This window comes from Trichosurus vulpecula, chromosome 2 (genome assembly GCF_011100635.1).
Source record: "Trichosurus vulpecula isolate mTriVul1 chromosome 2, mTriVul1.pri, whole genome shotgun sequence".
Taxonomy (NCBI): domain Eukaryota; kingdom Metazoa; phylum Chordata; class Mammalia; order Diprotodontia; family Phalangeridae; genus Trichosurus; species Trichosurus vulpecula.
Genome location: NC_050574.1, coordinates 95,345,752 through 95,634,109, shown reverse-complemented (window position 1 = coordinate 95,634,109; position 288,358 = coordinate 95,345,752). Strand labels below are relative to the sequence as shown.

The window sequence follows — 288,358 nt, the reverse complement described above, 5'->3', positions numbered from 1 at the left end:
AAAAGATAAAATATGTAATTTTGATTCCATAAAACTGACATCTTCTGCACAAAATTAATTCCCCTAGTATAAATGAGGGAGGCAGTCAAATTGGAAAAATTTTGTTTCTAATTTCTTTGTGACAGGTTTCTTTGATATCCTTTGATATGAACAAACAGTTCTCAAAAGAAGAATTATAAACTGTTAATAAGTACATGAAAGAACACTCCAAATCTCTAATAACAAAAGAAATGCAATAGAAAAAAATCCATCAATCAACACTTGAAAGAAATCCTATGAGGAAAACTCAAAGGAATATTATAGTCAAATTTTGACACCCCCCAGCTCAAGGATAAAATGTTAAGAGCAACAAGAAAAAAACAATTTAAATATGACAGTGCCACAATTAGAATTATACAAGACCTAGCAGGTCTCACAACACTATATATTGAAGAGTAAAAGAATTGGCTGAAAATATCATACCCAGCAAAGTTAAGCATAATCATGAACGGAAAAAAAAATGGCCATTTGATCAATGGTCAGACTTTCAGGACTTTGTTAAAAAAACAAACTGAACTTAACAGAAGATTTGACATACAAAAGCCAAGAGAAACATAAGGTACATAACAAAGGCTGATTACAAGGGATTCAATAAGGACAGACCGTTTATCTTTCATATATGTAAAATGTAAAACATATGTCTAAGACTGTCATTGGTAATTGGGTAGTTCATAAGAAAGACTGAAGTAGACCTGAGTATGATATGACTTTAAAAAGTAAAATCATTTAGGAACAGCTAAAAAGTAATTATTTTATACAAATGAGGTGTAAGAGGAAGAATTGACACAGAGAAATTAGATGCGGGAGGAGGGCTGGTACTTCTAGTAACCTACTTTCATTGGGAATGGGTTTTAGAGGCAACAAAGTATATATAACCAGAAGAGTATAAGTCTTTTAAATTCAGAAAAAATAAAACAGCAGGAGAAAGGGAGGGGGGAGAGGATAAGAGAGGGATCTCCAGAGGGGAGAGGGAGGAAATAGGTTGAAGGGGGATATAGAAGGGTGTTTAGATCAATGGGAATGGGAGGATAAGTGAGGGATCTCTAGATGGGATGGTGAGGGAATAGGTCATAGGGGGTTATAGAAGTTTAGATTTATGGGAATGGAAGGATAGGGGAGGGATCCTTGGAGTGGGCATAGGCTAAGTAATAGGAGGGCAAGGTAAAGTGGAAGTAGAGGAGTCAGGAGGGATAGGAAATTGAAAAAAAGAAGAAAAAAAAGTAATGCAAATCAAAATAACCCTGAGGTTTCACCTCATACCCTGCATATTAGCAAAAATGGCAAAAGATGGAAATAGTCAATATTGGATGAGTTGCAGGAAGAAAGGCACACTAGCGCATTGTGTAACAGTAAATCAGTACCACCATTTCGGAAGGCATTTTAGAATTAATTATCCAAATAAAATATCTAAATTGCCTATACACTTTGACTCAGAAATTCCATTACTACCTTATAACCCAAGGCCATTGATAAGAAATCTCCAAGTATACCAATCTTTATAGCAGTACTTTTTGTGATAGCAAAGAATTGGAAACAAGTAGATGACCAAAGACTGAAATTGTGGTACATGAATGAGATAGATTATTACTCTCCTCTAAGAAATCGGAAATATGAATACAGAAAAGCATGGAAATATCTACATGAACTGATGCAGAGTAAATTAAGCAAAGCCAAGAAAACAGTATACATAATAATAACTATGACAATGGAAACATAAAGAACAATCAGTCATACAAAACAAAATTTCGAGTGAATGTTGCAAAAGCATAAAGTAAAACCATGACTTAAAAGAAGGTATGAAAAGACATTCCCATCACACCCCTTTGCAAAGGTGGGAAGTCCACAAGTGTTGTATGTTGGAAATACTTTCAGTCTTTTTTGATGTATTGATCAATTATATTAATTTTTTCCTCTTTTCTTTTGAAAAAAAATTCTCTTTGATATATGGGATGGCTTTCTGGGAGGCAAAGTGGAAGAGACACAAGGGGAAACTATGGTAACAGAAACTAATAATTAAAACTTTTTTTAAGAATTCAATTACAAGGATTGGTGGGACTAGATAAATAGGGTGTGTGGTTTGGGTAAATGTGGTTGTGCTTTTAATGTATAATATTTCAATTTCTCTCAGTACTATGAATTACCAATTGGTAGTACTTGTGCTTAGTTAAATATTGGAAGGATAAAAAAAATTTTAATTTATAAATGTTTTTGATAAAGACTATAAGTGGTAAAAGAAAAAGTAATTTCAAAATCTCATGACCATTCTGTTACAAATATTTATTATCTATTAAAATTCACTAAGGTAAACAATTTTTGTGATTCAAATAATGAGACTAATTTTCCTACTTATGAAACTGATACCTTTGAAATAGTTCCATAAATTGGTTTACTCAAAAATATAAGATTATTTTTTTTTTGAGGGGGGAAGGCAGGGCAATTGGGGTTAGGTACCTTGCCCAAAGTCACACAGCTAGTGTGTCAAGTGTCTGAGGCCAGATTTGAACTCAGGTCCTCCTGACTCCAGGGCCGGTGCTCTACTCACTGTGCCACCTAGCTGCCCCTAAGATTATTCTTATACAAAAGATTATTAATCTGGCAAATGAAGTTAGTAAAATATGACTGATAAAACTTGGACAAACAAGACTGATGTGATATAAATGAAGTAATAAGTATTTTAAAGACTATTAATACCTTATTAATTAAGTTCAAGTATTCAGAAAATATTTTGTTAACTTTATCAGTGAATAATCTTTGTTCATCTTCTTCTGCAATGGTGGTCCAGAAAGACTCAACTGGTTTTTCTTTTGGCAATTCCATCTTAGGTGGAGCAGATAGACCAGATGTAGGTGGTCTTTTGCTTACTCTTCTTTTGTCATTTTGCCACTCAATCAGACGAGCTCTACAATTAGAGGAAATATATTAGGATCATAGATACAGAAGAGACCCTACAAATCATCTACTTTAACCCACTTATGTTTAAAGATGAGGAAACTGAAGTCCAGAGAGGTAAAATAATTTACCCAAGGTTTTACAAATTTTAAGCATCACAGTCAGGATCAAACCTAGGTCCTCTGACCATAAAGGTTGTAATTTCTACTGCACCATGCTTAATGTTGCTATTCTAAGATTCAGCAGGACCTTGTCAAATAAAAGCAAAGATGGTAAAGTAGAAAGGATACAGTTCTCTAGGGAAGTATTTGACTTGCACGTAGCCAGGTTTTGAGATTTAGGTATTGTTAATCTCAGGGGTCCCCAAAGAGCCAAGTTTCAATTCAGATTATTAAAAAAAAAGCATAAGTATAAAAATATCTAAATATTCGCTTTGCTTTAGATTTTGGGGGCCATCTTTCTAAAATAGTTACAATACAGAGTTTATTTATTTACAATCGATGGAACAGAATATGCATGCGTACTAGACTGTACTGTATTACAAAGCAATTTGCAAACTATTATGAAGACAACAATCTGGTAAACTTTTTCAGTGATTAATTTCTACCTTCTGTCTTCTGTTGTTTCTTTGGTTAGTGCAGTTCTTCCCGTACTGATAGGTGCTTTTGTTAAAGTGTATCTTCTCTTATCAACAGTTTTGGAATCCTCTCTGAATTTGCTACTGAAAGTTGAAGCAGGTTTGGATTCAGAACCATGAATGGTTGCAGCTACAGATGTCCTACATTTTAATGGTGCTTCATTTTCTTTTTTACCAGAAATCAGGTTTGTCTTGACATTTGGTAGACCTGGATTTGAGAGAGGTAATCTCTTTTTATGAGGCTCTCTTCGGATAGTAATGTTGACAGAGGTTCTAACAGTGGCTTCTTTCTCCTTGTTCTGGATAGTAGCAACCTGGTTTTTTCTGGAAGATTGAAAGGCTGTTTTGTTCTGGGAAGAAGCAATACCATCAGCTTTAGTGGAAACGGTAAGAGATGTTGTTCTACCACCTTTCACAGCTACACTGATGCCACTTACAGACTGAGGCCTTATTTTAGGAACGATAGTTGAAGTTGTCTTACTTGTCATAGAACTTTCATCTGTAACCACTGATGGCTTTCGAAATGAGTTAACTTTAGACTGGACAACTCTACCACGATAAGAGCCAAGGATTGGTTTCTTTGGCAAGGTAGCATCTTGCTTCAACTTCTCTGCAATTAGTTGTTTCTCCTTACTATTTCTTTTAAGGCGAAAGGTTTGACTAAGTGACACACTGTGAATTTTAGGGTCATCTTCATTTGGTAACATTTGTATAGTTTGATCACAGTTCTCAGGAACTACAGCAACATCTATGGCTGAATTTGTCGAAACAATGGTAGATTTTAAAGGAGTGCCATTTCTTTCTGTTGTCGGGATGTTTTTTCTCCATATAGGCCGATGAGCATTTTCTTTATCCTCCTGAAATAGTTAATTAGATGAGTTGGTAATTTAAGATTAATTTCTATTAGACAGAAAATGTTAATAAGAGAAAAAGTAAAAATAACAAGTACAGGACTAAAGTATAAAACTTAAAAATGAAGGACTTAATTATTAGACTTACCATTTTGGTGCTGTTAAGCTTCGGAGCTTTTGGCACCTTCTGGATTGGGTCTCCAGATACTTTTCTATTACAGCTAGTATTGCTTTAAAAAAAGAAAAATGACAGAGGAAAAAATTAAAATATTTGAACTGTTTAAGTACACATGTTCCCTACTCCCCCAATATATACTTTAGAAGCTCTCATTTATAAAAAAGTCCACGGACTAATTATAAATCATTTCCATTTATTCATTTAAGTTTACTTCTTCAAAAACTTCTAACAGATAACACTTTGAGGTACGTAATAACTGATACTAACAAAACAGCTTTTCTTTAATTAAAAAAAAAGGCAAACTCATACTGAATTTCATTCAAGAAATCCAAGCTACACATACACAGTTATATTAAAATATACTAAGATATGAATTTTAGTTTTGGCGTGTTTTGCCATGACACCTTCATTTTAGATAAACATCTTTAAAATAATTTTTTTCAATTAATAAAAATTAATTTTTTCCTTCTATCCTTTGCCCCCATAATTAAAAAAAAGAAAGAAAACCCTTGTAACAATTATGCAAAGTCAAGTAAAACAAATTCCTGTATTAGTCATATCCAAAACTACATGGCACATTTTGCATCCTGAATCCATCCATCACTTATCTGTCACAAGGTAGACAGCATGTTTCAAGATAAGTCTTCTAAAATCATAGATGAACACTGAATTGATCAGAATTCTTACATCTTTCAAAGTAGGTTGTTTTTACAATGTTGTTATCATATAAATTTTTCTCTTGGTTCTGCTCACTTTACTCTGTGTCAGTTCATATATGTCTTCCCAGATTCCTGACACCATCCCTTTCCTATGACATAATAATATTCCATTGCATTCTCATGCCATCATTTGTTCGACCATTCCCCAAATTATGGGTACTCGGTTTATTGCTTATTAGCTAGCCTAATTAATAGATTAATTACCCAGAAATTCAGTCTCTCAGGGTTTTTCACTTGTCACAATAATAGAACATTTATATAGTTCTTTAAAAGTTTACAAAGGGATTTCTTCAAGACAATTTTATGAAGTAGACAGCACAAATATTATTCTCAATTTACAAATGAGGCTTAGAGAGGTTAACTGAATTGCCTGATCATAATGCTACCAACTGTTAAAGCCTAAAGCTTAGAAGTATCAAAGTTCAGAAAGAATGTCACATCTTCTGGTTTTAAGATCAATACTCTCAGGCTCAAAAGTCCCTGAAGAGTTATAATTTTTAAGATAAGATTACTTATTCTGCTTGACTAAGGAGGAAAGAAGAAGAACCAATGGATGTAAGTTACAGAGAAAGATTTCAGCACTATATATGGAAGATTTTTCCAACAATCCAAGATATCTGTAATCAGAATAGGCTATCTTGTCAGGTACTATGTCCTCTATCACTATAGAAGCTCAAATTATTTGTTCAGGTATGTCATAAAGAGGGATGCATACTTGAAGTAGAGGTTGAAATAAAATGAAAATCTATTTTTAAATACAGAATTCACTCATGTAGGATTTGGAAAATCAATCTATAAATATTACAAAAGGGAAATCAATAAAGGCATCTTGTAGGCATGTACATCTGCGTGGAACCTTGAAAGAAACTAGGATTTCCAACATGTGGAAATGAAAGGAATAGCTTTTCAGGCATGTGGGACATCCTATATGAAGGGTTGGTGGTAAGCAGGAGAAAAGTGACACAAGTAGGCAGGCTAATATGGCAGTAACTAGAATGTGGGAGAGAGGCTTAATTAGAAATAAATATGAAAAGATAAGTTGGAGCCAAACTGCAAAAGTCTTTGGATGCCAAACAGAGAAGTTTATATTTTATCCCAGAGTAAAACAGAGAGCCACTGAAGCTTCCTGAACAGCATGCATGCAAGTTGTTTTGCAGAGAAAACTTTGTCTTAGTGTTATGTTATAAAACTAAAATAAGCTTTAATTTACCTGGTCATCTGCTTTTCCTGTACTTTTAAGACAGAAAAGGCTTTCCTTCTTGCAAGATATTCCTCAAGTTTTTGTCTTCTTTGTTCTAATTGACAAATGGAAAAGATAAACAAATCAACTGCATTTAAATTTCAACAAATAGACCAACAAATTAAGGCACTGTCAACTAACAAGTACTGCAAAGAAATATTTGTCCAAAGGAAAGATATGTGCGTTCTGCTTTATCTAACAAAATCATAGAATCATATATTTAGGGCTGGAAGTCAGTGGTTCTTAGCTAGGTATTGTCATGAACTGTGTGGAACTTAAGACTTCACATCAAATGGGCATGGATAATTCTCCAAAGTGTCTTTTTAGGATACTGATATGCTCCAAAACAAAGAATATTCTGCGCCTATGATCAAAAAAGAACCATTGTCCAACCCCCTCATTTTATAGATACAGAAACTAAGGCACAGAGAGAGGTTAAGAGGCAAAGAGATTTGCCCAGAGTCAATCAACTAGCAAGTGTCTGAAACAAGATTTGAACCCTGATCTTCCTGACTCCAAGTCAGGTGCCCTATCTTCTGGGCAATCCTGCCCCTCACATGCCATCCATGTGGCAGCTCTGGGGTTGGAACATCCATTGAGCGCTCCTTTCCACAGCACCATCCTGGTTCCCCAGTTAATAACCTAAGGGCACAAGGAGCTGAGATCGAACAGAATACAATTACCCTCAAAACAGGGAGAAATAATAGTTAGCACTTATATAATATAAACATAATAATAATAATTGCCAGCACTTACATAATATAAATGTAATATAAATAAACAGCTGGCATAATTCATATTTACAGGATTAAGAATAATCTGTATTTGATATAAATATAATATGTATATGATATAAATATAATAGCTAGTATTTGTATAATGTAAATATAATTCACACACAAGATTATAGCTAATATTTCTATATAGAGGAGCTGGCATTTGTATAACGTAAACACAATTCGGATTTACCGTGATATAAATATAATAACTAACATTTATAGAATGTAAATATAATGATTAGCATTTACATGATATAAATGAAGGAATAGCTAGCATTTATATGATAGTAATATAGTAGCCGGCGTTTATATAACGTAAATAGAATGATTAGCATTTACATGATATAAATATAAGAATAGCTAGCATTTATATAACCATAACAATAGTAATAAAAATAGAGTTTAAATAACAATTTTAAGGTTTGCCAAATGCTGTTTTCAAGTTAGACTGCCTGAGAGATTTGGACGCACGGTCTGGAGAGCAGGAACCCCCCCCAACCCACCCCACTTTGAAATCTACCTGGACCTGAGATTGACAGCCCAGCAGGGACGAGGCAGATGTCACGCTGGCTACCGGGATCTGAAGGGTAGCTGCATTAATGAGGTTGGCAGCCCGGGGGAGGGGGCGCTCCCTAGGGAGCCGTGGCTGCCCCACCCCCATCCACTCTTCCCCACCCCCGCCCCTCAGTCTCCCGGTTCAATCGGCCTAACGCCCACAAACAACCCTCAACAGGCAGGTGCGTCTGCCCCAGACTGACCCCCCGGACTCCCCAGGACGATCCAGCCGGTCAAAGAGCATATATTAAGCGCCCACTGCGTCCTACCAGGCACTGGTGCTAATCGCTGGAGACGCAAAGAAAAGCAAAGGATAGTCCACGGCCCCAAGGAGCTCACCCTCTAAATACTCAGGTGAAAACCTGAGAGCCGGAAGTGAGGAGGGGGAAAGCACGCCCTCCCCCACCTCCGCACGCCCTCCCCCACCTCCGCACGCCCTCCCCCCACCTCCGCACGCCCTCCCCCCACCTCCGCACGCCCTCCCCCCACCTCCGCACGCCCTCCGCCCACCCGAGGCCAAGGCTTCCGCCGGAGCTCGCAGGCCGGGAACCCAGCCTCCCGCACCCGCCACCCGCCTCCCCTCGCGGTCCGCACACCTTTGAACTGAGGCTGGGACCTCTGACTGGTGGGCAGCTGCAGGGTGGTAGCGCTCATGATGCCTCGTGGGGGGAGGGGGCGCCGCGGGCCGCGTCCCCCTCAGTAGCTCAGCCACCGCCTCCTCAGCTCCCTCTGACTAGCCGGGGTGAGGCGGCGGGCAGTCGTGTTCGAACCGCGCGCCTCGCATTCTGGTTCGCTCGCTCGCTCCCATGCTCTCCGCCTATTGGCTCAGGGCTTGAATTGAATGGACCAATGGGCTGAGAGGGGAGTTGCGGTTGCTAGGTCGCGACCGGGGATTTACCCTGGCTTTGGGGCGGGTCTTACGGACTTTCAAACCAAAGTCAACCCCGGTGAGTCTTCTCTCCTTCTGCTAGTCCCATAATCGGGTGGGAATTTGGGGGTGGAGCCAGTACTGATAGAGGAAGAAATGTCTGGTCGTGATAACTTTCTGGTAGCTAGTACTTTCGAGTAAATTTTATGGGTCAGTATGCTTTAGGTATATGGATTTGTTATTTTCTTTGTTTTGGCTCTCCCTGGTGAACACGATAAAAACATAATAATCTGCATCTACGTGATATAAACTATACCATGTTTATATGGCATATAACAAATTTGTTTATATTTGTATCATCGAAGGAATTTGATAGACTCTCTTTTCCAATTCTTGCATACAGTTTATGTAATATTGGAATTAATTGTTCTTTGAATGTTTTTTAGAATTTGGTTTGTAAATCCCTCAGGTCCCCCCATACCTGGATACCTCCTCAACTCCATCCACTGACTTCCCTGGATTCCTTCAAGGCCCAACTAAAATTCCATCTTTTACTAGAAGCCTTTCCCCAACCCTCTTAATTATTAACCCTGTTAATTATTTCCTATTTGTCCTGTATGGAGTTTGCTTGGTATGTATTCTCTCCCCTCATTAGATTGTAAGCTCCTTGAGGGCAGCAACTGTCTTTTACCCCTTTTGGTATCCCCAGCTCTTAGCACAGTGCTTGGCACATTGTAAACACGTAAATGTCGATTGTTTTTTTTTTTCCTTCGAGAGTTCATTTATAGCTCGTTCAACTTTTTACCCCCTTGAGATCAGTTTATTGAAATTCTTCTCTTCCTCTTCTGTTAAGTTGCACATTTTATATTTTTTGTAGATATTCATCCATTTCATTTAGTTGTTGGTTTTATTACTATATAGTTGGGCAAAACTGTCTATTAATTGGGAGAGGTCCTGCTTCCCTTGCCCTGTAACAGTTGTTTGGAGAACTCCATTCTTGATGGATGAAGAGGGTCCAGAAGATATCACAGATGTAGAAGGGCCACCAGAGGTCATCTCTATGGAGAACTCCTTTCTTGATAGATGAAGAGGGTTCAGAATAGGATCACAGATGTAGAAGGGACACCAGAAGCCATCTATTCCAACCCTCTCATTTTCAGGATGACGCACTTGATCTGACTCCAAACCTTGTACTTTTACCATGACCATGCTGCCTCTAAGGAAGACATGCTTCCCACTATAAAATCCACAGGAATAACAGGAATGAGGCACAAGTGAGGAACTTCTCTGATGGGGATGAAAAATATATAAAATTTGGGGCAGTGGATAGTGCACTGGCCCTAGAGTCAGGAGGACCTGAGTTCAAATCCAGCCTCAGACATTTACTAGCTGTGTGACCTTGGGCAAGTCACTTAACCCAAATGCCTCAAAAAGAAAGATATGTAAAATTTGAGTCTATCACAAATATCCTATGTGGGAAAGGCCATTTTGTCTCTAGCTAACAAAGCTCTGACTCAGGCTTCATCTAGTGCTGTTTCAACAATCTGGCTAGCAACTGCTGTGGGGGTGAAAAACCAACAACAAACAGCTCCCAAAATGCTGCATGCCCAGGTTCTTTTGATCTGCTTTATTAAGGAAAGCAACGTTAAGGGGTTAACAATCTTACTTTAATGCATCATACAAATATCATTCACTTAGTTCAGGGGAAAAATCCAGCACCCTGAACTTCAGAGCAAATACAAACAAATTACAAACATCAACAGACAGACTTTGTCTGATTCAAATCTCAATGCATAGTTACCAGAGTTTAATAAAGTCTGCACATCCGGGTTTACAAGCTGGAGGGCTCTTAACTACAGCTGCCAGAGTCTCCACATCAGCGCACAGCCAAGAGTGAGAGCCCTAAGCAAATAGCTCTGTCTTCCCTTTTTATGCACTCTTTAGCCATCATCAGATGTCATCTGAGTGACTAGAATTTAAGCTCTCACCATTGGCCCTGGTCTTAGCACCTCCCTTCATCGGCCCCACCTGGAACCCCACCTTAGTTACCAATTCACACCCACATAGGCTTAGCACCTAACAGATAGGGGGTTTGGGCCTGGGGCTTAGCACCTAGTAAGATTCAATCAAAGACACTGAATTAATCAAAGGAAACAAAGGCCAAACTCTTCAAGGGCACTTGGTTGAATAAGTGCTAAGAGCCCATCTTGATCCCCAATACAAGTGCCTTTATTAGATGTAACCAGGGCTGATGTCCTTGTTAAAGTGCTAGACTGGGTCCCTGTCATCTGAATTTGCAGGATGATTTGCTATGTCAAAATTTCTATGGTCAAGTCTTTGTTTTTCAGCTCTTAAATACCCAAATAGATTTGTGGATTTCATGGATTTGGATGTTCCCTCCAGCCATTCAGTTTGGAATCCATTCATTTGAAAGGCCTGTCCATTCTGGATTTCTTATCCATGTCCTCTAAATTACTGTTCAGTTCAGCTCACTTTATTACCTCTCTCTCAACTTCTACCTAAGGTCACACCACTCTCCTCACCTTCAGGAATCAACATAAATTCCCAAACCATAATCACACAAAATTCCAGAACAAAATCTGGGCTGCCAAGCTTGTTGTTAATAATTTTCTCTTTTACCTTTTTAAGTTCAGAGCACATTTCATCGGCTAATTGATTACTGCTTTACTGTAAAGAGGTAGAGCTGGACTCTTCAATACCTCCACTGTAGATGTGATGCCGCTCTTCCCCCCCCCCCACTTCTGTTTATTCTCTGTAGGCCTGTAACTGACACTATCCAAACAGCTTTTTCCCTACCAAAACTCTTCCCCACTACCTTCTCCCCATTTTTTCCTTCAGGACCAGAAAGAACATTATCTTAGTGGTAAGGACATTTGTATCTTATCTCTCTTACATCTTAGCACAGTGCTGTGCACAGAATAGGTATTTCATAAATGTTGATTGGCTGATTGTAGACTAGGAACTCAGATCTTTCCAGGAGGGAGCACAGGCCTGTTTTTCAGGCTGAGGGTATGACATGGGCAAGGTAGCAAAATATCCGCAAGACAGCAACCCTCCCACAAATCAGAGGAAAGAACACTGAACCTGGAGTGTTTAACATGGAGTTAATGCAAAAATCAAAGACACCCCAGATAGAGCTCTGAAATACCACAAAAAACCTTAAGCTTGAGACATTATCCCTCACGCTCTGGGAGTACAGCCCAATCCTAACAAACAGTTAACAGCCAATAAGTAGGCTGTTAAAAAAAATAATGAGCGAACAATGAGGAAGAACCTGACCATAGATTTGTTATTGTTGCATATTGTGTTTGTCCTTCATTCTCGAAGAGGACCATCAGGCAGGTGATGACATGACTTGCAATTGACTTCGATGTGAGGGAGAGCTGTGCAAAGTCACCAGCCTCACTTTCTCCTTCAGAGCCATCTGGGTCCAGTGGCCAGATATTCATAAGGACGACTGATAGAAAAGAGCAGGGTTCAAACTCAGAAGAAGACAATGAAGTCAAAACAGCTACTTTTAAAGCTTCAAAGAAAAATGTAAAAAAAAGAATTCTAGGAAAAACTTTTAAGAAGACTTTTAAGAAAACTTTAAGAACACTTGAAAAAGCAAATAAGAGAGGTAGAGGAAAAAACTGGGGAAGGAAATAAGAGTAATGCAAGAAAATTATGAACAATTAAAACAGGGATACAAAAACTTACTAAAGAAAATAACTGCTTAAAAATTAGAATTAAGCAAGGGGAAGCTAATAACTTTATAACACATCAAGAAATAATAAAACAAAATCAAAAGAATGAAAAAATAGAGAACATGAAATATCTCATTGGAAAAACAACTGACCTGAAAACAGATCAAAGAGAGATAATAGAAGAATTGTTGGACTACCTGAAAGTCATGATCAAAAAAAAAGTCTGGGCATTAAAATTCAAGAAATTATTAAGGAAAATTGTTCTAGAATTGTTTTAGAACTAGAGAGTAAAGTAGAACTTGAAAAAAAATCCACTGATCATTGCCTGAAAGAAATCCCAAAATGAAAACTCACAGGAACATTAGACCCAAGTTTCAAACCTCCCAGGTCAAGAAGAAAATATCACAAGCAACAAGAGAGAACAGTTTGGAGCTATAGTCAGGACAACATGAGATTTAGCAGCTTCTGTGTTAAAAAAAAATCCAAGGGCATGGAATATGATATTCCAAAGAGCAAAGGAGCTGAGTTTACAACAAAGCTGAGTATGATCCTGCAAGGAAAAAAAAAAAGGAAATTGAATGAACTAAATAACTTTCAGATATTCTTGAGGAAAATATCAGAACTGAACAGAAAATTTTACTTTTAAATACAAGAATCAAGAGAAACAAGAAGATAAGCATGATAGGCTAATCATAAGGGATTTAATAATACTGAATAATACTGAAGTAATGTTGATACTAAATATATATGCACCAAATATTATAGCATCCAAATTTGTAAAGGAAAAGCTATGTGAGTTACAGGAGGAACTAGATAGCAAAATTATAATCATGGGGGACTTTAACCATTCCATCTCAGAACTAGATAAATCCAAGCCAAAAAAAAAAAAAGAAAATAAGAAAGAAGGCAAGGAGATGAATAAAATCTTAGATAAGCTAGACATGATAGATATCTGGAGAGAACTGAATGGTAACAGAAAGGAACATACATTTTTCTCAGTAGTATAGGGAACCTTTACAAAAATTGACCATATATTAAGGCATAAAAACCTTACAGTCAAATGCAGGAAAGCAGAAATATTAAACACGTTCCTTTTCAGATCATAATGTAATAAAAATTACACTTAGTAAAGGACCTTGGAAACACAGATTAAAAATTAATTGGAAACCAAATAATCTAGTCTTAAAGAATGAGTGGGTTAAAGAAGAAATCATAGAAACATTAAATAGCTTTATTAAAGAGAACAATAATAATGAGACAACATATTAAGACTTATGTGAGGCAGCAAAAGCAGTAATCACAGGAAATTTTATATCTCTCAATGCTTACATCGGTAAAATAGAGAAAAAGTAGATCAACGAGTTAGGTATACAATTAAAATAGAAAAAGAACAAATTAAAAATCTCCAATTAAACACCAAATTGGGAATCCTGAAGATTAAAGGTGAGATTAATAAAACTGAATATAAGAAAACCATTGAACTAATAAATAAAACTAGGAGCTGGTTTTTATGAAAAAACAAAGCAATAAAACAGATAAAACTGGTTAATATGATTTTTAAAAAGAGAGAAGAAAAATCACTAGTATAAAAATGATAAGAGAAGACTATTAATAAAGATAAAATTAAAAGCAATTATTAGGAGTTATTTTACCCAATTATATGTAAATAAATTGGACAATCTAAGTGAAATGGAAGAATACTTACAAAAATGTAAACTACCCTGTTTAACAGAAGGGGAAATTGAATATCAAAAAAATATATTTTAGAAAAAGAGATTGAACAGGCCATAAATGAGCTTCCTAAGAAAAAAAGCATTAGAATCCAATAGATTTAAAAGTGAATTCTATGAAACATTTTGAAGTCAACTAATTCCAATATCAAATAAATTATTTGGATTAATAGGCAAAAAAGAAATCCTACCAGACACCTTTTGTGAAACAAATATGGTGCTTATACCTGAACCAGGAAGAGCAAAAACAGAGAAAGAAAATGATATATTTCTCTAATGCATATGGATGCAAAAAATCCTAAATAAAATACTAGCTAGATTACAACAATATATCACAATGATTATACATTGTGACCAAGTGGGATGCAAGGCTGGTTCAATATAAGGAAAACTTAACATAATTGATTATATAAGAACAAAATCAACAAAAATCATATGATTATATCAATATATTGAGAAAAAGCTTTTGACAAAATACTAATTCCTATTAAAAACACTTGAAAGCATAGGTATAAATAGCTTTTCCTTAAAATGATAAGAAGCATCTACCTAAAACCTTCAGCAAAGATTATTTGTAATGGGAATAAGCTAGAAGCCTTCCCTGTAAGATCAAGAGTAAAGCAAGGAAGCCCATTATCACCACTATTATCTGATATTGTACTAAAAATGCTAGCAAATAGAAATAAGGGAAGAAAAAAATTGAAGGAAGAAAAACGTGGAAATAAATTATCTCATTTTACAGAAGATATGATGTATACATGGAAAATCTAGATTCAAATAAAAAATTAGTTGAAGTAATATTTTTAGCAAAGTAGCAAGATATAAAACCTACATAAATTGTCAGCATTTCTCCATACTACCAACAAACCTCTGCAAGAAGAAATAATAAGAGATATTTCATTTGGTTGTCCTTTCTGCTCAAAGAAAACCAAAGTGGCATCACTATGTTGGAGTCAAGATACAGTGTGTCTGACTGTGGCTGATCCTACCAGTACAAGCTCAGAAGGCTCTACCACAAGTTGGGCACAAATTGTGGATATGAATATTTGGAGTGAAGATGTTTCTAAATTTGCACATCTCATGTTTCTTTCAAGCTACTGCAATTCAGCTTTGCCCATAGAGCACATATCTAGCTTTTCTAAAATTATATTCAACCCCTTAACTTCTTTCCCATTTATTTTATGGTTAGATTTATCTAGTTCTGTGAGGAGAAAGTTTAGTTACCCCACTAGTATAGTTTTATTATTTCCTTCTGTAACTCACTTACTACCTCTTTAAGAATTTGGATGTTACACCACTTGGCACACATATGTTCAGTATTACTATTACTTCATTGTTTATGGTACCTCTTAGCAAAATGTAGTTTCCTTCCTTATCTATTTTAATTGGATCTGTTTTTGCTTTTGCTTTGTCTGAGATCAGGATTGCTACTCCTTTTTTTTTTTTTATGTCAGCTGAAGCATAATAGGTTCTATTCCAGCCCCTTAACTTTGCTGTGCACGCATGTGCGTATGTTTGTGTGTGTGTCTTCTTTAAGTGTGTTTCTTGTAAACAACATAATATATGATTGTGGTTTTTAATCTCCTTTGCTATTCACTTTAATTTTATGGGTGAGTTTACCCTATTCACATTTATGATTACTGTATATTTCCCTCTATCCTATTTTTTCCTCCTGTTTATCCTTTCCTGTCTCCTTTTTTGCTTTCAGTACTCATCAGTGTTTTGCTTCTGACCACTGCCTCCCCCAATCTGCCCTCCCTTCGGAGGCAGTGGTCAGAAGCAAAACACTGATGAGTAGAGAAAGCGTGAAAGGAGACAGAAAAGGATAAACAGGAGTGCGTATGGTATTCCCTCTTTGAGCCAATTCTGATGAGAGTAAGGTTCAAGCAGTGCCCACTGCCCTGCCTCTTATTTTTCCCTCCATTGTAATAGGTCTTTTGCCCCTCTTCATGCAAGATACTTTACCCCTTTCTACCTCTCCTCTTTCTTTCTACTCCCAGTGTAATCTTTTTTCTCACCCCCTAATTTTTTTTTTGGATATCATCCCCACACCTTATACCCCACACCTCCTGTCTATGTATACTGCTCCTAACTGCATTAATAGTGATAACAGTTCTTAAGAATCACAAGTATCATCTTCACATGTAGGGATTCAGAAAGATTAACCTAATTGATTCCTTTGTATTTTCACTTTCCTTTTTACTTTTTTATACTTCTCTTGTCTTGTATTTGAAAATCAGATTTTCTATTTAGCTCTGGTCTTTTCATTGGGACAGCTTGAAAGCCCTCTATTTCATTGAATGACCATTTTTTTTCACCTGAAGGATTTTGATCAGTTTTCTCAGTAAGTGATTCTTAGTTGTTGTGTGGGGTGGTGAGACCACCCCAGTACCACAGTAATTCACAGAGGCTTCTCAGGTAGGGACAGAAAAGGAATTAATTTTATTTTACAAATCTCGAGAGACTTGGGCATCACCTCCACTAGGACGGACTAGTGGAAAGAGGAGAATTATGAAAGGCAAGGGACCAATTTATATCCTAACGAAAAAAGATTCCTGCCCACCACTATCCCTCCTCTCCATTGGCTGGGGGGAGGGCTTACAATCTAGGTGCTAAAAGCCAGACAAAGAACCAGGAAATCAAGCACAGCCAATCTAAGGTAAAGAGGAGGGATGAGGGAGGGGAGGGGGAGTCTTCCTGGATGTGGTAACAACTCTGTGCTAGCATGGAAAGATAGAGAGGTACTTATTGCCCCAGGCCCCGAATTCCTGAGAGGTAATCACATTCCTACAAGGTTAAGTCCCAAGGTCTCTTCCATCCTCTCACTACCCCTACTTATTCCAGAAATAATTCTTATATTTTCTCTCTCTGTGAAGTCTTCACAAGAATTATCTCCCACTCAGTCCTCCCTCTTATTTCATACTATTTGAAGACTTCACACACCACCGTTGATATAAATTATCCACCAGCTTATCTTTTTCATTTATCACACTTTCATACCACATTCTTTTCTCCATCATGCTTGCAATCCCATTACCCTTCTCGGACTGGTTCCCTTCCTCCCCTTTTAATAAATATGGGAAGGATTGATCTATGCATTGACAAAAGGGGGCAGTCCCCTTTGTAAATACAGATACAGAGACCCAAAGGAAAAACAACAATACAATTGTTAATGAGGTGCTCTGGTCCTTGGAATCTGTTCCAGCCATCTTCAGCATCTTCTTCTTGTCTCCTTGTAGGAGCCAGCTTTCTGTCCATCCTCCTACAAAAGTCACCTTAGCACAATTTTAAACTACCATTTCTAATCCTTATACTCTAGTCATTTTACATTTTCAAAATTGGAACTTTGACCAATTGTCCTGCTTAAGAAATTCACATCAGAGCCCAGTTTCTTATACTTTACATTAACCCATTATTAATTTCCTCACCAGGAGGATGAGATTTCACTAAGGAATTGACAACAGGCTCCAGTACATACATAAATACATTAAATAGCAAATATTTAACACAGTACATGTAACATCTTAAACTTTTAGTCATGCCATGTTTCTTTGATGGCATTTACAAAATAAACCACGAGCCATTCTTTTTTTAACATTATTAATTTTAACAAAACTTTAGACAAGCTTGATATTAACCAAATAAAATAATATTCTTACAAGCCCTTGCCATAATTGTCTCCATACCATTACGAAGAATGTGAAAGACCCTAACTTATACAAGACTCCATACATGGCCCTTATAAACTACCCTAACTTATACAAGAACACTAGTTCCAGTTCTATGGTAACCCAAGATGTTCCATAATCAATTATTTTAATAGATTTCTTACTGTATTTATAAAACCTGATTATAGAAAATTGCCACTAAGAGATTAGGGACTTAGAGTAAGGGAACCATATTTTCCCTAGCTTCCTGTCAACTCCAGGCAGAGGTTATGTCATGTTACAAGCTGCATTGAGCCAGGCCCAAAGTCTGCCAGGTTTCAGTTAAGGAAGTCAAGAGAGTCTCACTTCAGCACATGCTGAACAGTTGCCCTCTTAACTTTACCATGAAATCACACCTGCTCTTCACAGGGCCACTGGCATCTTGGGTCATCCTTCCTGGATATTACACTGTAACCAGAATGGCCTTTGTTTTCTTTGAATGACTCAGCTTACCTCACTGAGCCTCGCTAGACGCTGTGGCTTGCTCTTCTGGGGCAGGAAGCCCAGGGACCATGCCAGGAATCAGAGAACTTCCTGTGTGATGAGTCATGGGGCTGGCTGAGGGGAGGTGTTAACTCCAGAGCCATGCCCTATTGGGTGTTAACCTGGTCTATGCTAGGGGGAGGGGCCAGCTCAAGAACCAATCAGCTCTGGTCATTCTGGTGGCGCTTGATAATGTCAAAAACTCTATAAGAGGGGAGAGGACAGCTTGAAGAGCTCTCTTTCCTTTTCCAGTTGGTGTGGGAGCAGCGGGGAGCGTGACTCTGGGCCAGCCCTTGCTCTCGGGCCGAGCCCAGATGTTGGTAACTATGAATTGTATTGGGTCTGTCTGTTGATATTTGTAATTTGTTTGTATTTTGGTTTTGAGGTTCAGGGTGCTGGTTTGTTTTCCCCCGAACTAAATGAATGTTTTGAACCTCAGGGTGCTGGCTTTTCCCCCTGAAGTACGTGAATGAATCTGTATTTGGTATGTCTCTTGATGCTTGTCTCTTTGCTCCCCTGAACTAATTGAATGCTAACTGAATGCTGGCGTTTTACCCTGAACTAAATGAATGTTGTCTGTATGCTAACTGAATGCTGGATTAAAGTAAGCTGGTCAACCCCTTCACCGTGCTTTCCTTGTTTAAGCAGATAAAAAGAACCTGTGCTTTCCCGGCGTCCCGGCAGCCTCCTGGGTGCCGGCAGTCCCCTGGGTGCTGGCTGTGGCGGGGGGGGGGGGATCTTACGCCCCCACAGAAGCTGCTAGCTGGGTTGTTAATACATACACCTGGAGTTACACTCAGAAAAACAGCCAGTTAACAGTCCCATTAAGTTTTGAATAGCAAGTTCCAGTAATCAGTTTAGGATATGACTATAATCTCACATTGCTTAAGGAACATCCTTAAAGCTAGCTCTAAATACCTTGCATGCATTTCCTCCCTTATTCATGAAATCTTCCCATTAAGATCATAAGTTATTGCTCCAACACATTTGCATCAGTTTCTCCTCTATTTTTCTACTCTTCTCTCATTATGCCTGATCTGAGAGAATTGAAATATGATAGGTTCAAACATTAACTTTATCTTTTAGAATGGGTGAAAGAAGGGGGAGGAACCACAACCCCCAGGAAGAGGTAGGGGGACATACCAGGCAGGAGTGGATGTCTTGCGTACAAGAGGCTGCCTGTCCTTCAAGTGCTCAAAAGATAAATTCCATGCAGAGTTTCCAGGGAATAGGGGGAAAGCTATGGAATTTGAGCTACTCACTACCTCTGGCCCAAGTATTAGGAAAATTTGCCTAGCCATTTTAATTTGGCCCCCTGCTTTCTCCAAGCCTCATACTGGCAATTAACAAAATGCCTAAGGATTTTGAGGGGGGGCGGTGGTAAGGTCACTTCTCTTCCAAGTAAAAAACCTTTGGACTCTTAAAAAATTCCTCTAAAGTATTTTCTGCCCCAGATAATTTGAGAAAGGATTTTTCTCAATTGCTAAAGAGTCTTAAGAATTATACAATTCAATCCCTGATTGACCCACCCACAGTCTTCCAATGTGGAGGATGGGGGAGGCGGTGGCCAAGAGCACATGGCACTGAGGGCCATGTGGACTCATCCGTGTTCTACCCCCACCCAAGTCCCTATCTCTCACTTCTGTCTCTTTTTTTCCCAATTTTGACCCAAACTACCTCAAAACATTTCAAATAAAATGAAAAGAAAGTATTATACTTACCAAACTTCTCTTTTCCCAGCTGCTTTTACTTTGAAACAATTTAATCACATTCTAAACAGACCACTGAACATCTTAAAATGATCGTCCAATTTCAGCCCCCTCCTCCTCTGGGCTGGCGAGGCTTTGGCTCTGATACCTTGTCAGTTCTAAAAGCTGGGGGCTTTTCACAATCCCACTTCTAGTCTAGTATTGCAACTTGGCCAGGGTAGGAACAAAAAAGATCTTAACATAAATCATAAAACATAAAACATTTTCTTAAACACGCAGACAAGACATACAAGACATTAAGCAAGATAACTGCACATGAACAATTCAGAATTCAAATTCAGTCATAACTTCTAAGAGCTCTCTTCCTTTATGTTTTCTTGTCCTCCCTCAACCCCGCAAACTCAACAGAGCCAGTCCTCACAAGGACTCCCTGTTTCTTGTTCGGGATTTCTTGAGAGCTTGCTCTAGGGTGTAGAGCAGAATTTCCCTTATCTAAAAGACTGGGATGGAGGCTGGTCAGCCTGTCTTCCTCCCCGAAGATCAAGGTCTGGCCTAACTGTGCCAGTCTCTTGGTCCAGAAATTGGGGTGCCGAGGCTTAGAATCTGAGAAGTCTTATTCAAGAGCCCCCCACTAGGGTCCCCCAAAACCCAAGCCTCCTGGTTTCCCCAATATCTAGCCAGACTCAACCAACCCCACTGTGAGAGAGAATTTTTACCATCCAAGCTCCCAAATCCCTTTTTCCTGGGTCAACCCACCAGTGCTTTTCTTGAAAGCACTAGGAGAAATCCATTCTCCCCACCTAGGTCGAAGGGTCTGGAGGGCCAGATTAGATTTACCCCAGATAATGGGATGGTTTGAAGTTAAGTTTTGTTTTTTAGATTATTTTTCCCCAGGAATCATGAAAGAGAACAGGTTCCAGCAAAAGCAAGATATCTACAGTTTCCCCTTGGATAGAATTTTGATAGCATGGGATTAGGTGATGTTCCCTATAGTTAAAGGAATGAATAAATAGCAAGCAATTCAATCATGTACGAATCTATCAGGGACTCTATTGAAGAAATTAAGGCTAGCCATTGAAAAATCTTCTGATCAGATGAATTATTGGTTTTGTTGGGTAGCTCAAAGTGATGGTTTCTGTCTGCCTCCCTCCCCAAAAGGTTACTTCTTTATACCTTCTCCTTCCTACTCCTCTTCAACCCCTTCCATCCAGTACCGGTTTCTCCGCAACTATTCCTTCTCTCCCTCATGCTGCTTGTCATGCCAAAATCTGGCTGCTACAAAGTTTGTGTCATTATTGTGGATCAGTTGACTCCCTGGGCAGAAGCTTTCCCTACAAAAGCTATTGCTAGTTTTGTAGCTAAAATAAGGCTAGAAGAAATTGTCCCCCGGTTTGGCTCTCCAAGTCATGTTGATTCAGACAGGGGACCTCATTTCATAGACATGATCATCTCCCAAATTTATTCCTGTCTAGGGGTAACTCCTAAATTTCATATCCCTTGTCAGTCCCAGAGTTCTGGTCAAGTTTAATGTATAAATAAAGAACTTAAGACTATGATTTGCAAGCTGTGTTCAGAAATACATCTTAAATGGCCTGACATTCATCCCCTTGCCTTGTTCCACCTCAGGGGCAGACCCAGAGGAGAATTACATGTTTTTCCTTTTGAAACGCTTTTTCATCATCCTCCATAAGCAAAACCTTTTGCCTCATCATTATTAGGAGGAGATACTTCAGTTGCCTCTGACATACAGGAATTACAGAACGGACTGAGTTGACATAGGAGCAGAGTACACATTGGCCCTTGGGACTTTTCACTGCATGATTCCATCCTGGAGATAAAGTCTGCATTCAAAATCTCCAGTGAACCAGCAGAACTCAGCCTGCCTGGGAAGGCCTGTTCTAAAGTGTTGCTGCAATCAAGATTGGAGCAAAGGACTCTTAGACACACTGTTCTCAATGTAAAGCCTGCTCCTTCTTTAGGTTCATAATGCATTTTGTGATTTACTTTATTTTAATTTTGTCACCTGTTGTTTTTACTTCTCCTGATAATTTTTCCCAGTCTTTTAACTTTTCCAAAGAGAGTAGAGAAGCAATGAACACCCATCTTTCTGGAAAGTCTGTATATCCGGTAAAATGGAAGCTTTTTATTTTACCACTTGCTTTATGCTTCGTATTACTAATCCTTTTAATTGTGACAAGAAATATTGCTATTCCTTGTTATATTGTTTTGATCTTTATATTTTTTTCCTGTTGCTGTTTCCTTTCCAGTCAACTCCTTTCAGGAGGATTTGAAAATGGAGAGCCCAAGAAGTGATCTGCCTACTTCTTGGGAGTTTTTGGCATTTAGAGCAGATTGGGTTCTTTTTACAGTACACCACTATACCAATTAATTTATGTCTGAGTATTATCGTTATCCCATTGTGTAAATCCAGGTTTTCTTGTTGTTTAGTTTTACTACCATTATCTGTTGTGTTCTCCTCCCCATCTGCTCCTTCCAGGAAGGCTGGAAAAGACTCAATGCTATTACTAAATTACACAATGAAGCAGGGTGAACTATATCACCTGAAAGTTGTTGGGCCTCATGGGTATTAGGTATGCTGTCATATACACCAAGGAGGGCCTAACTCATGGATCCTCACTTTGCCACAATCAAGATGTAGTTAATGCCCCACCATTGATTGGATGTTTTTCAGTTGTGGCTTTAACGCAGTGTAATTTGTACGCCCCTAATAGGAAGATGCTAAACTGCACCAACTCCAGATCCATGACCTTCACCCCTCCAGGAAGTGATTACATTTCATTTAAGATCAGCCTCTGGTGGGGGGCTGGAGGTGGGGGAGAGAAAAGGGGGAGGTATGGCAGTATGCTAAGACTCTGTTACTGTTAATATGCCTCTACCACTTTTTCCTTTATGTATTACCTGAGACTGTGGTCCCCATAATACCCTTGACTTTGGCAAAATCAATTGTAACCATAGCATTACCTTCCCTGATATAAATAGGAGAGTTCTTTTTTTTTTTTCATTTGTGCCAGAGCTTGTCTTTACAACAATGAAGACTGGAAACCCAAGCATGTTTCACCAAATCTCACCAGACAAGGTTTAGGTTGAATTAGGTCTAACAACATTTTTTGGTGGACAAAGGTTAGCTCCCACCAATCTTATGGGAGGTTTAGCATCCCCAGGTCAATTTTCCATCCATGGAAATAAGGCTTATGCCCCTTGGAACTTGTGGGATCACCTTAGCCCCAGCAGTCTCAGTCTTTAACATGGGAAGAAGTGCTATTAGAAATCTGGGTGCATGGTGGCATGGCTGTGAAAAAAGAGAAATGTTAGTGAGCAACCCTGTGAAAGAAAATGGGCCAAGGAGGAAGATCCTCTGGTCGCTATTCCCATCCATTGGAGTGGCACTATTAGAGCAGGCTACTCAAAACCTATCAGTTTAAACTGAGCAACTTGTCTAACCACTAGTGACCCCATTTCCTCCCTTCAAATTGAGGTTGATTCCTCAGCAGTTAGCCTTCCAAAATCACATAGTCCTTGACTTTATCACATCATCACAAGGAGGGTCCTGTGCTATGATCAATCAATCAATCTTGTTCCAATATTAATCTGTCAGGGGCCATTGTAAACCAACTTTCACGAAATTCAATGGGTTATAGCAGAAACACAACTTCCTGACCCAAAAGACCCTTGGTGGAATCCTTCCTCTTGGTTTACTTGGTTACAAGATAATGAGTTATTTGATACCATAGGCAAATGCGCTCTTTGTTTAAGATTGATTTTTATTTTTGCCCTATGCACCAATTGTTGCCCTAAGCTGTGTGAGAGAGTGGCATCTAGTGGTCTTTTCCTGTTACACAATTCTGATTCTGAGGATATGCTAAAACCTTGATTTGGTTTGGCTTACAGATAAGTGATTAATGAGGGAGTGGGCTGGCCCCTACCCCTTAGTCAGAACAGGAGAATTGATGAGATAAAATGAAGACATGTTACAAACTGGAGTTGGTTTGGTGTGGGAATCAAAAGAATCCATCAGGTTCTATCTTATGAACGCTGACTCCCTCTTGCTCTGCCAAATGTATTCTCTTCTGTCTTGTTTTTCTGTTACTCATCCATCTATGGTAGGGTAGATTATATAAGTCATCTATTGTTTCATACATTTAGGTGGATGCAGCCAATCCACATCTTCTCATTTTATAAAGAGAAGATCCTGAAACCTACCGGTTCCCTACTCTTCCCCCTCCCAACTTGGAAAGCCTCTTAACTTTCCTCCCATTAGAAATTATATGAACTAATTTTAAGTCCTGGTTAATTGTTTTTATAATTAATTGGTCTTATTTTTTTTTAATGTATAAAAATTTGCCTCACTCTGTATTCAGAGTCTTTGGACTGACTGGGGAATCCACTGACCCCTTCATTCTGACTGTCCAGCCAATAAATTTCTTCTGCTTGGATTGTTTCCTCAGTTATTATTAATCACCTGCCACACTTCAAAGTTTTGTTTACAAGCTCCAGAGTTAAAAATTAGCTTCTCTGTAAGTGAAATTAACAAAGTTTTGCAACCATAAGCCATTACTGACACCCGTCCAGTATCGGCAATAGGCTCATGGTCGCTTGTTAGAAATACAACCTATGGAACATAGTATCTGAACCTCAGATTTCCTTATCTGAAAAAATAACTGTACCTTGTAGCATCTATTCATGAGATTGTGAGGCTCCAGCGAGATTGTGTGCATGAGTTTGGCAAACCGGAAATGTCCATTATTAGAAACCTAGGAAGACTTGTACGAACTGATGCGGAGGGAAGTGAGCAGAACCAGAACAATCTTTACAATAAGAACGTAGAAAGACGGACAACTTTGAAAGGCTTAAGAACTGCTCAACCTCAATGACTACCCATGATACCGGAGAACTAATGATGAGGCAGGTAACCAACCACCTGACATCGAGGTGATGGACTAGGGGTAGAGATTGAGCCATTTTTTGGATGTGTCCAATACCAGAATTTGTTTTGCTTGAATACCTATATTGCGTACAAGGGCTTTCTTTGGGGGGGGGGGGACGACGACTGGATTTTTGTTATTTGGGGAAAAAAATTTTTTTTAGGTTTTTTTTTTTTTTTAGTTTTGGGGGCAGGGCAATTGGGGTCAAGTGACTTGCCCAAGGTCACACAGCTAGTACATGTGTCAAGTGTCTGGGGTCGAATTTGAACTCACGTCCTCCTGACTCAATGGCCAGTGCTCTACTCACTGTGCCACCAAAGTTTTAAAAATCTTAAAATATCAGTTTGCATGATTATTCCCCCTCCCCATCCCTCCACCCGCTTAAGCCTACTATGTGGAAGGGGGAATCTGCCTCTTGGCCGGGCAGAGTCAAGCACTTGCCGAGAAGCGGGTCTAGAAGGATTCCCTAGCTTCCCCCCCTCCCCCTCCCCCTCCCCCTCCCCCTTCCCCCGCCCCTTCTCAGCTCAAGCGCAGCCGGCCCCGCCCCCGCGCCGCGGCTCCCGGGGAGCAGCCGGGCCGCCAGGGGGCGCCACGCCCTCGCAGTGCGAGAGGCGCCCGGGCAGGCGGCTCCGCGGCCCGGGAGAGAGAGAAAGGGCAAAGGCTGGGCCGGGCCCGGAACTGCGGAGGCGGCGGCGGGTCATGGACCGGTTCGTGTGGACGAATGGCCTCCTGGAGATCAACGAGACGCTGGTGATCCAGCAGCGCGGGGTCCGCATCTACGACGGCGAGGAGAAGGTGCGCGGTGGGCGGGCGGCGGGGCTGCGCTCGGCCGCGGGAGGCCCGGCCCGGGAGCAGGCGGGAGCCGGCTGGGGCTCTGCCCGCGGCTCGTCCCGGGGGCTGCGCTGGGGGGATCGCCTAGCCGCCTCGGAGGGGGTGGTCCTCGAGAAGCCCAGGCCCCCTGGAGCGCAGGAGCGAGCGGGGAGGCACCGCCCCGAGCCGAGGTCTCGGGGTATTCTGAGACCGGCGCCCCCGCATCCCCGGCGCCCCAGCCTGGTTCCGTTCTCTCCGAGTCCCGGCTGTGGCCCTTCCGGCTCCAAACCCGAGCTCCCCTGACCCTCCCCCTGCATGTCGGGGGCAGGCATCTCCCTTCTTTCGCCTCTCTCTCCTCCCCCTTCCTTTCCTCCTGCACTCCTTCCGCTTCTTCCTTCCCTTCCTCCCTCCCCTCCTTCCTTCTCCCTTTCCCTTTTTTCTTCCTTTCCCTCCTTCTTTTCCTTGTCTTCCTCCTTCCTTTCCTCTCCCTTCTCTTCTTTTCCTCTCTTCCCTTCTTTTTTCCTTCCTCCTTTCCTCCTACCCATTCTTCCTTTCCTCCCGCCTTAAATCCCTTTCTCCCTCCTTTCCTCTCTCCCTCTTTCCTTTCCTCCATTCTCCTGTTCCGCCCCCTCTTTTCTTCACCCTTTCTTTCCTTCCTCCTCTCCTCCACTTTCTCCTTCTTTTCCTCCCTCCTCCCTTTTTTCTTTCCCTTCCTTCCTTCCTCCTTTCATTTCTACCTTTTCTCCACCGTATCTCCTCTCCAGCCCTTTCGCTACTGGAGCAGGAACATGTAGGTGAGGCTAGAGTGCCAAAGATGTGGTCAGTCATTTCCTTAAGGTTCGTACATTTGAGTCTCTGACTGCTGGTCCTTCCTGTTGCCTCTGGTTAATTAAACGTGTGTTAACACACCATAATATTTGTGGTGCTTGTGCTCATCAGCCAAAGCAAATTTCATTATCCCTCCCCTTCCTCCTTTTTCTGGAAGAAGTCAGGTCGTTCAGACTTTTAAGTGCCTACTATGCCCATGATACAGCGATTAAAAAAAGAGTTCCTCTTTTCAAGGAATTCACAGGAAGGAGGAGGAGAGAGAAGAAATGCAGCATGTACAAAAATATTATAGAAGGTAGAATGTTATGTGATTCTCTCAAGGAGGGTGAGATCAAATAGTTACTGTAAGGGAAATGGCTTAATGGGCTCTGTCAGCTCCTTGAATGCTTAGCAATATTCATTGGCCCCTGCACACCACTACATTTATAATACCCCCCAAGGACCAGATTCTGTACTAAAGCAGATGATTTTTAACTGTAGTGTTGTTTTCAGCCTCCACTGATGATTGGTGCTTCTCCTTTACCTTGACAAAATAATATTAATGGACTGGTGCTGCCATCCTTTTTAAAATGTTAGTAGTAATGGTGACAGTAGTATTTCATATACAGTAATTACATAGTAAGCCTGTCCCTCATCCCTTTCTTGTTCTTATGAATGAGCAAGTTCTTATGAAAGGAGTGACCTGACCCAGTGATTATTTAAAGTTGAAATTTATGATGTACTCAGTGAATTGTAACTTATATATCTTGTCCCTTAGACTACTTTTTTTTAGATTTAATTTAATTTTTAATAGTATTTTTTCCAATTACACGTAAAAACAAATTTTAACATTCATTTAAAAATTTTGTGTCTGAATTTTTTCCCTCCTTCCCTCATGTCTCACTTCTTTAAGACAGTAAGCAATTTGATATAGGGTTATATAGATGGAATCATGTAAAGTGTTTCTGTATTAGTCATGTAAAGAAGAAACATCAAAAGAAAAAAAAACATGAAAAAAAGAGCAAAAATAGTCCGCTTTGATCTGCATCTAGACTCCATAATTCTTTCTCTGGATGTGGATAGCACTTTCCATCAAAAGTCTTTTGGGATTGTCTTGGATCATTATTTTGCTAAGAATGGCTAAGTTGTTAAGTTAATCATTGTACCATGTTGCTATTACTGTGTACCATATTCTTCTGGTTCTGCTCATTTCTATTTGCATCAGTTCATGGAATCTTTCCAGGTTTTTCTGAAATCTGCTTGCTTGTCATTGCTTATAGCGCAATAGTATTCCAGTACATTCATATACCACATTGTTCAGCCATTCCCCAATTGATGGGCATCCTTTCAATTTCCAATTCTTTGCCACCACAAAAATAACTGCTGTAAATATTTTTGTACAAGTAGGTTCTTTCCCCTCTTTTTTGACCTCTTTGGGATACAGACCTACTAGTGGTGTTACTGGATCAAAGTATCACAGTTTGATTGCCCTTTGGGCGTAGTGCCAAATTGCTCTCGAGAATGGCTGGATCAGTTCACAGCTCCAACAACAGTGCATTAGTGCTGGGACTGTACTTTTTAAAGCAGAAAAAGAAAATGATTATTTGAGAAATTACTATTAACAGATCATAAAATATCTACCAAGCTCAATGAAAGAGTTCATTTATGGATAGGCTTTAAGATGTATGCATCTTTTTCCTTTGAGTCTTCGTCTACCTTACTTTTTAATCCAGTGACACTGGCCTGCTGGCTGAGCCACATACAACACTCCAGCTCTATTCTAGCTGGAACGCTCTCCTGCCTTACCTCTACCTACTGCCTTTCCTGGCTTCCTTTAGGTCTTAACTGAATTGTATCTTCTACAGGAAGCCTTTCAGAATGCCTCTTAATTCCAGTGCCTCACTTCTGTTAATCATTTCCTATTTATTCTCTATCTAAGTTGTCTTTACATATTTGTTTACTTGTTATCTCTCCCATTAGATTATGAGCTCCTTGAGGGCAGGTACTGTCTTTTGCCTCTTTCTGTATCCCCAGTGCTGAGCATAGAGGTGGGGAGCCGTATGTCGCCTCAAGGCCGAAGGTTCCCTACCCCTGGACTAGCGTGTGGAAGGAGCTTATTAAATGTTTATTGACTGGCTGAAATAAGCAGTATATTATCCCTAATTTACAGATAAGGAAATTGAGGCTGAGAAAGATTAAGTGGCTCATCTGCAGTCACATAGCTGGTCAATATTGGAGCCGAAATTTAAACCAGGGTTTCTCAGTGAAATCTAATGCTATTTCCACCACAGCAGCACATTTTTTGTAAGGGAAGGGAAAGAGACAAGCATTGATTATGTGCATACTATGTGTAAGATGCCTTTTGAATATTATCTCATTTGATTCTCCCAACAACCCTGTGAAGTGCTGTTATTATTCCCACTTTACAGTTGAGGAAACTGAGGCAAACAGAGGTTAAGTGACTTGCTGAGGTTCACACAGCTATTAAGTGTCTGAGGCTAGATTTGAACCCGGGTCTTCCTAACTCCAGGCCCAGTGCTCTCTCTACTGCAACACTTCATGTTCAGTAGAAAATGACTTTTTAAATAGTTTTGCTACTCTTTGTAGTTTACATTTTTCTCATGGCATCATGGCCTTATGTAAGAAAGCTAAGAATAAATGAGTTCAAATCCTCATCACTATGTTTCAGGCAAGTCTCCAGCTGTGAAATATAGACAAGTTACTCTCTTCATTGGTGGAAGGAGTTTCATTTAAGTGAAATCCTTAACATAAATTTTAACATATTTCCATGGCATAAAAAAATCTGAGCATGAATTGTAGCCAAACAGAACCTTAGTTAGTTGTAGATCCTCAAATTATTTTAAAATAAAGCCGAGTAAAACGTTTGCACGTTAAGATAAAGTACTCTGGAGAAACTAGGATTCAAACTTCCTGGGGGAAAACAATCTAAAATACAGGAAAAATCGGAAATCAGAGAGGGAAGGCCCTGTCATTAAGAGGAGTTGGAAACAGCTTCCTGTTGGGAAGGCAGTAGGTGGAGATGAGGCATGGGGGATGCCAGAGAATGCCTAGAGCACAGAGGTGGAGTGTCTTGTTTATGAATCAGCCAGGAGGCAATGGATAAACAACTGTTGGCAGTGTCTAGTCAGCTGGAAAAAAATTTGTTTCCATCATTTTCATTTGTCACAGCCGTTCTGCCCTCAGGGAGTTCTCCTTTTATTGATGATCTCCAAACGGCCTTCTCTCAGTCCTCATCTGGTCACCTTCTCCTTCATCCTCTCAGCTGGCTAGATTTTCATGACACTGCTCTCTCCTGCCTGGTTCTCTGCTTACCTCTTTGGCCACTCAGCTGGTTCTTCATTCGTGTGACACCCGGTAATTGTGGGTGTCCCTTGGGGCTCTGTCCTGGGCCCTCACTTCCCTCCCTATTATTTCACTTTTAGATCCCATCGGATCCCATGGGTCAGTCGTCATCTCTGTCGTCCGAGTCTCTGTCTAGGCCTAGTCTCTGTTGAATTTTAGTCCGGCATCACCGTCTGCTTTCGCACGTCACAAAGTGATGCCTCATGGACATCTCAGAATCAACATGCCCCAAACCCCACCCCCCAACCCTCCCTTCTTCCAAACTTCCCTGTCACTTTTGGGGACGCTGGCATCCTTCCAGTCCTGCAACTTCAGGATCGTTCTTGACTCCTTGCTCTTCCTCACTCCAATATTCAATCCATTGCCAAGTTTTGTCATTCCTTTCTCCGTAACATCTCACGTTGATGTCCCCTTCACTTCACTTACGCAGCCACCACGTTATTAAAAGCCCTTATCACCTCTCTCCTGAGCTACTGAAGTCGCCTACTTGTTCCCCCTGCCTCAAGTCTCTTCCTATTCCAGTCCATCCTCTGTGTAGCCGCCAAAGTGATTTTCCTAAATTGGACATAGGCCCGTGTTACTCTCCTACTCAGTAAACTCCAGTGACTTCCTATTACCTCCCATGTCAATTATAAAGTCCTCTACTTGGCATATAAAGGTCTTCATAACATAGGCCTTTCCTGCCTTTCTAGTCTTAGATTTTATTCCTATCCATTCCCTCTACAGTCCAGCTATCCTGGCCTACTTGCTGTTTCTCTTGCGAGACACTCTGCTGTCTCATCTGTGCCTTCTCACTGGCTGTCACCCACACCTAACATGCTTTCCTTCTGGTCCTCTCCTTCATAGCTTCTCTGGCTTCTTTGGAGACTGAGCTCAAATCCTTCCTTCTGCAGGAGGCCTTTGCTGGTTCTGCCCTCTGTTAGGCCACCTACTCTTTAGACATCTGGCCTATACAAGCTGCCTCCCCCTTTAGAACGTGAACTCCTTGAGGGCAGGGGCTGTTTTTTCATTTGATTCTATCCTCATGGCTTAGTGCAGTGCCATGTTTAATAAATGGTTGTTTACTGATTGACTTCCCAGGAAATATCAGTGGTGCACAGTGGCAGTACCAGGTCTCTCTTCACCTCAAACACTCACAATTGGGATATTTCTATTGGGATGTTGTCTCCTTAAACTCAGCTTATTCGCTTCTTTCTTTACTTTGTCTCTTGGTGACCTCGTCAGCTTCCATGGCTCCAAGGTGACTCCCAATTATCCAGCTCACACATTACCTTTCTTCTGAACACCAGGCCTGTATTACCGGCGAATATGTGTTAGCATCATTCCTCTGGAATTGACAGTATCTACCATCTGGCACCTCAAATCGAGTGTGTCTAAAATGAAACTCACTTCACCCCAACTCCTCCTAGCTTCCATATTTCTTTTGATTGCTGCACCGTCCTTTCAGTCCTCAGGTTCAAAGCCGAGGAGTCTCACACGGTCTTATTTCTCCCTAAGCCCCACATCTAATCCTTTGCCAAGATGAGTACTACCTCCGCAACGTTTCACTTACAGGGCTGAATCCTCTTTGCCGAACTATTGCAGGAGCCTCCCAATTGTTCTTGTCTCCAGTCTCTTACTTCTCAAAGCCATCCTTCACACAGCTTAAGCTTTGCAAAGGACTTTACCTATTAATTCATTTGATCAAATGCCAAATTAGTATTCTTACTACACATAAGTGACCACATAAAAAAATCCTTAATGGCTCTCTATCACCTCTGTGAGAGAAAATAAAATCTTTAGTCTGGCTTTTAAAGCCTTCCACCTACCTTTCCAGCCTTGCATATCATATTGTATCCCCTGGACCTCCCCAGACTCACTCACTCACACTCTCTCTTTCTCCCCCTCTCTTCCCCCTTTTCACTCCCCCCCCCAGTCAAACTAGGCTGCTGCCTGTTTCTTCTACCCAACCTTCCATCTTCTTAATTGGTTCCTTTGCACAAGGACCTCACTTCATCCCCCTCATGTTTGACATATACACCTCATAGATCTACCTCATATATCTGCCTCATAGACCTTTTAGCTTTGTTCCAAGCATCGTTCAGTTGCCACCTATCTAAGATCTCTCTTGATAACCCCTCTCCCCCCTTTGTTACTAATTCTCTTTCCCTCTTAAAATTATTTAGTATTTATTTATGTGTACATGTCAATCTACACACATTTGTTAAGTACCTGCAACAAGTCCTGGGCTATTATATCTTGACACTGTAGAAGGTAAACTTTTTGAGGTCAGCAGCTGTTTCCTTTTTGTCTCTATCTCCAGTTCATAGTCCCATGTGTGGTATGTAGTAGGTGCTTAATAAATGTGCATGGAATTGAATTATTAACTTTTTTCCAAAGCCTGCTCCTTCTCACTTCACCATTTCCCTCAGTGGCACCATTAGGTACCTAGCTTTCCATGTTTCAGTCCTTTCTCTTTGACTCTTCCTTCAGACTCACTTTTTACCACTTTAAAAGTTTGGTCAGCTTTGCCTCTGTGACATTTCTCGCATCTCTCCCCTCCTGTACTCCTACAGTCACCACCTCAGTTCATACTCTTGTTATCACAACTCTGCACTATTACTGGACTACTACTGTTGTGATGCCTTTGCAATACTTCTTCTAGACTTTGTTCTCTCATTTCCAGTCCTTCACAATGCCGCCAAACTCATCTCCCTTATACATGGATCCAGTTAGGTCGTTGCTCTCTTCAAACATCTGCTATAGTTTCTTCTTGCCTACTGAATAATGTTGATAGTTATTTAACTGGCACTCAAGAGCATCCACAGACTGGCCCCATCCTCTTTATCTCATTCTTCTCTCCTCCATGTACTCTATGATCCAGCCAAGCTAGACTGCTCCATGTCCTCCATAACTAGTATTTCCCTGCCTCCTATGCTCCATCTATTTGTTTTAATTCCCTTCCCTCATTTATCTTACATGCTTTTCAACATGTAACAGCACGTGAATCAATAGCATATAAGCATGTTATTTGAATTATTTTTTAAGTTTTTATTTCACTTTTTAAAAGTTTTTTTTTTGACACCACAATCACTTCCTAATAAAGGATTCCCCAGTAAGTATCTTCCTTTGCTTAAAGAAAAAAAAATTTAAGCAAAATTGTCTGATATAGGAACAGTGACCACAGGAGAATATGTCTGTCTGTCTGTCTGAACATTTTTGTCTTTTTTCTAAATGGTTCACAGTGTTTCCTATGCAGTTTGTGATAAACTATTTCTAAAGTATTTACAGTACAGTGATAAAGCATAATATTAACTTTAATAGAGAAATGAATCACCATAGACAAAAGTCTATCTATGATGGACACCTATGGTAAATTTTGGGGAGAACCCGGATAAATGCCGTGGTTGCACAGAATGGAAAGGCATAGAAAGAGAGAACTCCTGAATTGATTAGATGACAGATCCATTTGAGTATTTGAGTGTATTATTGGGTAATTAGGTAAAAGAGAATTTTGACAGTTCTCAGTACCATCAATGAATATCATATGATGCTTCTTTCTAGATAAAATTTGATGCTGGAGTCCTTCTCCTTAGTACACACCGCCTCATCTGGAGAGATCAGAAAAATCATGTAAGTTTACATATTTGCATTTGTTTTTATGTGACTTACCTACCTGAAACCTTTTTTGCCCCAGTGGAAGGGGCAAGGAACCTGTGGCCCTGAGGCCACATGTGGCCTTCTAGGTCCTTAAGTGCAGTCCTTTGCCACATGTGGCCTTGAGGCCACAGGTTCCCCACCCCCAAAAGTATATAAAGATATATTAATATTTATTTGTCTTTAGTTGGGATCACATCTCATATGACATTCCTGACGGAATTGGATCAGAGAGAGGCTGATACAGAATTTTGTTGTCTGCTCGTACTTGCTTTCATTCACTTCCAGAAGAGTCTGAATTAGTTGGATGTTTTGTAGAAACTAGGAAGAATCATGGAAGCTCTCCAGTTCTCCACACTGGTCATAACCCTCTATTGGAGCGGCATTGCCTCTTGATACATGGGGCACAGCATTACCATAATTGTGAGAGGAAAATGGTTTTCTCCCTAGAAGTAAGGGCACAAAACAAGAATGCCAGCTCTTCTCATCCCCATAGGTAATGAGAGTGAGGTGGATAAAAGCGGGCCTTTCTTGTAATAACCTCGAGAGACTAAAGATTGCATTCCTTCCCCCTACTGTAGGGGACCTGTTGGTCTTGAGATCAGAATATCCCTTGTGTTTGAGATGTAGTTCTGGGCTTGGTTCAGAGGAGGTGCTGAATCAATGCCTGTTGATTGATTGATTGATTAGCGCTAGCTGGATGACAGAGACAAACCGCTTACCTTCTCTGGCCCTCTGTTTATTCATTTGTAAAATGGGAGTAGTAGGATGATTGTAAGGAAAGTGCTTTGGAATCCTTGAAGTACTGTGTAGATCCGAGTTAACTGAGCAAGATAAGAAGTTTTCCCATTTTTAAAGACTTTTGCACAGGGTGGTTCTGAGTTTTATGTAATGCCTTAATCTGAGGAGCTCCAAACACTTCGTGGACATTAGGCACAGTCCTAGTGAGATAAGCTATTTCTTGGGAGTATTCCCAAGATGGGACCTTTTAAAGCCATCTGCTACTATATAATGCTCTGGAATAGAAGCAAGTGACCAAGCACAATTTACAGTTATGGACTTTAAAAATTCTTAAATTTTTCAAACTGTCTTTGTATTCTTTTGGCAGAGGTTGGTTTACCAATATCAACTAACCTCAAAGTATTCTATGAAGAACTTTAAGCCAGGCCACTTGAAGGTCTTTTAAAAAAATCCATTATGGTTACCCTGAAGAAGGTGGAGTGTGAACAAGTGGGACAAGTTAAAAGAGGCAGGTTTTGGTTCTCTGAGAAGAAAAAAATTCTTAATGATTAGAGTTGTTCTAAAGGTTATAAGCCTGCCTTAGAAAGTAGGGAATTCTCTATTAGTCATTCAGTCAGCAGATTTTATTGTATTCCAGGCAATGATTATACTAGGCACTGGGGAGACAAATCCAAAGAACGAAACCTAGTCACAAGAAACTTGCAGTCTACCGGGCAGACAACAGTGCCATAAATAAGTATAAAAATAAACAGAGAGAAGTACAAAGTAGTCAGTCCAAAGTAGTTTGAGAGGGAGGGTACTAGTAGTTGGGATGATCAGAAAAGGCTTCTTGTAGAACACAGTGTTTGAGCTGCCCCGTGAAGGAAAAGCAGGATTCTGTGAGGCTGTGGTGAGGAGGGAGCACCTTCCAGGCACAGGGAATGACCAGTGAAGACCAGAGAAGGGGGATGGAGTGTCCTGTATGAGGGACAGGGACAGAAAGAAGGGTCACTTGGTCTGAATTGCAGAATTTAAGGGAGGCTAGAAAGGTAGAAGCCAAGTTATGTAGGGCTTTCAGAACTCAACAGAGGAGTTTCTGTTTTTTTCTAGAGGCAGTAGGAAGCCAGTGGAGCAGAAGGAGCAGAGGGGTCACGTGGTCACATCTTTGTCAGCAGTGTGTAGGTAGGATAGACTAGAGGGAAGAGGGACTTGAGGCAGGGAGGCTAGTTAGGACTAGCTGTTGCCGTCATCTCAGTGAAAGGGGATGAGGGCCTGAGCTAATGTGGCTATGCGGGTTAGATGTGAGAAACGTTGCGAAGGTAGATTTGGCAGGATTTGGCAATTGATAGATAAGTGAGGTAGAGGAGAATGAAGAGTTGAGGTTAATGCCCTAGATATAAATCTGGGATACCGGAAGGATGATGGTACCTCAGACGGACTTGGAGGAGAGACAGTTTAGGAGGAAATATTAAGAGTTTAATTTTGGATTTGTTGAATGTAAAATACCTTTGGTGCATGAGTCTGAAATGCCTAGTAGGCAGTTAAAGGTGTGGGCCTGAAGCTAGGAAGAGACCAGGACTAGATAAATAGATCTGGGATCATCTGCATAGAGAGGATAGTTAAATCTGTGGGATCCAGTGAGGTTACTAAGGAAAAAGATAAGAAGGCTTAGGAAAGAACCTTGGGAAACCCCCACAGTTAGGGGATATAATGAGCTAGCAAAGGAGACTGAGAAAGATTGGCCACATAGTTAGGAGGAGAACCAGGAAACAACCACAAAAACCTAGAAAGGAGAGAGTATTTAGAATGAGAGGGTGGCAGCAGTGTCAAATGCAGCAGACAGGTGAAGAAGGAGTAGGACTGAGGAAAAACCCCATCAATTTGGTAGCTAAGAGAGCATTGGCAATTTCAGAGAGCGAGGATGAGGCCAGAGGTCAACTGCAAAAGCTTGAGGAGCGAGAAAGTGCAGGCAGAGAATGCAGACATATTTTTCATGGAGTTTGGCTAAGGAAGAGAGGAGATACAGTGGTAGGATGGTAGGGGGTAGTGAAAGATTTTTAAGGATGGAGAAGGCTTGAGCATATTTGGAGGCAGTATGGAAGAGCTAGCTGATAGGGAAAGTTTGGAGATTGAAGAACGGGGATGGTTAAAGATGTAGTCTGTTGGAAAAGATGGAGAGGATCAGATGAAGTAAGCACATAGAGGATTTGGCGTTGGCAAAGAGAAGGGTCATCACTTGGTCAAAAATTGGGGAGTGAGAGATGACATTAAGGGGTTTTGAGATAAATAGAAAAATGAACTTACCTTGGATGGTCTCTATTTTCACAGTCTTCAGGGGGACTTTAGGAATAGCTTCTCTGGTTAAGGAGATAATAAATCTGTTAGGAAAAAATAAAAGGATTATCTTGCTGCACTGAGACCCCTTTAATTATGGGTTCTTCAAGCAGAGGTTAGATGATGACTCTTTGAGGATGTTCTCAGGTGTAGATTAGATGACCTTTGCAGTTCCTTACAACTCTAAGATTTCCTGATGTTTTTTGCATTCCCTAAGTCATTTGATTCTTCTTATTCAAAGGTGCATTATTCAGATTGTGGATTACTCATTCTCTCTTGTTTTCTTCTGTTGTCTGTATTTTCTCACTTGGGGGGAAGGCAAAAGAGAAGAGGTTAAATTGTTAAATTTACTTTGGTAATTTAAAAATTTTACTTATTTTTATTGCTACTCAAGGCATGGTAGGAGTTGGTGGGTTTTTTTTTGTTTTTTTTTTTTTAGTATCTCAGGGATATTTAATGACCAGAGAGGCTTTCTGTCCATTGGGTTTCTCATCCTTGCCCCTTTACTGGTCTACCTTCTATTCTGGCTTTGCATGTCCTTGATAATTCAAAACCTACTCATGCCCACCATGGGTCTTTGACTCTTTGGTTTGGTATTCAAGTTTACAGCCAGGTAGCATCAAAGCATTCTTATTGAAAAGATGGACTTAAGCAGTAGTGAGGAGTTTGCTGGTTAAGAACTCAAAAATGTTTAGCATGGTCGTTAGCATTAACAATCAAGAACTGGTTTTATTCATCTTCAATTTCTCCTTGTTCCGAACTTCTTTAACTTTTGTTGACTTCCCCTCTACCTTGCTGGTTAATCCTTGTTTTGTTACCTAGTTGCTTTATGGTCCTTCTTGGATTAGTGGAACTAATCTAGAACCCACATCCCTTCACTCCATCTTTACTATCCTCAGATTTTCTTGGTTCTTTTCTATTGTCTTTATGTTCTATATCTATACCATTTTTTCTCTGTTGAGGACTTAAGTTTTTGTGAGTCATTTTTTGTATAAATCAGATAAAATTGTTCTTGAGTCTGAAGGAACTAGCCCAAGGAACTGCTTTGGTAATTTCCCCTGCCATCCCCTAAAGGAACGTGGCAGGTTTCTGCTTTGTCTGGGTTGGTCTCTCCCTCCCCCCACGGAGTCCTTTTCAGAATAGAATGGCACATGCTGCCTAGAATACAGTGGCCCAAAGTAGCCGCTGTATAAATGCTTATTGGACACTGAGTACTGAATGCTATAAAGCAAAGCACCCAGATAAATCTCACACTCTTTTATTTTGTATTGATTATACTATAGGAATGTTGCATTGCTATTCCTCTTTCCCAAATTGTATTCATTGAAGAGCAAGCAGCTGGTATTGGAAAAAGGTAAGATTTTATATGATCCTATTTGTTGAATATGTTTTTATTAAGTTTCTCTCCTTGATAGTTGATTTCATGTTATGGCATCATGAATTGCAGCTAGTTGACCCAGTGGCTAGACTACTAGACTTGGAACAGGAAGACTGGAGTACAAATCCAGCTTCATATGCCTCTATCTGCCTCAGTTTCCTCATCTGTAAAATGTAGATTATAATAGCAATACATGTAAAGTGCTTTGCTGACCTTAAAGCACTATATAAATGCTAGTCATTATCATTATTATTATTTTTTATTATCATAGCATTTTAGTTCTACATAAATTAGCTACCTGACATTGGTCAGGGGGTCCTGAATATGCTATCTTTCTATGCCTGCCTTCTTGACATGAAATAATGTCTCAAAATACCTTAAGTTTATATATAAGCTGTAAAAGTACATAAGGAAAAATGATATACCTAAATGTCTTCTCCTTGGAGCTGATTATAATTATTACTTCCCATTTTTTGTTCCTTAGGCTACTATAAGGGAAGGGAAGGGAAGGGAGGGAAAGGGAAGGGAAGAGAAATAATTGGTTCAAATAACTTCAAATGACCAAATATACCCAATATCAGTAGGTTTAGATTCTGTTTTTTGCAAGTATGAGCTTGAGGGACATCCTGACTTCCCAGTTCTTTAGTCTGCTCATTTCCCATGACCTATTTAATCTCCATTCCACCTCAGCTAAATAAAGAGCTGGTCATACCCTTGATCCTGCCATCACCCACAAGTATTCATTACACTTACATGTTCATGAACTTTGAAATTTCTTTATCGGATCATAATCTTTTATCATTCTATCTTTCTGTCTGCTTTACAACCCTTAACTCTGTCCTTTGTCGTCATTGTGACCTCTGTTCCCTTCATTCCTATTTACATCCTGCTGAATGAAGTTGGAGAAAATCATGCAGCTGTGCTGACTGGATCCACTACCGATTTATGTTATATATTCTGGGCCCTCACTGCAGAAAGCATCCTTTTATATCTCCCTAATGGAATAACTATCTCCTTCACCACAGTGGCTTTTCCAGACCTGTTCATCCCTCCTTAAACCTCCTGTAGCTTCCCCTCCTCCTCCCCTCTCAGCTGAAGATGGCCTCACACTTCCTGAAGAAATTGCTTTGAATGCTCTTTCTTCTCCTTTGCTCCTCCTCTCAGATGTCTTCCCCACTCTCTTGCTCTTCTCCAATTTCTCACTTGAAAAGATGCCAAGGCAAACCCTTTTTTGTGCGCCAGTGTAGCATCCCATCCTTTCTTCTTCAGCACATTATTATGTCCACCCTCCCTTTCATCTTCAGTCTCTATCTACTGGTTACCTATGTACTGCCTACACACATGCCCGTATCTCCCCTGTCATTAAAAACTCACTCACTATAGTCATCCCCACTAGCCATCATCCTGTGTCTTTCTTCCCTTCCATGCTTAAATTCCTTATGAAAGCCATGTCAGCCCTTTCACTTCCTGTCTGTATTCTGGCTTCTGACCTCAGCACTCATTTGAAACTTCTCCCCATATACCTATGATCTCTTCATTGCCACATCTAAAATGGCCTTTTTGCAGTCTTTTTCCTCCTGGACCTGTGCAGCATTTGACACCCTCTTCTCCTCTCTACGTTCTCAGAACACTGCTTTCCCTTGGTTCTCCTGCTGCCTGTCTGAGTGCTCTTCAGTGTCATTGTATCTTTATCCAGGTTTACCCCCTTGACCACTAACTGTGGGGATCTCCCAGGCTCTGTCCTGGGTCCTTTTCTCTTCTCCTTCCCTTCTGTTTCACCTGATGGTCTCATCATCTTCTGTGGATTCAGTTATCTCTTTGCAGATGATTATCAGATCTACTTACCTAACCCCAACTCTCCTGACCTCTAATCTTAATCACCAACTGCCTATTAGACACCTTGAACTGCATATCCCATAGACATTTCAAATGCAGCATGTCCACAACAGAACTTGTTATCTTTTCCCCCAAATCCTCTCCACTTCTGAATTTCCCTATTACTCTCTAGTACACTATCAGACTCCCACTTATCCAGTTTCACAGCCTTAGTGTCATCTTTGACCCCTCACTTACCCCTCCCCCCATATCTAGCCTGGGCCAAGGCATGTCTCTACCATCACATCATCTTTTGTCTTAGTCTCCCTCTCTCTCCTCTCACAGCCTCCCCCTGTGTGCGGACCCTCACATATCACACCTAGACTGTTGCCAAAGCTTCCTTGTTCATCTCCCTGCCCTTGCTGTCTCCTTACTCTAAATCACCATCCACTCAGTTGCCTAAGTGATCTTTCTAAAACCAGATCTGACCTTTTAACCCTCTTCCCAAGCCTGACTCACAGAGCTTAAGTGGTTCCCTACTACCTCCAGGATCCATTATGAAATCTTCTGTTTGGCATTTAAAGCCCTTCGTAACCTGCCCCTAGATCTCTGAGATTCAGAGCATTAGATAATAAGGGCTCTCACTGGTGTCTTAGAACAGAATATTTGGGACCTCAGAGCCCCTGGGCCCTGGGATTTCTTGGTTTGAGTCCTGCAGCACTGCTTTGTTCACTGTCTGTTACATTGCACTCCCTGTGTGTCCATGGTCTCTTCTCAGGGCTTTCTCAAAGGAATCACGTACTCTTGTTGCCTCTGAACATGGAGCCATGCAGGCTCAGGCTAGATATGTCTCTGTCCATCTTTGGTCATGCTGGGAGACTTCTCTGTCCTGACATTGGCTTTGTTCACAGCCCTCTTTCCTATTACCTTTCTGTGTGGTTCTGAGGTAGAAGAAATCACCTACTGTAGTTTAGTTTCTCTATGGATTTCTCGATCACTGTTCTGTCTGGTGTGACAGTAGGAGTAGGTATACCCCTATAGGGTAGGATAGTCCCCTCCTGTGTCGGCATCCATCTTGTCTAGAAGCCTTGTGTCAATCTATTAGAAGGATTATGTTGTAGAATAGTTATATACATTGCACCTTCAGCTTTTTTATTATTCCTGCTTGTCACGTCTCTCCTCATTTAATGAAATGATAAAAAAGGGTATGTTGTATCCTGATGTCAAATTGCTTGCCTTCTTAATGAGGAGGAGAAAGGAGACAGGGAGAGAATTTGGGACTCAAAATTTTAAAAATTTGAAAAAGAATGTTAAAATTGTTTTTGCATGTAAATTGGGAAAAATATTAAATTAATAAAAAAATAATGAGGATATATGTTGCATGTGAAGAGCCCTTGAAGTTAAAGAATTATCTTTCTGCCATGTTGCAGAGAAATCCAAACCTTGTAACATACGCATCCTCTTTGCTGTCAGATTATTGTCTGGTTTTCAGATATTTCCAATGAAGGGCAAAACAATCAGTCATTCCCCTATGTTCACTGTAGAACTGTTCTCTTTAGGCCAGCTCTTATGGTTCTTTTCAGGTATACCATTCACGTTGTCTAGTTTTCTCTCCCCTGCTCCTCCTCGTGGCCTTTGGCACGTCCCACAGCTACAGCAAGAGAGAGTTTGCGCAGTCGCTTTTTACAGACTGCCAATGCTTTGGTCCAGTCAGAGCCAATCTAGCTCTGATTCCTATGCCTGTGGCTTTGGTGCCTTCCTAGACGAATGGTTTCAGACTGTGATTACAATTATTCTTGCCCAGTTTTTTCTTTCTGGTTTTCCTCCCAGAACTCAGCAGGTAGCTATTATTTAAGAATCATTACAAGTCTGGTCCAAACTAATAATCATAACATTAACACATGGGGCTTTGCAGCCCGCTTTGCATGTGTTACCTCATTTTATCATCATGATAACTATGTGAGTGGTTGGTACAGGTTGTATATTTCCATCTTATAGATGAGAAAATCAAGGATTGTAGAGATTAAATAAATTGCCCACAATCATATAGAGTGCCAGAATATTTTGCATAGTCTTCATTGACACTCAGTATGATGTTTACTCAGTAAATTCAGTTGTCTGGTGTTATTCAGACTTTATGGGTAATTGTATAGACAGAATCTGATCCAAGTATCGTAGCCAATAGAGAAGCAGTTGCACAATTGGGCCACTTTTAGTCAGCTACTCTTTTAAGAAAGGATTATAATTCAGTACATCAAAAGATCTCTGATTTTTTCATTAGATATTCCTTCCACCAATGGAGGTCACAGCTCCTCCGTGCCTTAGGTAACAAATTCGTGGATTGCCCTGGCTCAAAAAATTCTTCACCCTTTTGGTGATATGATTCTCAGTGCTTTATTAGATTGGGAGCTAGCATAAATAAAGTCTTTTTAAAGGCTTACACTTGACATTTTCCCAGCTTGCCCATAGGAAGGACCTGTTGGAGCTTGTTCTATCTTGGCCTAATCTTTGAGGAGCCAAGGTTCCCTCCCTGTCTCAGTGGAGCATTAGAATAGGACTTTATTGAAGGATAAAGGAATTATGAGGACTGTAAACTAGATGCGTGGATCACTTTCCTGGTCATTATGAGCCATTTTTTGGTGGCCTGTTTTAATAACCAAGAACAATAATGTTTCCAGAGTTGTTTTTGTTATAAGGTATCTTTCTACATCATGTTGTTGATGGAGTAGGGTTTTCCCATAAGTGACAGTGTGAAATATTGGTTTTGGATGTATTTTAATAAAATGTCAGCTGTCTGGTTTTATACAGATAAGTTAATGTCCTATTAATGAAACCAGTGTGTTTCCATTTAGCTAAGGTAGTGTGCTTTGGCAGAAGTTAAAGGTAATTTTGTAACCTCTAGGGATGATTTTACAAATGGAAAGCCCTGAATAAGCACCACCTAAAGTATAGTTACCTCACTTTGACTTTATTTTCTAAAAAATGTCATATTTAATCTATAAATTGTAGCCAGTTCCTTGGAATCTTTTGATTTTTATGCTATAAATTTTAGTTTGAATGACATTTGTATCTGCTCATTAACACTAAACTTATAGATGAAGACACCTTTTCTCCTGGGGTTTTCTTGTATTGAACTTTTGTAAGAGGTTATCTGAAATGCATTCAGTGTTAGTCAAAAGAGAATTGGAGGTGTTATTAAAAGCAATGGCGTATTTAATGGGTGTTCTTTCTTTAGTGCCAAAATAGTGATTCATCTTCACCCAGCTTCTTCCAACAAAGAGCCTGGCCCTTTCCAAAGCAGCAAGAGCTCCTACATCAAACTTTCTTTCAAAGAACATGGCCAGATTGAGGTAAGTTCATGTGGATGTCAGTTTGATTAGAAGTACGCATGTCGTTGTCTTTGATATAAGTGTCTGTTACGTATTAGAATTTAATATTGTACAATGTGCCATTCCCCCTTCATGATTGTTTTAAAGACTTTTTATATTGTTTTTTACGTTATTAACAAGAATTATACATTTCAATATATTGTAATGTGCAAAGAACTGATTGTGACAAAGACCAGATAATAATAGCCAATGCTTATATGTCATTTTAAGGTTTAGAACAGCGTTTCTTGAGTATTTTTTGCTTGTGGCACAACATTATTCTTTTCTGTGCAGAATTGCAGCACCAACATGAGTCTCTCTTGACTTCAGTCCTCTCTCCATTCATCTATCAAAGTGGTACTCCTAAAGCAAGGGTCAGGAAGAGTCAGACACAACTGAAAAATGACTGAACAGCATACACGTTCTCCCCCTGCTCCAAAAAACATAGTCTTTGATTCAGTAATGTTGGTCTCCTTGCTCTTTCTTGAATAAGACACTCCTATGTCCTGATTCAAGACATTTTTACTGGCTCTCCCCCATTCCGGGAACCCTCTTCTCATCTCTGCCTCCTGGCTTCCCTGGATTCCTTCAAGTCCTAGCTAAAATCCTGCCTTCTACAGGAAGCCTCTCCTGCTCCTTCTTAATGAAGGTGCCTTCCCTCAGTTAATCCCGATTTATTATATGTGTAGTTCGTTAGTAGTTCTTTGCATGTTGTTTTCCCCCATTAGATTGTGTGCACCTTGAGAACAGGAAATGTCTTTTGCCTTTCTTTGTGTCTCTGCTGCTCAGCACAGTTTCTAGCACCTAGTAGGTACTTAATAAATGCTTATTGATAGCTCACTCTAAGGGAATTGAGAGACTTGGGCATGTGACTGCAAGTGTCAGTTCTCTACAATGTGTGGCTCACCCAGCATACCCAGCGTAGCAGCTATACATGGTAGAGACGAGTTTGAACCTCACTTTTTCCTCCTGCCAATTCCAGCCTCCTTGGTCTGTTACACTCTAGCTGAGCGCAGGATAAATTACAGGCCAGAACTAGATATAAGTGCATGTCCTTTTTTGCCACCACATATCTGACAGAATAGATTTAATCAGGTTAAGGCTATGGTGAAAGTGGGGGGCATGAAGCAGTGATGGTCAAAAAGGGTAGCTGGAGGTTGGTAATTTCTTTCAGTTGTGCCTTTGGTTTACTGTTAAAGAGTGTTAAAAGTTGTCATTGGCACAAGAAGTAGTTGAGTTGAAGAGGCATCAGGGAAGGACAGAGAGTGGAAAACCTTTATAATGCCTTGGTGAAAGGAGATAAAGGAGATAAGACGCACACAATCATGTGTGTGTGGCTAGATAGGTCCACATACATATACACACATGTTGTCTACATGCACGCTTGCCTAGAGCTCATTGGCAGACTGGTGAGAGCACAGTTCACAGCTTCTGGAGAAGCAATTATCCTTCAAGGACTTTACCAAAACACACTTCTGCAAAGGCTTTCTTGATTAACCCCCACCAGACATCCTGATTTCTTGACTTTTTGTGCCCTTGGTATTTAGTAAAACGTGATGTATAATTGTTGGTATATTGCTTTAGGAGCATCAGCAGGTCATTTTACATTTGTTTTATTTCTCTGGCTTTCTTTTTCATGCCCTTTTTTTTGTTATCTCTTTAGAGCACCCAGTGCATAGTAGATACTAAGTAAATATTGAGTGACTAAAGTCATTAGTGTAGCTAAAAGTCACCATCTCCTTTTTGCAAAAATAGGAATCTTTGGTTCCTGATTCCTGCCCTCATATTTTAACTAGATGCATTATTTTTAATTCCTTTTATGAAAAATGGCTATACATTATTTCTGACATTACATTCACTTTAATACAAACTACACAATAGGCAAATGAAATGTTGTTTGTAAGCTATCTCTGTAATTTAGGACATTTTTGTTGAGAGTGGGTTACCTAGTATAAGCACCTAGTTCCTCTTTCAGCTGGTGCCCTCAGAAAAGAATTGTTTATGGAGAGCACCATGCAGAGTGACTGAAGTGATGTCTAGCTGTTGTAACAGAGTGAAGAGATTTTAAGTAATGACATAGAAAGGTTCTACAGATTGACGATCTCAGCTTTACTTATTTACACAGTTTTATAGGCGTTTATCAGAAGAAATGACTCACAGAAGATGGGAGAATATGCCAGTGTCCCAACTCATGCAAAGGAGGAGTGGACAAGAGGTATTTTTTTAAACTCTAATTTCATACTTTTCTATATAATCACAGAAGGAATAATACATATTATAAACAGAACTTTCAGGAGCAAAGACATTTTGATTACCAGTTAACTCTGACATAGCATAATTTCTTTTCTTCCAAATGATTCATGATAAAATATATTGCCTAATGGAAATAGACAACTTTATTTTATTTTAAAAAATAGATTTGTATTGATGCCTATGAAGAGATTACTTCAGAAAGAATCCTATATTGAAGGGAACTTGACAAGTTCCAAATTGATCACTGTGATTACATAGATATGTTGATACTTGAAAACTGCTTCTGTAATTACCACAATGGCAAAAGACAACTGACAATTTGAGGCCTAGTGGAGACTTCATTAAAAACTTGTATATACTATACTGTCAGTTCAGATAATGATGATAGTAATTACTGACATTTATATGGTGTTTTGGCTTTAGTGTTTGCAAAGCACTTTACATCTGTTACCTCTTTTGATCCTGATAACAGTCTTGTGAGGTACATATTGCAGGTATTTTTTGGATGGGAAAACTGACTCAGAAAGATTAGGTGACTTGTTCATGGTACCACAGTTAGTCAGTTTTGGAGGTGGATTTTGAAATCTTCCTGACTTTCACCCTAGCATTCTTCTGATACCACACTCAACAAAGAGTTACAAGTAACAGAAACATGGGGGGAAAGTTGGAAGTTTTGGTGATGTACCTAAAAATATAGCGGTAAATATATGCTTTTGTTTATATTTTTTTTTCTCTAAGGATTTAGAGTGTACTGTTATTCAGCCATCTGATAAGGGGATGTTTTGAAAGGAAGTTGGATGAAAGAGTGCACTCTGTTGACAGCCTCATTCATGGTTTTACTTTGGTTCTTTGTAGACCCTTTTCCTCTACTGGAAACATAGCGTGGTGGGTGAAAGAGGTCTGAAATTTCCTTCCTGAATCCTATGTGTTTTTGTTTTTCAGCCAGAAAGAATAAGGGCCGTAGGAATTGTAGGAATTGAAAGGAAGCTGGAAGAAAAGAGAAAAGAAACTGACAAAAACATTTCTGAGGTAATTATTGCTCTGCTTCCAGGTCACTTTTTCCTTTGAGCCTATATGCATTCACTGTTGTTTTTAGATACAACTGTATTTCATTTTATCCTATCAACTGCCATGTGTGTAGGTGCATAAAGTCACTTCTGCTTTTAATACATCTTCTTAGGTAGGTGTGATTTAATCCCACACTTTTTTCAAAAAGAAGTGAAGGGAAGACAGATCTACTCCTTCTGAAAGTTTAGCTTAACTGGTTAGAGCTGTGCTTTTGAGTAGAAGTTTCCAAGCATTAATTCTTCTTTCAGGTTAGTTGACCTAGCTTAGAGGAAAAATTCTAGTACTAGGCCTGGCAGCACATTTCACAAGTTTGGGTTGTTGGTAATGGGGGACCAAACAAGATGTCTGAATAGAGGGTCATCATACAGAAGAAACTATAGAAACAAAAATTTAAATAGAATCTTATCTAATAAAACTAAACATGCATTAAGTTATATGCTTAGTTGATATAGCTAAGATTATTTGTAGTTTTCCATGCTTAATATAGATAAATAATCTTTGATTCCAATGTGATACATTTAAAAGAAGTTTCTAATAATTTCTGAACAAATTAATTCCATTTTCAGCTGGTACTTCTGAAAGTCACCAAAAGTACACATCATTAAAATGTCAAAGTCTAAAATAATGAAACAATTTACAAAAAATTGTTTAGCATATGCCCATAATTCTAAAGTTAGATGGTAGTTACTGGTTATTTAACATAGGGAAAAATCTCAATGTTCAATTTGTGGTTAAGTCTAAGGAAATAGGTTAATGCTTTTTGTACTTCATTTTGTACCTACTCTGCCTTGTAAATCTCAAACTTTTACAAATCAGAGATTCCATTGTGACTGACTTCCTGGGACAAACCAAATTATCTTCTTTTTTGGTAACTTTAGTTGTGTTGAATTTTAGGAATAAGTGAACCATTTGCTCAGATTTGGAAATCTAATATTTTTTGTTATACTGAGATTTGATCTGTGTACTTCATTATGCTAGGTTTACTTTTGTGTCTTAATATTATCTCATAGTTTTCAAATAAATACCAAAATAGAAAAGGTATTATAATGAGGATTTTATTGGCATCTGGGCTTACAGGGTAGTAATCAGTCTGATACTATCATCCTCAAACAAATTTTATACCTTTGACTCTTGAGGCTTACCATTAATCATTACCTTTGTGCACCACATAGTGGTTTTTCCACAACACATCTACTCCTCCTTCTATGTGATTATTTCCCTAATGTTCCATAAATCCTCTATAGGGAATCTACCAAAACTCCTAGAATTCTTCTTATCCTCTTGTTGTCTTGGGGTACTTATATACTGCTGGGCTCACCTCTTCATTATTTTTTATTTCAGAATATGGCATGCCCACCTCAGTTATTAATATGCTCCATAACAATAGTAGTCGTAACAGCATTTTTATAGTGCTTTAAGGTTTGCAAAGCACTTTACATATGTTAATTTAATTTGATCACTACATTACTCTCATGGGGTAGCTGCTGTGATTTTCTACAATTTACATTTCACATGAGTAGACGGAGACAGTGCAATTAAATGCATTTTCCTAGAGACACATAGCTAATGAATGTCTGAGGCTAGATTTGGACTTAGGTCTCCGTGACTCGAAGTCCAGGGCTCTAGCCACTGTGCTGCCTAGCTCCATAGTTTTTTATATCACACATGAATGAAAGTGACAATGCATCCTATGTCTTACTTCCTTTTAAAGGAATCTTCTGGCTTAAAAATTGCAGTGCAGCAAGTCACTTAACCCCAATTGCCCTGCCTTCCCCCTCCAAAAAAATAAGCAAACAACAACAAAAAAAATTTCAGTCCAGTTGTACTTGATTTCTGTACTTGGCCTCTCTATGACCTCTTTGAAATTTTTCTTGGTGCTGTTGAAGGAAATTTCTAATAGTGAATAAAGGGTGGAAGATAGTGATTTTATTTTATTCATTCTGATTCCACTCATTAACTTTTTGTGTCTTAGATTGGGAAGTCAGTTTATTACAACATGTATTCATTGAGCAAGTCCTATGTTATGGAACTTGGCAGGGGAGGTGAAGGTCAATAAAACACAATTCCTGCCCTAGTAGGGAGATTTAGACATATATACAAATAAATATTATGCAAAGCAGAGGGTAAAAGTGAACTAGAAGTGCAAGGTACCATGAGATAGGAAGAAGGAATTTTAATTCAGGGAAGACCAAGGAAGGCTAACTGACGCTTGAATTGGGCCTTGAAAATGGGTAGGACTATAACTGGCAGAGATATGGGAGAAGGCATTCCAGGCATAGAGAAACTCTGTAGCTCTGATACAGAGATATTCAGATCTGGAAGTTGAAAGAAAGATTCTTTTTCATTAGCATATTCTTTATGTTGGCATCAATAGGGCCCTTGGCAGGCAAGTCATTTTCAAACAGATTTTCTTCAAGCCCACTAAGAGCAGCTAGATTTTATAATCAGATCATTGCTTGTAGCAACAGATTCACTAAGAAGTCCTTGTAAAATTCCCTATTTCCAAGGTTCTTTATAGTCTCTCTCATTAAAGATCTTTTTGAATAGATGAAGTATGAAGTTCCTGCTCTGTGCCAGACCTGTACTAGATGTTGGGGGTACAAGTACAATAAATGAGATACTCTGTTTGCAGAGAATTCTACTCATGAAGACCTTGGCTCCCCAGAAATGCTTACACATATGCTATCACTATATTAATCCATCTAGGACAGTGTCTTCTGAAAAAGAAAGTGTCCTGGGGAACATGATTCCTTGTCAGCATCCAGGTTTTAGAGATTGTATTGTAGCCCAATTTTGAAAGTAAAGCTAGAAAAGGCTTTATTTGAATGACTTAGTATCTTGGATCATTTTTATCTTCTGTTGGTGGTGGAATCTTTTGGATTCAATCATAAACTTAATAATTATGGTAATAATACTTTATTTGTATAAAATCTAGTTTTATGTATTTAATGTATAAAATACAGTTTATAGAGTGCTTTCAGGTGCGTGTTCCCTTTCGCTCCTCACAATAACCCTAGAATGAGGGTGGGGTAGGTATTGTGATTCTTCTATTTATAGTTGGAGAAATTGAGGATTTCTTCAGCTGAGGACATCAGGGATATAAAAGGATAAGTGACCTGGCCAGAGTCACATAGCTAATGTGATAAATCTGAGACTAGGCCTCAGAAAGACAAAACAAAAAATAAATTAAAATCAGGTTATAATGGAGAGTTAGCATGATTAAGTTGGTAAATTGCTTTGACTTGAATGTGGGGCAGAGTTCTCTCACTCATTTTAAAGGATAGTTGACTTTAAATATTAAAGAAATGAAGGCAGCAGAAACCAAGAAGCTTTCATTTATATTTTCATAATTTAATTAAATAAAATACAGTGACTTCAAATCTATTTTTAGTTCATAATGGCTAAGAGAAAGAACTAGATGCTGTGTCAGAACCTCAGGTCCAGTTCCAACTCTGCCACTTGCTGGCTCTGTGACCTCAGACAGGCCATTTCGTCTTTGGGGGCCTTATTTTCCTCAGCTCTGAAATGGGGGGATTGAACTATATTACCTCTAAGGGACCTTCCAACTCTGAATATTTATAATTTAGAAGTGATTTACATTTATATGTATGCCTTCCATGTGGATTTACTGCTATTTAGATGTCATAGATGGTATTTTTCCAAGTGAAGATATAACATATTAATAAAGTAATTTGATACATAAATATGTTACCTTGTTCATTTTCTCTTTCTTTGTTGCTGAGAAAAGAACGCTGTTAGTACTTTGCATTTCCAAAGTTTTTTTGTGTGAAATCTATTTGTGTGTGTGTGTGTTGGATGTTCAAAGAAAAGGCATGGCTTTTCGTTTGCCCCAGCTTTCGGTGTTAGAAATGACTTAATTTCAGAGCTGGTGCCCAGAGTTTCCCACAAAAGGTTTCCTGCATCTGCTGTTTGTTGCTGATAAGAATCCAGCATTTTAGCCTTTGTTTATCTGAGGAAATTCCTGTTAGGTGTGTGCATATTCCCCTTTGTTTCCAGAACTGCCCTTGGTGGTCAGAAGAATTTTATAGAACACACTATTCATTTAGCAAAATCCTTTTGTAGGTGGACAATATTCTGCATATACAGAAATGGCCATAAGCTTATTGCAATTTAATTTTTTTAAAATATACTCAGAACAGTTTTTTAAAAGACATGGTTAGTTAAGTGAGAAATAACATGTATGTGGGCTACACACAAATTCATTGAAAGATATCAGAAGGATTATCTGCTTTAGATCCAAATTGGATTAGATGACTCCAAAAGTTTCTTCTGATTTTTAAAAACTGGAATTCAGTGAAACTTATGTGCTCTTTTATACTTAGTGTATATTTTCAGTATTTTTTGATGCTTTGGTGAATCTGTGATCTCATTGTTCTGGAGACTTCCTCCATTAGCGCAAACTGCAACCCACCCATTCCTTCTCAATCTGGGTGACTCTTGTCCACATCTTCCCATAAAGTCTTCATGGGGGAATCCACCCAAAATGCTGGTCTTCCTCTGAATCACCTGACATTTCATGGCTTTTAAAGCCCTTCAAAATCTGGCCTCTTCCTCCCTTTCCAGGCTTCTTATACCCCACTCCCCTCTATGTACTCTGTGATCCCCTGACACTGGCCTCCTGGCTGAGCCTCACACATGATGCTCCCATCTTCCAACTCTGTGCCTTTTCACTGGACATTCCCCCAGGCCTCTCCACTCCCTCATTTCACTGGCTTACTTCAGGTCTTGGTTAAAGTTCTGCTTTCAACTAGAAGCTTTTCCCGCTCCCCTTTAATGCTATTATCTTCCTTCTGAGATCCCCTCCGGCTTATATGTTGTTCATATCTGTGTTATCTGTGTATATCTTATTTGTACATAGTTGTTTGCATGTTACTTCTCCCATTAATGACTGTGAGCCGCCAAGAACAGGGACTATTTTTTGCCTTTCTTTGTATTGCCAGCACTCCTGCTATAGGGCCTGGCACTTCGTAGTGCTAGTTGGTTGTTCATAAATGCTTGTGTGCTTGACTTTTCCTGACCAGAGATGTGGGTTGTCCACTTACCCTTTGTTCTTGCATATGAGCAGTCCAGCTCCTTTCTTTTCATACGTCTCTCTGGTAATATCCTTTAAGCTGTTTGTCCTTGGTTGTAGGTTGTAGCCTAGTCACACCTGCCATATGCCTCTTCATTTCCCTTTGTTTGGGTGACCCGCAGCTTTAGTATTTTGGAGACTATGGAACGAATGTAATGGGATACTAGTGTTCTGTAAGAAATGAGGAGCAGGTGGATTTCAGAAAAACCTGGAAAGAGTTAAATGAACTGTTGCTGAGGGCAGTGAGCAGAACCAGAAGAACATTGTACACAGCAGCAGCAGCAACATTGTGCGATGATTAACTGTGATGGACTTAGCTCTTCTCAGCAATACAGTGATCCAAGACAATTCCAAAAGGCTGGAGATGGAAAATGCTGTCCACATCCAGAGAAAGAGCTATGGAGTCTTCAATGCAGATCGAAGCAGACTATTTGTTTTTTGTTTTTTCTTTGTCATTTTTCCCTTTTGTTCTGATTCTTCTTTCACAACATGACTCAACTGGAAATATGTTTAACATGATTGTGCATGTATAACTTGTATCAGACTGCTTGCCATCTTGGGGAGGAGGGGGAGGGAGGGGAAAAATTTGGAACTCGAAATTCACAGAAGTGAATATTGAAAACTATTTTTTCCATGGAATTGGGAAAAAATACTATTATGGGAGAAAAAAAGCTCCCTCCCCCCCCCCAAAATAAAAATAAAAGTTATTTGGAGGGGTTTGGGGAAGAACTCAGGCGAGTCCCCGCCTTTACTCCGCCATCTTGGCTCCACCTTCACTTGCTTTCTTTAATCAACAAAAATGTCATCTTTAAACAGAGGCATCTAAAAGACCTTACAATCTTTTAATTTGAACTTTGCTCTGAAGGTTCTCCATAGCAATGGCAAACACTTTACCATATAGAAATCTCCCTCTTTTATGCCTCAGTTGCTATTAATAATTATAGGATCACTGAATAAAGAATTGTCTTCACAGAAATATGATTTTGAAAATTGAATGGGACGTACCCTGTTGGTAGAGAGCCTTTAAGAAAGATAGTGTTTTGGTCAACAAAATAAAATGCTTTTTTTTAGAGCCGACGGAGTGAATATGGGCACGTCTAGTATTGTCTACACCTTTTAGTCAGTGGTGTGTTTGCTCTAAAAGTGCAGTCGTGAAAGCCTCCTTGTTTCCTTCCACCTTCATCAGTGAGGCCTTTAATGCAAGTATGGATTATCTTCATTTTATAGGAGAAGAGGTGTGGTGCTTGGTGCTCAGCGATAGTTTCTTAATTGCCCTATTTTCAGTATCAGTAAGATGTATGATTTTTCCAAATGTTTTGGTACTCTTTCTTCCTTCAGATATCCTGAGAATCAGTCCTTCTTTGGCCTCCAGATCTGTCACCTCTAGTGAGGTAGTATGAGACGGTAGAAAGAGTGCTGGCTCTGGAGTCAGAGAACCTGGGTTCAGATACCACTTTTTACTGCTGTGAACTTGGCCAGGTCGCTTAATCTCCTTAGACATCGGTTTCCTCCTCTCTGAAAGGGCCTTAGAGGTCCTTTTTAGCCCTAGGCTCACAATCCTTTCATAACAACATTACAGATTTACTTGTATAGACTCAGTCTGATCCAGGCTCTCATGCCATCTTTGTTTTCTTTCGTGCCCTTCCTCCTCCTTCGTGCAGCACATCAGGGACTGTGATTTTAGAGTCCAGTTGTGGTGCCTTTACCATCATTGGTTGAGGAAAAGGTTTGTTAAGAAAATCCTTGGAAATTGTTTCAACTTCTTGACTGTTATTTTCCTTCTAAGGTCATCCTTAAATACTCTCAAGATCTGGCTTATTTGGTTCTCTTTTCAAAATTTCTGTAGACTTGGTTTTTCTCTCTAATGTGTTTTGCTGTTTTTATGAGGTAGCGCTCCTCATAATCTTCCGTCATCTTCCTCTATCAGATTCCACAGATGAGTTTATTTTCTAAATTGGTATTGCCCTTGGCTGCCTTATTTCTTTACTTGGCAAGAAGATCAAGTATTTGCTACCGGAGGAGTTTTCAAGGCTTTTTTTAGTCTCCTCCGTATGGTGATTGATTTATATGGGTTAAACTTCCTTAGGAATGGTCATATCTATGAAATATCTGCTTTCTATCTATTTTTTTTTTGGCTTCAAGAACCTGTTTAAATAGGTTAGGTTGGAGTTGCCCCAATTGTGTGTTATATCTTTTAGTTTTTTTCTAATTTAGCATTGATACTAATTTTTGCTGTAACATGTCCATGGGCTGAGTGTATAGTCAGCTGACTCAAATGATTACCACCTCAATGACTAGTCATTTCCTGTTAGAATTATTTTTTGAAATATTGTTTGGTGTTTACCATGCCCAGCACCTTCCAAATTTCTTAAAGTATCTAGGTGGTATAGTGGATAAAATGCTGGGCCCGGAATCACAGAGATCTAAATTCAAATCCAGCCTCAGATACTTATTAGCTGTGTGAACCCCAGGCAAATCACTTAACCTGTGTTTGCCTCAGTTTCCTCAACTGTAAAATAGGGATAATAATGTCCCTACTTCCCAGAGTTGTTGTGAAGATTGAATGAGATAATATTTGTAAAGCACTTAGCGCAGAACCTGGCACATAGTTGGCATTTAATATATGTCTGTTCCCTTCTTTCCTCTTTCCTTAAAGCATTCATGATTTGTTGGCACATGAGGCTTGAGAATGTCTACTAGTCTTTGTTTCTTACTTCTGAACCATGTTTTCAATGTATTTTTTGCTGCCCTATATGCTTACTTTGAGTTAAAATCACCAAGTGTGAAAATGTATGTTGATTTATTTTAGAGGGTCTTATCCAATTCTTTTTAGAATGTTTCTCTTCATCCCCTGCAAAAGATACTAGCACATAAGCTGCAGTTGTCTTCCTGGTGATCTTTTTGCAAAGGTTTATCACACCCACTGCATTCAGAGATAATTGTCTCATGAAATTTTGTTTCTTTTTGCCATTGGATGCACAATGAAACCAGCCACCATATTTTCATCTCTGATGAGAACCTGCAAAATATCATCCTGTTTAGCTGCACTTTCCTTTTGTCTTCTGGTTTTAATTAAGAATCTCAAGATTGAGGTGATTCATTTTCTTTAATAGTAAGTATATCTACTCCTTGGTCATTGGACAAAGGTTTTACATTTAGAATGCTAACAACCAAGTCAGTGTTTGTAGTCTAAAAACTAGTTCTTCGTACTGCTGCCTACTTTTTCTATTACTCTTCCATTATCACTACAGAAGGAATTGAAGGACATTTTTAATTTTTCTTCATTTTATGGGTTCCCATGGCCAAAGAATTCATCACCAAGTAGTCATCCAGATGATGAACCTCCCTGTACCTTGGGAGAGTGATATATCTTATTTCTGGGATCTTAATCAAAACCTTCCCAGTGTGGGAGAACCTGCTGAAGATTACATTTTGCTGGCATTGCTGTTGTGTTTGTCCTTCATTCTCGAGGAGGACTATAACATCAGAGAAATGATGACATGACTTGCGATTGACTTTGATTTGAGTGAGGGAGGGCTGTGCAAGGTCATAACCAGCCTCACTTTCTCCTCCAGAGCCATCTGGGTCCAGTGGCCTGATATTCACTAGGATGACTGGAGATGGCCCAGGATACATTGGGAGACCCTGGCCCTTTTAGGCTAAGGTCTTTTCAGGTTCTCACTTTGAATGAGGTAAAGCGCATTCAGTGACCAGGCCTCTTTAAGAAGTTAATCAAGGGATGGCCCCTTTAATCAAAACCTTAAAAAAAAAAATTCAAACTGGGAGGGGAAGACCCTCAGGGTTCCTGCCCAGTGTTTCTGGCATAGTCATTGAGCAAACGATGGACAACAACAACCCTATTCTTTCCACAGTGAAACATGATGACTTTTGGAGGAAAATTTCAGTAAATTAAGATAATTTATGTTCAGCATTTAAATTAAGTAATGAGATATATGCGTCTTGATGGGCATTGTTGGAGGGAATACCCATATTGATGAGATCACAGGTCCGTTGAATTATGCTAAGATGTCATATTGAAGGTTAACTTAGTCGTTGAATCGTTGAAACCGGTTTTAGCCGTAGATCTAGTAATATGGTTTTGTCACACTGTGTGTGTGTGTGTGTGTGTGTGTGTGTACGTGCGTGCCCGTGTGCACATCCACATTTGTGTTTTTGAATCTGACCATATGCATCATACCCAACACTACAGATATGCAGCCAGGTCCTGATTAATGAAACAAACAGTGAATTACATGAAATAGTCACATTATTCAACATTCTACTGCATATTTCCATTGGACTGGAACCAATTGTCATATTTTACATAATTGTAATTTCCACTAGTGTAGATTTGAATACATGTAACCACTTCACCAGGATTCATTATTTGTACTAGGACCAAGCTATAAAAATCTCATAGACAAAAGCCACTATTTAAAGCATGTAAATACAATATCACATCTTCTATTAAAGTCAGAAGTGCACCCCACTGAATATTTCTGCATCTGTACTAGCCATTTTTGGCCAGCAAAGCAACCCACTAAAAGTATCTTTGGTTCTTAAATTCTTAGCGAGGGAAATCAAATGACAGCATTTTATTACTGACTTCATGGAAAGGAAATTATGGTCTCTGAAAGCAACCTAACTATTTTTGATATGCCATTTTATTTTTTAAACCAATAAAAATTTGTTGTTCTCTTGTTTCAGTTGTGTCTGACTCTTTGTGACCCCATTAGGAGTTTTCTTGGCAAAGATACTGGAGTGGTTTGCCATTTCCTTCTCCAGCTCATTTTACAGATGAGGAAACTGAGGCAAGCAAAGTTAAATAACTTGCCCAGAATCACACAGCTAGGAAGTGACTGAGATGAGTCTTCCTGTTTTCAGGGTCAACATTCTTTTTGTTTTTTGAAGAAATTTTCAAAAATTGTTCATTTTAATTGAAGTTAGCATATTTGTATTCATCAATAGTGATTTTCCAGATTTCTCAAATTAATAGGAAGTTTCATGTATTTCTTAGTTAGAGGGACCTTCTTTCTATCTTCAACTTATATCATAACGCAGCTATCAAAGGAACGTTACATTCATTGTTTTAAAACATTTGAATCCATTTAGATCGATTCCATTAAAATTTCATTGTTTCTCATTTCAGGCTTTTGAAGACCTCAGCAAGCTCATGGTCAAGGTATATTAATTTGCATTTGTTATATTCACAACAATTGTATTGTTTTTAAGCACATTTTGTAAATAGAAAATATGGGTACTTTTTTTCTGACAGGCAAAGGAAATGGTCGAATTATCCAAATCTATAGCTAATAAAATTAAGGATAAACAAGGTGACATCACAGAAGATGAAGTAAGTAATAGCTCTGCATTTTTTCTTAGGACTAAAAGCCAAATATACAGACATATGTAGTAGGTACACACATACATATATATGTACAAACATATGTAAATATGTATATAAATAAACAGTATAAATGTTTAGATGGTCAACCTTTTAAAATTGAGTTTTTGTTTTGGGAGCATGAAATTGAATGAACTACTTCAAAAGTACGAGATGTTTGTCTTAAAGTCATTGTATTAGCTAGAACGGGTATTAGGTTAAATTTTTTTAAAAGTTTTTTCTTGAAATATAAATATTAGGGTGCTAGGAATATTATAAAAAGAGAGTAAAAGGTGATAGTTTGCTACAAACTTTTTGAAAGTCAATTTTTAGGCACAAAATTGTTTGAAATTGGAGTTTTTGAGGGTATTTATTGTAATTCTAACCTTGTGGTTGGTATTAAATGTAGTTGTTACCTTTATGTTCTTAATTGTCAGCCTGGTGAAGTGAGGAAAGAGTAAAGTGACAAGATAAAGGAAAGGGAGGCTATATTATTAAATTTGTCCAGAATATTGCTAGAAATCCTTTCCCTATTACAGATCATGAGAGCTTTTAAGTATAATGTAGGAATTTTCAGAGGGAAGATTTAGACTCTTCATTCAATTTAAAGAAAAATTTCATAACAATTAGAGCTAGCCCAGAATGATGGACAGCTAGGTGGCACAGTGGGTAGGGTGCTGGGCCTATAGTCTTCATCTTCCTGAGTTCCAATCTGGCCTCAGACACTTCCTAGCTATGTGACCCTGGGCAAGTCACTTAACCCTGTTTGCCTCAGTTTCTTCATCCGTAAATTGAGTTGGAGAAGCAAATGGCAAACCACTCTAGTATCTTTGCCAAGACAACTTCAGATGGGGGAATGAAGAATCAGGTGTGACTGAAAAACCAAAAGAGTGATAGACTGCCTTGAGAAGTGACTGAGTTTCCCTTATTGAAGTTCTTCAAGTGGAGGCTAGATGGCCTTTCGTTGAGAATGTTATAAAGAGGATTTCTTATCATGTACTAAAAAGACGAGATGACCTTCATAATCCAAGATTCTATAAATTGGAGGGGGCGAGTGAGGAAAGAGTTAATAATAAAGTATTTTTTTAGACATTTAATTGATGGCCAGGAGAAATAAAGGTCTGAAACTTTAAAAGAAAAACAAATCTAACTGCCATGTCATTGATGTGGTTTTTTCCTCTTTCCCATGTAGACTATCAGGTTTAAATCCTACCTGCTGAGCATGGGTATAGCTAATCCAGTTACCAGAGAAACACATGGCTCAGGCACTCACTACCACATGCAGCTGGCAAAACAACTAGCTGGAATACTTCAGGTTCCTTTAGAGGTAAATGCAAAATAAAAAACCCTTATTTTTGGTAGTGTTTAATTCCTTTAATATCAAGTCATTAGGAACCTTGATGGGAGTAACCCTTCTCATAGCTAATATTCCATTATTTTGTTTCTTTCTGAAATAAGTGTGAATTGGTTTGAATGGAACTGCTAGTAGTTTTCTGCTTTTTCATATTTAATTTCTACTACAGCTATACTTTATAGATTGTTATTAGATATATGACTTAGTCAAAAAGTATAGTGGTAGATCTTATTAGAGGTTCTTTTGTTTCCTATCGCTGACTCCATTAGTAGGCAATTTAATAGTTGTAGAGATTCTACCTTGACAAACAGGGGTAATTTACATTTTTTTCCCCATACATTCTCCAAAAGGGTTTTGTGTCTCACCTGATGCTGAAGAAGAAGAGTTTTAGGAAAGATGTTTTTCAAATACTTGAAGGCCTGCCATGTGGAAAGAAAGATTAGGTTTATTTTGTGTAATTCAAGGGGGTAGAACTAGCAACAGAGGGTGGAAGATGCAAAGAACAAGATTTCACTTACTTAGGAGCACTTATGTCTTAACTTAAAAGCAAAGGACTGCCCGGCAAAGGGTGGAAAAAATCTGGATGGCCACTTGTCGGGGCTGTTGTAAAATACATTCATGTTTCACATAGGGCTACTCCTCTTGGATGACTTCTGATGTCCCTTCGACCTTATGATTGTAGAACTTTATAAGTCCTTCTTGACCAGTTAGTAAATACTAAACAGTAACTGGAATATCATCTTTGAACTGGAAAAAAAAATTTTGAAATCTAAATACGGAATTTGTCTCAGTAGTTTCTTATGCATTTTTTAATACTGTTATACAAATTTCAGGAAGCTTTGCCGCCAGCCATATTTTGTACTAAATTAACTTATTTCATATTTAAACAGGAACGAGGGGGGATAATGTCACTCACAGAGGTGTACTGTCTAGTGAACCGAGCTCGAGGAATGGAAGTAAGGAATCAGTTCTGACATTCTGCTTCTAAATCTGGATGATATTGCTGTAATCCAGGGAAAATCCTATTGTAATGAGTACTGTTCAAGGATAGATTCTGTTTATAAAAAAGGTATTTTCTTAATTTGAGGAATTGCCTATAGGAGCAATATTTTGTTAACTTAGTCATATCAAATTCTGTGCGTTGGATAATGCTGTGTAGAAAGTGCCTTGTCTGGTCCCTTTCTATACCAAAGACCTTGAGTTATGCTAATAGTAGGTAGTAACGAAAAGAAAAGAACTTCTTTTGTCCTGTCGTAAAGTAGCAATTACACTTCAAGGCTCCCCATTCTTTTTGACTTCCCATATTTCATCTATTACTTCAACCCAAAAAGGTCTAATCAAAACTTATTTTCTGTCTTTCATTATTTCCATTTCATCCTTTTCCATATCAAAAAATTCAACCACCTAAACAAAGGCACCACGTACTAAGAACACAAAAGGATCTCGGTTGAGGGAAGGGTTAAATGGTATAAATATGATTGGATATCCTGGAGAGATCTCGAGTCCAAGACATGTAAAAAACTAAGCTCATTCTGTTTTCCCCTAAACCCTTCCCTCTTCCAAACTTCTCTATTTCTCTTGAGGTACATCCACCCTGCTAGTCTCCCAGGTTTAGAACCTTGGCATTAGCCTCAGCTCCTCAGTCTCCCTCACCCTAGTATTCGTTCAGTTACCAAATCTTGCCACTCCTGTCTCTCACATCTCACCCCTTCTTTCTCTGCTCACTGAGCTCCCACCTTAGTTTAGGCTCTTAACCCCTTCTGGTAGCAGCCACCTAAGCGGCTTCCTTGTCTCAAGCCTCTCATCACTTCAGTCCACCCTCCACGCTGCTGCTCAGGTGGTCTTCCTTGAGCACAAATCTGACCATCTGATGCCCCTGCTCATTCAACTCCAGAGCTTCCTCCTGCCTCAAGGATAAAATAAACTCCTCTGTTTGGCCTTCACACCCCAGCCCCCCTCCCCCCAATCTTTGCAGCCTCACTGGACAGTACTGCCTTCCCAAGCTCTAGTGACGGCAGACTGCTCTTCTAGCTGTCCTTCACTACACCTCTCATCTCTGCCCCTTTGTACTGGCCCTGCCGTGTGCCTGAAATACTCCTCTTTATCTGGGCCCTCTCTTCCCAAAAGATGCAGCGCAAGTACTGTTTTCTACATAAAGCCTGTCCTTACCTCATTAACTGCTAGTGTTTTTCCCTCTATCTTACATTTAACTACTTTATATTTATTTGTATTTATTCACCTTATATTTAAACTGCACATATCTGTATATGCACTTGTCTCGTCCCTTAGAACACGTGCTTCTTGTGGCGAGGGACAGTTTTATTCTTGGTACTTGTGTCCCCATTACCTAGTCAGTGCCTGGCATATAGTAGGCATTTAATACATATTTCTTGTTATTATGATGCCTCCACCTTTCTCCTCCTGGTTCAGAGTACTTCTGGTGAACATCAACTTTATTTCTTCTCCACTTCTTGCAGTCTAGGAATGTGATTTCTCTCTACTTTTTTTCATGTCAGATGAAAGGGTTGGACTTAGATGATCTTTAGTGTTTTTTCCAGCTCTGAATCTTGTCATCTAGCATTGTAACCTTTTAATAGAATTCCATTAAAAATAAAACAATTTGGCTATCTTAAAGCATTTGCTACAAAAGGATTTTGCTTATATAAACTTAATGTGTTGGGTTTTATTATTTTATTTTAAGCTTTTTTTTTAAAGTTTAAGCTAACTATTGTTGGGCACCTTATAAATATCTTCACTTTTTTTTTAATCCCATGTCATTTAACATACAATAAGAAAGTTGAAGTTCCAATTTCACACACTTTCCTTTAATCAGTCAGTAAGCATTTATTAATTCCTGCTATGTGTTAGGCACTGTTCTAGGCACAGAGGAAACAAGTACAACAAATAATCTCTATGGAATAAATACAAAGAAAATAAACTTAAAGTAATTAAGTACAAAGTATTCTGTAAGGGAGAGTGCTACAAGCCTAGGGGATGGTAAAAGGCATCCTGTAGAAGGTGGCACTTGGGCTGTGTTTTAAAGGAATTACTTCCTGGAATGTGACACAGAGGAAACTTCGGGGAGGCACACCCAAGAGCACATCTCAGCCCCCGCCCTCCATTGCCAGAGAGAATGGGGTGGGCTTAGTTTGCTGGATCCACATCCTTACTTCATGACTGGCATAGGACCACTGGGTCTATGGAAGAGGGAAGCTGGTGGTGAATATTGAGGCATCCCTTCCCAAGGAGAGTCCATGAATTTCCTTTCAGGCTCATATCACCTAAAATCTTTGATAAATGTGCCTTTGTTTGTGGTCTCTGTCTTTGTTTAAATAACATCATATCTGTTCATTTATAATGTCAACAAGATCTTTTTTTTTTTTTTAACTAGCTGCTTTCACCAGAAGACTTAGTGAATGCTTGTAAGATGTTGGAAGCCCTGAAATTACCTCTCAGGTAAGGGAGTTTCTTAAGATGTGTACTTAATTTGAACAGTAATTCCTTGCAGACTGAATTATAGTGGTGCTTGCCAAGCCCATGATCTTTATAGTGGTACACAGCAAAGCCCCTGTGCTGAAGACATTTAGAGAATGCATTCTGACTGAATCTCAGTGTCAGCAGCACCTCTGGTAGCCTGTCTAACCTTCAAGTGCTATTCCTGAATTTCCAGATTCTTCTTGATATATGGGAGTCTTTGGTTATCCTTTTTACAGTTGGTTTTTAAAGGTCATGATCTTCAGACCAAAAAAAAAAATTAAAAGCCTATTACTGACCTTTTGCAGGAACTTGGATAAATTGACTAATCCTTTGGTTTCTCTTTTCAGACAGTGAGCATTTATTAAGCGCTTATTTTGTGCCAGCTCTGGGCATTCAAAGAAAGGGAAGAAAAACATGATCCCTGCCCTCAGAGGAAAGGGACTAGAGGTGGGATCAGGTGATAGGGTTTAACCAGGAAAGACCTCTCTAAGAAGGGGGGATTTGAGCTGAATATTGAAGGCAGCTAGGGAAGTGAGAAGGCAGAGATGAGAAAGGAGGACATTTGGCCAATGAAACTGGCCTGGACATGATGCTGAGTGTCATGTGTGAGAAACAGCAAAAAGGCCAGTGTTCCTGAATCATAGAATATGTGGAGAGAAGTAAAATGTAGGAAGACTAGAAAGGTAGGAAGGGACCAGGCTGCAAAGAGCTTTTAAATAAGGAACACCTGGAACACCTGAGTGATGTGGTCAGGCCTGCTCTTTAGAAAGATCAGTTTGGTAGCTGAGTGGAGGGTGGACTGGAGTGGGGAGAGACTTGATCTTCAGTTGCTTTAACTTCACCAGCTTTAACAACTGGATAGGGTCCAGTCTAGAGAACCAAATGCTTCCCTTGAATAAATAAATATAATTTTTTTCCTTCTACTCCCTCAGCCTCCATTAAGACCATATGTGATAATCATGGCAGGAATACAAGAATCTCTCATTTTCTTGGTATATTCCTCCCACTAAATTTGAAAGCTCTTGATGCCTTAGTTAGGGTCTCCGTAAATTGCTGTGGAGGTTCATTACTTGGTGATTGACTCTGTGATGAATGTCTCTTAGTAAAGTTGATCCTTAGACAGCATATATAGGGTACAATTTGTTGCAAGGCTCATAGTTGAAGCTTTTCTTGCTTTCGTAGGTAAACTCTAGCAGAGCTTTTGGTCCCCTGGCACAGCCTTTAGTAATTTCAGGTCACCTCCACATTAGACATGATAGTAATAGATTTTAGTGGCGGATGGCAGGAATAGACACATAGTTAAAAATGTAATCAGTGCTATCACATGTCTCATCATTGTCCCTGCTCCCATCTTTATTAGAACTATAGGTAGGGTAGGAGAACGGGCTCTTAGGCAATGAGGTAAGACATGAGGGCAGAATGGTGTGCTCCTCTCACATGGCAGTGTCCAGGGTTGATCTGTATAATTTTCAAGTAAGAAAGTCAGGCTTCAGATATCCCTTTTCTTCCACTGACAATATATTAAGAGAAGTCATGAAGTAATCTCTACTTGACTGTTTGATCAAATCTTTGCTCACACTTCCTTGGGGTGTTATGTTCTGCATGCCATTTCTGCTGTGATATCACTCCTCTTCATGGTTGCAAAAGTCCCCACAACTTTTCATCTGCTGAAGAGTCCAAATGATTTATTCTCTTATTCTCATCTTTCATTTTCAGGCTCCGGATTTTTGATAGCGGTGTCATGGTCATTGAGCTTCAGTCCCACAATGAGGAGGAAATGCTTGCTTCAGCTTTAGAGACAGTATGTGACCTGGATGTCCTTTAACAGTCTGCAAAGATGATTTAAGCATATTAGGTGTAAAGCTTGAAGAACAGGATTTCTGTTTGAAGTTTGCCATTTTAAAAAGTTGTTTTCAGATATACAGGTTCTAATGTTTTAAATTCTTCTTAAGGAGTAAGGCAGCTTGGCATGGTAGATAGCACCACTTGTCATGAAGTCCTGTAGGCCTGTGTTTTAATCTCACCTCTGACTCTTAGAGCTGGGCAACCCTGGGCAAATCACTGACCTTTGTACTGCCAGGAGCTCTATACAGACTTCCTGTCCCTCAGGCCTCAAATTCTGTGCCTCCTCATCTCTGCTCCACCCAAGTACCACTTGCTTCTTGAAGCCTTTCCTAATTCCCACAGTTGGTGCCCCCACCCCACCTCCAGAAATCACTGTGTATATTTGTGTGTCTATCCTGTGTTTTTACTTCCCCATTAACATGTTGTATGCCTCTTGGGAGGTCAGAGACTATCTCACATTGGTATTTGACTCCCCAATGTCTGGACTGTCATAGGCATTTAATAAATGCTTTCTGAGAAATGGGTTTATTACTAAGTCATTCCCAGTCTGGGAGTTTCCCACAGATCCTTTGTGTCTTGGCATACTAAAGAGTCAGTGTGGACCAAACCCATAACTAAGTGCTTCTCTGGTATGTCAATTTACTGATCCCTTTTTACTCAGAAATAAGTGAAAAAATAAACTAATGTTACACAATATTTTGTTTGAGGCTTAGCTTTGGCTGTTTTGTTCTTGTTTTTTAATTAAAGCATTACTAATTGAGCTCTGTCAGTACATCACTACTGACTGTCAGGCTACTGTGTCAAAAGATTTGCCAGGGTGCCTGCTGTATGCATAGCACTCCATATGCCTGGATCAGAGTGATTTAGCTCATTTAAGAGGCTTGAAATTTTATTGCCTTCATTGGACTCACAAAATCTCACTAACTCCGGTGACCTTGAGCGAGTCACTGACTCCTCTTTGCTCTAGTAGCCTCATCGTGAGAAGGGAAAGTCGCACTAGACGATCCACCAAGGCCCCTTTCTGCTCTCTGATCTCTGGATTTCATGTGTTTCCATAATACATGTTTTTAACTTGTTGACTCATGAAGTTCTTACCCTCTTCCTTTTCAGAATGTTTAGCTGTGTGCCTTTTATGCTACCACACGTAGTATGGTATATTACACGTAGTGTGTATATTACAGAGCTGTTATAATTTGGACTGTTAGGTTTTAAAATCTTTTCTTTTGAGTCCTCATCTTAGTAATAGTTTCCATAATGTAAAATGTTTCCATAATGCTTTGCTCATAACCCTGTGAGGTAGGCAGAATCAAGCACTGGTAAAGAAAATTTACTAATACTGTGGATATTTGTAACACGTTCGAGAACTTATCGTATGTTTTAAAATGTCTTACTTGAACAGATTCGTAGGACTAAGTATTGTGCTTTGCTAATCAAATTCTTAACACATTTTATTTTGATGTTCTTTGTTAACAGGTATCAGAAAAGGGATCTCTCACATCTGAAGAATTTGCCAAACTTGTAGGAATGTCTGTTCTTTTGGCCAAAGAAAGGTAAATTAGGTTGGGGTGGTGGTGCCCATTTTTATTACTACTCATCATTGTGTTTTCTTGATTGCCAAATGTTTTAACAATCTGGCTAGCAGCTTCTGTGGGGGCGTAAGATCCCCCCACAGTCAGCACCCAGGAGGCTGCTGGCACGCCGGGAAAGCACAGGTTCTTTTTATCTGCTTAAACAAGGAAAGCACGGTGAAGGGGTTGACCAGCTTACTTTAATTCAGCATTCAGTTAGCATACAGACAACATTCATTTAGTTCAGGGGAAAAAGCCAGCACCCTGAGGTTCAGAACATTCATTTAGTTCGGGGGAAATGAACCAGCACCCCAAACTTCAAAACAAAATACAAAAAAATTACAAATATCAACAGACAGACCCAATACAATTCATAGTTACCAACATCTGGGCTCTGCCCGACAGCAAGGGCTGGCCCAGAGTCACGCTTGCCACTGTTCCCGTGCCAACCGGAAAAGGAAAGAGGAATCTTCAAGCCGTCTTCTCCCCTCTTGTAGAGTTTTTGACATCATCAAGCGCCGCCTGAATGACCAGGGCCGATTGGTTCTTGAGTTGGCCCCTCCCCCTAGCGTAGACTAGGTTAACACCCAACAGGGCATAGCTCTGGAGTTAATACCTCCCCTCAGCGAGCCCCTGCCTCATCACACAGGAAGTTCTCTGCTTCCTGGCATGGTCTCTGGGCTTCCTGTCCCGGAAGAGGAGCAGCAGACCCAGCAAGGCCCAATGAGGTAAACTGAGCCACCCAAAGAAAACAAAGGCCATTCTGGCCACACTCCACCCCTTGTGCTCTAGGATACAGCAAATCTGATGGCTTTTTCTTAATCCCCATCCATCTTGGCCTTTCTACAGCATTTGACACTGCTGACCACCCTCTTCTCTTGGACATTCAGGCCTTCTTTTCTTTCTCTCTACCCTCTCACTTGGTGACCTCATTAACTCCCATGGATTTAATTATGGAAGCTTTGTGGATGACTCCCAGATACATATATCCAGCTCTAGTCTCTCTCCTGAACTCTGGTTCCTACATTGCTGACTATTGGACATTTTGAAGTGGATGTACCATAAACATCTCAGACTCAGACTATCCAAAATGTAACTCATTTCTTTTCCCAAACCCATCCCTCTTCCAATCTTACCTATTACTCCCAAGGGCAGGGGGATTTTCCTAGTTACCTAGGCTCATAATTTTAGTGTTTCCTCAACTAATTCTCACAGCTATCCATTCAATTTCCAGATCTTGCCATCTCTACTTCCCTAGCATTTCTTTCATCTGTCCCCTTCTCACCACCTACATAGCCACCTCCCCTTATCACCTCTCAGTAGTTTCCTAATTGATCTCCCTACTTTGATTCTCTCTCTCACTGCTCTCATCCACCCACTACACAGCTGCCAAAGAGATTTTTTTAAAGGGCAGTTAGAACTGTGTCACTATCCTTTTCAATAACCTCCAGTAGTTCCCTATTACACCATGTTTAGTCGTTTAGTTGTGTCCATCTCTTCATGACCCTACGGACTGTAGCATGACAGTGCAGCGTTCTGGCAAAGGTACTGGAGTTCCTTCTCCAGTGGATTAAGGCAAACAAAGATTAAGGGACCTACCAAAGGTCAAACAGCTAGTAAGTGTTTGGGGTCAGATGTGAACTCTGGTCTTGCTAACTCCAGGCTCAGTGCTCTATCCACTGAGCCACCCAGCTGCCCTTAAAACCTCACTCCAGCCTATTTTTTCAGTCTTCTTATCTGTCATTCTCCTTTGCATATTCTATTAATCATCCAAAACTGGTCTTTTTACTATTCCTCCTAGAAGATACTCTATTTCCATCTCTGCTCTTGAGCTGACTCTCCTCACTACTAGGATTGTGTCTCTTCTTCCCCTTTGCCTTTTAGACTCCCTTCTTTCCTTCAAGTTGCAGCCTGAGTGCCACCTGTTATGTGGTGCCTTTCCTTGATGTCCCCAGATGTTTGTAGCCTCCTGTTCCCTTGTATCTCTCTCATGTATCCCTGTAGATATAGACCGCTCCACCATATGGAATTTAAGCTCCTTGAGGGATGGGACATTTTCCTTTTCTTGTTCATGTCTGTAGTGCGTAGCGTGGTATGCATTTAATAAATCCTTTTGGCTTGATTGAAAGTGTAAATGATTTCATTTTCTTTTCATCTTTGTCTTTAGGTTGCTTCTTGCTGAAAAGATGGGCCATCTTTGCAGAGATGATTCAGTGGAAGGCTTGAGATTTTATCCAAATTTGTTCATGACCCAGAGTTAAATATTTTGTAATTGTAATATCCTTTACCCATATCCTTTCATCATGCAATGACTGAATGACAGACAACTACGAAATAAACCTGTATTCAATTAGGGATTTTGGTAGAACACTGCAATACACGACAGCTTTTCTAATGATTTTCCCTAAATAGTATGTTCTAGGAATGCTTACTTAGGATTAATATGGAAAGGTACTAAAGAAAAAAATCAAAGCTGTCATGGAAATTAAATCATGTTATGTTTATGTTGACCCTTCCTAGGTCAGTGTGAAATAAGAGTTTCTAACTGAATCCTTCAGTTCATCTGCTTTGAAAGAAGGGAGTTTAGTTTCATGAGAATAAACCTGGGCTAACCCAGGTAATAGATATGTCGATAATATGACTGAAATGGATTGAATCACAGTAGGATTCATGTTCATGTCAAATGTTTACCCTTTGGGGATATCTGAAATATGCCATGTCTGCAATGATAGAACTATGACACCATTGGAACGTAAAGTGATACTGGATCATGCTGTGTTAGGCACCTCCTCTGAGGGCATTTCAGAAGCAGTCGTAGGCTGTGTCTCCTCCAGAGGCCAGACCAAGTATCCTCTTTAGTATTTTATTTGGCTTACTTATGTAGAGACTTGATACAGTAATTTCTTTTTTTTTACTAAGTGGTGAATTTATGACTGGCATTTAAAGAATGCACCTATGTCATTTTGCTTTTAAAATGAATTGGATTTTGAAATTGAACTAAGAAGCTGTTTAGACATGTTTGGAGGGATGATTCCAAATTTGGGAATTAGCCGCCCTGGGGATTTTTTAAGTCTGCTGTAGAAAATCTGGAACCAGCTATCAGGAACCTGGAAACTTGATTATCGTTTTTCTTTGAAGTGGAAAAAGAGGAAAGTTAGAACACACACACACACACACACACACACACACACACACACACACACCTCCATTCTTTCCTCCTTTTTAAAGGATTTCAACAATGAACAATTTTGGTGCACTACTAGCAAGTCATTGTACCATATTCCAGCAATATTTTTTTACTTTTGTTTGCCCAGATTTACTTAACAACATGCAAAAAAGCCTGCTTCTTGGCATTACTGCTCTGTTCAGAAAAATATTAATGAGAGAAATAAAAATAGATTATCTTAAGACCAAAAAAATGCTGCCACTAATGAAAATAGACTCCAGTTTTACAGTTGTACAGTGTATCGTATAATGGCATAATTTAAAATTCAGGGCATATGCCTATGGTCAGGATAGGGCCCCGCCTCCCTGCAATGGTTAGCCAAGAAGATACAGAGTAGGAGGGTCTTCATGACGTGTACACCATTTTACAGGATGATCAGTGCCCATACTCCAAGAAACAACCTTAGTGACTGTATTAGCCAACCTAAGAGGAATCCCCAGGTTTATACTTGAGTCTCTCTAAGGAACTTCTGAGATGCATGGGGTCCATCTGTGTATCACTGCTAGTAGCCATTCCAGGACCCTTTTTGAAGATCTCAATGAATTTCCAACCTCACCCTCAGACAATACCTCCTGCTAGGCCAGCTAGCTGCTCTCTTTATGTAGCCATCAGTTCCTGGGTATCATCAGCTTTAGCTACTTTATGTGGGTAGAGTACCAGCAGAAGGGCTGCCTCTAGAGAACCTTGTTGTAGGTACTGTTCTGCTGTGACCCACTTTGTTCTGCTAACAGTTCACTTAGGAGTGAACTCCCTGTTCTGCCTCCATCATTCAAACCCTTAAGTTTGTTCCTAGGCATCTCTGTAGTTTTTGAATCTCCAAAGATGCAAAGGATGCTTTTGTACATGGCACTCACAGAAAGTCTCACTTGTCAAAGTTCTTTTTTTAATCACAAATGTGTCAATCCTGTTCTCTCTTACTGTTGAATAGTAAGCTGTTGCACAGGTTGTAGCTGTATTAGGTAGTGGAGTGGTTCAGGCTTTTAAGGGTTTAGATCAGTCACAACAAATTACTGCGATTCAGCTATTATGTTTACCTTCATGTGACAGCAGCAAAACATGAATGGGGTACCCGTAACTAACTACAAAGTGAAGGAAACTGGAAAAAAGAGGGGAAATCACAAATGGACACTATTCTGGAGGCATTATCATCTTTTAAAATTCAATGTTTAGATACTTTAGGAATTTTGTTTTGCATTATTTTTAAATGGACATATTTCTGCTATTTCTTGTCCTTATTTTTTATGACTTTGGACTGTCTTATGGGGGCATCCATTCGGGTCTTGCTCTTAGTAGGCTTATGTTAAAATAAGAACTATTGGCCTCTGACTCCCACCCAAAATACTGTCTCGGTGCTTTTCATAATTGATATATTTATTATTTAGTGCTTTCATGACTTACCTCTTAGGAGCATTAAGACACAGACCTGTATCCTTAGCTTTATTATGATGGCACTTCTTGAGCCACTTATTGTCAAGACAAAACTTTATACTATGTGTATGTAAAGATCTTTTCAGGGTTAAATTAAAGGATTGATATATAATATATATTAATAAATCATCACAATAAAAAGATTTTTCCTAACTTGGTGTTCTCTTCTCCTTTTTTTAAAAGTATGAAAAAAGACAGTAATCTAAAATGGTCACCATTTTCCTTCTAGACAATCAGATGTTTAGTACAAATGTGAAGGACACTATCAAATCCCTTATTTTAATCATTTTTAAACGAGAACTGTTCTTATAATGAACTGTTAAATTAAAAAAGCAACTTGCTATGACTGTGTGAATGACTGAGTATATATTAAAGTGATCCTGATCCAGCCCATACCCTTCCACCAATCTTTCCAGGACATTTACTTGCTTAAGACCATAAATGTTTCACATTCAAATCCAGACTCTTCATTCAAGGCCTTTCTGTAATTTGGCCCCGTCCAGTCTTCTCTCTCCCCATTCCTTGGCTCCTCTGCTCCCATCTCCCCACAGTGGGACATTCCATACTCATTGATAACCCATTGCCTTTGCTTGTCAGTGTCTGGGATAAAGGCATAGAAGCCATAACTGGACAAAAGGATCCAGAAAAATCTTAGACTAAAGGATTGAATTGAATCCTATAAAATGAAATGTAGTATAAAGTCTTAAGGTATTAAATCACCCTCACATATACAGGGTGGGAGGGGTGAGGAAGAGTGAGACAGCAGTGTCTGAAAAATATCTGGCTGTTCCAGTGGTAACGGGTTAGACGTGATGAGGAACAGCCTTTACAAAAAGTATGTAAGTAGGAGATGGAATGTGTTTTAATGAATTTGTACCAAGGAATAGCAAATAGGCCAGTTTGGCTAGAAATATGAGGGGGAATATAAAGTCTGGAAAAGGGGAATCAAGTTTGTTAGGGACTTCAAAAATCCAACAGGAGGGGGCAGCTAGGTGGTGCAGTGAGTAGAGCACCAGCCCTGGAGTCAGGAGGACCTGACTTCAAACACTTGACACACTTACTAGCAGTGTGATCTTGGGCAAGTCACTTAACCACAATTGCTTTGCCTTCTCCCAAAAATTTAAAAAAAAAATCCAACCAGAGTTTGCATTTGATCTTGGAAGCAAAAGGTTTTTTGAGTGGGAGGGAAGAATGGTCAGGTGTGCTTTAACATCAACGTAGAAGTTGTGTAGAAGTAGGGATTAAGAGTTAATCAGTTAAGAGCCCATTGCAATAATTCAGACAAAATATTATACGGGACCAAACAAGGGCAGCAGCCCATGTAAATGAAGAGAAAGGAGTAGATATGAATGAATCGAAAAGATTTGGCAACTCATTGAATATGGAGAGAGGGGTGAGGGAGAAAAGAGATGATGATATTAAGCTGAACCTGGGTAACAAGAAGGAGGGTGTGCCCTCAACAGAAATAGGGAAATTAGGAAAGGAGATAGAGAAAAGGGGAAGGGATAAAGGCTTCCATTTTGTACATGTTGAGTTTGGAGATGTCCAAGTGAAGATGTCTAGCAATCAAGGCAGTCGAGAGAAATGGAGAGGGGCTAGGTGTTTGAATTTAGGAGTCATCTGTAGAGAGATGAACCCATGAGGTTCACAAAAGATCAGGGGGAGAAAGAGAGGAAGAGTATAGGCCTCAGGACAGTTCTTCGGAGTGAAGGAGTGGAGCATGGATACTGATTGTACAAAACTTTGCTAAATATGTCGTTGCTCTAGGAATAGAATTTAAATACCCCGACAGCCCAATGGTGACAAGACCCTAATGCTACTCTCCTTTACTTCAGATCTTTAATAAATTTTAGTAATGTTAATTATCCTTTTAAAAGGTTACTTAACCAAAGTACAGTTTGCACAATGGCAGTCCAATTCAGAAAGAATTTTCCTTGACCTATAAAACGACATATAGTATGAATTTGGTTATCTGTACCTAATTCTTTCTCCAAAAAGGTGGTTTCTTACATGTTTTAATATTCCAGAGGATAGACTAAGCTAAAAATGTTATCATACATGGAAAACGATTACAAAATTGAAAACCGGGATTAACCAAATAAAATCGGTCCTTTCCAGGAGTTAAAAGTGAGCGGTGATGTCATTTTTTGAAGTTCAAAAAATTTCATTAGCTATTAGCTAAATTATTTTAAAAGATAAGCGTTTCTAAACTCTCTTGACTTTCTAAATAAGATGATGTAAATGGTTGTAAAAGCCTTTAAAAGTCCGTTGAAAAATTCAAGAAACAGACGCTAGTAGATTTTAACTTCAATTAAAAGTGTGGTACTTTATATAAAAACAAAATAAATTGCAAGCGATGTTTGTAACACTAAAGCTTTAATCGAATTCAATTCAATATAGTATTTATTGCATTTATTAAGCACCTGTTAGAGCAAGTTACTGCTAGAATTATGGTGATACAAAGACAAAACCAAAACTGTCCTGACCCACAAGCAAATACGTGTGTGCATAGACTTTTATAAGAGAACTTTCTCTTCTGCTGCGCACTTTTAACCAAATAGCTTTAAGATGTTGCTTTAGGTGCATGCAGATTTTAAGCTTTTTTTTTTCTATCCCATGCATTTTGCCCTTGAGGCATTTTTGAGCTTTTAAAAAGGACAGAGAAGTCGAAATGATTGATGTTTTTCTAGCTCTCAAACCATATCCGCGAATCCTCCTTTCGATTTAGGGCCACTTCCCTGGTTTTCCTAGTGGGAAATCCCATTTCTTCTGGTTCATCAGGAAACCCCTAGAAATACAGGATGTCAGAGTTGCCGGGGTCGGACCAGACCAGTGCTCAGAAATTGACATTTAGGCTGGATGGCATTTGCCTCTCAACAAGAGAAGCGAGCGTTCCACACTCCCGTTAGATTTACTTTCCCTTCTTAGAAAGCAAGAAAAAGAAAGTTGGGTAATAGAATTTCCAAAGCTCTTGGTAGAGCACTGTTGATAAACTCCTAGGCATGGATGGAGTGGGGACAGTCTAAGTAAGCCCTCTGGCTCCGACTCCGGGGATGCCCTTGACTGAAGAAGGGCTAAAGCGCTGACTTTGGGCTTCTGGTGGCTGCTCAGTTCATCTGGGAGGTGGGGAGACTGGAGGCAGAATTCTCTACGGTCCCGCATATTTCCTGTCCAGTTTCCTGCAGGGCAAGGGGTGGGAGGAGGAAAGGATGCGATGCACAGCAGTGAAAAAGAACCAGACACACACACACACACACACACACCAAGGAGGGGTGGGAGGAGGAAAGGATGCGATGCACAGCAGTGAAAAAGAAACACACACACACACACACACACACACACACACCACACACACACACACACACACACCCACACACACACACACACCAAGGGGTGGGAGGAGGAAAGGATGCGATGCACAGCAGTGAAAAAGAAACACACACACACACACACACACACACACACACACACACACACACACCAAACTTCCCTATGTTGTTGCGCGTCCGCCCTCTCCTTCTTTCCCTCCCTCTCTCCCACCCACGGCAGCTGCCGAGGGCAGTCCGCGGGCGGGGCGTGCCGGCCGGGCCGGGCCAGGGCTGAGCAGGGCAGGGCGTTCCTCGCCCTCCTCTTTCCTGTTTGCTGGCTGCCCAGTTAGCTGGAGTCCGGGAGGTGCGGAGGGAGTAGGGACTGACTCTCAGATGCTCCCGGGGCAGCGGCAGGGCCAAGACGTCCCTCCAGGCGGAGCAAGCGGGGTGGCCTTTGCGTCTCTGCTCTTAGGTCGCCCTGCCTAACAAGATCGAGCGCTTTAGCCCAGGAAAAGAGCCCAGACATCTCAGCAGAGTACTGAAAGGTTGCAGTTTGTGGAGGTAAGAGTCCTGGCTGCCTGCCTGCCTTTTCCTATGAAGTAATGCAGTTTGTTCTCTGCCTCCTGGCACTTGGGGAGTTGTGCGCTTTCGCACTGGGATGCGTGGTGCCCACCTGGTTACGCGCGGATTTACTGGGACTTCCTCCCTTGCTGCGTTCAGAAACTTTAGCTGAATCACAGCAGCCTTCTCCGCCAAAAGAGGATTTCCACATCAAAAACTTCAAATGAGGCTTTTTTCTTGATGATTTTTTTTTTTTCTTTCCTTTCCCTGCCGCCCCGTTCCCATTCCCTTTACCCTCCCATTTGCCTATTCCTGGAAGAGAACACATCACACACACACACAAAGAGTTCATAAGATTTTACCCCCATTACACACACACACACACACACACACACACACACACAGAGTACATAAGATTTTACCTCCACATTTGCTTTGCCATGTGCCACTGGCAGTAAAGCTTGGCTGAAATCAGAAATACCCGAACTCTATGCAGTCATTCCATTTTTGCAGCAGGGTTTTAAAATTGTGTCTTGTAGGGGCAAAGTAGGATAGTAGACTCGATGACTTCCATTCAGGTTCTGTTCTGACACATACTAGACTTTTGATCACTAGCAATGATCACTTAAATGTAATTCCCATCCCCTTCACACCCAACCCATCCCTAAAATCACAAGTTACTAGGAGGTGCTGATCTGCAAGGGTAGAGGGAGCATCAGCCAACCCAGGGACTGCCCAAATAGATGGAATCATAGAGCTCTGCAGTACTGAAATCTAAGTAACTAGCAGCAAGTTTCTCATGAAAAAGTAAACATCTTTGGGACATCAAGCATTGATTGGCTACATAAGAACTTCAGCCTATTTTATTAAGCACCTACTAGGTAGAAAGTAGATGAAAATGATTTTAAGAGGACCTTGTGATAGTATGTAGACATTTTGGAAGACACATAGCAAAGGATCACTGCTAAAATATGGATTTGTGGTGTGTACCTTTAGAATGAGGGGGCTGGATGGCTTGCTAGATGGAGCACTGGGCCTAGAGTCAGGAAGACCTGTGTTCAAATCCAGCCTCAGACACTGGCTATGTGACCCTGGGCAGGTCATTTAACTTGTTTGCTTTAATCTACTGGAAAAGATAATGGCAAACCTCTCCAGTATCTTTGCCATGAAAACCCCATGGGTAGTATTGTCATGCTATGGTTCACGGAGTCACAAAGAGTTGGACATGACTGAATAACAATAACCTTTAGAACATGCATGGGGTAAAGGTGTACTGGCCTTGTGTAGCTTTGTGACACAGAACAGGTATATGAACCAGGAATACCCATAAAAGAAGGGTGGCACATGGAAAGCAAACCAAATTTGAACATACATAGCATGAAATAAGACCTCTGTTAAGTAAGACTCTTGTGAATTAGAAATTGTCTCCAATTCCATCAATTTAAGTGTTTCTTTTCTGAAGGGGCAAAAATCACTTTTTCCTCTGTTGTAGATGTCATTAAAAAGTCCATATAGCTTATATCCTTATTATGGAAATTACTCAAAGATGTTTCCTTTTCCCCCATTAGGAGAGCAGTCAGTCTGTGGGATCCCAAGCTATTACTTTTGGTTCAAGCAGATATTGTTTTTGCTGGGATTTTTTTTTTGGCTTGATATTTTGGCCAGTGAGAGTATTTACAAACAGCTCCTTTCCCCATTCCCAACATATACATTTGGAATTACTTTTTCAGTAAATGTGAGCATATATTTATATACATAGTATACATATCAACATTCTTTTTTCCTTAAACATCATTTAAAGCTAAACATTCATAAGTGACATAGTGGTGGGTATGTACAGTAAGTTAGAAGAAATGCAGTAAGAACCAGCTAAAAAGGAAATGAATGAGAAATAGCAGTCAGCAAAGTTCTTTCTTACCCTTAAAAGTTTTTTCTTTTTCTGGGTGTCCTGTTACTTTTTGGTTGGTGGTCTAGTTAGCAGAATTTTCACATTTACTTCTAGAAGTCTAAGCATATTCCTTCTCTTTTGTATATATCTCAGAGGAGTCTGCCTGGAACCCCTCCAGGTTGTGCCACATGATAGGCATAGACTACAAACCTCAGAAAGACTTTCATCATATGGAAAGATGAGCAGGTTGGTCCTCATTGCTGTCATCACAATCACCAGTATTCAGAGAGTTCTTTTTAAATGTCCCTGACTATGAAACAGGCAGTTGTGGCTAAGCTGCAGAACCTTTTGGAACTGGATGATCTTTCCCAATTCACATCGTTGAATATCAGATACACAGTATCTTAATTCATAGACCTTTATACTGGCACATGACCATAATGATGCTTTCTGTGAAGGTTTCACCTGCATCCTTTGGCCACATTGTCCCATCCATGCTTCAGATGTGAAGGTGAGCAATTCTGTAGAGGATTACATCATTCTGGCTAGGAAAGCTTTTATTTTGCTCTAATTGCCATCCAAATTTCTGCTACTTTGAGTGCTGAAAAATATCTGGTTTTTTCTTTTAACCCAATATTATTGAATGAGAAGGATAAATTCTGATGTCAATATTTCTTTTTTTCTTAAATACTGAGTAATCCATTCCTGAAAGAAACTGGATTTATTTTTATTTCCGTGATTGAAGTGTTTCTTGGCTATAGGAGCATAATACACACCTATGAAAGCTGATAGCATTTTACATATGTGTGTATATATATATATATACATATATATTATATATAGAGAGAGTCATATTGTGTTTATCCTTCGTTTTTGCAGAGGTCCATGACATCAGAGAAATGATAACATGACTTGCAGTTGACTTTGATTTGAGTGAGGGAGGACTGTGCAAGGTCACCAGCCTCACTTTCTCCTCCAGAAGATATTCATCAGGATGACTGGAGATGGCCCAGGATGCAATGGGAGATCCTGGCCCTTAAGCTAAGGTCTTTTCAGGTTCTTACTTTCACTTAGAGTGAGGTAAAGCCCCTTCAGTGAACAGGCCTCTTAAAGAGGTCAGTCAAGGGATGGCCCCTTTAATTTAAAAGAAAAGAATTCAAACTGGGAGAGGAAGACCCTCAGGGTTGCTGGTCAAAAGAGAAAGTTGCCATTGACATTCTCTCTGAGCCAGGAAGGTCCAAAAAATAGCCATTAAATGGTGCTTGGGCAGGGACTTATTGTGGTCCAATCTATGAGCTCCAGAGAGGATGCTTTAAAACCAACCTATAAATTGTTTTTTACACATACATACATACATACATACATATATACACACACACATACATATGCACTCATATATATGTGTATGTATTATATACATATATAATTATGTGTGTTATATGTGCTTATATGTATATGTACATATGTGTGTATATGTATGTATGTTAAGCCAAAAGACAGATCTTTTTTTCAAAAGAGATGGGCCCATAAACACCTTAGATCTTGTACTGTAGTCAAATAGTCTGGCCTGACTCAAGAGAAAGAGAACCTCTCATTCAAATCAGTCTGAGCCACAGGTAGACCATACTTTCCCTACTCTCCCAGGTAGTCAGCTAAATAAATAAATAAGTGAATGAATGAATGAATGGATGAATGAATGAATGAATGAATAAATAAAAAAATATATAAATAAATGGACGAAAATGGCGCCTGAATCATCCTTCTGCTGATATGCTTCAGCAAGAGCAAGTTTTGGAACACTGACAAAAGAAAAATCAGTAAAAAGTATTTCATTTTCAGAATACAAGATAACTTCAATTCATCTCTTCCCTCTTTAGATTACATTGCCTTAAAGTCTGGTTGTTTGGAACTACAAAAATGTCGCTCATTCCTGCGCCAAACTCATATTGCTAGTCTGCTATGTGTGAAGCACCAAGATCAACACTGAGTATGAGAAAAAGACAAAAGAGATATAAATGCTCCTCTAAAGAAATGAATGACCTAGCTTAGTAATCATTTGTAAAACTGTCACTCTATCCAAAAAGTCAGCAGCTGCGATTCAGTTTTTTTTTTAGCATGGGTGGTGTAATGGATAGATTACTAGACTTGGAGTGAGAGAGACTCGAGTTTGAATCCTGCCTCAGACACCTAACTAGCTGTGTGAGTCTGGGAAAGCCCCTTGCCCTCAGACTCAGTTTTCTCTTCTGTAAAATGGGATTAATAATACCAACTACCTCATGGGGCTATTGTGAAGATTACTATACGTAAAGTGCTTTGCAAACTTTTGAGTGCTTTTTAAATGCTGGCTATTATTTTTTTTTAATTAGCAAAACTATGCAGCAGAACAGATGCAATACTGATTCAGCCCCCATGGGCCGATGTATGAGGCCAGGAAAGTAAGACTAGCATTTTTATTTTTTACAACCCATTAAGAAATAGAATTGGTTTTCCTTCCTGAGCTCCCTAGCATTTGATACCATCAGCCACTCTCTTCTGAATACTCTTTCCTCATGCATTTTTATGCTCTCTCTTAGATCACTCGTCCGAGTAGTCTTTCCTCCCAACCATGAATGGTCCCATAAGGTCTGTCCTAGAGTCTCATCTTTTCTCTCTTGGTCTCTTCCTCTCTCTTGGTCAAATCATCAGCTGCCATGGGTTCAGTTGTCATCTTTGTACAACACACACACACACACATGTCCATACATACATGTATGGATATGTATAGGTGTATATACATATATGTGTGTGTGTATATATATACATATATATATATATATATATATATATATATATATATATATATATATATATATCTGTGTCTATCTATCTTTCTATGTATCCAGCTCTAATCTTTTTCCTGAGCTCCAGCTTCGCATCACCAATTACCTGTCATTTAAACATCTCCAGATAGATGTCCCATAGGTATCTCAAATTCACACCCACCTCCAAAACAGAACTCATCTCCCCTTCAAATCACCTCATGTCCAAGTTTCTCTGTTTCATTTGAATGTACGACCATCTGTCTAGTCACGTAGATTCACAACAATAGAGGCATCCTTGATTCTTTTCTCCTGCACCCATATGTCTATATATTGATCCTTTACCAAGTCTTACTGATTCTTCATTCACAACGTCTCTGACATCCATCCCCTTCTCTCCACTCTCATGGGGACTACAAGAATTCAGGTCTTCATCGCTTCTTTCTTGGACCATTGCAACAACCTCCTCCCTAGCTTTTTTTAAGGTGTCCCTTGTAGACCATCTCTTACATGAAACTTTTCCTAGCCCTTTGGTTGATAGTTCTCTCTGCTCTCTTCTCAAATGACCATGTATTTCGTTATCTGTTTACATGTAGTATTCTTCTGGCAGAATGTAAACTCCTCGAGGGAAGGGACTAAGAGACCTTTTTGTTTTGTCTTTGTACAGTGCTGCATGCATAGTAGATACTTAATATAATGCTTGTTGGGTTGAATTGGAACTTCAGCAAAAATCTAGCCATTTGAGCAATGTGAGACAGTGGGGCAGTGGATAGAGCATCAGGTCTGGGGTCAGGAAGATCTGAGTTCAAATCTGGCCTCAGACACTTACTAGCTCTGTGAACTTGGGCAAGCCACTTAACCCCTATTTGCCTCAGTTCCTAATCTGTAAAATGGGAACACACTGGAGAAGGAAATGCCAAACTATTCCAATGTCTTTGTTCTGAATGACTGAACAAGAGATAGGCAAACAAGATAGTCAAACCTCATAATAATAATTAGCTAGCACTCATATAGAACTTTAAGGTTTGGAAAGGGCTTTATAAATCTTAAATAATTTTATCCTCACAGGGTGATTTAAGGGAGGGAGGTGTTGTTATTATCCCCATTTTACAAATAAGGAAACTGAGGCAGACAGCCAGTAAGTGACTTGCCCAGGGTCACAAAGCTAATGAGTGTCTGAGGCCAGACTTAGGTCTTCCTTACTCCAGGTTCAATGCTCTAACCACTATACCACTTACCTGCTTATTACTGACTATATTGTTATGATTGGCTATTTATATTGATCAAATTTGCCAGCTAATTGTCAAACTTGTTTCTCTACTCTGTGCTATAAGAATATAACCTCTATATTTTAGAAATAAGGGTGTTCAGGAGTACTAGCATCTCTTGTGTGAGGCTGCCGAACACTTTCCAGGGCTGCTTATCCGCCCTTGGTATCCACTTGATTGACCCAACTCTCACCTGTGGCTCCAAGAAGCTGGAGCTTGCAGCCACGTCCCAGTAAACCATCTCAGCAGATGAGCTAAACCAGGCTGAGGACAACTGACAAGCCTCCGATCTGGTGGTGAGTTAGGGGGATGTCCACCCCGCGCGTGTGAAGACTTCCCTCAGCAGAATGGGCAGCCAAGAACACTTTATTCCAACAGCCATAACGGTGGCTGAAGTAGGTGCTGTGGAGTGCTTAGAGTTTGGTCAAGCATCAAAGACGCCAAAGTCATCCACTGCATCCCAGGCCATTACCAATCCTCTTGACTTTTGTCCTACCACTTAACTTCTATGACTCAGGGAGACAGAACGAGGCCGATGACATTAGAATAGAATAGAGGCGACTCTGCCTCGCTTAAATCCGATTCAAACACAAGTCAAGACATCATCTATGATGTCATCCGTCTTTTTTGAAAATGAAGGACAACAACAATTTTAGAAATATCTTCTTGGTTTTTCTGTCTTGAGTTGTGGGTTAGTTGTTTCAGTTGTGTCCGACTCTTCATGACCGCATTTGGGGTTTTCTTGGCAAAGATACTAAAGTGGTTTGCCATTTCCTTCATCAGCTCATTTTACAGATAAAGAAACTGAGACACACAGGATAAAGTGATTTGCCCGGGGTCACACAGCTAGTAAGTGTCTAAGGCAGACCTGCACAACTTGGCAGTAGGTCAGCGCCAAAATTAAAATAGGCTAAGCTTCTTCAGACAACAGATATGTTTTTAGTGGCTCACTTTCCAAGTAAAGGTATAATTAATGGTTAAACTTTTTTGCAAATAAAACATATTTTTAAAAAGGGAAATTTCAATTAATGCCAATTAATTACAATTATTACTTAATATTTTTATTTATCATGAAATCTCTCCATAATTCATGGTTAAATTTTTTTTTGCAAATAAAACATATTTTTGAAAAGGGAAATTTCAATAAATACCAATTAATTACACTTATTACTTAAGATTTTTATTATCATGAAATCTCTCCTCTCAGACTAGAAACAGACTGATGATGGTTGGTTGTCATGGGTCATGTGACAAACAGGAGAAAGTGTGAGGTGGCAACCCACCTGCCAAGGTACATGATGGGCACAGTAGTGACTTGTGGAAAGTGGGTTAAGCAGGGCATCCTCTACATTTTTTTGTGGGCTGCCCAAAATCCTTTGGTGGGTCACAAGTGGCCCACAGGCTGTATGTTGTGCAGGCCTGGTCTAAGGGCATATTTGAACTCAGGAAGATGAGTCTTCCTGACTCTAGACCCTGCTCTGTTCTTAATTAGGTGACTTATTTATAACGGGATAATGGGAAGGAAATGGAGTCACATTTATTTGAGAGAAAATGAATGTCCTTCCTCTTCTTAGGGACTTTGATTTTACGAACTGTACTGACCAAGGCTGTCCTTTTCTGAAGTTGTCATTGCAGGTGTTCTTGAGAAAAGTACATGTGACTTGGGTGTGAGAAAGGACATGAGGAGTCCAAGGACTTGGGGTGCTGCTGATCAGAATGAAACAAATGTTGAAAGACTTTTCAAATCTACTATTAGTGGTGCTCTGTGACTATGGTGAGTACAATATGCACAAGTGTTACCATACGTAACTAAAAAGCTAAAAAAAAAAAAAGGAATTTAAATGTGAAGTTTACAAGCTTCACGACTTTGATTGATGATCCCTTTTGAAGCATAAGAAATCATGTCATTTAGTAGAAAACTTGCTCACAACTTGGGAAGTAACAACCCAAAACCCTCCCAGTCTTTGCATTGAGTTACTATGATCTTTTGGTGATTTCAAAATGCCATGTAGATGTCTAAGTAATTGAAAGGAGAAGAGGACTTTATTTCAAAATTGGTAAAGAAATCGAGCTACCTACAGGGGAAGATTGTAAATCACCCTGAATGTTGATGACAGAGTAAACATGGCTTGTTAGGACCTCTGTTATAAGCTCCATCTACTCCTATCTCACCCTTTCTAGCCTTTTGTAGCCATAAGTCAAATGGAGGATTTCCCTCCATTGTTGCTTTGCCTAAAAAAAAGAGAACAATGCAACTTCATCCTGCCATCGTTTTCAATTAAATGGTGATCAGGAGTCTGTTTAGAGCATTGTGTAGTGATGTTTCACATAACCTGATGAGAGGGAGAAAGGCTGACCCACTTAAGGAAGACCCCCTGTGTACATCAAGAGGATGTCACAGATTTTAGGTGTTCAAAATTGGTTGTTGCATGGCTCGATTTTGGAGTGGTGGTGTTTTTTCCCCACATTTGAGGGTTGCAGTTAAGAATAGGTCACTCCCTTTGGGAGTACAGAAAAGTGTGAAACAGGGGTAGTGGTTGCTAAAGGCTAAAGACTAGGGAGACAGCTGACACCAAAATCAGAAAGCACGGTGATAAAAAATATTGCAGTAGAAACTCAGAGATAGAAGCTGATTTCTTTCTTCTTCCACGGCTGCTTTGTCGCTGTTTGTTGTTCAGACGTTTTTCAGTCATGTGTGACTCTTCATGACCCCATTCGGGATTTTCTTGGTCAAGATACTGGAGTGGTTTGCCGTTTCCTTCTCCAGCACATTTTACAGATGAGGAAACTGGGGCAAATAGGATTGAGTGACTTGCCCAGGGTCACCCGGCTAGTATCTGAGGCCAGATTTGAACTCAGGAAGATGAGTCTTCTTGACTCCAGGGCTGGTACTCTATACAATGCATCACCTACTACCTTGCAGCTTTACTTTTAAAACAATAGCACTTAGCACAGTGCTCGGCACATGGTAGGTATTTAACAAATGCCAGTTGACCAACTCACTGATATAGTGTGCTTGCTTGACTCATCACCTTACTATTTCTTCATCATTGATCTTGTAGGGACAATTTCACAGGACCATTGGGAGAAAAATTAACCAAAAACCCTCCCTTAAAACACTTTTCAAATAGGAAAAAAAATATACATAGTAAATGAGAAAAGGAAAATAAACTGAAGGTATAAAATCACATTGTTTTCCTGTTTCTTCTTAATGGTTCAAATAATATGAAAAATCAATTCATACTTATGCATGGGCCTTTTAGAACAGAATGAATATTCTTCAGAGACTGTAGAGCTCTCATTTCTAGAATGAGCTCTCATCCCAGCAGGGTTACAGCGAATTGTTACAAAGCCAGATTTTGTCTCCTGTGATATGTGTCTGGATACATTTCAAAAGAGAAACAAGGATACTTGTGTGCTGTGGCAGTGGGTTTTCTTTTCTACTCTTCATTTGAATCATTTCAAGTTGAGTTAGATTTTTTTTTAAAAAGATATAACGGATCCTTGAGAGGCCGTGTATCTGTTCCGTCTAGAATAAAGCCATTTGCTGTAAAGTCACCAACATCTCCAGAAAGAAGATTAGTTAACTTACAACATCACAGTATCCATTCATTCCTTACTGGATTTTGTAAACGTCCCTTTTATTAGCCTGGCAGAACAAAGCGCCAACATTATATATACCCATCCAAAATTCAGCACCACATCCAGCTAGCCTGACACTGGTTTCTTTGCTGGCCAGAATTCCCAGCATGGCAGAAGACTTTGGACTATCTATTCAGGGAACTCTGAATTTCAAATCAATTTTAGGTTAGTGGTGCCACACAGTTGGTTCTTTATTACAGTGTAGAAAGGGAATCCAACTGAGTCATAGGAGACCTGAGCTATGTCACTGCACCTGAGTTCTTTCATCTGTAAAATAATTAAATAATCTTTATGGTCCTTTCAAACCTCAAAAGTCTATGGTTTTATTACTTAAACAAATATCCTTCCTATACAGAAATCATGGTTGCTTAAGAAATCCCAAGCCCAAGTAATCAGTTAGGTGGCACAGTGTACAGAGTGCCAGGCCTGGAGTCAGGAAGACTCATCTTCCTGAGTTCAAATCCAGCCTCAGATACTAACTTAGCTGTGTGAACCTGGGCAAGTTACTTAACCCTGTTTGCCTCAGTTCCTCATCTATAAAATGAGCTGGAGAAGGAAATGGCAACCCATTCCAGTATCTTTGCCAAGAAAACTCCAAATAGGGTCATGAAGAGTCCGACACAACTGAAACAAGTGAACAACAGCAAATATGGTTGGTGCTAGAAATAAGATTTCCCTTTTTTCCCCTCTAAAATTTTAAATTATTTCCTCTGCTTCATATATGTATATATACCTACATGTGTACCTGTATTTGTATGTATATACATATATATTTGTACATATACATGAAGGGAGATTACTTTATTGCATGCTATAACCTCAATGTATTTTGCAATAGTTAAATCCCTTTAAGATTGTGAATGGAATAGAAGCACAGAAAGGTTAAATCATAAAATCTCAGAGTCAGAAGGGACCTCTGAGGTCATCTAGCCCAACCTGTACCTGGATAAGAATCTGTGGACCTCCAGTGATGTGTAACTCACTCCTGTTAAGGCAGCTCATTTCATCTTTGGACAGCTTTAAATCAGTTAGCCAGCATCCAGCCTTTGATCCAATTACACAATGTTTAAGCTTTCAGTGCTGGGATCTGCACCGAATATCTTATGCTTAGGCTGGTGCATTTACTCTCTGCTTAGTCTGTATTGCCAATTATTTGTAGAGCAGAATTGATTGGGGGTCTCTGGGTATCACCAACATCAAACAACAGAGCTGTCAAAAATTATTGGGAGCATTTTCCTCTCATTTATCTTTCCCACTCATGTACTGGTAGATGTAAATATTCATCTGGATTATTAAACACTTTCTCTGTCATTTCCTTTTAGTTCTTGGTGAAGCTGAGTACCTCCTCTTGGGGCAGCCAGGTCACATAGCTTTAAGCAACAACACAGTGTCTGTAGATTTCCAGTATTTTGATGGAAATAATGCTACAATGAGGAATGTGTCTGTCCTGTTGTTGGATGCCAGCAAAAATCAGACCATCACCACCAAATACCTCCTGACCAACCAGTCCCAAGGCACATTGGAGTTTGAATGTTTCTATTTCAGGGAGGCTGGTGACTACTGGTTCATATTGAGTCCGGCAAAAATGGACAATAATACGAGAGGTCCCTGGCAGGAGAAGCATGCCTTTCTGAAGGTGGAGTGGCCTGTGTTCCACATTGATTTCAATCAGACAGAAGGTATCTTACGGGTGGGACTTTTTACAAATCAGCCACTGTGCTCTTTCACTACAGACAGACCGGACTTTTTGGTGGATGTCACCTTCACTAACAACATCTTTGAGATGAAAGAAAGTGGGGATCAACCACTGGAAGTAAAGATCAGCAAAAGAGTTAGCCTTGCTCCGGTTCAGTGGATAGAGTTTGACTGTGCTCCCATTGGTTCACAAGCCTACGCCACCGTGTTATTGAAACTGCATGATACGGAGTCAATCATTACCTCAACAGGACCCATTGACCTGGTCCACAGATTTGGCTACAAGCTGGTGATGTTGCCAGAACTAACGTGTGAGTCCTTGGTAGACGTGGTGATAGTGCCCCCTCCATGTACTTTTGCCCAAGGAATGGTTGCTGTATACAAGGACACCCCCAGGGATTCTGGGGACAGGCCTGGTTGGTTGGCCGAAAACATTGTGCCCCTAGGGGCCAGCAAAACAGCATTTAACTGTACTTTGTTTGCCATGGGGAAAAACAAATACTGCTTTGAGTTCAGCTTTTCAAGCAAACGCCGTTTTTCCTCGAGGGAGGAATGCATGGTGATTCAGAGAAATATAGGTTGGTATTGCAATCTCTTTTATTTCTCATAATGTCCTAAACTGGCCCTTCCCAATTACTGGCTTTATTGCTTAGCATTTAGAAGACTCCTTAATTTTCCAGACGTGGCAGATCCATCTCTTCATTTATTACTTCCAGGAACCCAATTTGCAGTATTGTTGCCCTTATTTTGGGAGATAGGGTGACGAGTAAATGGTCAAGATTGGCTGCCACCAGTGGACTCCAATAAAGTGACTATGGAAAGTCTGAGGCAGAGCTGGGATTGAAACTCGGAGCTGAATCTCAGTTCTTGGCATGTCTTACTGAGCTTCACTGATCTGTTTTCTCTTATCTGAATAGGCCATACCTAATTCCCATCGTAATTTAGAGAAATACAGTTACTTTAATTGGGTGTTTTCATCTTATAGGTCAATATTTCAATGTATCAAAGATTTTCTCAAATCAGCTTGCTCCTTCCCAGGTCATAGTCCTTCTGTGCCTTAGAAAAGGATCTTCATTAGTTGCTGCAAATGAAAATTCTTTATCTGGCGGTCAATCTTTTTGGTGATGGATGCACTTCCCTGAACTTAACTAAGATCGTCATTAGATGACAGGCATGTATTACATCACAAGGTCCATACTTGAATGAAAGAGGACCTTCCAGTTGGCGTAGATCTTTACCTGGAAGGGAGCTCAAAGGATGTCTAGTTCAACCCCTTTGTTTTACAGATAAGAAAAAAATGAGGAATAGAGAAGTTAAGATTATTTGTCCAGGGTCACGTAGGAAGAAAGTATCAGATGGGAGATTTGAACCCAGATCCTCTGACTCCTAAGTCAGGCTCCTTCCACTACCTTGGGCTTCCATGGGCTTCAAAAACCTATAATTAGTTATTACAAGGGAAGGTTCATATGCATTTGGAAGTGGAGAAAAGAGGTTAGTTGGGAAGTAACTGTGGTATAAAAAACAAAAAGCATAAATAAAAAATTTAAAAATCAACAAAAACCAAGTCACCTTCACATCATAATGAGATATCAGAGTAGGATTTTAGTGGAGGTAGCTGGATCTTAGAAGCGATATTTTTTTAAAAATGAATACAGGTGCTCTATTATTTATACAGTGTTTTGTCTGAAATTCAGTTATCTTCATCAGAGCATACAATCATACTACTTAAATAAAACTGAGCATAATTACATAATTAGGAGTGATAAAAGGAGCTAAAGACCGTGTGGATTTTACACTCTTTTGTGCACCATAAATCGCCCACCTCCGCAAATAAATATTGACTTAGAATCCACGTGGTTGAGACATGATTCTTCATTCCCAGTAGCTCTAGGAACATGGTACCTACGCAGGTTTTTTACAGTAATTTTTAGGCTTCCCTCTTCTAAGTCAAAAGTTCAAGTGTGGCTGAATTGAGTTCTTTTTTTGCCCTTTTCTTTCTTATTTATTTTTAAAATATAAGCTAATGCTCTCGGCAGCCAGTCAAGATGGCACCCCTATTTAACTCTCCCCAAATACCATGCTCCTCTGTAGCAGTAGATGTACTTGTGCTCCATAAACCACTAGCTTGGCAGTGACTCCGATTCTTAGATTCTTTTGGAAATGGAATGATTGTGTTGTGTCTATGCCTCCTTTTCTGGTACATTTTAGGTGCTCCAGAATGTAAGCTCCTTCGGGGCATAACAGAGTTTCTCACTCAGATCACACAAAGTGGATGTATAGGAATAAACACAACCATTTTCATTCCTGCCTCCCCACCAACTTTGCTTTTTTTTTTTTTTTAGCAAAAGATCCGGTTCTGGCCATTCTGTCTTCTGTCATCACATACGCTCTTCCATTACTAGTATTCCTGCAAAGCTTCCCCGTGTTAACCAAAACCAGTATCACAAGTCTATGAGACATGTGTTGCAACTGTATTTATTACAAAAGAAAGGCACATGCATGTGGGAACTCCTTAACACCCAGCACAGTAGACGAAGGAGAGGGCTCTTCATCCCTAGCTTCATATTGTACTTTATAATAATCAGTCCCATTTCCCATGTCCATCGGAATTTCTTATAAGCGTATATTGTTTAGATGTTACTGGTCACTGGGGCCAAAAGAAAGTAATCACAGATTCAAACCTTTTGTGAGACTAATTCTTTTTTATTGTATTGAGGTGAAAAGGATATCTGCACTTTCCAAATTGTAGGCAGATTATGTGCACCCATTTGTTATTGCGAGGCCCAGTTCATGATTTTATATTTCTGTGGAAAGAGTGAGGATGGAGGTGGGGAGGAGGGGGATTGTTCTGCATAGGAACTGCTTACTTTGGCAACACCTGCTAATTAAATTCTTGCTTTTGGGTTAAAACACATTAATTGGGTTAACTGACTCATATTTAAAGATTCCTGCATTCATATGCAGTTTAAAAAAAATTAAAGAAATAACATCAATGAGTCTTTAGCTTTTTCAGCTGGCTCAGGGTTTAAAAAGCCAGCCGGACTTGTTTCACACATATGTATGGAGTGGTGTGATCAAAAATTACCCAGGCTGCTTTATGTATGTGGCTTTTATGGAATTCATTTTATTGTTCTGTAGTCACAAGTTGCAAATATGTAAAGATGAAGAGGGTGAATATATATCAGCTGAGGCTGTGCTTTCCCTTTCACTAAAGAGGCATTTATTCTCTGCAGATTTAAAAAAAAGAAGAAGAAAGAAAAACACCAGTAATTGTATATTATAAAAAATAGTATGGTATAATAGTATGTATTATGTATTATGATCATTATGTAATATAATATGGTATAGTGTACTAGAGCACCAATAATAATATATTGAACTCCCATAGAGCTTTTATATACAAAACATTTTATAAGAATTGAATTTCTAGTCACCTTTTGCAGGAAACTATCAATATAAGGCTGAAGCTTTTAGGATCCCTTGAAGGAACTGGGGATGTTGAGCCTGAGGATGACTCAAGAAATACTTAATAGCTGTCTTAAAGTATGTGATTCCTGCTTAGGTACAGGTTGGACTAGACTGCCTCTGAAGATCGTTCTAGTTCTGAGATTTTGTGGGGAAAAAAAAAAAAACCACCACCACTACCACATTCCTTGGGTGTGGTAGGGGCACACTCCTGAAATCCCTGCTCCTGTCAGGGAGGAGGGGGGAGGCTGGTGGATCACTTGAGGTAGGGTGCCCTGAGCTACAGTAGGGTTAAAGCAGAGTCGGGGCGGGAGGGTCCATACTAAAACCAGCACAATACGGTGGATCCCCAAGAGTAGGGAGCCATCAGGCTGACTAAGGAGGGAGTATTTAAAGCTTCTGTGATAGTACTGGGATCAGCGGACCTGTGGGTGGCCTTTGCACTTTTTAGTCTGGGCAAAATAGAGACACCCAATCTCAAAACAATAACAAAAAAAAAGAAGTCACATTCCTGGTTTTTCTCTGGCCCAACCATGATACCTAGTAGGGAGAGCACAAAGCTGTGTTCTGTTGAAATGCTAGAAGGAATATAATTACCACACCTGAGTTGGAGCTAGTTCAGGGAATTAGTTTGTAAATGTTCCAGCTCTTGTGAAAGTCCCCAGAGACTTTTAATTACCAGAAGGGGCCAAGAATTCAAGTTCCATGACTCATCCCAAAGAAAGTACCTCCTGGCTAGCTCAAGAGTGCATCTACCCAACACTGGGGGTTGCTATGGAATACTCTGCCAGCTGATGAGCAGAAGCAAGGTCTGACTGCATTGGCTTAGCTTTAGTAGGCAGCATTGGCATGTTCTCATGGGCCATGGGTGTTATAAGAGCTATTGTTGGGGGCTTGGTGGCTGTAGAGACACAGGCTGGATTTTTCAATGGTTTTTATAAATTTATTCCAGCTGTCAGTGCACTGCAGTGTTACCTGTTTTTAGTTTTAAAGTGAATTTGTCAATAAAATGGTAGCATTAATTAATTTATTTATTCATTTATTTAGTCTTCTAAGAAGGCAGTCTGCTATAGTGGATAGGACTCTGAACTTGGAGTAAGGAAGACCTAAATTCAAATTTGGCGTTGGACACATACTCGTGTGACCTGAACTTCTCTGTGTCTCAGTTTTCTCATATATAAAATGAATGGTTTGGACTAAATCTTTGATCTAGTATTGTGGGATCTGAATGGGGCTGTGGAGTATTTTTCTTGTTTTCCTCATATTCTTTTTCCCCTTTCTCCTTCCCAGTAAGGGGGAGCTTCCTAACTTTCCCTAAAGGACATAACAACATATACTCAACCTTGTGTCCTCACAGAAACATGGAGCCTATGGCAGGCCTGGAACCCGTGCAGTGTAACATGTGGTGATGGCACACGTGATCGGCAGCGAATCTGTCTCACCTCCTCCCCCTCCAAGCGTGGCTGTGTTGGAACATCCATAGAGACCTCCTTGTGCTCTTTGGAAGAATGCTTTAGTGAGTATATTTCCTGTGTACTCAGCACACTAGGTATGGCATTCATGGTAGTCTCAGATGGGAACCGAGAGTAGGCCCAGGAGTCACTCTGTCCTGAATTACTCTAATGCCAGAAGTGGCAATCAGATAGACCTGGTCCTAGTAACATTGTACATGTTCACTGTCATCTGAGATGGCACACAGCTAGGAAGGGTATCTGATCTGGTGCCAAGGAAAGAGTAGATTATGCAAAAGAGAAGGAAATGGCCAAGAGATATAATCAAATTAAAGACATGAAGGACTGCTTTGTGGTGGGGTAGAAGGAAGAGGATGGAAGGAGAAGCATGACTAATTTGAGGAAAAGAAAACTTTTTTCCCCTCCCTTTTTTCCTGGGGATTTTTTTTTGATAGTTCTTTGGAAGATTCCACCCTCCCCCCCCCATACCTTCTATGTCACTAATCTGAATACAGTGATGAGAGACACATAAACCTGAGTAGAGAGTCAAGACTACATCTGTGTCACAAAGCAGGGCATGGCACCCTATCTTGTCTCAGGATAGGTCATCCTAAATTCTCTCTTTTGTGGCAACAAAGCTAAGAAGGGAGGGTGTTTCTTCCGTTAAAGTCAAACTCCTGTGTTCTGGCCTTTCCCCAGCTCTCTAGATTCTCTGATCATTTCCCCTGTCCCTTTTTTAAGTTTTATTAATGCCTATCACAGAATTTCCCAATATCCCCATCTTCTCCCCCACTCACACCATTACTGAACCCCTTCTTGTGACAAAAGAGAATAGTTAAGTAAATGCAGCCAACGTAGTGGTGTCATCTGCCATCATCTGCTGCATTATGTATCCATAGTCCTCCACCTCTCTACTCAGAGGAGGGAAGAAAGTTTCATCTTCTGTTCTCCAGGGCCAAAATTGGTCCTCAGAATTAGTCAGAGTTTGGCTGCCTTTCAGGGTTGTTTTCACCTGTGTTGTTATAGCCACGTTGCGTACGTTGTTCTTCTGGTTTTGCTTACTTCACTGCCTATCAGTCCAAACAGGTCTTCATGGCCTGTTCTTGAGGATGCCATACTGGTCTTTTGTGGTCACTGCTTTCTTCTTGAAATCTTCACCAAATATCCTATCCAAATATCTAGAATCTTATCAAGAATTAAAGTCAGACTTGCCTGCTTAGAGTTCTACTTGCATTTCTGAAAATCAGGACAATATTAGCTCTTCTCCCATTCTGCCTCCCCTTTCCAGTTCTCTAAACTCTTTTAAAAATCACATTTTTTGAGCACCCAAGAGGATATAGCCCATCTGGACCAGGTGACAAGAGGAACTAGACAGTCTCTTACCACTACCTGACTTGTCGTGAGTATCAGCTTCCCAGTAACCAATTTTCTTTTATCTCTTGTAGTACGATGACCATTCTGCTTGGCAGCGAAAACAAACAAAACAGCTTCAGGCAGCTCCTTCACTTATTATGGCATCACCCACCTTGAACAGCAGTCCTATGCCTTCTTTGATCTTTCTCTTTTTTCTGAAATAGCGTAAAAAGAGGTCTCTTTTCCTCCCTCACCAGCCTTGGCTTATTCTCAGAGTTAACACTTTCGACACAGCTCTTGCTAGACTATTCCACATTTTTGGATTTATCTCTGCAGTATAGCTAGGTGGCACAGTGGATAGAGTGCCATCCCTGGAGTCAGGAAGACTAATCTTCCTTAGTTTGAATCTGTCCTTAGTCGAGAACTTGCTTTGTGACCCTAGGCAAGTCACTTAACCCCGTTTGCCTCAGTTTCCTCATCTGTAAAATGAGCTGTAGAAGGAAATAAATGGCTAAGCACTCCAGTATCTTTGCCAAGAAAACCCCAAATGGGGTCACGAAGAGCCAGACATGACTGAAACCACTGAACAACGACACAGAGCAACAATGAGCAGAGATATGCTCCCATCTTTTGTACTTGTCCTAAAAAAAAAATCCAAGTTGGTTGAGAGATTCCCTATACATTCACATTCATCTCTTTTAAAAGCAATTCTCCCTTTCCCTCCTCATCAGAATTGTTCTCCTTTGTGCTTTTGTCCTCTCCTCTAACTTGTATCCTGGAGTTCAACACACACATACACTCACACAGAGTTTAGGGGCACAACTAAACTTAATATAAGAAAATTTCAGAGGCGCAAATCAATCAGTACCAAGTAAATATTTTGCTGATAATATGAAGTACATATTTCTCAATTAAGTTTGGGCAGTTTTAAAGCGTTGGATCTAAGCTGTCCCTTCTAGGCATTCCCATTGATCATTCCCTTTTAGTCTATAAACCTCTGCTGTAGGCCATGATCCTTAGTTTTATAGTTCATCATTCCAGACCCCCTGTGATTCTATCCTCGAGTTCTAGATCGAAGGACCACCTTTAGCCTGGCCTTCTTTTCTCTCAAAGAGTAAAGTTCTTTCCTATTCTCTCCAGGTTTCACCCTGTCTTCTCTGCAAAACCTCATTGACCCTGGCAGCCACTTTCTTTGCTGACTCAGCTGGTGTCCTTATCTTTATCTCTAGGAAATTCTTTTACTAGCTTCTCTTTTCAGTCTGTGACATAGGCCCTGCTCTCCTCATTAAACCACCATATAAATATATGTACATGTATATATATGTATACATGTGTATATGTGTATGTATGTGTGTGTGTATATATATATATAAATATATATATATACTGTTTTTTTATATTTCCTCTCTTTTTTCTCTGTTACAGTCATCTCTAACAGGTCCTGTTTCCCATTAAGCACTTTGGATCCAACCTATTAGCTCTTCCCTCTGTTCCTGCTCAGTCTTTTTTCTTGACCTTTGTGTATTGCCCTCTACCATCTTTCTCTTGTGTCGTGTATGCTTGCTTCCCTTGATTTTCTCTTTGAATTGCCTTAAATCTCCACAGCTCTCCTCCCAGGTGCTACCTGGCCTCCCTGAAGTTCCACTTATCCCACTCTGGAATATCCCATTCTCTTGTAGTATCTCTATTCAGGGCTTCACAATACACCTCTAACTTTTAAAGGCAATTCTAATTACCTTCTACATTTAAGACCTTATGCTTATATGGTAAAGTCTATTACTAATGACAGCAACAACAACAATAATAATGATATCTATCATTTACATAGGGCCTACTATGTGTCAGGCACCCCGTTCAGCACTTTACAAAACCCCGCTCGGCAAAACTAACCAATGCATCCATCAGATCCAACATTCTATGCAGCCTACAATGCCCATGGTCTCGCCTCCCACCTTGTATGTGCACTTTAATCCGCAGACTTACAACCATGTGTCTGGGGTATCTTCTCTATATTCACAGTCTTTTTTTAGGAGATGGAATATTCTCTCACATCCAGAGGTCTGAACTACCTACATGTTCTTTAATTTATAGTGGACATGCAGGACAAATATTATAAATTATTTCTGGCCCTTTATGGTTGAATTAAGAAATGGGCAAAAAATCCCAGAAGTCCTTTGAAAAAAAAATTTTTCTCTCTGTCCTGCTTTACTCCTCCGCCTTAGAACTGGACACACCAATGCTCAGGCCATCACAGATCATTAAGCAATTTCCTATATCCTTCAAGTCCCAGCTAAAATTCTGCCTTCTACAGAAAGTCTTTCCCAATCCTTCTAATTCAAGTGCCTTCCCTACATTATTTCCTATTTACCTTACGCATGGCTTGTTTATATTTGTTTGCTTATTGTCTCCCCCATGTAAACTCATTGAGGGCAGAGATTGTCTTGTACCTTTCTTTGTATCCCCAGCACTTAGTACAGTGCCCAGAACATAGTAGGTACTTAATAAATGCTTATTGCCTGGCTATTGCCAATGTAAGCCACAGATAGGTTAGGATAACATTTGCAAGAAAATTTCAGGCCACAGGTTATAAGGAAGCTAAGGAAGTTGTCTCATGGATCTGAGTTGGAAAGGACTTTAGAAGTGATTTCATCCAACTGTCCTCAGTTTTACAAATGAGGCAACCAGAGATGCTGAGAGATTTGTCCAAGGTGTGAATGTCAATTCAGAATCTGAACTTAGGTCTCTGACTCAAAAGATAACGTAACCCGCCAAGGCAGGAGTCATACATTTGCTGCAACTAAGTTTCTTTAAATTTACTATACAATTAATTTAGCAGCAAGTATTTATAAACCACCAGCACTGTGCTAGGCACTGAGGATTCAAATGCAAAAGAGAGATATCCCTTGCCCTCAAGAAACTTACTTTCTAAAGACTCAATAATCCTAAAATGTGATGATTCAGAAAAAAAAAAATTTTGTTTTTAAACTATCAGCATTTGATTAGGAGCTTAAAGTCTTTAGACTTAGCTTTAGAAGAAATATTTTTCACTGCAGTCTGAAACCACTGGTTCTGTGTGTTCTTTTGGCCACTTAGCACAATGCCTGGCTCATAGTAAGTACCTAATAACCACTTGTTGATTGACTGAGTGGATGGTCTAGTTCAGCGAGAGATTGTGCCAGCTTAGTGCTGCTGTATCAGCGCTCCATCTAGTGGAATATTGATTATTTCCCTTTTATTGATAGAGAAAATTGATTATAATAGCTGGGGCAGACAGCTTAATGGAGTAGAGATCACAGGATCACCTAGACTTATCACTGGAGGAGACCTCAGATACCCTCTAGTCCAGTTCTCTACAGATGAGGAGAGTCAGGTCCAAGGAAGTTAAATGGCCTTCCTGAGGTCATGCGGGTAGTAGGTAAAAGAGGATTGAAATCCAGTTCTTCTGAATCCAGAGTCGGTGTTTTTCCAATGTCTCCAGAGTTGGGAACCAGAAGGAGGGGAAAAGGTGATAAAGGTTAAAAAAAAAAAGGAGAAGAATTAAAGAAGAACAAAAATCGAAAGCATAAGCCTGCAAGAACCAGGGCATTTCTGTGTAATAAGCAGAAGAAGCATTTTCAGAATTGTTGAGATGTCAGATCCAGAGACACATAACACATGTACACCAAGGAAGTATGATTTCAGTGGTGTGGTGTTTCCACAATCCGGCTAGCCGTTTCTGTGGGGGTGTAAGATCCACCCACAGCCAGCACCCAGAAAGCTGCCAACAGCACAGGTTCTTTTGATCTGCTTAACTAAGGAAAGCAAGGTGAAGGGGTTGACAAGCTTACTTTAAAGTCAGCATACAAATATCATTCACTTAGTTCAGGGGAAGAGACCAGCACACTGAACTTCAGAGCAAATTACAAACAAATTACAAATGTTAACAGACAGACCCAATACAATTCATAGTTACCAACATCTAGGTTCAGCCTGGGAGCTCAGAACAAGGGCTGGCCCACAGTCACTCGAGCCACCACTGCTGTAGGGAGGAGCTCCAGAGAAGAGGAGGACAACCCCTGGTTTTTATATCTTTTTCAGTGTCAGGGGTGAGTCACACATGTGACTCACCCACATGACCTAGAATCATCACAAAGAGGTGACTTAAACCCACGTGGTCTAAAAGCCTCTGCTGTCCCAGACATGTAAACTAGGCCCTCCCTGGAGTTAGCCCCACCTTGGGCCCCACCTTAGTTGCCAATCCACACCCACATAGGTTTTACACCTAATAGGGGTTTGGGCCTGGGGCTTAGCACCTAGTAAGGCTCAATGAAATATATTGAAAAAGCCAAACTCTTCAAGGGCACTTGTTGAACTAAGTGCTAAGTAGCCCATTTTGCTTACCAACACATGTGGAGGCCCTCTCTCTACCATATACAGATCACATGACTTCCTGTGCTTTAGGGAATGGTCTTCATGAGTTACTGTTGAAAAAATTCACCACTTGGCAGCCAAATCTCTGGTGTTAGGCCTCTCCATACTTGGAGGATAGGCACTGTCTGGTGTGAGACCAACCTATTCACAGAGGCTTTCCAGCTCAGTAGAACTCACCAGTGTTTATACTCAGCTGGCTTGGCCTTCAAGAATCCAGGGTCTCCTCCATGTTATGATAAAGAGTCATGATAGGACTTGAGGGAAGTCTCAGGATTATAACAGGAGTCATGTTGTAGATAGTACTGATATTCCTTTTATACTTAACTTTCTGATTTATAGTAGTTCAAAACTGATAGAGATCCATTTCAACAGTAACTATAATTCCAACCACATGCTCAACCCCCAGGTGTTGACTTCATATTTTCTATTGATATATTTTGCTTAAACACAATGGATATTTCCCAACAAACCCCCTAAATCAGTATTTCTCAAACTTTTTGTTCTCAGGATCCCTTTATACTCTTAAATTTTTTAAAGACCCTACCCCCCAGACCTTTTGTTTATATGGGTTATATCAACTGATATTTGCCATATAGGACATTAAAACATCTTACTATTATTCTGAAAATGGATCTGACTTCATGGACCTCCTGAAATGGTTTGGGGAGCTCCAAGGGGTCCTTAGGCCGCACTTTGAGTGCCAGTGCCCCCCAAATCATCCTCCTACAAAGTAAATCCCTTAAAAACAGTGAAGTAAAATCACCTGGTAGAGGAATTGTGACTAGTGGTCTATGTCACTTTTCATTTTGGGGTAACCTTATTATTTTGTCTCAAAATGCCACCCTGAAATGTTATCAGGGGAAGGGGGAAAAGACAAAGCATAGACCGGTCACCTGCTATGTGCCAGGCACTGTACTAAATGCTTTAAAAGTATTTCCTCATTTGATTTGTGGTTTAGGAAGGGCAGGAATTCTCGTTTCCAAGCAGTGATGCTAGCCTGTTTTCCTTGTCATGCATCTTGTATTGTTTCATTATTCTGGACTTTCAGAACTGTCCTTATAGGAACAATTGCAGATTCCAAGAATCCTGGTTTGTATCAATTTGGCTTCTTTCTCACCTGTCAGATATTTAATCAGGAAGATAACATTGGTGAATAAAGCTTTAAGATATTTTTTTGAAAATTTGTTTCAGCCCTCAAGCCTTCCAGCCCATCTCCCATCCAACCCAAGGGCCCCCTGAAAGCTAATAACATTGTGACTGTTACTGGTATCTCTCTGTGTTTGTTCATCATCATTGCCACTGTACTCATTACCCTCTGGAGGAAGTTTGGCCGGGCTCCCAAGTGCAGCACTCCGGTCCGCCACAACTCGATCCACTCCCCCAACTTCCGGAAGAACTCAGATGAAGAGAACATCTGTCAGTTGAGTGAGCAGAGGGGAAGCTTCTCTGATGGGGGCGAGGGACCCTTGGGGAACCCTGCAGAGATCAATATCCCTTTGACCTACCGGAGGAGTATGCAGATGACTCCAGAGGAAGAAGTCTCAGGCAGTGAGAGCTTCCAGTCCAATGCCCAGAAGATAATCCCCCCTCTTTTTAGCTACCGCCTCGCACAAAAGCAGCTTAAGGAGATGAAAAAGAAGGGTCTGACAGAAACGACCAAAGTGTACCACGTGTCTCAGAGTCCTCTGACTGACACAGTCGTTGAGGGTGCTGCTGGTGCTGCCTTAGACCCGGAAAGTCCAGAAGAAGCCACAGTGAACAAATTTAGAATCAAGTCCCCTTTTCTGGACCAGTCGGCCATCAATCCAGGGGAAAAGCCTCATTCCAGGCTAGATTTTGATGTGTCTCTGGCCAATCCTGCACTGAGCCCCAGCCAGACCCTCATGCGCAGATCACAGCTGAAATACATGGGCAGCAAAGGGGGCCACTCTGAAAGGAGCTATCCCCGACACTCCCACTTCAGGAGAACTGCAAGTTTCCATGAAACCAAGCAAGCCAGGCCCTTCAGGGAAAGGAGCATGTCCACTCTGACCCCCCGACAAGCTCCAGCCTATAACTCCAGGACACGAACCTGGGACCATGAAGATAGATTTAGGGCTCGATCTCGAGGAGCCTACCCATGTCCTGAGAAGCGGGAGCATCCCCAGGCGATTGGGATGGCCAATGAACCACTCACCCCTCTCTCTAAGTCTCACCCGATGGGGCTTCCATCCAGGAAACCTGACTTGATCAATGACGGTCCGGCAGGTCTAGTGAATGGCACAGATAGAGCTGAACCCCACAGACACAGAAGAGGGTCTTCACCGAGTCACAAGAGTATTTCAAGGAAGCAGTCTTCCCCAACCGTCCCCAAGGATAGCTACCAGAGGGTCAGCCCTTTGAGTCCCTCCCAGTATCGAAGAGACAAGTGTCAGAGCTTCCCAGCACACCCTGAATATGCTTTCTATGACAATACTTCTTTTGGCCTTACTGAGCTAGAGCAAAGGATGCTTGACTTACCTGGGTATTTTGGGTCAAATGAAGAAGATGAAACAACAAGCACTCTGAGCATAGAGAAGTTGGTGATCTAAAGGAAGTGTGAAAGTGAGGACAAAACTTTATGGAGTCTTGGTCACTCTCCTGGGCCGTGTCCTCACACCCTGCCTTCAGCATCATCCCTTGGACTGTTTTCATACCACTTTTTGTACCACTGAACAGAGAATGGGGAAGAAGTGGGAAGAAGTGATCTCTGGGAAGGATGATCTGTGTGTGCATGTGTGTGTGCATATGTGTGTGTGTGTGTGTGTGTGTATGAAAGAGAGAGAGAGAGAGAATGAAAGAGAAAATGAGACATAATGAGAGAGGAGAGAATAAGAAAGAAAAAGAATGAAAAAGGACAGAGAGAGAGAGAGAGGGAGGGAGAGAGAGAGAGAGAGGGAGAGAGATGGGGAAAGGAGTTATTTATCCTAAACTTGTTTTCATTGTAATCCTGTTACTATTGGTTAATGAATAATAAAGCAATAATAATGGTAACAGGGACTGGTTTCTTTTGGGCATGAAGCATGATGCCAGGATCTACCTCAGGAAGGTGAGCTTCTTGGGAAGCTTGATTGACAGCTTCCAACTTGAAGCCAATCCTCTGAGCTGTACCTTAGGCCATCAGTTCTGGAACAGGGTGACCTTGGCAATGGGAGGCTGAATCATAATGAATAAATTGCAGATAGCTTAGGAATCTGGTAACCTTGGGGAAAGCTATAACATGTTCCATATAGATGACAAGTACAGTCAGGATAAAGGAATTTTTTTGGAACCCAAGTGATTAGACTAGGAGCAATTAATTAGATGTTTAATGAGCTGCTACAGAAATACAATTCTTTGAGGTCTACAAGAGGAATTTAGCAGAGTTTTTGTGTGGAGCCCAGAGCCCAGTTCTGTTCTGGAGACATAAAACCTCAGGACAGTTATCTAGAGCGGGAGCCAGATCACAGTTTCTCCTAACATTCACCATTGTCTAGGTCATTTACAGTTAAATCTTTAAAAGGAATAAGCCTGGTTCTCTATGGCTACTGTGAAATCAGTCCTCCACCTTTCTATCAGGAATAATCACTAGCATCCATATAGTGCTACAAGGTTTGCAAAGTGCTTTACATATATTTTTTTATTTTATATTTATATATTATATATTTACATATATTTGATCCTCACCACAACCCTGTGATGGAGCTGCTGTCATTGTCCCCATTTTTACAGATGAGGAAACTGAGACTGAGAGAGGTTAAGTGATCTGCCTAGGGTTACACTGCTAGTGTCAGGCAGTCAGGTGGTACAATGGATAGAATGCTGGTCTTGGAGTCAGGAGGATCTAAGTTCAAATCTGGCCCTAGACACTTACTAGCTGTGTGATCCTGGGCGAGTCACTTAACCCTGTTTCCTCCTCTGTAAAATGAGCCACAGAAGGAAATGGCAAACCACTCTATTATCTTTGCCAAGAAAACCCCAGATGGGATCAGGAAGGATAGGTTAATGACTAATCTGCTAAGCAACCACGCTACTAGTAAATGTCTAAGGTAGCATGTGAACTCAGCTCTTTCTGACTCCAGATCCAACACTGTCCATTGTGCCTATCCATAGCTGCTTATGCCATCATCACCATCATCATCATCAGATGAGAATGAAATGATGAGACAATGGCTATAGGATTCTGTACAGTTTAATCCCTGCTAATTGGAGGGAAGCAGTGGGGTTTAGGGGATGGGAAGGTCATTTTATTTTTGGCAGGGAGTTTTCCTGGCACTCTGAAAGGGAAGTAGAAGGTTTTCTTTTCACAGCAGGGTTAGAGACCCCACTAGGGTCTCATTGCCACTAGGACTGAGGACTGCTTCACTTGTGAAAGGCAGGTTTTCTCTTCTCTGACAAAGGAATATTTAGGACGGTCTTACTACCTACTCAGTCTTTTTGTTGGAGGCTAAGATGATTAACCTAGACTATCTTATGTTCAGACATAGTGACTATGTTGCAGGGGGTACCATATTACACTTCTCTGCTGTCTGAGTTGTTTCCTTTCAGTTTTACCGAATGAAGGAACTGAACCTGTTATCTTGAAAGCTCAAACAAACGTTGCTGTCTTCAGCCTTTTTGACATTGACCTTGCTTTTCTACCACACCCTGCCACTCTCAGTCTCCCTCTTCCTTCCTCCTTTATCAAGAGTAAGCCTACTTTGGGTGTTCCAAGCCCCAAAGTCACTCATTCAAAAACAATATTTGAAAAATCAGATTCAAATGTACTTCTCCCTCATTCATTTGTACCATTGTGGGGAAGTTAGTTAAAAAATAAGCCTCAAAAAAAAAAATAAGCCTCACTTTGGAAATGTTTTGATCGTGGCTCCTCAAGGATCAGGCTGAGCTTTCTAACAGAAGTGGGAGGGGTTGGTTTTTCTGATCTTTTAAAAAAAATAGTTATATGCTGATCCCGAGAAGAGGAAACGAGGCCTTTTAATCTCCACTCTTTGTTTATCAATCTAGAAACCTTTGTTCTCTTTCCCAGTTCACAGGCCTGTGTGCCAACCCTTGAGGAGAGAGGGTATATGTTCATTCTTTCCAGACTTCTTCTTAATTAAGGCTCCCCTCCATAGGAGGAGTCTGAGGCAACTGAAACAACTACTGGAGAGGTGAAAAGTTAGAAGAATAAAATTGTCAACAGGTAAATAATATATATCCATGTCTGATCAGCTACCTAAGCTGATCTACATTGTACTGGTACAGTGGACAGTGTCCTAGCTCTGAAATCAGAGTTCAAATCTTGCCTTGTGTAACCTTGGGCAGGAAGCTTAGCCTGGCCGCCTCTCGGTTTCTTCATTTATAAAATAAGAGAGTTGGATAAGATATATTCTGAGGTTGGTTCCAGCTCAAGACTTATGACCCTTAGATAGAATTGTGTTGGTCACCACAATGGGCCAGATGATCGAGATGTTAATTGAATTCTGAAATTAGCCAGTGGCCTTGTGGTTGGCTTGCCATGTGACTTTGGTTCAACCATTTCATGTCTCTCATCCTCCCCACTCATGACAACTTCCACTTCAGTGGCACTGTTAGCGTGGGAGGGTTCTGCTTACTAGGCCCCATGACCACCAGCCTGGCAGGCAATCTTCTCACACACAGCCTTATAAAGGATCCAGCCTTGGGCCTTAGGCATTGCTGAACCACAGCAGCATCTTGAGGGGCACCAGTCAAACTAGGAGACCTTTGCCCCTGGCCCCACAGATATCACTTTTCTCTATTTTCTAAACTCCCCAGATAACTGAACCCATATTTGAGGTACTACATGTTTCCTAACCATTCTTCATCCTTAAACTGGTTTGATCATCTGTGACCTGAGGTTCTGGTACTCAATCCCTAATTACCTGTATCCAGAGGTGTGCTAGAGCTGGCTGATGCTGGCTTGGAGAGCCAATTATTAAACTTTGAGTGTGAGCATTTAGAAGTCAGAAATCGGCATCAGAAATCAGCAAACACTACAAAACAGGACTTGATTTATTTTTTGGTTGATTGTTTTGACTTAAAAAAGTGACAGAGAAAATGTTAATAATGCAAACTAAATTTAAAAGGATGTTGTACGTACCTTTTTTTTTTTGATATCTGACTGTTAAACATCCTTAAGGTCAGGAATTGTATATCTGCCAGTGCCTAGCTTTGCATAAGATAGGAACTTAATAAACACATAATAAATGCTTGAAACCAAAGAGCTGTTTGGATCCAGAAAAGAGTGAACTTTATAGAATTAAACACCAATGGCTATACTCATTGGTAGTTAAGAACGTGAATCCTAATCTCAGCTTTCACCTTATCTCATTGATTTGTCTGACGGGGACAGAATTTTCTTCATGTCAAATTTTCTTCATGTTCTACCTCATACTCATATTGGCCAAGCTGGCAAAAAAGGAAATTGAAAAATGCTATAGGGGCTGTGGGAAAACAGGTACATCAGTGCACTGTTGACGGAGCTGTGGATTGGTACAACCATTATAGGGAAAAAAAAACCACCTCAGAATTATGCCACAACAGTTACTATGTATATGTATGTATATGTTTTAGGCCAGTAGGTAGATATCTCCAGGGAGAACAAAAAAATAAGAATAAATAAATTCTTGTTAATTGAAAAAAATTTAATTAAAAAGTAAAATGTAAAAGATTCAGTACTATCTCTCTCTCAAAAAAAAACCAGGTGAAAGTGTTAGGGGGCACAGATGGTGTGTTTTTATTACTGCTTCTAAGTGACTTTTGGGACTCTGGAGTGGAAAGGATGTGGAAAATGAACAGCTGGCTACATAGACAGCATAAAAGAAGAGGATTTGCATTCCAGATCATGGCTTAAAATTCCAAAATGAGATGAGCTCTTGGCTAAAGTTGAAGTATATCTCAGGAGAACTAGGAAGAATGTGTTTGGCCAGACACTTGCCGATCTATTCAAGAGTGTTTTTAGATGAAATTAGAAGGGGAGGGGAAAAAAAGTTTAGATAAAATTGCAAAGCCAGATCTTTTAAAATACATTAGCTAAGACGCTCATAGAAAGAAAAATAAGAATGATGCTTTTTAATTCACAGGAGAAAATGTACAGCCTCATTTCTATGTTAAGGTACAGGATATTGATCCTGAGCAAGGAAGGGAGAAGGAATAGATCCTTCATTTGAGATATATCATATACTTTTAATGGACATCAGAGACTGGACATAGTTTCTTATCTTTCTTGTCTTCTTTGTCAAAGAGAGCAGTCTTTAGACTGGGCTTGAGGAAAATGAAGTCAAAAGCATTTTTGGAGCTAGTGAAGGAGAATCTAATGGTTCTAAATTAATTCAAGTCTCCTGGCTCAGACAAACCACATCCTAGGAGGCTTTAAAAAAAACCCAACAACTTGTAGGCGTTATTATCATTAACCGCTATTGGTAATACTTGTGACAACTCACATAACAGATCTCATTTATGTAGTACTTAAAAATTAACAAGAAGCTTTCCTTACAAGAGCCCCCAAAGAGAGGCAGTGTTCTGTCCACAAGCAACATGGGCTGGCTGTAAGTTTCTCCCTCCTCAAAGCTTGTCTCATTAGGCTACTTATGCAATAAGTTAATTCCTCATGTGCTGGAATCAATTCCTTAGTCTGGAATTAATAATGACTAAGAACAGCTGACATTTATATAGTACTTCCTATGTGCCAGGAGGGCAGGTAGGTGGCATAGCAGATAGAGTGAAGGGCATAGAGTCAGAAGAACCTGAGTTCAAATCTGGCCTCAGACGGTTACTGGCTGTGTGACCCTGGTCAAGTCATTTAACCCTTTTTGCCTCAGTTTCCTCATCTGCAAAATGATCTGGAGAAGAAAATGACAAACCACTCCAGTATCTTTGCCAAGAAAACCCCAAATGGGGTCGTGAAGAGTTCATTGACTGAAACAACCAAACAGCAACAAATGTTCCAGGTGCTTTACAACAGGGAAGCAGGTTTTGGCTTAGTTAACTTCCTCATCACCTTATGTTTGCACTATTGTACTAGCTTACTGCCTGCTGGCTGGTCTCCCTGATTCAAGTCTCTCCCTACTTCAGTCTTTCCTCTACTCAGCTTTCAAAATGATTTTCCTAACGTGCAGGTCCACCCACATCACACCCTGTTCAATAACTTCCAGCGGATCCTAATTGCCTCCAGGATCAAATATAAAATCCTCTTTTGGCTTTTAAAGCCTTTTATAAACTGGCCCCTTTCTAGCTTTCTTAGCCCTCGTGCTCTTTGGTCCAGGGACTCTGGCCACCTTGCTGTTTCTCACTTGACAAGCTATCTTCCAGCTCCAAGCATTCTCAGTGGTTGGAATTTTCCATGCCTGGAATTCTCTCCCTCCCTATTTCCTGCTAACTTCTCTGACTTCTTTCAAGTCTCAGCTAAAATCCCACCTTTTACAAGAAGCTTTTCCCAATCCTCCTTAATCTCAGTGCTTTTTCTCTGAGGTTATCTCAAATTCACCCCGAATATACCTTATACTATACATAATTGTTTGCGTGTTATCTCTCCCATTAGACTGTGAGCTCCTCAAGAGCACTTACACACCAAGTACATAGTATGCACTTAACGAATGCTTGTTGGTGTGTCAGTAGGCAAAATGGCCTTTGTTTTCTTTGAGTAACTCAGTTTATTTCATTAAGCCTTACTAGGTGCTGGGCCCTTGGGGCCCAAGGTAGGGCTAACTCCAGGGAGGGCCTAGTTTACATGTCTGGGACAGCAGAGGCTTTTAGACCACGTGGGTTTAAGTCCCCCTCTTTGTGATGATTCATGGGGCTGGCTAAGGGGAGGTGTTAACTCCAGAGCCATGCCCTATTGGGTGTTAACCTAATCTACATGGATGTGAACCTCCCAGGGTCCTAAGGGGAGGGGCCAACTCAAGAACCAATCGGCTCTGGTCATTTAGAGGACACTTGATGATGTCAAAAACCCTATAAGAGGAGAGAAGACAGCTTGAAGATCCCTTTTCGGTTGGAGCAGCAGTGGTGGCGAGTGTGACTCTGGGCCAACCCTTGTTCTGAGCTCTTGGGCTGAACCTAGATGTTGGTAATTCTGAATTGCATTGGGTCTGTCTGTTGATGTTTGTTATTTGTTTGTATTTTGTTCTGAAGTTCAGGGTACTGGCTTTTTCCCTTGAACTAAATGAATGTTCTGAAGTTCAGGGTGCTGGTCTCTTCCCCTGAAGTAAGTGAACGAATTGTATTTGGTCTGTCTGTTGATGCTTGTAATTTGTTTGTATTTGTTCTGAAGTTCAGGGTGCTGAATTCTTCCCCAGAACTAACTGAATGCTGTCTGTATGCTCCCCTGAACTAACTGAATGCTAGCTGGATTAAAGTAAGCTTGTCAACCCCTTCACCTTGCTTTCCTTGGTTAAGCAGATCAAAAGAACCTGTCCTTTCCCGGCGTGCCAGCAGCTTTCTGGGTGCTGGCTGTGGGTGGATCTTACAGCCCCACAGAAGCTGCTGGCCGGATTGTTAAAACAGTTGGCTTCCCTTGACTGGAAATTAGAACCCAAGGATGGGAAGTTGCACCCCTTGAATCATGTTTCTAGGGCCAGTAAGGGCCATCTCAAGGAGTGTGTGCAGAAACTCCCTTGGCAACTTTCAGGCTTATCTTTATAAAAGCTTGGTGCTGTGAAATGAGGAAACAAGTCTCTTTTTGGCCATCGACTTGCTGACTCAATGGACCTTTAAAAAGGCATGACCTCAGCACCCCACCACTCGTCTGTCTGTCTGTCTCTTTCTTTCCTCTTGCTCTTGTTCTTCTTACTTCTCCTCCTCCACCACTTTTTCCTTCTTCATCCTACTCCTATCTATTGATAGTCTCTCTGGAGGGAGGGGAAAGACCAGGATGGTGACTGGCAACACATGGTAGCTAAAACACATATACTATGAGGTTCCCAAAGTGGGTGATACCACCCTTGGGGGGGGGAGGGCTCTGGACCAATGAGGGGCTGGTAGTAGCCTCTGGTGCAATTGGGGGCATTGAATAAAAATAAGGGAGTGGTGGAAGCATAAGGAAAGAAGAGAAGAGAAGAAAATTTTGAAACACTGTTCCTACATGTTTCACCTGTTTTGTAACAGAGTTAAAGTCATGGTGATTACATTGTTTTCCACATAAACTCACAAAATGCAAGTTATAACTGATCAGTGGTTAATTTTGCCAGCAGGTCTTAACAAGCTAGTGTTGGCAGGCAAGCATGTTGCACATTGTTGGGAAGTTCAGCATGCATCAGCAGAAATATGTGGGTGTAATGACTTGTTTACAAGTTGATACTATATGGTTACATGATGCAATGTTGTGTCATTAAAATTTCAATGCAAGAAAAAAACCACAAATTTGTAACAAATTAAGATGAATATTTTTTATTATTTTTAAAGATGAATCATTTTTTAAAAAAAATTTTAAATGATGAAAATTAAAAAAAATGTTAAAGGGTTAAAGAAAGCAGATTTCTAGGGGGCACTGAGTGTTTTTTTTTTGAAAAGGGGGCAATAGGCCAAATAAATTTGGGAACCTCTGATCTAGGTGATCCTGAGTGTGGGTCCTGGTTTTGGACTGCCTCTTCTGTGGTGTTTCTCTCCTGAATATAGGTGACTGAAACGTGATCCTGAGATGTGCATTTCCAGCCTTGTAGGCAACCATGTGAATTTGAGAGGTCTGGAGATACTGGATCCCTCAGTCACTACTGAAGGAAATTCAGGGGACCGCTTCAGCAGTTTCTCCCTGCTATGTATCTGTAATTGCCATGCTGCCAGGGTTAGGGAAGGGCATCAGCTCTGTCTCTCAGAGTCCTGCTATGCTACGCGAGTGGGGAGAGAGAGAAAGCCAAGGGGAGGCTAACTCCTTTTTTTTTTTTTTTGGAGGGGGAAGGCAGGGCAATTGGGGTTAAGTGATTTGCCCAATCACACAGCTATTGTGTGTCAAGTGTCTGAGGTTGGATTTGAACTCAGGTCCTTCTGACTCCAGGGCCATTGTTCTACTCACTTCGCCACGTAGCTGCCCTGGTCACTCCTTTTTAAAGGGTCATTGAGTCATTAGCTCTTCTTATTCAGTGGCCAATCAGGGAATTGCTTTAATCATCTCAAAGTACCAACCCCCTTCAGCCTTGAACCATGTATAGCCATAGCAGTTGCCAGGGGAGCTCCCATACCTCACAGCATGATACGGCCCCTGTTGGCTCACCCCTACATATACAACATGTGGTTCAACTCCCACAACCCAAGAATTTAATGAGCTGCTTTGTGAGGCACTGAGTTCTCAATCATTGGAAGTGTTTAAATGGGATCATAGAGTCTTAAGTTGGGAGGGAGCTTGGAGATCACTAGTGAATTGACTTTTCCAGGCTCATACAGACACAAGGTAGAAGGGCAAAGATTTGAATCTACATCTTCTGACACCAAAAGCATAAGGTAGGAGTGGGACTAAATGACCATATAGGTCCCCTTCCAACTCCAAGAGTATGATGAATAGTGCTTAAAAAGTCAACCTATGACAATAACAGCTTGCATTTTTTTAGAAAATACTTTTTTTTTCATCTAAGAGCTCAATTCATGCTTGTATCATGAAATCATAAATTTAGAGCTGAAAGGCTTCAGTGGTCATCAGTGGTCATCTATTCTATACAACCCCCTCCCTACTACAAATGAGAAAACTGCGGGCCAGAGAGATTAAGCATTTTTTGCCCAAAGGTTCATTTTGTTTTTTTAACCTGACCTATGATTTTCTCATTCTAGAGATCTCTCTAGCAATATAGATCAATCAACTTCTCTACAACTTACTTACATTCTCAGAGAATCTACTGGGGGCACTGACAAGTTAGTGACTTGCCCAGGGTCATACCATCAATATGTGGCAGTCAAGATTGGAACCCAGGTCTTTTGGACTTTGTGGACAGCTCTCTATCTACTTTGGTGAGCTGCCCACGATTATATAACTCATAATAAGTAGAGCTGGGATTCAAACCCAGGTTCTATGGCTCAGAATCCACTGTCATTTGCAAGGGATGGAGTGGTTAGACTGAAGGACTGAATATGAATGCTTGACTCAGACACTTTCTAGCTGTGTCTCTAGCAAGCCACCTCTAATTTCTCATTTGAAAGAATAGGGATAACAATAGAACCCACTAGACAGTTAATGAGGGGACCAAATGAGTTAACAAATGTAAAGGGCTTTGCCAACCTTGGCTGTACACTAGCTACTTAACTTAAATTTAATTTTACTAAACCGTGATAACATCAACCCCGCAGACGAGGTAGATAAGCTATTATTGTTCCTCTTTTAGATATGTAAAAAATGAGATACAGCTAGGTTAAGTGACTTCTTCTGGTTACATAATGAGTTTCTACCATCATGCAACTGGGACAAAATCCTAGGTCTGTTATTTCCTAAATTAGTAGTACTTTTTATACTGGGAATTTAGCATCTGTGACTCTTAATCTAAGATCATCTAGTTGGATGGCATGGTGTTTGCCTTTATTGTTTCATCTGTAAATAAAGATTATAATATAGACCTGCTTTTGCAGGATGAGAGGAGTTACTAAATCTGAATACCATAAGTGCTTGGCAAATACTGGGTAAATGCTTCAAAATAAGGGGGAAGTACAGAGAGTAAACCAACTGGTGCTTATAATGGAAATGTTACTGGTTACTTCATTAGCATATCCATTTTTACTCAAATGTTTATGTTTAAAAATGTTGCTGAGGCTCTTTTCCTTGGTGAAATAACCAGTTTGCAATTGTTGCTCAATAAATAAAATGGGATTAAATAGAAAGGAGAGTTGAGTAGAATTGGACCCAAAGAGCAGATGTTAAGGATTTGATGTCAATTTGATCTCCAATGGAGGGCCCCAGGGAGCTATGCTTAGCACTGGGTTACTTCACATTTTTATGAATGATGTGGACAGTGTGGATGGCAAAGTGATAGCTAATACATTTCATGATAGAATAGGATCCAAAAAGATCTTGACACATCAGGACATTGGACCAAATCTAATAAGATGAAATTTCATAAGGATAAATGTAAAGCCTCACATTAAAAAAAAAATCAGTTCCACAAGTCAAAGTATGGTGAGACAACAGATCATCTGAAAAATGTCTGAGTATTTTAGAGGCTTGCAAGGTCAATCAGAGTTAGCAGTAGGATATTTAAATGTAATCTAATATACAGAACTTTAAGTTTACCAAGTGCTTCACATACATTATCTCATTTGATTCTCACAAGAACCATGTGAGATGGGTGCTATTATGCCCACATTACAGAGGAGGAGACTGACACTTAGAAAAGGTAAGAAACTTGCTGATGATCTCATAGCTAGTAAATGTCAGAGTGAGGATTCACAACCAGATGTCTCTTGCCTGGAAGGCTGTCTCTTTTTCTACCACACCATGGACTAAGACACTTATGGCATCCAAGAATAAGGAAGTGATGTACTCTTATACTCTATCCAGACCAGATTGCATCATGCCTGGAGTATTATGTTCATTTCTAGATGTCATATCATATAAGGATTGGTTGAAGGAACTGGGTTTTTTTTTTATCTTGCAGAAGAGAAGACTTAGTATGGACATGATATCTTTAAACACATGAAAGACTGTCATAGCAAAGAGGAATGAGATTTGTTCTGCTTGGCCCAGAAGGTGGAACTAGGATCAATGCATAAAAATTGCAAAGAGAGAAAAGCTCTCGATAAGGAAAAACTTCCTAACAGGTAGAGTTTTTCCCAAAAGTAGAATGGTCTATCTTAGGACATAGTGGCTATTCCTGTATTAGACATCCTTAAACAGTGGCCAGATAGCCTTGTAAAGTATGTGGTAAAGGGGATTCTTATTCAGATGTGGTTTGGAGTGGATGGCCTTGGAGGTCCTTTCCAATGATGAGATTCTGTTTCTTCAGCAACACTGGGTCGATGGACAGACTGGCCTTCTAGATCGCATAAACATTTACTCAATGTTTGCCATGCGGAACATCATGTTAGGTATTGGGGAAGACACAATAAATAGTATTAGAAAATATACTGTGGGTCAGACTAAGGTGCATGCTAACAGGCCTTGGAGGAAACAGAAATCATAGATGTTCAGGTGCCAGATTGACCTAGATTGACCCTGAACATAATACAGAGGAAAGAGTACTGGCTATGAAGTCATAGCACTGTATATGAACCTTGACTGATGCTTTCCTTTTTTTTAGTGGTTTTTTTTTTGTTTTTCATTGCCAAAATTTCTCCTTCTGTCTCTCCCCTGCTTCTTCCCAGAGAGCTATCTCATATACAAAAAAGAATTTTTTAAAAACAAAAAAAGGAAGGAGAGGAAAAATAATCACAGAGCAAATCAATACACTAAAAAATCTGAAAATATATGCAATGTTCCAGACTGTTGGCCCTTCTACTCCAATAAAGTATTTGGGGGAAGTGTCTTCTCACGTCTCTCATTTGGCTACCTCTGACTCTCAATAGCTGTGAGACCTTGGACAGGTCACTTAAAATCTGTGGACCTTAGTTTTCTCATTTGTAACAGGAAGGATTCAGAATGGATGGCCTGAGGCTCATTCTGGTTCTTATGAAAATAGTTAAAAACCTCCAAAATAGGTTTGACCTGGATTCTTGGTTCCGTACATATTTTTCTTACTCCAACTTATGTAAATCTCCAGGTATACAGTTATATTATGAATAAATGTAAAAAAAATGTTCATTATGGGCCATTTACCAGGGTGTTTTATTTCTAATGTGTACATCAAGAAATTGATTTCTTATAACATTTAAGTACCAGAAAGAGTTTCAGTATTTTGATCATCTGAAATTAATCAGCCTGCAAGAGAGGCTGCTGCTCCAACAAAAGTAAGTTCTCTGAAAATAGAAGAATTTGAGTCCCACTTGTTAGAGATATTGCAGAGGATTTTTCCATTGGGAAGGTAGCGTGGGTGGATGGAAGGAGTTGTTCCCAGTGATGTGACATCAGATGTTGGAATTATAAGAGGACTGCCAAAGAAGCATGTTCCCCTCCTATTATTTCTGGCCCCTGCTAGAAGGAAGCAAATGCCACCTCCCCACCTGGCAGAACATATTAATAAAAACAACAAAAAATATATAATATCAATAGAAGCAGAAAAAGATTCCTTCAAGATATAACACCCATTCTGGCTTAAAAAAAAAAACTAGGAAAGACCTTTTATTAAAGTAAGTAATAGCTATCTAAAATCAATAGCCAGAATAATAAATACTGAGAATAAGCTAGAGACCTTTCCAGTAAAATCAGGAGTAAAGCAAGGATATCTATTATCACCACTACTTTTGATATGGTATTAGAAATATTAGCTATAGCTATGAAGTGAGAAAAAATTAAGAGAATAAACATAGGTAAAGAGGAAACAAAATCATCACTTTTTTGCAGATGACATGCTGTTTTAATTAGAAAACCCTATAGAGTCAACTAAAAAATTAATTGAAACAACTTCAGCAAAGTAGTAAAATATAATATAAATCCATAGAAATCATCAACATTTTTGTGTTACCAAAAAAATTGGTCAGAAAAAGAAAGAGAAATTTCATTTTAAATACCTTAAGAATATATAAAACACTTGGGAATGTACCTTCCAATACAATACATATGTATTGTATGACCAATACAATAGGAACTGTATGAATACAACTACAAAACTGTTTTTTAGAAATGAAGACAGACCTTAATAATTAGAGAAATACTAATTACTTGTTGGTAGGCTAATACAATATAATGAAAATGACAATGCTGCCTAAATGAATTTACTCTGTCAGTGCCATACCAATCAAACTCCCAAAGGATTACCATGAGACTTAAAGAGTTACTTTATAAAGAGATAAAAAAATTATACAAAAGAACAAAAGGTGGGGCAGCTAGGTGGTGCAGTGAGTAGAGCACTGGTCCTGGAGTCAGGAGTACCTGAGTTCAAATCCAGCTTCAGACACTTGATACATTTACTAGCTGTGTGACCTTGGGCAAGTCACTTAACCCCAATTGCCCTGCCTTCCCCCCTGAAAAAAATAAAATCAAATATTAAAAAAAAAGAACAAAAGGTCAAAAATCTCAAGGAAAATGCTGAAAAAAGTGGAAAGGAGGGGTCTTGTAGTATCAGATCTCGAAGTACACTATGCAGCCAAAATCATCAAAATAATTTGGTATTGATTAATAAATAAAGAAGTCAAACAGCAAAACAGATTAGGTAAACAAGGTACAGAAACACACAGTAGACTATTGGTTGATAGATCCAAAGACCCCAGATATTAGGCGAAAACTAACTATTTAACAAAACTCCTCAGAAACCTGGAAAACAGCCTGACAGAAGCTAGATACAAACTAGGACCTCACATTGCATTCCAAGCTAATCGCCAAATTGATACAAGAGTTAGACACAATTCATAGGGTGTCATAGGGTGACATCATAAACAAATTAGAGGAGTAAAGAAGAAATTATCTTTTAACGCTGTGGATAAGGCAACAAAGACAACAATAAGGGAACAGTTCATGATCTAACAAGGGATAGAGAGAATCACAGAAGATAAAATGGCAGTTTTGATCACATAACATTTAAAAGTTTTTTTTTTCCACAAATAAAACCTATGCAACTAAAATTAGAAGGAAAGCAGGTAATGGGCAGGGGCAGAGTGGGAAATCTTTGCAGGTTTCTCAGATGGGGGGAAAGCAAAATTTCTAAGAGTTCCAATGAACTTATTCACATTTATAAGAATAAGAGACATTCTCCAATCAATAAATGATCAAAGGACAAGAATAGGCAGTTTTTATGTAAGAAATCTAAGCTACCAATAGCCATATGAAAAAATTCTCCAGTCACTAATTCGAGGAAAGCAAACTAAAGCAACTGAGATTTTGCCTCATAGCTATCAGATTGGCAAAGTAAAAAAAAAGGAAAATGACAAATGTTGGAGGAGGTACAGGAAAACTGGCACATTAATGCATTGTTGATGAAGCTGTCAATTGGTAAAAATTATTCTAGAAAACAAGTTGGAATTATGCCCTAAAAGTTATTAAAAGTGCATACCCTTTGATCCAACTATATCACTACTAGCTTATAACCCCAAAGAGACCAAATAAAGTCAAATTTTTGTTTGTGCTCAGTTGTTTCCATCCCCCCTGTTGTTTCATGACCCCATTTGGGGTTTTCTTGGCAAAGACACTGGGGTGGTTTGCCATTTCCTTCTCCAGCTCATTTTACAAATGAAGAACTGAGGCAAATAGGGTTAAGTGCCTTGCCCAGAGCCACACAGCTGGTAAGTGTCTGAGGCCGGATTTGAACTCAGGAAGGTGAATCTTCCTGACTCCAGACCCAACACTCTATCCACTATGCCACCTACCTGCCCAAAGACAAATAGGATCCATATTTATTTTAAAAAATGATAACATTTATAGCAGAAATTTAAAAAAACATATTTTCAGTTCCAAATTCTTTCATTTCCTTCACATTCTCCTCTACTCCCTGAGAAAGCAAGAAATACAACACCATACATATGGAGACATGCAAAACATATTTCCACATTAGCCGTATTACAAAAAAGAAGAAGAAGAAAATTTTTAAAGCAAGAAAAAGAAAAAGCCTGTAATACAATCTGCACCTAGTTCATTAGCTCTCACTCTGGAGGTGGATAACATTTTTCATCATGTGTCCTTTAGATTTGTCATGAATCATTACATTGATCAGAGTTGCTAAATCTTTCACAGTTGATTATTGTTATAATATTGTTACTATCATGTATATTTTCTCCTGGTTCTGTTTGCTTCACTTTGTATCAGTTCATATGAGACCTACCAGGTTTTTTCTGAAACTATCCCCTTCATCATTTCTTACAGCAGAATAGTAATCCATTACATTCATAAACCATAACTTGATCAATCATTCCCCAGTTGATAGGCCTCCCTTTGGTTTCCAGTTCTTTGCCACCACAAAAAAAAGCTCTGTGTTTCAAGAAACACAGGAAGACTTGTATAAACTTATGCAGGTTGACATGAATAGAGCCAGGAGAAAAAATTATATACTAACAATAACATTTTAAAGACAAACAGCTTTGACATATTTTAGAATTTTGATCACACAATGAGCAACCATGCTACTTACCTCCTGCCAAAAAGATGATAGTATCAGGGTACAAATGAGACGTGTATTTTTGTGGATATGGCTGGCACTGGAATATGTTTTGGCTGACTATGCATATTTGTTGAAAGAGTTTTGTTTTTCTTTTCCCCTCAGTGGTTAGGGTGGAGATGGAAGGGATATTAAATAGATTTTTAATTAATTGAAAAAAAATTTCTATTTGAAAAGTACACCTTAAATTTTGGGCAAAGGAAAACGAAAGTAATGTATATGAAAAAGGCCAGAGTTTTTGTTGAACTAAAAGCTCAGTCAGAATTTTTTTTAAGAGTGTGAAAGGACCTCAGCAGCCATCTAGCTCAGCTGGTCCCTTAAAGGATCTCCCAGCCTCCAGCCTCACGTCTCCTACTGCTTATTGGACATCTCCTGGACATGTTCTGTAGACATCTTAAACTCAACAGGCCCCAAACTGAACTTATTATCTTTCCCCCTAAGCCCTCCTCCCTTCCTAACTTCTCTTTTACATGACATGGGTACCACCCTCCTTCCAATGACACAGGCCCACAATCTTGGTGTCACCATTTGCTTCTCTCTTTCTCTCACCCTCCATATCCAACCCACTACTAAACCCCATCATTTCTACCTTCAAAACATCTCTTGTATCAGCCTCTTCTCTCCTCTTGACACTGCTACTACCATGATGTGCGTCATCATCGTTTTGTGCTTGGACAACTGCCATAGCCTGCCGGTTGGTCGTCATGCCTCAGATTGCCCTCTATTCAGCTGTTAAATTGATCTTCCTAAAGTTCTGGTATGCCCATGTCCTTTGAGAGCCCCCACTAGCTCCTTCCATGATCAAATATAAAATCTTTTGGCTTTTAAAACCCTTTATAACCTGACCCCTTCCCACCTAGGTAGTTAGGAGGTACAACAGATAGAGCACTGGAGTCAAATCCAGCCTCACACACTTACTAGCTATGTGACCTTGGGCAAGTCACTTAACCCCTGTCTGCCACAGTTTCCTCAACAATAAAACAGGGATAATGAGAGCACCTACCCTCCAAGGTTGTTGTGAGGATGAATAATATTTATAAAGCACTTATCACAGTGACTGGCACTTAGTAGGGGCTTAATTGTTTGTTTCATTCTGTCCTTCCTTAAGGTCATACACCTTAATCTGTTTCCATTCTACAATCCAGTGACACCAATCTTCTAACTGTTCCTCCCACAAGAACTGCATGCTTTGACTCTGGACAAACTCTGCCTCATTTCCTCCTCCTAGTTTTCCTAGATTCCTTTATTTCCCAGCCCAAATCCCACCTTCTACAAAAAACCTTTCCCGATCACCCTTAATGTTAGTGCTTTCCCTTAGATTATCTCCAATTTATTATATATATAATATATTTTAAAATTACATGTATTATATACATGGTGATATATCACACACAGTGAAAATAGGATTATATATTACATGCATATTTTATTATATGATATTTTATCATATATTGATTATATGCTTGTGTCATCATATTTTTATTACATATAATATGTTATTATTATATGTAATAAAATGTTTTTATATATCATACATAGTTATTTCCATCTTGTCTCCCCCATTATACTTTGAGTTTCTTAAGGGCTGGGGCTTTCTTTTGCCTCTTTTTGTATCCCCAGTGTTTAGCAGAGTGTGTGGCACATAGTAAGCACTTAATAAATGTTTATTGGCTGACTGTAACATACCCAATCGTAACATACACAACTGGATTGGTAATCCATCCTCTGCATGAAAACCTCCAAAGAGGTAGAAGCTACTACCTCCTGGGTCATCCTATTCCCCTTTCCGATAGCTCAGATAGTTGAGAAGTCTTTTTTTTTTTTAATTAATCAAAACTTCATCTTTGTAACAATACCCATTGCTCATGGTGTCGGCCTCTAGAGGGGAACCAAACAGAACAAGTCTGATCCTTCTTCCATGTGAATCGCTTCAAGACAGCCATCATATCTTCCGCCCTCCCCCAGTCTTCTCCAGGTTTAAACATCCTCAGTGCTTTTGACCAATCATCATATGCTGTGGACTCAAGGTCCTTCATCAGCCTCATTGCCCTTCTCTGAATGCTCTCCAGCTTATTCATGTCTGAAACAGTGATCCCCAGATGTGAGCACAAAATTCCAAATGTGGTCTGCCCAGGACTATCATACCAGGACTGCACAGAGGACTATCACACTATCCCATTCTTATTTCTGGACATGATGCCTCTCTTAATGCAGCCAAGGTAGCATCAGTGTTTTTGGCTTCCACATTACATCACTGACATAGAAAGACCTCGTAGTCCACTAAACCCATAGATTTATTTTAGACAAATATGATGTGGCAGCCAAAAGACTTAAAACCATCTTAAGCATACAGATACTCCCAGATACTCTGAATTCATCAGATTGCCTTCTAGCATTGCATTCAGTTTGGGGCACCACATTTTAGGACACTGAGAATTCCTTTAGGATGTATTTATTAAAAGTACCTACTATATGTAAAGCATTTTGATATAAAGACAAAGCAAAAATTAGTGCTTGACCTCAAGGAATTTACATCCTACTGGAGGGACTTAACATTTACATAAATACAATATAAATGAGTAGGGGAAGAACACAAACGTTCAGGGAAACCAGGAAACGTTTCCTGTAGACAAAGATATCAAATTCTGAACCTGGCTCCACCCACAAGAACAAAAAATAAGAACGCAAACTCCAAAGTGCACAAGAATCAGATTAAAATATAATTGGGAAATGTTTAACAAAATAAAAATACAGTACAACATACATAATGTTCATTTGTGGCTTCCTAAGTCAAAACGTGGCCTTTTGAGTTTGTCGTTCTGTTTCAGTCATGTCCAAGTCTTTCTGACCCCATTTGAGGTTTTCTTGGCAGATGCTGGAATGGTTTGCCATTCCCTTCTCCAGATCATTTTACAGATAAGGAAACTGAGGCAAAAAGGGTTAAGTGACTTGCCCAGGGTCACACAGCCAGTAAGTGTCCGAGGTCATATTTGAACTCAGGAAAATCAGTCTCTCTGACTTTAGGCCTGACACTCTTTCCACTATGCCACCTAACTGCCCATATGAGTTTGATACCACTGCTGTATGAGATGGTACCTGAGATGATCCTTCAAGGAAGTTACAGAGATGAGGTTGGAATAAACAAGGATAGACCTATGAATTGCCTCTACAAAGGCACATAGGAAAGAATGAAACAGGAGAACAATTCAGAAGCTATTACAATAGTTCGGGTGAGAGGCAGTGAGAGTCTAAATTAGGGTGGTCCTCAAGAAAATAGAAAGAAAGAGACGTGAGAGATGTTGTGGAGGTAGTGATATTTGGCAAGTGATTGGAGATGTGTAGTGAAGTAGAGAGAAGAACCAAGGATTTCTCCGAGGTTAACCCTATGGAAGGATGGTGGTGTTCTTAATGGACATAAGGAAGTTTGGAGGAGGGACCCACTTAAAGGAGAAGATAATGAGTTCCATTTTGAATATCAGGAGTTTGAGTTACTGATCCCGGCGTGGAATATGCAGATGGTGATTTTCAGTTAGCAAGGCAGTTGGTGATTCAAACCCAGAGTCTAGGGGAGAAATGAGGGCTGAATATGTAGATTTGGGAATATGTAGATTTGCATTGAGATAATCATAGAAGCAAATGGAACCAATAAGAGAGATATATAGAGGGAAGTGTCCAGCATAGGGTTTTGGGGACCATCCCTGGTTAGGATGGGAAACTCAGGTGATAGTCTAACAAAGGAGACCGAGGAGGTGACATAGCAGAAGAAGGACCAGGAGAGAGCAAGCTTCCCCAAATTGTGACAAGACAGTGCAGGAGGAAGGGGCAATCAACAGTATTTCTTTTCTTTCTTTTCTTTTTTAAAGTCAAGAATGATGAGGATTGAGAAAATGTTAGCAGGCATAGAAAGAGAAGAGTTTCAATTGAATAAATAGTGAGTTTGAAAGGTGGATTGTGAAGCCCAAATGAAGCAGAATGGGAATACCACTTGAGTTCTTGCTCAGAGCTACAAAAGTAATATTTTGGCAAAGATTATGTTATGACAACTTTGAAAAATCCTATTGTTTTCAGTGTATCTGAGTACAATATTCATAAACAAGGATTACTGATCATTGCTAAGTGACTTGCCCATGTTGACACAGGCAAGACTTGAGCTCAGGGGCTCCTGATTATGGAACCAAGGCTATGCCTTGCTCTGTCTGCTATGCCATGGTGCTCCACTCTATGTCTTGTATACACTAGGCACTTGATAAAGGATTGCTAGATTGTACTGAAAATTTTAAAAATGGTTAAAAGAAACGGAGATGTTTAGCCTAGAGGATAGAAGACTTGGAAGGTCTAAGAGATCACGAACACTGACTTCATGTATTTGGAAGTCAGTATGGCACAATGGAAAGGATGCTGGATTTGGGGTCAGAGAAACTAGGTTCAAGATGTAGCTATGGCACTTCTATCTGTGTGACTTCAGATGAGTCATTTAGCCTCAGTTTACTCACTTGTAAAGTAGAGAAGTCGGATTATATGATCTTGATGATGCATTCTGGGTCTAAAGCAGTGATCCTACAGAAAGGATGTCATGTATATAAGGAATTAGATATTTCTTACTTAATCTCACAAGGAAGAATAAGACCAAACATGGAAGTGCAAGGAGGTAAATTTCTGCTCAATGTAAGGAAAAACTCCAAATTCATTTTTTTTTACTGAAAAAGAAAAAAAAATAGATGTCTTATCATGAGTAATCTTCAATGGAAAACTGGACTTTTTTTTCAGAACCTGAGTGAACCTGGGTGGTCTCAAAGGTCTCACCTGACTGTGATTCTTAGCACCATGAATATGATGGAATCTGTATACTGGATGTTTCACTCTTAATAAGATGCTTCCACATCTTCTAATTAGAAAAAGTAAGTTAGAGTCAGGAAGTCTTTGGAGAGTTTTAAAAATATTAAACATCGTTTAAGGTGCTAAGTGGTGCAGTAGATAGAGCACCAAGCTCAGGAAGATCTGAGTTCAAATCTGGCCTCAGATATTTACTAGCTGTGTGACCCTGGGCAAGTCACTTGACCTATTTGCCTCCATTCCTCATCTGTTAAATGGGGTACACCGGAGAAAGAAATGGCAGACCACTCCAGCATCTTTGCCAAGAAAATTCGATGGACAAAAGTCTGTGAGGTCACTTGTAGTCAGACCTCACTGAGTGACTGAACAACAACAAAGATACCCATGAGAGGACTGTAGTAGCAATTAGATTTGAACATCTTTCCTGCCCATTAATAGGCCATGTGACCTGTTTACATCACAGAAAGCCTAAGATACATGTGGTGGGAAGAGCTTCCTGACAGGAAAAGGAAGTTATGTCACAGGAAATGCAGAGAGAGAGAGAGAGAAAGATGTTATGGCTGCTAATGGCTGCCCTCATACTGGTTAGAACTGAACAGGCTGACTTAGTTGTACTGTGAGTTTATTTTGGGGAGGACCCCAGCCGGGGGTCGGAGAGGTTTTGGGGTGGCGAGTCTCCAGGCTGTGATATGGTGTTTCTAAGTTCCTTACTGTTATGATAAAGTGGGCTGACTGGCTGTGGGAGCTGAACATTTACTTATGGGATATGACTTTCTGGTGTCTCAATAAATGTTATACTTCTTTTACCTTCTTTATGGAGAGTCTCTCATACCTTGTGATACAGAACTACATAGGCATATTCACGATTATTGTTGATGTCGTGTTTATTGCCGTACTGTTTCAGGGACATGGTTAATTAGCCAGGAAAACAGCTAATTGTGAACAAGTAAAAGACAAAGGAAGCTTTTGGCATGAGAGGTAGAAAGGAGAACTGCAGTCTAGCTTCCATGAAACTTCCATGAAAATAGATGACGTTGTGCTTTATCCAGTCTGAGCCTGACTCCAGATGTTCTTATCCTCTGAGGACACTATCCCTATAATGACCACTCTCCAGCTGGAGCTCCTACGAGCAGAGTCAAAGGTTCAATATTTTATGTTGGTTGGACATAAGCTGCTCCTAACAGTCCATTATTTTAATACGTTGCTAGGATGTTCTTCTGTTGCTTTTGAGCTAGTTATCTCAGATGCGTAGGCTATTAGGGCTGGGAGGGACCTTAAGAGATCCTCTGGTCCAAGGCCCTCATTTTACAGATGAGGAAATTGAAACCCCTCAAGGTTAAATCCTCTGTCCAAAGTCAGAATACAGGGGAGAGCTAGAACAGGGACTGGGACCTGAGCCTTCTGGGCCCTAGCCATCTGCTCATGCCTCTACACCGTATGGCCAACATTGGGACAAATTCATTTATTGGAAACAATCTGTGACTCGTATCTATTAGAAAAGTTGCTTAAATTCCAAGCCTGCAATGCTAGGGGAATAATTACTCCTAATACATGGTAGAAAGCCCAAACCAAGCACAATATGCATGCTGCTTGAGTTCTTTGTTCACAGTTCTGAAAATAAGAAACCTTTTGGTAAGGGCTACTTTATAACAGGCATGGAATATGAATAGGGCTGCTAGATGGTGTAATGGAAAGCGTGCCAGACCTGCTCATTTTCCTGACTTCAAATATGGACTCAGACACTAGCTGTGTGACCCTGGGCAAGCCCCTCACCTGTTTGCCTCAGTTTCCTCATCTGTAAAATGAGCTAGAGAAGGAAATGGCAAACCATCCGGTATCTTTGCCAAGAAAACCCCAAATGGGGTCGTGAAGAGTCAGACATGCCTGCATGACAATTTTATAGCAATTTTGAAAAATCTCATTGTGAACATATTGAAAAGCCTTTCTTAGTACAATATTCATACTATATTTCTTTGTATGATTATTTCTTAGTACAATATTCAAATACACAAATTACTGATAGCTGTATGGAAAGCGTATAAGTAACTAATTAGAAGATACAATACAGACACTTTTGTGGTGCTACAATGACATGTCAAAAGTTTTACATAAAGAGCTCAGGCTTTATCACTTGCTTCTTTTAACGTTGGAACACAAAGTATAATGTGGCCAAAAAAGGAACGCTTTTAAAACTTAAAACTATGAAACAAAAAATTCCAGGAAGTTGGACTCTCATTTAGATTACGAATTGCAAACAGCTGTTGGTGAATTTTTTTTATAGAATTTACACAGGCTCAGCAAAAGAGAGACACCACGTATCTGTGTGCTGTTGATGAAAAGAAGCTGATGATCATAGCACACTTACGGAACAGTTTAAATTCACTGTCTTCCTTGATTCCTAAAACAACCTTGAGAGTTCAAATGTTATTAGTTTCCTTTCGTACATGTGCAATTTGTCTCAGAAAGGCTGAGTTACTTGCTCAAGGCCACACAACTAGGGAATGGTGGCTGTCTACTTGGTCAGGACTTGAGATCAAATCTTCTGCCTCCAAGTCTTTACATGATCATGCATCTTCTCATGTGAGAAATAAGCAGCAGCACCTAGGAAGCCATTTCATTCAGTTAACAAAATAAGCTTAGAATATAAGCTTCTTAAGAGCAAATATTGTTTTCTGTCTTTCTATCCCCAGCACTTTGCACGGTTTCTGGTGTGTTATTGTGGTAGGAGCAATATTCCAAGGACCTACCTAGTAGCCTAGTTTTTCCTGAAACTATTTCGTTCTAAAGATTTAATTGGCTCAGATGACTAAGGCTTAGACTGTTGATATAGCTTCCTGGTGGCCTAAGGGGGGAAAAAGCAGATGAAGCTTTATCATTTCCTCTCTTTTGACATCACTTCTGACCAGCAGACCAGCAGGGGCAACGCAGAGGCAAGGAAGCGATGTTTAGTTAAATCAAATCTATAGTCTTGCTTAATATCCTTTCCTTTCTGACTAAGTGAACCTCCTTTTGTTAGTTATTAGATGTACAAGTGTCTCATTTCATTCCAGTCTCAAACCTGAACTGCCAGCCCAACCTGAGTCAGGCCTGGCCTGCCGTTGTAATGATAATAGTTAACATCTATATAGCACTTATTATGTGCCATGCACTGTGCAAATCATCAATTACTATTTCATTTTGATCCTCACAATAACCCTGTGAGGCTTGTTGTTATTATCCTCATTTTACAGATAAGAAGGCTGAAGCAAACAGGGATTAAGTGATTTGCCCAGGGTCACAAAGCTAGTAAGCATCTGAAGCTGGATTTGAACTCAGGTCTTCCTGACTCCAGATTGATTGATTTATGAACTATGCAAAGCAATATATTTATATTCATTATTTTTGGAATATTTATTTTTCCCTCAATTACATGTCAGAACAGTTTTTAACATTTTTAAAAAGTTTTGAGTTCCAAATTCTATCCCTCCTTTTCTCTCTCCCCTCCCTGCTGCCCAAATGGTAAGCAATCTGTTATAGATTATACACGTGCAATCATGTTAATATTTTCATATTATTCATTTTCTACAAGAAGACTTGAACAACAAAAGAAAAGAAAGTGAAAAATAGTATGTTTCAGTCTGTATTCAGACAACATCAGTTCTTTCTCTGGAGGCAGATGGTATTTTTCATCACGAGTCCTTTGGGATTGTCTTGGATCATTGTTTTGCTGAGAATAGCTAAGTCATTCCCAGTTCTTCCTTGTACAATATTGCTGTTGCCGTGTACAATGTTCTCCTGGTTCTGCTCACTTCACTTTGCATCAGATGCACATGTAAACCTATTTATTTTCATTCTAAACAATCTTCCTTTGAAATGGGAAACTGAGATACAAGACCATGTTTTACTTTAGTACTTAAATGGATTTATGATCTCATTGATATGAATGCTTCTGCTTCTGGTTTTTCAGATGGCAACAAGCTCACCCATGCCTTCTCATCCAGAATGATTCTTGTTCACTTCTCATCAATTTTTCATAGAGGAGCTATCCAATGTGCTGGAAACTGTCTAAGTCTTGCTAAGGTATGTGGGCAGACTAGTAAAACACAAACACTTTTTTCCTTACCCCTCGTTTTCCTTGTATGGCAAGCCCCACCTCCTCTTCTGATCATATGTCTTTCTGCATGGTATTATTTTAGGCCAATTCTTGAATACAAATCAGTGTAGGCAATATGCTTTAGCCAGTCAGCTTATTATATATCCCCTATATCTCTTCGCTGCTCTTTGGTTCACTTACATAATTTTACTTCTCAGAGAGTGTGGTGTTCTATGATTCACAGCCATCTAATATTACTAAAAATATTGGTATTAAAAAGATTTTTTTTGTTGTTTCAGGGAGCAGAGGCTCACCTCCAACACAGAAACATGGTCACTGTGAACCTTATAAAGACCCCCAGAGGTAGCTGGGTGGTACAATGGATAGAGTGCTAGGCCTGGAGTTAGGAGGAAGAGCTAAGTTTAAATCCAGCTTTGCACATTTACTAGCTGTGTGACCCTGGGCAAGTCACTTAACCTCTGTCTGCCTCAGTTTCTTCACCTGTAAAATGAAGATAACAATAGCACCTATCCTACAGGATTGTTGTAAGGATGAAATGAGATAAAAATTGCTTAGCACAGTGTGTAGTACACAGTAGATTCTTAATAAATGTTTATTTTCTTCCTCCCTCCATTTATAGACTGCCAAGCACTGCAGCAATTGTTTGGACAGCAGCTATATGTTTTTTTGGGCTTTATGACCATTGAAAGCAATTCTTTCCCAAAACAACACAGAACGAGGTATACCATATTGTAATATGGGGGATGCCACAGAATAGTGTGGAAGTGCATTAGCATATAATAGGCAACTGGTTATGATGTAGAGGCTAACTCGAGTTTTCTACTATAAATACTATACCATTTAACAGTTCTTGATTAGGACAAATAATAGCTCCTGGAAAAGAAAATGAAGATTGAGAAAAAGGACTAAAAATAACAACTTGCCATGAAAACAAGCAGAATAAGAGTCTCTTTATTTACAGCCCTTGTCAGTCCTCTACGGCCATTTGCCTTTTATCTCTTTTCCTTGATACCAGGATCCTTTGGTTTTCTTATCTGCAAAATAGGAGGACTGAACTAGTTTATCTTTAAGATTACTTCTACTCCTAAATGTTTATCATTCTAACCTTACTCTCTGATAATTATGATTGAATTATGTGCTCCAGATGACCCTTATTAAGGCCTTGTGTAAAAATTTCTGGACTCACACATATTTTTGATTATGGTAAATATATGGATGTTTTGCTTGATTATATTTATCCATTACAAGGATTATAACAAGCAAGAAACCTTTGAAAGAATCTTCCTGAATTTGTTATATACGTTTCAAAAAGTCAAGCTGTATGAATAGAAGTTTATGGTTTAAAAAAATAGTCATTGGACTTATACTTTTGGGAAGGTGTTAAAATAAGAAGACACCAGAGAGTCAATAACCTTAAAGTCTCATTCAACATAACCTTAGAAATGCCAAAAATAAAAAATCTACAAATGATAAGCAAATTAACACTCATCTGAAAGACAATGAGTAACTAAAAAAAAACATCTGGTGCAATAAAAAAAATACCTTAAGCAATTCCAAAAGACTCATGATGGAAAATGCTATCCATATCCAGAGAAAGAACTGTGGAGTCTGAATGCAGATTGAAACATACTATTTTCTCTTTTTTTTCTTTCTCATAGTTTTTCCCTTTTCTTCTGATTCTTCTTTTACAACATGCTTAATGTGGAAATTTATTTAATATGATTGCACATGTATGGACTATATCAGATTGCTGGCTGTCTGGGGGAGGAGGAAGGGAGAAAAAAATCTGAAACTCAAAATCTTATAAATGTGAATGTTGAAAACTATCTTTACATATAATTGAAAAAAATAAAATATCATTAAGTGGGGGAAAAAATACCTTAAAAGAAATAAAGGGAAAAAAAGTGCTTCATATGGAAAGGACCTTAAAGAGGGTATATCTTACATACACAGGATAAATACAGGATAAAGATGAGAAGCATTACCAGTTAGGGGAATAAGGAAGGGTCTCATGTAGGAGGTAGACCACAAATCAAAATATAGTTCCAAAAGATAAAAGCTCAGAATTATTGGCCTCTCCTACTCTATTAAAACACACAAAAATCTGGACACTCTAATTTGAGCAGTCAGCCAAGAAAATTCAGAATGAGCAAAATGTAAATTCCCTATAAAAAGGCAAAGAGTTATGGAATGGACTATGAAACAAAATCCAATATTGTGTCACTTTTGGGCTAAGCAGACCAGAAATTGGTAGTAGTGTCCTCTGCATTGTTCTGAATGCTTAATATTTAAGACATAGTCTGGGATTACATTGTGCTTTTGGCTGCAGGGACACACTGATGTCTCATATTGAACCTGCAGTCAATTAAACTCCCACAGGTCTTTTTTCAAGTGCTGGTAATCCGTGTCTCCATTGTCACTTATCCTTGCAAAAGCAGTTTTAGTATCTAAATATTCTTGGGTGAAAAAAATCATATAAAATCAAAATGTATACTACAGGGCATTCATTTCCCTGTATATTCTCATGCTTCAAGAGTTAAGATCCAGTACTCCTGAAATCCAAAGGCTTTATTCCTTTAAGAAATTTTCTCTAATGGTCCCATAGTTATCCCCTGTGGAAAAGAGAGGAAGAGATTCTATCCTGTCAGGAGATTAAATCATTCCTTGTTAGAAATTAGTACATGTGGTGAATAGAGACACATTAATTCTTTCAAGCTACTATTAAGGAAATGAGTCAATTTCTGCAATCACAGAGCACTAAATAGAACTCTAGTAGGCTTAAAAGTTAATGTCCTCCCAGCTAGTACTAGATACTACCCAGATGTAGTTTCCTCTTCTGGCAGAATGGAGCTGAATAATACTTAAATCATGGGCTATCCTTGGGGTACAACCTATTGGACCATTTTATCTGTGAGACTTTATAACAAAGGGCACTTAATGCTTCAATAATTAAACCTCCTTGAATAGGGTCAAAGATAGATCAGATCCAAACACAATTTTGCTAGAGAAAAGCTTATAGAAACATTCCAGTATAGGCCTACACAACATATAGCTTGCCAAAGGATTTTGGGTAGCCCCTCAAAAAATGTAGAGGGTGTGAAAAAAAGTAAAGATGGAAGGAGTGCTTTTTTAACCCACCTTCCACTAGTCTCTGTTGTGCCTGCTGTGAAACTTGGCAGGTGGGTTGCCACTGTGCACACTCTCCTGTTTGCCACATGACCCATAGCAACCAACCATTGTCAGTCCTTGTCTAGTCTGAGAAGAGCAAGAATTGCATCTTTTCACTCTGTTTTCGGTTGTTTACTGGTGTTGTTGCTGGCGCTGAACAGGAACAAAGTTAGTGCAGCCACATGCCAACGCAGCTGACGCCTGCAATGCAATGAGCGGCAACAACAGAGGTCTCCTTCCTCTCCCTTGCTGTGTGGCCACCCTCCAAGTTACAGGAGTGTCCGGTGCTCTCTCCAAGGTCAGACACAGTTCAGTATTTCTTTGTATGTGAGCAGTTGTTGTGGTTTTAACATTAAAGTTTTTGGGGTGACTTTGTAAAACGGGTGATAAACAGAAACAGAAGATCAGATCAGAACATAATGTTTAATCTGGAGTGGACAAATGTACTTGTTTACTTATACAAGGGACAAAATATTGTGCCTTGCTTGCCAAGAAGTAATAGCTATTCCAAAAGGATACAATCTTCCTTTCCATTTCGAATCAAAGCATCCTGACTTAAGCAAATTGGACACCAATAAAAAGCAAATTAAAGTGTCCAAATTGTTGAAAAATATCAGTGGGGTGCAATGGATTTTCAAGAAAGTAAACTCTGAAAATGAGGAAGCTACTAAGATTAGTTTTCAGATTTCTAAAGAAATTGCTGCTGCTGGGAAGTCTTTTACTGAAGGTAACTTCTTTTTTTTTTTTTTTTTTTTTGGAGGGGGAAAGGCAGGGCAATTGGGGTTAAGTGACTTGCCCAGAGTCACACAGCTAGTAAGGGTGTCAAGTGTCTGAGGCTGGATTTGAACTCAGGTCCTCCTGACTCCAGGGTGGGTGCTGTATTCACTGTGCCACCTAGCTGCCCCCCTGAAGGTAACTTCATAAAGAAGTGTTTGCTGATTGCAGCTTCTGGATTATGTCCTGATAAAAAAGATGTTTTGAGAATATAAGTTTGTGCCATATGACTGTGCAGTGAAGAGCAACTGATAATAAACTGAGTGCTGACAAGAAGGGTACTATGTCCCATTAACGAAATAGAAAAAGTAAGAAAACCTGAAAAATGTATTGAAATTTGTACTGCTCAGCAAAATAACTCTTTAACATTAATGTGATTTCATGATAAATGAAAATCTTAAGTAATAAGTGTAATTAATTGGTATTAATTAACATTTTCCTTTTTAAAAATATGGTTTATTTGCAGAATAGTTTAATCATTAATTATATCTTTACTTGGAAAGTGAACCTCTAAAAACCTATCTGTGGCCCAAAGAAGGTTAGCCTATTTTAATTTTGGCCCCTATCTACTGCCAAGTTGTGCAGGTCTGTCTTCCTTATATGTCTGCCCCTTTGGGGAATGTGTGAAGAAGCAGGTGCAGATGACCTCTGCTTCCTGTTGGCCATGATGGTGCTTTTAAATGGCTGCTGAGCTGGAACTCTGTGGATACAGTAGAGGGACAAACCCCAATTCTCATGGAACTTCCAGACAGTCTTAAGGTATAAGGATGGTTATTTGTTTTGGAGGGAACTAGTTTGGTAGAGAAGGTAGAGTGCTAGGCTTGGAGTCAGGAAGACTGGACTTCAAATTCTACCTCAGATACTACTACCTATGTGGCCCTGCCTGGGCAAGTCATTTAACCTCTTTTTGCCTCAGTTTCCTCATCTGTAAAATGGGGATAATAATAGTACCTTGAGAGAAATGATTATCAATAACCAATGATTTGAGGAGATCCTTTTTTTTTAAAAAAAGTCCTGATTTTGAAAAGTTCAGTCTCTTGAAGGAGATTGTCGATAATGAGATTGGACTAACTTTCTTGTTCAGACTCATGGGGCATAAATTTTTTGTCTAAATCTCCCAAGGCTGGAGGTGGTGTGGATATAAAGATGGTCTCTCTGTCCAAGGGTGATGTGTTATCACCCTTAGACCCTCATTGTAGTATTCATTTTCTCATTAGTTGTTAAGGAACCAGGGTTGATTCCCACCCTGGGGAACACCTACTTTTCAAAGGGTATATAAACCATGAGCCTGACACCACAATGGCCTTTAGTCTAAGGGAGACAGCCAAATGACCATCCTTTTATTAATAAAAGTGCTGGCCTTATGAATAAAATGATTAAATTACCCAGAAAATATGTCTCTAGAGCCTTTTTAATTGCTACAACCTGGCTCCCAGTGTTGTTCTGAGGATCAAATGAGACTAAAATTTTGTAAAGCACTTTGCAAACCTTAACATGCTATATAAATGCTATCTGTTATTATTAGTTTTATTTGGAGGGTAAATGATGGGGCTGCTCTTCCCCGACTTGGATGGCAAGCCATTGTCCATGAGCATAATGCTGGCCAGACCATACTCAATGGAAATGAAATGTACGATAACAAAGAAGCTATTCACAAAAGTCCCAGCAAGACTTGAATACTCAGCCTCTCATCTGATGATAAATAGTCTGATTCCGGCTTGCTTAGCATTCTCTTTTCTGTGTGGGGGAATAAAACTGAATGTTTTACATCCAATTCATGTTGGTATACTGGGTGGCTTTTTTACTTCTGACACCTTCCCTCTTCACCCTGCCCCCCATACAAAAATAGAATCATTCCTCTGAAATCTGAGGTGGGGTTAGGATTGGAGCCCTAGGAAGCCTAGTTCTCTCATGCAGGAGGCAGGCAACCTAAGAACAAGGAGCCTTTGCCAAAGGCAGATAAAGGACAGGGACTGGCAAAGGTCATGAGCCCTCATGGCTTGGTTTAGTGGTGTCTGGCTAGACATCTATTAACTCCTGTCCATTGGACACTGTAAGGTTTTTGAAGAAGGAAAACAGCTTAGTGCAGTATAGGGAAGCAGCTTGATATATAGTGGAAGAGCTGGGGGTCCCATTATAGTTCCGACAAGAATTAGCTATGTGGTTGTAGGAAGTTCGGAGCCACAACAATGTAAATTGAAAGAACAAGAGCCACAGAACAATGGGAAACAAATGCAGGGAAATTACAAAGAACAGGGCTCCAAAGAAGAGATATGAGATGATACCTCCCCCAACTCCTTTGTAAAGGTGAGGCAGTAGGGGTCCATAGAAGTGGATTTATTTTCATATTGATCAGTTTTACTGATTTTTTTCCTCTTCTCTTTCTTTTTCAAAAATTATTTGTTTATATGGAATAGCTTTTTGGGAGAGGGGATAGGTACAAGAGGGTTGGTCTGAATAATCCCTAAGATCCCATCCATGTTGAACAGGTTGAATGGGACTTTGAAGAGAAAAAGAAAAAAAGAAAGTGATGGGAGAAGAAAGAGAGAGAGGGAGATAGAGAGAGAAAAAGAGAGACAGAGACAGAGAGAGACAGAGACAGAGAGAGCAGGAACTCTCTCTAGTTATTATGGGAAGATACTGTTTGTTAGTGATTAAAAAAGATTGTTTATCTTGGAAGAAGAATACCATAAGTGGTCCCTGAAAGTCTCAAGCTTTTGCTTCATGACCTAAATTTCATGTATCAATTTGAAGCCAGTTGTTGATGCACAGAATGAAGGCCTTCTGAAAGGAATAAAAGAATGGAGGCGGATGTTGGAGGAAGGAAAGGGGATGGAATGCACATAGTGATCAAGAGAAGTTCTTCTGTGAGCGAGTGGGTGACTATCATGGGAAATAAACACAGCCAAGTTGCTATTCCCTCGCCACCAAAACATTCCTGGGGCTGTCTCCCAAGTTACAAGTATCAGTAAGATGATTTGCTTCAACAATCTGTTTCCCTAATTTGAAAAATTCACTTTTTCCACCTATGCTGCTTTGGCAGAGGGTGCATCCTTTTGATATAGGATCTACTGAAGCAGTTTACCCCTGTAAGCCAGATATGGTTAACACTCAATAAACTGAGGGTAAATCTAGGACCAGAAATATAGAGCTAGGTGGTAAGGGAAAGGAATGAGCATTTATATAATAATATATAATAAAGGAAGGGAATATGGATTTATATGATAATAATATAGAATATAAATATAGAATATTTGTATAATCATATATAATAAGCTTCTATGGTCCAGTCACTGTGTTAATTTTTATAAATATTATCCCATTTGATCCTCACGACAATCCTAAGAGGCAAGTGCTATTATTATACCCAGTTTACAGCTGACAAAATTGAGGCAAACAGTGATTAAGTGATTTGCCAGGATCACAGAAATAGCAAATATCTGAGGTCAGATTTGAACTTAGGTCTTCCTGACTCTAGGTCTAGCAGCACTACCAGCTGCCTCGAAGGGGCTTCAAAGGCTTTCCTGTCCAGTTTCTTCATCTTAGCAAACTGAAGACCATGGAGATGAATTGATTTGCCCACATATTTAACTTTTGGTTGCCAGGGCCTAGCTCTCTTCTTTACTGCCAGAGGTCCCATTTTGCTGACTCCCTGGAGTCTGTATCTGTACAGTGTGTATGTGTGTGTGGGGGTGGGAGGGGGGGGTATCACTATTGGATACAGTGTGTCTAGCACTTCAAAATGCCATGGCCTGGGGTTAAAAAGAGAAAGCGGAAAATCCTCTCCCTACCCCACCCTCTGATATAGGTACATGGATTACACCCCACAAAGTCCAGTTTGGACTATCTCAAATCTTCAACTGTGCTACTGATTCTAAGGTGAACAGGCTTAATTATTTATTTATAGGTCGACAGCTGAGTGGCTATTTTTAAGCTAGCTAATTGGAGCTCCCCTTTGAATTCAATCAGAGAAATGTTTTCACACTTCTTAAGGAGACATTGAGCTTGGATGCACCTTTACAATTAAACCAACAATCATTAACACACTGTTACCTTCTTGCCTCAGTCATCTCCTCTTTGCTTTCTGTTACTACATCACCTGAGAAGGGGAGACCACAGTCTGCTGGCAAAACGGCTCCCTCCCCCGTAACAAATGACTATGGCTTCCATTATCTGGCTAGTTCCTCTCACGCTATTTCTGGTGGTTCTCTGAGATGACTCATATGTCACTCCAGTCCTGTAGTTCATTAATCCTAAAAACGTTCAGGTGTGTAATATTTTAGTGATGGAGAGAATGATACCCACAGATGTTTAGACTTGCTTACAAGATTGCAAAGCATGTATGAAGCTAGAATACTTTATTTCCAGTCCCATGCATAAAATAATTCAGGGTTTCCCCCAAAGTTTTGAAACTTTATGGCTTAAAATTGCAAGAAGACTTTGAGGACACCAATCATAGCATTTGAAAGATCATTTGGTCCACCCCACTACCTCTAAGTGGACTTTGTAGAAATTATCCCTGACAGATGGGATTGGTTCATACTTTGTATGCTTTTAGGGAAGACATTTCCAAAGATTTCTATGATAATTCTATTCCTTGAGCATTTAAATAAGAGCTTAGGAGCTGAGGATACAATGATAAAGGTCTTCCTGATAATCTGGAAAGGAGAAAAAAATTTCTCAAGCCTTATAAAACTTATTTTCTAGGATAGAAACTTTCTCTCCCGGGAGAGAGAATTTTTTAACATAGATAGCATTCAGTTCTACATCTGGTGCTCATTTCAATACATGCCAGTTTTCATTTTATAGGAAATCCCTAATATTACCTTGGGCAGCTAGGTGACAATGTGGATAGAGTGCCAGATCTGGGAGTCAGGAAGATGCATCTTCCTGAGTTCAAATCTGCTGTGTGACCCTGGGCAAGTTACTTGACCCTATTTGCCTCAGTTCCTCATCTTTAAAATGAGCTGGGGAAGAAAATAGCAAACCACTCCAGTATCTTTGCCAAGAAAACCCCAAAAGAAGTCACAAAGAGTTGGATATGACTGAAAAACAACATCAGAAGATGAGATAGTCCTTGTTCTTGTCAAGTTAACACCACCAGCTTTGATCCCAGCTTGCCCTGTAGTCTCTTTGACCTTATTCCATTGATCACTTCACATCTCTCTCTCATCTTTAAGATCTTTTTCTTGCTTTACTGGCCTACTGGCATGCTCAAGTCTCCTCTTCCTACCAAAAAAAAAAAGTCTTTAATCGTTCTATCCTCCCATATCATCCTATATCTTATCTTCTTTTTACTCCTAAGCTTGGTGGGAGGAGAAAAAAAAAAGTTTGTTAATTGGAAAAAAATTTTAAAAAGAAAGAGCAGCCTATATTTGATGCTTCTACCATTTTCACTTTCTCATCCTCCTCCTACTGCAATCGGATTTCTGGCCCCATACCACATTGAAAGTGATCTTTCCAAGGTAACCAATGACTAGATAGGGGCCAAATGAAAAGGCCTCTCCTGAGTCTTCATCCGCTTATTGTCAGCTAGCCAACACTTGATCCTTTCTCCTTCTTCATCTTCTGTGAAACTACTCTTTTCTGCTTTTTCCTATCTGTCTATTCCTTCTTAGTCTTCTTCTTACTAATTTACCTTCCTCCTCCTATGTGGAGGTCTTCTAAGGCTCTGTACTCTGAGCCACCTAGGTACTCAAAGGTAAATTAATCATCCATGTTTTGATAGCAGTCCCTTCTACAAATCCCTGATAAAGTGGTTATTTAACCTCTACTTGAAGACCTAAAAGAATGGAGAACTCTTTTCTCTTTAGGCAGCCCACATTTAGATAGCTCTAATCATTAGGAAATTTCTCACCCTGTCATTTAAAACTCTCTATTATCTGACTCCAAGCCACTTTTCTAGATTATTTTTTCCCACAATTTCTGTAATAAACTTTGTTTTTATCTTTGGCTGTGAGAAGGCTTGAGTCAAATTCATTCGAGCAGGACCCAGCGTATTGGTATTTTGGGGTCTTGAGCACCCCTAAAAACACATCATTCCCTAACATCATCAACTGGCTTTGGGAGTGTCAACCTTCAGAGTTCGGACTAAGAAAGAAACAGGATTAGTCTGTATGAGTGTTTATTTCTCTCAAAGCAGCCAGCATGCATGCATCTATGCATGTGAGCTACAGTTTGGAGCTGAGCTCATTTGGGGGTTAGGGTGCACAGTTTACACTTTCAACAGGGAGTGATGTGAGTCCCTCAACCTTGGACAGAGACAATATCTCTACATCAGACCACTTCCAGCAACACCAGACCACTCCCAGCCTTGGGCTATCTAGACAAAAGAATCTGTCTCCAGAAGTAGAACACAATGTGCTCCTCTACCTTAGATTAAATTGCTTGCAAACTAGGGTGGGGGCTGATCAGGATAACAAGAATCAATGTAATCTCATTATCACTAATGTCCTTTGGAAGAAAAGTCCTGACATGGGAGGAAGGGGGCTGGGGGAAGCTCTGAATCTCCAAGATATTGGTTATTAAGAGTCATTTTTCACAGGAGCTGAAAGATTACTAGTAACTTTGGAGAGAGCAGTTTGGTGGAATAAGGTCTGAAGCTGGACTATAAGGAGTTACGAGGAGAGGAGAGAAGGTGGAGGCATGTATTACAGAAGGCCTTTTCCAGGAATTTAGCTACAAAGGACAGAAGAGATATAGGATGATAGTTAGCAAGGATAGAAGCATCAAGTGAGGGTTTTTTCCAAGATAGGAGAGACATGGGTATGTTGTAGGCAGAAGGCAAGGAACCAGTAGACAGGGAGGGATTGAAAATAAGTGATAGAGGAGGAGGCTGGATGAAATGAGATCACTTGACCAAGTAAAGGGGAATTAGCCTTGGCCATCTTTGGCCATCTTTGAGTGTGGCTGAGGTGGAGTAGAGGAGTAGCTCTTGAGAAATGTGTAGATTGAGGAAGTGAGTGGTTAGGAAGTTGGAAGGAAGAGGCAATATGCATGTTGAAGTCCCTTAATGTGAGGGTAGGAGTCGGGAAGGAGAGAAAAATTGTGAGCTGTGTGCACAAGCAAAATAAACTTGATCCTGAAGGGAGGATTAAAAAAGGTGGGGGAAAAAAGCATAGTACTAGTATCTAAGAAGGATATCCGTTAGTTGGTGCATGACTGAACAAATTGCGATATATGAATGTAATGAAATGTTATTTTGCTGTAAGAAATGATAAAGAGATTTTTCAGAAAATCCTGAACCAATGCAGAGTTCATTGAGTAAAACCAAGAGAACAATTTCTACAATGACAACACATCTTAAAAACAAAAGAAAACACAACTTTGAAAGACTGAAGAACTCTGATCAGTGCAATGATGAACCATATCTCCAGAGGACCAGTGATAAGGTACTTCTCCTAAGGGAGAGGGAATGAACTTGAGAAACAGAATGAGATATATGTTTTTGGATGTAGCCACTCTTTGGATTTGTTTTGCCTGACTGCTTACTGACTACTTCTTCATGTAACAGGACTGCCATGGGCATGTCCAGATCTAATGCAGAGGTTCCTTTAGGTCTCTAACATTTGGGTGGGGGTGAGGAGGTGGAGGTGAGGGTGGGGAAAAGGGGGTGGGGGGGAGGTGGGGGAGAGTAGCCTCTGATTTCCTGCTTAGCTGGAAAGGCTATAGCTGTGTCTTTCAAACTGTCCAGACGGAGACAGCCTCTTCCTTTTGGGCACAGTCTTTCTGGCTCAAGCTTTCCTAAATGCTTCTTCCTGCTGTGTCCAGAAGGTACAGACTACAGTTCATCTCAGCATGGGCACCATGAACTGAATCAGTGAGAGAGGAAGGACTTTCTTCCCTTTTTCTCCCTCTCTTTTTATATGAGCTCCAAGAAATGGGCCTGGGGGTGTTTGTCTTATTCTGCTTAGTTTGGTGCTGGCAGTAATCCTCACTGGACCCACCAGGCTCAATAGGTCAGTACATGGAGGCTTTGAGGCCAGGATCCCAGGTAGGATGTTAAAGCCCAGAGAGGCCAGCGTGCCTGGGACTCAAGCTCAAAACTGGTTTTGGTTTTGAAACCAGGACTGTGCTCTATAGGAAAGAATCTAAGCTGTGAACCTGCTCCTCTTCCACTTCCTGAGTATGAGGAGTCACAAAAGGGAGTGATTATGCTCCGCATATTGGGGGAATGTATATATGTTTGTTATTATACTTTTGTTGTGGAATGGGGGTGCAGCTAGGAACCCCCAATGCAAAGGTACAGGGTGGGGGTCTGCCTTGAAAGAATTCAACCCCTCAAGCCTGCTTTCACTCCAAGTAACTACTGTATTAAGACACTGGTTGAGTGGGCAAGATTCCTGGTGAGTCTGTCCATTTGATAAGGACGAGAATGATACTTTTATAGGGAAAAAGACTGTGGGAAGATCTGGATGGGATCTAGGAATGGCACGTAGCCTGGGGTGTTCCTCTGGCAACCAGGGAAGGGGTTGGATGGGATTAAGGAGAAGCAAGTAGCCTAATTAAGTAATCAAGGTGGGCTGAGGTGGGCCAGATGCCTTGGGTGATCTAGGGTACTGAAATGTATGGGAAAATTCAAGGACTGGGTTGCTTTCAAAGACATGGTCTTTTCCTTTTAGGGGTTCAGATCTTATCCCCATTGCTTTGGCAGTAAATATTTCTTAGTAAAAACTAATCCAATTAATAGTGATTAAATGGAATTGGGATGTAGGAAACGTACCCCCCAAACTGATGGAATATCATCAGTGGAGACAAGAGCTAAACGTAGAGAGCCTAGATGCTCCTGAAATCCCCTTAAAATGATGGAGAACCTTGGAGGGGGGTGGGGTGAAATTTAACATACCTGTCCATCAGGCAGTGGGGCCCGGGTGGTCAGTGCTATGTGTATGACTTTGTTTGGGAGAAAATTGGGTCCTTTGCTTTTTTAGAGACCCACAGAGAGATTCCCTGCCCAGGACTTTTGATTAGATTGTGAGATCCTAGAGAAATTTGTCTATTTTTTTTAAGGCTATATATAGTCAATTTTTCCCCCAGTGTGTGTTGGTATAATTCTATAAGCTTTTCATTTATTGATTGCTTGACTATTAAGTCCTGATGCTTTTTGCATTATTGAATTGTGTGTAAGTATTGATGTGTTGAAGATATTCTTTATTATTGAGTAGTGTAAAAGTACTGACATTAAGCTAAATGTGAGAAATTTGGATGCACTAGATTGCCACTGTCTAGTAGAAATGTTCATCTTGTTCTTTTTTATGTTTAAACAGACTATACTGCTTACTTTTTGTGAAAGTAAAATGCCCTAACAGCTTCTTAGGGTAAGATGCCTGTGCTTAAAACCCAGAGGTAGCTGACATTCTTTGCTACTTCTCTAATTTTACATACTTTTCTTCTTGGCCTGAAGGGTTTTTGTAATTCCATTTGGTTTACACTTGCAGTAGCATAGATCCATTGGGAGATTTCAGTTGCCTTTTGGGATAAAGGACCCAGAGGAAAGTGCCTGGACCTCTATGGGGTCACCGACGGTACAGAGGGATCCCTAGAGAATTGTGGTGTGCCCTTTGTTGAAAGGGACACTCTTTATACAGACATAAATTGGAATGGCCTGATGTCCTAAAGAAATCATTGGAAGAGTTTCTAACCAGGATGGTTTTCTCATTTGAGAAATGTGTGATGCCAAGTCAACCCCAGGTCCCAAATCTCTGTGGGGAGAGCTCTGTGTGGTTTGAAAAGCTTAGTGTGGACCAGGTTCCTTTATGAGTTAAAAGCCAGTTTTCTTTGCCTTTGTTCCTTGTTTTGCTTGTTTTGCTTAAAAAAAGCTCTATAAAGATAAGCAAGCAGAAATATCTGGAGAATTTGGGGAAAGGTTCCTTGTTTTGTGAACCTGTGCAAAACTTTGGTTTTGGGGATAATGGTGTTTTCATCTGGATGTGTGGGATAGCACATGATCACACAAAATTGGCTGTTTTGAGACCTTACTGGATGGCTTTGAGGAATCAAATGAAAAGACATTGCTTTGTGCCTCCCTAGAGACCATAGAGAAAATTGGGAGAAAGTTCTTAATTTGGGATGAGGACTGTATTAAAAAGAAAATACACCTGGCCTGTTTGCCTGGAAGGCACATTTCAACCAGGGAAATGTATAATGGAATGTCCAGATCTCATAATATGGACATTCCCTGTGACACCTAACGCGTGAGTGGGATAACTTATTTTGGCTATGTGGCCAGAAAGGCTATGGGTGTATCTTTAGAGATGGCCAGGACAGTCTATCTCTTTTTCTTGGGCCTTTTCTTGCTGCATCCACATCTTGTGCATCCAGTTCACCTATAATGCAGGCTCCATGAACTAAAATTACGAGAGGGGAAGGACTTCTTTCCCTACTCTCTTCCTTTTACCCTGGCTCCAAGAACTAGGCTTGGGGACATTTGTTTCCATCCTGGGCCATGTGTCATCCTCAGTTCCAGGTGTTAGCAGTGATGCCCACTGGACCTGGGAGTCAGGATTGCAAGTGGGATGGCCTAACCAATCTGTCAGGAAAGTCCGGTGAAGCCAGAGTGCTTGGGACTTGAGGCTGAGTGGGATTTTTGACTTTGAACTGGGACTGTGCTTGATAGTAATAGAGTTAAGTTGTGAACTTTCACCCCTCAGAGGCTGAGGTGGTACAAGGTAGGGGGAGTTTATGTTTCACGTATTAGGGATCCTGTCTGCATATTCGTTATTATACTTTTGAACTAAATATTCCTTAGAAAAAATTAATCCAACTGGTAGTGGCTAAATGGGCCCGAGGTGCATCCCTACATTTGAGCAAATACCATAGGTGGGAACTAGAGTCATTTGCAGACACCCTGGACCACCCCCTCAACCCATCCTGGTTCCTGGAAGGTACTGGAAAACTCTGGGGAAAGCTGAAATGAAATATACAGATAAGCAGCACAATTTTGAAAATATCATGAAATGTACTATATCTTTGTTTTAAGCATTATAAAATAACGGTTCACATTTTCATATAATCCTCCTTTTGTGTTCTACTGGAAATGCTTTCTTTTTAGAGGGGCTTAAGTTCAGAATATTTTAAAAAATTCATTTAAAACAAGTAGATGGGACACACCTTCTTACTAGAATTATTCAGGTGGAGGCTAGCTAGGACTACATCAGTCTTGTTATAGAGGGAAATCTTGTCCTCATTCAAGTCTAGGTTAAACTAGATCGCTTCTAAGGCCTTTTCCATTTCTGAGATTTTTTTGATTGTGGTCAGTTATTGATAAAAATGTTAATTAATAGTTCAGAACTGATTTCCACAAAATATTACCCGTTAGACCTCACAAATGGAAGAAGTTTTCTTACAATCTCATATTTTAAAAATCCGTAATGTATTTTCTAACAAGTAAAAATGTTATTGGACCCTGCACTGAATATAGGAAAAATTACAAAGATTTTTTCTTCCCTCTTCAAGGCTCCGATAATTTTCTTGCCTCATTTCTCCATCTAGTGGAACAAATGTATAATACAGGGATTACAATCTTTCAGAGAACCACTGTAAAAGGAGCATCAATTTCCTGTTTAAAATTTTTTTTTTGGTTAGTGAAAAGTGAAATAGTTAATAGTTGAACCCAGTCTTTTCTATCTGCAAGTTCAGAAGGAGGTACAGGCAAAGAAGACAGCTTTGAAAATAGCATATTGAGTTTATCATATACTTTAAAATTTTTTTAAGAAAGCTATATATTGTAGAAATTCACAATTTGAAATACAATCACCTTTTTTGGTTCTACTTTGTGTATGGAGATGTTAATTTTTATTTGCGTTTTTCAAAAGTAGAAGACTTTGGAGGAGAAAATGAGGCTCATGACTTTGCACAGCCTCTCTCGCTTAAATCCAATTCACCTGCATGTCATGGCATCACCTCTCTGATGTCACAGACCTCTTCCAGAACCAAGGACAAACAAAAACAACAATTTGGGCAGTACTGTACTTATTCTTCTTAAGGCCTACAGAAAAAAAATTTAGGACGTGGTTGTCTTTCTGGATTCCGGAGATCTACAGTACTGTTTCCTTTAAAAATAAGTAAACATGAAAAGTCATTTGGGCACTTTGAGTGTGACAGGGGATTGACCAATGAGGGCAAAAAATAACCAGTCCCTACCCTCAGGGATCTCAGAGTCCAGTGGGGGAGACAACATGCAAACAACTATGTGTAAATGAGATATATACAGGATAATATGAGGGTGATCTCACAGGAAAGGCACTAACATTAAAGAGGATTGAGAAAATTTTCTTGCAGAAGGGGGGACTTTGGTAAGTCTTGAAGGAAACCAGGGAAACCCTATATAGCCTGTCTTCAGCTTACCTTTCCAGGACTATTGGATGTTACTCTTCCTTTCACACTCTGTGATCCAGATAAACTGGCCTTTTCTCTGATTCTTCACATGTGACACTATTACCTACATCTGTGCCTTGGCAATGGCCTTTCTCTTGCCTTTCTTACCTCCACACCACAAAATACCTCTCTTTAAGATGCAGCTCAGGCCTGAACATCTTTTGCATGAAGCCTTTCCTGATTCCTCCACCTTCTAAGGGTTTTCCCTTCCAAATTATCTTGTATTTAACTATTTGTATAGATTTGCACTCATTAACTTTATATTTATGCTGAATATATGTTTATATGTGCTCCTCCATTGAAATGTAGATTCTTTGTGAGAAAAGATTTTCTTATTCTTCGTACTTGTGTTCTCAGTGCCTAGCACGGTGCCTGGCACATGGCAAGCATTTCAGAAATACTTCTTAACTGGTGAGCTGATTAATCAATATGTTGAATTTGAGATATCTATATGACACGCTGTTAAAAATGCCAAGGAAACAATTGGTGAGGTATGAGTGGAAATCAGTAGAGAAACTACTATATATATTCATTAATTTGCACTATTTGAAATTATGATTATGTAAAATATGATAATTGGTCCCAGTGCAGTGGAAATTTGCAGCACAAATTCAAATAATGAGACCACTTCAGTGAATAGTTTTATTATCACCACTTGGGACCTGTGTGTGTGTGTGTGTGTGTGTGTGTGTATACACACATATATGTATATATATGTGTGTATGTGTGTGTATACATATATTCATCTCTATAGAGATAATAATTAAATCTATGGCCTCTAATGAGATAACCAAGAAAGGGAATGTAGAAAGAAGAAAGAAGAGGGTCCAGGAAAGAGAATTATGTGGCTCCCATGGTTTGCTATAGGACACAGATGATGGTCCAGCAAAGGAAATTAAGAAGGAACAGGTAAGAGGAGAACCAGGAAAGAGCCAGTTTTCATGAAAACCCAGGAGAAAGAATATCTAGGAGGAGAAGGTGGCTGTCCATAATGCCAAATGCTGTAAAGAGGTCAAGAAGAACAAGGCCAAAGAAATGGCTATTCCATTCATTTAAATTTTTCTCCAGTTTCTAAGTATTTATTTTCTCTTCTTCCTATATTATCCTCCCCATTTGGAAAAAAGAAAAGAAAAACAAAACCTTGGTAACAAATATTCATAGTTGAGAAAAATACAAAGTAGTTCATTTATTATCTCTGCCATGAAATGGTTAATACTCTTAATCATTGGTTCTGTGGAATCATGATTGATTATTGCATTGATCAGAGTTCCCTCTTTTTGTGGTGGCAAAGAACCAGAAACTAAGGGGCTTCTGTTGATTGTAGAATAGCTGAACAAATTATGGTATAGGAATATAACGGAATACTTTTGTACTGTTAGAAATAACAAAGGGGGCAAAGGTTTCAGAGAAACCTGGAAAGATTTTTATCAATGCCCTTTCTATATAACAATTAGTAATCTTGAAAAGAATAGTTTCAATAGAGTGAAGACATCAGAAGCCTGATGGGAATGTGTAGAGAAGTGAGTGATAGGAGAGGAAGTATACATAAAAAGTAAGAGTTTAAATATGAACAGGAAAAGAGATATAGGATGATAACTTGATGGAATGATAACATAAAGTGAAGGGTGTTTTTTTAAAGGTTGGGAGAAACCTGGGAATGTTTGTAGGTAGCAAGTGAGGTAGACCTTAGGGAGAGATAGGAAATTAGAAAGAGGAGGAGAAGTGAAGGGGCTCTCTGTTCCATAAGATTAGAGGAGATGTAGTCTAGGGCACAAGTAAAGGAGCTGATCTTGGTGAAAAGGGCCCATGTCTGTCAGAGACTGGAGCTAAGAAGGAGAGAATGAGGAATGATATCAAGGAGTTCTGAGGTATGGAATAAAGAAAAGGAGGTGGCAGATGATGGATGGAATCTATTTTCTCAGTAAAATATGAGATAAAGTCCTCTACTGAGCAGAGATGGAGGGGTGGTGTGGAAAGCTCATGGAGGAAAGAAGAGGCTTGAACAAGTCAGTGGGGGTGAAATCAAGAGCAGATTAGAGAAAAATAAAGGGATTGCTGTGGACCATCGAGAGCCCTATTGAGATTTGATAATAAAAATTCATAGTGGACCCAGTTAGCCAAGGGCTGGGCTTCCAGCAGGCAGTGATGGTAACCTGGTGTTGGGGTGTGACAAGACATGGTAGTGGTACAGTAATGAGCCAAGTGATTCTCAAGCACAGTGCATAGATTGAATTGTTTATTATGCAATCTTTCCCTGTCTTCTAAATTTTTCTGTATAATCTTAAAAATGTGTGTTTACTAGATCAAAAAATGTACTTCCAGCTACATGCACATTTTATTTCTTTTGAATAATACATCTGTTTGTTTCCTTTATTACCTGTCTTCATCCTATGGCTAGTTTCTTTGAATAATGCATCTGTTTGTTTCCTTTATTACCTGTCTTCATCCTAGGGCTAGTTCAATTTGACTCTGGATAATAGACAGCAGCTTACAACAGAATGATATGTGTAACTCATATTTATATACAGCTTTAAGGTTTTCTCACAAGTAGGTAGTGCAGGCATATTTCTGTTTGAGAGATGAGTAAATTGAGGCTCAGAGAGATTGTGACTTGTCCAATGCCATACAACTAAAAAGTGTCAGATCTGGGATTCAAATCTAGACCTCCTGACTTCAAGTCCAATGTTAATTTTTTTCTATTAGTTAATTTTTAGTTTTCAACATTTACTTCCACAAGATTTTGAGTTCCACATTTTCTTCCCATCTCTCCCTCCCCACCCCAAAACGGTCTGTGTTCTGATGACCCCTTCCCCCAGTCTGCCACCCACCTTCTCTTATCCTCTTCCCTTCTATTTTCCTGGAGGGCAAGATAGATTTCTATACCTCATTGCCTGTATATTTTATTTCCCAGTTGCATGTAAAAACAATTTTTAACATTTGTTTTTAAAACTTTGAGTTCCACATTCTCTCCCTTCCTCCATCTCCACCCACCCTCCTTGAGAAGGCAAGCAATTTGATATAGGTTATACATGTGAAGTCATGCAAAACACTTCCATAATAATAATGTTGTGAAAGACTAACTATATTTCCCTCCATCCTATCCCACCCCCCGTTTATTCTGCTCTCTCCTTTGACCCTGTCCTTCCTCGAAAGTGTTTGCTTCTGATTCCCCCCTCCTCCCATTTACCGTCCCTTTTATCGTCCCCTCCCCTCTCTAGAGTAAGATAGATTTCCATACCCAATTGAGTGTTTGTTATTCCCTCCTTAAGCCAAATCTGATGAGAGTAAAGTTCATTCATTCCCTCTCACCTCCCTCCTCTTCCCCTCCACTGTAAAAGCTTTTACTTGCCTCTTTTATGTGAATAATTTACCCCATTCTACCACTCTCTTTCTCCTCCCAGCACATTCCTCTCACCCCTTAATTTTATTTTTTATATATCATCTCTTCATATTCAACTCATCATGTGCCCTCTATGTATATTCCCTCCAACTACCCTAATACTGAGAAAGGTCTCATGAGTTACATATAGTACCTTTCCATGTAGGAATGTAAACAGTTCAACTTTAATAAGTTCCTTATAATTTCTCTCTCCTGTTTATCTTTTCATGCTTCTCTTGATTCTTGTATTTGAAAGTCAAATTTTCTGTTCAGCTCTGGTCTTTTCATCAAGAATGCTTGGAAGTCCTCTATTTCATTGAATATCCAGTTTTTCCCCAGAAGGATTATACTCAGTTTTGCTGGGTAGGTGATTCTTGCCCTCTGGAGTATCATATTGCAAGCCCTTTGATCCTTTAATGTAGAAGCTGCTAAATCTTGTGTTATCCAGAGAGTGTTTCAATAATACTTGAATTGTTTCTTTCTGGATATTTGCAATATTTTCTCCTTGACCTGGGAACTCTGGAATTTGGCTTCTCTTTCAGGAAATGATCTTACAATTTCTATTTTCCCCTCTGGTTCTAGAATATCAGGGCAGTTTTCTTTGATAATTTCTTGAAAGATGATATCTAGGCTCTTTTTTTCCATCATAGCTTTCAGGTAGTCCAATAATTTTAAAATGATCTCTCCTGATCTATTTTCCAGGACAGTTGTTTTTCCATTGAGATATTTCCCATTGTCTTCTATATTTTTTCATTCTTTTGGCTTTGATTCACAATTGCTTGATTTCTCATAAAGTCATTAGTTTCCATTTGCTCCACTCTAATTTTTTTAGGTCTTCATATTTTATTATTTAATATTTTAGTTTTCAACATTGATTTCCACAAGTTTTTGAGTTACACATTTTCTTACCATTTCTACCCTCCACCCCCATCCAAGATGGCATATATTCTGATTGCCCCATTCCCCAGTCAGCCCTCCCTTCTGCCACTCCACTCCCTCCACCCATCTCCTTTCCCCTTCCTTTCTTGTAGGGCAGGATAGATTTCTATGCCCCATTCCCTATTTATCTCATTTCTCAGTTGCATGCAAAAACAACTTTTTTTTTGAGCATCTGCTTTTAAAAATTTTGAGTTCCAAATTCTCTCCACTCTTCCCTTTCCACCCACCCTCCCTAAGAAGGCAAGTAATTCAACATAGGCCATACATGTATCTTTATGCAAAACACTTCCACAATAAACATGTTGTGAAAGACTAACCATATTGCCCTCCATCCTATCCTGTCACCCTTAATTCAATTTTCTCCCTTGACCCTGTCCCTTTTCAAAAGTGTTTGCTTTTGATTATCTCCTCCCCCAATCTGCCCTCCCTTCTATCATCCCCCCTTTTTTATACCCTTCCCCCTACTTTCCTGTGGGTAAGATACCCAATTGAGTGTGTACGTTATTCCCTCCTCAAGTCAAATCTGATGAAAACAAGATTCGCTCATTCCCCTTCACCTGCCCCTTCTTCCCTTCCAACACAACTGCTTTCTCTTGCCACTTTTATGTGAGATAATTTACCCCATTCTATCTCTCACTTTCTCTCTCTCTCTCTCTCAATATATTCCTTTCTAACCCCTTAATTTTATTTTATTTTTTAGATATCATCCCTTCATATTCAACTCACCCTGCACCCTTTGTCTACATATATGTATATTCCCTTCAACTACCCTAGTACTGAGAAAGGTCTCATGAATTACATGCATCATCTTTCCATGTGGGACTGTAAACAAAGTAGTTCAAATTTAGTAAATCCCTTATGATTTCTCTTTTTTGTTTACCTTTCATGCTTCTCTTGATTCTTGTATTTGAAAATCAAATTTTCTATTCAGCTCTGGTCTTTTCATTGAGGAAGCTTGAAAGTCCTCTATTTTATTGAAAATCTGTATTTTGCTTGGAGCATTATACTCAGTTTTGCTGGGTAGGTGATCCTTGGTTTTAATCCTAACTACTTTGACCTCTCGAATATCATATTCCAAGCCCTTTGATCCCTTAATGTAGAAGCTGCCAGATCTTGTATTATCCTGATTATGTTTCCACAATACTCAAATTGTTTCTTTCTGGTTGCTTGCAGTGTTTTCTCCTTGACATGGAAACTCTGGAATTTGGCAACAATATTCCTATGAGTTTTCTCTTTGGGATATTTTTCAAGAGGTGATCAGTGGATTCTTTCAATTTCTATTTTTACCCTCTGGTTCTAGAATGTCAAGGGAGTTTTCATTGATAATTTCTTTTTTTGTTTGTTTTTTGGCAAGGCAATTGGGGTTATGTGACTTGCTCAAGGTCACACAACTAGTACATGTGTCAAGTGTCTGAGGCCGAATTTGAATTCAGGTTCTCCTGACTCCAGGGCTGGTGCTCTACTCACTGAGCCATGTAGCTGCCCCAATAATTTCTTGAAAGATGATGTCTAGGCTCTTTTTTTGATCATGGCTTTCAGGCAGTCCAATAATTTTTAAATTATCTCTCCTGGATCTATCCTCCAGGTCAGTGGTTTTTCCAATGAGATATTTCACATTGTCTTCCATTTTTTAATTCCTTTGGTTCTGTTTTATAATTTCTTGATTTCTCATAAACTCACTAGCTTCCACTTGCTCCAATCTAATTTTTTAAGGTGGTGTTTTCTTCAGTGGTCTTTTGGACCTCCTTTTCCATTTGGCTAATTCTGCCTTTCAAGGCATTCTTCTCCTCATTGGCTTTTTGGAGCTCTTTTGCCATTTGGGTTAGTCTATTTTTAAGGTGTTACTTTCTTCAGTATTTTTTGGGGTCTCCTTTAGCAAGTCATTGACTTGTTTTTCATGGTTTTCTTGTATGACCCTCATTTCTCTTCCCAATTTTTCCTTTACTTCTCTTACTTGCCTTTCCAAATTCTTTTTAAGCTCTTCCATGACCTGAGACCAATTCATATTTTTCTTGGAGGCTTTGGATGTAGGCTCTTTGACTTTGTTGACTTCTTCTGGCTGTATGTTTTGATCTTCTTTGTCACCAAAAAAAAAGATTCTAAAGTCTGAGTTTGAGTCTGACTCCTTTTGCTCTGCCTGGTCATGTTCCCAGCCAAGTACTTGACCTTTGAGCTTTTTGTGAGGGTATGACTGCTTGTAGAGAGTATTTTGTCCCAAGCTTTATGGACTGTGTTGTTGTTTTCAGAGCTATTTCTACTCCATAGTCACCACAAGCTCTGCTACAGCAGTGCTCCTCCTCCCCCAAGAACCACCAACCAGGACTGTGACCCAGATCTAAGCAGGGCAAAGCAAGAGAACCTGCCTCTGCGCCAGCAAAGTGCTCTTTGTACTCCCTCTCTGATTTACTATATGATTCCTCCCACCATGTGAGCCAGGGACTCAGGAAGCAGCCACAGGAGCTTCCTGCTGCTGCCACCCCCACCCCCATGCCACCTCTGCCACCCCCAGGGCTGGGGCCAGACTGCTCTCACCTGGATCTAGCAGTTTTCCCATTAACCTGCTCTGTGGCCTTTGGCATTTGTGGGTTGAGAAATCTGGCAACTGCTACAGCTCAATGATTCATGGCCTTCAGGCCTGTTCTGCCCAACTCTCAGTCTGGTCTGTCCTGGCTGGGCCCATGCTTGTCTGTGCTCTGCTCCTAGCACTGTGTGATGGACCCTTCCCAGAGACCAAGCTTTACTGGGCTGGAGACCTCGTTCCCTCTGCTATTTTGTGGGTTCCACAGCTCTGGAATTTGTTCAGAGCAATTTTTTACAGGTGTTTGATGGAATTTGGGGGAAAGCTTAAGCAAGTCCCTGTTTTCCAGCTGCCATCTTGGCTCCAACCCCTCCATTCTAATTTTTAAGGAATTATTTTCTCCAGTGACCTTTTGGACCTCCTTTTCCATTTGGCCAATTCTGTTTTTTAAGGCATTCTTCTCCTCATTGACTTTTTGCACCACTTTGGCCATTTGGGTTAGTCTATTTTTTAAGGTATTGTTTTCTTCATCATTTGGGGGGGGGTCTTCCTTAGCAAGCTGCTGACTCATTTTTCATGGTTTTCTTGCATCCCTCTCATTTCCCTTCTTAGTTTTTCCTGTATTTCTCTTACTTGATTTTCAAAATCCCTTTTGAGGTCTTCCATGGCCTGCAACCAATTCACATTTTTCTTGGAGCCTTTGGATGTAGGAGCTTCAACCTTATTGTCTTCTTCTGGTGGTATGTTTTAATCTTCCTTGTCACCAAAGTAAGATTCTATAGTCTGATTTTTTTTCCCACTGTTTGCTCATTTTCCCAGCCAATTACTTGACTTTTAACTTTCTGTTAAGATAGGGTTCTGCTTCCAGTGTGGAGGGTGTGCTGTTCCAAGCTTCAAGGATTTTGTGCAGCTGTTTTCAGAGATACTTCTAGGGATCTCTACATTTTCAACTCTTATAAGGTGGTATGACCAAAGGAGAGGTGTTTTCTCCTCTCCTGGCCTTTGCTCTGATCTGTGAGTGACCACAAGCACTCTTTTCTGTCTTGAAACTGTGAGGAGAATTCCCTCTCCACCTCCACTACAAGCTCTGCCATGCTAGCATTCCTCCTCACCCCAGGCCTGCCACCCAGTACTTCGGCCCAGATCCAAGCACAGGCAAAGCAAGAGAATCCTGCGTCAGTGCCAGCAAAGAGATCCCTGCAATGCCTTTCTGATCAGCTACTTGATCCCCTCACTGTCTGTGACCTGAGAGCTCTGGAAGCAGCCACTGCTGCTGCCACTGCACCAGACCTCTCTTACCCAGGTCCTACAGACCTTTCCTGCTGATCTTCTAAGTTGTCTTTGGCATTTGTCAGTTGAGAAGTCTAGAAACCGCCACAGCTGCCAGTGATTTAGTCCCCTGAGGCCTGCTCTGGCCCTGTCTGTGCTGGTGGCCCATGCTACACTGTACTCTTTTCAGATTGGTGCAACAGACCTTTCCTGTCGACCTTCCAGGTTGTCTTGGGCTGGAAATTCATTTCCGTCTGTCATTTTGTGGGTTCTGCTGCTCTAAAATTTGTTTAGAGTCATTTTTTACAGGAAATTTGGAGGGGTTTGGGGGAGAGCTCAAGCAAGTCCCTGCTTTTACTCTGCCATCTTGGGTCTATACCCATGTTTTTATAAAAAATTAATTCTTTTAAAATAATTTTTTCCTATTTCTTGTTTTTTATATCTTCATAGTTTTCCCCTTATGCCTCCCTTTCCCCCTCTCAGACATCCCATACATCAAATAGTATTGCTTAAAGACAAAAAAAAAAAAAAAAGAAATCGGCATAATTGATCAATACATTCAAAAAGTCTGAAAACATGTGCAATGTGTAATATCTGTGAACCTCTCACCTCCACAACGGGGCGAGCTGAGGCGTCCTCTCACGCATTTTATTTTGAGTCATACTTGATCTTTATAATTTCACTAGATTCATATTTGATTTTTTTATATGGGGTTGCCCTTTCCAATTACATTGTTATACTCATCGTGTATATTAGGATTTTTTTGGAAGGGGGAGGGTCTGCTTGCTTTACTCTGCATCATTTGTATAGATCTTTCCATACTTCTCTGTTTATCGTGTACATAATTTCTTATAGCACAGTAATATTCCATTATATTCGTTTACTTAGCCAATGAATGGGCATCTTTGCTATCACACACACACACAAACACACACACACACAATGCTGTTAGAAATATTTTAGTGTATAGCAGAACTTTCTTCTTATTCCCAGCTTCTTCTCCATTACTAGGCAAGTAATGGAGTATCTGGTCAAAAAGTATGGATGTTTCAGTCATTTTATTTGCAAAATTCCAAATTGCTTTCCAAAAATTTTTTTTTACCATTGTATAGTTCCACTGATAATGCATTAGTGTGCCTATCACTCCACAACTTCTTCCAGACTGATTATTGCTATTTTTTTGGTCAGCTTTGCTTATTTTCAAGATGTGAGATAAAACCTCAGAGTTTTTTTGATTTACATTTCTCTTATCATTAGTGGTTTGAAGCCTTCTTTCATGTGGTTATGAATGCTTTATAATTTTTCTTTTGAGAACTATTTGCTCATATCTTCTTACTACTTATCTATTAGGGAATGGCTAATAATCACATACATATATATATTTGTGTGCATGTATATGTATATCTTTGTTGTTTATATATTTTAGATATCAAACCCTTATCAGAGAAATTTGATAAAAAAAATCTTTTTACCCATTCAACCATTTCCTCCTTATCCTAGACACATTAATGATGTCTTTACAGAAGCTTTTAATTTTCATGTAAGTAAATTAAGTATTTTATCTTTTATGATTGCTTCTATCTCTTGTTTGGTAAAGAACAAATCTCTTACCCAAAGAAGTGAGAGTTACATGGTCTGCTTCTCTCCTACTTGTTTTTTATTGTGTGATCTTTAATATTAAAATCACACATCCATTTAGGATGTATTGTAGAATATGGTGTAAGGCAGAAGTGTCAACCATGTGACCCACAGGTTGTATGCAGCCCACAACACTCCGGAGTTTGGTCTGAACCAGATTAAATTGTAATTAGGAAATAGAAAAATAAACTAAAAAACAATAAGATGTAGATGATATTACATTTTTAAACTAAGTCAGGGTGTGGTTCAGAGGGCTCCTTAATGTACATTTTTGTTGTTCAGTCATTTCAGTTGTGTGTGACTCGTGACCCCAAGTGGGGTTTTCTTGGCAAAGATACTGGAGGGGTTTGCTATTTCTTTCTCCAGCTCATTTTTATAAATAAGGAAAGTGAGGCAAAACAGGGTTAAATGATTGCCTGGAGTCACACAGCTACTAAGTGCCTGAGGCCAGATTTGACCTCAAGAAGATCTGACCAGATTCCAGACTTTGCTCTCTATATACTGTGCTACATAGCTGCCCCAATGTACAGTTTAGTGGCTCCTATATGTATTGAGTTGATGCTATGGGTATAAGGTAATAATCTAAGTCTATTGTTTTCCAGACTGCTTTCCAACAGTTTTTATCATATAAGAAATCCTTTCCTGGTGATTTATGTTTTCTACTTTATTGAAAACTGGGTTATTGAATCACTATTTCTGATTCTTCCTTGTCTAGGTTTTTTTTTTTCCCATTGATCTACCTCTCTTTTTAAACCAATACCAGATAGTTTTGATGATTGCTGCTTTATAACATATGGTGCTATTCTCCCTTGGTCCCTAAATCTTTCCATCATTTCCCATGGTATTCTAGAGCTTATGTTTTTCCAAATGAATTTTATTATTATTTAATCAAGTTTTATAAAGTATCCTCTTTGATAATTCGATTAGAATAGCCTTAAATTTATAAAGTAACTTGGATAGTATCATCATTTTTATTATATTGGCCTGGCTTGACCATGAACACTGAAGTTTCCTCCAGCTATTTGTTATTTATTTTTTTAAGGAGCACTCTATAATTAAATCTATTTAATTAAATTAATTAAAAATTGTGAGTTCTGACAGATGTCCAGCTACTTTGGGCATGTCGTAGGTATTTGAAATGAGATTTCTATTTCTATTATTGCTTCTTTGATTTATTATTACATAGAAATGTAGTTGATTTTCACAGGCTTACTTTGTAGACTGCAACTTTTCCAAATCTGTCATCTCAATTAGTATCTTTACTCATTCCCTAGGATTTTACAAGTATGTTTTTTTGCAAGTAAGAAAAAAATTTATTTTATTTTGGGGTGGTAGGAAAAGAGAAAGACACAAAAGATGGATGGACCAGATAAGCCTGTTTGCTGGATGCCTTCTAGGATTCTTCACTTTCATCTTCACCTTCTATAGAGTCTCTGCCTACTTTCTCATCATCCTTCTCTAGGGCAGCCAAATCTTCCTGAGCCTCTGAGAATTCTCCTTCCTCCATGCCTTCATCCACATACCAATGCACAAATGCCCACTTGGCATACATAAGGTCAAACTTGTGATCTAGATGGGCCCATGCTTTGGCAATGGGCTGCCTGCTGTACTTTAGCCAGGTCTCCAACGGGTACCACAGTTTGGGGCTGGTAATTAATGCCAACCTTGAAGCCAGTGGGACACCAGTCTACAAAATGAATGGTTCTCTTGGTCTTGATTTTGGTGATGGCAGCATTGACATCCTTGTGTTATAAAAATACTCACATTGTCTAGGAATAAACAATACTCATTGGGAAGCCAGGAACATTTTAATTATATTTTACATTTATTCATTCTGAATAAATGGGTACGTCCCCTGAACAGAGTATGGGGAGTACAAGGACTCAGAGGGATGCCAGTTCTTTTATTGACTCCCACTTGGAATCTCCCACCAGGCTTTTCATTGGCCAGGGGCAACCCCCTGACTGCCTATGTCTTGCCCTCCTCAAATGGCTCATTTAAGCATGCATACAAGCCTCTAACCTTTCACCGGACCAGAGGCCTGGTCTCTGCCAGATCATAGCTCTGATTAGAACTAGTTTTAATCAGTCACCTGACATATTCTGCTAAGGCTGGAGGAGGGGGTGGGTGGAGAAAAGGGATACTTTGAACTCTGTGGAAACAAAACTACTCCCACCATTTCTTATACTTGGGTACCACATCACCTCGGTATAGCATGCAACAGGCCATCTACTTGCCATGATGTGGGTCACACTTTACCATCTGCTTGGAGGGGTCAAAGCAGGTATTAGAGATCTCTGCTACAGAGAGCTGTTTGTGATAGGCCTTTTCAGCAGAGACAATGGGCGAGTAAGTGACCTGATAAATTTAAATTGTAAATTGCAAACCTACTTTTTTTTAAAAAAAAAACTTTTGGACTTCACCAATAATACTTTTAAACTAGTTTTAGTTCCCCCTTTTCTTTACACATTGAAATTACCTTCTTCCCTTGCACTAAAGCAATAAATCTGTCACTCTTCAGGGAAAGAACGATTTTTTAAAAAGGTCTAAGTACTATTTCTATGTAACTTTCACAAAGTTTTATTCTTATTTTTCCTTAAAGAAAATTTTACAGAGTTGTACCCCAAAACTCAAATATTTCAGAATTTATAAAAAACATTCAAACCACATTTTGGAAATTCACAGTAGAGAAATTACATGTCAGTTACAAATGTAGTCTCCAATTAGTTTACAATGCCATAAATGTCTAAGAAAAAAGTCTATCTTCCCTCTTATCTGGAGAGAGAGAGAGAGAGAGAAAGAGAGAGAGAGAGAGAGAGAGAGAGAGTATTTTCCTGAAAGTTCTGCAGGAAAATTTTCTTTATATCCTTTTTCCTTTGGCTGATCAGGCCACAGAAAAAGTCAGTTTGGATTTATCAAGACACACCAAAAAAGACAACGCTAACAACATACTCAACAAATAAAACACTTAGCTGATACTTTTTCTTTTACTCTTTTATTTTCTGGACCAGATTGGCTAAGAAGGTACCTTTGATGATCAGGATCCCATGACTGCATGCAACAATCAGCCCAGATACCTTTTATATGGAATTTAGTTCATTTATATTCCCCTTCCAGGGCTGGCAGAGTGGAATCCACAATGGGAGACTTTTTTAGATAGAAGTTGCCGGACTTCTTGACTGCTTAGTAGTGACTGCTTTTCAACATAATTAGTCTGCTCCATCTCAAGTCCAACAGGATAATCCCATCTCTGATGCCGTGACTTTTGATCCTAAAAATCAGGAGGAGGAACTATCTCAAATCAATGAGAAGCTCCTTGATTGTCATGTGCAGTAGCCTGAATGCATATGTGTAGGTCAAGTACACGCGTGCAGGTAGCGCACAAGAGAGACTACAAAATCCTCCTAAATCACCCCAATTTTTATGCTCTTGCTCAACAACTCTGGCTTCTTCTCTTTAGCAAACATTGTTCCCTAGCTGACATAATACTGATTTGATTCCTTTTCCTTATCCTGAATCATTCTGTTTTTGAGAACATCCGGATACATCCTGTCATGCAATCCTGTAGTTTATCAGCAATTCTATTGCTTCCTTTTTCTGCTTTGCCACCTTGTGGGTCACCACAAATGATTTTTCCTTATTTTAGCGTTCTGTTACAGTTATACACAGAATTTTAACCCTTCATTAATTTTCTGAGGGGACAGAGTGGCCCCAGCTGCATGCTGGGCTCTTTTCTTCAGACTTAGGGGAGTACCATATACCACTCCCTACACACACACACACACACACACACACACACACACACACACACACACACATGTCCTACACCCTGTTCTCTCTATTCCTCAGTTCGCTGGCCTAGTGATATAGAGCCCCACCAATGTTGCTGCTATCATGACCTGGGCAAGATCTCCTTAGCACTAGGGGGAAGCAGGGGTTGGGTCGAGTCGAGCTTTATTACAAACTCAGAAATATGTACTGCTCCATTCCCTTGTGCCTGCATTTCCTCCAGGACTCTGTTGCAGCACAGAATGCTACTCTGTTGCTCTCTATCCCAGTCCGAGGAAACTTCTACAGTTTGGAGTTTGGGTCTCCATGGCACTAGAAAGAAGGAGGGAGGAAAAGGTATGAATTTGTGTTTTGTGGGTTCAGCTTGAGCAGCCTTGTTGAAGGGAACATGATAGAAAGAGGGGGAGGAAGTGCTGAATGAATGCCAGTTAGATGTTAATTCATGGAGTTTTTAACCTTATTTTGGTTCTTGGTGTTCTAGACCATGGAGACAGCTGAAATTGCTTTATCTCTGGTGCATAATTTCTATTTTGGAGAGGTTTGCGAGGTCCTGAGAATCAGAGAAAATGTCTAGTCCTCCATCTTGCTGGTCAAGTAACCTAAAAGTTTATTAATAATGTTTTTGAAGCAGGTACTAAAAGAGATGCTTGAAAGAACAGTGTTAAAACACACAATCTTTGTGCTCTGGTTTTATTCTTCTGGAGCCTTTAAGCCTTGTAGCCTAAATCTTCAGGGAAAAAGAGAGAGTCTGAATATTCTTCTGTGTCTGTGTGTGTGTCTGTGTGTGTGTGTTCTGTTTTGAGACCAGAGATTAAAATACTCCTATCCAGCTTGACCTGCCTTCTGGAGTAAGAACCTGCAGCTTGGTGTTGCCATGGTTACTGGGTTCTTTTTCCAGTACTGGCCTCCTAGTAGCATCAGGTTTCTAGTACTCCTTAGTGCTAGGGTCCTATCTCACTCCCCTTCTCCTTTCCCAAAGTCTTCTCCTGTGCTGTTGCTGGCCTCCTCTTCCCCCAACCCACTCCCAGGGAAGCGTCTGCCTAGAGGAAGGGTTGGTTCAGTGAGGTGGAGAGTTTTTTAGAGGAAAATGCAAATAGGAGGCAACAGATTCTCTTTACTTTATTAGGCTCACCTTTCAGGTCCCTATACTCCTAGATCCTCAGGGGCCAAGAAAAAAAATAATTAAGGGAATGTGGGGAAAACTTGACCTAACCTTGAACAGGAGGATGAAGGTTCAGATTAGAGAATAATTTGTTACAAGAGTTTTTAAAAAGAAAAAAGAGAAAAGATGAAAAGACCACTATGGCAGAAGAAAATGAAGGAAGGAAAGGAAAGGACAAGGAAGAGGAGGTTGGGGTGGAGGAGGCACCTGAGCAGAAGAAAGTTCTTCCTTCATCAGAGAAAACTTTAACTGAAATCCCAAGCCCTGAAGGGCCTTCTTCCCTCTTCCCATCAGCCTCAAACATAGCTTCAGTTATGCCCCCATCTCTACCCAGGATTTTCAAAAACACTGGTGGTCCCAAGCACCACTCCAAAAGGAATTCTTTCTTTCGGAGATCCATAAGGACATTTAATTCTCATACCAATTTTATCAGGTAATGCTTCAAGGAAGGGAGGGGAGGAGGAATAACTCTGAGGGCAGCCATATCTGTCTCCATTTCCCCTGGGTTCCTTGAGCTTACTAAGCTAGCCTTCTCCCCTTCTCCTTCCTAGCTCTGTAAACAAGATCCTCTGGACATCTAACAACCTACACTCGTCTTTCAGGTAGCCAGCAGTCTCCCCTAATTAGGAGGAGCTGGCAGTTGGCCTTCTTTCTGGCACCTGACTCCTGTGTGCTCCTGTTTTCAGAGTGATGCCGGTTTGGGGGACTGGTTTGGAACTCCTCAACCTTTAGGATTCTTCAGGCATTGAGTGGCTTCAGGCTCTTCTGGCCTCAAGAGCAAAGGTGCAGGAGGCCAACCCCACTTCAGGTTGTTGAAGGAAAAGACTCTAGGGAGACATGAGGGGAACCGAGAGTCTCTATCATGACCCTATCCCCAGCTTGCTATACCAGAGATTGGAGAATTTCCCCCTGGGTGAGATCTAAGATAATCTTTTTTGGTCAAGCTGAGTTATCTCTCTCCCAATGGGAGAGGTCCCTTACTCTGTACTGTTGGATAAACATTCTCCTTTGTATACCTGCTCGGATTTCTGTTTTGCTACTACTTGGATAAATGGGTTTCTTTACTATTGCTATATGTGTTCAGTGTGGCATGGTCGAACTTTGGATATAAAGTTTGGAGTGCCTCTTCCCTCCCCCAAAATGAAGAAGTGATCAGAAATTAGATTGAACCTGATCATATCCCCTAGACTAACACTATTTAAGGGAGAAGATTGATATCATTCTAGCCCAGCACCTCTCTCTCTGAAAAGTACAGACTGGCCTCTGGTCCCAACTTCCCATTTCCCCTCCTGGAAAGAATGAAAGTCCCCTTTGGAGAAGTGTGGGGGGAAAATAAGATAGAGATGTCTATTCTGCCTCCCTTTTAGCCATACAATGATGATCCTCATGGGACAGGGCCTTCTAGCCACAAGTGGGACTCTCACCATGTATGAGACCCAATTCTCCTACAGAGTATTATCTTAGTGGTTTCTCCCTTAAAGAAGTCAGTCGAATATCTCAACTGAAGTGAGTATTCAAATTCATACAATGCTTAGCCCAAGATCATCTAAAGAAAAAATCGGGGGCCTATACTTTCATTTATATGAGGACTCTTGCTGTGGAAAACTCCCTCCACAAGGCAGAGAGGCTATCATCTGTAATTTACAGTTGTGGACAGTTGCCAGGTCTCTTTAACTTGCCCACAGTGACATTGTTGGTATGTTCAAGGGGCAAGATTTGAACTCATGTCTTTCTTACTGTAAGGTAAGCCTTCTATCATCCTGTCTAGCTTCTCAACCTAATAATAACAATTCATATTTATATAGTATACTAAAAGGCTTTGGTTGTGGAGAGGGGAGCACTAGTAAACTTAATCAGTGTCCTTTGATCTTCCTCCCTCTCTCTCTCTCTCTCTCTTTCTCTCTCTCCCTCACATACACACACACACACTCTCTCTCTCTCTCTCTCACACACACACACACACATACACACACACATTTATGTCTATGTGCATGTTACTTTTTTTAAGTTAGTACTGCACTTTCCACTGGCATCTGGATTTGCAGTACCATCTTCGTATAACATCCAATTTCTATACCACCCCTGTCCCTGGGGTGTCGGGTGGTTTCCTGAAGGATATTTCTGTAATGCTGTATACAATAGGGGAATGTGACTCCTGATTGGGTGAGAGGCTTCTGAGCCTGTGACATTGCATATTCTGTGTGTAAGGGAAATGTGACTTTGGATGTGGCGAAGAGTAAGTACCAGAAACGCTGGGAGAAGCAGAGAGAGAGAGAGAGAGAAGTGCCAACTTTTGAATGGCTAATAGGAGACCAAAGGCATCCCTTCAATATATTCCTTGATACCCAGTACCTGAATAACCAGAAACTACTAAGAACAGGTTTTCCTCTTTTTTTCATTGTTTTATTTTATTTTCAGTTCCAGACTCTCTCCCTCTTCCCACTCTCTTCTTTACCCATTGAGAAAGCAAAAACCAATATAAATATGAAGTCATTGAGCAGACTTTACTAGTAATCTCATTCTCTCTTTGTTTGAGCTGAGATTATGTCATGTTCTTGAGTTGAAGGATTCAGTCACTCTTGTGTATCCTATCAACCACACATCACACATTTTCAGCTTAGTAGTATAATGCTCTACTTTGGTTCAGAAGAAAATCTACTTTCCCTGGTTCTTTGGGAGGAAAGTAGTCCTGCCCTAGTTTGAGAGGGTAACTGTTAGCTTCCTCTTAGCCAGTTCAGTTCCCTCTCACAAAGTATTTATTGTACAAAAGACAACATGATTAGTGAGCAAACATATTTATAAAAGTAGTAAAAGAAAACTAAGGAAAGCTATGCAGACTAGTGTAAACAGAAGATAGAATACACAAAAGAAAGCTAAGGAAAGCTATGCGGACTAGTGTAGACAGAAGATAGAATGAATATACAAAAGAAAATGGGCTTTTTGACTCGGTGGAGCTCAGCTCAACTGAAAATAGAATAATCTTACCAGAGCAGTACATTCTTTTTTAAAATTAAATTTTATTTTATCTTCACGAAGATTTGCCTTCTATCACTCCCACCTACTTCCCTCACCACCATTTAGAAATGAAGAAAAACAAAATCCTTGCTACAAACTTTTATAGTCAAGCAAAACAAATTCTTGCATTGGCCACATCTTTAAAAAAAAGTTTCAATCTATTTGAGTCTACCACCTCTCTGTCAGGATGTGGGTAGCATTCTTGATCATGAGTCCTATGGAATTGTGTTTGGTCATCAGAGTAGTTTATTCTTAGCAATCTCTTGTGATATAGACACTGGGGATCAAGGAACGTGTTGGAAATGTCAGTTTTTCTCCTGTGCCTGTGGATCCAGGACTCCCGTTAGCTATTTTTTCTCTCTCTTCCTGGTCACTAGAACTGCTTCTCCCTTTGTTTGTTTCCAAAACTCTACATCAAATTCAAAGTCTCCCTCACATACACAGGGCTGTCCTTCAGTGAACTTCCCTTCCTCTCCTGCAGCATGGGTACCACATTTCCATGTGTAATATTAACAAAATTTTGTGAAATGACCCAAAGTACAACTTCTTCTCCTAAATCCCTTTTTGTCCATTACCCTTATAGGATGTTTCTCAATGAAATTTAACCCTATTTTGAAGATTGCCAGCAGTAATTCAATAAGCATGTAAAAACTGGGCTTTAAAAACTTTTTTGTTGTATAACTTTCTGAGCATCAAGTAATTTAAGTAATTTTAAGGGCAAATGTGGCAGATTCACTGTGCTTGAGCTAGGTATGTCTATTTGCTTAGGAAAATTAAAAGCCATTTTTCTTCATTTACTTTGTGAACTTCTAAAATACTCAGGGCTAAAACATATGCATGTATCTTTCAAAACCTGAAAAAAAATTATGGGTTGGTGATTTTAATAAGTTTGCAAGTACGTGTTTTAGAAATATTGGTTAAATTCAATTAAGGGAATAAGCATTTATATGAGTACCTACCATATGCCAAACATCGTGCTAAGCATTTTGCAAATATTATCTCATTTGAATTATCTAAAGTGTTCCCTCTCTCACACCTTGGAGAATTTTTTTGGATGAAGCAAAAATAAAATGCAACTACGTATTTTTTTTTCTCCCTTAGAAATGAAAAAAGAAAACTCAGTCTCCTCATTTCAGAGGCGACACGTAACACCTTATCAACACTAGCTGAATTTCTTGTAAATATCAGATCTATTACGTAAGTAAGTAAGCTAAATGATACACAATTACTGATTTCCAAATATAATTTCTCACTTTTGGAACAGGAGGCTTAGCTGTGTCTCTCAACTTACATAAAAGGTAGAAATTTGATGTTAAAGCTTATGTTTCATAAATATACAGGAAATTTACTTGTATTGAGTCATGTTTCTAGAATGAATTGATGATTATTCATCTTAATTTTGACAAGCTGCTTCATATTATCTCATTTTATTTGTTAAGTTCTTTAAATGCCCTGAAAAAGGAGCACTTCCATGCACACAGCAGGACACAAAGAAAAGATTCTGTGTGTGCTACATGTGTGTCTCTTCTGTCCATTTTAGATAAAAGTGATGCCCCATCCCTCCACCTGTGCCTCCATGTTAAACACTCTTCTCACACATCCCATACTGTATGCCATCTTAAAGTACCTTAAACACAACCTAAAGTCCAATTTCAGACTTGTTGGGAACAGCCCTTAACCAACAACTATTACCAATGACAAATTTTCTTGCATCACAAAAAAAACAAAATTACCTCCCAAAGTACACATCATTTAGATCACAAAAAATGAAGTTAGGTTACTCTGCTTATTTCATTCCACTGTCCATCATAATGGAGAGAATCAATACTTTCTGATTTTGGTCCTTTGAAGGAACAAAATACAATCTCTTTTGAACTTGTTTTTTACCTGCAACTCTTGAATTCCTTGCTTTTGCATCTTATTGGAATCACTACTCTCTATGTCATTTTAAGAGATTATTTTTTTAAATTAATTTATTTATTTAACATATTTAGTTTTCAGCATTGATTTTCACAAGAGTTTGAATTACAAATTTTCTCCTCATTTCTACTCTCCCCCCCACTCCAAGATTGCGTATATTCTGGTTGCCCTGTTCCCCAGTCAGCCCTCCCCTCTGTCACCCCACTCCCCTCCCCTCCCCCTTTTCCCTTCCTTTCTTGTAGGGCAAGATAAATTTCTACACCCCATTGCCTGTGTATCTTATTTGCTAGTTGCATGCAAAAACTTTTTTTTTTTGTTTTTGAACATCTGTTTTTAACACTTTGAGTTCCAAATTCTCTCCCCTCTTCCCCTCATCAGATTTGGCCTAAGGAGGGAATACCATACATACCCAATTGGGAATCTTACCCCATAGGAAAGAAGAGGGAAGAAGATAAAAAAAAAGGGGGGGGGATGATGGAGGGGAGGGCTGATGGGGGTGGAGGTAGTTAAGAAATTATTTTAATAGTGCTGGGGAAGTCTCTCAATTCAACCAAATTTCAGTTAACATTTGAATTCAGACAATGATGTAAGTGTAATTTCTAAGTATTTCTTTCATAGCCTATTAACTGTTACCGTGGAGCAAGTTGATACTGTTACATACTTTTGTATGACAGTTTTCTCACATATTCTTATGTCCTGCCAGGTGACAAGATAGCTCTCATTCTTTTTGGGGTTTTTTTTTTGGAGGGGGAAGACAGGGCAATTGGGGTTAAGTGAATTGTTCAAGGTCACACAGTTAGTAAGTGTGTCAAGTGTCTGAGGCCGAATTTGAACTCAGGTCCTCCTGACTCCAAAGCCGGTGCTCTACTCACTGTGTCACCTAGATGTCCCCACCTTTTTTTTTTTTTACAGCCAGGATTTATTTTTTTTGGGGGGGGGAAGCAATTGGGGTTAAGTGACTTGCCCAGGGTCACATAGCTAGTAAGTGTCCAAGGCAGGATTTGAACTCAGGTCCTCCTAACTCCAGAGCTGGTTCTCTTTCTACTGTGCCACTCAGCTGCCCCCTTTTCTAGCTAAATAGAAAAGGGGCGGGGGGAAGCTAAGATGAAAAGGAGATATTCAGAAGTCGTCCTTGTGTTGCAGGGGAAGTAATAATAATAAAAGCTAGCATTTATGTAGTGCTGTGAGGTTTGAAAAGTGCTTTACAAATATTATCTCATATGATCCTCACAACAACCTTGGGAGGTAGGTGCTGAGGGAGACAGAGGTTAAATGACTTGCTCAGGATCACACAACTAGTAAGTGTTTGAGGCAGGATTTGAATTCATGTCTTTCTGACTCTGGATTCAGCAACTCTATCCACTGCACCACTGCACCAATCCAATCCAGTAAACATTTATCAGCTGCCTACAACATGGCAGGCACTGTGCTAAACACTGGCCAGATAATAAATAAAATGAAAGGCAGTCCCTCCCCTCAAGGAGTTTACAATCTTAAGCGGGAGACAACACACAAAAGGCGGCAGGCAAGGAAAGAAGGGGGTAAGGACAAGGACACCAGGGAGCACATGAGGAATCTTGTTCTGTAGAGTTGAGACCAGGTAGGGCAGAAGACACAAAATAAGCGATCTGAGAGTCCAGCTTCTGCTCTCTATGTTGTTGTTCAGTCATGTCTGCTTGGCAAAGATAATGGAGTAGTTTGCATTTCCTTCTCCAGCTCATTTTACAGACAAGTGACTTGCCCAAGGTCATAGCTTCTTAGTGTCTGAGGCCATATTTGAACTCAGGAATCTTATGGACTTCAAGCCAGGTGCTCTATCCACTGAGCCACCTAGCTGGTTCTGCCTTCCATAAAGGGGGGAGGCATTGGTAGGAGTTTGGTACACCACCCTCCAGCTTTCAATCAGAGGGAAGGAGGTTGAGGGAGGTAGTGTCACTCAAGGCTTGAGTCATCTGCATGGGGATGAGTTTCAAGGTGATGAGCTTATCCTGGGAGGGGCAATCTTGTTCTGTGGAGTTGAAACCTGTCAGGGCAGCAGATGCAAAGTGAAGGACTTGAAGAGTTCATTGAGGGTTCTTTTCAGAGTCTACACAAGCTTTTGTTCAATGACTCAAGATTTTCTGTATTTTCTTGCCTCATTCCAGGAATTCTATATAAATGATCTCTCTGAATGGGACATTAAGAAGTTAAACTTATGTGACTCAAGCAAATCACATAGGCATATTAATGGATGGGAAAGATCTTTCAATTCACATTAACAATACATTTTTCCCATTAGCAATACAGGGAGGGCCAAAAGTTTTTACAGGGATTTTCCAAATAACCAGGGCACTGCACCCCTAACCTCCGCAATGTGGAAGGGATAATTGTACTACTTTCCCCTCACTCCAATAACTTATTTAATTAATCTTTCTCATATAGAAGCTATACCCAAGAAATTTACTGGGCAACTGTAATTTATGTTTTGCATATTGCCCCCTATATAGCAATAGATTATCCTCTGTTGTTATTCCATGGGATGATTCCCTTATATTCTTTACCTTTTTCAATTATTTAGCTCAAACTAGCAGCTGCAACTCAAGAAACAACTCTGGGGACAATATAAGCTCCCCTTGGGCTTTGTCTGATGAAAAAAAATCAGTGAGACCATTAATATTGTCTGTGGCAGTTGTGACCCATTGAGGCATGAAAAATAGGTCTATTAGTAAATTTAAAATATAATATAAAATCAATATAGATATAAAAATTAGTAAACTTCTCTGGTAATTGTAGACAATGGAAAGAAGAAAAAAAATACTTTACTCTTAACTTGCTTCTACTTAGAAGATGGTTAACAAGAAATTGAAATCCAAGGTTTAAGAAAGAATGTGCTTAGATTTTCCCTTCCTGGTGGGTTAGACAGAATATGTACAATCAATGTTTTCTCAGTTTCAATCTACCAAATGGAAGTTTGGGGGGAACATGGTCACATCAATAGTGTCAGGGGAGAGATTTAAATCCAGATATTCCTGCCTTTTATTCTCCTTAATTCCCATTTTAGCTATTCTGCCTCAGCTCTCACTCTGGCCTTATTCCTCATTTTGTTGTTAATAACACTGCTCTCAGAAATAAAGCCATTTAGCTGCCAGAGTACAGTGTGTTGACCTGAGAGGTTTGGTTAAAGGAGGCAAACAGAGCTAGGTGATAGAAAAATTCATATTACTTATTTATTTATTCCCTTAAGCATAGCAGACATGCATGCATGGAGTCAGACAAAATTCTGACTGATGAACAAAGAGATGAGAAAGCTTACATACATTTTTCTTTAACAGACTCAGCATGTCTATGTTACCTCACTTTTATGATCCCCCTGCATGTTTAACCATGATACAAGACAAGGATTTTCCTTAATGGAATAGGTAGTAAATACAATAAGTCAGGATAGTTGACAAAGTGCCAACTGGAATTACAACCCAGGATCTCTGTGTTTAATTTGCCATTAACATTCCATAACATAGTATATATCCATAAACTATTAAGATAAGGAAAAGTCATATAATTCAAGACAGTGTCTGGGGTCAAGGTTGTCACCCTTAATGGCCATGGACAGAGGAAGGAATGCTCCATCTCGGCATGTTGACATAAGAAGAGGCATTTTCTGAGTTACTCAGAGAATGAAGAAGCTGTTAGGTCCAGACCCTTCCTCTGTTTGACTAGTTCAGGCTCTGGGTCTTATTGAAATTACAAAAATGATATAAAATGGTATTAAATTTCCTCAAGTGCTAATGACATCTCCCAGAGGACCAGCTGTAGTTTTGCTGGTCCATATGGGAAGATTCTCCAAGTGCATTTAGAGCTAAAAAAAATGTACCTCTGTTAACAAATCCTCATAGTCTGCACTATCCCAGGTCTCCAGGGGAAGGTCTTTGGAGAACTACAGGCATGCTTAATCCTTGCACCTCAAATGTCTATAGCCAAACCCAAGCAAACTCTACACTATTTGCCTTCTCTCCTCCTCAGAGTCTCTTCTACTCCTGCTAACACTTCTTGCTAAATCCAGGTCCTAGGGCAAACCATTCTCTCCCTGATTATTCTCTACCCTTATCCCCAACCTTCCCCCAGGGCAGTTGAGCCAGACTATTCAAGTTATGCAGCTCTGCTTCCAAAACCTCTGAAAAAGGAGGTCCTGCTTTCCCACACCTTTCCCTACTTCCTTCAGAGTGATACCCTCTAACTGCAACTTTCCTCTATATGGCTTTATAAGTGATATAAGAAATAAATCTGGAAGTTATGCCAACTCCTGCATAGAAAGACAGAACATCTTCTCTGTAATTAGGAGTTAATATTTCCTCTCACATAAAGAACTGGGCTCAGTGAGTAGCATTGTCACAAATACTTTTTTTTAAATGTATATTTCCAAGGAATCCAGAGAACAGTTTAAACATGATACTTCAGGCTCACTTCCTACCTCACAGGGTTGTTGAGAGGCACGAATTTTGTAAAACTGAAAGTGTTTTAGAAATATGAATTGTTCTGAGTTAAATGGTATGTAATTCTACAATTTGACTTCATTGACAGATTACAAAACCAAATATTCCCCTTACCAACTACTGAAGGAAGTGAAAGGTAAGTTGATTTTTATATACATAAGGGAGAAGTCTCTTAAGGAAGCAAAATGTACAGAAGGGGATCATCCATATAAAAATACAGTTTACTGTATGATGACCCAAAAAATGCTAGCTGTACTGATATTTAGATATTGACATTGGGACTTTTTTGAGAGAACTTGTAGTTTTGGTAATTATAAGTGGTTTAAACAAGACATTTAGATTATTGTTGGGTAGTATATGTCTAATTCTGTTTTTAAATTTTTTGGTCTTTGAAAGTAAAAGGGCCTTCGTTGGAAAGACTGATGATTTTGATGATGAAGACGATTTCCAACATAGGTAAGTATGTTGGAAGTTATGGTGACTCGGTATCCTATTGTCCCCAGCCTTGCATCTTAACCAATGTTGGGGGAGCCTCTGGTTGATAAGGAGACACCAAGTCTGCAGCTTTTGCATTACCTGCTTTTTGTCATGTACCCCTACCTCCAAATTGTCACATTCTTGCTACCGTGGGGAACAACTGAGATGCAAGGGTCTAACCTCTTTTACTGAGATGGACCCATCATCAGGACTGTCTTAAAGTTACCTATAAAAGCTGTCCCCACCTTGAAGCCATTGCTGATCTTCAGTGATCCGCCTGTCAATGTGTTGCTACCTTGATGTACTTACAATAAACTCCTTTTAATTCCCTTTGTCCTGAGTTTTGCCTCATTAATCAAGGTGAAAAGTCCAAATGAAGAATTTTCTTTCCAACAAGGAGGTTGTAAAGAATGGAATCTTATGAATATGAATCTTATGTTCAAAGCCACTGTTAGAAGATAGAAGGTAGCTGGGCATGGTGGCACACATCTGTAATTTCTGCCTACTGGGGAGGCTGAGGCTGGTAGATAGCCTGAGTTCTGGAATCCTGAGCTGCTATAAGGGCTAAAGTGTAGTAGGTACTAAAAATAAAATAAAATTACTGCAGACAATTTTTAAAAAGTGTATCTGCACCAAATCCAGCACCAGCAGGTGAGTCCCTACAAGTGGGGGGACTACCAGGCTGCCTAAGAAGGGGTCAACTGACCCAAGTTGGAAATAGAATAATTGGTCAACGTTTCTGTGATGATCAGCAGTGTGATCAGACCCATGAGTAACTGCTGCTCTTCTAGCCTGGACAAAATAGGGAGACCCAGTCCTGAAGGAAAAAAAAAAGATGCAAAATGCTCCAAAAATGGAGAAGATAGAAAATTGTGGAAAGATGTTTGGAAAAGTACACAAAAAACTCCTATGGACATATTGATGCTATACTTGGAAAAAAATTGTTTAGATTTATTCTAAGTGATCTTTCTCTAATCTATCTTCTTTGGAATGGTGAATATTACTGTTTTAAAGTTCATAGTTATCATTTGATTCTTAACACTCTGCCCCTTTCCAAAGGTTTCCTGAATGACATCTGATTGATCGATCTGTTAATGTGGTCTGATAAAAACATGCCTGGTACTTCTACAACACAAGTCAGTGTGCAATGAAACAGATTAAAGACCTCCTGTTACTTTATAGATGGTCTTCAAGAGTTACTGTAGCTAAAAAACTTGCCCTGCTAAGACCACCTAGGCAAGCTTCTCTGAATTGAGCTGTTCTTAGAAGACAGACCTCAATCCATTACTGGGACAGCAAGTGAAAGCTTTGGTTTGGCATCACACATTAGACCCTTGCTCTTCATGGACAGCCTTTAGGAACTCAGCATTTCCTCCATGCTATAATGAAGCATCCAGTGAGAGCTTGAGTGGAAAAGGGAGAAAATAAGTAGTTTAGAAGAGTTCTAGTGATGACATTTTTGTTTCATTTCTGCCTGTGTAATGGAGTTTTTTTTTCTTAGGGAGTTCATTCATGGTTTGTTCAATTTCTTTTCTGAAATGGGGTTAAGTACTTTTTTCCTCCCCCACTAATCTGGGCAATTTATGTTTTTGTAAATATTATTCATCCATCTCACTAAGATTGTCAAATTTGTTGGAATACAATTGGACAAAATAGATCCTAATTATTGTTTTAATTTCCTCTTCATTGGTGATGACTTTACCCTTTTCATTTTTGATAGTGATAATTTGTTTTTTTAATCAAATTAACCAAAAGTTTGTCTATTTTATTGAGTTTTTCATAAAACCAGTTCTTAGTTTTATTTATTAGATCAATAGTTTTCTTAATTTCAATTTTATTAATCTCTCCTTTGTTTTTTAGAATTTCTAATTTGCTACTTAACTGGAGATTTTTAATTTGTTCTTTTTCTAGCTTTTTTTAATTGCATAACTAACTCATTGAACTCCTCTTTCTCTATTTTATTCGTGCAAGCATTTGGAGATATAAAACTTCCCCTAAGAACCACTTTCTCTGCATCCCATGTTTTGGTATGTTGTCTCATTATTGTCATTTTCTTGGATGAAGTTGTTGATTGTTTCTGATGTGTTGTTTGATCCACTTATTCTTTAGGATTAGATTATTTAGTTTCCAATTAATTTTTAATCTATCTTTCCATGGCCCTTTATTACATGCAATTTTTATTGCATCATGAAAAGGATGCATTTAACATTTTTGCCTTTTTGCATTGAACTGTGAGGTTTTTATGCCCTAATACATGATCAATTTTTGTGTAGGTGCCATGTACCACTGAGAAAAAGGTATATTCTTTTCTATCCCCATTCAATTTTCTGCAGAGGTCTAACATATCTAACTTTTCTAAAATTCTATTCATCTCCTTAACTTCTTTCTTGTTTATTTTGTAGTTAGATTTATCTAGTTGTGAGAGGGGGAGGTTGAGGTCCTCCACTAGTATAGCTTATTTTGTCTATTTCTTCCTGTAACTTCCTTAACTTCTCTAAGAATTTGGATACTATACTACTTGTTGCATATATTTTTAGTAATGATATTGCTTCATTTTCTATGGTACCTTTTAGTAGACTGTAGTTTCCTTCCTTATCTCTTTTAATTAGGTCTATTTCTGCTTTTGCTTCATCTGAGATCAGGATTGCTACCTCTGCTTTTTTTTTTTTCACTTCAGCTGAAGCATAATATGTTCTACTCCAGCCTTTTAACTTTACTCTGTGTGTATCCCTATGCTTCAAATGTGTTTCTTGTAAAAAATGTATTGTAGGATTTTGGTTTTTAATGCACTCTGCTATCTGCTTCCATTTTATGGGAGAGTTCATCCCCTTCATACTCACAGTTATGATTATTATCTGTGTCTTTCTCTCCATCCTATTTCCCCCTCATTTATGCTTTTCTCTCTACTTTCTCCCTTTTCCCTTCTCACTAGAGTTTTGCTTTTGACCACTGCCTCCCTCAATCTGCCCTTTCTTCTATCCACCCCCTCTCTTTTCTTTCCTCTTTCCCCTCCTACTTACTATAGGGTAAATTAGATTTTTATACCTAATTGAGTATGTTATTCCCTCTTTGAGCCAAATCTGATGAGAGTAAGGTTCAAACAATGCTCATCTTCTTCCCTTCTTTCCCTCTAGTGTAATAGGTCTTTGTGCCTCTTCATGTGATATAATTTACCTTTTTCTGCCTCCCCAATGCAATCCTTTTCTCCCAATGCAATCCTTCTTCACCACTTAATTAGGTTTTTTACCATCACATCAACTTATACCCACACACTCTGTCTATGTATATCCCTCTAAATGTCATAATAAAGATACAGTTCTCAAGAGTTACAAGTATCATCTTCCCTTGGAGGGATATAAACAGTTTGCCCTTATGGAATAACATGTTTTTGTTTCTTTCCTATTTACCTTTTTATGCCTCTTTTGAGTCTTATATTTGAAGATCAAGTTTTCTGTTGAGCTCTGGTCTTTTCATCAGGAATATTTAGAAGTCCCCTATTTCATTAAATGTCTATCTCTTCCCCTGAAACATTATGCTCAGTTTTGCTGGGTAGTAGATCCTTCATTGTAATCCACACTCCTTTGTCTTATGTAATATCGTATTCCAAGCCCTCCAATCTTTTAATGTAGAAGCTACAAGGTCCTGCATAATCCTGACTGTGGTTCCATGATATTTAAATTGTTTCTTTCTGACTGATTAGAGTATTTTCTCTTTGACCTGATAATTTTGGAGTTTGGCTACAATATTCCTTGGCATTTTCAATTTGGGATCTCTTTCAGGAAGTGAATGGTGGATTCTTTCTATGACTATTTTACCCTCTGGTTCTAGGACCTCAAGGCAGTTTTTCTTAATGATTTTTTGAAAGATGCAGTCCAGGCTTTTTTTCATCAAAGTTTTCAGGTACACCAATAATTCGTAAACTATCTCTCCTCAATCTATTTTCCAGGTCAGTTGTTTTACCAACAAGATATTTTGTTTTCTTCTATAAATGTCTTATCATGGTGCTTCATTGTAACTTGAAGGATTCTTTTAAGATACTGTCAAAAGAGGGCAAGTTCTGGCAGGTGCCAGCAGATCATATGTCCAAGGATTTTCTTAAGAGAGGCTGTCACCAGAAATTTGGGCCAAGAGGTGATGAGAGTTTTTTCAGCCACAGCAACTCACAAAGACTGTCTACTAAGGCGAAGAAAGATGAAAAGATCTGCATTGCTGGTATGAATTCCTCATGGTAAAAAGATCATATTCTGTGTCAGTAACACATAGGAGAGTCTGTGGGTCTTAGGTAATAAATGTTTCATTGTAGATCATCAATAGACTTTTCCTCAAGTTACCTTTTCTCTTTCATAGGACAGCTCAAAATGGTGTTCTCTTTTGGATAAACATCTAGTGCAAATTAGTGGAAATGTGAAATAAAATTTTGAAAGAGTATTAGATGATTGATTTTATCTTTATTTTCTTCCCAACAGTAGGCTTAAAGAAGCTATACACTATGTTGTGATGTCCATCACTTTCAGGTATGAAAGACTACAGACAAAGAAAGTGAGAAAGTCTTAAGCTCACATCCACTGACTTCTCAATTATTCTGGCTCAAGAATGGGATGCGTGTAGGGGTGATCCAGATATGAAGGATTATTTCAGACAGGCTAAGCAAACTCATGAAAGACTGACTGATAAACCAGAACTTTAATTCATTTATTTGCAATGGAAGATGTAGTTGGCAGGATAATAGATTTAGACCATTTGCAGAGGAAATTGCTAGAGCTTAGTGTGACTAGTGAAATCTGAAATAACTGAGGAAACAAAGGTTGAAGCTTCTGAGCATATTGATTCTTATTAAGCATATTATCCAGCAATGCATGCCAAATGTATAAAAAATCAGGACTAGGCCTCCTCACCTTGACACTGGATCCCAAATACAGGGAGAGACAGATTTTTATGAATTAAAAGAAAACAATTAATGGGATATAAACCAGAATACAAGATTAAATAATCTGGTTTCTAATAGAATGAAATTGAAGGATTTTCCAAGTTGCAGGGGGTGGGGGGTGGGGTTAAAGAGTGGGTTTTGGTTAAGTTGGGAGGTGGTAAGTGGGCTTCAAAGTCTTTCCTTTCCCGGATTGGGAGATGTTGATTAATTTAATCCATCTGTATTTTACAAAACAATAAATGGCTTATACCATTTATTTTCCCATGAAGGATTTGCAGAAGTACAAAATTGTGTGGTAGCAAAAGATGGAGTCAGCATTCATGAGATGGAATCCAATTGGTTCTCTCAATTCTCACACCAAATCGGCTCCTGCCTTCACTCTATTTCTATACCTCTCCCCCTTCCCACCCTCCTTGCCCTATCCCAGAAGACCCAATTTAGATCACAAAGTTGTTTAGTGAACAAGGAATTAGAATAAGGGGAATTAGAATTATTAGAATAATTAGAATAAAGGGAATAGTGTGGTTATAAAACACATTTCCAATAATTTATCATCTATTAACAAATTCACCTTCTAAACTCTAGAGATATTTCTTCCTAGCACCCTTCAAAATACCTTTCCCCCTAGATAATACCACCACCACTCCAGGCACTTTGATAAAGTCTTAATCTTTGACAGTCTTCATTTGAGACCAGACAGACCATCACCTTCCTGTTATGATAACACAAGATGGGCGTATTATAATTATAATTATATTATGGACAATATTATATATAGATATAATATAGACTATATTATATTATTATATAATTATATGTAATATTATGTTATATATTACATATACTATTATAATAATATAACATATTATTAAAATATAATTAACTAGATAACTCATATTGACATATTGAGATAACTCAAATGACATTTGAGTGATGAAGTTTGATCTCATTTAAGCTGATCAGCAACACATTTGGGGAAAGTCACTCTTACGCAAGTGGGTAATCTCATCCTTTTAATGTTGATTTTGATTTGCCTAAATTTAAAAGCTTGGCATTTCCTGACTTTGTCCTCAAATTCTGGCTTACTCTCTTAAGCATCTGTAGCCCTTTATGCCCTTGACTCCATAGCATTAAAAGGATTATTGTTCTCCTCTCTTGACACCTTATTCCCTCTTTTTTTAAAATGTCTTTTCATATAATAATAATGATCTGAAATAATAGGACCATTCCCTTTGAAATTTGTCACATCTCTGATACCAACACAACTGTACATGACACATCATGATAAGCAGGTTTATGAGTCAAAGCGTGTTAGGGGCAAAGGGGGAAAGTCATAGCAAGTCAAATAAGATAACATATGCAAATACTTTGGTTGTAGTTTGTAAATATCTGCTGTTATTATTCCCACAGTAACAGCATAAGTCTAGATTGAAATGATAAGAGAGTGGAGGCAGGAAGACCAGTTAGAAGGCTACCCAGTGTTCTAGGCAGAAAATAATGATGGCATTTATGGAGGCGTGTGTGTGTGTATGTGATGGCAATGGGAATAAGAGGGGAGGGAATGGATATGGGAGATGGGATGGATGAGGAATTAACAGAATCTAGTAACTAAAAGGGGAGAGTCAGAAATAATACTAAGCTTTCAAATGCAGGAGGTCAGGTAAGTGGGAGGGTTACACATGGGAAGAGGATGTTTTGGGGAAATGTAAAAATAAGCTTGATTTTAGATATGATGAATTTGAGGTAACAGTGAAACATCTAGGTAGAGATGTCCTGAGGATCATTGGAAATACGTATTTATTGCTCAAAAGGGAGACTGGACTCTATATTCTCTTCCTTGGAAACCTCATTTATGTAGATGATTTCAGCAACTATCTCCATATAGATAGTTCCCAAATTTGAATCTTTAGTAATCAGGGAATCTGAAAAAGTTCATGTTGAGCAGCCTCAATCTTCTCAATGAAGTGTAAAGCTTAAAATATGTAAGAATGTCTTCAAGAATTAAATTTCACACTCAATAATTACTCTATATTTAATACTGTTCCTAGAAGCATACATTGATATGAAATTTGTGTGCTAATTATAAATTACATTAACTAAAGAAGGTCTGTTAAGGATCTCTATTGGGTAACACTTTTATTACTATCAGTACTAGAAAATAAACCAAGTTTCTTTTAAAATATAGTTCAGAATTTTTACTAATTCATAGTAGTTATTTTTTCTATTCCATCCCAACTAGCTCTAACTAGAAAAGATTTATTGTACTATCAAAAACATTACGTGGGCCCACAAAGTGGTTTTTTATTTTGTTAGGTGAGCTACTTCCAGATTTTCTTAAGTGTTTGTAAATGGAAATATTATTTTATGCTTAATTTATTCATTGTCTTAGCATGTTATTTGTACACTAACATTATGGTGTGTTATTAAAGCATACTTTCATTTGTTCAAGAAATATTAAGGATCTCATATATTCAATGTAAAGAGAAAATGAGGCATATTGGATAGAAGAAAAAAGTTTTGAGTTCAAATACTGCCTCTAGCATATACCAGCTGTGTGACCGGGCAAGTTATTTTATCTCTTAGAGCCCCACAAAAATTTCTAAGGCTGTAAATTGCAGAAGAGTTACTGATCTATTTCAGTAAAGGGAACTTTCACCCCAGGGGTTTCCAACATGAACTTAAATGCCTAGACAAAAAAATAGAGAGAGAGAGATATACATATACAAACATATATAATATATATGTATACACACATACATATATATAACACATAGTACATACATAACTATATGTAATATACAGCATGTATGTGTGCACACATGCACACAGTCATTCAATGAGAGACAAAGTGGTATAGTACATGAAAGGCAAGCTTTATAGTTAGGAAAACCTAAGTAGGTTCAAGTCCTCCTTCTGACACATACTAATTGTATGACTGTGAGCACATTATTTAACCTCTGTTTGATCCTTGTTGACTCTCCATAAATTGCACATGAGTTATGCATATACATCAGTTAAAAGAATCCCCTAGAGGAGTTTCCCATGTGGATGAAGTCATAGATTCGAGCTATGGCTAGCAATATAGAATTTCAGCTTGGGATTATAGCTCTATATTTATTTTTCATTGTCAGGGGTATAGAATTTGATAGGACTTGGTGACTGGATATACATGAGGAGGGAGAGGAAGGAGTCTAAAAATGACTCCCAAGTTAAGAGATGGGGACAATGGCAGTATCATTGGAACAGTTGGGGAGATCAGGAGGAGCATGCATAGAGAGATGGCAAGATCTGACTTAGGCCAGCTCAAGGTGAGTTTGAGAGGCTAATGGACGAGATTTGTTGGAGATGCCCAGTCAAGGGACTGTTTAATTTTTGTGCCTATAAACCTAGCACCTCATTCAGTCCCCTGCAAATAGTAAGCACTTAGAATAGTGACTTAATTGAATTAAACCTGGAGCTCTGCAGAACTTTTAGGGTGAATGGTGTAGATTTGGGAGTCTCTAGAAGTAACTGTTGAAACTTTGGGAGCAGATGAGATCAATCAGAAAGAGAGTTTTAAGGGGAAAAAAAAGAAGAGGATTGAGGATAGACCCAGTTGAGGGTAAGAGAGGCAGTAAAAAAACAAACCAAAAAAATTAGGGAAATCAGAGAAACAGGATAGTGTGGTGTCACAGAAGCCAAAGTAAGAGAAAGAGTATCATGGAGCAGGTAATGGTGAACAGTACAAGATGTTGCAAGAAGGTCAAGGAGGTTGAAGACAGAAGGGGCCGTTAGGTTTAGTCATTAAGAGGCCACTAGTGACCTTTCAGAGATCAGTATTAATAGCAAGGCAATCTAGTATGGTTCAAAGAGTATCAGATTTAGAGTCAAAAGGAAGTTCAAATATTATCTCTTTCCTTTGCTGGTGGGGTGGTCAGTTAACTCCTCTGAACTTCAGTTTCCTCTTCATCAAATATGAATGATGTCATCTTTCATACTTACTCGACAGAGTTGTTTTGAGGATTGCAGGATTACAGCTCTAGAGCTAAAAGGGACCAACCCCTTCATGTTACAAATAAGGAAACTTGGGCCCAGGAAAGTGAGGTGACTTGTCTAACACCACACAGGTAGTAAATGTAAGAAACAGGATATGAGATGATGTATGTATACAATCTGTTTTGCAAACCTTAAAGTCTTATGTATATGTCAGGTACTTTTATTAGAATGCTAAAGATAGAAGCCATACTGCAAGGATAGAGGAGTGAGTGGGTAGTCAAGAAGTGGAGACAGCCAGGATAGACTATTCATTCAAGAAACTTGGAGTAAATGGAGAATAAAAATGACATAGTACCTCTAGGGCATGGTAGAATTGAGGGAGCGCCTTTTAGAGTAGGGAAGCCCTGAACATGTCCATGGACAAAAAGAAAGGAGTCAATGGACATGGATAGGTACAAGATTGAAAAGAGACTATGATTGGTGAAGCAAGGTCCCAAACTATGAAGGTCAAATGTTAGATTGAGGACACAGGTTGGTTTTTTTGGAGGGGTGGGAAGGAAGGAGTGATTAATTAGCCTTAGCCAGAAGGAGAAGTATTCTTCCTAAAGACCAGAGGGAAGGAAGAGAGAAGGGGAACTCCTGTAGGATAACCTTGATTACCTTAGAATGTAGGAGGAAAGGTCATCCAGTGAAAGTGTGTAGGAGGGAAGGTTGGGAATGAGGATTTGAAGGGGCAGATTTGGAACAAGCACTATGGGGAATGTGATAGGGTAGGGTCTACAACTAATATAGAAAAGGATTGCCTAGCCGTCTTGAGTACCTAGTTGAGGCTATGTATAGCATGTAGTTATAGAATGTGGTTTGAGGATTCTCATGGAAGACCTAGACTTGTTAAAGCCAGAGGAAGAGAAAAATTCATCTCTCAAACTAATAAGAATGTCTATGATCATTTGCTTAAAACTGAATAGAAAACATATTCATTTCTTCCACTAATATCCAAACTACTTTCCCTCTCCCCTACCGCCATATACACACCTCTCCACACTCTTCAGGTATGAAAGAGTAGAAGTTGGGGTTTTTTTCTTTTGTTTCTCTGAATGAATTTCATCTTAAATGATGAGGATGCAATATTCTGTTTTTCTGGCTTAAAAATATGAATTAGTAGCAGGCTCAAGGTCAAATATGAAGTGGGAGATTCACTTTTCCTTCCTGATGTATTTTTTTCATCTTTATAGGTTATTTAGTATCATATTGCTCATCAGTCATGTCGCAATACTGATTACAGCTTTATCTCTGACTCCTAAGAGTATGAAGTTACCTTTAACCTACCGTATAATTTTTTTATCTTTTGGTCTCTTCTTCCTTGCTGATGTACTATTTCAAGTCTTTTTAGAAGGGTAAGTTGGATTTTTAAAAACATATAAAGCTGTTCTGTGCTGATGTGGCAAGTGTTAACTTGATGCCCAATTAGCTTTCAGGGGTAACTGCTATTTAAACTGACATTGACATTTTTGTTAAGGGGAATGTGAAAATTTAGGATGAAAAGTCATCTTTTGAAACCATATTGTTTTCCCCTTAGTCTTTAGAGTGCCATCACATTAATCTCTTGAAGCAGACTAACTAATTGCTTGGGATTAGAGGTGAGGGTGAAAAGGATTGGGGCTTTAAAAAAAATCTTCCTTTCTTTTGAGAGGTAAATTTCATGACTTTGCTTGCATTACAGAGTCACAAAATATTTTTCTTCAATAATCAGTACGATAGATCTCTTAGCTATTGTGCTGTTGCTGGTGTTGGATGTGGCTCATATTTTTTTTGATATTGGAGACACTCACCCAATCCCCTGGTAAGAAATATGTGATTTATGTGTCTTGAAATGTTGCGTGCTTTTCTCGGGTTGGTTTTTTTTTGGTAGTTTTCTTCTTACACAAATATTACTACTCTCATTGTTACAGTTCTATACCATATATGTTGCTTGAAAAAGTTCTATTTAAATTTCTGCTTGATTTTAATTTTTCAAATGACATTATTCCTAGACTATTACTATTACTGCTAGCTAGCTAGCATTTACACAGTGCTTTCAGGTTTGCAAAATGCTTTAGAAATATCATCTCATTTTCTCTAGACAGACCTGTGAGCCCAGGTGTTTGATCAGTGTTTTTGAATGAACTAAGAGGTCCAAGGAAGAGCCCAAAACCTCTGACTCTCCTGTTAAAGTTTGAATGTGCTAATTAATAGTTATCAAGTTCCAACCATGGAAGTTAGTGACAAATAGAGCTTTTGAGATCACAAGGAGGTTTCCACTCTCTCTTATACCTGAGATGAGGTCCACAAGACAAGAAGATTATAATCAATCAGCATTTATTAAGCACCTACACTGTGCTAAGTGCTGGGGATACAAAAGGAAGCAAAAGATAGTCCCTGCCCTCAAGGAGCTTATAATCTAATGCTAGAAAGGCATCGATCTTTCAATATTGTGACAACTGTAACAAGTAACTGAAAGGGGGAAAAAATGATGCATAGGATTAAACAGTTTAAAGATGATGCATCAGACGGGTCACTTTGGAGCTTTGTTCTATTTACTGGGTGTGTAGTTTAAGTTTGACATCCTTGGGGCCTGACCCCAAATAAAGACAAAATGGACCAGGATAACTATGACATCTCCAGAATCAGTGAGGGGAGATATTCTCCTGTATACTTTCTCTTTTCTGGATATTCATGACCCTACTTTTTCTTTATTCTTTTCCTCCACTTGTCTGGCCACTCCTCAGTCTCCTTTGCTAGGTCATCAACCATAACACATACCCTAACTGTGGGTGTACTCAAAGGTTCTATTCTAGCTTCTCATCTCTATCTTCTGTCTACTCTTTCCATTGGTGATGTCATCAGCTCCTGTGGTGTTACATATCACCTCTATATCTACAGAAGTGATATTCTGATCTATGTATCTAGCCCTAGTCTCTCTCTTGATCTCCAATCCTATATCACTGACTGCCATTTGGCATTTTGAACTGGATATATAATCATCTCAAATCTAATATCTAGAATAGAACTCATTATTTCCTTCCACTTCACCCCTTCCTTCTTCCAAACTTCACTATTTCTGTTGAAGTTACCTATATTCTTCAAATCTCTCTGGTTCATAACCTCAGCATTATTCTCGACTCCTCACCTTCTCTCATTCCACATATCCAATCAGTTTCCAGAATTGCTATTTCTAGCTCCACAATCTCTCTCACAACTAACTTGATCTCTACTCACACAGCCACAACCCTAATTCAGGATTTTATCACTTCTTACCTAGATTCCTAATTTGTCTTCCTGACTGAAATCCCTCTTCTTTTTAAAATAGATTCTTATTAATATCTTTAGTTTTTAAAAATTCCTCCTTCTCTTTTCCCCAGAGAACCATACTTTATAACAATGATTATTTTTAAAGAAGAGTAAAAAAATCATTACAATGAAAAAAAGAGAATATGGTTTGTTTGTACATAGTTATCTATATATTGTCTCTCCTATTAGATTGGAAGGAAACTCCTCAAGCACAGGAACTATCTTGTGTCTTTCTTTCTTTGTATCTCTAGCACTTAGTACTTTGTCTGGTATGTAATAAGTCCTTAATAAATGCTAATTGACTGAATGAATATATTTTCCCCCACCCAAGTTCACTGACCCCCTCAGAACTATGCTCAGATCCCTTGACAGTCCACGGACTCCAAGTTAAGAACCTCTGGGAAAGTCAGACTAGGAAAGCTGTTAAGCCTAAATCTTAAGAATAAATTTCTGAAGACAAAAAGAGAAATTATCCCAGTGAAGAGGAAAAAGAGAAATTATCTTTAAAAGATTAACATAGATTCACAGAATTCAACAAATTCAACAAAATTAGATTTTTTAAATTTTTAATTTTTTAGATTTTTAAAAGAACCTATAAAGAAGATGAAAGCAAGAGTAGGTAAAGGTGGATGAATACAAAAGCCTGGTACTGTCTTGTAGGAGCAATATCAGGAATGAAGGAGCTAAAGTTGGTGAGGATAGTTAAGATACTTAAAAAAGCAATTTTTTTAATTTTGGGGAAAGAAAAGTTTGTAAGGAAGAGATAAGACTGTGGCTTATGGTCGATGGAACGATGGTTTAATGAATATGATATGTGAAGACAGAGCTGCTTAAGTCTCTCTCTCTTTTTAAAAATTCTACCTTCTCTGCCAAGGAGAGTGAGCTTTGGACTTGATAAAGTCCATAAAGTACAGTAAATGACTAGAATCACCTCAGTATTCTTCTTTCCCAGACCCTATTCCCAGGCTTTCATAGGAAAGGAGGATGAGAGGGAAAAGAACAGAGGGGAACTCTCAGAATATGAGAAATCAAACAAAACAATAGATAAGAAAGGTTTGACTGGTTCCGTCAGAAACCAGATGCTATAAATATATAAAGATAACTTAGGAAAAAATGCATTTTATGATGTATGTGGAATTTTCATAAAAATCGACAATGTACTAGGTCATAGAGGAGTCCATAGAAAGTTATAGAAAAGCAGAAGATAAAAAGGCAAGATTGGCCCAGTTATACATTATGGGTCAAAATATAATCATTCAATTCACTTTAGTAGAACTAGAAGGAAATGACAGAAATAGGATCATAGGGTACAGAGTTTACAATAATACCAAAGCATTATTATAAATTATAAAGAACTATGTAAATGTAAATTCTTATTATGAAATTTAGAAAATGATTTATAAATGTCTGGATGAAAGAAAAATTGAAGCAACTGTTACACAGAATATCCCAAAGATAGCAACAAAAAATGCAATATATAAGAATTTATGGGGTGTGACCAAAATATCCCGCAGAGACAAATTTATGGCACTGAATCCTATACAATATTAAAAAGAGAGGAAAAACAGGAACATTGGCTCCATTTTTAAAAATCATAAAATAAACAAAATAATATGCTAAAGAAAAGAAGAAAAAAGAAATTGTCATGATTACAGGAGAAATTAATAAAATAAAGAATAAAAATAATGGCTATTTAAAAAAAACTAATACAATTAATAAACAGCTAACTTAATATTTTGATGGAGAGAGACAACTCAAGTTACTAAAATCAGAAGTGTTGTAGCAACTGTTGCAATGAATACAATAGAAATTAAGAAAAATATCAAAGCTTACTATGTGCAGATTTATGCTAAAATACTTTAACATACTTTAGAAAATACTTTTTAAAAATACTTTCAGATAAATGCTTTAGAAATTAAAATTAAAATAAATGGGTTAATATCTCTAAAATATAAAATGCAAGTTGGTTGAATAATAAGATCACTTGAACAGTACAACACAGAAGAAGAAATTAGAAAAGTCACTAATAAACTGGCTTTTTAAACTGTAAAATGCCAGTTGCATTTGTTCACAAAAGAATTTTTCCAAACTGTCAAAGAAATAGAAAATTCCTATGTAATAATTACTTATATTTATGTGTTCTTTATATAGATAAAATATATTATATATAATAAATTTAACATGATATGTATAATATATATATTTATATGACATATAAAATATATAGGTTGGTAGTTACTGAAATTCCTCCAATTGCCTTTTTAGGGGTAATTATATACTCTTCATAGCTATAGGGATGATGTTGATCAAGATGCCAATTACAATTCCAGTTGTGAGATATGAAGAGTATGCATGACCTGCTAATTTGATGTCATATTTCCAACCTGTTTCTGAGAATCGTTGAAGCAATTCAGAGCTCTACTAGCAGCTGTTTTACGTACTTATTGTACATTCCCAGTTTCTCCAAAGTGAATTTTCCTATATTTTACTAACTCTGCTACCTCGATCAATACTTTAGTAAGCAGTTTAATTTGATTAAATAAAATGGTAAGAAACTACAAGCAAAGACACAGGCATCTCAGATTCCCCCAACTCCAACGTGTGGGAACTCACTCTCACTGATTCCACATTAGGGTGAAGAAACAAGTTTTCCTGTTTAACACAAACCTCTGGATTCAGGCATTTCTCACAACAGTCTGCCTCTGCCTAGATACTAGGCTTCTTGCTTGTCACAGGAACCTCAATCTTGCCTGATATCTCTATACTTTTTACTCATTGGCTTAACTGGTCAGGAACTCACCGGTTTTACTTCATGCTTTCCCACCTGGGACTTCTGAAATAGGAATAGCCTCCCTCAGCCTCTCTGTCTCTCTGTCTGTCTCTGTCTCTGTCTTTCCCTCCCTCCCCAACTCATTTTTCACTTTGAAAGTCTATACACCCAACAACATCCCCTGTGGCATGCTGCAGGGTTCCCTGGGAAATACTTTATGACTTATTCCCAGCCCTCAATGTTCTCTGGGTCATATTGACCATAGGAAAAAGTCCATAAGTCCTGGTGGAAGGGAGGGGACTTGCAGGATGGTCAAACTCCTATGTGCCAGTGACTTGCCCAGGATCACATGGCTAAGAAGTGTCTGAGGCTAGATTTGAACTCAGAAAGATGAGTCTTCCTAACTCCAGGCTGGACACTCTATCCATTGCACCACTTAGTAAACATGGTGGCTTATTTATACACATAATCAATAGGTAATACCCTTTTTTCAGGTCTTGACCTTTCTGATACTTTTGACACTATCTTCTCTTTTTAGGTTTTTCCTCTTTAGGTTTTTATGACCTTGCCCTGGTTTTCCTGGTTTTCCACCTACCTATTTGACCACTCCTCAGTCTTCTTTGCTACTAACATGGCTATCTCTCCCTCTTCCTACCCCCACCCTCCCATACATACTTGTAATGTTAATGGAATAGGAAGATCTTCCAAATGGAAGATCTGTCCATTAATAGGCCTATGTGACCTGCTTTGAGCTCTGGCCCAGCTCACAGCTGTGATACATCCTGAGTCACATAGAGACCATCGGGGGAGGAATTTGCTTAAGGGGAGCTATGCTGATGATTCCTAGATCTATATCCATCCAAGTCTAATATCTCTGGAGCTGTAGTCTTGTGTCTATAAGGATGTCAAACTTACCATGCCCAAAACAGAACTCATCTCCCTCACCCTCTTTTCAATTTTCCTATTGCTATTGAAGTTAGTGCCACCCTCCTACTCATCCAGGCTTACACCCTCTGTGTAATCCTCATCTCCTCATTTGCACTCACCCAACATATCCAATAAGTAGTCAAATCTTATCATTCCTTTTTCTACATTTCTTGTATAGACCCCCTTCTCTTCACTCACACAGCTACCATACTGGTGCACCTCACCTCACTCCTGGACTATAGCAATAACCTTGACTCAAGTTTCTCTCCACTCTGGTCCAATTTCCACTCAGCTGCCAAAGTGATTTTCCTTAATTATAGGTCTGACTCCTCACCCCAATTTAATAAACTCCAGTGGTTCCTTTTAGACTCAAATATAAAATCCTTTATTCACCACTTAAAATCCTTCACAACCTGGCCCTTTCCTGTCTTTCCAGTCTTCACTTCCAGGGTATACCTTATATCCCTCCATGAACTCTTCAGTTCAGCTACTTAAGCACTTGACTTTCCCAACATCTCCTGACTCCATGCACTTGCATTGGCTGACCTCCATGCCTGGACTGCTTTCCCCACTCACCTCCAACTTCTGACTCAAACCCTACCCTCTGTAGTAGGTCTTTATTATGGTGTCTCCCCTGCCTCCCCCAATTCTGTCCCTCTCAGGTTACCTTCTATCTTCACTGTACATAGTTATTTGTATATGGGCTCCTCGAGGAGTGTGAGTTTTTCTCTTTTTCCTGTATCCCTAGCATTTAGAACATAGTGAGAGCTCAACAAACGTTTGTTGACTGACTCACTAGAAGTCTTCAGGCAGATTCTGAGTATTCACTTGTCAGGGATACTGCTGAGGCCCCTTCCACCTCTGAGATTTTGTGATGCTGTATTCTTCTCTATCCCCCTATGTCCTCGGCTTTCCAGGTCCTTGTATTGTCTTCCCCTGTTAGAATGTAAACTCCTTGAGGGCAGAGACTGTCCTTTCTGCTTTTTATAAATATTCCTAGTGTAGTGGAAGTACTTTGTGAGTAGCTATATTGGGGGCAGAAATAACCCCTCTCCTTTGGAAATGCTGTAAATAACTTTATTACAGATGATTTCAGACATATTTGTTATAGAAAAATGGACCAGTAAGTAAAGCGACTCTAAGGGTTAAAAAAAATATTTTTGGTGCTTAGCATAGTGCCTGGCACATAGCAAGCACTTAATAAATGTTTGTTGACTGACTGTTTACTGTTTACAGCATTCCATTTCTGTAATCAAGGCATGTCAAGATTCTATTCCAACATCCACAACTCACATATCCCTAACCTGGACACTGCATTGTCCAAGTTGCATTAATGCAGGGGCATTGGTGTCACTAATGGCTGACAAAGTGCTTTTCCCATTCTTGACCACATCTGATTGTCACAATAACTGTGTGAGTTATGGAAGGCAGGTATGATTTTCCCCCCAGTATTTTACAGAGAAAGAAATCGAAGTTGATGGAAGTTAAACGAGCTTCTGAACATCACACTGCTAATAAATGCCAAAGCTGGAAAAGGAACTGAGGCCTTTGGTCCTATATTATTCCATAATCTAGACATCTCAACTTCAACTTCCTTTCTTTTTTTTTTTTGCAGGGGGGAAGGCAGGGCAATTGGGCTTAAGTGACTTGCCCAAGGTCACACAGTTGGTAAGTATGTCAAGTATCTGAGGCTGGATTTGAACTCAGGTCCTCCTGACTCCAGGGCCTGTGCTCTACTCACTGCGCCACCTAGCTGCCTCATCAACTTGAACTTCTAATGGCTTAAGATGGCTTTAGAGTTAATGGTGTCACTGATCACTATGTACTGAGAACCCTGAACCTTCTGAAAAACAACATTCAGGTCCAGTAGCTCTCCTACCTGAGGGAGGCTTCCTGGGTCCTGATTGAGTAAAAAATTAAGTAAAAGGGGCAGCAAGGATGCGCAGTGAATAGAGCACTAGCCCTGGAGTCAGGACGACCTGAATTCAAATCCAGCCTCAGACACTTGACACACTTACTACCTGTGTGATCTTGGGCAAGTCACTTAACCCCGATTGCCCTGCCTTTCTCCCTCCAAAAACAAAAAAAAGTAAGTAAAGAATGAACTTCAACCGTTGACTCTTTCTTGCCAGTAATTCCAAGTTCTGAAGCAGAATTGTTTCTTTTGTGTTTGTTGTTAGGTTGATATTTCTCATTAACACTTTAAGACTTTTTGTTCTGATAAAAGTATTTCAGCTGGCCAGTGCGAAAAGAAAGATTGAAGAAGCAATTAGAAAGCTGGTAAGTGGATAAACCCTCTTTTGGATTTTGAATCGTGTCTGTTACTCTAGTGAGACTATGTACGTAGTGCCTGCTATGAGCCAGACACTATGCTAAGCCCTTTGCAAATATTATCTCAGTTGAACTTCATGATAACCCTAGAAGATTGGGGCTGTTATCCCTCTTTTATAGCTGAGGAAACTGAGGCAAAGTTAAGTGACTTGTTCAAAGTCACACAGCTATTAATTGCATGGAGCTGGATTTGAATTCAGGTCTTACTAATTCCTGGACTAGCACTCTATCCACTGTGCTACCTAGCTTCCTCCTGTTCTGGGAGGTACTGGCAAGGATAACAGATATCTAGGTAATATTATGTATGTGTTCTTTATTTTTAGGTTGGCATATACTTAACAAAGCTGTCATTTTTCTCTCCAAGGTTTCAGAAAACAAAAGACGTTATAGGAAAGATGGATTTGACCTGGACCTCACTTATGTTACTGGTTTGTGCAGCTTGATAAAATTATCTACAATGGCTTGTCGGTTTGCATGTATTAGCTTAAAAAAAAATTGTTCCCTTGTCAATATTTCAGTTTATATTTTGCTTCAGTTTAACCCAAACCAGATTGCTTTTTTAAAACATTTTACATCCAGAAAACCTTTTTTTTTTTTAGTTCTTACTGAGTTTCTCTTCTACTCTTGCAAATATAGAATGGAAGGGGTGAGAGAATACACACATATGCAAGAGCGAGAGAAAGGTCTTAGTGTTGGAGTGGAAAGAGGGAATCATTGCTATTATTTTTATTATCTCTCAGAAGATATTTGACTGCCAAACATGTTTTATAAACTTTAGGAAGAGAACTCTCCCTACTCTCTGTGGGGATTATAATTGCCCAATCTGAAAGGAAAACCACTGAGGCAGAGTTCTGAGCCAATAGTGCATAATTAAAGGATCCATGGCCCCTCTAATGAAGCGGACTTCGTGATATGGGATGTTCCCTTCCTCCAGGGCATTAGTTCTATTGTGCTTGATACCCGGATGATATGGGTGGAGCACACCAGAAATAGTCTTATTGGTAGATAGACCAATTCCACTGGTTGACAAATAGGCTAGTGAGCAGACCTTAACAGACCTATGCTGACTTTCAGGAGATCCTACCAAGCCAAAGAGCACACTCATGGGCTGGTAGAGAGGCAAGTCGCAGGCGGGCAACCAAGGTTACTCATTGTTTTTGTGCCCATAGTCATCTCCCCATATTGGGCAATAGAGGGATTCCAAGGGATTTCCATCCCTTGGGTAACAAAAAATAGCTGGCAAACTTTCCATGTAATTGAGTCACCTTTGTCACACTGGCCTTGGTCACCTTAACAAGGAAAAACAAGGTTGGAGGTCCTCTAGTTGGCTTACTATGATTAAGCAAGTGAACTTACAATCTGCAGTTGACTACTCTGAGGCCTACTATCAGAACTTAAAATCACCACCCCTATGGAATCAGATCAAACTGATTAAAACTTATTGGAATAAAATAGGGGTCCCATTAGTCATCTATCACATCTCTTCTGAGATTTACCTTACTTATCAAGGCTTGGTGTCATTAAAGCAGGTTGAATGGATGTTCAATTGATGGCCTTTTCAAAGCTGATTTACTCTCTTTCAAATTTCCTAAATTTGGGTTAAGAAAAGCCCAGTTTAGAATGGAGTCTGTAAAAGTCTGATTGGGCCTAGGGACCCCAGAAAGACTTCATCAGTTTGAAGATTTCCCAGGAATTCCGGTCACTGCTTTGTGAAGTTCCTGGATCAGTGAAAGTCAAGTCAAAAAGCATTTATTAGGCACACGCAATGTTCCAGGAAGACAAAGGGGCAAAAAACCCAGTCCCTTTCCTCAAGAAGCTCACAACCAAATGAAGGAGACAACAGGGACAAACAGGTACATACAGGATAAGTTGGAGACAATCTCAGAAGGCTTTAAGGAAAGTTACCAAAACCATTATCAAGGCCACGCTCTGACTTGGTCTTCCAAAGGTCCTTGGGACCAGACATAAATCACTGTTAGTCTGAGCCCCTTCCCCTCCCAAGGTTACTGCTGATGAAAGCAGATGCAAATCCTTTTTCAACTAGCCTCAACTAGGGAATTCAGGTAGAACTAGATGGAGAACTAGAAACTCATGGAGCTAAATGATCATCCTACTCCACAAATTTATCCAAATCTCAGTCCACTTCTGGTCACAGGGTGGATTTGTTTCTATTCTGTGACTCTTAATTCCCTGAAAGAAACTTTCTATTAGAAAAAGGGGCTTCTGAACATAAGCGGTCTGACTATAAATACATATTAAATACGTCTATGTGTGTGTTTGCAAATCTTATCATTTCATAATGTCTGTAATTTCTTAATAGGAGCAATCTTTTTTTATTTTCAGATAACGTCATTGCCATGTCCTTTCCATCATCTGGAGGTCGGTCACTCTATAGAAACCCCATTAAGGTAAGAGAGGACATTATATGATAGGTAGTCATTTTATATTTTTCATTGGAAATAGACTGAGTCCATTACAATTTTACATTTCAAGGGAGATATCAATATAGACAGTCCTGACTTATGTAGGCCAGCTTATGCTATCTCTGAGAGTTACCTCTTCATTGGTACCTTCTCCCTTTACCCCCAGCTCCCCTCCTCTTACTCATTTCTTTTTGGTCATTTCTGGGGTACCTCTGCAAATTGCACCTGCGTAAATTTCAAGTTTTCTTCCCTTCTCCCTCTACTTTTCTTCCCTATTCCATCAAGTGACAGTGTTCCTGACCTATTGTGACTCAGTTATACCTACTTTTCTTCCATCAAGACTCTAGGACTGGACTCTCTGGTTCCTCCATACCAATGTCCTACAGCTACCATCTTTTCTTTTTTTCTTGCTTCCTCTCTCCCCAAAGAAGGGGATGTGGGTTTCCATTGAAGGATTTCAGAGCCTGCCCTGCTGACTCTGAAATTAAAACAGGATATTTCTAAGGGGTTCTTTAGGGGGTATTTTTATGCTTTCTCCATAGAATATTAAAACATCAAAGGAAAAAGTTGAAGTGAGTCTGTAAATATTTTTTAAACACCTACCGTGTGCCAGACGCTGTGCTAAGCTCTGGTTACAGAACTCTTAAAAATTAACCCTAGCCTTTCATGCAAATATTCAGTGGGAACAAGGCTGGCTGTTGTTCAGTCTTTTTCAGTTGTTTCTGACTCTTTGTGACCCCATTTGGGGTTTTCTTGGCAAGGGTGCTGGAGTGGTTTGCCTTTTCCTTCTCCAGCTCATTTTATAGATGAGGAACTGGGTTAAGTGACTTGCCCAGCTAATGAGTGTCTGAGGCCAGATTTGAACTCAGGAAGATGAGTCTTCCTGACTTTGAATGAGCAAGTAAAAAGAGGACCTTTGGAGCCCATATATAAATTGGCTATTAATATAATAAGAAAATAATCATTTTTCTCACTGTTTAGATTTTTAAAGCCCTTTATAACTTAGCATTAACTGGGCTTTCCGGTTCATTGAGTATTACCTCCCGTCTCACACTCTACAATACAGCCAAACTTGGCTCTCCATTACTCACAGGATCCCTTGGATGAAAGTTTAAGAGCCTTACAGCACCCATTTCTCTTGCTGCTCAGATGCTTTTCCTTTGGTGGGGTGGGAGTAGCTCTGTTCTAGATGGTTGAGGTTACTAGAAGTATGACCACCCGGATGAGGGAGGTGTTAACACTGTATTTTTTTAAATGTCACTTTGACATTTAAGTGTTCAATGGTGTTGACCAAGCATATGAGAGTACAGCCCAGTCAGAGATCCATCTCAGTGGATTGGTCAATTAAAATAAAAGGAACAGGGATCAATTTGCATAAGAAAGATGATTTACTGACTGCTTAGAAGGTCGAATTCACCTCTCTCTCCTAGCCAAAGCGGCAAGCTAACATTATAACAACCATCATAGATGACTTATTCCCTATCAGAGGGATTAGGTATGTGGTGAATGTGAGGACACACTTTTGTTCTCTATACTGTCCTTTGAGAGACTGTCCAAGCGCTGCACTTAAGAGTCAGGAAACCTACCTGTGACATGTATCAGCTGTGCTACCACCACGGGCAAGTCATCCAACCTGGCCGAGCCTCTGTCTTCTTATCTGCAAAATGAAGGTAACTCCTGAGGTACCCACTTCATGAGGTTATTGTGAGGCTCGAATCACATCATGCATGTAAAATCAAAGTCCTATGTAAATACCAGTTATCATTATTAAAAAGTGCTAAGTGAGAATCAGCACGATCATATGTTAATCATTTAACAATAAAAATTTAATAATCAGTTATTCATTTTGAGGTTAGCAAATGTTCTATATTTTACTGTGCATAGACATATTTGTATATGTTTTAGGAAGTTGTGAGATTCCTGGATACGAAACACCCAGACCACTACAAGATCTACAACTTGTGCAGTATGTATGAATTATCAGTTTTGTTATTCTGCTTTGAATATAAGCACTTGGCACAAAAATTGGTGCCTGGCACAATATAGGAGCTTAATTAATAATCTGTTTGACATCTTGTTGACTGAAGTCAGTGCCTTCTAACAGGAGATAGTCTCATGTGAGGCTGGTAGAAGGAGTAGTGTGGATCGAGTGCTGGACCAGGAGACAGGAAGATCTGAGCTCAAAATCAGTCTCAGATACTTAGTAGTTGTGTGATCCTGGACAAGTCACTTAACCACTGTCTGTCTCGGTTTCTTCATCTGCAAAATGGGGATAAACATAGCACCCGCCTCCCAGGGTTCTTATGAAGATTAAATGAGATAATATTTGTTAAACATTTAGCATAGTGCCTGGCACATAGTAAGTATTTCAGAAATGCTTATTCCTTCCTTCCTCATTATAATTTCATTTTCTTCCAGTGACTATTTCTAAAGGATCTTTGCCCTAACTCCCATTTTAAGTTTTAAAGGCCTTGTCTTCCATTGGGCCTGGCTTTTTTTTTTTTTGGTAAGACAGAAGGTTCATGTTGAATCAAAATATTATAAAAAGGAAAGAACATAAGGGATATAAGAAAAATTATCTTATTAAAGACTTGCAAACTTTTAAAGCTGGAGGAAACTTTAAATATCATTAAATGGAACACACCAGTTTTAACCACAAAGGAGACTGAGACGCAGAGGAATAAAAGGACTTGTGCAAGATGACACAGCAATCTAGGACTAGAATCCAGGTCTCCTGACTTGCAACTCAATTCTCTTTCTACTCTACTCTGCCTCTTTAATGATAGGGAATGATCCTTCTGGAATTTTTTTTTTAGGTGAAGCCTATGTATGTCTGCATCAGAATCGCCATGGAAATGTAAACTCTCACATATCCCAGATGGAGAAGTTTTCTCAAAATCACCTACCCATTGATATCATGGAACTGGAATACATTGGGGGAGGGGTCAGAGAAATCCCCGTCTCCATGGTGATTCTTATGCAAGGATAAATCAGTTAGAATTAGGCTTGAGACCACCTTTGCACTTTTTTTCCCTGAGAATTCAGATAGATGAGTATATTTTTCTTGCTCCTATCCTTTGATCAGCTGTATTTACCTCTGTCATAGGTCCATGGGCCATTTGCTGAGGTTTTGTATGTCAAGGTTTTGACCTCAGGGCATAATTGGGCTCCTAATGCTGCTACTATTGTTATGTTCCTAAAGTCTCAGACTTTCCTTCAGGGAAGGTGCAACTATTCTTGGATAGAGTTCTTTATGTGAGCAAATTCTTAGGTGGGCTAAATGAACTGCCATTTTTGTATGTCTGCTAATGTCAAGGCTAGAAAGGGCCCTGAAAGCCTATGGTCCATTGTAACGCACCTATAGTACCTTGAGCTTCTTGGAATAGAAGACTACTAGTATTTGAAGAGAGTGGTAAAGTATTGTTATTATGACTAATATTGTTCAAATGCAGTCCTCTTCAGCATCTTCTGCTAGTACCATTTCAAAAATGCAAATTCCCAAAATAAATTTTGAGCATAAAAGTTAAAAAAAAACCCAAACTTTGATGTAAGCTGGATATGTTAGTTTGATGTATAAGTTTGACTTCTGTTATCTGTTTTAGGTGAGAGAACCTATGACCATTCATACTTCCATAACAGGGTAGAAAGATTCCCTATTGATGATCACAATGTTCCCACCATAATGTAGGTTGTATGCCAAGTTTACTGAGGGAGAGGGAATATTGGGGAGGAGGAGTGTGGAGGGGTCTTGATTTTTCAAAATAATACTTCTATTCAACTAAAAATCATTTGCTTTTAACCAGTGATATGCTGAAATTTGTGGACAGTGTATTTGAATGGATGGAAGAGGATCCAGAAAATATCATAGTAGTTCACTGTATGGGAGGCAAAGGTAATACTGTTCTCTGTCTCTTAGATTCAGCTTCTTTAGCTGTGCTGATCATCAAGTGAAAGAAAAAGAGGCTTTAAGTGAATTTCTATGTCATAGTCTCTCCATGTAGAATTATGAACTCAGACCAAGGAAAAACTATGCTCCTCCAGCCCCTTCTCCCTATTCTTATCAAGACGTGAAATGCATCTTTAGTCCTTTTTCCTAGTCAGATGAATCTCCAATAAGCAAGGTGGGAATTAGGTACAAGAAACCTGTGTGTGTCCTAATATTTGAAAATCAGACACTTTCTATTCCAGAGGGAACATAACAAGAGTGCTCTAAGTTGGCTAATGTATTTGAAATACATCTGAGAAATTTTGTTTGTGGACATGGAGGTCTTACAGACTGATAAAAGCATTTAAAAAAAAATCACAGACAACAGAGAGGAAGCACATCATAATAGATAGAGATCTGGCCTCAAAGTCAGGAGAACCTGTGTTCAACCCACCCCCGGCACACACTGACTATGAGACCTTGGGCATATCTTTTACGTCCTCAGGGCTCCAAGTATGTTCCAAGAGCCATGAAGATGGCTGAAGCAGATGCCAAGGTCATCTACTGAATCCCAGGCCATCACCAGTAGCCCCGACTTTTTGTCTTGACACTGGACTTCAATGACTCTGGAAGAGAGAGTGAGGCTGATGACTTTGTGCAACTCTACCTCATTTAAATTCAATTCACATGTAACTCAAGACATCGCCCTGTGATGTCATCGGTCCTCTTTAAAAATGAAGGACAAACAATAACAGCTCTAAGCAGCTCTCTCAGACTCTAAGTTGCAGAGAAGGTTCTGATCTGCATTCGTGTAAGGTTAATGGGGAATAAGATCTTGCCTGCCCATCAACAGGCCCCATGTGGAGCCCACTAAGGGAAGCTTGCTTGCTTGGAGGAGGGCTTACACACCTTTCGCTAATTTCTAATTAGGTACTGAGTCAGGAGGGTTCTGGCTCTGAGCCTATTAGCTCAAAGAATATATATTCCAAGAGGTAAGCTTTTGCTCTGGAGGCTCACTTACGAGAAGGACCTTGTGATTCCCTGGTTGAGACTCTGGCCATATGTTCAGAGCTCCCCAACCGCTCAGAGGTAAAGGCTCTCTTGATTCAGTGGTAGAAGTAAAGTATATAGCAGTTTTGCTTTGATTCGGGCAGTAGAGCCCTGCCTGTTGGTCTTTTTTTCTCTACTCTGTATTTTCTCTGTTTGTATTTTATGTAATTTAAGAAGATTGTTGACCCCTGAAACAGCTGTCTTTCCTAGTAAAGCAGATCTAAGAACCTGTGCTAGCAGCCATCCTAGGTATGTCAGTGTGGTTGCCATTACAATTAGAAAAGGGGGCTCCCTACTTAATGAAACCACAAGTCCAGTCCTCTCTATCCTCTATCGCTGACTTGGACAGTAATGCTCAATTCCATTTCTCACATTTCCTATGACACATCAATTCAAATCCTACCTGGCTCCAATTCCATCATGGAAGACCAAGTAAAGTTCTTCCTAGCCATATTGGCCTAAAGTGACCTCTTTTTCTTTTGAATCCTTGTATTTTCTGGGAAGGTCATACAGCAATTACACATATGCTATTTAAGTATTTTATTGCTTAACTTTTCACATAATAAGGTAGTTTGAGGAACTAGAAAGCGAGGTCCTTGAAGAAGGAGCTGTTCTTTGAATTTCCTATTGTACATAACAGGTATTTAATTGGGGTTTTGGGATTTTGGTTTTATTTTTTTTCTGGTTTAAATATAGTCAGTAAAGATTTAGGCTTTCCTAGAACTCAAAATGTCATTCAATGGTAACACATTATACTCAGATGAAACATGGAACCATGCGTCTATCATCCTGGAACAAGGAGAATTTTGGCATGTGGTACATGAGGACAGTACTACTCCCCATTCCATTTCTTAAAGGGTTTTAAGTAACTCTTCATAGATATTTATAGCATGATACTTGAGATGGAACCTCAACTGTCAGCCACTTAAGCCAGGTGCCAAGCATGATGTCATAGAGCTCTTTAGCTGTAGATAAGAAGCTTCTATGAGATCAAACAGAAAAGTGCTTTCCCTTCTTCCCATCAGCCCTTCTTGAGCATATTGTAGAATTGAACTATATCTGACCAAGCAGGTTCATTTCAACTTATCAAACAAATATTAAGCAGTGTCCATTGAAACACAGTGCCGGTGAAACACACTGGCAAACAATGTGTTTCGTAGAAAAACGATTAAGAAATGGCCTGTTTGCTCCAGGAGCTTACACCATTAGGAAAAATAAGGCCAGAACACAAATGATTATAATACAAATTGAAAAACAGGGTGTCCCAAAGGTCTCAGTGCAGATTTAGGCTTTACTAACATAAAGGCTTAAAGTTATTAAAGCCAATTAACTTAAAGATTAAAAGTTATTAGAGCCTAAAACCACACTGAGAACTTTGGGACAGTCTTTACAATAAAAGCAAATCTTAAAATGCTATAAAAAATGCTATTGTGGTTCTTCTTCTTGTTAGGTCTTAGTTGGGGGAAATGATGAGTTAGAAGCCTGAAGGCTGGACACAAGTTCAAGTCTGTGAAATGTTTGATTATTTCTGAAGGACGTTGTCTTGGATACATATTTTTAGGTTGAGAGAGAACAAATTCTGGTTATAAACTTTGTAAGTGGCTGTCAATAATAAAATTGTCCTATCTGTTGAGCAATGGTCATCTAATTTCTTTTCCAGGTAGGACTGGAACTATGATCTGTATTTGGCTTATTGCTAGTGAACATTTTGATACTGCAAAGGTATGAAATATATTAATAAGTACTACGTTGTTGTGCTAATTATTTAGATAGAGCTTACCAGGCCTGAAAAACCATTGATAGAGATTAGATGCTATTAAGATTATTATTTGAGTTATAGCACTTAGGTGGGAAGTTGAATATGTGATGTCTAAGGTACCTTTCAACTCTTAAGATTCTTTTTTTTTTTAAACCAGAGCTATAATTTCATTGGTACAAGGATTTCCTAGTGAAGAAATTCTACCTACCAATGAAAATGGGTACCTGCTCTGCAATTTATAGTGTTAAAGATTTGCCTAGGACACTGTGAAATTAAGTAACTCGTCCAGGGTGACACAGCCAATACGTGTCATGGGCAAGTCTTGAACCCACATCATCATGGTGAGCATTATCATTGCTATCATTTAAATGGTGCCAACGTGATGCCAGGTACTGTGCTAAGCATTTTATATTAGTCTTAATGTCATCTTTTAATCTTGGGAGGTGGATGAGCCATTGTTCTCATTTCACTGGAGAGGGGGACGTACTGATGTTTCTAAATTCTACAAGTAAACAGCAGGATTTAGACCATAAACCACATGTCCTGGCAGCTGATGACAAAAGCACCTCATTTTACCCTCACAACAACCCTGAGAGGTAAGTGTCATTACTGTTCTCATTTACAGAGGGGGAAATGGAAGGAAGCAAAAGTTAAGTGAGTTGCCTAAGGTAATATAGCCAGTAAGTGTCTGAGGCCAAATCTGAATGCAGTTCTTCCTACCTCCAGGACTGGTGCTTTGTGCACCACGGTACCACCTTGCTGCCACATCTTATTGACACTGAGGCCAGCTCTCTATGAATATATACCCTGCTGCCTGCCTCTTTCCCTACGTTCTATGGTGCTTGAATAAGATTTGTCTTTGGAGAGACCAATGCCTCTCTCCAAATGAGGAAAACAGGTGCCAGGATCTGTGGGTTATATTCTAAATTCTGCTACTTAGACACATTAACACTTTCCCCTCTCCAGTAAAATGAAGATAACAGTTCATCGCCTTTATAGCACAAAAGATGACATTAAAACTAATTAAATAAAAAATTAAATCTATGAAGATCTATAGGCATCCTTACAGGTGTTATATAAACCAGAGCTGTTGCTACCCACCCCCAAATTAACTCTGCTCCTAAGATTCTTATTGTGACATTTACAGAAATACATGGATTAAATGGTTTCTAAATGAGATTGAGAAAGAAGAAGGATATGGATTTGGGGTGCCCCATCAAACATATGTGTTCTGGAACTCTAAATTCACATAGCCTCAGCTCAAACAACATCGACCAGTGTAACAGAGGTGTCATTAGTTCCATTAGAAACCTTAAGTTAAAAAGAAAGAAAGAGAGAGAGAGGAAAAAGAAAAAAGAAAAAAAGAAAGAAACCTTAAGTGTGTTTTAATGAGTAAACTAAGTAAACGACAATGAGACCCATTTGGTACCTACCTGGTTGAGACTTGTTTGAATTTTTTCTTTTTTTTCTCTGAAGGAGAGCTTGGAATATTTTGGAAAGAGAAGAACAGATACAGCTTCCAGCTCCAAATATCAGGGAGTAGAAACTCCTTCACAGGTGAGTTTTTAAAACAAAGGATAGGCCTTCTAGGAAAGGGGCTACGAAAAATAACCAGTTGGTTTTTTTTTAAACTATTACTATCCCTTAGAAATTCAACAATATTAGTGAATTTGATCATCCCTTGATCGATAATAGGTAGCAGTGGTCTTTACCCTTTAGACGGTGGCAAGATAGAGAACTCTGGAGGTTTTTTTAAATCGATTTTTGGTGACTTCCGCGACCAAGTTTTCCCCGAATACCTAGCCTGTCTTCCACATTACAAGAATCACATTTTAAAGTGCTATGGTTGAGTTATCATCCTGAAAGAAGGCAGGGTAAATTCTAAAAATTCCATACCCCACTGGATATGACTGGACAATTGCTTGTGGCCCCTACTGCTGGGGACACTGAGGCTAGTGGATCACTTGAGCTGGGAAATTCTGAGTTGTAGTAGGGCTAAAGCCAATCAGATGTTCACACATATGTCCAACACCAATATGGTGAGCCCCTAGAAGCAGAGAACTAGCAGGCTACCTAAGAAGGGATAAATAGCCTCAGGTTAGAAAAGTAGAGTAGGTTAAAGCTTCTATTGGGATTAGGACCAAGAGTGGCCACTATATCAGGGGCGGGGAGCTTGCAGCCTTGAGGCCACATGTGGCGTTCTAGGTCCTCAAGTGTGGCCCTTTGAGTGAATCCAAACTTCACAGAGCAAGTCCTCTTAATAAAAGGACTTGTTCTGTAAAACTTGGACTCAGTCAAAAGGCTTCACTTGAGGACCTATGGCCACATGTGGCCTCGGGGCTGCAGGTTCCCCACCCCTACTCTACACCTTCAACCTGAGTGAGATAAGTGTAACAACAATGCTGCTTGCAGCTGTGGAGGTGTAAGGCCAATAACACCAGCACACAGGAGGGCTGCTAGCACAGGTTCTTTGATCTGCTTTTCTAAGGAAAATGACTTTAAGGGGTTTACAATATCACTTTAATTAAACATATATATATGTGTGTGTGTATACATATATACACATATACATATGTATATATATGTATGTATGTGTATATATATGCATATACATATATATGCATATATACGTATACACACACACACTCACACACACACATATATATCATCACTTAGTTCAAAGCAAAAGTCAGCACCCTGATTTCAGAGAAAACACAAACAGAAATTATATAAACAGAGCAAATAACACAAATCAGCAGACAGGGCTTCTAGCTGTCTGTCCATAGCAATACATACATAGTTACCAGAGAGAGAAGCACCAACATCTGGGTTTTCAAAGCCGGGGCTGGGGGAGGGGCGAGCCTCCTTAACAGCTACCCAGAGTCACGTCTGGCCAAATCACATGAACGCTCTTCCAATGAGCGAGCCCCCAAAGCAAAATGCTCAGAATATATACAAACTTCTTCAGGGTCAGCCCACAGAGGGTATCACAACCGTGTGACTCAAACTCATGTGACTTAGGCTTTCTTGTGACTGAAGCAGGTCATTCAAAGACTCTTGATTGAAACAAAGACAAGACTCAAAGGCATTTGATTGCCTTAGTGCTGAGAAGTGCTCCAAAAGAAAAAACAGCAAAAAGTCCCACCCCTGCTTGCCATTACAACAAGGAGATCCAAAGCAAAAATAACAGTAACAGCAATAAAGATTCCAGGCCTCTAAGCAGAATGCCCAGGGGCTAGGATTCTGCCTGTTGGCATTTGGTCTCTAGAACAGTTCATCCCTGGCATAATGGCACCAGGGTTATTACTATATAGCCAAACAACTCAGTCAATCAATGAGAATTTTACTCAGAACTTACCTTTTGCTAAGCAATATGCTATTAAGTATTAGAGATATAAAAAAAAGCAACAACTTTGTTGATACTTTTAAAAAAGACACAGCCTACAGATATCTATGTACATAACACATCTATACATTATAAATGGAAGGTAGTTACCCTGGGAAGGCATTAGCCTGGGTGAGGTGGGAGACAGAGAAGGAGAAAGATGTGCAGAAAGTAGAATTTAAATTTAGCCTTAAACGATAATAAGGAAGCCACAAGTATGAAATGAGAATGAAGACTGTTCCAGGTCTGGGAAACAGCCAGTATGATTTGGTAGAGTTGGAAAAAGAAGCATCATGTGTGACTTACAGCCATTAGGTCAGTACTAGTAGCCAAATCATGGAGTGCATGTAGGGGAGGAAAGTATAAGAAGACTAGGAAGGTAGGGGACCAGGTTGTGAAGGACTTTATAAATTCCAAACAACCAATTTTATTGATCCTGGAGGTAATAGGAAGCCACCAAAGTTTATTGGAGTAACAGGGTGACACGGTCAGTCCTGAGCTTTAGGAAGTTCCCTTTGACATCTGAGTGAAGAGAGACTTGAGTGAGGGAAAATAGTAATGGCCCAGGTATGAGCTGAAGAGGGTCTGCATCCCGGTGGCAGCTAGCCTTGTGCTGGAGTTTGCTACTGATCGCCCCACTTTCTTGGTATCATCCCATAGGCTGGTACCAAATGCAGAAGTGCTGATACTTGGGCTAATACTAAAAACAATTACACTTATCCCTTCCACATTGCAACTTTCCCCATTGCGGTTTTGATATGTTGTGGGTCAGCATAACAAATTAAATGGCAATTTTGGGGGAGTTTTGTGGAAACCACAGATGACACACAAAGGCCAGCAGATAACACAGAAAAAGTTTAGAAACACAGAGATGCATAAAATGTATGTATAGTATTGTATCATATCAACATATTTTACCATAATAATTTAGACTTCTCTGGAATGGAGGGCCAAAAAATTTCATAGGTATTTTCCAAATCGTGGGGGTACCATACCCCTAATTCCCATGATGTAGAAGGGATAACTGTAAATGGATTTCTACCAGTGCTCCCTCACATGAGTGCTGGAGCTCTGCGATTAAATGGATCAATGCATACTTCTCAGTGGTAGATAAATCACTGGAGGTGAAAGGAGGAGTCAGGGACAGAGAGAGAATGCCTATCTATGCTGGACTGACAGAATGAAACCACAGTTGGGTTGGAACAGCAGAAATACTGTAGACGGGGGGAAGAGTTAGGAAGTGATATAAACCTTGTTACCCCTTTTTCCGAATCTTTAACTATATAAGTTTCACATTTCTGGGACACTTGCTCTTCGTTACTTAACCATCCTTTCTTCTTCTTCAAAACTTTGCTTACCATTTAGCTGGTAAAAGAGTTTTCAGGCTAATCTCACCAGCCTTCCATCATTTCAGACCCTTCAGTAAGCCTTAGTCGTCATATAACTAGTTGTATATATACTTCCATGTTTCTGTTGATATTTAAACCCAAATCACTGTGGCTTTCATTGAAAGGGCAATAACAGACCCAGCCCAAGCCTGTAAGATTTATTATTTAGATTTTTATGGTTTAGAGTGAGTGTAAATAGCAATTATTTTCTGTTCTGGCCAGAAACTCTGAGGGTCTTCCCCTCCCAAACTGATATTTTTGTGGTGGTAAATTTGGCCATCTTTTGTCTAAATTCTTACCTAGTCTTTAGTCATTGAATGGGCATTGTCAGAGATAAACTGAGGCCTGGGAAAGACCTTAATTTAGAAAGACCAAGGCCAACCCCTTCATCGATGGCCATCTCCAGTTGTCTAGCCTCAGGTTTTGCCACTGGACTCTGATGACTCTGGAGGAAAGAGTGAGGCTGACAACTTTGCACAGCATTGCCTCACTTAAATCCAATTCATGGGTAAGTCAATATATCACCCTCGTGATGCCATTGGTCCTCTCTGAGAACAAAGGACAAACAACACTACATGTATTTTTCACTTATGTTTATTCTTTCTTGTCATCTCTCCCATTGATCATAAACCTCTCAGAAGGCAAAGATTATTTTCTTCCTTGTAGCTTCCCATTGTGCTTATTAAAAATTTCAAGGTGTTTGATCTATAAATGCTCGCTTGCTAAGACTTAGGTTACTTGTAGAGAAACTGGGAATGGCTTAAAATTTTAGACTTTCTTCACTTACATGGACTTGTCTCTTGCATTACAGAGCAGATATGTTGAATATTTTGCCCTGATAAAGAACAAGTACCATTGGGTTATCCCTCAAAGGAAAATACTCAGCATAAAATCCATCACTATTTATTCAATTCGAGGTAAGTATGTTTAATTTAACTGAAGGCTAGGAAAGAGAAAAATCTTATTGTTTGAATGTGGTTACAAATATGTTCTATATTTATATATGTGTTCATGTATGTGCATTTGTATATATGTGCATGCACTATACATAGTGTACATAGCTAAATAAATATTAGTTAAGGAGTAGCTAGGTGGTGCAGTAGATAGAGTACCAGCCCAGGAGTCAGGAGGACCTGAGTTCAAATCCAGCCTCAGACACTTGACACTTACTAGCTGTGTGACCCTGGGCAAGTCACTTAACCCTGATTACTTCACCAAAAAAAAATTGATTTTGTTTGTGTAGAGAATTCATGGTAAGGAAACTCCTTCCACCAGTGTATACAGACTCATTTGCCACTTACAGTGTGCCTGGAGTTAAGGAGTTCAAGTGGTTCAATAACTTTCCCATGGTCACAAAGTTAATTATGTGTCAGTGACCAGACTTGAACACTGGTCTTGAGAACTCCAAGGCTAGTCATACATGCACTATGCTGCTCTATAGTACATGGTATATAGTATAGTATGCTCTATGCATGACACAAAATTATTTCTAGCAGCTCTTTGTGTTGTAGCAAAGAACCAGAAACAAAGGGAGTGCCCATGAATTGGGTAATGACTGATCAAATTATGGCAATGAGTATAATGGAATATTATTGTGCCTTAGAAATTATGAAAGAGATGATTTTATATTTTATTTTATTTTTGGAGGGGGGAAGGCAAAGCATTTGGGGTTAAGTGACTTGCCCAGGGTCATACAGCTAGTATGTGTCAAGTATCTGAGGTCACATTTGAACTCAGGTCCTCCTGACTGCAGGGCTGGTACTCCACCACCTAGCTGCCCTGAAAGAGGTGATTTTAGAGAAACCTGGGAAGACCCTTACAAACAAAATGAAGTGAGCGGAACCAAGAGAACAATGTATACAGTAACAACTTTGTAAATGTGGCTCCCTTTCCAAGTTCCCTCTCCCAACGTCCATTTCCATTGGAAAGTTGGATCCCCAAAGAGGAGGGTTGACTGCTACCCACCTCGGGGTTCTCCCCAAGGAGCTGATGTATTTTCTAGTACTGTCACTCACAATCCCCCTTTCAATGTGCTCCCCAATATTAATCAGCCAGCTGATGTCAATTAGCTATGACAAAAGGATATTTACCGAGAAGGTGTAACAGAGGTGCAAAAATACCCCGCTCCCACAAACTGGAAGGGACGTTCTCCAGAGAGGATAATTGGCTTCAGTTTAAAGGAGTGAGTAGAATATATTTTTCCCTGGCCTTGGAGAAAACTGTCCCCACCCCCACCCAGTTCATTTATGGGTGTGGCATAGGTGATTGCTATATGAAAATGTTCTTTTTTGGTTAAGTTTAGAATTTTTAAAATTAGCTTTCAGGTTTTTTTTATACATTTGTTTTGTATCACTTTTATTTTTGAATATACCTTGTGAACTACCAGTGAACTACTTCTTGTAACAAAGAATAAAAATGAAAGAGAAAACAAAAAAAAAAAAAACCAAAGCTAATCAACACACTGAGTCTGAATATTCCACACCCGTAGAACCCCACCATTGTGTCATCTTGCCTTCAGGACCAAGTTTGGTCTTCATAACTATGGAATGTTCAGTTTCATTTGAGGGGGGAATGTTTTAGTTTTGGGCTGTTTGATGGGCTACATAATCAGTGTGGCCTGGGTGGGGCTACAGGGTAGGAATTTTGGAGGTGAGAAGGTTAAGTCTCTCAGAGCAAGAGGGTGGGGCAGCAAGAAAGGCAATGACTAAGAGATGGTATCAAACCTCTCCTTACTACAGCCTGGCCTCCGGACACTGCCAAAGAGAGTTTCCTAAAGCATTAGTGTCACCATGTGGCTGCCCCACCCCCAGTAAACTCCTAAGATCAAAAAAGGCTCTTAACAACCAAGTCTCCTTTTCTACCTTTCTAGCTTTATTACAGAATGACCCTCTCTATATACTTTACATTCCTGCCAACCTGGCTCTTCCTTACATACAACACTCCATCTCCATCCTCTGTGCCTTTTCCTTGGCTGTGTCCTATGACTGGAATGCACTTCTTCCTCCTCTCAGCTTCTTCTAATCCCTGGGTGACTTCAGGTCTCAGCTCAAGTGCAACCTTCTGCACGAAGCTTTCCTTGATCACTCCCACCCCAACCCCTACCATCAGACAGTTGTCACCCTCCATGTTGATGCTCCTTCAAACTCCCTAACCTCCCATTTTCTCAAGTCTGCTTAAGTCCCATTACCTACTCCTTCACTCCACCTCAGCCACACAACAGGGATGGCCACCCACTAGGTGTTGCCACTACGAACAATTCCCTAATTAGAGACTCTTGATATTCTTTGATTTGATCATAATCTCCTATCATTTCATTTCCCCCTATGCCTCACCATCCCTACATCTGTTCTTTGCCCTTGAGACACCCATTCCATCCATTCCCTAGTGCTTTCTTAGACCACTCCCCCTGCTCTGACTTAGCTTTCTTTTGGAGTGTACACTCTTCACTCAGTAGTCAGACATTTCAACTTGGATCCCTTGCCACCTTGGATGCTGTTGCTGCCCTTCTCTTGCTAAACTTCAGCCATAAATTACTCTTACCATCCACCTTCTCCACATCGACTCGTGATCAGTTGAATGAAAGTGCAGGAAGTCCCATGGCCATACTGACTGGATGACAAATTCATGTCATCCAACCTCACCTGGGTCCTCACCGCAGCAAGGAGATAACTGGTTTTCTATGTTGCTCCTCATAAAAACCATTTTAAACCTTCTCTTCCCTCCTCAAGTCTCCCATACTTCCTCCTTTTTTTTTCAGCTGAGGAAGTTGCCTCTTAATTACTGAAAAATTTGAGGTCATTCAACATAAACTCTCTCTTCTCCCTTCCTCTTCATCTCAAAAACACTTTGACATCCTCTTGCCCTCTCTCTTCCTTTCCTCCATTTCTGACAATGGTACGGCCTTTCTCTTTGCCAAGAACAAACCTTCTTCATGTGCACTTGATCCCCTCCAATCATCCGCCTTGTTTCCAATTTTCCACAGCTCCCTTATCAACTAATTCCTTCCCTTCTGGCTTTAAACACTCCTATTACTGGGAAAGTGCGAGAGCATCATCCATTATCCAGAACCTGTACATGCATGCCATCATGGAACTAGTGTACAATACTGAAGAACTTTGGGCAACCAAATTTTGCCTTGATCTTCCACAAGTTCTCATGACTGACAGTCTTAAAGGCCTTGGTCAGATGGATGAATGTTGTGTACAGATCTCTGTTCTGCTCCTGGAATTTCTCCAGGAGTTGTCTGCAGCAAACACTGTATCGACTCTTCCTTGGCCCTTTCTGAAGCCACGCTGACTCTCAGGTAGATGTCCATCTTCCAGGTAAGGATCAGACTATTAAGGAGGACTCTGGCAAAAATCTTGTTGTCAACTAAGAGAGAGAACTCCCTGTGATTGTCACAGGACCACCTATTTCCTTTTCCTTTAGTAGAGATGGTGAGGCTTCCTTGAACTCCTGGAGGATAACCTCCTCTTGCCGTATAACCTGGAAGATTTCACTTAGCTTCTGTATGATCTGTGGACCCTCTCTCTGCCTTGTAAATTTCTGCTACAATAGACATTTCCATCCCAAAAGGTCATAAAAACTATTTGTGCCTGACCTGTGGAAAAGCCTTCTGACCTCATTTTGGTTTGATCAGCTACAGCTGGACATACCGTATATTGACCCTGACATCATGATGTCACTTTGGTCCTCTTTGAGCACCAAGGACAAGCAACGATAAACACTCCCAGTCTCTCCTATCCTTAAAAACAACAACAACCCCAGGAGGAGCTGCTAGACAGCTGCTGCCAACAGACAGATAAACACAGAAAATCTGGCAGCGGCAGAACCTTATAGACCGGCACTTCCAGCCCATCTCTCATAGTCATCATCTAAGGAAGCAACTCTGGTGGAGGAGACAGGACCATCCCAGCCATTGCCAACCAACTGCCATTCACAGGGCTGACAAGCTCTAGTGGAGGAGACAGGACCAACCCAGCCATTGCCAACCAACTGCCATTCACAGGGCTGACAAGCTCTGGTGGAGGAGACATGACCGTCCCAGCCATTGCCAACCAACTGCCATTCACAGGGCTGACAAGCTCTGGTGGAGAAGACAGGACCAACCCAGCCATTGCCAACCAACTGCCATTCACAGGGCTGACAACCTTTGGTGCTGTCAGATGGTACGGTATCAGAAATTGATATGGTTTTATCCATGAGTAGGACAAGAAGAGGTACTATCATCTACTGTGCCACTGCACCAAAGGACCATGGAACCTTCCTGGCTGATTTGCAGCTGAAACCTTCCACACATGATGCTTCCCTCATCCCAATGTGAACTTCTTGAGAGCAATGACTGTCTTACTTTTTCTATGTGTACCCGCAGTGGTTGGCTGTACAGTGCTTTTCACATAGTAAGTGCTTCATTAACGTGGCATTCATTCATTCAGCCTCATTAGACACTATTCCTCTTTGTCATATTCTGCATTCCAGCCAAACTTGCTTCACACACTGTTGCTCACACACAGCGCTCTGTTTAACTTCTCCATACCTTTGCATCGGCTATTCCACGTTCCTGGAACACACCCCCTTCCTCTGCCTCATAGAATTTCTCTCTTCCTTCGTACCAAAGCTCAAGCATTATTTCCACATAAAGCCTTTTTTTGATCTGCTCAGTTGCAAGTGCCCTCCTTCCTAAACTACCTTGTACTTAACTGCTTTGTGTATATTTGTATTTTTAAATTTATACTTATAAAATATATTTGTATATATTTTATATGTGCTTATTGTCTCCCTCATTAAAATGCAAATTCTCTGAGAGTAGGGATTGTTTTATTCTTTGTACCTATATTCCCTGCAGAAAGCACAATGCCTGGCATGTATTAGAATATTCTAGTTCACTAACTGATTCCTCCTAAGATTTCCTTAAATGTTTATATAAAATATAAACTGACATATATGCATATTGTCTTTGTCTTTAGAATATAAACCAGGGGTGGGGAACCTGCAGCCTCAAGGTCACACGTGACCTTCTAGGGCCTCAAGTGGGGCCCTTTGACTGAGTCCAAGTTTTACAGAACAAATCTTCTCATTAAGGGGAGTTATTCTGTGAAGTTTGGATTCAGTCACTTGAGGCTGCAGGTTTCCCACCCCTGATATAAACTTGAGGTCAGAGACTATCTTGTTTTTCTCTTTATATCTTCAGAGCCTAGTCCAATATGCTGCTACATTCACACACAACAGTTTATTCAGATATTTCTCAGTCGGTGGGTACCTACTTTGTTTCCAGCGTTTTGCTAAGAATACTGCTATGAATATTTTGGTATATATGGGATTTTTGTTTCTCTGTTTGATACCCCAGGCACATCATATTTCTGAGTCAATGGATATGAGCTTTACTTTCTAAATTTCACATTGATATCCAAAACAATTGTACCAATTCAGTTTCAGCAACAATCACTTCCATGTCTATCTTTCCACAAACCCCCCAACATTGACTTCCCATTTTTTGTTAACTTTGCCAGTTTGCCGTGTGTGAAGTAAAACTGCAGTTATTTTAATTTACATTTCTCTTATTATTAATGATTTGAGCTTTGAGTGAGGTAACATCCATTCAGTGAATAGTCCTCACTTAAAAATGAGCGTAACCTCACTCAGAGGGAGAACCTGAAAAGGACTTAGCTTAAAAGGGCCAGGGTCTCCTATTACATCCTGGGCTATCTCCAGTCATCCTAATAAATATCTGGCCACTGAACCCAGATGGCTCTGAAGGAGAAAGTGAGGCTGATGACTTTGCACAGCCCTCCCCTACTCAAATCAAAGTCAACTGCAGGTCGTATCATCATTTCCATGATGTCATGGTCCTCTCCGAGAACAAGGGACAAACACAACAAATGATTTGGGCTTGTATGATCTGGTCATTTTCGATGTGCAATTGTTCTTTAGAAAACTATTCATATTATTTGACCACTTACACATTAGGGAAAGATTCTTAATTATATATTTGAGTCAAGTCCATATATACCTTAAACTTCTACCAGTAATACAGAATACAAGGTTTTTTTCCCCATTAGATAGTTCTTTTGTTGTGTTTGTTTATGCTACAGCTCTTTAATATCATAAAAGTTTTTTTTATCTTATGATCACCTCCAGCCCTTATTTGGTCAAGAATTCTCCCCTAGATGATAATTATCAAAGGCAATTCCTTCTATTTTCTTTTACTTTTCAATGATATTCAGATTGCATATCCATTTAGGGTTTATTGAGGTATGTGGTCTAAGGGACTGGGATAAATATAATTTCAGCAAAAAAAGCTTCTCCAAATAAACTTATATTTTAAATGACATGTATAATGAAGTTTTAAAAAACTTTTCATGAAAAAAACAGTTCAAGTAGGATAAGAAAGGAATGTGTTGATTAAATAGTAATGTGGCATTCAATTTACTGTCAAGGTGTAGCCAGAACCTCTTTTTCCCCCCACTTAATAGTATTTTATTTTTTCCAATTACATGTAAAGATAGTTTTCAACATTCATTTTTACAAGATTCTGAATTCCAAATTTTTTTCTCCCTCCTTACCTCCCTTCCCCCCGCCCAAGACAGCAAGCAATCTGACATAGGTTATACATGTACAATCATATTAAACCTATTTCCACATTAATCATGTTGTGAAAGAAGAATCAGAACAAAAGGGAAAAACCATGAGAAAGACAAAACAAAAAACAAAAAAATTGAAAATAGTATGCACTGATCTGCATTCAGACTCCATATTTCTTTCTCTGGATGTATATAGCATTTTCCATCATGAGTCTTTTAGAAATACCTAAGATCATTGTATTGCTGAGAAGAGCTTTCAAAGTTGATTATTGCACAATATTGCTGTTACTGTGTATAGTGTTCTCCTGGTTCTGCTCACTTCACTCAGCATCAGTAAGTCTTTCCAGGTTTTTCTGAAGTCCACCTGCTCATCATTTCTTATAGCACAACAGTATTCCATTACATTCATATACCACAACTTGTTCAGCCATTCCCCAATTGATGGGTATCTCATCGATTTTCAATTCTTGGCCACCACAAAGAGTGCTGCTATAAATATTTTTGTACATGGGGGTCCTTTTCTCTTTTTTATGATCTCTTTGGGATACAGACCTAGTAGTGCTATTGCTGGATCAAAGAGTATGCACAGTTTGATTGCCCTTTGGGCATAGTTCCAAACTGTTCTCCAGAATGGTTGGATCAGTTCACAACTCCACCAACAATGCATTAGTGTTCGAATTTTCCCATATCTTCTCCAACATTTATCATTTTCCTGCTTTGTCATGTTAGCTAATCCAATATGAGATGATACCTCAGAATTGTTTTAATTTGTATCTCTGTGTCTAATCAATGGTGATTTAAAGCATTTTTTCATATGACTATAGAGAGCTTTAATTTCTTCCTCTGAAAATTCTCTGTTCATACCCTTTGATTATTTATCAGTTGGGGAATGACTTGTAATCTTATAAATTTGATTCAGCTCTCTATTTGAGAAATGAGGCCTTTATCAGAGACAATGGCTGTAAAAATTGTTTCCCAGCTTTCTGCTTCCCTTCTAATCTTGGTTACATTGACTTTATTTGTACAAAAGCTTTTGAATTTAATGTAACCAAAATTATCTATTTTGCCTTTCATAATGTTCTCTATCTCTTGGTTGGTCATAAATTCTTCCTTTTTCCCTGGATATGACAGATAGACTATTCATTGCTCTCCTAATTTGCTTGCTGTATCAGCCTTGATACATAAATCAGGTACCCATTTTGATCTTATCTTGGTATATGGTATAAGATGTTGGTCTGTGTCTAGTTTCTGCCATACTGTCTTCCAGTTTTTCCAGCAGTTTTTATTAAAGAGTGAGTTCTTATCCCAGAAGCTGGATTCTTTGGGTTTATCAAACAGTAGATTACTATAGTCATTGGCAACTGTGTCTTGTGTACCTTATCTATTCCACTGATCCACCACTCTATTTCTTAGCCAGTACCAAAGAGTTTTGATGACTGACACTTTATATTATAGTTTCAGGTCTGGTATGGCTAGATCGCCTTCCTTTGCATTTTCTTTTCATTAATTCCCTTGATATTTTATCTGATCTTTTTTTCTTCCAGATGAATTTTGTTATTATTCTTTTAGCTCTATAAAATAATTTTTTGGCAATTTGATTGGTATGGCACTGAATAAGCAAATTAATTTAGGTAGAATGGCCATTTTTATTGTATTAGTTTGGCCTACTTATGAGCAATTGAAAATTTTCCAACTATTTAGAACTTACTTTATTTGTGTAAAAAGTGTTTTGTAATTGTGTTCATATAGTTCCTGGGTTTCTCTTGGCAAGGAGACTCCCAAATATATTGTGCAGAGTTATTTTAAATGGAATTTCTCTTTCTGTCTCTTGCTGCTGGGTTTTGTTAGTAACGTATAGAAATGCTGATGATTTATCTGGGTTTATTTTATATCCTGCAACTATGCTAAAGTTGTTAATTAGTTTTTTAGCTGATTCTCTGGGATTCTCTAAGTATACCGTCATATCATCTGCAAACAGTGATGGTTTTATTTTCTCATTGCCCAATTCCTTCGATTTCTTTTTCTTATTTTATTGCTAAAGCTAACATTTCTAGTACAATACCAAATAATAGTCAACCAGAACCTCTTGAAGATGATTTCATTTTTTATCTTTGTATTCCTAGCATCTGGTAGCACTTATAAAAAATGTGTTTGTAATTGCAATAAATTAAAACCAGTGAAATTTACTTTACAACACATCAACAGTACAGAGTTAGTTCATCATTACTGTACCTTTTGTTTGAGGGTATACTAGGACCCTTAAAGTTGGGTGAGTATGTTAGAGCCTGAATATTGATGACTTCAAAAGGCACCTTCATATGAAGTCTAGGACATGTATGCTGAACCTTCAAAGGAGACCAGGAAAGACATTTAGGCAGAGGATCATGAAAGAGATAGCAAGTGTCATCAAAACCTTGGGAGAAGAAAGTATACACAGTGGGAATAGGGGAAAAGGGGTAGTAAATAAGATTCATAAACACTGCAGAAAAGTGGAGAAGGATGAAGACTGAGAAAATGCTATTGGATTTAGCAATCGAGAGGTCCTTGTTGACTTTAGAGAGAGTATTTTCAGTTGATACAGGACAGCAAGATATAGGCATTCCACGTCTTCACTAAGGGTAATCCAGGTAGTCAATTTAAATTATAGCAAAAGGCATTTAGACTACTTTTTTAGGAAAGAATTTCCCAATTAAATGGTTGCAACTTGATGTTAGCAAGGCTAATTGTGAAATCTCCTTTGAAGAAGACTTTTTTTAATTGTTATTTTTTTTTTTTTTGGCCTAAACAGGGCAGGTTTAATTGGCACTAGGTCCCTATCTGGAAGTAAAAAGGAAGGGAAGGAATAAACATTTATATAGCACCTTCTGTATGCCAGGCACTATGCTAAGCACTTTACAAATATTATCTCATGTGATCCTCACAACAACTCTATGATTTAGATGCTGTTTTTATCTTCATTTAACAATTGAAGAAACTGGGGCAAACAGGTTAAGTGATTTGCCTGGGGTCAAATGGCTATTAAGTATCTGAGGCTGAATTTGAACTTGTTTTGCTGACTTCAAGCCCAGCACTCCCTCTACTCTGTGATCTAGCTGCCTCGAAAAATGCAAAAGTAGGGGCAGAGCTAAGATGGCAGAGTAAAGGCAGGGACTCACCTCAGCTAACTCCCAAACCCCTCAAAGTACCTTTAAAATGTGGCTCTAAACAAATTCTAGAGCAGCAGATCCCACAAAAAGATGGAACAAAACAAATTTCTAGCCCAAGACAACTTAGAAGGTCAGCAGGAAAGGCCTTTTGCTCCAGGGTGAGAGAGGAGTGCAGTCCAGTGCAGGCCACACCAGCACAGCCGCAGCAAACCAGGAGCAGGCATTGGGAGTGACTGAATCAGCAGAGGCAGTGGCTACTTCCAGAGCTCTCAGGCCACAATGGCAAGGAGGTTGAACAACTGGTCAGAAGGAGATTACAGGGGTCTTTTTGCTACCACTGAGGCAGGACTCTGTGGCTTTGCCCATACCTGGATCCAGGTTCTGGGGAGCAGTCCCAGGGTAAGAAGGAGCCCTAGCATAGCAGACCTTGAAGCCACAGTGGATGGGGGACCCTCCTCTCAGTTCCAGGGCAGAAAAGAGTGCTTGTGGTCTCTCACAGACCAGAGCATAGGCCAGGAGAATAATAAATATCTCTCCTTAGATCATAGCACCTTGGAAGGACTGAAAACTTACAGGTCCCTAGAAGCATCTCACAAAACAGCCTCACAGACCCCCTGAAACTTGGGACAGTGTGCCCTCCACCCTAGAAGCAGAGCCCTACTTCAAAAGACTTAAAAGTCAAGTAACAGGCTGGGAAAATGAGCAAACAATGGGAGGAAAAAACCTGGCTATAGAAAGTTACTATGGTAACAGAAGATCAAACCACACACTCATAAGAAGACAACAAAGTCAAAGATCCTATGTCAAAAGCCTCCAAGAAAAATATGAATTGGTCTCAGGCCATGGAAGAGCTCAGAAAGGATTTTGAAAATCAAGTAAGAGAGACAGAGGAAAAATTGGGAAGAGAAATGAGAGTGATACAAGAAAATCATGAAAAATGAGTCAATAGCATGGTAAAGGAGACACATGCACAAAAATACTGAAGAAAACAACACCCTAAAAACAGACGAGGCCAAATGATAAAAGAGGTCCAAAAAGGCAATGAGGAGAAGCATGCTTTAAAAAGCAGAATTGGCCAAATGGAAAAAGAAGTCCAAAACTCACTGGAGAAAATAGTTCCTTGAAAATTAGAATGGAGCAAATGGAAGCTAATGACTTTATAAGAAATCAAAGTTGATAAAAATAAAACCAAAAGAATGAAAAAATAGAAGACAACATGAAATATCTCATCGGAAAAACAACTGACCTGGAAAATAGATTCAGGAGAGATCATTTAAAAATTAGTGGACTACCCGAAAGCCATGTTAAAAAAAAAAAGAGCCTAGACATCATCTTTCAAGGAATTATCAAGGAAAACTACCCTGATATTCTAGAACCAGAAGGTAAAAAAAATTGAAAGCATCCACTGAATACTTTCTGAAAGAGACCCCTAAAGGAAAACTGCCAGGAATATTATAGCCAAATTCCAGAGTTCCCAGGGCAAGGAGAAAATATTGTAAGCAGCCAGAAAGAAACAATTCAAGTATGGTAGAGCCACAGTCAGGATAACACAAGATTTAGCAGCTTCTACATTAAAGAATCAGAGGGCTTGGAATATGATATTCTAGAGGGCAAAGGAGCTGAGGATTACAACCAAGAATCACCTACTCAGCAAAACTGAGTATAATCCTTCAGGGGGAAAAATGGATATTCAATGAGATAGAGGATTTTCAAGTGCTCTCGACAAAAAGACCAGAGCTGAATAGAAAATCTGACTTTCAAATACAAGACTCAAGAGAAGCATAAAAAGGTAAACAGGAAAGATAAATCATAAGGAACTTATTAAAGTTGAACTGTTTACATTCCTACATAGATGATATTTGTAACTCCTTAATGTAACTCATTATTAGGACAGTAAGGAGCATAAATAGACAGAGGGCACAGGTATGAGTTCAATGTGAAGAGATGATATCTAAAAAATCAAATTAAGGGGTGAGAGAGGAATGTACTGGGAGAAAGAGAAAGGGAGAAGTAGAATGGGGTAAATTAAATCACATAAAAGAGGTAAGAAAAAGTTTTTGCAGTGTAGGAGAAGATGGGATGTAAAGGGGAGTGGGTGAACCTTACTCTCATCAGAATTGGCTCAAAGAGGGAATAGCATACACACTCAATTGGGTATAGAAATCTATCTTACCCTACAGGAAAGTAGGAGGGTAAGGGGATAAGAGAAGGGCAGGGTGGGGTGGTGGTAATAGAAGGGAGGGTAGATTGGGGGAGGAGGTAGTCAGAGGCAAAGCACTTTTAAGGAGGCACAGGGTAAAAAGAGAGAGAGAATAGAATGAATGTGAGGGGGAGGTCATAGGATGGAGGGAAATACAGTTAGCAATAGTAACCAGGAAAAAAATTTTGAAGCAAGTTTCTCTGATAAAGGCCTCTTTTATCAAACATAGAGGATTGAATCAAATTTATAAAAATCAGAACCATTTCCAATTGATAAATGATCAAAAGATATGATCAGTTTTCAGATGAAATAATTAAGGCTATCTATAACCATATGAAAAAATACCCTAACTCGTTATCGATTGGAGAAATGTAAATTAAAACAATTCTGAGGTACTACCTCATATCTATTAGATTGGCTGATAGGACAGGAAAGGTAAATGTTGGAGGGAACTTGGGAAATATGAGACTTTAATGCACTGGTGGTGGAGTTGTGAACTGATTCAAACATTCTGGAGAGCAATTTGGAACTATGCCCAAAGGGCTATAAAACCATGTGTACCCTTTGGCCTAGCAATACCGCTACTAGATCTGTATACCAAGAGAGACAAAAAGCACAAAGGAAAAGGACCTATATGTAAAAAATATATATTTATAGCAGCTCTCTTCTGGTGGTAAAGTTGACAGGATGTCCATTAATTGAGGAATGTCTGAACAAGTTGTGGTATGTGATTATGATGAAATGCCATTGTACTATAAAAAATGATGAGCCAGGATACTCTAAGAAAAACCTGGAAAGATTTGCATGGGTTGATGGAAAGTGAAATGTACTGTGTACAAAGTAATAGCAATATTGTAAGATGATCAGCTGTGAATGACTTAGCTATTCTCAGCAGTACAATGAACCAAAACAACTCAGAAGGACTTATGATGAAAAATGCTATCCATCCCCAGAGGAAGAACTGAGAACTGATGGTGTTTGAATAGAAATTGAAGCATATTTTTAAATTTTATTTCATTTTCTTGAGGAGTTCTTTTTCTTGTCTATGTTTTATTTCATGAAATGACTATCATGAATTATGTTTTACATGACTACACATGTATAACCTATATGGAATTGCTTGCCTTTTCATTGGGGAGGCAGTGTGAGGAGGGGGGAAGGGAGAGAATTTGGAACTCAAAGTTTTAAAAATGAACGTTAAAAATTGTTTTTATATGTAACTGGGGAAAAATAAAATACTAAATGAAAGCTAAAAAAAATAAAATAAAGTGCTAGAGTAGAAGATATTCTGAAATGCACCCTATTAATTCTACTTTAATTGACAATGATAGAATAGAGTACCACCAAAATTAGCAAATATTAATACAATATTGCTTGAGATAAGTTGCTTCTTTTCTCCTTTTTAAACCACAAAATTAATTAGGAAGGAGTCTAAGCTTAACTCAACAAATATTATCTACTTTTCCATAAACTGAACACAGCATTCATTTTTTTTCTTTTTTAGGAGTTGGAAAAGGTAATGGAAAGGATCTGAAAATAGTATTAATGATGAATAACAAGATTATTTACACCTGTTTGTGTTCATCTTCAAAGTGCTGTCAGGTGGGTTGCTGTTGTTTACAAATAATTTTACTTTAAAACTTAACCATCTCAGCAGATATCAAAAAATGAAATAACCAATCAAAATTGGGACTAAGACATTATATTAATCCATGGACAATATTGCCTCATTTCAATGTATCAATAATCCACCAATGAGGGCATTCCTTCCACTAGTAAATGTCACAATCATCTTCTAATATGTGTCATTCTTATCTATGTCCTCTCATCAATCCTCCATTTAATATCCACTCAGTACACATGAGGACTCCATTGAGGTTGCTTAATATTTCATGGATACCAGTTAGTCAGTGAATAAATGTTTATTAAGCACCAACAATGTGCCAGGCAAAGAAAAGTAAAAGACAGTCTCTGCCCTCAAAGAGCTTACAATCTAATGAGGGAGACAACATGCAAAGAATTCTATATGCAACCATATATATATATATATACACACACATGTCTTGTTTGTATATAGAACTCTTTGCATGTTGTCTCCCCCATTAGATGTATATATGTACACATATACATATGTATATGTGTATGTACACATATATACATACATATATACACATATACATACATATATACACATATACATATATATATATATCATAATCACCAGAGGGAAGGCACTAGAATTAAGATGAATTGGTAACAGCTTCCTACAGAAAGTTGTATTTTAGCTGGGACTTGAAGGAAGCTAAGGAGTGAAGTATAAGGTATAAGAAGAATGGAAAGGAGAGAACTAGTTTATGTGGGGCTTTGAACATCAAAGAGGGAGTTTTACATTTTATCCTGAAGGTGATAGGGAGCCACTGGAATTTGTTGAGTAGGGCAATGATATCTTGTACCTGTGCTTTAGGAAAATCACTTTGGTGGCTGATTGGAAGACAGACTAGAGTTGGGAGAAACTTAGGACAGGCAGACCAACCAGTGGGCTATTGTAATGTTCCAGGCATGAGGAGATGAGGGTCAGCTTCATGGTGGCAGCACTATTAGAAGAGAGAAAGGAACATATTCAGGAGATATTACAAAGGTGAAATAGACAGACCTTGCTTGGGACCAGGTTGGATATGGGGGTGAGAGAGATAGTGAGAAGTGAATGATGACACCTATGTCACAAGCTGAGGGGACTAGGAGAATGATGGTACCCTTCATAGTAGTGGGGAAATTTGGAATCAGGGTGGGGCAGGGGGATAGATAATGAATTCAGTTTGGGGCGTGTTGAGTTTAAGATGTCTACATGACATCCAGTTCAAGGGTCTAATAGGCAGTTGGAGAGGTGTTATCTTGCTGTATATTCTCTCTCTTGGTGATATCATTAATTCCCATTAGTTAAACTCTCATCTCTATGCAAATGACTCACAAATCTATATATTCAGTCCCAGCTTCTTCTTTGACCCTTAGTTTTATATCAACTATTTCACATTTCAAACTGGTTGTCCCAGAGACATCTCAGAATAAATACGTTTACAAATGAATTTCTTATCTTTCATTGACCCATGCCTACAAACTCCCTGCTCTTCAAACTTTAACCTATTTCTGTTAAAATGCCACCATTCTTCTAGTTTCCCATGTTCATAATATCGGTGTTATCCTGGACTACTCATTCTCCTCCACCATGTTTATCCAATTATTTTCCAAATCTTGCTCTTTCTACCTCCAAAACATTTCTCACATCTGACTCCTCTTCACTCACTCAGCTGTGATCTCAGATCAGGCCCTCATCATCTCTCATCTGGAATACTCTAACACCTCTGTAATTGATCTCCTTGATTCAACCTCTTCCTATTACAGTCCATCCTGCACATTATTGTCCAAGTGATTTTCCTTAAACACTGATCTGATCACATGACTCACCTATTCAATCAACTGGTGCAGCCCCCACCTGTTTCTTGAATAAAATGTAAACACCTCTGTTTAGCTTTTATAACCCTTCTTAGCCTATTTTTGTTTAAAATTCAATCGTATTTTATTATTAGTTCCCAGTTCTTTCCCTTCTTCATCTCACTCCTCAACCCATTGAGAAGCCAAGAAAAATATTACGCTTTTCAAATATGTATAGTCATGCAAAACAAATTTCTACATTAGCCATCTTCTCCCCAAGAAAGGTAAGAAGAAAGAGATAGAAGAAAATATGCTTCAATCTTCACTCTCAGTACATTAGTTCTCTATCTAGAGGTAGAAAGCATATTTTATCATGGGTCCTTGGAATTGTGGTTGAATCATATCGATAAGAGTTACACAATTGATTATGTTTACAATATTGCTATAATTATAGAAATTATTCTTCTGGTTCTGCTCATTTCACTCTGTATCAGTTCATACAAGTCTTCTCAAGTTTTTAATGAAACCATCCCCTTTATCATTTTTTATAGCACAATAGTGGCCCATCAAGTTCATATAACACAACTTGTTTGGGGATTCCCCAATTGATGGGCATCCCCCTCCATTTCCAATTCTTTGCCATCACAAAATGAGCTGCTATATTTTTGTACATATAGGTTTTTTTCTTTGTTTCATCTTCTTGGAGTATAGACCAAGTAACATGATCACTGGGTCAAAAAAGGTATATAGATTTTAATAGCTTTGGGGGCATAATTCCAAATTGCTTTCCGGAATGGTTGGACTAGTTTATAGCTTTACCAACAGTACCCTAGAGTATTTGTTTTCCCAAATCCCCTCCAGCATTTGTCACTTTCTCTGTCGTCTTAGCCAATCTTATGGGTATGAGGTGGCACCTCAGAATTGTTTTAATGTGCATTTATTTAATTATTAGTGATTTTGAATGTTTTTTTAAATATGGCTGTTAATAGCTTGTATCTTTTTGTCTGAAAACTATCTTTTCATATCCTTTGACCGTTTATCAACTGGGGAATGGTTCTTATTCTTGTAAGTTTGATTCAGTTTCCTATATGTTTTGGAAATGAGACCTTTATCAGAAAAACTTGCTGCAAAGATCCCCCCCGCCCCAGTTTCCTACCTTCTAATTTTAGCTGCATTGGTTTTATTTGTGCAAAAACTTTTAAAATTTATATAACCAAAATTATCCTTTTTAGCTCCTGTGAACATTCTTATCTCTTTAGTCATGAACTTTCTCCCATCATTTGACTCGCAATTTTTTCCATGCTCCAATAATTTGCTTGTGATATTGCTTTTTATGTCTAAATCATGTATCCATCTTGAATTTCTCTTTGTATATGGTGTGAGGTGTTGGTCTATGCCTAGTTTCTTCCACATTACTTTACAATTTTCCCAACAACTATTTTTTGTCAAAGAGTAAATTTTTGCCCTGGTAGCTGGGATCTTTGGATTTATCAAACACTACCCTACTGTGCTCATTTGCTTTTATTTAGTGTGTACCTAATGTGTTCTGCTGATCAACCTATCTCTTACCCAGTATCAAATTGTTTTCACCATTACAGCTTTGTAGTACATACTGAGATAATCTCCCTTTCTTTCCATTTTTAAAATTGATTCTTTAGATATTCTTAACTTTTTGTTCCTTATTTTATTTTTTACTAGTTCTATAAAGGAATTCAGTAATTTGATTGGCATGACACTGGATCATAAATTAATTTAGATAGTATTATCATTTTTATTATATTGGTTTAGCCTACTCATGAGCAATGAATATTTCTCCAGTTATTTAGAAGGGCAGCTGGGGGCTTAGCAGATAGAGTGCCAGACTTGGAGTAAGGAAAACTCATCTTCCTGAGTTCAAATCTGGCCTCAGTCACTTACTAGCTGTGTGACCCTGGGCAAGTCACTTAACCTAGTTTGCCTCAGTTCCTCATCTTTAAAAATAAGCTGGAAAGGGAAATAGCAAGCCACTCCAATATCTTTGCCAAGAAAACCCCAAATGGGGTCTTGAAGACTTGGATACAACTGAAATGATTGAACAACAGGAAGTTATTTAGATCTGTCTTTAGGTAAAAAGTGTGTGTTGACAGATTCTCAAATATTTAAATGCTATCTGTAATTATTTTAAAAGGAATTTCTTTTTCTATCTTTCCTGCTGGGCTCTCTTGGTAACACATATAAATGTTGATGCTTTGTGTGGGTTTACTTTATATCCTGCAACTTTGCTGAAGGTGTTAATTGTTGCAATTAGTTTTTTAGCTGACTTCTTAGTGTTTTTTTTTCCTTTTTTAAAAAATTATTTATTTATTTTTAGTTTTCAACATTTTCTTCCATAAGATTTTGAGATTTAAATATTCTCCCCCTTCCTCACCTCCCCCCTTCCCAAGCCAGTGTGCAATCTCATAAAGGCTCTACATATATATTCACATTAAACATGTTTTCACATTAGTCATGTTGTAAAAAAGAATTAGAACCAATGGGAGGAATTACGAGAAAGAAGAAACAAAAAAAAAAAAGAGAGAGCACATAGTATGCTTCTATCTGCATTCAGATTCCATAGTTCTTTCTTTGGATGTGGATAGCATTTTCCATCGTGAATCTTTTGGAGTTGTCTTAGATCCTTGCATTGCTGAGAAGATCTAAGTCTATCAAAGTTAGTCATCACACATTGTGGCTGTTACTGTGTACAATGTTCTCCTGGTTCTGCTCATTTCATTCAGCATCAGTTCATATAAGTCTTTCCAGGTTTTTCTGAAGTCTGCCTGCTCATCATTTCTTATAGCACAACAGTATTCCATTACATTCATATACCACTTGTTTAACCATTCCCCAATTGATGGGCATCCCCTCAATTTCCAATTCTTGGCCACCACAAAAAAGAGCTGCTATAAACATTTTTGTACATGTAGGTCCTTTTCACATTCTAATGATTTCTTTGGGATACAGACCTAAAAGTGGTATTGCTGGTTCAAAGGGTACACACAGTTTGATAGTCCTTTGGGCATAGTTCTAAATAGTGCTCTGGAATGGTTGGATCAATTCACAACCCCAACAACAATGCATTAGTGTTCCAATTTTCCCACATCTTCTCCAACATTTATCATTTTCCTGTTTTGTCATGTTAGCCCATCTGATGGGTGTGAGGTGGTACCTCAGAGTTGTTTTCATTTGCATTTTCTAATCAATAGTGATTTAGAGCACTTTTTCATATGACTATAGATAACTTTAATTTCTTCATCTGAAAATTGCCTGTTCATATCCTTTGATCATTTATCAACTGGGGAATGACTTGTATTCTTATAAATTTGACTCAGTTCTCTATTTGAGAAATGAGGCCTTTATCAGAGATAATGTCTGTAAAAATTGTTTCCCAGCTTTCTGCTTCCCTTCTAATCTTGGTTACATTGGCTTTGTTTGTGCAAAAACTTTTCAATGTAATATATTCAACATCATCCATTTTGCATTTCATAATGTTCTCTATTTCTTATTTGCTCATAAAGTCTTCCCTTCTCCGTAGTTCTGACAGTTATTCCTTGCTCTCCTAGTTTCCTTATAGTATCAGCCTTTATATCTAAATTGTGTACCCATTTTGACTTTATCTTGGTGTAAGATCTATGCCTAGTTTCTGCCATATTATTTTCTAGTTTTCCCCAGCAGTTTTTGTTAAAGAGTGAGTTCTTATCCCAGAAGCTGGAGTCTTTGGGTTATCAAACAATAGGTACTGACTATTGTGTCTTGTGTACCTAACCTATTCCACTGATCCACCACTCTATTTCTTAGCCAATACCAAGTAGTTTTGATGATTTCTGCTTTATAATACAGTTTTAGATCTGGTATGGCTAGGCCACCTTTCCTTGCATTTCATTTCATTAATTCCCTTGATATTCTGGACCCTTTGTTCTTCCAGATGAGTTTCGTTACTATTTTTTTTAGTTCTATAAAATAACTTTTTGGTACTTTGATTGGTATGGCACGGAATAAGCAAATTAATTTAGGGAGAATTGTCATTTTTATTATATTAGATTGGCCTACCCATGAGCAACTGATAGTTTTCCAATTATTTAGAATTGACTTTGCGTGAAAAGTGTTTTATAATTGTATTCATATAGTTCCCGAGTTTGTTTTGGCAGGTAGACTCCCAAATATTTTATCATGTCTACAGTAACTATAAATGGAATTTCTCTATCCGTTGCTGTTGGGCTTTGTTAGTAATATATAGGAATGCTGAGGACTTATGTGAGTTTATTTTATATCCTACAACTTTGCTAAATTTATTCGTTATTTCAAGTAGTTTTTTATTGATCCTCTAGGATTCTCTAAGTAGACCATCATCTCATCTGCAAAAAGTGATAGTTTTGTTTCCTCAATGCCTACTCTAATTCCTTCAATTTCTTTTTCTTTTCTTTTTGCTAAAGCTAACATTTCTAATACAACATTGAATAACAGTGGTAATAATGGACATCCTTGTTTCATCCCTGTTCTTATTGGAAATGCTTGTAGTTTATACCCATTACATACAGTGCTTGCTGATGGTTTTTGATAGATGTTGCTTATCATTTTAAGGAACACTCCATTTACTCCTATGCTCTCTAGTGTTTTTAATAGGAATGGGCGTCGTATTTTGTTAAAAAGCTTTTTTTGCATCTATGGAGATAATCATATGATTTCTGTTAGTTTTCTTGTTGCTATGGTTAATTATGCTGATAGTTTTCCTAATATTGAACCAGCCCCACATTCCTGATATAAATCCTACCTAGTCAGTGTATTATCCTTGAGATAAGTAGCTGTAATCTCTTTGCTAATGTTTTATTTAAAATTTTTCATCTGTATTCATTAGGGAAACTGGTCTAATTTTCTTTCTCTGTTTTAGCTCTTCTTGGTTTAGGTATCAGTACCATATTTGTGTTTTTTTTTTTCTTTTTTAAATTTAATTTATTTAATATATTTAGTTTTCAGCATTGATTTTCACAAGAGTTTGAATTATGAATTTTCTCCTCATTTCTACCCTCCTACCCACTCCAAGATGGCGTATGTTCTGGTTGCCCCGTTCCTCAGTCAGCCCTCTCTTCTGTCACCCCACTCCCTTCCCATCCCCCTTTCCCTTCTTCTCTTGTAGGGCAAGATAAAATTCTACGCCCCTTGCCTGTGTATCTTATTTCCTAGTTGTATGCAAAACTCTTTTTTTTGTTTGTTTTTGAACATCTGTTTTTAAAACTTTGAGTTCCAAATTCTCTCCCCTCTTCCCTCCCCACCCACCCTCTGTAAGAAGGCAAGCAATTCAACATAGGCCGTATGTGTATCATTATGCAAAACTCTTCCACAATACTCATGTTGTGAAAGACTAACTATATTTTGCTCCTTCCTAATCTATCCCCCTTTATTGAATTTCCTCCCTTTACCCTGTCCCTTTTCGAAAGTGTTTGTTTTTGATTACCTCCTCCCCCTATCTGCCCTCTCTTCTATTGTCCCCCCTTTTTTTTATCATCTTCCTCCTTCTTTCCTGTCAGGTAAGATACCCAATTGGGTGTGTATGTTATTCCCTCCTCAGGTCAAATCCGATGAGAGCAAGATTTACTCATTCCTCCTCACCTGCCCCCTCTTCCCTTCCTACAGGACCGCTTTTTCTTGCCACTTTTATGCGAGATAATTTACCCCATTCTATCTCTCCCTTTCTCCCTCTCTCAATATATTCCTCTCTTATCCCTTAATTTGATTTTATTTTTTTAGATATCATCCCTTCATATTCAACTCACTCTGTGCCCTCTGTGTGTATATACACACACACACACACACACCTACATATATACATACATACACTCATATGTATATATATACATACACATATCATATATACATACACACATATGTATATATGTACATACATATATATATATGCATATTCCTTTCAGCTACTCTAATACTGAGGTCTTATGAATCATACACATTATCTTTCCATGTAGGAATGTAAATCAAACAGTTCAACTTTAGTAAGTCCCTTATGATTTCTCTTTCTTGTTTCTCTTGATTCTTGTGTTTGAAAGTCAAATTTTCTATTCAGCTCTGGTCTTTTCACTGAGAAAGCTTGAAAGTCCTCTATCTTATTGAAAATCCCTATGTTGCCTTGGAGCATGATACTCAGTTTTGTTGGGTAGGTGATTCTTGGTTTCTCTTTCTTGCTTCTCTTGATTCTTGTGTTTGAAAGTCAAATTTTCTATTCAGCTCTGGTCTTTTCACTGAGAAAGCTTGAAAGTCCTCTATCTTATTGAAAATCCCTATGTTGCCTTGGAGCATGATACTCAGTTTTGTTGGGTAGGTGATTCTTGGTTTAGCTCCATTGACCTCCAGAATACTGTATTCCAAGCCCTTTGATCCCTTAATGTAGAAGCTGCTAAATCCTGTGTTATCCTGATTGTTTTTCCACAATACTCAAATTGTTTCTTTCTGGCTGCTTGTAGTATTTTCTCCTTGACCTGGGAGCTCTGGAATTTGGCAACAATATTCCTAAGAGTTTTATTTCTGGGATCTTTTTGTGGAGGCAATATGTGGATTCTTTCAATTTTCATTTTGCCCCGTGGCTCTAGAATATCAGGGCAGTTCTCCTTGATAATTCCTTGAAAGATGATATCTAAGCTCTTTTTTTGACCAGGCTTTCAGGTAGTCCAATAATTTTTAAATTATCTCTCCTGGATCTATTCTCCAGGTCAGTGGTTTTTCCAATGAGATAGTTCACATTGTCTTCCATTTTTTCATTCCTTTAGTTCTGTTTTATAATTTCTTGATTTCTCATAAAGTCACTAGCTTCCACTTGCTCCAATCTAATTTTTAAGGTAGCATTTTCTTCAGTGGTCTTTTAGACCTCCTTTTCCATTTGGCTAATTCTGTCTTTCAAGGCATTCTTCTCTTCATTGGCTTTTTGGAGCTTTTTTGCCATTGGATTAGTCTATTTTTTAAGGTGTTATTTTCTTCAGTATTTTTGGGGGTCTCCTTTATCAAGTTGTTGACTTGTTTTTCATGGTTTTCTTGCATCACTCTCATTTCTCTTCCCAATTTTTCCTCTACCTCTCTTATTTGCTTTTCCAAATCCTTTTTGAGCTGAAGAGACCAATTGGCCTGAGACCAATTCATATTTTTCTTGGAGGATTTGGATGTAGGCTCTTTGACTTTGTTGACTTCTTCTGCCTGTATGTTTCGATCTTCTTTGTCACCAAAGAAAAATTCTATAGTCTGAGTCCGAGTCCGTTTTCACTGCCTGTTCATGTTCCCAGCCAACTACTTGACCCTTAACTTTTTGTCAGGGTATGACTGCTTGTAGAATAGAGAGTACTTTGTCCTAAGCTTTAGGGGCTGTACTGCTGTTTTCAGAGCTACTTCCACACAGCAAGCTCTGCCACACCAGCACCCTCCTCCCCCAAGAACTGCCAACCTGAACTGCAACTCAGATCTAAGCAAGCTCTGCACTCCTGCTCTGATCTGCCACTTAATTCCTCCCACCAGGTGGGCCTGGGGCTGGAAGCAACTGAAGCTGTAGCTGTGGAAGCAGCCGCAGGAGCTTCCTGCTGTTGCTACTGTGCCATTTCTGCCACCCCCAGGGCTGGGACTCAACTGCTCTCACCTAGATCCAGGAGTTTTCCCACTAACCTGCTCTGTGGTCTTTGGAGTTTGTGGGTTGAGAAGTCTGGTAACTGCTACAGCTTAGTGATTCATGGCCCTAAGGTCTGCTCTGCCTGCCCAACTCCCAGTCTGTTCAGTCCTTGCATGGCCCACACTGGGCTGTGCTCTGCTCCTAGCACCATGTGATAGACCCTTCCCAGTGACCATCCAGGCTGTCCTGGGCTGGAGACCTGCTTCCCTCTGCTATTTAGTGAGTTCCACAGCTCTATAATTTATTCAGAGCCATTTTTACAGGTGTTTGGAGGGATTTGGGGGAGAGCTTAAGCAACTCCCTGCTTTCTGCCATCTTGGCTCTGCCCCCACCAATTCTACTTTTTAAGGAGTTATTTTCTTCAGGGTACTTTCCCCCCATTTGCCCAATTGTATTTTTTAAATAAAAATACAATCTTTTCTACAGTCAATTTTTGTCATTCCTTTTCCAAGCTATTGACTTTGTCTTGCATACCTCTCATTTCTTTTCCCAATTTTTCTTCTACCTCTCTTATATGGCTTTTAAAATCCTTCTTGAGCTCTTCCAGGAAGCCTTTTTGAGCTTGAGATCAATTCATATTCCCCTTTGTGGTTTCAGATATGGGTATATTGACACCGTTGTCCTCTTCTAAATTTGTGTTTTGATTTTCCCTGTCTTCATAGAAAGAATCTAAGGTCATTGTCTATTTCTGCTTTTAGCTAATGATATTTGCCTATTTCCTGGTTTTTAAAGTTGAACTCTTCTGCTGGAGCACAAGGGGTACTGACTCAAGGTTCTTGTGCTGGGGGCCAGGGACCTGGTTCCTGGCTTTGTGTGCTGGGGCCTCTGGTACTGGCAGCTAGAGGCTATAGGGGTCTGGCAGTTTAATTACCTGGTGCTGAGCTGGGGTCAGAAACACTGAAGCTCTTAGGGTGGGGATGGGTCTGACCCCTGGAGGATGCCTGCTCACCTGGGCTAAAGCACCAGAAGGTTTGGCTGCTGGAGGAAACCTGCCTGCCTGGAGTTGTGCCTCCTGGAGTTGTGCCAAGGCATGGGGAGGTTCGACTGCAGGAGGATGCCTGCCCACTGGCACATGTGGTGGTTTTCCAAGCTGGAGTTTACTGGTTCCCCTGCCTGTGCCAAGGCACTCGGCGGGGGGGGGGCGGTCCTTGTGTTGGTACTTGCTTGTTCCACCACTCTGGGGCTCAGGATCTCCCACTAGTTTGCTGAGGTAGGGCTTGCTGCTGGCTTGCTGGGATGCCTGTACTGCTCCCCTTCCACTAGAGGGACCTTTCCCATTAACCCTACAAGCTTCCTGGGCTAAAAGAGTATTGCACCTAGTCTTTCTGCTGGCTCTGCTATACCAAAGTTTTTCCTGGGGTGATATTTTCTGGGTTTTTAGAGGTCAATAAGGAAGACTTACTGCTTACTCTGCCATCTGGGCTCCTGGAAATCTCCCTAGTGTTTTCTAAGTAAAGCATCCTATCATTTGCAAAAAAAGATACCTTTGTTCTCTCATTCATTGCCTATGCTTATTCTTTCTATTTCTTTTTTTCTTACTGCCACAGCTAACATTTCTAGTACAACATTGGGTAGTAATGGTGATGACTGACACTTTCTTCACCCTTCATCTTACTAGAAAGACATTTAGCTTACCCTCATTGAGATAATGCTCTCTCTTGATTTTAGACAGATACTGCTTATCAGTTTAAGGAAAGCTCCATTTATCCCTTTGTTTTCTAGTATTTTTAACAGGAATGTGTGTTGTTTTTCAAAAGCTTTTTCTGAAATTATTGAAATAAACATTATTTTTGTTGCATTTGCTGTTAACATGGTCCATTTTACCTATAGTTTTCCTAATATTAAACCACCTCTGCATTCCTATTATAAATCTAGCCTGGTTAGAGTATGTGTTCTTTGTGATATATTGCTATAATATTTATGCTAGTATTTTAAAGTTTTTGCATCAACATTCATTAGGGAAATTCAAACATAGTTTTCTTTTTCTGTTTTGACTCTTCATGGTTTAGGTATCAAGACTGTATTTGTGATGTAGAAAGAATTTGTTAAGACTCCTTTACCTAATTTTTTTTCAAACAGTTTATGGAATTTGTAAATTCGTCTAGTTCTGAGATTTTTTTCTTATGGAATTCATTTATGGCTTGTTCAATTTCTCCTTATAAGATAAACATGTTTGAGTATTCTATTTACTATTCTGTCAATATAGGTAATTTACATTTTTCTAAATATTCATCCATTTCATTTAGATTATCAGTTTTATTGATCTATAATTGGGAAGTATAGTTGAAAAAAAAAGGGTATACTCCTTTCTGTTCCTATTCAATTTTCTCTAGAGGTCTATCATATCTAACTTTTCCAAGATTCAGCTCCTTATTCAGTTCATTCTTGTTCGGCTCCTTAATTTCTTTCTTGCTTTATTTTATGGTTAGATTTACCTAATTTTGAGAGAGGAAAGCTGAGGTCCCCCACTAGTATAGTTTTACTATTTTCTCCTGTAACTCATTTAATTTTCTTTTATAAATTTAGATGCTATGCCATTTGGTGCATATATGTTTGATATTGATATTAATTCATTGTCCATGATACCTTTTAGCAAAATGTAGCTTTCCTGCTAATCTCTTTTAATTAGGTCTATTTTTGCTTTTCCTTTATCTGAGGTCATGATTACTTCCCCTGCCTCTCTTACTTCAGTGGAAGCATAACAGATTCCATTCCAGCCTCCTATTCTAACTCTATATGTATCTTTTTGTTTCAGGTGTGTCCCTTTTAAATAACATATTGTTAGATTCTGGTTTCTAACCCATTCTGCTATCCTCTTCCATTTTATGGGTGAGTTCATTCATTCACATTCGTAGTTTTGATTATTAACTGTGTATTTCCCTCCATCCTCTATAATTTCTATCTTTACATTCTCTCCTTTGGAGACCTCATCTGTCCTTATGTCTTTAGCTATTACCTTTTACTATCATCTCAAATCCAACATGTCTAAACCAAATTTATATTACCCTCCCCTCATCCAAACCAACTCTTCCTCCTCATCCTCTTCCTTTTCTTCACCAAATTCCTTTTCTGCCACTATTACTGTAAATCATTCTCTTTTATTCTCAATTCCAAACCTTTTCTCTTTCCTGTCTACCTTTTTATGCTTCTTTTGAATCTTGTATTTGAAAGTCAAATTTTCTATTCAGCTCTGGTCTTTTCATCAGGAATGCTTGAATGTCTTTTATTTCATTAAATATCTATTTTTCCCCTGAAGAATTTTACTTAGTTTTGCTGGATAGGTGATTCTTGGTTGTAATCCTAGCTCCTTTGCCTTCCAGAATATTATATTCCAAACCCTCTGATTCTTTAATGTGAAAGCTGCTAAATCTTGTGTGATCCTGACTATGACTTCACAGAATTTTAATTGTTTCTCTCTGGATGCTTGCAATATTTTCCACTTGACCTGAGAACTCTGGAATTTGGCTATAATATTCCTAGGAGTTTTCACTGGAATCTCTTTTAGGAGGTAATAATGAATTTTTTTCAATTTCTATTTTACCCTGTGATTCTAGGACATCAGGCCAGTTTTCCTTCATAATTTTTGAAATGTGATGTCCAGGCTTTTTTTCCAAAAAAATCATGGCTTTCAGGTTCATTAATACTTAAATTATCTCAACTTAATCAATTTTGCAGGTCAGTTGTTTTTCCAATAAGATATTTCACAATTTCTTCTATTTTTCATTCTTTTGATTATGTTTTATTGTTTCATGAAGTTATTAGCTTCCATTTGCCCAATTTTAATTTTGAAAGAATTCTTTTCTTCAGTGAGCTTTTACAGCTCTTTTTCCATTTGGCCAGTTCTATTCTTTATAGTGTTCTTTTCTTCAGTGAATTTTTGTACCTCTTTTTCCATTTGGCCAATTCTGCTTTTTAAGGTGTTATTTTCTTCAGTATTTTTTGTGCTTCTTTTATAAGCCATTGAGTTTCTTCTACTAATTTTCTTGCATCACTTTCTTTTCTTTTCCTATTGTTTCCTCTACCCCTCTTATTTGCTTTTATAATCCTTTTTGAAGTCTTCCATGAATTCTTTTGGGCTTGTGTCCAATTCTTTGAGGCTTTGCTTGTAGCTATTTTGGCATCATTGTCTTCTGAATTTGTTTCTTGATCTTCCCTGTCACCATAGTAACTTTTATGGTCAAATTCTTTTGTTGTTGTTTTTGCTCATTTTTCTATTTATTTCTTGACTTTTAACTTTATGCTAAATTTGGGCTTTGCTCCCAGGATGAAGAAGGCACTGTTTCAAGCTTCAGGTTTTTCATACTACTATTTTCAAAGCTAGTTCTAGGTATCTATAAGTTTTCAGTGCTTCCAAGGTGGTACTATCTAAAAAGAGGTGTGGTCACTTTTCTCCTGGCCTGTCTTTACCCAGGAAGGGACCTTGTTCCCCTGCAAAGTGATATTATTCCTTCTGGCCTTGGAACTGTGACTAGGGACTTTGCTCTCCTGGAAGTGCTAGTGTTCCTTTCAGCCTTGGAACTGAGGCCAGGGTCCCTCTTTCTTTGTGAGTGAGCACAAGTGCTCTTTTCCACTGTGACCAGGGTCCCTACTCCCCTGTAGCCACAAGTGCTAGTGCTCCTCTTCACCTTGGGACTGTGAACTGGAACTGAATATGGGCAGTGCAACAGGGTCCTGAACCCAGTGCCAGCAAAGGGTTCTCTGTAATCTCTTCTGACCAGTTGTCCAGCCCCCTTACCTTCTGAGGGCTGAGAGCAGCCAAAAGTACTGCTGCCACTGATGTAGCCACCTCCAAGGCTTTCTACTGGCATTAACCTTTTCTGCTGACCTCCCAAGTTGTTTTGGGCAGGAAAATTGTCTCACCTCAACCTTTTGTTGGTTCTGCTGTTCCAGAATTCAATTTGAGACATTATTTTCCAAGTTGTTTGGAGGAGAATTTAGGCAAGTTCTGATGGGTTCCTGTCTCTATCGTTTTGACTCTACATAGTGCACCTGGATTATTAATGCTTCTAAGTTGTATTCTTCAATCACAGGTATTATGTGATGATGACACTAATTCTGTAACTATCATACTAAATAACTGTCCGAACATTTGTGGTGATGTGAAAGTAAAGTTCTACAGTTCGGTAAGTACAACAAGAAGCAACCACTGTAATTCTTAGCTTGAAGTTTTCTCTAGCGGTTTCCTAATGTAGAACTAAGCAACTCTAAATTTTCAATGAAAGTAGGGAACAAAGATTGCATAGATCATGGAAATCCACAACAAAGTCCCAAATCCCAACTTTTCTAATAAGTTCAATCCCCTTAGCCACCAAAACCTTCTCTAGAACTGTTAACCAATAACAGTTTGGTGGCAGCTAAATTGACTGATAAATCCTAGCTCCACCCAATTCCTGCTACTCCTCCATTGGGAAAGAGTTAATCAGCACTAAAATGGTAAAAGACAGGAGAACCAGCTAAGGATGATTTATGGAATAGACCACCTTCTTCTGGCCCCATGCAACTGAGTAACCTGGAATTGTATTATCAATTACTGTATTTGAATAATGGAAAGAACACTGGCCAAAACATCAGGAAGCCTGGGCATTAGTCCTGATTCTGTAACTTATTAGTAATATAACCATTGACATTTAACCCATGTGGACCTCAGTTTCTCTAATAAAATTTTGAAAAGAGTATGTATGTGTATGAAAATCTCTTAGCTTCACAGGGTTAAGATGAAACAATGGATTAAAAGCATTTTGAAAATATTAAATACTTAAAATTATTAGTTGTCTTTAATACTTAATAATAATTCTTTATAGACAAAGATATATTTGGGTATGATACGAAGTCTTTGATAGTTTGTCTAGTACTGTCTAAACTAATTTAAACTAATATAAATGACCATTATTTAACTGAAAGGTGGGGGCTGGGACTTTAGTAATTTTAGAATTGAAATAACTAGCTCTTGGAATCAATTTTGCTAAGAAAAAATAACCCTTTTAACATAGTACATATTTTATGTATTTTAGGCCCTTCCTAATCTATATGAGAAGTGTGCAATATTCTTTTGGTTCAATACAGCTTTTATACAAAACAACAGGTATGAAGTATGACCTAATTAAATTCACCCTAATGAAAAGCTAGATATGTGTGTGTTTGTGTGTGTCTGTGTGTGTTTTAAAAGGGAGAACAAAGAAAGGAGACATTAGATAAATGGCCAGTAGTTTTATAATGTTGACTTCAAAGAATAAAAGCTGAAATGTCAATTACTTCAAGTTGACATGAGGGAAGTTAAAAATTAGTTTCAAGATTAATATGACAAAGAAATTTCCAAAGTGTGTGGGAATCCAAGCCTAGTAGACAGTGTCTGGAGTTCTGTTTACCTGTGGTGAAGGGGTGAGGGAAATTGTGTGTTTGTTGGCATTGCTGAGGTACCACTCTTTGTACAAAAAGAAAACTTTGATTTTAAAATGATTAATTTCATGTCTGGAGAAACAGCAGTGTCGTATGTAGTAGAAATTTCCAGAGAAAGAGCTGCATATTACTTTTGGGGTTTAGTCTCTGCCTGAGTTCCATCATACCCAGAAATTGGTCTAATGCTCTAGATGTAAAATGTGCATTTCTTTAATTCTATAAAAGAAATAGTTTCAGAAGAATTCGACAAAGTCTTTCACTAAGTTATTTCCTCCAGGACAATATCTACCCTGTACCACTCGTTGACTTTCCATTGAGAGAGGGAAATATGAGGGCAGAGAAAAAAGGAATGGGCTAGTTACAAAAGAAGTATAAACTCAGGATGATTTAGGTTGGACAGTGAAGTACTACTAAAGAAGGTTTGTTTGTTTTTTTAATTGCACTTGGGAAAGAAGTTTGCACCTATAAACTTCTAGGAGGATTAATACATTATATAAATTTTTGCTTATTGCTTTGAATTTCACTGGAGAGGGAAGAAATATAAAAAGACTGGAACAAACAGTTAGTAAAGTCCTGCTTTTTCAAGGCTTAGAAAAACATCAAATTTATTATTTTCCCCCCTTAGGCTTTATCTTCCCAGAAATGAATTGGATAATCCCCATAAACAAAAAACATGGAACATTTACCGAGAAGATTTTGCAGTGGAATTACTGTTTGAGACATGATCTACAGAAGTGTATATTTGTTTAAATGTTACTCCCTTCTATTAAAGAATCATGTTCCTGTGAAGCCCTTACTACATAGAGGCATCTTCTAAATCTACATTTCTTTGTTAGTGTATTCATTTGTATTCTGTGTGCTTAGGAATTCTATTAAACGTTACAGGTAAAAGGCATATGCTCATTTTCTTATATACTTTTTTACAGGGACTTTCAAGAAAAGCAAGGCACTGCGCAGCACTAGAAAGTGGGTTGTATATGGTTCAAAGGACCTGTGTTCAATCTTGGTTCTGCCTCTTTTTAGCTGAGGGCACGTCACTTAATTTCTCTGAGCCTCAGTTTCCTCATCTGTAAAATGAGGGTGTTAGGCTGATGAAGCCAATGGACCCCTTCTCAGAATAGCTTTTCTAAATGGATAAAACAAATTACATGACAATATGAAGGAAATTAATTCTGTTGAAATACAAATATCAAAATATTAAAAACAAAATTCACAGATTAAGAACCCCTAGGATAGAGGTAACCTACTGTAGTAGAAAGAGTGTTAACTGTACAATTAGGGAAGCCTGGATGCAAATCTGACCTTTGACACTAGCTGCATGACCCTGGGTAAGTCATTTAACATGTTTGTGCCTCAGGCAACTCACTAAGACTTATCTACTCTGTTATGGCTGGAGCTATCGCACCAATAAAATCCCAGGTATTTGACTTATTAACTGTGCAATAATAAGCCATGGAGGACGTGGGTAGTTGGCCTTCTGCTGAAGTTCTATATCCCCATAACATGCCTGTGACCATGGAATCTTGAAGACACTGATAAAGGGCCCCAAGTTCTTTGTTAATCCTAAGGAGGAGAGGCTTCCGCGATCAACTGGATTCTTTGCTGTCCAAAGATCAGCCTAGTTATCAGATTGGCCACAAGAAACACTTTTTTGGTCACCGCAACTTGGTTATGGAAGGTTTTAATAGTTTGGGATGAGTAAGCAACCTACTAAAGTAACACAGATTTAGAGGGAGGGACAATATTTGCATCAAGTGTCACCAATTAAAATGTACTTTGCGAGATTTAGAGAGTGTGTGCGCGTGTGTGTGTATGTATGTGTGTGTGTGTGTGTGTATGTGTGTGTAAAACAGCAAGAGCTATTGAAGTGGTCAGTCAGCAAATACTCATTAAGCACTTATTAATAACTAGCATATATTACTGATAATAATAAAATTACTTTGCAAACCTTAAAGTAATATATTATAGATAGCAATATATTATAAAGTGATATGCAGTATATCTAAAATAGAATATATATCATAGTATAGAATATATACTGTATCTATGTAAATCTATATATGTGATGTAAAGGAAAATATAAAATCTATAGTATAATATAGTATGGTATATTATAGGATGTATTATATACCATAGTATATAATGTAAAATATTCTATATTTTCTAGATTGCGTAATACATTATAGAGATGGTGTCTTATGTAATATGCTATAAATTGTATGTACTGTAATAATTTTATATATCACTACAGTATATACAGTATATATTCTATAATATATATGATATCACTTTAAGATTTATAAAATGCTCCTCACAACAGTCCTGAGAGGTATATGCAATCATTATCCTTACTGTACAAATAGGGAAACTAAAGGATATGGAGTTTTACTGACTTGCCCAAGGTCATACAGCTAATGTATTTGAACTCAGGCCTTCCCGATCCCAAGTCCAACGTTCTATCCACTGAGCCACCCAGTTGTATTTACTCTGTGCTAGGCACTGAGCATACAAAGAAGGGCAAAACCCCCAAATCAGCACTGTCCCTGCCTTTAAGGAGCTCACCTTGTAAGGAAGACAATATCAGGTGTTGGAGTGTAAATTGGGAGGGAACCACTTGGATGAATAGCAACACCACCACACGAGGAGAGCAGGTGACAAAATCTTACTGCTTCTCATGGGCTTTCCCTTAGCTTAAAAGAACCAAGGTCTCCCACTACATCCAGGGCCATCTCTGGCTGCCCTGATCTTTATCTGGCCACTGGACCCAGATGGTTCTGGTCGAGATAGTGAGGCTGGTGACTTTGCACAGCCCTCCCTCACTTAAATCCAGTTCACTTGCAAGTCATGGCATCACCTTCCTGATGCCATGGTCCTCTTCGAGAACAAAGGACAGATAACAACAACCGCTTCCCATAATGGGTGGAGAATAGATGCTGGTAGGAGTCTTTGTGTGCAGCCACCATGCCCTCAGTCCAAGGGCAGCATATAATGGGGTGAGTCCAGATGTATAACAGTATTCACATTCCAGTTGACAACCCAAAGTCTCTCAGGGCTCATACTCACATAGAGTCTTAGACAAAGAATCAGAATGGCTTTAATAGGAGACTGTCCCCATCATAAAGTGCTGGGGGTAACATGGACCACTGAGATAAGAGTATTTTCTGAGTTGCTTAATAAGGATCGAGGGGCAGGAACCAAGAAACTTAACTCTTAAGTGTTCCACGCCAAAGGCTGGGGTGGGGTGGGAAGGGATGATGGTGCTGGTAATGCCTGGAGTCTGAGTTTATGTGTGTATATGCATTCTGGGGGAGGAGCCATACCAGTCACTGGCTCACAGTCTGCCCCTCCTCCCAGAATCCTTCATTCAAATCAGAAGCTCTCCTGTCTAGAGCACGTATAAAGTGGACAGTGAAGGAATTGGGTGCTGCTGCTCTTATTTGGATTAGGTATAGGAAGCTGTTCAGTATCGCTGGTTCCAGAGTAATGTACCTAGGGGAAAATACAGAAAACAAGGTCCCTGCAAAAAGCAGGAGCCCCTTCAAGATGTCTGGGGCTGGTTGTCTCCATTGTATAGGAGTTAGCCAGGGTCAAAGTTCAGGTAGAAGAACATCAAACAGGTCAACAAGAACAGGGCAAGTGGAGCCACAGCATCTCAATCAATTCCCACCTAGTGTCACATGGTTACCTGTGGAAATAAATTGAGGAAGGGTGAAGACCAAGGCCTAGGGTTCTCTACTCCACCAGCCGACATTCTCTCTTCCAGACATAGTCACTTTCTTTCCCATTAGCCTCACAAGAGTATTCAACAAAATTGCAAACTATGAATTACCATTCAAGAACATGCTCAAAATCACCAATATTATGAGAAATGGAAATAAAAAATAACTCTTGAGGTTTCACCTCACAGCCAACAAACCGGCAAAGATGACAAAAAGTGGGAACAGTGTTGGAGGGACTATGGGAAAACGGTTACATTAATACACTGTTGGTGGAGCTATGAATTGGACCAATGATCCTGGGTATCAATTCAGGATTATGCGAGAAAAGTAACTAAACTGTCCATATGCTTTAACCTAGAGAATGAGCTACTGAGCATACATACCCCCACAGAGTTCAAAGACAGGAAAAAAAAAAGGTGTGATATACTCTGAAATATTCATAGCAATGTTCTTTGTGGTAGCAAAAAACTAGAAAGAAAATGGATGTCTATCAATTGGGTAATGGCTAAGAAACTATGGCATTTGAATGTAATGGAATATTATTATGTAGCAAGAAACGATATGAGGAATTCAGAGAACCACAGGAAATTTTATATGAACTGATGCATGGTATAATAAGCAGATTCAAAAGGACAATATACACAATTGCTAAAATCAATATAATCAATCAATCAGTAAAAGAAAGTAAGGACACTGAGTAATTGAAAAACCAGTGAGAGTTCCTGAGAATAGATAACGAAATAGCTTCCTCTTCATGGAAGAAAGTGAGGGGATTAGTAGGGCAGGATGTTGACTCCATTGTCAGATATAGTCACTATGTTGGGAGTTTTTGCTTATTTGTTTTTCTTGGTTACAAGGGAAGGGTTCAATTTGGGGGTACAAAGGAGGAACGCTTTTTTTTTTTGGAAATGGCTAAGACAAAAGGCAGCAAAAAAAAAAATATGCTTTGAAAATTACGTATCCTTGAAGTATGGATGTGAATAGGTCCTAATACATGTCACTTAACCTCTGTGCCTCTACATTTTTTTTTCTTTAAAATGAGTATTATAGTACTTTCTCCTGTACTCTGTTCAGGGGAGGTACCCATTTATTCAGGGGGAATAAATGTAAATTATAATTAAAACGTTCCTGACTTCCAAAACAAATGAGGATTATAGTAGCACTAGGGCAGCTAAGGAGGCACAGTAGATAAAATGGCAGGCCTGGAGTCAGGAAGACTCATCTTTCTGAGTTCAAACCTGGCCTCAGATACTTTCTAGCTGTGTGACCCTGGGCAAGTCACTTAACCCTGTTTGTCTCCGTTTCCTCATTGGTAAAATGATCTGGAAAAGGAAATGGCAAACCACTCCAGTATCTTCGCCAAGAAAATTCCAAATGGGGTCAGGAAGAGTCATACATGACTGAGCAACAAAAAAATCCGCACTCATCTCCTAGGATTGTTAGGATTAAACGAGTTAACATATTTAAAGAGCTTAACAAGTCTTAAAACATTATGTAAGGGCTATTATTTTGATTATCATTACTTAGATGAAAATGTGAGAGAAAGAGTAAATCTAAACCCTACCCTGAGCAATTCTCACTGTGTAAACTTGAGTCAATTGCTTAACTTCTCCGCTTTTCTGTTTCTTCATCTGACAGTACTGAACTAACCCCAAAGTTCCCTTCCAGGACCAAAGCTATGATCTATGATCTAAATCTTGCTTCTTTAGAGTGAGAAATTAAACTACAATTTAGATTTATTTTCCCTCATGCCAGGACACTGCGCCATTTTTGCCAATGACAGGTCATTGATCTACTTTGCTTTTGACTTCGTATGTCTTAATTTTCTTTCAGTCATTTTCTTCCAATTTAATTGATCCAAGTCTTCATACAAGCAGTGTTCAATCTTTTTCACTACCAATTAAGCTAGGGTACTTGCTAAAAACAAATTGACTAAAATGATTCTCTTAAAAAACTCGCTAACAGGTGATTCTGAGGAATCTGTCAATGGTAACACCAAGCAAGGAATTAATTTTTACTCCTTCAATGAGAAATGAGCACTTACTGTGAGATACAACAGAAGAAAAAGATGTGATCCCTTTCTTCACAGAGTTCCTAACCTAGTAAAAGGAATGCTTGCTCCAGAGTTAACAACTTCCTTTTATCTTAAACCTCTTTCTTTTTTCAAATTCTTCCCATCTTCTAGAACTTACTGAGATCTGACTCTGTTCTGAGGACATTGCTTCCCTTACAACTCTCTCCAATACTGGCTAGTCTTTTTCCATCCTCCCTGACCTGACATCACCGTGGGCAAGTTGAAATATTTCTTGCTCCACTCTGTTCCCTCCAGACTCCCTCTACTACCATCACTGAACAACCTGTCTTCCTTTGAGGTTCATGCTATCCAGATTTATCACCCAGTGCAGATCCTGGAGGCTGTTATCAATGCCCAGAGTATTCTCCTTCCTTCCTCAATGAGTTCAGTACCCAACTCACAATCTTTCCCTACATCTCAACTCCTGCTCTCATTCTAGAGGACTTAACACACATATTGATGCTATACATCAAATACTTTAACTTCGTAGTTCCTCAATCTATCCAGTTCCCATGACCTATGCCTCCACTTATCCTCAGTTACACACTGATGGTCATTCCCCTGACTTTCCCATCAGCCATAAATGTTCCACTTCCATGTTCATAAACCCTGAAATTCGTTTATCTGAGCATAACATATTGTCATTCCATCTTTGTGTCTTAAAATGTGTAACCTCACTCCCTGTCACTTCCAGGATCAAATATAGAATCCTGTGGCATTCAAAAATCTTCATAACCTAGCCCCCTCCTACCTTTCTAATATTCCCCTACCTTACTCCCCATCCCCAGTATTCAATTCAGTGACATTAATCCCCTTACTGTATCACAAACAAGACACTTCATCTCTCAAGTTTCCCATTCCTGGAATGCTCTCCCTCCTCATCTCTGCCTCCTAGCTTACCTGACTTCCTTTAAGTCCCAACAAATATCCCATCTTTTATAGGAAGCCTTTCCCAAGCTCTCTGGATTTTAGTACTCTCTCTCACACACAGAGAGCTTGTTTTTACATATCTATGTGCTTATTGTCTCCATTACATTGTGACTTCCTTATGAGTAGGGAATCCTTTGCCTCTCTTTGTAGCTCCAGTGCTTAGAATAGTGCCTGGCACATAGTAGCTACTTAATAAATGTTTACCAATAGATCTATTTTATTGAAGCATTTCACAAAGCATCTCATGTTCTTCTTGTGAAAAAAGATGATGTGCTGTAAACCAGACAATTAGTTGGATTTCATACTGGTCGAATGAGACAATTCAGAGATCTTTGTAAAAGCTGGGAAATGACAAGGCTCTTGGAATCCAAGTCCAGCACTTTCCACTCTATCGTGGATAGTGCAACTTGGAAGTAGGTCTCCAGTAATGTGCCCCAGAGGTCTGTGCTTGACCCCATGCAGCTTAACACTAATTACCTGAATAAAGGCAGGGATGGCATGCTTTTCAAAAAGATTTCAACAGGCCAAGCTATTGGACTAGGTCACAGGGGTGTGGAACCTGCAGCCTTGAGGTCACAAGTGTCCCTCTAGGTCCTCAAGTGCAGCCCTTTGACTGAATCTAAACCTCACAGAACAAGTCCCTTTAATAAAAGGATTTGTTCTGTAAAAATTGGACTCAGTCAAAAGGCTGCACATGAGGACCTAGAAGATCACATGTGGCCTGGAGGCTACAGGTTCCCCACCCCTGCCTAGATCATCAACTATGTTGAAATTCAATTAGAATGAATGCAAAGTCTTACACTTCAGTTCAAAAAAAATCATCAGAGAGGATTATTTGAAAGAGACCTGATAGTTTTAGTGGAATTTGAACTTATTTAATAGTGTGAGATGGCAACCAAAAAGGCAAATGTAATCTTGGGGCTGTATTAAGAGGTAGACTTTCCAAGAATATTCCAGTGCTGTTACTCACAGGTTCAAAGGAAGGACGCTATGGAAAATATCCTCTATTTCCATTAGTTTGCTGTGCTGAGAGGTGGTCTGTCAGAATAGATATAGCACTGAGCTTAGAATCAGTAAAACCTGGATGCAAATCCAGCCCTGGTCAGATCACATCTAGAGTATTATGTTCAGTTTCAGGGGCCATAATTTAGTAAAGACATGGGTAATTAAATTGAAGTGTCCAAAGGAGATCCACCAGGATGGTGAAGGACCTCAAGTTTATGCCATATGAAGTGAAGAAAATGGGGATGTTCAGCCTCGCAAAGACCCTGGTGGCAAGGGGAGGTAGCAGAGGGTTTGGTTTTATCGTTGGTGTTGGTGTTTCGTTGTGTTCAACTCTTCAGGACCCCGTGGACCATAACATACCAAGGCCTTCTACCCTCCACTATCTCCTGACGACTGTCCAAGCTCACGTTCGTTGCTTTCATGACAGTATCTGGCCATCTCACCCTTTGCCCTCTTTTTTCCTTTTGCCTTCAATCTTTCCCAACATCAAGGTCTTTTCCAATGAGTCATCTTTCTTACTATGTGGCCAAAGTAATTAAGCTTCAGCTTTAGTATGTGACCTTCCAATGAATAGCCTGAATTAATTTCTTTAAGTATTGACTGATTTGACCTCCATTCTGTGCAAGGGATTCTCTGGCAACACAATTTGAAAGTGTCAATCTGTGGCATTCATCATTCCTTATAGTCCAACTCTCACTACCATATATTACCACTGGAAAAACCATAGCTTTGACTATACAGACCTTTGTCATCAAGGTGATCTCTGCTTTTTAGTATGCTGACCAGATTTGCCATAGCATTCCTTCCAAGGAGCAAGTGTCTTAATTTCATAGCTGTAGTCACTGTTTGCAGTAACTTTGAGCCCAAGCATATAAAATCTGACACTGCACTTGCTAAATGTGGAAATAGGTTAAAACTGTTCTGCTTGATTGCTTGCTGTCTTGGGGAAGAGGGAAGAAAGGGAGGGTAGGAGAAAAATTTGGAACTCAATATCTTACAGAAATGAATGTTGAAAACTATCTTTACATGTTACTGGAAAAAATAAAATCTATTAAGTGCATGTGGGGGCAGGGGTTGGGGGTGCTGTTCTACTTGACCTCAAAGGAGACATAAGAATCTACAGAGGCATATTTGGCCTTGATGTAAGGTCAGTATTTTCTAGCTATCTAATAGTTGGAGCTACCCAAAAATAGTAGAATGTGCTATCAAGAGAGAAACCGGATTCTTCCTCGTGTGTGTATGTGTATGTATTTATATATACACGAATATTCAGGGTCAGGAGTAGAAAAGGAGAGATCAGAATAAGAAAAGAAGATCCATGAAAGTATGAAGTCAGAGAAGGCAAAGGAGAGAGTTACGACAAGGGTCAGAGAGGACACACCAGAATGCCGTTGAGCTGAACGCCATTGATCATTGGTGACTTTGAGAGTAGTGTCAGGAGCTGGGTAGGATGAGAATAGATTTTAAGGTGTGGAGTGAATAGGCAGTGATGTGGAGGCAAGGATTATAGAAAAACTTTTAAGAATACTCTTTTTGAGAAGTTTGACAGTGAAAAAGGAAATGGAACAGTGGTCATTTTTTTTATTTTGTGTTGTTCTATTTTAACCATACAGGGGACCTGAGCAGGGTTGTTGACAAAGGGAAAAAATCCAGGGGAGGTAGAATAGAAGGAAAGATTTGCTATATAGAGGATGGAAGGATGATGATTAAAATAAGACGAACAGATTTATATGCACATATACAACCTTGCATGTTCTAGCTCCTAAAACTACTTTCAAGTCACATATATACACACATATATATACATACATGTATGTATGTGTACACATACACATATATACATGTATGTATGTGTCTACACACATATACATACATGTATGTGTACACACACATATATACATGTATGTATGTGTACACATACACATATGTATATATGTGTGTGTCTTGTTCACATTGCCAGAAATCAGTGACATTACATCTAGCAAGAAGAAAAAAAATTCTATTGTTTAGTTTCAAGTGCAATAAATGTGTATTTTTTCCAGATTTTATATGGTAAAAAATATTATGATGAAATTTTGCTTAACAGGAACTCCCTGAAATCAAGCCAGCACTTCGGAATATTACCACACTCACATTTAATCACATTTCTGGTCAGGTATAAGGGTGGAAGAAATTTTTTAGGGCACAGACGTGAGGGAAGAAGGGAAGGAAGGAGGGAAGGAAAGAAGGAAAGAAGGAGGGAGGAAAGGAAGGAAGGAAAGAGGCAGGGAGGGAGGGAGGGAAGGAAATTTGTCAGACAGCAATACTCAAATAATATAATATATTCATGTATTAGGGAAATGATTTAATGATTGAAATACCAGTCTTTAAACACGGTATTTGAAGTTAGACTCTTCTTGGAAAAAAAAACCAAACCATGTTAAATGGTGCCAATTGTACTACAAAGTTGAACACAAATTCATCAACTAGATTCCACGGAAGTTCTGTTCTGACTTGGTTAGCTTACAGCTCCACCCACGGTACTTCAAATGACTCCTGCTGAATTAGAAAGAAAATGTGCTCTGCAGAAAGGCTAGGCTGAGGGCAGGGTTAATGGCAGGAGATTAGACCAGGTCCACAGGGGCAGGAAGATCATTGTTAGCAAGATTCATTTGAGAGGGGATAAGGTAGGCATTTTGTGCATTTTGTTTCTTTTCTCTACCTCAGTCAAAATACAATGATGAATAATTTTAAGAGAAATGCCAAAATATTCCCTCTGAACAGGGGTTCCCTTTATTGTGTGTCCTGGATCCCTTTGGCATCCCTTTCTGATAAAGCCTATACACCCCTTCACAGAATCAGAAAGTAGATCCAAACTAATGATTTAATCTAAGATAAAAATTAAAACAAATGCTAAATTTCTGTTAGAGGTTAATGAAAATAAAAATGTATTATTTTTCCCACCCAAGTTCATGGACCTCTAAAATCTATCTGTGAGGTTAAGGGACCCCAGGTTAGGATGCCCTGATTGAGAGGGAGGCTAAGACCAATCAGTCTGCAGCCTCTCAGGTAGCTTGAGCCCTACCCTAGAAAATCATCACCAAACCTAATAGCAGCTTGTCTAATTTTAGCAAAATCGCTACTTCTCCTACATGCTTGTCTCTAGTTAGTGCTAGAAATGTAGGGGTGGAGATAGCTTCATAAGTATTATTAAAATGGAAGAAATCAGCATTTTTAAGGCAGAATTTTCAAATCTTCTGGTAGAGACAGTTATTGCTAATCACCCATTTTTAAGGGAGATTTTGTCATTGTTTAAAAAAATAACAAAAATAGTGTTAGGGAAGGAGCTAAAATAAGGATTTATGATTATCAGCAAGGAAACATCCTAAAGCATCCAAGTATAGACTGTGTGGTCCTTGGTTTCATCTTCGCATGTTGGTTGATAAGTCACTTATGAGTGGCAGTCCCTCCACCCACCCAATTCTGTGCACACAATGAATGTGTTAAAAAAAAATTTAGCTATCACAATGAGCATTAGGTGAAAGACAAAAAACAGCCCATTAGCAAGAACCCAGGTTAGTCCTTTAAGATAAACTTACTGTGATTTTATGCACACGCGCGCGCACACACACACGCACACACACGCGTGCACACACACACACACACGCACACACACGCGCACACACACACGCACACACACACATACCCCTATGACAAAGTAATGAGATTATTTTTCTTATGGCTTATAGAAATCAATTTTGCAATTTTATATTCACATCACATACACATCAAAAATCAGAAATCATTAAGCACCATTTCCAAAATTCAGTCATTTTCTGGGACAAATTTCAAAAAGATCAAACAACTTAAAAAATGAGATGGTAACATATACACCTTTATGTGAACTTCGGGATGTGTTAACATCGACATTACTCACTCTGGAGAGCTTATCTTTCTATCCAGTGCTATTTATGTGACTGAGCAGTGAACCCCCCACACAGGCAGAAACACCTCAGGGGTTTTCACCTGGTTTTTAATTAATTTTTGGTTGTTGCACACTCAGAAACCTTTTACTGTTGCCAAATTTTTTATGACACCATATGGGGTTGCAACCCACATTTTCAGAATATACTATGCTGCCTTAAAATTCAAATAGCCCTGTACAGTAAGTAAAGACCAGAAGTTCAAGAGCTGTCTCTTCAGTCTAGCACTCCAGCACTTCCCCATGAGCTCATTCAACTCAATCCAAGCAAACAAACATGAAGATTTTTTTCTGAGGAGGGGATCTAAAAGAAATAGGGACGTGAGTGCCAATGAGATTGTCATTGGATTTGGGATGATTTGATCTCAGACCTGCATATTTACCTGCATAACATCAGGGTGGAAGCTTGCCCCACTGGGGCTACTTCAGGTAAGACTATCTTAATGGATTTTCTGGGGAAATAGTAACTCTGAAACTTACCCAATATCAGAAATATGGAAACCACACCAATTTGGAAGCCATAAGCTTCTCCATTAAATTCTGGAGGAGAGATAGGTCTGTTTCACCAGAGACAAAGAAAATTTTGTTACAAACTGACTGCTCAGAATATCTCAATAGGTACTTTTGAAAAGGAAGCCTTAAATTCAATGTGTTATTTAAGTAATTACACCTTCTTCTGATCTACTTTTAATGCTATAATAACACATAATCAACCCTAGGTCTTTCCTGGTGAAGTCTAAGTTAAAGACAAGAAGCCAAACTACATCCTTCACTTCAGGCCCTTACGCTATCCACACTCCAAAGACAAGGACAGACAGGGGGATGCCAAGAGTCTCCACAAACCCAGCTGAAGCCATTTTCACAACAGGTTTACTGGAGAGACTTTAAATCTCACTAGGTGTATTCCTGGTTAGAAGAAGAGATAGAACTTTCTCATAAAAACACTAGTAGAAACTAGTAGATGGATAATTTAGGTTCTTTGGGGAAAGGTGGAGGTGGGAAGAGGAGGGAAAAAGTCCTATGAAGTTAGAACAATTCTATGTTGGTCTCCATACTCAGTGAAACCTAGAGATGGAAAGCAGCAGTCTTTTGATCCAGTTCCACTTCCATCAAGACACTTTAATAGGCTTCAAATTGGCTCATCATCAGCTTCCTACTGTATTCATATGCCAAAAACAGGGACCCATTGGCAGGGAAAGCTCGAATCAAAGTAGGTTTCAGTCCAGAATATAAGGCCCCTATCCCTACAAGACAAAACAAAACAAAAAAATCATTTGGCATTTTAATGATGAATATGAAATTCTATATGGTAAGACATGGAAGTACAAATTATGGTTAAAAATAATTTTTTTGAGATAGTAACAGGGGACAGAGCCTGTGCTTTCAGTGATATGGGAACCACCCTGGATGAGGGAACTCCATCATCTCCAAAGGCAGGTCAGCACCTTCTCTACAATTTAAAGTCTTAGAGACCTGCCCAGGGCACTAAAGAGTTAAGTGACAGACCAAAAGGCACAATGGCAGTATGTATCAGAAATGGGACTTGAACCCAAGTCTTCCTGGTTTCAAGGTTGACTATCCATTACATCATGCTATTTCTCTGCTAAAAATGCCTATAAATGTATACAAAACAACAATTACAGGTGAAGCCAATGGTTTCCTCCAACCATACTAACAGAAGTTACAGGCAACTTCATTACACCCTTGAGGTAACTGTGATACCAGTGCTCATGTAACAAACCATCTGGGCAGTGTTGGAGAGAACGTTAACAAAAAGCACTCAGAACTGACAATGAGTGACCGATATCATAAATGTGTACAGGGCCTTGCAGAGTGAACAAAACATATATTTTCAAGTGCCCTCTTCTGGACAGCCAATACTCAAACTCTGCATATCTCTTGTTCATTTGAAATCAAAACGCAAAACCCAACTGAATTGCCAAGTGGCAAATGGTACAAAGGATGTTTGCTGGAAGGATGAGTACTGGCCTCCTGAACTCAAAAGAAGAGTACTCGGGAGGTTATTTTTTTTCAATCCTTTCATACTTACAAGGACCCACGTAAAGATTTTAATAATCCTGAAAATTAGTATTAATCATACTTTATGTCCGAGGTCACAATGTGCTCCCCTTGGCACTAACTTCCCAAAACAGAACTAAGGAAGAGTTCAGAAAGTGCTCACTATGTTATATGATACAGTATCTGACATACAGCTTTTCATTACTGTTTTCTTGACTGATATTTATGCTGTGTTTTGGGGGTGGGAATGGGGGGGGGGCGGTTCAGGGAAAGTGATACTAGGACCTGGATATCTGCTTTGAACCCTTATAGCCTCTCAGCTCATTCTGGCTGAAGTTGCCTTGGTTCTCCCTGATTCACTCCCTCAAATACATTCATTCAATCCCCTCTTCCCAAACTTACTGTATACTCATTCTTTCCAAGCTCCCACTTTTTTTAGGCTTTGTGGATACAACCTGAATATTCTGGGAGTAGCAAATACTCAGGCTGCTAGGTGGCACAGTGAATAGAGTGTTAGGCCTGCAGTCAGGAAGATTCATCTTCTTGAGCTCAAATCCAGCCTCAGACACTTCACTAGCTGCGTGAAACTGGGCAAGTCACTTAATCTTATTTGCCTTAGTGGCCTCATCTGTAAAATAAGCTGGAGAAGGAAATCGCAAACCACTCCAGTATCTTAGCCAAGAAACCCCCCAAAGGGCTCATGAAGAGTTGAACATGCCTCAACAACAACAACAAAGCAAATACTCTGTTTAAGCTTTTTCCGCCATCATTCCCCTCTGCACCCAGGCTAACCTCTCAACCTCCAAGGACCAAATAACAGCCCTGGTGCTAAATCCTGACACTCTTAACCTCTAGGGGTCAAGGAATTGCAAACATCTGCTTCTCCATCCCCAGCACTGGTCCCACAACTGAACTTCCTTTTCTCAAAAGGGTCCCTAATCCCTCTGATTGTTCCAATGCACTAGTGATAAACAGGTTTTCTTCAATATTAAACATCTGTACATGGCCAGTTATAGAAAAGTCATGGTCACTAATGTTCCCTGTCATTTTTAAGGGACTTGAAATTGATTATCACTCAAAAAGCTGTAGGGAGCAGCTAGGCGGCACCATGAGTAGAGCACTGGCCCTGGAGTCAGGAGGACTGGAGTTCGAATCCAGCCTCAGACACTTAACACACTTATTAGCTGTGTGACCTTGGGCAAGCCACCCAATTGCCCTGCCCTCCCTCCTCAAAAAACAAAGAAAAGCTGTGTAAGAACCTGTCTAGATACAATGGGACATGTTAACTCAAAGTCTTTATGCCAACCAAAGCCCTCTGACCACTCAGGTGTTAAGCAAACTGAGACAAACAGGCTCAAGGTTCTGCAGTGTGAGTTTTAGAACTGCTCCTAGTGGATAAATTTGAGACAACAAAGAGGGAATGTAACAAGGGCAAATGAGTGCGGCAATAGCTACAATGCTGATAATCAATCATGTCTATCAAATCATCAACCAGCATTTATTAAGTACCTACTATGTGCCAGGCACTGTGTTAAGAGCTAGGGATACAAAAACAAAAAAATGTAATAATCCCTGCCCTCAAGGAGCTTATAGATCAAGAAAAAAGGTGCAGATCAAGAGAAAAAAGAGGGTGGTGGTTTGAATTCCCCCATCAAAGTCTAGCCCTCAGCCAAAATATTTTTAAAAGGAACTCTGGAAGCATCAGGTAGCGCCAGCCACCACACAAGCTCTGCTTTCTATTTTTCACATTCACAGACCCACCTTCATTTTTCAGAACACTTGCAAATGTCCCCAAGAAGCCAGCTTGTTTTCCAGACATGGAAAGAACTTGGATCCTCGATTTGATACAGTCCACTGGATACACAGCAATCCAGAGGCAGATGCCTCCAAAGCCACCACTTAACATCAAAGGGATGGGTCCTAAAAAGGAAAGCCATAAAAACACCATTTTACCACAAGTACAGGGCAACCGATAGCATCATCTCAACACCTGGGAAAGATCGCCAATGAGAGTTTCTCAAAAAAAAAAATCTTACGCTAAAGAATACAATCCCAGGAGGGGATTCTTAAAGGGACAAATGTCACCCTGTCACCAACAGCCAGAAGCACAAATTATTTCTAGTTCCTGGACCATTGGCTTTCCTTGCACCTTTCAGGACAAGAAGCCCCAAGTTCATTTGAAAGCTCTTGTTCTACACAGTTCTTCACCACAGCCTTATAACATAACTACTTTGTCCTGGAGACTGGGGAAAGCGGAATAATGCAACCAAATCTTCCCAAAAACATCTAACAGGAAATAAAGCTTTAATTTGTCACCACCTCCCCCAAGTCCTATAATTCATCCTTTCTCCTCAAAGGCCCTAATCCAGGAGTGAGGAACCTGTGGCCTTGAGGCCACATGTGAACCTCTAAGTCCTCAAGTGAGGCCCTTTGACTTGAAGTTTGGACCAAATCGAAGGGCTGCACTTGAGGACCTAGAGGGCCACATGTGCCTCAAGGCTGCAGGTTCCCCACCCCTGACACTTTTGATTAAAAGACAATAGCCATGTAAGCTCAAGAAGGGTTAGACTAAACTGTACACAGTAACAGCAATATCCTAATGAAAATCAAATGTGAAAGACTTAGTTACTTTGATCAATACCATGATCCCCAATATTTCCAAAGAACTCACCATGAAAAATGCCATCCACTTCAGGCAGAGAATTGATGGACTGAGTACCGAACCTTAATTTTTATTTTATTTTTTTTTCTTCCCCTACCTGCCCCACCACAACATGGCTAATGTGGAGATAAGTCTTAAATGACTTCATACATAAAATGGGCATCATATTTCTTGCTTCCTTGGTGGATGGGGAAGCTGGTAGAGGGAAGGAGAGAATTTGGAACTGAAAATTAAAATTTAAAATAAATTGACCTTGCTGTCCCAAAAACAAACAACAAAAAAGAAGAGTTGTCCTAACCATAGAAAAGATGAGAAGACACACACTTTGTTCCCTAGGAAAAGTAAGGATCTAGTCAAGCATCCACGCACATCAGGGTGATCATACTAATCTGGGGGATGACTTCAATGGACTCATCAAATCTTGCATTATCTAGGACTTTTTATAACTTGATACTGAAGTTCTTCCCAAGGTTATTTTTCTACCACATAGAAATCTCATGCCAATATTTTCTCCATTTCTCCCCTTCCTCAAATAGACACTCAACCCCCAGAAAGCTTAACTAAGTTAATGAGGAAATGTTATACTGAGGAAAGTGACTTAGAATGAATCTTTCAAACATCTACCAAGCAGAGGTTTACCCAACCTTAGGACAAAACGAAGAACATCGCCAATACATGCTTTGTTTTTGTCCAAAGCCACCATACCATATCTCATGGATGCCTGGATTGTGTTGAAGGTATAGCATAACTTTGGTGACCACACTGGCATAAATCAAAGGACATGCAACTGTCTGTGATCTGTTCAAAAAATGAAGTACATGAGGGGCAGAGCCAAGATGGTGGCTGGAAAACAGGGACTCGTTTAAGCTCTCCCCGAAATCTCTCCAAATACCTGTAAAAAATGACTCTGAAAAAATTCTAGAGCTACAGAACCCATGAAATAACAGAGGAAAACAAGTCTCCAGCCTAAGACGGCCTGGATGGTCACTGGGAAGGGTCTATTTGCACCATGCTGGGAGCAGAGTGAAGCCCAGCGTGAGCCACGCCAGGGCAAACCAGACCGGGAGTGGGGCAAAGCAGGCCTTAGGGCCCTGAATCACTGAGCTGTGGCAGTTGCCAGACTTCTCAATCCACAAACTCCAAAGACCACAGAGCAGGTTAGTTGGAAAACTGCAGGACCTGGGTGAGAGAAGTGCGAAGTCTAGCCCCAGCCCAGGGGGTGGTGGAGATGGCATGGCGGCAGCAGCAAGAAGCTCCTATAGCTGCTCCAGAGCTCAACAGTCAGCTGCTTCTGGAGTCCCTGGCCCACACGGTGGGAGGAATCAAGCAGCGGATCAGAGCAGGAGTGTAAGGATTGCTTTGCTGGCACAGAGGCAGAGTTCTCTTGCTTTGCCCTGCTTGGGTCTGGGTCACAGTCCTGGTTGGTGGTTCTTGGGGGAGGCAGAGCTTGCAGTGTGACAGAGCTTGTGGTGAGTGTGGAGTAGAAGTAGCTCTGAAAACAGCAACACAAGGCTCCTAAAGCTTGGGACAAAGTACTCTCTACTTTACAAGCAGTCATACCCTGACAAAAAGCTCAAAGGTCAAGTAGTTGGCTGGGAACATGAACAGGAAACATAAAAGGGCTCAGACTATAGAATCTTTTTTTGGTGACGAAGAAGATCAAAACATACAGCCAGAAGAAGTCAACAAAGTCAAAGAACCTACATCAAAAGCCTCCAAGAAAAATATGAATTGGTTTCAGGCCATGGAAGAGCTCAAAAAGGATTTGGAAAAGCAAGTTAGAGAAGTAGAGGAAAAATTGGGAAGAGAAATGAGAAGGATGTGAGTAAACCATGAAAAACAAGTCATTGACTTGCTAAAGGAGACCCAAAAAAATACTGAAGAAAATAACACCTTAAAAAATAGACGAATTCAAATGGCAAAAGAGCTCCAAAAAGCCAATGAGGAGAAGAATGCCTTGAAAGACAGAATTAGCCAAACGGAAAAGGAGGTCCAAAAGACCACTGAAGAAAATACCACCTTAAAAATTAGAATGGAGCAAGTGGAAGGTAATGACTTTATGAGAAATCAAGAAATTATAAAACAGAACCAAAAGAATGAAAAAATGGAAGACAATGTGAAATATCTCATTGGAAAAATGACTGACTTGGAAAATAGATCCAGGAGAGATAATTTAAAAATTATTGGACTACCTGAAAGCCATGATCAAAAAAGGAGCCTAGATATCATCTTTCAAGAAATTATCAAGGAAAACTTCCCTGAGATTCTGGAACCAGAGAGTAAAATAGAAATTGAAAGAATCCACATATCACCTCCTCAAATAGAACCCAAAAAGAAAAGTCTTAGGTATATTGTCACCAAATTCCAGAGCTCCCAAGTCAAGGAGAAAATACTGCAAGCAGCTAGAAAGAAACAATTTGAGTATTGTGGAAACATAATCAGGATAATACAAGATCTAGCAGCTTCTACATTAAGAGATCAAAGGGCATAGAATATAATATTCTGGAGGTCAAAGGAGCTAGGATTAAAACCAAGAATCACCTACCCAGCAAAACTGAGTATCATGCTCCAAGGCAAAATAGGGATTGTCAATAAAATAGAGGACTTTCAAGCTTTCTCAATGAAAAGACCAGAGCTGAATAGAAAATTTGACTTTCAAATACAAGAATCAAGAGAAGCATGTAAAGGTAAACAAGAAAGAGAAATCATAAGGGACTTACTAAATTTGAACTATTTTGTTTACATTCCTACATGGAAAGATGATGCATGTAATTCATGAGACCTTTATCAGTATTAGTGTAGTTGAAGGAAATATACATATATATAGACAGAAGGCATAGGGTGAGTTGAATATGAAGGGATAATATCTAAAAAAAATAAAATTAAGGGGTGAGAGAGGAATATATTGGGAGAAGGAGAAAGGGAGAGATAGAATGGGGTAAATTATCTCACATAAAAGTGGCAAGAAAAAGCAGTTCTGTTGGGAGGGAAGAGGAGGCAGGTGAAAGGGAATGAGTGAATCTTGTTCTCATCCGTTTTGATTTAAGGAGGGAATAGCATACACGCTCGATTGGGTATCTTACCCCACAGAAAAGTAGGGGAAAGGGGATGGGGAGGGGGATGATGGAAGGAAGGGCAGATACGGAGAGGAGGTAATCAAAAGCAAACACTTTTGAAAAGGAACAGGGTCAAGGGAGAAAACTGAATAAAAGGGGACAGGATAGGAGGGAGGGAAATATAGTCTTTCACAATATGACTATTATGGAAGTGCTTTGCATAATGATACATGTGTGGCCTATGTTGAATTGCTTGCCTTCTCAAGGAGGGTGGGTGGGGAGGGAAGAAGAGAGAGAATTTGAAACTCAAAGTTCTAAAAACAAATGCTCAAAAAACAAGTTGTTTTTACATGTAGCTGGGAAATAAGATATATGGAAAATGGGGTACAGAAATCTATCCTGCTCTACAAGATAGTAAGGGGAACAGGGATGGCAGGGAGTGGGATGACGGAAGGGAGGGCGCACTGGGGAATGAGCCAATCAGAATATGTGCCACCTTGGAGTGGGGGGTGGGTAGAAATGGGGAGAAAATTTGTAACTCAAAATCTTGTGGAAATCAATGTTGAAAACTAAAACTACTAAATCATAAAAACATTAAATAAATAAATGAAATAAAATTTTTTTTAAAAAATGAAGTACGTACCTAATTCATCTTTTGATCTTCCTGATGCAAAAAATGATCGGCTTAGTTCATAGCCACCAAAGAAGAAGAAATATCCAGGTACTTCCCTAAGTAAAGTGCTGGAGAGTCCATGGTAGAAACCCAGAGGGCCATCCTTTCGAAGAATGCCCTTTACTACTGACCATACTGTACTGGGAGAAAAGACAACATAATACATATTAGCTTGCAAATGATGAAGGAATAAGAGAGTGGCCCCAAAACTATCCATTACCAATTCTGTGTGGTAGCACAGGCCTAATCCATTAAGGTTTCTGGCTGTCTTCTAGAAATAAAGAAACTGGTTTTGTATCAGTCAGAATAATCATCCGTCATCTCTGAATAAATTCCTTTCTCAGAACCTAGGAAGGATTCAGGACCCCAGCTCTGGAGGTATCTCTCTGCTAGCTTTCTGGTCCTCTAATTCTTCCTCCTGGGCAGAGTGAAAAAAGGAACTTGACCTTCAGACCCAGGGTTCTTGCCCTTTGCAATTCTGACTAAATTTCCCTGATCCCTACTCCCGAGGTAGGAGTTGTGAGAGCTCCTGGACTTCACTTGGCCCTTTGAATTCAAAGATCTAAAGATTGTGCCTCAGCCCTAATTAGCTGTCCCCCTACCTAACTGGTAGAATAATCTGGCTGGTTATTCTTCTAATGCATCCCATTCTTAGCCTCTTCTTTCTGCTAGTCACCTTCCAGTCAGCCTTCTCCCTCTAGGTAACAAGAGTGTATTTTCTAAGATTTTGTGACAAAGAAGGGGCAGCTAGGTGGGACAGCAGATAGTGTGTCAGGCCTGGAGTCAGGAAGATTCATCTTCCTGAATTCAAATCTGGTCTCAGACACTTATTGGGTGACCCTGGGCAAGTCATTTAACCTTATTTGTCTTAGTTTCTTCATCTGTAAAATGACCCAAAGAAGGAAATGGCAAACCACTCCAGTATTTGACAATAAAAACCAAAATGGAGCCATGAAGAGTTGGATAAGAATAAAATTGACAAAAAGGAAAGAGAATATATATGACAGCAATTCTATATCAGCATAACATAATTAAATCTCCTCGGTCCCAGAGGAGGGGGCCCTAAACTCCCTAGGCCAACAGTAACACACTGAAAGGGAAACAGATCCTTGCTTTAGAAAACCACAAATTAACACTGTCTATGTCGTATTGTATTTTTATTTACTTTGTTAAACATTTCCCAAAGACATAACAATCTGGCTCTGGTCGCCAGCTCCGCCCTAGGCTTCCCTGTGCTTAAATTCCCCTCACAGCCTACCTAGAAACACAAGACCATAGATTTAAAACTGGAAAGGGCCTTAGAGGTCATCTAGTCCAACCTAGTCACTTATCAGCAGAGGCCCAGAAAAGTTAAATAACTTGCCCAGTCACAGGTCCACTAAGAAGCAGAGCTGAGATTAGAAGCCAGGTTCTCTGATTCTAAATGCCATATATGTGCCACTATCCCACTGGGCTTTCCGGCATTTGCTTCTGTTGCAGCCCCAGACAGGAATAGCCTTTCCTTTAGAACATAAACAAGATGAATCTAGCTTACATCTAACCTTGAGGTTTTTTAGACCAAGCTCACCATTCTTTTCTTCCAAGTACAGGTTTGTTCTCCTGATAGATAGCAAGACAGGGCTTGTGATACTCCAGCCTCAGAACTACATAAGCACTTAGCCATCTAAATACATAACTCCGTCTCTTCCCTGCCCTCTCCCCGCTAAATCTTTGCCTCTAGAAATGGACAAAGGCAAATCAGAATATTACCTCAATTCAATTTCGGTCCAATGCACAGTTTATCCTTAAAGTTCACAACAGACAAGCCCATTCTTCACACAGCCTTTTTGTGGTGGATTAGTAAGAATTAGAATCTTATAAAGCTTTTTTAAAAGTTATCTTATTCCTACCTCCTCAATTTTCCTTTCTACACCTTGTGTTTTGGCGGGTAGCAAGTGAATTTTGTTCAGGTTGCTAGATGACTAAAATAAGGAGAAAAGAGTTAAACTGAAGGGTAAATGTTACTTGTAGGCAGTTCAAAAGATCAGCTACCACAAAGGTGTCAAACTCAAGGCTTGCTGGCCTCAAGCAGCCTGCAAAACTTCCCAGCAGCTGATGGAACCAGATTAAAATATAATTGGGATTACTAACGATGTGATCCTGGGCAAGTTACTTAATCCCAATTGCTACAACCTTCTCCGTGTGTGTATGTGTCTCTGTGTGTGTGTGTACACATAGATATATACATATATGTGTGTATACATACATACATATATAGTGTGTATATATACACACACACGTATACATATATATAGAATATGTGGAAATATATATAAAATATGGAACATATAGAAATGCTTACTAAAACAAATAAAAATATAATACAAAAGTATCATATAACACAGGCAATGTTAATTTGTGGTTTTCTAAGTTAATATGCTGCCCGCTATTTGAGTTTGACATCAGGGAGCTACAGCTAAACTCTCCTGTACTAAAAAAAGCATAGAGGGATGAGGAGTGCATCTGGTATAAAGAACTCCCAGGTGAGGAAACTCCCTCTGCCAGTGCAGGTCAGTGTCTTCTCCACAACTTAAAAGCCTGGAGTTGCCTAAAACACTGAGATGCCGGTGGCTTTGCCCCAGGTTGCACAGCCAGTATGTGTCAGAAGTGGGACTTGAATCCAGGTGTTCTTGATCTTAAGACTCTGTCTCTATCCCATGATGCCAAGTAGAAATTGAGTTACTTTATTAAAGACGAATGAAGAAGAGAAGCAGAGAAAGCACTTGAGTAGAGCTGCTCGTTGTAAGCACATCTACAAAGCATTCTGCCAGGCCAGGATGTGGAAACAGCACTGTCATAAAAACAGTTTCTGCTGTAGTGGCAAGGACACCAGATTTGATGTCAGAAGACCTGGACTGGACTAGATGTACCCAGCTCTAAATGCCAAAATCCTCTGAATGTTCCTTTGCACTGATACTTTCTCAATACTGAACCAATCCTATGTTCCTGGTACAAATCCAACCTGGTCATAATGTATAATTTTTTTTTGATATGTTGTTGTAGCCTCCTTGCCATATTTTCACTTCCCATTTTGGCATCAGTGTTCATTAGGGACATTGGTCTACAGTTATTGTAAGGAGCCTTGTTTCTTTTCTGGATTAAGGACTGGGGAGAGGCCATTTACCAAGTAGTAAATAATAATTCACCTCTCACTTCACTCTCTGGCAATAGATGGGACTCAAACTCAAGCCACCTGAGGACCTGGGTGGGGGAGGATGGGGAGGGCAAGACAATTAACATAACTTGTATCTGATGTCTTCCTTTGAGAAGTTCAAAGGGATTAACCAGACATTAGCTCATTTGCCAGCTCTCTCCAGTATAGCCAGAAAGTCAAAATCAGTTCTGTTTTAGAAAGGGAAACTCTAACAAGAGACTTACATGATTTGTCCAAAGATGTTCTGGGGACCAATAGCAAAGATAAAGCAACAACTAGTCCCAAGGCTCTGTAACCTTTCATGGTTGGGAAATTTCTCTTCCAAGATACAAACGATTTCAATTCCTGTCACCCAACATTCCCATTTTTCTTTTTTTTTGGTATGTTGTTTAATATTACATTGTTGTTGTCCGTCCTTTGTTCTAGAAGAGGACCACGACATCAGGAGGGTGATGCCATGATGTGCAAGTGAATTAGATTTAAGTGAGGCAGTGTTGTGCAAAGTCACCAGCCTCACTTTCTCCTCCACAGCCATCTGGGTCCAGTGGCAAGATATAGAGCAGGATGACTGGAGATGGCCCCCCAATATTACATATAAGGGGAAAGAATAGGCTATTCTTCTGGCTGAATTATTTAAATCACTTTTTAAAAATAATTACCTTGAAATTCAAGTAATTTGAAGAAATTACTTTTATTTTCTTTTTCTTTTTTATCAGTCATTCTCATCAATACCTTCTTCTATAGCACCTTAAATTACTTTCTTTAAAAACATCTTAAATTCTTGAGAATGTCTAAGCTGGGGGTGGGGAACCTTCTGACCCAAGGCCACATGTGGCTTTCTAGGTCCTTGAATGTGGTCTTTTGACTGAGTCCAACTTTTATTAAGGGGATCTATTCTGTGAAATTTGGATTTGGTCAAAGAGACACATACTTGAGGACCTAGAGGGCCACATGTAACAGCCTCAAGGCTGCAGGTTCCCCAGCCCTGGTCTAAGCTTTTTCTAGTATCAAGGCAGATTAAATATCTTAAAGAATACAGAAAATAAGGTTGTTTCTATAAATCTCACTGAGAGAAAGCTGGTGCTCTCTAAATAAATAGATGTATTTTAGAGTGGGTAAATTAGGATAAAGTAGGCTTGTTTCTGTGTTTAACATTCACTCTTCGATTCAATATATTTGCAGCAAACTCCAGAGACTTTCACCCTCCTTCCCACCAGCATACAGAGCATCCAGTGCACAAGACCCCCCAAGGTGACAAGGGAGTGCTGTGGATCTGCACTAACGGAACTTACTTCTGGCCTTCTGCTATCTTCCCTGATGTCTGCATTTCATACATGGTCTGTAGTCGACACTTCACCAGCTCTGTGGGGCACAGCACCAGGGCAGCAAAAGCAGAAGCAAAAGAGCCAGCAGCCGCGTTCTGCACATCGCTGAATGAGAACACAACAGAACATCAATCAATGCATTTGCCCACAAACATTTATTAAGCACCTACTATTTGCAGTTGACAGTATGGAATAGGTGATTAGAGAATTGAACTTAGAGTCTAGAAAATCTGGGTTCAGATCCTCCTCTGACACACACATCTATCTGTGTGATCCCAAGCAAGTCACAACCTCTGGGTTGCTCTAGGCAACTTCCTAAACCATAAATTGCGAAGAAGGGACTGACCTACAAGTCGAGGAAATTTTCTCACAGGGGGCTCCCCATATCAACGAAATCCACTGGTCGGGTCCTTATGTTATCCCTATTTGTAATATATTCTGTTGGGGCAGTGAGGAGGTGCAGTGGATAGATAGTGTGCTGGGCCTGGAGTTGGGACTTGGGCAATGAATAAACATTTATTAAGCAGGAGGTACTTTGTCCAGCGCTGGAGATGCAAAAAGAGGCAAAAGACAGACCCTGCCCTCATGGAGCTGACAATCTAATAGGGGAGGCAATATGAAAACAAATATACACAGATTAAACAGGAAATAAAAGAGGGAAAAGCACTGGATTTAAGAGGGGTTAAGGAATGTGTCTTGTAGAAGGTGGGATTTTAGCTGGGACTTAAAGAAGCCAGAGAGATAGGTGGTTGGAGCAGGGGAGGGAGAGTGTTCCAGGCGTGAAGGAGAGAAAGAAAAAATGTCCGGAGCCACAAGATGGAGTGTCTTGTTTGTGGAACAGCCAGGAGGACAGTGTCACTGGATTGAAGAGTGCATGCTGGGGACTAAGGCGTAAGAAGGCTGGAAAGTCAGAGGAGGCCAGGGCTTTGAATGCCAAACAGAGCATTTAGTATTTGTTCTCAGAAGCAGGAGGAAGCTGCTGGAGTCTGTTGAGTATGGAGGTGACATGATCAGACTTTGACTTAGGAAAATCACTTTAGTGGCTAAATGGAAGGTAGACTGGATGCAGGCAGACCCACCAGCAGGTTATTACAATAATCTAGGCATGGGGGGAGGACAGCCTGCACCAGAGTGGTGTCTTTTGTGTGCTATGTTGATTCCCATTTCTCTACTGATTTGCCTGTAGACTAGGGGTTCTTAATCTGGGGTGAACTGGGCTTTTTTTTTTAGCCTTAATAACTCTGTTTAATGTATTTGCTTTTCTTTGTAATCTGATGTACGCAGCTAGGTGGCATATTGGACACAGGGTTGGTCTGAAGTCAGGAAGGCCTGAGTTCAAATTCTACTTCAGACACTTATTGGTTGTATGACACTGAGGAAGTCACTTGAACTCACTTTCCTCATCTTTAAATGTCAACTACCTCCCAAAGATGTGAGGATTAGATGAGAAAACACATGCAAAGTGCTTTGTAAACATTAAAACAACTGTGTTATTGCGGTTATTATTAGTTTATTCATTTAAAACTGTTATGCTGAGAAGAGCTCATTTGGCTCCGCCAGACTGCCAAAGGGGTCCATAACATGGGAAAAGATAAGTTAAAGTTCACTTTTCCCTTCATCTTACAGAGAAACAAGTGGAAGCCCAGAAAAGTTTAAGTGACTTATCTAAGGTTCTACAGAGCCAGGATCTAAAACCCAATCATTCAACAAGCATTTATTCAGCACCTACTACATACCAAACATTGAGCTAAGCTAGGCATAGAGACAAAAATGAAAGAGTCCTTGCCATAGAGGACCTTACCCATGAACACACAAAAAATATTTATTGACTGGGGGTAGAGAGGTAGACAATGGCTAGCAATACTGATGTCCCCCCAAATGAAGACCATTGAAACCTTTTTAAAAATGCATAGAAGACGTCAAAATGAAGTTCAGAAAGATACCCTGACAAAAAGAATACTTTTGAAAGTAATATGTGGAATTTATTACATATTTTAAAAAATACTCTGAAAACAGAGATCATGGTTTCATAAACAGTCTTCGTGATCTGCTGTATATGTGAAAATGCTTTTTTAGGGGTGCAGTGTCTAAGTTCAAAATAAAAGAAATTTTAAAAAAATTTAAGTATATATTGAAGATATAAAGAATGAACACAAGAATTTTAGGAGGTAAGGTCCAAGAACTGGGGGAAGGGGGATGGGAGGGCTGGAGTTATCTGGAAAGAAATCTCTCTTCCTCACATTCACTGCTATCTCATCTCCACAGGACTTTGTTCACCAGGCCACAGAATCTTCTTCACCTTAGAAGCTCACTCGACCCTTGGACTAGTTCTCACGCTGGAAGTAACCTCTGCCTTGGAGGCTCCAATATTCTGTTTGACTGGTTCCTCCCAGAACGTCCAATTTAAGACCCAGGTCAAAGATGTCTTCATTCCTCTCCAGCCTGCACTATTGACCATGATCCTGCCCACCAGTTATCTTCCCCCTTTGTCCATCCCACCCCTCCACCTCTGGCACTTATCCTTTTTAGGTGTGCTTCACTACTTCAGCCTTCCACACTACAATGACCTTCCAACCTTTCATATTCATTTTCTTTCCCTCTCTTCCTTTCCCCACTACAATGATCTTCCAACCTTTCATATTCATTTTCTTTCTCTCTCTCTTCCTTTCCGCACTACAATGATCTTCCAACCTTTCATATTCATTTTCTTTCTCTCTCTTCCTTTCCCCACTACAATGATCTTCCAACCTTTCATATTCATTTTCTTTCTCTCTCTCTTCCCTCTACCCTCAGATATAAATATATGTATATGTACATATGCATATTTATATATATGTAGATAGATGGATATGTATCTACATACACATGTATGTACACACACACACATATACCTACATGCAGTTGTGTGCACTGTCTCCTCCATTAGAATATGAGTTTCTTGACATCATGTTTCTTTCTTTCTCTGTATACCGGCTCTTAGTAAAGTGCCTGACACACAGTGAGTGCTTAATAAATGCTTGTTGAGTATGTGAGCAGCAAAACTAGCCGGGTCATTTAATAAAAAATATTTGCTACGTCCAAAGCATTGCGCTAGAAAGGACCTTGAAATAGAAAAAAGGAAACACAGTCTCTGCCCTCAAGGAACGACACTCCAGCGAAGATGATAATAGCAATAGGCAATTATTGCTATTAAGCAAATAATAAGGAGTAATAAAGCAAAATGAGCAATAATAAATGTGTGTATTCCCACTCTAAGGCTTACTTTACATACACTATCTCATCTGAGCCTTACAACAACCCAGTGACCTAGGTCCTGCTGGTGGTTGTTTGCTGTTGTCATTTCAGTCATGTCCAACCCTCCCTGACCCCACTACTCCCACTGGTATTATTTTTAAGTAAGATTTTATTGATGTCTTTTCTTTTTTTATCATCATAGTTTTCCCCAATATCCTTCTTACTTCCCCAGAGCCATCCCATATAATAACTAGTATTTTGTAAATCTAAAAAAAATCAATACATTTTGAAAATCAGAAAACATATGCAATGTGTACCACCTGTGGACCTCCTGCTTCCATGAAGGGGTCAGCTGGGGGTGTGCTCTCATATCTCTTCACTTGAATCATGCTTGGTTTTTATAATTTTGCTACATTCATTTTTTATTCTTTGCTGCGTGGTTATTCTTTCCACTTAGATTTTTCTAGTCATTGTGTATACTGCCTTTCTTGACTCTGCTTACTTCATTCTTCATCAGTTCATGTAGATCATTACATGCTTCTCTGTTCATCTCACACATTATTTCTTTTTTATCATCATTATTTTCAGTTCCAAATTCTTACCCTCCCTCCCCCTGCCATTGAAAAGGCAAAAAATATGATGCCTATTATACATATGAAGTCAGGCAAAATATAGTTTTTCATTAACTATGTTCCAGGGATATAAAAAGCCAGAAAAATAAAGGAGAAAAAATTTGCTGCCATCTGCAATCTGAGTCCATCAGTTATCTAACTGTTGGTGGATAGCATTTTTTCATCAATCATTTGGAACTGTGGTGGATCACAGTATCGATCAGAGTTAAAAAGTCTTTCACAGTTGAATATCCTTATATTGCTGTTACTGTGTACACTGTTCTGGTTCTGCTCACTGCACTTGGCATCACCTCATATGTCATCCCAGGTTTTTCTGAAACCATCCCCTTCATTTCTTATGGCACAATAGTATACATCACATCATATAACATCGTAATCATATGCTACAACTTATTCAGTCATTTCCTGATTGATGAGCATCCCTTCAATTCCCAATTCTTTGCCACCGCAAAAAGAGCTGCTATAAATATTCTTGTAAATATGGGTCATTTCCTTTTTCTTTGATCTCCTTGGGCTATAGACCTGGTACTGGTACTGCTGAGTCAAATATTATGCATAGTTTTATAGATCTTTGGGCATAATTCCAACTTGTTTTCCAGTATGGCTGGACCAGTTCTCAGCTCCACCAACAGTGCACTACTTAACCTATTTTCCCACATCCCCTCCAGCATTTGTCATTTTCCTGTTCCTCTCATCTTAGCCAATATGATAGGTGTGAGGTGGTACGTCAGAGTTGTTTTAATTTGCATTTCCATAATTATTGGTAATAAAGAACATGTTTTATATGAATATTGATAGCTTTTCTTCCTCTGCCTGTCCATCTGGCCATTTATCAACTATGGAATGGCTCTTCTTTTGATAAATTTCACTCAGTTCTCTACATATATTTCAGAGATGAGACCTTTACCAGAGAAACCTGCAGTAAAAAAAATTTTCCCCCCAGTTTCCTGCTTTTCTTCTAACTTTGCCTACATTGATTTTGTGCAAAAACTTTTTAATTTTATGTAATCAAAATTATCCATTTTACTTTCTGGGAACCTCTCTGTCTCTTGCTGGTCATGAAGTCTTTCCATATCAATAGATCTGACAGGTAATTTTTTCCATCCTCCCCTAATTTGCTCATATCACCCTTTAAATCATGGACCCATTTTGAGCTTAGCTTGGTATACAGTTTGAGACACTGGTCTGTACCTAGTTTCTGCCATACTGTTTTCCAGTTTTCCCAACAGTTTTTTGTCAAATAGTGGGTTCTTGTTCCAAGAGCTGGGATCTTTGGGTTGATCAAACATTAGGTTACTGTGCTCAATTACTTCTGTATATTGTGTACCTAATCTATTCCATTGGTCAACCACTCTATTTCTTATGCAGTACCAAATTGTTTTGGTAATTACCAATTTGTAATATAATTTGAGATCTGCTACTCTAAGCCCCACCCCTTCACTTCCTTTCCTTGATTCCCTTGATATTCTTGACCTTCTGTTTCTCTCGAAAGGAATTTTTTTCTATCTCCATAAAATAATTCTTTGGTAATATTATTGATATGGCACAGAATAAATAAATTAATTTGGGTAGTAGTGTCATTTTTATTACACTGACTTGGCCCACTCATAAGCAATTAATATTTCTCCAGTTATTTAGATCTGTCTTCATTAGTGTGGAGAAGGTTTTGTAATTGTGTCCATAAAGTTCCTATGTGTGTCTTGGCAGGTAAGAATCCCAAGTTTTTTTAACTGTCTACAATTATTTTAAATAGAATTTCTCTTTCTATCTCTTCCTGCTAGAGTTAATATAGAGAAATACTTATGATTTGTGTGGGTTTACTTTATATCCTACAACTTTGGTAAAGTTGTTAATTGCTTTGATTAGCTTTTTAGTTGACTCTCAAGAGTTACACAAGTAAACCATCATATCACCTGCAAAAACTGATAGTTTTGTTTCCTCATTGTCTAACCTTATTCTTTCAATTTCTATTTCTTCTGAAATTGCTATCAGTAGTATGTCTAGGACAATTGTTGAATGATAATGGTGAAAATGAACATCCTTGGTTCACCTTTGACCTTATTGGAAGGGCTTCTAGTTTATCCCTAGTATAGATAATGTTTGCTCTTGGTTTTAGAAAAATCCTACTTATCATTTTAAGAAAAGCTCCATTTATTCCTACATTTCTAGTATTTTTCATAGGAATGGGGGTTGTATTTTGTCTAAAGTTTGTTCTACATCTATTGATATAATCATTTGATTTTTGTTGATTTTGTTACTGACATGACCAATAATGCTTATAGTTTTCCTAATATCGAACCTACTCTGCACTGCTGGTATAAATCTAGCCTGGTGACAGTGTATGGTCTTTCTGATAAATTGCTGTAATACTCTTGCTAATAATTTATTTAATCTATTTTTTTCAGTTTATATAGCATTGGAATTAATTGTTCTTTATGTATGTGGTAGAAGTTTTTGGTAGACCTTGCTGGTAAATCCATCTGATCCTGGGTTGCTTTGGAAGGGGTGTGTTTTAAGAACTTAGCAAAATGCTGCTTTCACACTTCCATCTCAACTCTGCCGCCCATATTATTTCTTACAACACAATATCATCCATCATTATGTTCATGTTCCACAATTTGTTTAGCCATTCCCCAATCAATGGACATCTACTTTGTTTCCAATTCTTTGTAATCACAAAAGGTGCTGTCTGTTGCAACAATTCGGCTAGCAGCTGTTGTGGGGTTGAAAGACCAACACAAGCCCAACAGCAAAGACGCTGCCAGCACAAGTTCTTTTGATCTGCTTTACTAAGGAAAGTAGTGTTAGGGGGTTAACAATCTTATTTCAAACCAACATACAAATACCGTTCACTTAGTTCAGGGGAAAAAGCCAGCAAATGTAAACAAATTACAAACATACATTATAAACAGACCAGATACAATTCATAGTTACCAAGAAACCATCAACATCTGGGTGAGCCAGAGGCTCTTAGAGCAGCTGCCCCGAGTCCTGCACCAGCACTCCTCCAGGAGTGAGAGCCTCCCACAAATAGCTCTGTTCTCTCTTTTTATACATTCTTTAGCTGTCATCAAACATCATCTGAGCAACCAGAACTTAGGCTCCTACTGTCAGCTCTGGTCTTAGCAACTCCCCTTACGACCCTGAGGGCTTCATGCCCACATAGGTTTAGCACCTAATAGATAGGAGTTTGGGCCTAGGGCTTTTCACCTAGTAAGGCTCAATCAAAGACACTTAATTTATCATTCTAAAACAGTAAAAAAAGTCCCAACTTAATTGATATTACACTGTCATAAATATTTTGGTTTATGTGGGAATTTTCTTATCATCGAGTTCCTTGGAGGTCCTATTGGAATTGTTACCACCACTTTACAGATGAGGAAAAGGAACTGAGATATTAAATCACTTGCCAAAGTCACACAACTAGTAAATGTCACAGCCAAGATTAGAAGCTAAGTCTTCCTAACTCCAAGCCCTGCATTCTTTCGCTTAGTCCAGGCTCCTAAAGGTGGCTGGTTTGAATGACAGGAAACCCAGGCACCTAACAATATGTTTCCAATATATATTCAGAGTCCTTGAGCTGGAAGAAACCTTAAAGAACATATAGTCCAACTCCCAAATTCATACAGTCCCCAAGGTCACATAGCTAATTAGGTGCAAAGGTGGGACAAACCCAGGGCTTCTGGGCCCTAATCTAGTGATCCTCTCACAACACCAATGAGATATGCTTGTGCATGTGTACACACACACACACATTCACAAATACATACACTAACACATGTACACAAATGCACATGGTGCACAACTTGGACCAGTGAACCAGGGCTGGGAATTTTCTGGCAAGCCAAACCTAGCAAGCCATGGACTTCCTAAGTTATGCTAATATTCTACAACCTCAGCAGCTCAGCAGTCTTGTCCAAGTTCTTAGCACTGATAATGACACTCACTCACACCCAAGTGATCCAATCTATTGGCTACAGAAGGAAATTAATTCAGAAAACACCAGCCCTGGGTGGTAGGGCAGCTAATGTTAACTGAATGTACAGCAGACCCTGTACTTTGGCATATAGGTGGAGAGAGCAAGGAGACACTGCAAAGTGAACTTGTTCCTCACAATTGGTCCTGAGAGGGATTTTCTTTCACAAAGAGAACATACTGCTTGGGGCACAAGTTCCTTTTGGAATTTACTTTTAAATTTTTAAAAAGACAAACATACAAATGTTTGCATGTTTAATATATTTGTAGACACACAAACATACACACATGCATTGTATTATTCTTTGAAACTCTATTGCCGAGTGGTACCCAGTTCACAAGCTTCATCTAACTCTCCTCCAACTATCACAAAGCAAAAATCTTTACTTTCCTAATTTTGCTAAAACCCAAACTTTAGGCTACAGGTGGGGAATCTGCAGCCTTGAGGCCACATATGGACTTACAGGTCCTTGGCTGCGGCCTTCTGACTTAATCTGAATTTTACAGAACAAATCCTTTTATTAAGGGGATTTGTTCTGTGTAGTTTAGATTCGGTCAAAGGGTAGAAGCTGAGGACCTAGAGGGCCACATGTGGCCTCACCCCTGCTTTAAACTTTTCCATTCTTTCTTCAAGTCAGGTTTGCCTTTTCTCAGGGCTGCCTTGTCAGTCAGGTGACTGGGATCTATCAGTTAAGGTCATTAAGTAGTTATTATCTAGCTTTAGGGACCAAAGGTTAACAGTCTATAAATATAGACAGCTTGTGGACATTACTATGTACTACCCTCAGAGGTAGCTTTTAGAGGGAGACCAGGGCAGGATTTTTAGAGACAAAGGTATCATAAAGGGAACAAGCACTTGGGGACAGATAGAGAGGTAGAAAGGAGCTGAGGACTGATTTGATTTGTCCAAATCTTGGTGAACCAGGCCAAGAGCAGGGACTGATATTAAATGAGCTTCTCAGGAGCCCATTTCTTTCTCCTTCTCCCTCTGCCACATTCAGGCTTAGCTATTTATCCTAAAGGTGGCTGGTTTGAATGAGAGGAAACCCAGGCACCTAAGAATATATTGGCATGCATATCTGACACTCCTCAGTCCACCCTGAATGAAGGGTCTAAGTGAGTAGCAAATGCTGATTAGATCATTCCAGATTCAGTGTGGACTTTAGGTCTCTAATAAATACTTTCATCTCCTTGTATAAGTACCTAGGGTACATAAGTCCCATTTTATGACTGTATTATAAGGAGTTAGGGATGGCATTAATCTCACAATGAATGCAAGCTTAGCTTGTTTAAAACATGCATGCATGCACACACACAGGTGTGTGCACCAAATTGTGGTTTATAACAGCTAAAAGTCATACGACTAGAGAACATACTTCCAATATGGTCACTCCTTTTGCTTTCACTCATTCTCTCCCCCTTCCCCTCTCCCTCCCTTCTATTTCCTCTCCCTTTGAAAATTTTTCTAGGTCAGACCCACAAAACACACCACCACCCTCCAGCAAAGAACTGGAGACTTATTCTCTCTGCCTCACACTGGGTTTGCCAGGGGAAAAGAGGAAGAGAAATGAGAGTTTGATCATGACAGGTTTACTAGACCTCTCCTCCCTGTTCCTACTAACTAAGGCCCACAGAGGGCTCTGTATGCTGGAGATGGCCAAGAGATTAGGTTGAGGTCAGTTTGAAGAGTTGATTTTTCCCTATCCTTAAACAAACTATATGATAGAAGCTGCATTCCAAAGTAGGAGATAAGAGAAGCGGAATTCTCCTCATCTCTCTGTGGCTAACAGAGATAGCCAATAATACTGGTGAGAGGAAGGTAAAGCTCTTTCACTATCTCCTCTTAACATCCCTCCCACCCTGGGCATCTGGCCCCTGACCTCCATCATGGCCAAGGAAGCATGAGAGGAACAAGCTTCCTACTGTACTTAAGCAGAGGACATTAATCTGTCTCTTAGGAGTAAGAGGAGATAGAAATTTGCAAACTCTTTCCTTACTACAGTATTACAAATGTTTCCACCATCCCTAAGATTAAACATTATCCATGTACCCTTAATACTATTCAGAAGTTAGCGAGTTAACATACATAAAGTGCTTTGCAAATCTTAAAGCACTATATAAACATTAGCTACTATTAAGAGTCAAAATGACTATCAATCAAATATGTATTAGTATATAAATGTGAGCTACTTGGGATTACGTTATTTTTTACTGCTAACAAACTTGAGTTGTTGTTCTTAATAGAAAGACGTGCAGCTGGCCAAAGGATTTGGGTAACATGGTTCAGTGGAACTCATTCTGGATTTGAAGTCAGAGGACAAAGGTCTGACTCTCGATTCTGCTTCTTTCTAGCTATGTGGACATAGGTAAATATTAATAATAAAGAGAGGCAATATTGCTTAGTGGATAGAGGGCTGGTCTTACAATTAAGAATATCTGGATTCAAGTCCTGTTTCTGATACAGACTCACTATGTGATCCTGGTAAATCACTAGGTCTTTGACTTCTCACTCTCATTCACTCCACGTGGCCAATCTGTTGCCAAATCTTGTCATTTCTACATTGACAACGTCTCTCTTATATATTCTCTCCTCCTCGCTTGTACAGCCTCAACCTTAGTTCTAGCCCTAATTACCCCTTGCCTGGACTACTGCAACACCCTCCTAATTGGTCTCCCTGCCTCGAGGCTCTCTCCACCCTAATCTATCCTCCCTTTAGTTGCCAGGGTGATTTTTCTGAAGTTTACATAGAACAGCACCATCCCTCTATTCAAGGAGCTCCAGTGGTTCTCTATTAACTCCAGAATCAAATATTAATCCCTTTGGCATTTAAAGCTCTTCAGAATAATCTGACTGTTCTGACTCTTCCAGTCTTTTTAAACTTCTCTCCCCTCCAAGTGATCTATGATCAAGTCATACTAGCCTTTTTTGGTTCCTCAAACCCAACATTCCATTTCTCATCTCCATGCCTTCACAGGAACCAAACATTCTCCCACATCTGGAATTCTCTGCCCCCTCATTCCCACATCTTGGTTTGCCTGACTTTCTTCCAGACTAAGATAAAAACCCCATTTTCTATAGGAGACCTTCCCTAATCCCCCCACAGCTGCTAATGCCTTCCTTTCCCAGAGGCCCATCATTTACTCTGTATTCCTTGTATCTACCTAGTTGTCTCTACATAGTCTCTCCTTTCAGAATGGAAGTTTCTTGAGGGCAGAGACTACTTCATTCATTCATTCATTTTTGGCCTTTAAATCTCCAGCAGTAAACATATTGTCTGGCACATAGTAAGCAACTAATAAATGCTTTTTGCCTGACTAGACTTGTTGATGCTCTAAGACTGTAAATTACAGACAAATTGCTGAGTCTGCATAGGTGGCAGAAATTTTCACATAATGAATTCTCTGTGGAAAGGGAAGGGAAAGAGGAAGGGAAAAGAAAGGAAAGAAAAAACCCCCCAAAAGTACACCATTACAACATTGTTTCACCCACAGCATGGGTTCCACAAGGACAACATTATAACAAAGTTCTCAAGGTATCAAGAATAAACCAGGAACAGGATTTGTCCTCCTCATTCAATTACAGTAAAATTTCAGCTATCTAGCCCACTCAGGATAAACAACTTTTCTGAAAAGCTGTGGGTACATGCCTTTAAACATAAAAACTATTTTTAATGAGGACATTTTAGATGGAAACCAGCTACTTTCCTCAAGTACCATTTACCAAGGTGTACAATAGGAAGCACTGGCAATAATTGCTGATAGGGAAGCTGAGAGGCTCACCAACCATTTTTTAAAAAGTCAGTGGTATTGTGATATATGAATGTAATAGAATACTACTGTTCCATAAGAAATGATGAGCAGGCGGACTTTAGAAAAACCTGGATAGACTTGCATAAATTGATGCTGAGTGAAGTGAGCACAACCAGGAGAACACTGTACACAGTAACAGCAACACTGTGAGATGACCAACCTTGAGAGATTTAGCGCTGCTCAGCACTGCAATATTCTAAGTCAATTCCAAAAGACTCATGATGGAAAATGGTATCCACAACCAGAGAAAGAACTGTGGAGTCTGAATGCAGATCACAGCACACTATTTCCTCTTCTTTTTTTGGTTTTTTTTTTCTTTCTCATGGTTTTCCCTTTTGTTCTGATTTCTTCTTTCACAACATGACTAATGTGGAAATATGTTTAATATGATTGTACATGTATAGCCTATAACAGATTGCATGCTATCTTGGGGAGGAGGGAAGGAAAGGAATGGGGGAATTTAGAACTCAAAATCTTACAAAAGTGAATGTCGAAAACTAAAAAAAAAAGCCAGTGGTGAATTTAAACTCAGTGTGCTAGTGTCTGTTCTAAAGCATGCTAAAGCCATGGTGTTTCTGGTTTGGTTTAGATAAGACAATCACACACCCAGAGATGTACAACCTTTGTACCCCTGGGGTATTCTTTTCCTCTTGCCTGGCCTCTGGGAGCAGAAATTGCAGAGAGGCAGTTTCCTTGACAGAATAGAAGAAAAGCCTTCCTAATAATTAGATCTGCCCTACCTCAGGAGGTGGTGGGTTTCTAGTCAAAGGTGGTCTTCAAGAGGAATATAGGTGACCACTTGTCAGAGAGCTAGCAGAAGGGAGTTTCTACTCAGGAACGGATTAAACTAGAATAATATCTAGGTCTCTTCTCATTCAGAGACTTTATGACTGCATTCTATAACATGGACAGATCAGCACCAGTCCCTGAAGTAGTGAGACCATAGTTCTGTTTTCTCAAACATGTATCATAAGGCTTGCTTTTTCTATAATCAAAAACTCCTGAGGCAAGGGCCTATGCATTCCTAAGAGATACTTTGAACACCACTACAACCTGCTCATCCATTCCTGAGGCGCACACATCAGGGCTGCTAATAAATAAATAAATTATTAAGACTGCATTTACTGCCCCCATCCTTTGAACTAGAAATTCCACTGCTGAGTACCTATCTCAAGAAGATCAAAGGCAAAAAGGAAGGAGCCATAAATATTCAAATATTCATATCAGCACCTTTTTGCAGTGGGAAAGAACTAGAAATGAAGCAAATGCCCATAGACTGGGAAGCAGTTGTATGGTAGCTGATGTAATGAAATATGATTGCTCTTTAAGAAATAGTTAATATAAAGAATTCAGAGAAGTATGAGAAGATTTCTATTAACTGGTATAGACTGAAGTAAGCAGCACCAGGAGAACAATATATACAGTGACAATAATAATATAAACAGGAAAAAATAATAAAACAAAACTGAATATTGTGGAATTATAATGGCAAAGCTTGATCCTAGGAAAGAGTTAAGAAAATGTATCTTCTGCCTTGCAACTGTAGTAGCAGGGCAAGTAGAAGGACTACAGGTATCAAAAAAGATGTATTCAATGTGTCAGATGGTTTGGTTTAACTGTGGTTTTCTCTTCTTTTAAAATACCTGTTACAAGGGAAGTCTCCCTCGACGGGGAGAGGCAGGGAAGGTGATTATTTGGAAATTAACGTGATGTATAAACAAAAGTCATCAACGAAAAAAGAAAGACTATGGACAAACCTCAGCTTTGAATTCTTCTCCAATCCAACTACCTTTCTCACGATTTGTTGGCAGAAACCATAGCACATGAAGAGGACAGAGTTCTCCGCAATGTTGGCAATTAGTGCTGGGGTGGTCCCCTTGTAGAAGCCTTGAAAGCCCACTTGGGTGTATGTCTTTATACAGCAGTTTACCAGGCCCCTGTACAAATTGGGAAAGGTCTGCATCTTCACTTTCATAGTGTCAAAAGGCTGTCCGGTCATCACACACGCAGTCCCTCCTAGAACACGGAGCAGAAAGTCAGAACTCCTCTGCCCATCCAATATGTTCAGCTAAAGAATATTTCTCTTACTTAAAAAAAAGTATGAAAGTTTTGTGTTAGAGCCAGCTCTCAATTATCCATAATGAGAAGGGGAAGGAAACAAGCATTAGTTGAGCATCTACTATGTTAATCGCTGCACAAATATTTTCTATCCAGAAAAACCCTGGGAGGTAGGTACTATCATGAATCCCATTTTACAGTTGAGGAAACTGAAGTAGACAAAGATTAAGTGACTCGGCCAGGGACCCACGGGCATTAAGGCTGGATTTACCTCGTCTTCCAGACTCCAGGGCTCTACCAGCAATGTAATAATGGGGAACAAGTTTAATGTGCGCTTTATTGCTTAGTACTAATCCTATTTTGATACGTAGTACAAAATCATAAGAGTAGAGTTATAGGAAAAATAGTTAAAATTAAATAATATCTAATATTTATGGACTAGTTTAACAGAAGCATCAAGTTATGGAAAAAAAGAGAATATAACAAGCCAAGTCCCAACACCCGTATGCTGGGAGTAACTCTCAAGCTCTGGTAACTTTTCATCAGCGAACACAACAAGCTACCTTTTACATGAATAAAATTTCCTTAACAATTTAAACAGGGGTTGCTTCTGAATTATCATTTATCATTCTCTTGTAATAATTTATCATTTAATAATAACCAACCATATGTAACATTTATGTAGGGCTTACAATGTGCTAAGCACTTTACAAATATTATATCATTTGACCTTCACAACAACCCTGGGAGTTTTTACAGCCCAGGAAACAGAGCCAGACAGAGGGTAAGTGAATTGCCCCTTTAAATAATGAAAGGGGGAAAAGGAAGGGAGCATGGCATAGTGGAAAGAGAGCTGGATTTAGGGTCAAATCCTGGCTCTGCCATTTATTAACAATATGACTATGACAGGATTAATAATGATGATGATAACGATAAAAGCTAGCAATTACACGGTGCCTAGTATACGCGAGGGATTATGCTAACTAAGCACTTTACAAATATTATCTCATTTAATCCTCATAACAACCCTGGGAGGTAAGTGCTACTATTATCCCCATTTTACAATTGAGGAAACTGAGGCAGACAAAGGTTAAGTAATATGCCTAGGGTCACACAGCTAGTAAGTGCCTGAGACAAATTTGAACTCAGGTTTTCCTGACTCCAGGCCCAGCACCCTATCCATTGTGCTACCAAGCTGTCTGAAACTAATCTAAGCACTGGCAAACCACTTAACCCTTCTGGGCCTCAGTTTCCTCATTTGTAAAATAAGGTTGGAGTAGATGACCCCTAAGGTCCCTTCCAGTTCCAAATCTAGGATAGCATGAAACAGAGGTATAGCAAACAATACATCTAGTAAGAAATCTCCTGGCAGCGGTGCCAGGCTCCTGGACCAGCATCCCTATGAACAATCTAGATTGTGTCAAGGACTCTAGATCCTGCCAGTGACATAAGTATGTCTATCTTACAGATAGACTCCAGAATTAAGGGACAGAGTTTAAATGCTCTTGAGTCTAATCAACTCTATCAGAAGCCTCAAGTCTTCCCTCCAACCCCCAAAACCAAGCATGGCTTCTCTACCACCACTAATCCCAACTTATAAACTACAACTTCAGAGTTATCACTGGATTTCTCTACCACTAATGTACAGATTTGACAGGAAGGGTGAAGCCAACAGCTGCTCATGCCCATAGACTCTGCACCCTCTGGTTATGCCTCTAATTCATAGAACCTCTCACCAGAAAGGAGGCTTTGCACCTGTTTTTTGGTTTGGTTTTTTTTTGTGTATCTTTGGAATAGAGAGGAAAAGTATAGTTTTAAAAAACAATCAACCCTAACTAAATGGAAAGAACTAAAAACTGAATGCAGCAAAATTATTATGACCAAGTTTGGCCCCAAAGAAGGCTTATGAGAAGGCAAGTCCGCCCTCCCTAATATCTTCTTAGAGGTGGAATACTATGGAACAAGAGGAACATTAAATATAATGTCCAACTTTTCTGACATGTTGGTTAGTTTTTCCAAACTGGTTTCCCCTCTTCCTTTTAATTTTGTTCTAAGGAATAGCTCTCTGGGATGGAGAGGGGGAAGGAATATACTGGGAAATGTAGGTGATATAAAAACAAAAATATTAATAAAAATTATTTTTTTAAAAAACTGGCATCTTCTGCTTTAAGCAGTGGTAAGTGTGGATTTAAGTACCACCTGGCTCAAGGCTTAATCCAAGGCTGAGAGCCACACCATGATATCCTGATTCTTGAAGACTGTTAGATGCTTTCAGAGGAAGAGTCTGCATTTTCTGTTAGGTCTGCTAACCTCTGCCTCCTGTTTTCTGCCCCTATTAACCAGGATGTCCTTCCACAGGATTCAACTTTCAGCAAAGGGTTGAAGCTACTGGGACAAGTCCTCGGAAGAAATGCTAGGTCAGTAAGAGTTCCAATATTTGGGCAAAACTCAGCATCCTGTCATAGTCAGCAAAGAATTACAAAAGTGGAGGTAAGCATTTAGACACTTTGAGGACAAAATGAGGCTTACATTTGTGTAAGAAACAAATGTGAGATTTGAATTTCAGTTCATCTGTGCTTTTCTTTAAATCTTTGGAACTAAAAGAGACCTCTGAGGCCCCTTAACTTTATGGATACAGAAGGGGAGGCTCAGAGAAAATGATTTCGTCCAAGTTCCCATAAGCAGTTTGTGGCAAAACCAAAGCTCGAATCCAGGTCTCCTGATTTCCTGAGGTCAGGTCTCTTTCCACTGTACCACACACTGTTTTATTTCCCTCTGGATTTACTAAAAGCAAACTTGAAGAATCATGAAGGCTTTCTCACCCTATTTATGTGGAAGGGTTGGTAAAAATAAAGCAGGAGAATGGGGGGAAAATAAATCATTGTAATTTTCTTCTTTTTAAGAGTTAATAGTATCTAATAATGCTCCTCAAAACCTTTCAAAATCATGCAGTCATGGCATTTTTTAGTTCTGGGGCTTTTTTTTAGAGCTGAAAGACACTTAAGAGACCATTTAATCCAGTCCCCTCATCTTACCAGTAAAGAGGATAACTAGCTTAACCAAGATCACACTGATGGTAAATATCAGACAACATCAAAACTCAGGTCTCCTGATCACAGTACTGGATATCCTTCCCACAAAATTAGAAGTAGGTTACATTTTTGCGAACAAGGCCTGTGATCTTATTAGTATGGGGAATTCCTGATGAGGAAAACTTTTTCTACCAACAAAAATCAGCATCTGCTCTTCTTATACCCTTAGCGGCCTGGGTCATTGTGAGGATAAATGATTTAACCAAGGTCACACCATATTGACAGGATAAATGACTTGACCAAAGTCAGTATGTGTCAGTAAATATGGTGACTCAAATTCAGTTCTTCCTTATTCTGAGGATTTCTCTCTAGCCACACTGTTTCTTATGGCTTAATGGAAGCAGAATATACTCATTCTTATCCAAAATACTCACAATTCATTTGGTTTAGATTCTTGGAATTGAAGAGATTAAAAAAAAAAGATTAAATTGAAAAGTTGTTTAAATAAGGGGGGCAGAGCCAAGATGGCAGCTGGAAAGCAGGGACTAGTGTGAGTTCCCCACCGAGTCCCTCCAAAAACCTATAAAAAATGGCTCCGAACCAATTCTAGAACTGCAGAACCCACAAAACAGCAGAGGGAAGCAGGGCTCCAGCCCAGGACAGCCTGGATGGTCTCTGGGTGAGGTCTATCTCGCACAGAGCTGGGAGCTGGGAGCCCAGCGGAGCAGAGCCCAGCGTGAGCGGCATGGACCAACCAGACCAGGAGCCAGGCGGAGTGTGCCCTAGCGCCCTGAATCAGTGAGCTGCAGCAGTTACCAGACTCAACCCACAAACACCAAAGACAGCGGAGAAGGTTAGTGGGAAAAGCTGTGGGAGTGGAAGGAGTTTGAAGGTTAGTGGGAAAAGCTGCAGGAGTGGAAGGAGTTTGCAGTTAGGCCACCACCCCCGGGGCAGCGGAGGTGTGGCAGCTACAGAAGTTCAGCTGCAGTTGCTTCAAGCCCCAGGCCCACCTGGTGGGAGGAATTAAGTGGCAGATCAGAGCCGGAGTGAAGAGCCTGCTGAAGATCTAAGTCCAGTCTGGGTTGGAGCTTCTTGGAGAAGGAGGAGTGCTGGTGTGACAGAGCTGGCGCATCCCCCCAGGCAAGGAACATAGTTCTCTAAACTCTACAAGCAGTCATACCTCACTGAAAAACTCAACGGTCAAGTTAGTTGGCTGGGAATATGGCCAGGCAGCAAAAATGCACCCAGATTCAGTCTCAGACTTTGGATTCTTTCTTTGGTGACAAAGAAGACCAAAACATACAGACAGAAGTTAACAAAGTCAAAGAGCTTACAACAAAAGCCTCCAAGAAAAACATGAACTGGTCTCAGGCCATGGAAGAGCTCAAAAAGGATTTGGAAAAGCAAGTTAGAGAAGTAGAGGAAAATTGGGAAGAGAAATGAGAAGGATGTGAGAAAACCATGAAAAACAAGTCATTGACTTGCTAAAGGAGACCCAAAAAAATACTGAAAAATATACTGAAGAAAACAACACCTTAAAAAATAGACTAACTCAAATGGCAAAAGAGCTCCAAAAAACCAATGAGGAGAAGAATGCCTTGAAAGGCAGAATTAGCCAAATGGAAAAGGAGGTCCAAAAGACCACTGAAGAAAATACTACCTTAAAAATTAGATTTGAGCAAGAGGAAGCTAATGACTTTATGAGAAATCAAGATGTTATAAAACAGAACCAAAGGAATGAAAAGATGGAAGACAATGTGAAATATCTCATTGGAAAAACCACTGACCTGGAAAATAGATCCAGGAGAGACAATTTAAAAATTATTGGACTACCTGAAAGCCATGATCAAAAAAGGAGCCTAGATATCATCTTTCAAGAAATTATCAAGGAGAACTGCCCTGATATTCTAGAGCCACAGGGCAAAATAGAAATTGAAAGAACCCATCAATCGCCTCCTCAAATAGATCCCAAAAAGAAATCTCCTAGGAATATTGTCACCAAATTCCAGAGCTCCCAGATCAAGGAGAAAATATTACAAACAGCCAGAAAGAAACAATTTGAGTATTGTGGAAACACAATCAGAATAACCCAAGATCTGGCAGCTTCTACATTAAGAGATCGAAGGGCTTGGAATCCAATATTCCGGAGGTCAATGGAGCTAGGATTAAAACCAAGAATCACCTACCCAGCAAAACTGAGTATCATGCTCCAAGGCAAAATATGGGCTTTCAACAAAATAGAGGACTTTCAAGCTTTCTTAGTGAAAAGACCAGAGCTGAATAGAAAATTTGACTTTCAGACACAAGAATCAAGAGAAGCATGAAAAGGTAATCAAGAAAAAGAACAAGAAAAAGAAATTGCAAGGGACTTACTAAAGTTGAACTGTTTTGTTTACATTCCTACAAGGAAAGATGATGTGTATGATTCATGAGACCTCACTATTAGGGTAGCTGAAGGGAATATGCATATATATATATATATATATATATATATATATATATATATATATATATATATATATATGTTTATTATATGTATATAAGTGAATGTGTACGTATGTATATGTATGTGGAGAGAGGGAGAGGGAGGGAGAGGGAGAGAGAGAGAGAGGGAGAGAGAGAGAGAGAGAGAGAGAGAGAGGGAGGGCAGGCACAGGGTGAGTTGAAAATGAAGGGAAGATATCTAAAAGAAATAAAATCAAATTAAGGGATGAGAGAGGAATATATTGAGAGAGGGAGACAGGGAGAGATAGAATGGGGTGGATTATCTCACATAAAGGTGGCAAGAGGAAGCAGTTCTGTGGGAGGAGGGGAGAAGGCAGGTGAGGGGGGAATGAGTGAATCTTGCTCTCATCAGATTTGGCCTGAGAAGGGAGTACCATACATACTCAATTGGGTATCTTACCCCACAGGAAAGAAGAGGGAAGAAGATAAAAAAAGGGGGGGGTGATAGAAGGGAGGGCAGATGGGGGTGAAGGTAATCAAAAACAAAAACTTTCAAGAGGGGACAGGGTCAAGGGAGAAAATTCAATAAAGGGGGATGAGTTGGGAAGGAGCAAAATATAGTTAGTCTTTCACAACATAAGTATTGTGGAAGGGTTATGCATAATGATACACATGTGACCTATGTTGAATTGCTTGACTTCTTAGGGAGGGTGGGTGAGAAGGGAAGAGGGGAGAGAATTTGGAACTCAAAGTTTTAAAAACGGATGTTCAAAAACGAAAAAAAAAGTTTTTGCATGCAACTAGAAAATAAGATACACAGGCAATGGGGCGTAGAAATTTATCTTGCCCTACAAGAACGGAAGGGAAAAGGGGATGGGAGGGGAGTAGGGTGACAGAAGGGAGGGCTGACTGGGGAATAGGGCAACCAGAATATACACCATCTTGGAGTGGGGGGGAGGGTAGAAATGGGGAGAAAATTTGTAATTCAAAGTCTTGTGAATATCAATGCTGAAAACTAAATATATTAAATAAATTAAAAAAAAAAAAGAAATGATGAGCAGGACACTCAAAAAAACCTTCAAAGGCTTGCACGGGCTGAGGCAAAGTGAAATGTCCTGTGTACAAAGTAACAGGAAAATCGTAGGATGATCAAGCATGAATGACTTAGCTACTCTCAGCAATACAATGATTCGGTACATCTCTGAAGGACTTATGATGAAAAAAGCTAAGCATTCTCAGAGAAAGAACTGATGAAGTCTGAATACAGATTTAAGCAGACTTTTTTAACTTTCTTTATTTTTCTTGAGTTTTTCTTCTTGTCTGTGTTTTCTTTCACAACATGACTATTATGGAAATATTTTGCATGACTAGACACGTATGACACATGTATATTGAATTGCTTGCCTTCTCAATGTGGGGGGTGGGGAGGGAGGAAGGGAGAGAATCTGGAATTCAAAGTTTAAAAAATGAATGTTAAAATTATTTTTACATGTAACTGGGGAAAAATAAAACACTAAATAAAAGCCTAAAATAAAAAAAAAAGAAAAGTTGTTTAAATAAACAACCAAGGAAGCCCTACATTAAAACCAAAGTGCCTCTATCTGATGGACCCCTCTTTTGGAGAGATCTTTAAATAAACCGATATTGAGACATAAGGCTAATTAAATGACAAAATTTATGCTGGCTCTGAAGCCAATCAAATTATTCTTGTGTTTTTGTGCTATGAGGGTTAGAAATGCCTTTTTTCTTTATATTATTAACCAACCTTCCAAGCTGACCCTCCCCACCTGTGATATGATTCTGTTTTTAAGACCCACAGAATACCAACTTAAGTTCCAACATCTCACTTTAGAAAATAATGATCTGGGGCAGCTAGGTGGTGCAGTGAGTAGAGCACCAGCCCTGGAATCAGGAGGACCTGAGTTCAGATCTGACCTCAGACACTTAACACATTAGCTGTGTGATCTTAGGCAAGTCACTTAACCCCAATTGCCCTCCCTTCCCCCCTCAAAAAAAAATAATGATCTACCCCTACACTAACACCAGATACTCACAATGTGTACATAAACTTCCAGGAGCACGGGCGGACAAAATGGTGTGGTTGCCTAATACTTTACCTTTCCCAATGGGACTTGCAAGGTCAACAAACCAAAACCTATTAGAAGCCTTTCCGTCATTCACGTCAAAATAAATAAATCGATCCCTGTTCAGAAAGGATCAAAGTATTTTTCCACAAGACTAAAAGGTCACCTAATGTGCAATGCTGAGAAAGGCTCACCATAGGGGATTGTGCCCTGATAAACAGCATGGAGCAATAGAGTTCTTTAGGTTGACAACTACAGGACACATTGTGGCAACAAGGTTTAAGGAGCAAAGATGACGGCACCCCATGATCTAAGTACAAGACCAGGTTGGCTCTGAGGGCTATTACGTTTGGGCCAATTACTTTTAAGCAATCTACTATGCCATACTTTTTCCTTCTTGCCCATGAGTTTCCCCCTCTTCTATTTAGGGGACGCTATTAGTAAAAATGAATGGAGTCAGCTTTTTCTATTTGTCTACGTATAGTCAATATTGAAAAACAGTGAATTGTTATTATTTACATGGCACTTTTAAATCACAAGGCATCTTCCCAGATACTCCTTCATATATCCTCAACACCCTGTGGGATATGCAGAGCAGCACCATCATCTCTGTTTTACACAAAAAGATTGTGATTTACAAAAACAACAGTGAATTCATAAAATAGCCAAGATTAAAACTCAGTTCTCCTGGGTTCCAGCATTCTGTCCACTAAACCAGTTATTTCCAAGATTAGCAATCACTTTGCTATTAATACAGTAAAAAGTAACAACTACGAATGACCCATTTCACTCCTAGGAAACAAATGATCACTGGGTTGCTCTAGTCCAGGGGACTAGAGATGGTAACTGATGCTTATGCCATGAGATGTGCAAGTACTTTTCTAATACTTCATAATGGCACAGGAGGGACCCCAGGTTCATGAAGGCTGTGCTAATGGAATTTATGCTCTGGTAGGTCTTAAGCTGAAAAGGCTTCAAGTACCATCCTAGTAAAAGACCAGCCTGGCTAAGTCCAGAAGGCATAACTACCAAAGAGTTAGCTATCAGGCACTGTGAATTTTCTGGGCCATGACAACTCATGAAATCTTCTATTAAGGAGTAAAGGGCTACCATCAGCATTAAGGGAAAGAGAACACAGGTGAAAACCACAAGTCTTTGTTAATTTCTCCATATAATGATTAAGTATCCAATAAAAGTTTTAAAAGTCACTGTGTGTGTATATATATATTACTTTAAATTTCCAAGAAGAAAAGGCCTGTGTGAATAAGAGTAAATAATCACCATGCTTTGGTAAGACCACTTTGACAATTTATAAACCAATGAGGTTAGGTTCACTAATGTGGGGTGGGGGGAGATTAATTCATTGAGAATCAAAATATTAATTAGGGAAGAAGGTGGGGAGGGAAGGAGGAAGAAGGGTAAGGCAAAAGGACAGGGAGGGGAAGAAGAGACGGAAAGTGAAAGAGGAGGAGGAGGAGAATTAGTATTTATATAGGCCTTTAAGGTTTGTAAAGTGCTTTACAATTACTATATCATTGGATCTTCACAACTCATTTTCCTCAATTTACAGATGAGGAAACTGAGGCAAACAGAGGTTAAGTGATTTGCTCAGGATCACATAGCTGGCAAGTATCTGGGGCAGATTTTGAACTCAGGTGTTCCTGATTCTAAACTTAGTACTCTGCCATTTAATCAAATAAAGAATTCATCTCCCTTTCAAATTTCCTTTCCTCAATGTGGAAGTAGGTTAAAGACAAGTGATATCCAAAAATCAGTATAAGGGATCAGTATGGTACAGCAGAAAAAATACTGGCTCACTAGAGTTAGAAGACCTGGGTTCAAATCCCATCTCTGACCCTTACTACCAGTGTGACCTTGGTAGTACTTATTTCAGTTTCTTCATCTTAGTTGTATCTTCAGATCCCAACTGACACTTGGAGCTTAAGGATTATTTCTATGTAATTCCAAATAAGCCACTCAAAAGTTTCCAATACCTAACTCCAGGTCCCCTATTTCCAACTACCTCCAAGATATGCCCATTTCAATGTCATCCCCTCAAACACTGGATCCACACTCAAAGGCATTCTTTTCTCAATCTGCCCCCCAAAACAGGTCCCTTTCCCAATTACCCCATGTCTGCCACGGGCATCAACATTCTTCTACTCTCTCAGCCCACAAAACTTAGGAGATTTCTTTTTAATCATTTCTTCACCTTCATCCCCTAGCCAATCTCTTACCAAATCCTGTGGTTTCTTCTTTTGAACTTTCTCTCCTTCCCCACTCCCATCACCTCAGCACAAAGCCTCAATCCCTATGATTCCCTTCTAGCTGGTCTCCCTGCCTTCAACAACTCTGGCCTCTAATATTCAGTACAAGACTACCAGACTGATCTTCCCAATATACCATTTATGTTTCGCTTCCTGATTCAGAATCCTTCGCAACAGCTTCTCCTTGATACCTCTACTCAAGGTCCTGCTTTATCTGACTCCAAATCATTCCAGGTTCATTTCACCCTGCTCCCCGGGAAGCATCTTCTCTTATAGCCTCTACCCTGCAGCTGACAGAGAATAGCATGAGTATTCTCAAGACCAAGATCCTCCAAGGATCTTTCAGGCCAGAGATAGTAGGGGTCACAGGTTGTCTTAAATAGACTGTAAGCTCTTTGAATGTCTAAATGGGAAAACAAACCAAAAACAAACAAACAAACATAAACATTTACAGAGTGCTTACAATGTGCAAAACACTGTGCTTTTTTAAAAAAAAAATTTATTTTCAGTTCCAAATTTTCTCCTTCCCCACCTATTGAGAAGGCAAGAAATATAATACCCATTATACATATGAGGTCATACAAAGCATATTTCCACATTAAAAAAGGGGAAGAGGGAGAAGGCAGAAAAGAAAAAAAGAAAAAGAATAAATATGTAAAATAGTGTGTTGAGGGCTGAGGATCCCAAAAGAAAAAAAACAAGACAGTACTTGCTCACAAGGAGATTAAATTCTAATCGGGGGGAAAACATACAGAGGAGATTTCATATCATCTGGAAAGGCCCCATTCCTCTAAGGGTTCAGTGACAAAATGGAGGATAATGTATCTTCTTTAATGTCATTTCCATTCATAAAAACCATTATCCATTGCTGATGCTAACCTATTTGGTAATGCCAAGGCCTTTGGCAGTGAGAAATTTCTTTTCTAGGGTTTGGTAGCTCAGGTTGCTGAGAGGGCAGAGGCTGCACCCCTGCAAAGGCAGTCAATAAGCTCCACCCCTCACAAGAGCTGCTTCCATGGACTATGGCTATGGGGGCTTGGCTGGAAGTGCAGTGGTGTTGGGGATTGGGGAGGGTGCTATTCCCAGGTCTCTTGGGCTTATTTGCACATTGGTGGTATTTGACTGTGGGTAGTAGTAGTGGGAGGGAAGCTAGGGAGCACAGTGGATACAGTGCCAGGTCTGGAGTCAGGAAGACTTGGGTTCAAATCCAGCCTTAGTCACTTACTAGCTATGTGACCCTGGGCAAGTCACTTAACCCTCTTTGCCTCAGTATCCTCATCTGTAAAATGAGCTGCAAAAGGAAATGGCAAACCACCCCAGTGGTTCTGACCCCAAATGGGGTCAGGAAGAGTCAGATACAAAGAAATGACTGAACAATGACAACAAAATAGTAGTGGGAATGATGGGCCTTTTCTCCACAAGAATCACTCCTCTCAATAATGGATGCAAAGTCTATCTGGAAGCAGGGCTGATGGTCTGGGTGGCACTGATATTCCCAAGGCTCAGAGTCCTGGACTGCCTTTCCCAACGTATGAGGAAAAGAGGTAGTCCAGCAGATTTCACCAGCTTCCTGCACCACTGCCAATGTTGCTGCTGTCCTGTCAACGCCTGACTTTCTATTTCTCCCTCAGGGTCAGTTGCTTTTTTAGCTAGTCTTGCGGGTCTGCCCATTGGTGGCAAGTCATATCTTATGCATCTGTGTATCTTCCATAGCACTCAACAAAGTGCCATACAACAGACGCTCAGTATATGTTTGGCTGATAATGGCATTATTTTGAAGGAGGCTGATCGGAAACAATGGGTGTACCTTGTGAGCATATATTTTTGCTCTCAAATACTACATATTGGCCAAAGCGAAAAGTTTGTGATCTATGATAAGAAGCATCCCAGTAACTAAATCCAGAATAAATACTGCCCTCTAAATACATAAAATGCCGTGCCCAAAGGGAACGTCTATTCATTCATCTGATCTCACAAGGAACCTTAACATTGGGAGGGACCTTAAGGTTTCTGCAGTACAAACCCTGCATTTTATAGATGAAGAAACTAGGTTCAGATATGGCAAGTGACTGTGATCATAGAAATAAATTACAATTACAGTAATTTTAAAAGAAATTCTTTGTTGGAGCAAATACACTCATGTAATGAGAATCTTGAAGCTTCCTGACATGAATAAATACAAAATCATTCCCTAAAATGACTGAGGAATGAAAAACACATATTCACACCCAGGGCCACTAGATTTCATTAATTTTTGTTTAAGAGATGCAGGTACAGCAGCAACAATACCTGAATGAAGGACATTATCCCCCTTCTCAGCCTTCATTAGGAGAGATACAAGGAAAAAAAAAACTTCAAGCCTGTGACATTTCAGAGATTTATACAGCCTCCATTTTATAGGACTAAGACAAATCTGTAGAACTAGGAAACCATAAGGCTGCATTCAGGTAAAATTCAACTGCTTGCCATTTACTTAGGACAGGGATTCCCAACTTGAGGCAAGAATATCTCCGGGGTGGTGGAGAAGCTTGTCAAGGAGGTATAGGGAATATTTAGTACATAACTATATTATTTTGTTGATATTAATCTCTTTATTTCTTACATGGATATACACAGTAAACTCTAGACAGAGATTCTTAGGCTGGGGTCAAACTTGTCTTTTAAATAATTTGATAGTTGTATTTCAACATAATTAGTTTTCTTTGTAATTCTATGTATTTTATTTTATACATTTAAAAACATTATTCTGAGGGGTCTATAGACTTCACTAGACTGTCAAAGGAGGATCTATCACAAGTCAACAAGTATTTATTAAGTACCTACTATGCACCAAGCACTATGCTTTAGATAGACACAAGAGGGCTAGAGGAGAACAGAATGGTCCTACCTCTTAAGGTGAGAGCAAGGTAATACTTGCTTTTCCTCCTTCTCTGAATAAATAGTCCAGTAGATCTCAAAAGGAATCTTATTACAAAACAGTAGTAAGAAAGTGATGGAAAGGTTCCTCCTATAGTGTTCTAAGAACATAGGTTAAATTCTCTAGAATGGATGTTACATAGTAACAGGGAGGCTTTTCTAGGGAGGCTGGAAGCATCTTAATAGGCTTCTACCAGTCCCATTCTGAGAAGTCATAGGGAAAACTAGAGGAATTGAATGTTTTCTGGGATTACCTGCAGCGCCTGCAATGAGGTCAATGGCAGCTTGGATGGCAGGATTGGACTTCATATTGTCCCACCCGTTTGTCTGCCTCTTGGAACGGAAATATCCAGAGCTTATGGTTGATGATGCATACCCCTGGGAAGAAAGAGAAACCAATGTTAACCAAGCCTTTAGCAGTATCCAGTTTGGTTATTATGCACTTGACAACTAGTTACTGTCTCTCAAATAATGAGGACTTACTATGTACTTTGTATCCCTGGAAAGCTGGGATACTTTAAAAAAAAAAAAAGGATTGGTGTGGTATCACTGAACCTCACTCATAAAAAAAAAAATCACAATTTTTTTTTAATTGCAAAGTTATAACATTACAGATTTAAGTCAATGAAGAATTGAGAGCCCCTGCAATCAACACACGGCCTATGAAAAATCTAATGGTGTGGCTTGACAAGAATTCTGATGACTTACTAGAAATGAGAGGAGGTAACTAAGAGTCAACTATAAATGTGGCAGATTAGTTGTCTCATGGTCCAAGCTAAAGTTCTAAAGAGCAGATCAGTTCCAAACCTCACACAATGGCCAGGGCTCCTTAAGAAGCAGTAATAAAATTAAGACATCTAGGAGGAAAAAAAAAAACTTCTCTACCCCTTTGCTTTTAATAAATTCAGTTTCGTTTTGGGGGAGGAGAGGAAAAAGAAAAAAAGAGGGGACAAAAGGGGGATTAAGAATCCAAAAATGTCTGTGAGAAAGAACCTCAATAGTCATCAAGTCCAATGCAAACAAGAATCCATCTACATCTCTAAGGAGAGAGGGCAATGCAGATTTTCCACTGAAGACCTCCAGTCCAGGGAACAGGGTTTAATGGAAATCCATATTCATTAATGTAGAAAATTATCACTACATTGATATTGTAATGTTTTGGGAAAACAGTGTAATTAATAGCAAGTAACAACAATAACCTTGTGACAACTTTACAAAGTAGCTTAAATGGAGCAGGGGGGCAGAGGAGTGATGGTAGAGAAATGTGAAGCTGGTTTAGAGCAGACATTCTGTTAAATGCACCTTTTGAGTATGACTGAATCCCAAGAATGAGCCCTACTTCAAAAAGAATACAATTGAGCAGAACTCCGAGGAAGCAAATAAGGTAAAGTTTTTGTTAGACTAAGGAACTCGGTAAAAATGTTTACCAGAACCTAATGGTAATGATTTTCAGGTCCAGGCAAGGAGAAACGGTAGTAATTGCCCAAAACTCTGACTTGGTGAAGGCTGAAAAGGGAAAGGCCCTGCTTAGATACCGCAAAGTTAGCTGCTAGCTAACACAAAAGTCAAGGTTTGAAGCGAACTATTCCCACCACCCCACTTTGCTTTCAATCAGTTTCTACTATGGAGGAGGTGACCTAAGAAAGAAGAAACACGCTACTTTTCAGGTGGCAACAGTTTTCAACAGGCGGCACCTTTCTCTTTCCCGAGGGAAACAGGCGTTTTAGGCTAGGGATTTGGGGTGAGGGTGGGTACATTTTCCTCCAGAGAACTGAACCGGTTTAAAAATAAAGAAGAGTTGCAAATACCCAAGCTGCCTCCCACCCGCGTTACATGACCCAGCTTGGAAGGGCATCATCCCATTCATAAAACCTCCCGGCTTCTCAGCGCAGAGATAGCAGCACAATTAAGGTCAGCGACCGAATGACACCACTCAGGACGAAACTCTGGACGAAAGGATACCGCGACTGACAGTTGCAGGAACCAGGCGAGGGGGCCCGGGGAGGGGGAACAACTGGCTTCCAGCTGTTATGGGCATATTACTCTCAAATCTCTGGGGCACAAAACCCTCCAGCGAAGTTCGTGCAGATACCCCTCTCCCCCGCCCAGAGTTGGAGTCGGGGGACAAAGCATGGAGAGGGGTGCCTCCTACACTCTAGTCCCCGGGAGCGCTGCAGGTACCCTTCGCACGTGTCAGGGGCAGGGAGGCGTTAGAGCCAGTTCCCGGGAAAGCGCAGGTAGCCGAGCGGGAGGAGGAAACTAGAAGATTCGCCTTGCCTACTCTCCCCGGAGTACGTGGTTCCCCCTTCCTTTCCCCGAGGCGCCCCGCACACATTGCAAAGACCCGGGCCTGCGCCGCGCACAGCTCACCAATGCGCCGGGCGCCCAGGGACGGCCGCCTCTGTCTCCTCCTCCTCAGCCGCCTCTACTCGGTGTGAGAGTGCTAGAGGCGGCAGCTGCACTCACTCCAAGGCCCTGATCGGCCCGTTTAACCCGGGGTACGTGTTACACCCTCACCGCCCCGCCCCCGCAGACTTATATAGACGCACGACTGTGGCGCGCCCCACAGTGCAGCCCTTGTCGCCTGCCCGCTCGCCCCTGCCATCCTGCCCCCTCTAAGCCTTCTTCCCCAGCTCAGCCAGCCAGCCGGGAAAGCGGAAGTCAGCGGACAGCCTTGGCTGAGCTGGACTGCACTCCGCCCCGGAGCCTGCGGCCTCTAGAGCTCCTACCACGCCACTTGTATCTCCTAGGAACGCGGCGCGTCCCCTTCACGGGGACCCCTGCGCATCCGCGGCTTTCTGAGCGGCCGCCGCCGTCGCTGCTGTCCCGGACGTGCAGGCGGGAATAAGTGAAATGGACTTTCTCTAATTGGTTTTCAGTGGAATCACTCGTTATCCTTGTTCTAATCCCGTTCTCCTACCCACCCCTCACTCCACCCCCACAGCCACGGGCTTCTAGACTTCAGCTTTGGGATGTAGTGAAAGCAGGAAGGGTACCTAGGACCATCCAATCTTGTAGACTGGGTTTGTGCTTGGCTCTAGAAGACTTTGGGATTATCAGATGACTTTCAGTTCCTGGGTCTAGGTTTTAATGAGATTATATTTAGAAATTAGTCGCTTTGTGACTTCTCAAGGATAATAGGTATCCTATTGCCTTCTCAATGCACGGGAGAAGGGCTGGAGGAAGAGAATTTGAAACTCAAAGTTTTTAAAAATAAATGCTGAAAAATAAACTTTTTTTTAAGTCGGTCGCTCTGACGGAAGACATTAATTGTAACTCAAGGAGTATGGGAGTAAGGAAAAGTAAAGAAGAGCACTTTGGGATGTAATGTTGGGAAATGAATGCAAAACCATTACTGAGGAAAGCCTTTCTTCTGCCTCTCCTCCACCCATTCACCCCAGTCCCCACCCTCGGCCTGAAAGGTGGCTTGAGAGAAAGCCATTTCTCCTTGGGAACAGGAATTCATGATATTATTCCGATTAAAAAGCATATATGTTGAATGTTCACTATGACACAATACGAATATTTGATCTATTTATTTCTTACGTACAGGACTCTGTGCTAGGCACTCCGGGATGCCACATCGGTAAGACCAAAGCCCCAGCTTTTCAAGAGCTAGAGTAGCGCTTGAAGTCCTTTAATGACTGCTATGATTTTTTGCTTTAGGATAGCATTTTTTTAAAAAAGTGTCTATGTATTCTTGGTGTTGGAGAGCTCCTAATACAAAAAGGATCTACTTTATAAATATAGCACCCTACGGGGGAGTGGAGAGAGAAGAGTTGGGGAGGGGGTGGCAGCGCTATTTGTTTTTCGAGACCAAAGGAACTCAAGCATAAGGGGGAGGGGGTGAGAAAGTAGGCATCCCTTCCATACCCTGATAAGACAGAAGCCCATGGCAGTCCATAGTAATACTCAGGAAGTAACCGTTCCTATTCAAAGTGCTTTGGCCCAGATACTATGTTTCTAATTTCATTTCCTCCAACATAGTTTCTTTGTTAAAGTTTAATACAATTCTGTCTCCTACCAAGAGTATTTTTTCCATGTGGTTTGTAACATTGTATCATAGAAAATACATTTTAACATTGTTACTCAAAAAAGTCAAAATAGCGATGTTATTGACAACCTAAGCCTAATATCTACTGAAACTCAGCACTACTACTTAAATAATTTGACAATAGCTATTTACTCTGGGTATGAAGCTGAACCCCCACCCCGCCAGACTATAAGAATCTTACATGAATGTAGTTGATTTAAAAGTTGGGTATGACTCTTTTAAGTTTTCTTTTAACAAAATTCTAAAACTTCAGACTTTATACCCCAAAGAGTTCTTATAAATCATCTAATTCAACCCTCTTGTTTTAAAGGCTCAGGGAGGTTGTCATTTGCACATGGCCAAGAAGCTAATAATAGCTATTTTATAGCTGTAGATACAGATGTTATCTCACTGGATTCTCACAGCAATCCTTTGCGGAAGGTGCTATTATTGGCCACAATTTACAGATGAAGAAACTGAGGGACTTGCCCCAGATGACATAGCAAGTAAATGTCTAACTAAGGCAGTCTTTGAAATCATATCTTCCTGACTCCTGACCTAGGCCATTGCTATTATTTACTGTGCCACCTAGGGGACTACTTAAGTAATGGATTTTGTAAGTAGTAATAATGGATCTTACCAAGAACCTACTGCTCTTCCTCTGGTGAGATAAATATATGTAAAGGCATTAAAAAATCTTTATGTATTATTTAATGAAAAGCTATTATTATTATGGTTTCTGTTATCTTCAGTCTCTCCCTATCTACTAGCTCCTTTTCTGCTGTCAACAAACACCTCACTTGATCCTACCATCTCCACTAGTTATTATGCTTTATCTCTCCTCTCCTTCATGAGCTCCTTAAGAAAGCAATCTACACTAGATGCTTCCATTTCCTCCCCTCTCACTTTCTTCTAAGCTCTCAGCAATCTAGCTCCTGACCCTGTCATACAACTGAAAATGTCGGTGACCTCTTATACTGGTAATTAAGGTAGGACTTTTTTTACTGTTTTCTCTTTTGGAGCACTTAGGTGATCAAGTGCCTTTAATGAGTCTGGCCCTTGCTTCTTTGATTAAATCGGTAGTCTTTGATGACCTGCTTACATCAAGGGAAAGTCTAGTTCACATAGGTTTGAGTCACATGGTTATGACGCCCTTTGACCCTGAACAGGGTATATACACTCAGAGGTTAGCTTTTTGTTTGGGACTCTCACTCACTGGAAGAGTATTGTATAATTTGACCAGATGAGACTCTGGGTAGCTGTTGTTAAGGCTTAAAAACCCAGATGTTGGTGCTTCCCTGGTAACTATGTACTGAGATGTTGGACAGAAAGCTAGAAGCCTGTTTACTGGTTTGTGTTATTTGATCTGTTGATATTTTCTGTTTGTATTTGCTCTGAAGTTCAGGGTGCTGGCTTTCCCCCCTGAACTAAGTGAATTATATCTCTATGTTTGATTAAAGTGAGATTGTTAACCCCTTAAATTTGCTTTCCTTAGAAAAGCAGATCAAAGGACCTGTGCTGGCAGCCCTTCTGTGTGCTGGTGTTGTTGGTCTTACACAGCCACAGCAGTGGCAAGCCACATTGTTGTTACACCTCTTAATTGCCAAATCTAATGGCCTTTTTTTCAATCCTGATCCTTCCTGAACTAAACACTTGACTCCATTGATCACCTTCTCTTCCTGGATACTCTCTCCACAGTAGGTTTTTGGGACAACTGCTCTCTTCTGGTTCTCCTATCTGTCAAACTACTTAACCATCAGTCTCCTTTGTTCTTCACTTTATTACTTTTCAGTTATTCATCCATGTTAACTCTCCATGTCCCCCTTAGTTCTGTCCTGGGCCTTCTTTTCTTTTCCTTCCAGACAGTCTCACCCAGTGATTTCATCAGCTCCCATAGGTTCAATTATCATCTCCATGAAGATGATTCCCAGGTCTAGATAGATAGATAGATACATAGATAGATATTTCCTGGTCTTTCTCGGGAGGTCCAGTCCCTCATCCCCAGTGGCTTTTTGAATATATCCAATGGGATGTCCCGTGAGCATTTCAAACTCAACATATCTGAAACAAAACTCAGCTTTACCCCCAAACTCCCCTCTCTTCCCAACTTCCCTAGAACTGTCTAGAGTCTAGACAGTTTGGCCTCAGATGAAGAGGGAGCTCTTCTCTTTGCCAAAGCCAACTCCTCTATGTGCACCTTTCCTGTCTTCTGCAGATTGCCCCTCCCCCACGCTGCAATGCTGTTACTGACACATCAGATACCTAGAATAATACCTACCTACCTCCCGTGGTTGTTATGAGAATAAGAGGAGACAATATTTGTGAAGTGCTCTGGAAATCTGAAAGTGTTATATAAATGTTAGCTATTATTATTGGTACAGCTGACATTTATGGAGAGTTTTAAGATGTGCAAAATACTCAGCATGCGTTCTTGTTTAATACTCATAAATACTCATGGTATTATTTTCTCCATTTTACAAATGAAAAAACATGGCTCAGAGAGGTTATGTGATTTGTGATATGTCACATAGCTACTAAGTGTCTGAGCTGGGATGTAAGCCTAAGTCTTCCTGCCTCCAAATCCAGCATTCTACTCATTATTAATAAGTCATGCACTTTAAATTATGTTTCAAGTAATAGTGAGATGGGTTTACATCAAGCTATTCATATTCTCCCTATTCCCCTTGTGATCAGTGGTAGGTATTTACAATACAGGTCAAGGTTAGAGGTTTAGTCTTCAACCATGGGTCGGTTTGTCTTTATGTGAAGCAACCAGCCTTTGAAAGGAATGAGCACAGGACCTGACTTTGTTAACACTGTGCTCTAACCATTGTTTTCCATGGTTTGAACTTTAACATGTTATCTGGTATGTGTGGTGTCTAGTCAAAGAAATCAGGAGTTCCTTCCAATAGCTCCTTTTTAGAATCTTAGATACTTTCAAAAATATTTATTTCAAAACATCCTTTTGAACTGATGACTACTTCTATTTCTATTTTATAAAAAGGAAGATAAATAAAGGAGGTTCAAATGATTTAATCAGGATCATGTGAACTCTTAGAGAGTGAGGCACAGGCTTCAGTTGTCTTGATTGTCCATTCATTCTACTTAACTTTGGTATTATCTTTAACCAAGATCTTGCAGAATTAAATCTCCAATGTCTTTGTTCTAAGGATGACTCCACATCATCTCCAATTGCCGGGGTGGAGGGGGTGGACAGAAGTTAGAGACACACGTTTTTGCTTTTAAATGTGGATTTAAAGCCAGAAAACAAGTTAGCATGTTTTCCCTGATTTGTTCACAGTTTCTGCTGTTTGCCTGTGTTGGGATTGCACAACCATCACTTGTAACTGGCTATCTTTGTCCTAAAGCAGTCAGTGTGACGTTGGTCAGGGTTAGGGGCAGAATGATCAGTTTTGAAAAATGGAAAAAAGTGCACAGATTGCTGTTTCTAAGAGATTTCTCAACATGCTGGTTAATGATACTTTTTAAAAAAGTGAATAATTCCACAAAAACAGCATACCTGCTTACCACAGCAGTGAGGTAGTTTATACAAAAGATGTCATTGTTTCTTTTAAAAGTGAACAAATTATCTTCAAAACTACTTGGTACTGACTAAGAAAAAGAGTGGTAGATCAGTGGAATAGGTTAGGTACACAAGACACAGTAGTCAATTACTATAGCAATCTACTGTTTGATAAACCCAAAGACTCCAGCTTCTGAGATAAGAACTCACTATTTGATAAAAAGTGCTGGGAAAACCAGAAAATAGCATGGTAGAAACTAGGCATAGACCAACATCTTACACCATATACCAAAATAAAGTCCAAATGGGTATATGATTTAGATGTAAAGGCTGATACTATAAGCAAATTAGGAGAACAAGGAATAGCTTCCCTGTTAGATTTATGGAGAATGGAGGGATTTATAACAAAACAAGAGTTAGAGAACATTATGAAATGCAAAATGGATCATTTTGATTACATTAAATTGAAAAGCTTTTGTACAAACAAAGCCAATGCAACCAAGATTAGGAGGGAAGCAGAAAACTGGGAATGAATTTTTACAACCAATGTCTCTGATAAAGGCCTCATTTCTAAAATATATAGAAAATGGAATTGAATTTGCAAGAATACAAGTCATTCCCCAATTGATAAATGGTCAAAGGATATGAACAGGCAGTTTTCAAAAGAAGAAATTAAAGATATCTATAGTCATATGAAAAAATGCTCTAAATCACTATTTATTAGAGAAATGCAAATCAAAACAACTCTGAGGTACCACCTCACACCTATCAGATTGGCTAACATGACAAAACAGGAAAATTATAAATGCTGGAGAAGATGTGGGAAAATTGGAACACTATTGCACTGTTGGTAGAGTTGTGAACTGATCCAACCATTTTGGAGAGAAATTTGGAACAAAGCCCAAAGGGCTATAAAAATGTGCATACTCCTTGACCCTGCAACACCACTTCCATGGCTGTATCCCAAAGAGATCATTAAAATGGGAAGAGGACCCACACATACAAAAGTATTTATAGCAGTTCTTTTTGTGGTGGCAAAGAATTGGAAATTGAGGGGATGCCCATCAATTGGGAATGGCTGAACAAGTTGCGGTGTATCAATGTAATGGAATACTGTTGTGCTATAAGAAATGATGAGCAGGCAGACTTGGAAAAACCTGGAAAGACTTATATGAACTGATGCTGAGTGAGGGGAGCAGAACATTGTACACAATTAAAGCTGCATTGTGTGATGACTAACTTTGATAGACTTAGCATTTCTCAGCAATGCAAGGTTCTAAGACAACTCCAAAAGGCTCATGATGGAAAATACTATCTACATCCAGAAAGAGAGAACTGTGGAGTCTGAAAGCAGATTGAAGCATACTATTTGCTCTCTCTCCCTTTTTTGTTTTATTTTGTTTTGTTTCTTTGTTCTTGTGGTTCATTTAATTGGTTATAATTCTTCGCAACATGACTAATGTGAAAATGTTTAATGTGAATATATATATGTAGAGCCTATATCAAATTACATGTTGTCTTGGGGAAGAGGGAGGGGAGGGAGGGAGAGAAAATTTGGAACTCAAAAGCTTGTGGAACTGAATGTTGTAAACTAAAAATAAATAAATAAATAAATAGATAAAGATTTCGATAAAGAGATGCCAAGTGAAATAAAGCAGAACCAAAATAACCCAAAATAAAGTGAACAAACTATGACCAGAACACTGCACAGAAAATGAAAATGTATGTCATCCCTACTTTAAATTTTCTACATGAGCAAAAAAGGATATTTTTCTGTTCCAAGTCACCATCCTTCTTTCCTCCCCATTTATTTTTTGTCTCAGGTTAGGTGGTGGATAGGGTTTCTCTCCCCTTCTTTGTAAAAGGGGAAAAATTTGCCCCCTGCAAAAGAGTCCTTAAAATACCAGAATAGTGTTATAAAAGGGGACAATGTATTTTATAAGACTTTGCAGTTATAGGAAATAGCCAAAGAGGTAGTTCAACTAATTACCTCAACAGTATTAAGCACTTATGTGAAAAGCATTGTGCTTTTTAGTTTCTATTAAATAATAAGAAAAAATAAAAGAATTAGTTGCATTAAACATTAAGTGAACTCTAGATATTAGTCTTTGGCAAATATACCTAGATTTGGAGTCAGAGGACCTGGTTCAAATCCTAGCTCTGCCATTTACTTGCTTGGGTTGTAACCTTGGGTAGTTTTTCAGTTTATTCATCTGTAAAATAGAGATTATGGAAGTTACTATATACCGGATAGAGTTCTAAGTGCTGGAGAAAAAAATAAGGGTAAAAATGTAATTCTACCCTCAAAGAGCTTGCTTTCTAGTAGGGAGACTTCTAGTGAGGTAAAGAAGTAGGTACATGAATATATGGAAGATACTCTGAGAAAGGAAGGCGTTAGCAGCTGAGAGGACTAGGAAAGACCTACTGCAGAAGGATTTGAGTTGAGTCTTGAAGGAAGGCAGAGAAACTAAAAGGTAAAAGGGAAGGGGCAGCACATTCCAAGGATAAAGTATAGCTAGAGAAGAGAGATGGAATGTCATGTTTAATGAGCCCCAAATAGGCCAGTATAATTGGATGTTGTTGTTGGTCCTTTCTCAAAGAGGACCAGTGACATGATGTCTTGACTTACCCATGAATTGGATTTAAGTGAAGCAGAGCTGTGCAAAGTCATCACCCTCACTGTCTCCTCCAGAATCATCAGAGTCCAGTGGCAATGACAACTGGAGATGGCCCTAGATGCGAGGGATGGCCATGGTCTTTCTAAATTAAGGTCTTTCCCAGGTCTCATTTGTCAGAGGCCATGCCCATTCAATGACTAAGGGGTAAATAAGAATTGAGACAAAAGATGGCCTAGTTCACCATCACAAAAATACAAGTCTGGGAGGGGAAGACCTTCAAAGTTTCTGGCCATAAGAGAAAATAGTTTCTATTTACACTTATTCTAAGCCATCAAAATCTAAACAACAAGCCATTGAGGTTTGGGCTAAAAGCTTTTGGTCATTCAATGAAAGCCAGAATGATTTGGGTTTAAAGGGTAGTCAGGTAGCTCCATTTGAAACACAACCAGGCTGGTCCAGAGAATTATTGAACTTCTTTAAAACCACTATTTTTTTCAAAAGTCTGGTTTTTTTTTTCAGAGCTATATTTCAAGAAATTGTAAATGAAACTGCACAATACAAAAAGTAAGTTGTCTCTGCTTTTAGGAAAAAAATAGTTTGTAATTGGATTATAGATTAAGTAGAAGGGAGTAAGGTATAAGAAAACTCGAAAGGTAGGAAGATGCCAGGTTTTATAGACCTTTGAATGCCAAAGGAGTTGATATTTTATCCTCGGGAGCTGATCAGACCA

General features: G+C 39.4%; 5 protein-coding genes across 8 annotated transcripts in view; 3 read left to right on the top strand and 2 right to left on the bottom strand.

Annotated features, from left to right (window-relative positions):
• The window catches only part of CKAP2 (cytoskeleton associated protein 2), a 22,697-nt gene extending 14,014 nt beyond the window's left edge, over positions 1–8,683 (bottom strand). The window contains exons 1-5 of the mRNA XM_036745888.1: positions 8,484–8,683; positions 6,524–6,608; positions 4,565–4,646; positions 3,536–4,422; positions 2,731–2,938 (exon numbers count right to left, since the gene is read on the bottom strand). Of these exons, the coding sequence (XP_036601783.1) occupies positions 2,731–2,938; positions 3,536–4,422; positions 4,565–4,646; positions 6,524–6,608; positions 8,484–8,541 (1,320 nt within the window). The 5' untranslated portion in view covers positions 8,542–8,683. The remainder of the gene's footprint in view (positions 1–2,730; positions 2,939–3,535; positions 4,423–4,564; positions 4,647–6,523; positions 6,609–8,483) is intronic.
• Positions 8,684–25,622: 16,939 nt separating this feature from the next.
• VPS36 (vacuolar protein sorting 36 homolog) lies at positions 25,623–70,112 on the top strand. Its single transcript, XM_036745584.1, has 14 exons — positions 25,623–25,829; positions 33,558–33,626; positions 37,988–38,058; positions 43,133–43,247; positions 45,391–45,480; positions 46,461–46,547; positions 56,828–56,860; positions 56,954–57,031; positions 58,254–58,388; positions 59,306–59,371; positions 61,807–61,871; positions 63,609–63,693; positions 65,211–65,287; positions 67,473–70,112. Exons 1-14 carry the CDS (start codon positions 25,734–25,736, stop codon positions 67,564–67,566), a joined length of 1,161 nt encoding a protein of 386 aa, XP_036601479.1. The 5' UTR covers positions 25,623–25,733; the 3' UTR covers positions 67,567–70,112.
• A 3,428-nt stretch (positions 70,113–73,540) lies between these two features.
• Positions 73,541–98,810, top strand: THSD1 (thrombospondin type 1 domain containing 1). Of its 3 annotated transcripts, none has more exons than XM_036742758.1 (5): positions 73,541–73,828; positions 81,406–81,556; positions 84,747–85,697; positions 89,942–90,100; positions 96,990–98,810. In XM_036742758.1, the coding sequence occupies exons 2-5, from the start codon at positions 81,499–81,501 to the stop codon at positions 98,366–98,368; spliced, it is 2,547 nt and encodes an 848-aa protein (XP_036598653.1). In that variant the 5' UTR covers positions 73,541–73,828; positions 81,406–81,498; the 3' UTR covers positions 98,369–98,810. The 3 variants fall into 3 exon arrangements, with proteins under 3 accessions (XP_036598653.1, XP_036598655.1, XP_036598654.1); XM_036742760.1 differs by having other exon boundaries at positions 73,692–73,828; positions 85,158–85,697; positions 96,990–98,605; XM_036742759.1 differs by lacking the exon at positions 73,541–73,828 and adding an exon at positions 79,981–80,078 and having other exon boundaries at positions 96,990–98,605.
• Positions 98,811–154,024: 55,214 nt separating this feature from the next.
• On the top strand, positions 154,025–227,111 carry LOC118836685 (phosphatidylinositol 3,4,5-trisphosphate 3-phosphatase TPTE2-like). Its single transcript, XM_036743903.1, has 19 exons — positions 154,025–154,317; positions 163,377–163,424; positions 163,685–163,744; positions 168,235–168,279; positions 173,903–174,064; positions 174,391–174,510; positions 181,875–181,974; positions 182,390–182,453; positions 184,369–184,433; positions 186,354–186,414; positions 188,051–188,132; positions 188,252–188,340; positions 191,084–191,145; positions 192,659–192,739; positions 196,767–196,872; positions 210,386–210,483; positions 225,019–225,111; positions 226,000–226,070; positions 227,010–227,111. Exons 1-19 carry the CDS (start codon positions 154,025–154,027, stop codon positions 227,107–227,109), a joined length of 1,800 nt encoding a protein of 599 aa, XP_036599798.1. The 3' UTR covers positions 227,110–227,111.
• A 10,710-nt stretch (positions 227,112–237,821) lies between these two features.
• SLC25A15 (solute carrier family 25 member 15) lies at positions 237,822–280,280 on the bottom strand. 2 transcript variants are annotated; one of them, XM_036744688.1, is made up of 7 exons: positions 280,184–280,280; positions 277,709–277,832; positions 264,410–264,668; positions 250,969–251,106; positions 246,454–246,623; positions 241,854–242,012; positions 237,822–239,317 (listed from the first exon to the last, which is right to left on the bottom strand). In XM_036744688.1, exons 2-7 carry the CDS (start codon positions 277,761–277,763, stop codon positions 239,193–239,195), a joined length of 906 nt encoding a protein of 301 aa, XP_036600583.1. In that variant the 5' UTR covers positions 277,764–277,832; positions 280,184–280,280; the 3' UTR covers positions 237,822–239,192. The 2 variants fall into 2 exon arrangements, with proteins under 2 accessions (XP_036600583.1, XP_036600582.1); XM_036744687.1 differs by lacking the exon at positions 280,184–280,280 and adding an exon at positions 279,825–279,929.
• Between the last annotated feature and the right edge of the window lie 8,078 nt (positions 280,281–288,358).

What these genes read in the sequence shown, in the direction of transcription:
- VPS36 (XM_036745584.1), top strand. Translation starts at nt 25,734, where the DNA reads ATGGACCGGTTCGTGTGGACGAATGGCCTCCTGGAGATCAACGAGACG. An exon ending in CTGACAAAAACATTTCTGAG is followed by an intron (nt 46,548 to 56,827) that starts GTAATTATTGCT and finishes TTCTCATTTCAG; the next exon opens with GCTTTTGAAGACCTCAGCAA. An exon ending in GTGACATCACAGAAGATGAA is followed by an intron (nt 57,032 to 58,253) that starts GTAAGTAATAGC and finishes TTTCCCATGTAG; the next exon opens with ACTATCAGGTTTAAATCCTA.
- THSD1 (XM_036742758.1), top strand. Translation starts at nt 81,499, where the DNA reads ATGAAACAAATGTTGAAAGACTTTTCAAATCTACTATTAGTGGTGCTC. An exon ending in GGTGATTCAGAGAAATATAG is followed by an intron (nt 85,698 to 89,941) that starts GTTGGTATTGCA and finishes GTGTCCTCACAG; the next exon opens with AAACATGGAGCCTATGGCAG. An exon ending in CTCTTTGGAAGAATGCTTTA is followed by an intron (nt 90,101 to 96,989) that starts GTGAGTATATTT and finishes AATTTGTTTCAG; the next exon opens with CCCTCAAGCCTTCCAGCCCA.
- LOC118836685 (XM_036743903.1), top strand. Translation starts at nt 154,025, where the DNA reads ATGGCAGAAGAAAATGAAGGAAGGAAAGGAAAGGACAAGGAAGAGGAG. An exon ending in TCTATAGAAACCCCATTAAG is followed by an intron (nt 184,434 to 186,353) that starts GTAAGAGAGGAC and finishes TATATGTTTTAG; the next exon opens with GAAGTTGTGAGATTCCTGGA. An exon ending in CAAGATCTACAACTTGTGCA is followed by an intron (nt 186,415 to 188,050) that starts GTATGTATGAAT and finishes TATCTGTTTTAG; the next exon opens with GTGAGAGAACCTATGACCAT.
- SLC25A15 (XM_036744688.1), bottom strand. Translation starts at nt 277,763, where the DNA reads ATGAAGTCCAATCCTGCCATCCAAGCTGCCATTGACCTCATTGCAGGC. An exon ending in CCTCATTGCAGGCGCTGCAG is followed by an intron (nt 264,669 to 277,708) that starts GTAATCCCAGAA and finishes TCCGTGTTCTAG; the next exon opens with GAGGGACTGCGTGTGTGATG. An exon ending in AAGTGTTCTGAAAAATGAAG is followed by an intron (nt 239,318 to 241,853) that starts GTGGGTCTGTGA and finishes TTTGTCTTGTAG; the next exon opens with GGATAGGGGCCTTATATTCT.